This window comes from Salminus brasiliensis, chromosome 11 (genome assembly GCF_030463535.1).
Source record: "Salminus brasiliensis chromosome 11, fSalBra1.hap2, whole genome shotgun sequence".
NCBI lineage: Eukaryota > Metazoa > Chordata > Actinopteri > Characiformes > Bryconidae > Salminus > Salminus brasiliensis.
The window spans coordinates 26,703,377-26,991,734 of NC_132888.1; positions in this window are offsets into that span (position 1 = coordinate 26,703,377).

Sequence of the window (288,358 nt, forward strand, 5' to 3'; positions counted from 1 at the left end):
AAAGAACTGGTCTCCGTGCCTTTGAGATAGTGTTTGGCAGGCCTCCCAATACGGGATTAGGTCCACCATCACTGGATAACCAGTTACTTGACCACTCTCTCATGATGTATTGCGTCTGTGTCTAAGCAGGTGAAAGCAGTGCTGCCGCAACCAGCTGACCAGCCCTTTGACGACCACAAGCCAGGTGATCGGGTGCTGATACGGGACCTCCGCAGATGAAGGTGGAACCAGCCGAGCTGGTCATTATAGGGACACTGTATATCCTAACTGCTAAACATGATTCTGATGGCTCTGATGAAGTTTACTTCAGGCACCCAGGGAAGAATGACTTTTGGCAGTATGTTAATTTCACAGTCCATACATCAGGTGTAAATAATATTTTTAATAATACTCTTAATGCCACACGCCTCAGTTGATCCATTTGTTTTTGAAATACATCCAGACTGATATGAGACAGTGAATAGCACTTGGCTTAACCATACCTATGTGAGTGCAACTGAGACCTACCAGTTCCTTAAAGGGAAAGGGGCCACTGCGCCTTGGTGCATCTGAGTGCACATATAACCCTGTATTCCATGCATCCTTATCCTCATACTCGCCGTAATGCACTGAAGACCTTATCTGTACCCAACGAGCACAAATTAACCACTGAAGGAGAACGATTTGCTTAAGGTCTGAGTTGACAGCACTGCGACTAATGACCATCCAAAACTGCATGGCCCTTGATTTGCTCTTAGCCAAGAAAGGGGGAGTCTGTAGCATGCTTGGTAAACACTGCTGTACTTATATTCCCCCAACGATGCTCAGGAGGGTAACATCAGCATGGTTTTGCGCCAAATGCGCACTGTAGCTGCCCAACTCAGAACGAGGGGTTGATTCATGGTCTTGGGGTTGGGGATCTATTCTAGCTGGCTTACGCAGTGTATTCTTCGTGATCTTGCCCATTCTCATGTTATTGGTGCTTCTGCTTTGCTGTGGACCATTACTGTGTAATTGTATCACTGAAACTTTGTTTCACTGAGAATTAGACAAAGAACTGGGGCTGGGGCTTTTGTTTGATGAAAGTAATCTGTAAACATGATTGATTAGAATCAAAGGGGGAAGTTGTAATGGAACTTGTTTATTAAAGTGATTCATAATCAGTAAGAGGGCATTATTAATTTCTTTTAATCAGTGATGATCAGGTATGCTTGTGTAACTAGAACTGTTAGTTTTCTAACTCTCTGTACAGGCAGCAGTCTTATGTGGTGTTACTCTTTGGGACCCAAGTGGACTTTGAAGTGTTTTAGAGTAGAATATCCAACAATGAGAACACCGCGCTGAGGAGACATCCGCGGTGCCGGAGCAGGTGACGGCGAAGGCGAAGAGCTGAAATATGCGAATCTGCATATTGCGTCCCACACAGAGATCCGATTTTGGAATACAGTCCAGATACAAGTCCCATGAAGTGACCAGGAGTAAAAGGGGTCTAAGTGACTACAGCTGTGGTCAGAATTAGATCCTGGTTGAAGGTGAAATGCTGGGAACATCCCTGCATTCAATAAATGAAGACATAAAAGGGTATGAATTCAGTGTATTCATGTTTAATGTACATGTGAAGATGTACACATCCCTTAAATGTTTCTAATAAAATAAAAAAGCTGTATTAGAATGCAAAATAAACACAAATATAGTAAAAAACAAATCTTTAAGAATAACTGCAAACACAAATACAGTAAAAACATGTATTTTTATTAAATGCAGAATAAACACAAATACAGTAAAAAGAAAAAAAATTGAAAGTATATTGAAAGTTGTGTGTGTGTGTGTGTGTGTGTTATAAATCAAACGGCAAATTAAAATGTTTTACACATACAGCAAAGGTTCTAGTAGGTCTCCTGGGCAGTCTCTGCATTGTTGATATTTGAATACAGAACAAAGGATAAATACATTACAAATGCATATACAGTGCCCTCCATAATTATTGGCACCCCTGGTTAAGATGTGTTCTTTAGCTTCCAATAAATTGAGTTTTTTTCTAAATAATATAGGACCATGATGGAAAAAAGAGTAAAATCCAACCTTTAACTCATAAAATCACCTGTTCCACAATTATTGGCACCTCTAACATTTCTTAGGAAATAAATGTAATTAAAGTATTTCTGTCAATTCTACAGTAGTTTACGAAGTTGATCAGAGTATGTAGGAACATTTATTTGTAATTCACAACTTCCTGTTTCCCTGGGGTATAAATATGACGTGACACAGAGGCCATTTCTCTTCAACATGGGAAAGACAAACGAACATACCATTCAAGTAAGGCAGATGTGTGTTGACCTCCACAAGTCAGGCAATGGCTACAAGATAATAGCCACTCACCTACACCTGTCCATATCTACTGTCAGAGGAATTATTAAGAAGTTTAAAACAACTGGAACAGTGGTAAACAAGCCTGGACGAAGACGCAAGTTTATTTTGCCACCACGCACAGTGAGGAGGACGATAAGAGAAATAAAAAGGTCTCCAAAGCTCACTGTTACAGAATTGCAACAAATGGTAGCTTCTTGGGGTCACAAAGTCTCCAAAACAACCATCAGGCGCTATCTGCATGCCAACAAGCTGTTTGGGAGGCATGCACGGAAAAAACCTTTTCTCACTCACAATCATAAACGCAAATGTTTGGAGTTTGCTAAGCAGTACTGGAACTTCAACTGGGACCGTGTGCTTTGGTCAGATGAAACTAAGATAGAGCTTTTTGGCAACAAATGCTCTAAGTGGGTCTGGCGTAACACAAGAGCTGAGTATGCAGAAAAGCACCTCATGCCCACTGTGAAATATGGGGGAGGATCAGTGATGCTGTGGGCCTGTTTCTCTTCCAAAGGCCCTGGGAACCTTGTTAGGGTGCATGGCATCATGAATGCTTTGAAATACCAGGACATTTTAAAACAAAATCTGGTGGCTTCTGCCCAAAAGCTGAAGATGGGTCGTCATTGGGTTTTTCAGCAAGATAATGACCCAAAACATATGGCCAAATCTACACAGAAATGGTTCACCACACACAGAATCAAGCTCCTCCCATGGCCATCTCAGTCCCCAGACCTCAACCCCATTGAAAACCTGTGGGGTAAGCTGAAGAGGATAGTGCAGAGGAGAGGACCCAGGTCTCTGGATGACTTAGAGAGATTGTGCAAAGAGGAATGGTCAAAGATCCCTCTATCTGTATTCTCCCATCTTGTGAAACATTGGTTGTACAAAATGGGTTGTACAAAGTATAAACATCAGGGGTACGAATAATTGTGGCACACATGATTTGATGTTAAACAATTATTTCTTAATGTGGGATTTTTAAAGGTTGGATTTTACTCTTTTTTCCATTGTGGTCCTATATTATTTAGCAAAAAAACTGTAATTTATTAGAAGCTAAAGAACACATCTTAACCAGGGGTGCCAATAATTATGGAGGGCACTGTATACATAAAGGACATACCCATAAAAGATATGTCCCAAATTGGTCCTTCTTGGTTAGTAATGGCTGAAGTTACTGCCCTTTCCTAAAGACACCCATCATTTAACGCAACACAATTACAAAAGTCTCCACTCCATGTTTAAAAATGTTGCAACTCCAGCTAAACATGACGCTCATTTTTAAGGAGGCAACCAATAAAATGAGATGAGAAGGGTGAGACAGATTTACTCATGTTTATGTCTAAATCATTTAAAGCAAACATGACCCAACCTACCTCTGCACCGTCTTCCCCTCCAATTACCTGCCCACTTTGTTCCATCTCTCCCGCTCAAATTAGACGAGGTCCTGATACTTTTCTTCAGTCACTGTTCAGAATCACATCTTGGCTTTGTGTTGGAAAAATTACGCATTTTAAGGAACAAATGGCTTCATTTGTTTATTCTAATAATAAATGAATGACATTTGGTAGATATATTTTAAAAAGTAATAAATCTTTTTATTATCAGTGTGATATTTAATATATTAAGGATAGTCAAAGATAGTCATTCATGTAGGGGCCAGTAATATTGGCCTGTGGATATCTAAAGTGACTAAGGATAATATTCAAGAGGAGACTACACTGGCCCAGGCGATGTCGTAATATGCTCTGCTGCTTGCCCTCAGGCTTACAGCAGACTCACAGCTCTAAACCGCTGGATGTCCAAGTGGTGTTCAGAAAATCATGTGGGCTTCATAGACAACTGGATAAAGTATGAGGACAAGCCTGGTTTTATAGGCAGGGATGGTGGAGTCCACCCCACGCGGGAGGGTGCTGCCTTACTTTCATGCAGCATAGCCCACAGTCTTGTAGTTAGTCTGCAGCGTTTGATTTGTTCTGATTGTTCTATCAGATGTATGAAGTGGAGAATTTAGCATTTCCTTTCAGCTCATTTCACCTGTGTGGGGTGAAACTTTTGGTGTTCTCGGTCAGGTACTTTAAACTGCAGGATGTGGGAAAATGAACATTTTATTTTAGGTCTTTTCAACTGTGTGAAATTCTGTTTCAGGTACTTTAACCTAGATACAGTGGGGTATGAAATGTTTGATTTCTGATATTAACAGTATTTTTAGGATTACATTTCAGGGGGGTGAATCATGTTATCTGAAAAATAGGCTACGCTAACCCTCTTATAGAATCCATAGGGGGCGCTACAAGCTCTGTGTTGAATGTGAAGCGCAACACCGTATCCCGTATTCAGAGCTATGCTACTGAATTCTGTATGAAAAGTAGCAGAACTTTCCTACAGACCACAGTAACAGAACACTGTTCTACAAGAATAGAGTAGCGTAACGAGGTGTTACAGAACACAGTACCCTGAAACTGTTCATTCACAGAGTAGCATAATGCTTTCATACAGAAAACATTAGAATAATTATTTTAATACAGAATACAGTACCAGTACTCTTTCAACCAGAATACAGTAGCATAACACTACACAACCAGCATAGAGGAGCATAACTCATACAGAATACAGTATTCAATTCAAATACATTTTATTTATACAGCGCTTTCACAACAAATGTGGTCACACAGCAGCTTTACAGAGATCGTTTGAGCAAGCCAGTGGCAAGGAAAAAGAGGAACCCATCCTCCTCTGGTCGACACCGGATAGCACAATGAAAAGCAAAACAGGAATAAAACACGGAATTAAGGGAGTATGGCCAAGGTGCCGTCAAGCCATAAAAAGATGAACAGGAGTGAAATGTTAAAGTCCATGCAGGTACACTGTCACAAGCACAGCCATGCAGTGAGGGGAGGATGACTCCATTAGAGGCCCCAGAACCGGACAGCGGGCAGGAGGGTGGTGGAGAGAGTCAGGTCTGCTGATGGAACAGTTGAAACTGGGCATCTCAACACATGGGAAAGAAAGAGAAAAACACAAAGGGTTAGGAGGGGAAGGGAGGGGGGTATCACAGCAAAAACTTTTTAGAAGGGTTACAGCAGGACAGGGTAAGCAAGAGCAGCCAAACACAAATGCACTCGCACCAGCAGGGGGCAACTCAGCACATGGGGGGGAGAGAGAAAGAAAAGGTTTATATATGAATATGAACAGCACTGTAACACCGCTCAAGCACATCAAAGCAGCAAAACAATTTATACACAACACAGCAGTGTAATTTTCATGCAAAACACAAGCAGGACACAGCAGCCCAACATGGTTCAAGCAGAACACAAGCAAGTGGCACAGCAGCGAAATATCGTTCAAGCACAAGACAGCAGCGAAACAATTTTGATGCAGGACACAGCAGCCCCACATGGTAAAAGCAGAACACAGCAGTGAAATACCAATCAAGCAGAATACAAGCAAGTGGCACAGCAGTGAAATACAAATCAAGCAGGACACAGCAGCGTAACAATTTTTAGGTAAAACACAAGCAGGACACAGCAGCCCAACACGGTTCAAGCTGAACACAAGCAAGTGGCACAGCTGCAGCCACCTTTAGCACTGTGCTTGCAAGGCAATCTCGAGAAAAATTTGATTTTTAGACACAGCAGCATAATTATTATACAGAACACAGTTAATTGACATCGTTCAAGCAGAACACAGCAGCGTAACAATTTTAATGAAAAACACAAGCAGGACACAGCAGCAAAATACCAATCAAGCAGAACACAAGCAAGTGGCACAGCAGTGAAATCTCATTCAAGCAGAACACAGCAGCGTACCAACGATCATACAAAATACAAGCAGGGCATAGCAGCCCAACATGGATCAAGCAGAACACAAGCAAGTGGCACAGCTGCAGCCACATTTAGCACTGTGCTGGCAAAGCAATCTTGTAAAAAATTGGAGACTATGGGTGCAAAAGTTTTACCTGTTTCTTACGGAGAGTGGGATTCGGAGTCGGAAAAGTACAATGCGCCACCTTTCTGCACGTCGCTGGAGAAGATGCAGTAAAGGTCTACAACATGTTACAATTCAGTGAGGAAAATAAATAAATAAATAAATAAAAATAATGAAGAAAAGGTTTAGGTCTATATATGAATATGAACAGCACTGTAACACCGTCCAAGCACAACAAAGCAGCAAAACAATTTACATGCAAAACACAAGCAAGACACAGCTGCCCAACACCGTTCAAGCAGGAAATGGTAGAGAAATATTATTCAAGCAGGACACAGCAGCAGAATAATTTTTATGCAAAACACAAGCAGGACACAGCAACGCAACATGGATCAAGCAGAACACATCAGCAAAATTATGATACACAACACAGTTAATTGACATCGTTCAAGCAGAACACAAGCAAGTGGCACAGCAGTAAAATATCGTTCAAGCAGAACACAGCAGCGTACCAACGATCATGCAAAACACAAGCAGGACACAGCAGCCCAACATGGTTCAAGCAGAACACAAGCAAGTGGCACAGCTGCAGCCACCTTTAGCACTGTGCTGGCAAGGCAATCTCTTGGAAAATTGGAGACTGTGGGTGCAAAAGTTTTACCTGTTTGTCACAGAGTGGGATTGTTAAGGAGTTTGAAAAAGTCCAATGCCCCCACCTTTCCGCACGTCGCTGGGGAAGATGCAGTGAAGGTTTACAACATGTTAAAATTCAGTGAGGAAGAAACTGAAACAAGAAATGTGCTGAAAAACAAGTTCAGCGATTACCGAGAGTCAAGAAAGAACCTACCCCCATGTTCACCATTTGTTCTTCACGAGAGCTCAGGATCCAGGTGAAAGCACTGAGGCGTACGGGAGGAATTCGGGAACCGGAAACTGCAGAATTCAGCAAAGTATTCACATATTCTGGCCACCGCATGTCACCGTTGGGAAAGCTACCACTCACCTGTGAACACAAAATGCTAAATTGAATTTCACATATTGTTGACTGTGATGTACCAGCAATACTAGGACGTGAGACATGGGAGATGTTAGGTGTGGTTGAAAGAGTGCATGGAATCACAACGTAAAATGACATTCTGATAGACAGTCATCTGTTCACTATTCTTGGATTCCTACCAGGACATCACCACATTCAGTAGATCCCATGGTCCCACCAGTGATTCATCCACCAAGAAAAGTCCTGATTGCCCTGAAAGACAACAATCATTGATGAGCTACACAAAATTAAGGGGTGTAAATCACTAAACAGCATGAACTGAACGACTGGGTAAGCAGTAGGGTCACAGCGGTGAGGATTTTGGCAGATCCACCTTCAGATCACATCACAAATCCGGTACATGGCCATGTGCTCTCTGCAGAAGGTCTCAATCTAGATCGAGAGAAAGTGAGAGCTGTAACACACATGCCTACACCAAAAAACAAGCAGGCACTCATGAGATTCATGGTCATGATTCATTACCTTTCCAAGTTTATTCCCAGCCCGTCTGAAGTCAGCGCACTGATCCAGAGATGCAGCTACTACACACAAGGACCATGGAAGGATAGCCCAAAGAGAAAAATCCAAACATACTGGACATTCAAAGCAGAAAAGCAAAATACAGATTCAAGACATGCTGCAGAGAAGACAACTCACGCAGAAAAGTTATTATGACAGACAGAAAACGAGCCCACCAAGCATATACATGTGGAACAAGGTGAGAATTCAGAGAGTGCAACCTGCTATCATGATCAGCCACGATTCTTAACAGTCCAGACACCAGATGGAAGAACCTATAGGAGAAACAGAAAACAGCACACACATTCACAGGACACAGTTCAAGTTCCTGTCCTTCTCCAGATATGGTTATGAACAGAAACAGAAACAAATGTCCTGCTTATGAACAAGTGTGTCACTTTACCAAAAATTTGTCTAACAAAACAAATCAAAGCAGAAGGAGAAAAGAAATCATGCAGTTGAACAAAATGCAGAGGTTTACTCATTGGAAAAGCTGAAATCAGAAAAACATCAACACTGTCACAACAAAAGTGAACAGAATAACTGGACTGTAAATAAAACTACAAGAACTTTGCATTCAGCACCAGTGTCCAACTTGAAAACAATGTCATCACAGCATAGATCTACAAATCAAAAATGCAAGATTGAATTTTACATTGTTGACAGTGCAATACTAGGACGTGAGACATGCGAGATGTTAGGTGTGGTTTAAAGATGGAAGAACCTAAAGGACAAACAGAAAACACATCCTCAGGACGACTGAAAAAGAGTTTCCATCAGAATCACCTAATGTTGTTGCCGATTCCCGTTTCGAGCCGCAGGTGAGTGAATCCGGTCCACCTGCAGAAACTGGTACTGCAAAACAATCAGACTTACCTGAGACACATCCGAGAGAGGCATTCTTCACAAGGTCAGGAAGACAAGAAAACACAAGGACTGAATCTGGAACACACAGTGCACATTTAGAATATTCACAAACACATTCAGAGGACACGGTTCAAGCTCCTGTCCATCTGCTGACTGAATTTAAAGTTACTGTCATTTATTGCATCTTAGATTTGTTTAGGTTATTCTGCAATGTCAAGCTATTCTCATATATGAATAGAAAGAAATAAACAAACAAAAAAAAAAAATTGTGGGGATGTCACCTATGTTATGTACCAAAGAGGCAACCAAACACAAAGTATATCACCGAGTCGTCCTTAGTCCATACTTTACACTGAGGAACCGGTAAGAAGAGAGGAAAACAAGCAGAGGGGAAAACCGGCAGTGGTGTTCGAGGAGCCCTCAGCTTTTCTCGGGCCCGTTGAAAGCACTGACGCGTACACCACAGACCTGAAGAAGGCAAAAGACCACAAATTCAGTGAGTTGCATGACTCGTTAATCAGAGACAGGACTGTTTGTGGTATTGGGGAAGACTAATTGTGGGCAAGGTTGCTGAGGAAAACAGATCAGACACGGACAAAGGCCATGAATATCTGCTGTACAAATGAAGGGACATCAAGTGAAGTGAAAAAAAAGTGCTCAATGACATACAAAACAGAACGACAGAAACAAAACAAACAGTTGGGTTTGAACACAAGAGCAAATCCAAAATAGCTAAAAATGAACAAGCAACAGAAGCAAGCTGCTCCAGATGTGGTTATGAACATAAACAGAAACAAAGCATGCAGTTGAACAAAAGGCAGAGCAGGAAGATTTCTTCATTGGAACAGTTGAAATCAGAAAAACCTCAACACTGTCACAACAAAAGTGAAAAGAGTAACTGGACTGAAAATAAAACAAGAACTTTGCATTCAGCACCAGTGTTTAAACTTAAAGACAAGGTCATCACAGCACAGATCTACAAATCAGATTTGAAACAGAACTCAAATCAAAAATGCATGATTAAATTTCTCATTGTTTACAGTGATGTACAAGCAATACTAGGACGTGAGACATGATGAAAGAACCTGTAGGAGAAACAGAAGACACCTCCTCAGGGCGGCTAAAAGAGTCCCCATCGGCATCACCCAACGTTGTTGCAGATTCCTGTGTCGAGCCGCAGGTCAGGGAATCCGGTCCACCTGTAGAAGCCGGTATTGCAAAACAATCTGACTTACCTAAATCACATCCGAGAGAGGCATAGAGAGGCTTTCTTCCACAGACCTGAAAAAGGCAAAAGACCATGAATTCGGTGAGGTGCATGACTTGTTAATCAGAGACAGGACTGTTTGTGGTATTAGGGAAGACTAATTGTGGGCAAGGTTGCTGAAAGAAACAGATCAGACATAGACAAAGGCCATGAATATCTGCTGTGCAAATAAAGGGACATCAAATGAAGTGAAAAAAAAAAAAAAGTGTTCAATGAAAAACAAAACAGAACGACAAACAAAACAAACAGTTGGGTTTGAACACAAAAGCAAATCCAAACTAGCAGCTCAGCAGCTCAGCACACGGAAAAGAGAGAAGAAATGAAGAAAAAAAAATAATAATAAACAATAATAATGAAGAAGAAGGATTATATTTATATATGAAAATGAACAGCATTGTAACACCGTTCAAGCACAAAGCAGTCAAACAATTTATACAGAACACAGCAGTGTAACCATTCTCATGCAGAACAGAAGCAGGACAGAGCAGCCCAACACCGTTCAAGCAAGTGGCACAGCAGCGAAATATCGTTCAAGCACAAGACAGCAGCGTAACAATTTTGATGCAGGACACAGCAGCCCCACATGGTAAAAGCAGAACACAGCAGTGAAATACCAATCAAGCAGGACACAGCAGCGTAACAATTTTGATGCAGAACACAAGCAGGACACAGCAGCCCAACACGGTTCAAGCAGAACACAAGCAAGTTGCACAGCTGCAGCCACCTTTAGCACTGTGCTTGCAAGGCAATCTTGTAAAAAATTGGGGACTGTGGGTGCAAACGTTTTACCTGTTTCTTACAGAAAGTGGGATTGTTGAGGAGTCTGAAGAAGTCCAATGCGCCACCTTTCCGCACTTCGCTGGGGAAGATGCAGTGAAGGTCTACAACATATTACAATTCAGTGAGGAAGAAACTGAAACAAGAAATGCGCTGAAAAACAAGTTCAGGGATTGCTGAGTCAAGAAAGAACCTACCCTATGTTCACCATTTGTTCTTCACGAGAGCTCAGGGTCCAGCTGAAAGCACTGAGGCGTACGGGAGGAATTTGGGGACCAGAAACTGCAGAATTCAGCCAAGTACTCACATATTCTGGCCACCGCATGTCACTGCTGGGAAAGCTAGAGCTCACCTGTGAACACAAAAGCCAAAAATGCAAAAATGAATTTCACATATTGTTGATGGTGATGTACCAGCAGTACTAGGGCGTGAGACATGGGAGATGTTACAGCAGGACAGGGTAGTAAAGAGCAGCCAAACACAAATGCACTCGCACAAGCAGACAGCAGGGGCAGCTCAGCACATGGGGGAGAGAGAAGAAATGAAGGAAAAAATAAAATGAAAAAAAGGTTTAGGTTTATGTATGAATATGAACAGCACTGTAACACCACTCAAGCACAACAAAGCAACAAAACAAATTATACAGAACACAGCATCATCATTTTCATGCAAAACAAGCAGGACACAGCAGCGTAACAATTTTTATGCAGAACACAAGCAGGACACAGCAGCCCAACATGGTTCAAGCAGAACACAGTAGCGAAATCGTTCAAGCAGGGCACAGCAGCATAACGTTGATGAAAAACACGCAGGACAGCAGCGAAATTATTGTGACACTGTTCAAGCAGAACACAGCAGCGTAACAAATTTGATGCAAAACACAAGCAGGATACAGAAGCCCAACACGGTCGAAGCAGCACACAAGCAAGTGGCTCAGCTGCAGCCACCTTTATCACTGTGCTTGCAAGGCAATCTCATCAAAAATTGGATTTTTAGGTGCAAAAGTTTTACCTGTTTCTTACCGAGAGTGGGATTGTTGAGGAGTCTGAAAAAGTCCAATGCGCCACCTTTCCACACGTCGCAGGGAAAGATGCAGTGATTGTCTACAACATGTTACAATTCAGAGAGAAAGAAACTGAAACAAGAAACGCGCTGAAAAACAAGTTCAGCGATTACTGTGAGTCAAGAAAGAACCTACCCTATGTTCACCATTTGTTCTTCACGAGAGCTCAGGATCCAGGTGAAAGCATACGGGAAGAATTCGGGGACCAAAAACTGCAGAATTCAGCACAGTACTCTCATATTCTAGCCACTGCATGTCACCGTTGGGAAAGCTACCACTCACCTGTGAACACAAAAGCCAAAAATGCTAAACTGAATTTCACATATTGTTGACGGTGATGTACCAGCAATACTAGGACGTGAGACATGGGAGATGTTAGGTGTGGTTGAAAGAGTGCATGGAATCACAAAGTAAAATGACATTCTGAAAGACATTGATCTGTTCACTGTTCTTGGATTCCTACCAGGACATCACCACATTCAAGTAGATCCCATGGTCTCACCAGTGATTCATCCACCAAGAAAAGTCCTGATTGCCCTGAAAGACAACAATCATTGATGAGCTACACAAAATGGAGAAAAGGGGTGTAATCACCAAACAGCATGAACCGAACGACTGGATAAGTAGCATGGTCACAGTGGTGAGGATTTAGGCAGATCAACCTTCATGATGAAAGTTCCAAGCTCTGCACACTGAACATACCCATTGAAAGATACAGATTCCTTTGACTTTCTTTTGGAGTGTCCTCAGCTTCAGAGGTATTCCAAAGGTCAATTGCAGACTATTAAAGGCCTGGAAGGTGTCGTCAACGTTCCGAACGATATCTTAGTCTGGGGTGAAACGGTTAAGGAAACATGACGGCAGGCTCATCCAAGTGCTGAAAACGGAAAGACAGTGGAACCTGAAACTCAACAAAAACAAGTGCAAGATCAGATCATCACAAATGCGGTACATGGCCATATGCTCGCTGCAGAAGGTCTCAATCCAGATCAAGTGAGAGCTGTAACACACATGCCTGCACCAGAAAACAAACAGGCACTCATGAGATTAATGGGCATGATTCAGTACCTTTCCAAGTTTATTCCCAACCTGTCTGAAGTCAGTGCACCTCTCAGAAAACTGCTCGATCATGACACTCCGTGGCAAGTCGAGCACAAAGCTATGAAAAACTGAAATCTCTGGTACTGGTAACACCATGGTACTGGTACACCATCTGTAGATGCGAGCTCAGAAGACTTCGGAGCAGCAGTTCTGCAGGAGGGAAAGCCAGTGGCTAAATTACATTCCGAAAGGCAACAGCAAATGATCCAGAGATGCAGCTACTACACACAAGGACCATGGAAGGATGGCCCAATGAGGAAAAATCCAAAACATACTGGACATTCAAAAAAGAAAAGCAAAATGCAGATTTAAGACAAGCTGTAGAGAAAACAAGCAGAACAGCTATTATGACAGACAGACAAAGAACCCACCAAGCATATACATGTGGGACAAGGTGACAATTCAGAGAGGGCAACCTGCTATCATGATCAGCCACGATTCTTCACAGTCCAGACGCAAGATGGAGAAACCTATAGAAGAAACAGAAAACAGAACACACATTCACAGAACACAGTTCAAGTTCCTGTTCTTCTCCACATGTGGTTATGAACATTAACAGAAACAATATCCTGCTTATGGACAAGTGTGCAAATCCTGTAACAGCAAAATCACTTCACCAAAAATGTGTCTAACAAAACAAATCAGAACAGAATGACAGGGGAAAAAAAATCATGCAGTTGAACAAAAAGGCAGAGCAGGAAGATTTCTTCATTGGAACAGTTGAAATCAGAAACAAAATCAGGAGTATTAGATAAACATCAACACTGTAACAACAAAAGTCAATAGAATAACTGGACTGAAAATAAAACAAGAACATTGTTTTCAAGTTGGACACTGGTGCTGAATGCAAGGTCATCTCAGGAAATGTCTACAAGTCACTCAGATTTAAAACAAAACTCCAGAATTCAGCTTGAAAACCGCTTCCATATTCTAGACACTGCAGGTCACCGTTGGAAAAGCTAACGCTCACCTGTGAACACAAAAGCCACAAATGCAAGATTGAATTTCACATTGTTGACAGTGATGTACCAGCAATACCAGGACGTGAGACATGATGGAAGAACCTATAGGAGAAACAGAAAACACCTCCTCAGGATGGCTGAAAGAGTTTCCATCAGAATCACCCAACGTTGTTGCAGATTCCTGTGTCGAGCCGCAGGTCAGTGAATCTGGTCCACCTGCAGAAACTGGTACTGCAAAACAATCAGACTTACCTGAGACACATCAGAGAGAGACATTCTTCACAAGGTCAGGAAGACAAGTGAAAACACCAGCAAGATACAAGGACTGAATCTGGAACACACATACAGTACACATTTACAATGTTCACACACACATTCAGAGGACACGGTTCAAGCTCCTGTCCATCTGCTGACTGAATTTAAAGTTACTGTCATTTACTGCATCTTAGATTTGTTTAGGTTATTCTGCAACATCAAGCTATTCTCATAAATATGGTGTCAAATGTACAGTTCATGTAGTTCAGTTCAGAGACTTCACCTCATTTCCCTTGAGTTTTAAAGCATTACGGTCCGACAGTGTTTGTATGAACGTTGTTGAGAGTCCTGCACAGCCCAAATCATCCTCATTTATAGTTCTATTCATATTAAGAGAAACAAAAATATATAAATTCAAGTGTGGAGATTTCACATGTTCTGTAGCTAAGAGGCAGCCCTAGCTAAGAATCACGCAGCTCACCCAAAAGTACTAAAGTGTAAGTGTAGCACAGAGTCGTCCTTCCTCCATACTTTCCACTGAGGAACTGAACCGGTTAGCAGAGGGAAAAACGGCCGTGGTGGTCGAGGAGCTCCTCGGCTTTTCCGGGGTCACGCAGACGCCGCCAGTCCCTCTCCGGTGCGGGAGTGGAGACGACGACTCTCGGTGTCCGTCGCGCCGGTAGTGCTGGAGCTCAGACGCCGCGTTGGAGGAGTCACGGGTCAAGCTGGACGACTTCCTTGCAGAGCGGCTGGAAAGCTCGTTTTTCCGCGGTCGCCATGTTTCTCGAGGGTAAAGAGAAAAACGCAAAGGGCGGGTAGTGAGACAGAGGACTGTACAGTAACACAGACAGCACAAGGATTCCAACAAGTGCCTCAGATGAAGAAGACAAAGCTCACATTACGGACTATAAAGTAGGATGGCCGGTCGAAGCTCTGTGTGGAATCACGGCTCGAGCTTTGAAAGCAGGGCCGCATCGAAACAGCAGCTCCGAGTCTCCTGAAAATACCTACGATCACGTGACCGCCGGAAACGAAGCTTCCTTACGTCACTGGAACGCAATCGCGGTTCAATGCGCGTGAGTTTCCGGTCCCGCTGTAGACGAGCTGCATATAATCTGAAATATGTTCTTAAATAAAACGGAAATACAGAACATGTGTGAATTTGCTTCACTTTCATGATCAAATTATTGACATTCCTCAGCATTCAAGGGTTTTTACTGGAGACGATGTGAAATGACCTTGAATAAAAACATTTTACAGCTCTATTTCTGTGTTCAACAGATGTACAGTCTACATGCACATTCAACAGTGCTGTTTTTCCCTTAATCTAATAGTGTCAAACATGCTGTTTTGTTTAGGAGGAGAGTAAAGGAATTACACACTCAGATGAAATTCATTCAGTTAAAGGAAGAAACGCAGTCCGACATCGCTGTATGGAGCAGTTTGGACAAAGCTTATGAACACAAGTGAATCAGGCAGTGGTGGTGTAGTATTGTATTTGTACAACAGGTGGCGCAGTAGAGCTTCAAATGAGCCACTTCGGCTTCAAATGGTTAAAAAGCCTCGTTCTGCTCATCCCTGATACAAAGATATGACTGGGAGAAACAAGCAGCAGGAGAGCAGCGCTGGACCTGTCAGCCGGAAGTGACGTGTCTGTCCAGTTGAGACAGATTTCTTCTACAGTGTTAAAGTTTTCATTTCACTTCATTTATTTTTTAATAAATTCAATTACATCATGATTTCCAGTACTGAAGTTTACACTTTCTGTCTCTCAGTGTTTTCATCTGCAAGCTTTAAAGACGCCGAGAATTAACCTATTTAATAAAATAACAAAATATATCAAATGTTTAAATATGTATGATTTACAGTTTAGTACTATAAATATGTATGATGTACTAAATGTGGATTGTTCATCAAATAAACAACATAGAAATACTATGGCAGCATATTCTGGACTTTCTAAATGAAATCAAATATGCTAATTAAACAGTGTGTGTACAATTGCATATGAGTGTACAGTGTTTAAAGCGTTATCTAAATGAGGAGCTTTAGCAGTTTTGAGTTTATGGAAGATTTTCCATCTGCAATCCTCATCGTCGCTCCAGCTTTGCCCAAATGAAGCTGTAGTCCAGTTGTGTTGGGACGAGGCGCAGTCACCGGTATCGCCCCTTCCAGTCTGTCAGTCTACTTCAAGGAGGCACCCAGGACAGACGTTCCCGATAGAGCCAGGTGAGTTCATGTGAACTAGCTGCTTTTAAGCTGATCTTTTACCTTATATGTGACCATAAACGTACAGTGAATATTTGAAAGCTTGGTTTTCTGGTTTCGTGTGTGTTTGTACTTTAGCTGTACGACTGGAGGAGCTAACTTGCTAGCGCTGCTGATGTTCGGCGTTAACTTAGAAACTTCGGGAGCTCTAACCTTTCTAAAAGAGGGGTCTTATTTTCCACGTTGTTGGAAAAGCTCCTGATAAAAACGGACTAACTTTTATATACTGTTTCATCCGACAACACAGGCTTTCTGCCGTTAGCTGTTTTAGCTGATCTTGTTGTTTCCTCCAGTAGGAATATTAGTTAGAGTTAATAGCTGATGCTGAGCTGCATTAGCTCTGTTTAACTCAACTTTACCTCACATATTTCATTAGTTCTTATTTAAGTGTGAATTGAAAACTTCCAGGGTCACATTTTAGCTCTGAAGCGTAATGAAAAAGTACTGATTGCTTTACAGTATCTGAAAGTAGTCCTCCTTCTAAGCAGCAGAATTAAACAGCTCCAGAAGCTGCTGCTTGTCTAGATATTGGGAGGCAGGGGCTAAATCTGCTAGTCCTGCTCATACTTTGGCAACACAAGATAAAATGAATTTGTGGGTTTTATTAGATCCTGAAATGTATTTGCAGAGACTCTGAATTGATGTAGTTAATTAGCATGTTTTCCTCTCTGACTAAAACCATTTGGTTTAACCTTAACCTTACTTCTACCTGTGCTGTAGGAGGTCTCCCACGTGAGACTTCTAAACCTGAGCCATTTCCAGTGTCTACAGCAAGTCTGTTTATTTACTATTTTTATCAGACCTCTGTTTATACCAACCAACCACTTAATGAATTCCCTCTTGTATCTACATGCTTTGTCCATATAATCAGCAGAAGCTTCCAGCCAGCAGTAATAAATCTACATGCTTTTTAGGACATTTCTGGGACTTCAGTCATTCTAAGGACAAGATTGTTGACTGCCAATCATCGCCCTCCTACTTTGAGCTCCACCTTTCAGTGGCTACATTTGGTTTAGAAATTTGACACTTAGTTTGTTCCCACCCTAATAAGTGTACGCAAGCTCCTCTTTCTCAAGTAAAGTATGGAAAGTGATTCTTTCCATGTCTCCCCTCCTTGTAGCAGACATGGATTGATCCAGTTTATGATTGTGTATCAAGTTCATATACCTAAAACCAAAAGTAAAGAAGTAGTACTGAATTCCACTTGTGACAGATGTAAACGGACACTCACAACAACTGGAATGATTCATAGGATCCTTGATGTGGGAGTCTCTCTTGATTTGTACAGTTATTCTGTTCATTTCAACATTTGAAGGACTGGTAAACATTAAGGTTCAGTTGAAGACTCTTCAGTTTTGTCCTGAGAGGTTTGGGCTTCAAGGTCGTGGCCACATCCAAAAGTTACCCCAACTAAGTGGCTGTTAAAATAATAGACAACAGCCCTGATTTCCTGCGCCGGGAAGTGGACAATCTCAGAATAGTGAACCACCCTCACATTGTTCACGTCCATGAAATCTTGAACGAGACGGGTAGGTGTTCATCGTGATTGAGTCTGCCGCAACGGATCTAATGGGAATGTGATCTCCACAAATGGAGTTATGTAATAACTGAAGTTTGGAAGAAGGACCATGCCCAAACTTCTCCCCTCCATTTCTTCACACTATAAAACCGTTCCTCTCCCTTCTCGTTCTAGTGACGAAAACTTGCACAGACCAAGCTGTACCCGCCTATTCTGTGCGTCACTCACCTTCTCCTTTCCCGACATGGATCTCGACATTACCTCGGATGACCAGCTCTTCTCTCTCGACCGGCGTTGTCTCTCTCCTGCCCCTCCTCATTCCGCTCTGCGGCTCAGGTCGATTCGTTTCTAGCCAGTCCTGCTAGTGGGTCTCATCCGGCTCTTCCTGATGCGGCCGCTTTCGTCTCCCTCATTCTGGTTCCCAGCGTTGCCTCGGATCTTCGCCGTCCTCCCCAACTGCACGCGGCTGCTCTCTGCGTCCCAGACGTACTGCACCCACGCCGGCTTCTCCCGTGCCTCTGGTGCTTCCACGCGCCTCTTCTTTGAAGTCCAGTTCCCCTCGCATCTTGGATTAGACCGTTGTCAAGCTCCAGAAGGTTCTCCAAGACCGTAGGGTCTCCTTCACTCACTCTGCTCCCAAGGCTGAATTTTGTAACTCTGTATCTCTCCTCCTTAGGAGGTAAACAACCCGCTTTCTGAGTCGGATTTCCGTCTCAGCTATGCCACTGTGGACCACGCCATCGCCTTGATTAAACTGGCTGGCCGTGGTGCTTGGCTGTCCAAGGCTGATGTCGTCTCAGCCACAACATCCCCATGGATGCCAAAACGTGGTCCAAACAGTACCCCAACCAAGTGACTCTAGAAATATTGCATATGGTGATGAACTCGGATGAGGATTCTGATTTCCTGCCCCGGGAACTTGATATTCTTTAGTAGGGATCCTCTCTCACATCATTCACATCCATGACATTTCAATATCCTCATCAACCAGCCAAAACCGGGTTCTTCCAGCTCCTCAGTGCCACAATCTATCTGCACCAGCAGGACTTTCTCACTCGTGACCACAAAAGTGAAAATGTACTGCTGACTGCTGATGACCAGGTCAAACTTCAGTTTTGGTAATAATACAGAATCAATTATTCCTATAAAACATTGTTATAACTTTAAAACAGATATACACACAGTGAGCTCAAAGTCCTCCATTACTATAGTTACAGCATATTAAATATCAAAGATTTTTACTAAACTAAATATTTTTATACATTTCATGTAATGTCCACTTTGTGCTACAGTTGAAAGGGCAGCTAAGGATTATGTTGTAGAACCGAGCCTCCAGGACACTTGGAAGAAAGCTGAAGACGTTTTTCAGGACAAACTCTGTGGTGCACAACACCTTCTCTTTTTCCCAGCAGAATGCTCATCATTCTGCTTCCTCTGCAGAAGTTTCTGCTTCTTCGTGTTCCCAGCAGGCTTGTGAGGATGTGCTCTGTGGGGCAGTGGTGGAGGCAGAAGCTGTACTCACACAGTCCACCATGAAGCAAAGAACCAGGAGGCTAAAGTTTAAGGTATGTGAGCTGAGTGGTGAGTAAATAAATATATTTGTTGTTTAATCTTTTGTTTTTTATTGTGTCCCTCCCACAGATCCTGTCAAAGTCAACAAGGGTACACCCCTTGTAGCCCTCAAGCATGGATCTAAGTGTTGACCTACTGGCTGGGTTCAATTAGGAAAGTCCTGCTCCGTGGGTCGTTGTTGAGCTAGAACCGTTGCTCCTACAGTGATGCAGGAAACCAGGAGACCGAGGCTTCAACTCCCCTTCAGATTATTATTATTATTATTATTATTATTAACTAGCATCAAACTCTGAGGTATTTGATGTTATCCACATCACTTGACATGTTCTAGATAATCTGTCATGTTGTCTCTCAAGCAGATCCTGAAGACAAGGAAGACTATACCTCTTGTAGCCAGTTAGAGAAGATGTCCAGTACGATTCCAGGTAACTTTCAGTGTTTGTTTAAACTGTGGTGAACATCATGAACCCTTTTAACCTCTGAAACTCCACAGGAACTCATTCCTCACTCCTCTACCTTTAGAAGGATTTGGGCAGTGTGTGCTGTATTCCATGTCCTTGCTGAATAATAATCCTTAGAATGTCAAAGTCTGGGAGTTTAAGAGGTGAAGGAATAAAGGCCCTAAGAAGGTTCATGTCTTCTACGTGACACAAATGTCTTTCACAACAGGAGAGATGTCTAATACACAACTTTCCATTTTGAACTTCAGTTTCAGGGAGCATCAGGTCCTCTCAAGAACCAATCCAGCTACCAGCCCTCATCAGAGAACAGTCTTCAGAGAAATCCCCCTACAGACATTTATAAGAACTAAATGTGTTGTTGATCAGCTTCACCACCCCAGGAGGATTCATCATTTTAGAATAGAAAATCTTCAAAGGTAAAAATCTGTGCTTGGGTTCGGTACCTACACTGATTCTAACCGTCAGTTCAGTTAGAAAATACGCAGCAACACAACACTGTCTAATCGCTCATTCATTATCATTCAGGTTCTGGCCCGCAAAGATGGTCTCTGGGCCTTTACCTTCAACATAGTCCCATACATCCGTTACCACAGGGCAGAGAAGGAGAGGTGGAGGGTAATGAAGGCAAAGGAGATATAAATAGAGAGAGAGAGAGAGAGAGAGAGAGAGAGAGAGAGAGAGAGAGAGAGACCCCCACATTATGTGGTACAGAAGAAAGAAGACAGCGCAGAGTTAAAAAATCTGGCCACGTCATCGGACCACTCCTCAACTCTCTCCACCACATTCACACACTGTATCTTACCTCACGCAGTACGGCGAAGTCTTAATTCCCTCAGCTCATCAGACATTTCCTGCTTGCTTTTTTAAATAAAACTGATCTGGATTAGCTAGAATATCTTTGGGGAACCCTGACTGTTGAGACATACCTCATTATACTGTATATTTACAGTACAACTACAATATGCTGGAGGAACCAAGCAAAGTACTTTATTAGAAATTAGAAACAGAAAAAAAAACTTAAACGAAGTACCAGTCAAAAGTTTAGAGACAGCTGGTTGATTGCGTCCTGCGGTGGGTACCCATTTGTCCTCTTTTTTGAAAAGAAAAATACGGTCATCCTAGCATCAAACGTTTCAGTTAATGATCAGCACACATTCGACCAGGTGTGTCCAAACTTTTGACTGTTATTGTTGATCATTCATCCTTTCCAGTACAACCACACAACGTAAACAGCAGTCTTCCCCATAACAGAAACCCGACACCAAACCAGAACACACCACTTCCACCTAACCTAACACTGTCCACCAGAGCCTCTTCTACTTCCGGCTTCAGCCACTAGATGGAGACACTCAACAAGCCTTCTCCTCTGCTCTCCCAGAGGGAGCTGTCCAGTGCTGCTGGAGTCGAGAGATGCCATGCTGCATATTCGTCTCACGTCCTTTCAATCCCCGAGTGTTTCAGGAAGCATATTCTCTCGAGAGCGAGAAGACACAGGACATGAGGCTGTATGACGCCTCGCAGCTCCCCCTAAAGGAGTCTTTGTGCTCTACATTACACCTCTCTAGGCAAAGGAAGAACACAACACCATAGCAGGGTGTGCACAGAACAAAAAGTGGGCTAATAGCCTACTGTCATTGAGAGAGAGGGAGTTTGATCTCTGGGAGGCCACAGCGATCAGAGCCTGAGATCCAAGAAACCTTTTTCACAACAACCCACACGCTAACCTGCTGTTTGAAGTTTCTGAACATGCTGATGCAGCATTTATCCACAACTGACTAAACTCCTCAACATACAGTTTTTAAACCAGGAGGCCGAGGTTTCCTCTCCTGTATCTAGACTAAGATTCATTTTTAAAGTATGTGAGATATTTCCTCTTATTGACCATCAGTGTGACCTTCAGTTTAAAATGCAGTCAGTGCAAAAGCTCTACACTCATGCTGCTCAAACACTTGTGGTACTTTTTAATATCAGTGCTGCAATATTTTCATTTCTGCCCCATTGTTGTTTTATAGAAACATGTTAGTGTGCAGTGTGTAGAATACACCCTAAATAAACCCTCATAGTTGGAGTGTATGCAGTGTTTAACGTATGTGTGTATGTGTGTGTTTTCCATTGTAGGAAGAGAACGGGCTGAGATCCTCCTTTTCATCACAACTCGTCCACAGAGAAGCACACGACTAATCAGTTTATCATTAATACTTACATCAGTGCTGAGCAGTGTCTTCATTTCTACACTTTCTTTAGACTCCTCCTTAATGCTTCATCTTTTCCAAACAGCTGTAAAGTTTATATTATTAATATCATGTTCAGGAAAAGAGCCTGAATGAAGAGCTGTTCTGCATTACTGATGTGTTCTGGATGTTTATTTGTTTCTACTCAAAGTAAAATTTAAAACTTCTCTCTGTATTTAGTCCATGTTTAAGTTTAGACCTGCTGCTCTCAGAACTGACCAGAGTCTCTTCAACAAAAGAATTCAGCATTTCTAAGAAAAACACTATATGACAAAAGTATTTGGACGCCTGCTTATTTGTTATTTCTTTTAAACTCAAGAGTATTAAAAAGGAGTTTAGCCTGCTTTTGTTGGAGTAACTGTTTCTACTGCCATGGAAGACTTTCTGCTAGATTTTGGAGCATTGCTGTGAGGAATGCATTTAGCAAGAAGAGCATTGGTGAGGTCAGAATATTGGATAATCACCCAACCTCATCTCCAACTCAAAGCTAAAAGTTTCCCCAGCTCACCCTAGAAGTAAAGGGCATCATGAGCACCATCATTCCAGAGGTTTATCATTCCTTTATACCTCTCTAGCCCACGATTGGCATTAGGCATGGAGCCGATAGGTTCATGTTTATCTGTTCCAGAGAGTCCTATTCTATTGGCAATACTGCATTACAGTGACAGTTTCAGCAATGGGTGCAACTGATTGCTGAATGCATTGATTAAAAAATAGTGTCCAAAAACATTTGGACATATAGTGTGTTACTGTCAGATAATATAAAGAAAATATCTAATAATTACTTAATAAAATAAAGCTCTGCTGAACTGAGGCTTTATAAAAGTCTAAAAACAGGGCAGATCCTTTATCACAAAAATGAGTCTGTAATCAATCAACCCTTTCATGCAGAAATGAGGGAAAAGTGGTTGGATGCTGCTCAGCTTCACAGCTCTACTGCGCCACCTGTTGTACAAATACAATACTACACCACCACTGCCTGATTCACTTGTGTTCATAAGCTTTGTCCAAACTGCTCCATACAGCGATGTCGGACTGCGTTTCTTCCTTTAACTGAATGAATTTCATCTGAGTGTGTAATTCCTTTACTCTCCTCCTAAACAAAACAGCATGTTTGACACTATTAGATTAAGGGAAAAACACCACTGTTGAATGTGCATGTAGACTGTACATCTGTTGAACACAGAAATAGAGCTGTAAAATGTTTTTATTCAAGGTCATTTCACATCGTCTCCAGTAAAAACCCTTGAATGCTGAGGAATGTCAATAATTTGATGATGAAAGTGAAGCAAATTCACACATGTTCTGTATTTCCGTTTTATTTAAGAACATATTTCAGATTATATGCAGCTCGTCTACAGCGGGACCGGAAACTCACGCGCATTGAACCGCGATTGCGTTCCAGTGACGTAACGAAGCTTCGTTTCCGGCGATCACGTGATCGTAGGTATTTTCAGGAGACTCGGAGCTGCTGTTTCGATGCGGCCCTGCTTTCAAAGCTCGAGCCGTGATTCCACACAGAGCTTCGACCGGCCATCCTACTTTATAGTCCGTAATGTGAGCTTTGTCTTCTTCATCTGAGGCACTTGTTGGAATCCTTGTGCTGTCTGTGTTACTGTACAGTCCTCTGTCTCACTACCCGCCCTTTGCGTTTTTCTCTTTACCCTCGAGAAACATGGCGACCGCGGAAAAACGAGCTTTCCAGCCGCTCTGCAAGGAAGTCGTCCAGCTTGACCCGTGACTCCTCCAACGCGGCGTCTGAGCTCCAGCACTACCGGCGCGACGGACACCGAGAGTCGTCGTCTCCACTCCCGCACCGGAGAGGGACTGGCGGCGTCTGCGTGACCCCGGAAAAGCCGAGGAGCTCCTCGACCACCACGGCCGTTTTTCCCTCTGCTAACCGGTTCAGTTCCTCAGTGTAAAGTATGGAGGAAGGACGACTCTGTGCTACACTTACACTTTAGTACTTTTGGGTGAGCTGCGTGATTCTTAGCTAGGGCTGCCTCTTAGCTACAGAACATGTGAAATCTCCACACTTGAATTTATATATTTTTGTTTCTCTTAATATGAATAGAACTATAAATGAGGATGATTTGGGCTGTGCAGGACTCTCAACAACGTTCATACAAACACTGTCGAACCATAATGCTTTAAAACTCAAGGGAAATGAGATGAAGTCTCTGAACTGAACTACATGAACTGTACATTTGACACCATATTTATGAGAATAGCTTGATGTTGCAGAATAAACTAAACAAATCTAAGATGCAGTAAATGACAGTAACTTTAAGTTCAGTCAGCAGATGGACAGGAGCTTGAACCGTGTCCTCTGAATGTGTGTGTGAATATTGTAAATGTGTACTGTATGTGTGTTCCAGATTCAGTCCTTTTATCTTGCTGGTGTTTTCACTTGTCTTCCTGACCTTGTGAAGAATGTCTCTCTCTGATGTGACTCAGGTAAGTCTGATTGTTTTGCAGTACCAGTTTCTGCAGGTGGACCAGATTCACTGACCTGCTGCTCGACACAGGAATCTGCAACAACGTTGGGTGATGCTGATGGGAACTCTTTCAGTTGTCCTGAGGACGTGTTTTCTGTTTCTCCTATAGGTTCTTCCATCATGTCTCACGTCCTAGTATTGCTGGTACATCACTGTCTACAATGTGAAATTCAATCTTGCATTTGTGGCTTTTGTTTTCACAGGTGAGCGTTAGATTTCACTTTTGTTGTGACAGTGTTTATGTTTGTCTAATATTCTGTTTTTCTGATTTCAACTGTTCCAATGAAGAAATCTTCCTGCTCTGCCTTTTTGTTCAACTGCATGATTTTTTTTCCTCATTTTGCTTTGATTTTGTTTTGTTTTACACATTTTTGGTAAACTGATTTTTCTGTTGCAGGATTTACACACTTGGCTATAGGCAGGACATTGTTTCTGTTTATGTTCATAACCACATCTGGAGCAGCTTGCTTCTGTTGCTTGTTCAGTTTTAGTTGTTTGGATTTGCTCTTCTGTTCAAACCCAACTGTTTGTTTTGTTTCTGTCGTTCTGTTTTGTATTTCATTGAGCACTTTTTTCACTTCAGTTGATGTCCCTTCATTTGCACAGCAGATATTCATGGCCTTTGTCCATGTCCGACCTGTTTCTCTCAGCAACCTTGCCCACAATTAGTCTTCCCTAATACCACAAACACTCCTGTCTCTGATTAACGAGTCATGTAACTCACCAAATTCATGGTCTTTCGCCTTTTTCAGGTCTGTGGAAGAAGCCTCTCTGTATGCCTCTCTCGGATGTGACTCAGGTAAGTCAGATTGTTTTGCAGTACCAGTTTCTGCAGGTGGACCGGAATCACTGACCTGCTGCTCGAAACAGGAATAGGCAACAACATTAGGTGATTCTGATGGAAACTCTTTCAGCCATCCTGAGGAGGTGTTTTCTGTTTCTCCTATAGGTTCTTCCATCATGTCTCATGTCCTAGTGTTGCTTGTACATCACTGTCAGCAATGTGAAATTTAATCTTCCATTTTTGGCTTTTGTGTTCACAGGTGAGCGTTAGCTTTCCCAGCGGTGACCTGCAGTGTCTAGAATATGGGAGCGGTTTTCAAGCTGAATTCTGGAGTTTTGTTTCAAAGCTGATTTGTAGATCTGTGCTGTGATGACATTGCATTCAGCACCAGTGTCCAATCTGAAGACAAAGTTGTTGTTTTTATTTTGATTTTCAGTTCTGTTATTTTCACTTTTGTTGTGACTGTCAATGTTTTTCTGATGTATTGAGTTTTTCTGATTTCAATTGTTCCAATGAAGAAATCTTCCTGCTCTGTCTTTTGTTTAACTGCATGATTTTATTTTTCCTCATTCTGCTCTTTTTTTTCACTTCACTTGATGTCCCTTCATTTGCACAGCAGATATTCTTTGTCTATGTCCAATCTGTTTCTCTCAGCAACCTTGCCCACAATAGGTCTTTCCTAATACCACAAACAGTCCTGTCTCTGATTAACAAGTCACTGAATTCATGGTCTTTCGCCTCTTTCAGGTCTGTGGAAGAAGCCTCTCTGTATGCCTCTCTCGGATGTGACTCAGGTAAGTCTGATTGTCTGACCGGCTTCTGCAGATGGACCGGATTCACTGACCTGCGGCTCGACACAGGAATCTGCAACAACATTGGGTGATGCTGATGGGAACTGTTTTTCAGTCGTCCTGAGGTGTTTTCTGTTTCTCCTATAGGTTCTTCCATCTTTAAACCACACCTAACATCTCACATGTCTCACATCCTAGTATTGGTGGTACATCTCTGTCAACAATGTGAAATTCAATCTTGCATTTTTGATTTGAGTTTTGTTTCAAACCTGATTTGTAGATCTGTGCTGCGATGACATTGTCTTCAAGTTGGACACTGGTGCTGAATGCAAAGTTCTTGTTTTATTTTCAGGGCAGTTATTCTATTGACTTTTGTTGTTACAGTGTTGATGTTTATCTAATACTCCTGTTTTTTTTTCTTATTTCAACTGTTCCAATGAAGAAATCTTCCTGCTCTGCCTTTTTGTTCAACTGCATGATTTTTTTTTTCCCCCGTCATTCTGTTCTGATTTGTTTTGTTAAACAGAAACAATGTCCTGCTTATGGACAAGTGTGCAAATCCTGTAACAGCAAAATCACTTTACCAAAAATGTGTCTATGTTCATAACCACATCTGGAGAAGGACAGGAACTTGAACCGTGTTCTGTGAATGTGTGTTCTGTTTTCTGTTTCTTCTATAGATTCTTCCATCTGGCGTCTGGACTGTGAAGAATCGTGGCTGATCATGATAGCAGGTTGCCCTCACTGAATTCTCACCTTGTCCCACATGTATATGCTTGGTGCGCTCTTTGTCTGTCTGTCATAATAGCTGTTCTACTTGAGTTGTCTTCTCTGCAGCTTGTCTTAAATCTGCATTTTGCTTTTCTTTTTTGAATGTCCAGTATGTTTGGATTTTTCCTCATTGGGCCATCCTTCCATGGTCCTTGTGTGTAGTAGCTGCATCTCTGAATCATTTGCTGTTGCCTTTCGGAATGTAATTTAGCCACTGGCTTTCCCTCCTGCAGAACTGCTGCTCCGAAGCCTTCTGAGCTCGCATCTACAGATGGTGTACCAGTACCATGGTGTTACCAGTACCAGAGATTTCAGTTTTTCATAGCTTTGTGCTCGACTTGCCACGGAGTGTCATGCTCGAACAGTTTTCTGAGAGGTGCACTGACTTGAGACAGGTTGGGAATAAACTTGGAAAGGTACTGAATCATGCCCATTAATCTCATGAGTGCCTGTTTGTTTTCTGGTGTAGGCATATGTGTTACAGTTCTCACTTTATCTCGATCTGGATTGAGATACCTTCTGCAGCGAGCATATGGCCAATGTAACTGATTTGGGATGATCTGATCTTGCACTTGTTTTTGCTGAGTTTCAGGTTCCACGGTTTTTCCCTTTTCAGCACTTGGATGAGCCTGCCGTCATGTTTCCTTAACCGTTTCACCCCAGACTAAGATATCGTTCGTAACGTTGACGACACCTTCCAGGCCTTTAATAGTCTGCAATTGACCTTTGGAATACATCTGAAGCTGAGGACACTCCAAAAGAAAGTCAAAGGAATCTGTATCTTTCAATGGGTATGTTCAGTGTGCAGAGCTTGGAACTTTCATCATGAAGTTTGATCTGCCAAAATCCTCACCTCTGTGACCATGCTGCTTACCCAGTCGTTCGGTTCATGCTGTTTGGTGATTACACCCCTTTTCTCCATTTTGTGTAGCTCATCAATGATTGTTGTCTTTCAGGGCAATCGGGACTTTTCTTGGTGGATGAATCACTGGTGAGACCATGGGATCTACTTGAATGTGGTGATGTCCTGGTAGGAATCCAAGAACAGTGAACAGATGTCTTTCAGAATGTCATTTTACTTTGTGATTCCATGCACTCTTTCAACCACACCTAACATCTCCCATGTCTCACGTCCTAGTATTGCTGGTACATCACCGTCAACAATATGTGAAATTCAGTTTAGCATTTTTGGCTTTTGTGTTCACAGGTGAGTGGTAGCTTTCCCAACGGTGACATGCAGTGGCCAGAATATGTGAGTACTGTGCTGAATTCTGCAGTTTTTGGTCCCCGAATTCTTCCCGTACGCTTTCAGCTGGATCCTGAGCTCTCGTGAAGAACAAATGGTGAACATAGGGTAGGTTCTTTCTTGACTCTCAGTAATCCCTGAACTTGTTTTTCAGCACATTTCTTGTTTCAGTTTCTTTCTCTCTGAATTGTAACATGTTGTAGACCATCACTGCATCTTTCCCTGCGACGTGCGGAAAGGTGGCGCATTGTACCATTTCAGACTCCTCAACAATCCCACTCTCTGTAAGAAACAGGTAAGACTTTTGCACCTAAAAATCCAATTTTTGATTAGATTGCCTTGCAAGCACAGTGCTAAAGGTGGCTGCAGCTGTGCCCCTTGCTTGTGTGCTGCTTCGACCGTGTTGGGCTGCTGTATCCTTCTTGTGTTTTGCATCAAATTTGTTACTCTGCTGTGTTCTGCTTGAACAGTGTCACTTGTTCTGTATAATAATTTCGCTGCTGTCCTGCTTGTGTTTTTCATCAACGTTATGCTGCTGTGCCCTGCTTAAACGATATTTCGCTACTGTGTTCTGCTTGAACCATGTTGGGCTGCTGTGTCCTGCTTGTGTTCTGCATAAAAATTGTTACGCTGCTGTGCCCTGCTTGAATGATATTTCACTACTGTGTTCTGCTTGAACCGTGTTGGGCTGCTGTGTCCTGCTTGTGTTCTGCATCAAAATTGTTACGCTGCTGTGCCCTGCTTGAATGATATTTCACTACTGTGTTCTGCTTGAACCGTGTTGGGCTGCTGTGTCCTGCTTGTGTTCTGCATAAAAATTGTTACGCTGCTGTGTTCTGCTTGAACAACCTTTCACTACTGTGTTCTGCTTTTACCATGTGGGGCTGCTGTGTCCTGCATCAAAGTTGTTTCGCTGCTGTGCCACTTGCTTGTATTCTGCTTGATTGGTATTTCACTGCTGTATTCTGCTTGAACAACCTTTCACTACTGTGTTCTGCTTTTACCATGTGGGGATGCTGTGTCCTGCATCAAAATTGTTTCGCTGCTGTCTTGTGCTTGAACAATATTTCGCTGCTGTGGCACTTGCTTGTGTTCTGTTTGAACAGTGTTTTGCTGCTCTCTCCTGCTTGTGTTCTGCATGAGTGGTTACACTGCTGTGTTTTGTATAAATTGTTTGACTGCTTTGTTGTGCTTGAGCGGTGTAACAATGCTGTTCATATTCATATATAAACCTAAACCTTTTCTTCATTATTATTATTATTATTATTTTCTTAATTTCTTTTCTCTTCCCTGTGTGCTGAGCTGCCCCCTGCTGTCTGCGGGTGCGTTTGGCTGCTCTTGCCTACCCTGTCCTGCTGTAACCACTCTAAAAAGTTTTTGCTGTGATTTTCCCCCTCCCTCCCTCCTAACCCTTTGTGTTTTTTCTCTCTTTCCCATGTGTTGAGATGCCCAGTTTCAACTGTTCCGTCGGCAGACCTGGCTCTCTCCACCACCCTCCTGCCTGCTGTCTGGTTCTGGGGCCTCGAATGGAGTCATCCTCACCTCACAGCATGGCTGTGCAGTATGGAGGAAGGACGACTCTGTGGTACACTTACACTTTATTACTTTTGGGTGAGCTGCGTGATTCTTAGCTAGGGCTGCCTCTTAGCTACATAACATGTGAAATCCCCACACTTGAATTTATATATTTTTGTTTCTCTTAATATGAATAGAACTATAAATGAGGATGATTTGGGCTGTGCAGGACTCTCAACAACGTTCATACAAACACTGTCGGACCATAATGCTTTAAAACTCAAGGGAAATGAGATGAAGTCTCTGAACTGAACTACATGAACTGTACATTTGACACCATATTTATGAGAATAGCTTGATGTTGCAGAATAACCTAAACAAATCTAAGATGCAGTAAATGACAGTAACTTTAAATTCAGTCAGCAGATGGACAGGAGCTTGAACCGTGTCCTCTGAATGTTTGTGTGAATATTGTAAATGTGTACTGTATGTGTGTGTTCCAGATTCAGTCCTTTTATCTTGCTGGCGTTTTCACTTGTCTTCCTGACCTTGTGAAGAATGCCTCTCTCGGATGTGTCTCAGGTAAGATTGATTGTTTTGCAGAACCAGTTTCTGCAGGTGGACCAGATTCACTGACCTGCGGCTCGACACAGGAATCTCCAACAACATTGGGTGATGCTGATGGAAACTTATTCTGCCACCCTGAGGACGTGTTTTCTGTTTCTCCTATAGCTTCTTCCATCATGTCTCACGTCCTAGTGTTGCTGGTACATCACTGTCAACAATGTGAAATTCAATCTTGCATTTTTGGCTTTTGTGTTCACAGGTGAGCGTTAGCTTTTCCAACGGTGACCTGCAGTGTCTAGAATATGTGAGAGATTTAAAACAAAACTCCAGAATTCAGCTTGAAAACCGAAGTGACTTGTAGACATTTCCTGAGATGACCTTGCATTCAGCACCAGTGTCCAACTTGAAAACAATGTTCTTGTTTATTTCAAGATTTCACTTTTCACTTTTGTTGTGACAGTGTTTGTCTAATATTCTGTTTTTCTGATTTCAACTGTTCCAATGAAGAAATCTTCCTGCTCTGTCCTTCGTTCATCTGCATGATATTTTTTTTTCCTCATTCTGCTCTGATTGTTTTGTTTTACACATTTTTGGTAAAGTGATTTTTCTGTTGCAGGATTTACACACTTGGCCATAGGCAGGACATTGTTTCTGTTTATGTTCATAACCACATCTGGAGCAGCTTGCTTCTGTTGCTTGTTCATTTTTAGCTAGTTTGGATTTGCTATTCTGTTCAAATCCAACTTTCTGTTGTTCTGTTTTGTATTTCATTGAGCACTTTTTTTTTTTTTTTTTCACTTCATTTGATGTCCCTTCATTTGCACAGCAGATATTCATGGCCTTTGTCTGTCTGATCTGTTTCTTTCAGCAACCTTGCCCACAATTAGTCTTCCCTAATACCACAAACAGTGCTGTCTCTGATTAACGAGTCATGCACCTCACCGAATTCATGGTCTTTTGCCTTTTTCAGGTCTGTGGAAGAAGCCTCTCTCTATGCCTCTCTCTGATGTGACTCAGGTAAGTCAGATTGTTTTGCAATACCGGCTTCTACAGGTGGACCGGATTCACTGACCTGCGGCTCGACACAGGAATCTGCAACAACGTTGGGTGATGCTGATGGAGACTCTTTTAGCCGCCCTGAGGAGGTGTCTTCTGTTTCTCCTACAGGTTCTTCCATCATGTCTCACGTCCTAGTATTGCTTGTACATCACTGTCAACAACAAACAGTCCTGTCTCTGATTAACGAGTCATGTAACTCAGTGAATTTGTGGTCTTTTGCCTTCTTCAGGTCTGTGGTCAGTGCTTTCAACGGGCCCGAGAAAAGCTAAGGGCTCCTCGAACACCACTGCCGGTGTTCCTTTTTTCTTACCGGTACCTCAGTGTAAAGTATGGACTAAGGATGACTCTGTGATATACTTTGTGTTTGGTTGCCTCTTTGGTACATAACATAGGTGACATCCCCACAATTTTTTTTTTTATTCATATATGAGAATAGCTTGACATTGCAGAATAACCTAAACAAATCTAAGATGCAATAAATGACAGTAACTTTAAATTCAGTCAGCAGATGGACAGGAGCTTGAACCGTGTCCTCTGAATGTTTGTGTGAATATTCTAAATGTGTACTGTATGTGTGTTCCAGATTCAGTCCTTGTATCTTGCTGGTGTTTTCACTTGTCTTCCTGACCTTGTGAAGAATGTCTCTCTCTGATGTGTCTCAGGTAAGTCTGATTGTTTTGCAGTACCAGTTTCTGCAGGTGGACCGGATTCACTGACCTGCGACTCGAAACGGGAATCAGCAACAACATTGGGTGATGCTGATGGGAACTGTTTTTCAGTCGTCCTGAGGTGTTTTCTGTTTCTCCTATAGGTTCTTCCATCTTTAAACCACACCTAACGTCTCGCATGTCTCACGTCCTAGTATTGCACTGTCAACAATGTAAAATTCAATCTTGCATTTTTGATTTGTAGATCTGCTGCGATGACATTGCATTCAGCACCAGTGTCCAACTTGAAGACAAAGTTCTTGTAGTTTTATTTACAGTCCAGTTGTCCAGTTTTCCACTTTTGTTGTGACTGTGTCAATGTTTTTCTGATTTCAGCTTTTCCAATGAGTAAACCTCTGCATTTTTGTTCAACTACATGATTTCTTTTCTCCTTCTGCTTTGGTTTGTTTTGTTAGACACATTTTTGGTAAAGTGATTTTCTGTTGCAGAATTTGCACACTTGGCCATAGGCAGGACATTTGTTTCTGTTTCTGTTCATTACCACATCTGGAGAGGGACAGGAACTTGAACTGTGTCCTGTGAATGTGTGTTCTGTTTTCTGTTTCTCCTATAGGTTCTTTCATCTGGCGTCTGGACTGTGAAGAATCGTGGCTGATCATGATAGCAGGTTGCCCTTCTCTGAATTTTCACCTTGTCTCACATGTATATGCTTGGTGGGCTCTTTGTCTGTCTGTCATAATAGCTGTTCTGCTTGAGTTGTCTTCTCTACAGCTTGTCTTTAATCTGTATTTTGCTTTTCTGCTTTGAATGTCCAGTATGTTTGGATTTTTCTCATTGGGCTATCCTTCCATGGTCCTTGTGTGTAGTAGCTGCATCTCTGGATCAGCCTGTCTGAAGTCAGCGCACTGGGAATAAACTTGGAAAGGTAATGAATCATGACCATGAATCTCATGAGTGCCTGCTTGTTTTCTGGTGTAGGCATGTGTGTTACAGCTCTCACTCGCACTTGCAAGCACAGTGCTAAAGGTGGCTGCAGCTGTGCCATTTGCTTGTGTTCTACTTGAACCGTGTTGGGCTGCTGTGTCCTGCTTGTGTTTTGCATGATCGTTGGTACGCTGCTGTGTTCTGCTTGAACGATATTTTACTGCTGTGCCACTTGCTTGTGTCCTGCTTGAACGATGTCAATGAATTGTGTTGTGTATAATAATTTTGCTGCTCTGTCCTGCTTGAACTGTGTTGGGCTGCTGTGTCCTGCTTGTGTTCTGCATCAAAATTGTTCCACTGCTGTGTTCTGCTTGATTTGGTATTTCGCTGCTGTGTTCTGCTTGAATAATGTTTCTCTACTAAGTTCTGCTTGATCCATGTTGCGTTGCTGTGTCCTGCTTGTGTTTTGCATCAAAATTGTTCTGCTACTGTGTCCTGCTTGAATAATATTTTGCTACTCTGTCCTGCTTGAACGGTGTTGGGCTGCTGTGTCTTGCTTGTGTTTTGCATGTAAATTGTTTTGCTGCTTTGTTGTGCTTGAGCGGTGTTACAGTGCTCTTCATATTTATATATAAACCTAAACCTTTTCTTCATTATTTTTATTTATTTATTTATTTTCCTCACTGAATTGTAACATGTTGTAGACCTTTATTGCATCTTCCCCAGCGACGTGCAGAAAGGTGGCGCATTGTACTTTTCAGACTCCTCCACAATCTCCCTCTCAGTAAGAAACAGGTAAAACTTTTACACCCAGTCTCCAATTTTCCACGAGATTGCTTTGCCAGCACAGTGCTAAAAGTGGCTGCAGCTGTGCCACTTGCTTGTGCTCTGCTTGATCCATATTGGGCTGCTATGCCCTGCTTGTATTTTGCATGATCGTTGGTACGCTGCTGTGTTCTGCTTGAACGAGATTTTACTGCTGTGCCACTTGCTTGTGTTCTGCTTGATTTGTTATTTCGCTGCTGTGTCCTACTTGTGTTTTTCATTAAAATTGTTACGCTGCTGTGTTCTGCTTGATCGATGTCAATTAACTGTGTTCTGTGTAATAATTATGCTGCTGTGTCTAAAAATCCAATTTCTCGAGATTGCCTTGCAAGCACAGTGCTAAAGGTGGCTGCAGCTGTGCCACTTGCTTGTGTTCAGTTTGATCCATGTTGGCCTGCTGTGTCCTGCTTGTGTTTTGCATGAAAATTACGCTGCTGTGTTCTGTATAAATTGTTGTGCTTGAGCGGTGTTAGTGTTGTTCATATTCATATATAAACCTAAACCTTTTCTTCATTATTACTTTTTCTTCATTTCATCTCTGGTCTCCATGTGCTAAGCTGCCCCCTGCTGTCTGCGGGTCCGAGTGCATTTGTGTTTGGCTGCTTTTGCCTACAATGTCCTGCTGCAACCATTTCTAAAAAGTTTTTGCTGTGATTCCACCCCTCCCATCCTAACCCTTTGTGTTTTTTTTTTCTCTCGTTTCCATGTGTTGAGATGCCCAGTTTCAACTGTTCCATCGACAGACCTCTCTCTCTCTCCACCACCCTCCTGCCCGCTGTCCGGTCCTGGGTCCTCGAATTGAGTCATCCTCCCCTCACTGCATGGCTGTGCTTATGACCGTGTACCTGCATGGACTTCATTTCACTCCTGTTTTCATCTTTTTATGGCTTGACGGCACATTGGCCATATTTCCTTATTTCCGTGTTTTATTGCTGTTTTGCTTTTCATTGTGCTATCCGGTGTCGACCAGAGGAGGATGGGTTCCCTTTTTGAGTCTTGGTTCCTCCTTTTTCCTTGCCACTGTTGCCACTGGCTTGCTCAAACGATCTCTGTAAAGCTGCTGTGTGACCACATTTGTTGTGAAAGCGCTGTATAAATAAAATAATTTGAATTGAATCCTGTATTCTGTGTGAGTTATTCTCCTCTATGCTGGTTGTGTAGTGTTATGCTACCATATTCTGGTTGAAAGAGAACTGGTACTGTATTCTGTATTATAATAATTATTCTAATGTCTTCTGAATGAAAGCGTTATGCTACTCTGTTGTGAATGAACAGTTTCAGGCTACTGTGTTCTGTAAGACATCGTTACGCTACTCTATTCTGGTAGAACAGTGTTCTGTTACTGTGGTCTGTAGGAAAGGTCTGCTACTTTTTATACAGAATTCAGTAGCATAGCTCTGAATACGGGATACAACAGTGTTGCGCTTCACATTCAACACAGAGCTTGTAGCGCCCCCTATGGATTCTATAAGAGGGTTAGCGTAGCCCATTTTTCAGATAACATGATTCACCCCCTGAAATGTAATCCTAAAAATACTGTAAATATCAGAAATCAGACATTTCATACCCCACTGTATCTAGGTTAAAGTACCTGAAGCAGAATTTCACACAGTTGAAAAGACCTAAAATAAAATGTTTATTTTCCCACATCCTGTAGTACCTGATCGAGAACGCCAAAAGTTTCACCCCACACAGGAGAAATGACCTGAAATGAAATGCTGAATTCTCCACTTCATATGTCTGCTAGAACTTGACAAATGCTTCACTCCATAGTTAAGAGCTTGAACTTCAGAGAAACACAGCTAATCAGAACAAAGCTCATTTACATATATCTTAAAGGCACTGTAATAAACAAAAACAGACAGTTTTAATTGTAAGGGCTAAAGTGTGATTCACAAACACTAAGTAGGACTGAAGAGAAAAGAGGAAAAATTGAGTTTATGGTCCTTAAACATAATATTTGGACATTTAGGCCCAGCCCTAGGTGTGTCTTAATCTTCACACATCACTGCTATTACATTATCAAAAATGTTAAAAAACAAAAAAATACATTTAAAATAATGACAGGATACAGGGTGGTAAAAGGTGCCTTGCATGCAAAGTTCAGTGGAGTTTCATCAAGTTCATGCACAGAGTGGATTCTGCTGCAGTTCTGTTTGTATATAGATCATGTAGCTGGTAGAGAACTGCTCAAGCGCTGCTCCTGTATTTTCTCTTAAAGCAGTTCAAAACTATGCCTGACCATCAAGGTCTATACATGACCTTTTAAGAATAGTGGACACAGTTCTTGATTCACTGAATAACTTCTTTTCTCAGTACTTTTAAAATCTGCTGGAATTTGTCACTTTTTTAACATAAAGGTGCTCTTTATCAGCTGCTCAGGGTAAATGCTGTGCTAATGCTACTGTTCCTCTCCTTCTTTCCCATTAAGAATAGAGCGTCTATGGCGAGACGTTTAGCTGAGTGTAAATGAGCTGTACTATTGTACAATTTCAGAATGTTCATTTGTCCCCTGCCACTGTCTACCTTAAGACTAGATTATTGTAATGCACTTTTATCAGGTTGTTCCAGCAGGAACCTCAATAAACTTCGACTAGTTCAAAATGCTGCAGCCAGGGTCCTTACTAAAACTAGAACATTTGACCATATCAGTCCAGTTCTATCAGCACTGCACTGGCTCCCAGTTAAATTCTGTACTGATTACTAAATTCTTCTATTAACATACAAAGCCCTACATGGCCTCACTCCTGAGTACCTGCGAGATCTTATTACATATTATGATCCATCAAGAATACTTAGATCTCAGGCTGCTGACTTCTTAGTAGTTCCCAAAATTCTGAAAACCTTGGTGGAAGAGCCTTTTCTTATAAAGCCCCCCAACTCTGGAAATAAATAAAGTATAACCTCGGTGATAGTCTTCTCTGCTCATGGCCAAATGTTGATCCTTTAGGTACTGATCTGTGGCCTCGACCAGACTCAAATATTCTCTCAGACTTCTTGGACAGTTACAAACAGGGCGGAAAGGTGTAGCGGGGTAGGAAACGCCATCCACCGTCAAATGTTAAGATTCTACGTCATAGTGATGAAAATGAAAAGGGTTGCGAGTGTAAGAACCGCTAAAGGCCTGGTTATGGACGAATCCCAACGCTATAAATTTAGGCACTTGTTTCAGAAACAAATGATCTTGACTGGATCCGCGGTGACCGGCGGGGACACTGATCAGTGCAGCGGTCACGCGCTCCAGCGGATACTTGGTGTTTGAGCTCATCAGAGCGGAGGTGTGAGCGAGGTTCACGCCCGTTGACTTTTCTGACGTACAGCAGAGCCGACAGGATGCGTAGTTTATAGCCGGGTTTTGATCAGAAGACATCAAAACTAATTCGTATTTATCACGCAGCAGTTTAACTCTCACGTCCACGGAATTTAAAAATGTCTGTGTCTGTGTCCCAGCAGTTCAAAAACCCGGCTCCGTTCGCTGAGTTCTCTCCTCTATGACAGGCCCTGGTTCTCTCCAGTGGGGTCAGCGTCGTCCATATGTCCCGCAGTATCCCTTCTAAACATGCCGGTGGGAAATTGAGATGCAGGGTCTCCTCAGAATAATTCAGCAAACACTCCATGGCGGCTCGGTAGCCGTAGGTCGAACTGCTCTGGGAAATCAGTTTATCGCCCAGAGAAACTTCCACCTGGCTAAAAAGGCTCGCGATGGGGTAGTTGATCAAACCGACCTTGGCGTCGCGCGCTAAATCAGAACCGTCCGGATTCGTCATTTTGCAGGTCAGGTACAACAGCCAACGACTCAAATCCAGATGCTCGTCTCCCGAACCTGCTACGAAGAAATGTATGGGACCGGTGTCTGTGATGGATGTGATGGGTGGCGTTTCACATATTTGTAAGATTGGATGCTGGTTTGTGTGATAGGCAGAGTAAATAAGCCCAACTCTGATTTCAAACACTCGGTAGAAGCGGCGTGTATCAGAGACATGCTTGTTTTTGTTTTGTTGTTTTTTTCTTCTTCTTCTTCTTTTTAAAATTGATCGGGACTCAGTCAAACTCTTTTCCTCTTCTTTGCGGTTTTGGTCTTTGTTTCTTTTGCTTTTTCTTCAAAGAATGTCCAAAGGTCAGCGCCTCAGTCACTTTCTGCTTTGTAAGGAGATCCTCTGATTTTATGGGGGTCAGACACGCGTTGCCCCGGAGGGCGCATGTGCACGCGACTGAGCGCGGACAGACCTGTGCCCTCTTGACTGTCCGTAAATCTTCGACCCGCTTTCCGAAATATTCGTCTGAAAATGTTTGCCTTTGGTGAACGCCCTGCCTTCTTTGGAAATGTGAACCACGTCGTTCACTTTAAATGTAGATGCCAGATATTTTAACCACCAACCCGTTTACCTTATAAATGATGAACTTGAACTTGATTACGGCGCGACACCTCAACGGGTTTCATTCTGATAGATCTGTGAAACGTACGATTGTATGAATGCACCAGATCTTTCAACACATCTAAATACCTGTAAGTGTTTAACCCCGTAAAATACCTAAACATACGACCCGTGAGAGTTGTGTTGAAACGCTCCACCACGAGGCCTTCAGTTCTCTAGCCGTAGTGAAATGTCTAATGTTATATCTTTTCAAAGGGTTTTAAAAAGATTTGTTTAAAAACTCCTTACCTTTGTCGGATTGTAGAGTGACGGGTCGTCTGCCTTCCAAAAATATTTTATAAGCCCTAGTCACGATTCGTGCTCATTTATTTTACCCAGGAGTTTTTAGAAAAAATGTCTATACACGTGAGAATATTTTTTTTCATCATTGTACTGAAAGATTGCTTAAATCCACCAAATCAATTCACCACTGAGCTTCCTTTTCCAAAACTAGAACCACGTTCCTTCTGAAATTAATTAGTCTGGGTTTATGTAAGGAATAGGTGTCTAAACTCCCAAGAAAAAAAACGGCCTCATTTTATTATTATATTATTGTTTATATTATTATTATTATTATTATTATTATTATTATTATTATTATTGAAGGAACCAGAGTACTTTAGACTACGGATAAAACCGCTCAAACTCCCCACCGTCCTAATAAAGTTCTTCTAAACGTTCGTTCGCTGCCATAACGTTTAGAAATAAAGCCCAAAACAAAACAAGCAAATTAACAAACCAAAAAAAAAAACTCAAATGACAGACTGTGTGTGTGTATTTTTATACCTATATATATACATTTAAAGTCAAGGAAAAACCCACCTCCAGAAGAACCCGTTCCTCCTCCACCCTTTTATCAACAACAAAAATTTGAATAAAAAGTTGTAGATTGTTTTTGTTTTTTTTAAATTTGGATGCAATTTTTTATATTTTGTTTTTTTTTTTGTTGAAAAATAAAAAAAGAAGTAAAACTGAATAAGTAAAAAAAAGTTGTTAAACATCATACGTAATAATACGTTGTATTAATAATATGAAACATGCTATATATGTTTAATCAATGTAGTTAAATACATTTAAGACAAAAACATGATCAATATGGATATGGAGTAATACTATGGGGATTTCTTTTTTCTACATCAGGATATATATGTATAACATGAAATACATGAGAATGAGAAGAGGAACATGTTTAATAAATGAAATGACAGCGTGCAGAAAAACAAAGCGGTAACAGTAGCAGCAGCATTTTTTTCACCAACCTCAGACTTCATTAGAATGTTATACAGGGATGCAGCAGCCTCTTTACACTGATCACTAAACTCCTCATTGTGAAAATAACGAATCAACGCCTCGATTTTTGGAAAGATAGTCGGACGTAGATTAGTTGTGTAACATCTTATGATCCAGGTCCAGGTCGCTTCCTCGCCTCCACGGCTGCAGCTCGCTGTGTTTCCTTGCTGTTGTTTTTCCTTATCTGGCAACCCGGGGTGTGGCAGTAGGACTGGGGGGTGGGGGAGTGGGGCAATGGGCGGGATAGGAAGCTACAGCACAACCAGAGATCCGCTCCGTACCTGACCCCTCAAAGACCACCATACAGCTAGAAGCACTGCGGTCAAGAAACGCTGGAGCTGAAACCTGTGTGTTTCTTTAATATCTGGAGACAAATCCTGATCATTAGCTAGCTAACTACCATGTGTTCAGTGAAAGGTCAGCATTTTTATTAATGGGAACACAAATAACTAAAGAAAGAAATCCACAGTAAATAGAAAGTCATTTGCATGAAATCATACAGATATTTCATTATTTTTACTTAGAAAACAAAAGAAGAAGACTCTTGGAAGATTCTCAGGGGTAAGTGGAATAAAGTAATGGTAGGTGAAACAGTATAGCCATCAAATGTAATGTGATGAACCAACTTCATATGAATAATTGTGTCTTTTATAGTCGATTATAAGATATTTAAGATAAGATAAGATACTTTTATTGTCATTGCACAATGTACAACGAAATTGAGCAGCAATCCTTAAGGTGCTTAAGCATACAATAATTAACACGACTAAAAACAAAAATAGACACACAAATTTACACAGTGGATGATGAAAATATATACAATATAATTAACAGATTATTGCACAAGTCCTGAGTAGTTAAGAGATCAAAATAAATATGGAAAAGTGAAAGTGCGCATGGCTGGTGAAAGTGCGGCTATCAGTGTTGTTGTTGTTTTGTTTTTGTTTTTGTTTTTGTTTTTTTTACTTTTCAGTTTTCAGTTCCTTGGTAGTGCTCTGTGAATGTGTGTGTGTTTTGCTGTGTTCAGTTCCCGTACAGCGCTGGGGTAAAAAATGTTGTTCAGTCTGTTTGTCCTGGATGTGATGGACCTGAAGCGTTTTCCAGAAGGCAGCTGTTGGAACAGATGATGTCCAGGGTGGGAGGAGTCCTTCAGGATGTTGGCTGCCCTGCTGAGGCAGCAGGAGCTGAACAGGTCCTCCAGACTGGGCAGTGGACAGCTGGTGATCTTCTGGGCTGAGTTGATCACTCTCTCTAGTGCTCTCCTTCCTGCTGCTGAGCAGCTGACGTACCATATTGAGATGCAGTAGGTCAACACACTCTCAATGGCACAGCGGTAGTAGGACACCAGCAGCTTCTCATGGAGGTTATTTTTCCTGAGAATTCTCAGGAAATAGAGTCTATGCTGTGCCTTCCTGACCGCAGCTGTGGTGTTGGTGTTCCAGGAGAGATCTTCAGAGATGTGCGTACCCAGAAATCTGAAGGAAGGCACTCTTTCCACACAGTCCCCATTTATGAAGAGTGGTGTGGGATCGATGCGTCTCCTCCGTAAGTCTATAACCAGTTTCTTTGTTTTAGAGGAGTTCAAGTTGTTCTCTGCACACCACTCAGCCAGTCCCTGGACTTCATCCCTGTAGGCGGTCTCGTCTCCACCAGATATGAGCCCCACCACGGTCGTGTCGTCCGCAAACTTGATGATTGTGTTGCTGGAGTGGGTGGGGGTGCAGTCGTGGGTGTAGAGTGCGTAGAGAAGAGGACTCAGCACGCAACCTTGTGGAACTCCAGTGTTGAGTGTTACCCTAGAGGAGTGACGGCGGCCCAATCTAACAGACTGGGTGCGGCCTGTTAAAAAGTCCTTAATCCAGATGCAGGTGGGTTGGGAAAGTCCAAGGTCTGTGAGTTTGGTCACCAGTCTGCTGGGGATGACCGTGTTAAAGGCAGAGCTAAAGTCTATGAACAGCATCCTCACATGACTCCCCTGGTGATCCAGGTGTGTGAGTGCTGTGTGAAGGGCAGTGGCGATGGCATCCTCAGTGGACCTTAAAGGCAACCTGATGTGTGTCAAAGCTGAGTGGGAGACTGATGTGGGGGGCTCTGATGTGCTGTAGAACCAGTCTCTCAAAGCACTTCATTTATGACTGTTCTAGGTTTTTACTCTGCACTACTGCCTTCATCACTACACTTTATTGCAACATCATAATGAAGCTTTTGTGTATTTTCTGCTTTTGTCTTACAGTGTATGATGAGGTTGATGCCGTCCATCCTGTGATGAAACAGGGCTGCAAGTTTACCTCTAAAGGACTCCCAGGTCATCTTCAAGAGATGCTCAGCAAAAGTGTAAGCACACCATTTTCATCTCCACCAGCAGACCTACAGAAGACTCTTAAATTCAGTGATGCTCTCAGAGGGAGAATTATGTATTCCCTTGATGATGTTGGTGTGACGGGCCGTCTGCATACTGAAGTGATTCCATTGTTTTGGAAAGTCACGTATATAAAAAACATAGACACTGTGTGGGTTCTGAGTGGTAAAATGTTGCTTGTGGTTTCTGGTGGGTGTTTTTCTTTTTAATAAGGCTGATATTCTCTTATATAAGTGAAACCTACATTACGTACATTTTGCCATGTCAGGATGAAATATGATTCTTTTAGCTGGTTTAATAAAACCTTTTTACTTAGTTTCATTGTCTTGTTTGCTGTTAATGCCATATTGTAATGGTATGGAGTGCAATTTCTTTCAATTTAATCTCCATAAACATTGTTAATTTTTTTTTCTGTTTCTGTTGCTCTTTCAGTTAATGCTAAAGTTCAATATGTTATTTTTATATTAAAATATGAAATAATAAGATAAAGCTAGTTTATTGTTGTGAAAATTGGCAGTAGTTTAGGGTTCTGATGGACTTTAGTTTAGTTCATGAAGTAATGTGAAGGAAAGGACACTCTCCCTCTCTATGGAGTTCACTTTTATAAAGCAAAAACACACAACAACGACTTCTGCACTCGAGAGTCTAATACAGTGTCTTTAATATTCAGCCTCCGATCACTCACTATTAAGGACACAGAAGCCGTTCACTCGAATAGAAGAGTGCACTTCTATATAGTGAGAAGGAATCCCTTTGGAATTGACCTCATGGATGGAGCTTGGATGTCACCATGTGGTCAAACTGATAAACTACAAGAGTTATAAATAGATGCACATATTGACAAAATCTGAATAAATGGAAAACTTTAAAAATCTGTTTTTACAGCTTTTAATCTGTTGAGGCTTTTTAACAAAACTACCTGTAAAATAAAGTAATCTTTACTGACAAAAATAGCAGAATCTTCTGCAATTTAACAAAAAGACTTTAGTTATGCTGATATATCTCTGCCAAATACATCAAATACTGTCAATAATGCATCTAAAAATTAAGAACTGCTAGAAAATATGTCTTATGTTATAATATCTTATGAGACGGTATAAATGATATTTGAACAGATTTGAACTTTGACTTTATTGATGCATTTGATTCATTTAAAGACTGAATTCTTCAATAAGTGAAATTCATGTTTCTACAAACTGTGTAAAACCAAAGAGTCAAAAGTTATTACCTGTGATTTATTCTTACATTTCTAATATTTAAATCAAGCATAAATGACCCATCCCCACATTCCCCAATACACACATAAAGGTATTACAGTCCAGCTGTGCAACATGTTGGGTGCAGATTCCTACCAGAGCCCCACAGATAGAAAATGATGACCCACCAGTTACAGCAGACATATGACTCTCCCATCATAAAGCTATGAACTGCAGATGTTTGCGGTTCCGGTGGACAGGTCGTACGCTCGCGCACCTGCTGTTTGTTTGCTCTCTTATTACTTGAAAAATGACTTGTTACTCCTAGTCCTCAGTTGATATCCCTTCATCTTTGCTTTTGCTTATTTGCTTCTTATTTCTCTTAGCTGGTTGGTATTGTAATCTTTGTGCCAACTGCGACCTCTTACTTCACGTCACGTCTTACCATCTGTCGATTGCGCTTCTGTGTGTTTGTTTACCTCAAGGAACATGGCGACCGCAGAGGAATGTGCTCTTCGGACGCTCAGCAAGGAGCTTGCTCTGCTGGACCAGAAGATCCAGTGGCTTTTGGAGAAGCAGGCCGAGGAAAATAGTAATTTACCAGTATCACTCTCATATAGCTTATCAGATAAACCCTGCAGTATTGAGACTGTGTCTGTCCCTTATATGGTCCGCAATTGTAGACGTTCAAAAATCAATTTTAACAACCTGATTAGAATCAACGTTAGCGCTTCGTGATTTCCGAGTACTAGCAACTCCCACATTAAGTTTGGGCTGTTAAACATACGTTCTCTAGCATGTAAAGTAGTCATTGTCAATGAAATTATTACTGTAAACCCCCTCAGTTCACTGTGTCTTTGTGAAATGTGGGTTAAACCTAATGAATTATTGCTCTGAATGAATCGACTCCCCCAGGCTTTAACTACTGCAGTTATCCACTAAGGTCCGGTCGTGGCGGCGGCGTAGCCTCAATCTATGATTCAGTTCTAGGCCTAATCCAAAACTCAGGTTATGAAGCTAAATCGCTTGAAGTGCTTAGTCTTAAAGTGGGAGGCTTTTCTCCGGCTTCTAGAAAGCAGCACTGTGTTCTGCTTATTACAGTCTATCGTCCTCCTGGACCGTATACAGATTTTCTTAGTGAAATTGCTGACTTCTTTTCAGAAGTAGCTGTCTCTACTGATGAGGCTTTGATTGTTGGAGATTTCAATATTCACTTTAAAAAAAGACTCAGGACCCCCTTAGAACTGGGTTTAAAATGAATCTTGATGCTTTGGGATTTATTTAAAATGTTATAGGTCCAACTCATAGATATAGGTCCAACCATACACTAGACCTAGTTCTGACCCTGGGTATTGAAACAGAACATTTAGTAAGCACTTCTCAGCCTGACTCCATTTCTGACCATTACCTAATCATGTAGTCTTAAACCAGGATATCCGCCTGCCGCCTCGCTTTATGAGCAAAAACGTACCATAACAATGTCTACAGCTAGTGTATTTATTAATATCCTTCCAAATTTAACCATCTCCAGCCCATCTCATCATATAGATCTTGAGCATGAAACAGATGATCTGCTGTCTGTGCTCCGCTCTAATCTTGACAATGTTGTGCCAATTAAGATCAAACTAATTATGGAGAAAAAGCTAGCGCCTTGGTATAATGACCATACACATACTCTCTATGGCTTGAATGGCATCATAGTCATGCAGAATGCAAAATAGCCTTAATTAAAGTGGATGTCTCTGAAGCTTTGGAGAAGAGGTAACTATAGTTTATTACTGAACATGACACAGAGAAAATAGTAGCTGCAGTCCACAGCTATGCTGACAGTGTGTAATTCTTTATCATATTGTCTTCAGAATAGGAGAGTCCAAGACAACGAAAACCTGAACATGAATGAACATGAGATCAGTGACCTCAAGAAGTTGTGATTATTGTTTTGAGTAGTAATGTAGAAGTAAATGTACTTGTAGTATGATTCCTAGTATTTACTCATCTCACATTTGACAGTTTTGATTGTGGAACAGATTATCAGGGAGAAAATGGAAAGGTGATGACAGCCCAGATGAGGAATATCTTCCTGGTTTTTGTAAACAGTTTGTTAGAATTTGATTCTTACAGCTGCTGCTTCATGACTGGCGGGGGAAGACCCAGACTGAGGTCGCTTCGCCCTGATGACCCCAGAAGGTTTGGCCTGCTTCTACCCGTCCCGGCACCAACCATAGAGGAACTCAGGCAAACCCAGGCTTGATCGTATGCTCCACAGCTATAAACTATCCTTTCTTTTCTACATCACACTGTGCTGAAGAACTAGCCCACAAAACAATAACTACATTTTTTGTGTAATAACTTCAGTTCTTCTCCACAGTGCAGCGTTCCAGACAGACTAATGAGCAGCAGTTCCCACTGGAGGAAGAGCTGCACATCTCTCAAGTCCCTTTAAAGTCCATTTTACATATTTTTCTGTATTATATTTATTCATATCTGTTGCTATACCTTGTTTTGCATTATTTTTACAATAAGGTCGTTGCACTGATTGGAGTTTGTATACTGATCTGAGCATTTCTGGTTTTATTAATGATTATTAATGATTAATGAAATTTTCACTTTTCAATACTGTAAATCATGTTCATCATAACCATTTTAAACAATATGATTACCATTTTGTTACGTACTTACCCTTATAAACCCTTATTACTCTGTAAATAGATAATGTATAGAACTGTTTAATAAAGTTGTTCATTTTCATCTTGTCTTTTTCATCAACTCATAAGTCATACTTTGTTACAACAGCATTGTTCATTAATAATTAGACTTTATTTTAACAACAAACAACAATGTTAGAAGTGTAAATCAGGGTAAAGACAGTCTGAAATAAACTGATGTGTAACAGTAACTACATGAAATGGAGGGAGCTGGTGATGAATGAAAGCTGAAGAGCTGGAAGCCCTGATGATCTTCCTGCGTCCAGAAGGTTTGTGTGGTGAAGCTCCAGTGAGGGCCCTTCATAACTGAGGTCTACAGCAGCTACTACTCGGAGAAAAGTGTGTATATTATCTGTTAAACTGAGCAGTATGTTGTCAGGATGTGTAAATTAGTAACTCCAGCTCCAGAGTGGATTTTAGGAGCAGTGGGCTTTTGTGTTCAGGAGAAGGAGCTTGGCTCTGGATAAAGCCGGCAGCGCTGCATCCAGCTCGCTAACAGTTGACAGAGTTATATAAAATCCTCATGAGCTGGTTTATAATGAACAGACAATAAAAACACATCAAGCGAGTATATTTACTGATCATCTTACAGAATATGACTCGTCGTCGCTTGTCATTGTAAAAGTTATTGAACTCGTCTCGCGCTCGTTCCTGCAGGTTCAGTGTCCTCAACCTGGCAACCCGCTCGAGCTGCGGGTCTGGGGTTGAGGGGGCGGGGCAGACCCCTCTCTCCAGTGTTTGGAAATTGGACTGCGGTAGACATTTTAAACGATTGCTGTCATTTAGTCCTTATTGTTTCTTTTAATGTTTTATTAGAGGACATTTCACATCTTCTCCAGTTAAAACCCTCGAATACGGAGGTTTGTCAAGGACTTTTATCTCTTTTGTCGGTTTGGAAACAACACCTGATGTTCAAATATTTCTCTTAAAATGAAAGTCAACCAAATTCACTGATTTTATACATTTCTATTTTATTTAAGTACATATTTCAGTTTATATTCAGCTCCTTGTGCTCGGGTCTACAGCGGGACCGGGGAACTGACGCGCGTTGGCACGTGATTTGTTTCAATGACGTAACGAAGCTTCGCTTCCAGCGATCACGTGATTTCCGGTATTTTGAGCGAGACTCTGAACCGCTGTTCGAGACGTGAGTCGACTCAGAGCGTCGAGCGACCGACTCTCCTTTATAGTCTTTACTCTCAGCTCTGTCTCACTGATCTTAGGGAGCAGAGAGCTCGAGGATTACAGCAGCTGGCTGTGTTACTGTACAGTCCTCTGTCTCGCTGACCGTCTGTGTTTCTGTCTGTTTACTGTGGAGGAACATGGAGACCGCGGAGGAACGAGCTCTCCAGACGCTCAGCTTGGAGCTCGTCCAGCTGGACCGGCAGTCCGAGTTCCACCGACGGAAGACGAGGCCGGAGGCAGCCCGCGACGTCTCCAACGCGGCGGTCTCAGTTCCAGCGCTACCGGAGCGGAAGACCCCGAGGATCGTCACATCCACTCCCGCACCGGAGAGGGTCTGGGGGCGTCGGCGTGGTCGAAAAAGTCGAGGGCTCCTCCACCACCACAGCTCTTCGACTTCTCCTTCACCTGCTCCGGCTCCGAGTACAGCTCCTCAGGGCGGTGCTCTCATTGCTGGAGACTCTACTGTAAAACTCCTCAGAGTATCGGAGCCCAAAGAGCAGCGCCACGGTCTCCTGTTCTCCAGGTGTTCGTGTTCTGGACGTCGGCAGGCGGCTTCCCTCAGCGGCAGCGTCGCGGCTTCTGGCCCTTCCCAGTCCCACCAGTCAGGTTAGTTTAAGAGGATTTCCTCGATTTTATCAGCATTAATTCTGTGATTTCTCTGCTTGTATTAAAAGTAATATATCAGTGTCACTCATAGTGTTTCAGACTAACCTGCAGTATGGAGACTGTGTCTGTGTCCCCGCATGATTTATAATCGTAACGTCAGAAAATCGTCTTTATCAACTTTATTAGAATTGATCCAGATTCATTCAGCTTTCCGAGTACAAGCAGCTCCTGTATTGAATCTGGGCTGTTAAATATACGATCTCTAGCCCCTAAAGAAATCACGGTCAGTGAAGTTCTGACTGATCAGCTCCTTAGTTCACGATGTCTCTGTGAAACTTGATCAAAACCTAGTGAATACAGAGCTCTGAATCAAGGCCTAGGAGTGGGTTTCACATTGGTGGGGGACATAGAATCAGCCCCTCTGGAAGTTTGTGGAGGCTTTTAGCGTTCATGATGGACTTCTGACCTCAATGTCATGTTATATAGAGCCTTTATGTACAGATACTGTAGCAACACACTCGTAAAGGAGCCAGTCTGTTCCTGAGACAATAAATACACTCCTGTGATCATGATAACCAACAGCATCACAGCTAGCTTACTGTACTTCATGATGAACATCTAACCCTGTGTTCAGGGGTTTGTTGTAGACCCAGTGATCATCTAGCTTCTGTGTAAAGTTATTTTCATCTGGATAATCAGGTAACATGTTGTTACAGGTTCTTCCAGACTGTTTGAGAGCATACAGTGACTTATTCAGTGACTTATTTCAGCATACAGCAGACCTTTTCACCTGTATTTTCCTCTGGTTGCTCCATATTCATCTCACAATTAATTAAAGCATTGAAGTAGGATGTTGTAGCGTCAACCTGGTGGAGCTGAAGGTCATCTGCATCAACCCAAAACTGTGATTTTGTTGAACACCTCTTTAAAGCTCTGTGGTACATTACAGACCCTGTAACAGTAGTCAGTATTGGTCAGTATCTGGTCTTTAATATCTGACACACGGTCAGCTGAATACTAAGTCCTGTCTCTCTTTGAATAGTGTGTCTGTCTTTAGCATCAGTTTGAGACTCTTGAACTTCTTCAGGAATCTGATCACCACAGTTAGCTGTTTTCAAGGGGCTACACATCTCTCTCCATGAAAATAATCATCTGCTATTGACTGGTCAGTCTGGGTTTGGTGTTCAGTAACACACTCTGTAAGAAATTTCACCAGTCTGTGTTTATGGACTTTCTCTGTGTCTGGATAGTAGACTAGGTATGATGGACTGTTCTTACCCTACAAAGATTCCCTTTAACACTTTGAGTCTAGGTTAGGCTTTCTCCCTGTCAGCATGTTGTATGGAGGTGGTTTCAAACTGCTGTTTAAGCTCCTGTTGTGAAGAGTTCTTTAGGTAAATTGCTGTGTAAAATGGTTAGTGTGTAACCCATCAGTTGATTCGAGCCTCACTTGCTCTCACACTGTACATGGCATTCCACAGCACAACACTTACCTGTTTACATCCCAAACACAAAGCTCTTAACTAACTCCAGCTTCAGCTTAGTTGCAGGTATTGTCATAACCTCTGCCACCATATCTGCTGTGGGACAGGGTTCAGTTATTTTACACTTATGAAGCGCTGATCTAATGAAGTGGTGTCTAATGTGGACGTGTCTTCATCTTTGTCACCATACAGGGTTCATGGAAAGAGCAATTGCGTCTTGGTTGTCTTCAGGTATTATCAGAGATGTATCTTGGTGATCACTGTTCACGGCATTTAGTAGCTGTGTGAGGTACAAGCTTTCCTAAGTTGGAACAGCGAGTGCCATATATTCTCCTTCACATGTAGACCGAGCGGAGAGTTAGAGGACCGTCTTTAGTGCTGGAGTCTGTTGTGCTTCGCCTGTCTTCTGTATTTGAAGCCAAATCTGCATCACTGTGTGCCTCAAGCTTCAGTTCCTCTCCTCTCTTCTGGTAACACAGTCCATGATCAGTTGAAGGCTATAAGTACCTCCTTTCATGCTTGACTGCAGTCCAGTGTTGTTGTTGTCTGAGCCAAATGAACAGCGACAATTTACTGACGGTCCAACTTGGATCAGGTCTTGTACACGTTGTAACGGTTACGGCTTTGTAAGTCGTCTTGAAATCAAAAATAAAAAAATGCAGAGAGAACCATCCACTAAGTGTTATTTTGTTTACTGCACCACAAACCCACTGAAAACACAACAAAACATACAAACATCCACCAGTTCTTTTAATGGTTCTTTCATACTTTGTCTATTGGAATAATCCAAAAACAGGAGTTAGATAGCTCTCACTGAGGTGTTTATACTTCAGATGTCCTAATGACCTAATACCCCCCCTCCCTTTTGTCTCTTCACATAAGTCAATCTACCTGCTGCTTTGTGAGATCTTGTAGGATCAAGAGAATCACTACTTGTTACACTGTGACTTTTGTCCACATGGGGTTGACCTTAGCAGACATACCAAATTGTTCTAGTACTTTTGATGTGTACTTCTTTTGACTCTTCTTTACCTCTCCTTGACTTTGATCCAAATCAGTACCTAGAAAATGGTTCTGATTTCCTAGATCCTTCATCTTGAATGTTGTTGATCTCTTTTTCACCTCCATGAGTAAGTCATTGTCTCTGGCAGCAATGATGAAATCCTCAACCCAGATTATCAGTATCATCCTCCTGTTTTCAGGGTGTGTGTTATAGACACGATGGTCAGCTGGGTTCTGTGTAAATGGTCATGTTGTTTCAGGTTTCTCCAGATGGTTTGAGAGCATTCAGTGACTTATTCAGTTTACAGAAAACCTTTTCACCTGTATTTGTGTTTCCTTTAAATTTGTGTTCCCTCTGTTTGCTCCATATACATCTCCATCAATCTGTGCATGCTAGTAGGCTGTTGTAACGTCCATCTGGTGGAGCTCAAGGTCATCTGCTTCAACCCAATACTGTGATTTTGTTGAACACCTCTTTGAAGATCTGTGGTACATTACAGACCCTGTAACAGTAGTCAGTATTGGTCAGTATCTGGTCTTTAATATCTGACCCACAGTAAGCTAAATACTGAGGTGCTGTCCTGTCTCTCTTTGAATAGTGTGTACCATGTCCTTAGCATCAGTTTGAGACTCTTGAACTTCTTCAGGAATCTGATCACCACGGTTAGCTGTTTGCAAGGGGGTACACATCTCTGCCCATGGAAATAATCATTCCCTTTCTCATTTTGAGTCTCGCTTCTATCTGTCATGTTTGTAAGTGTTGTATGCTGATCCAAATACTCTCATCTTTAAAAGGTTTGGCTTTCAGAGTACAAGCAGCTCCCACACTGAACGTGGGCTGTTAAATATATGATCTATAGACTCTAAAGAAGTCACTGGCCAGAGAGCATACAATAATTTATTCAGTTTACAGAAAACCTTTTCACCTCTTGATTTTCTTTCAAATTCCTCTGGTTGCTCCATATGCATTTCACAATCAGTCTGTGCAAGTGGCTGTTGTAATGTCCATCTGGTGGAGCTGAAGGTCATACTGTGCTGTCATCTGCATGAACCCAAAACAGACCCTGTAACAGAAGTCAGTATCTGTGATGATCTGGTCTTTAATATCTGACACAGTCAGCTGAATACTGAGGTGCTTTCCTCTCTCTTTTTAGATGGCGTGCACTATGTCTGTCTCCTTCTATTTAAGCGCCATCCCTGAGCATGAGGTTGAAACTCTTGAACCTCTTCTGGGGTGGGTTAACTGTTAGCTGTTGGCATTACCTCTTCTGGAGTCTAAACACGGTTAGCTGTTGGCATTGGGGTACGCATCTCTCCCCATGGAAATAATCAGCTGCTATTACCTGGTCAGTCTGGGTTTGGGGTTCTGTAACACACTCTGTAAAAAAATGTTTTTTTTTAACCGTTCTTTCATACTTGGTGTCCATTGGAACAATTGAAAACAGTAGCTCTCACCGAGGTGTTTTTTACTTCAGATGTCCTTCTCTCTGAAGACAGTTTATAAATCCTGGGTGTTTCCTTATGAAAGGAAAGTCTAAACCAGGGAAGTCCTTGGTTTGAATTTCTGTGATTCTATTCAGGAATGCTGCCGTTGTCCCACAGAGTCCTCCTGTGTAAAGTTTATTCCAATATCCATATGGGGAGCAAGTTAATTGTAAGGAGTAAAACCTACACACAACATGAATATATAAAAAATGGAACCATGTAAAAACTTGCAATGAGTATTAGAACCTTATGTTCCTTAAATAAGGGTCTGCAATACAGTGAGGCCTGAATTTGTCCACATTACTAAGCTTCCTTGCTACCTAATGCCCCCCACACCTTTGGCTCTTCACATACATCAATCTACCTGCTGCTTTGTGAGATCTTGTAGGATCAAGAGAATCACTACTTGTTACACTGTGACTTTTGTCTACATGGGGTTGACCTTAGCAGACATACCAAATTGTTCTAGTACTTTTGATGTGTACTTCTTTTGACTCCTCTTTACTGCTCCTTGACTTTGAAATCAGTACCTAGAAAATAGTTCAGTTTTTCTTCATCTTGAATGTTGTTTGCCTTTTTTTCACCTCCATGAGTAAGTCATTGTTTCTGGCAGCAATGATGAGATCCTCAACCCAGATTATCAGTATCATCCTGCTGTTTTCAGGGTGTTTGTTGAAGACATGATGGTCATCTAGGTTCTGTGTAAAGCCATTTTCATCTTAATAATCATGTTTCAGGTTCTTCCAGATGGTTTGAGAGCATACAGTGACTTATTCAGTTTACAGAAAACCTTTTCACCTGTATTTGTCTTTCCTTTAAATCCCTCTGGTTGCTCCATACACATCTCACCATCAATCTGTGCATACAAGTAGGATGTTGTAACGTCCACCTGGTGGAGCTCAAGGTCATCTGCATCAACTCAAACTGTGATTTTGTTGAACACCTCTTTGAAGCTCTGTGGTACATTACAGACCCTGTAACAGTAGTCAGTATTGGTCAGTATCTGGTCTTTAATATCTGACACACAGTCAGCTTAAATACTGAGGTGCTTTCCTGTCTCTCTTTGAATAGTGTTTGTTATGTCAACCTTTGTTTAAACGCCATCTTAAGCGTCAGTTTGAAACCCTTTTACCTCTTCTGGAGTCTGAACACCGTTAGCTGTTGGCATGGGGGTACACATCTCTCCCCATGGAAGTCATCTGCTATTGACTGGTCAGTCTGGGTTTAGTGTTCAGTAACACACTCTGTAAGAAATTTCACCAGTCTGTGTTTGAGGACTTTCCCTGTGTCTGTAAAATAGACTAGGTATGATGGACTGTTCTTGTTGTACCCTACAAAGATTCCCTTTCTCATTTTGACTTTAGCTTCTATCTGTCATGTTTGTAAGTGTTGTATACTGATCCAAATACTCTCCTCTTTAAAAGGTTTGGCTTTTTCATAACCATATCTGCTGTGGGACAGTGTTCAGTTATTTAACACTCATGGAGCACTGATCGAATGAAGTGGTGTCTAATGTGGTCGTGTCTTCATCTTTGTCACCATACAGGGTTCATGGAAAGAGTGATTTGCTTCTTGATTGTCTTCAGGTATTTTCACAGGTGCATATTGGTGATCACTGTTCATGGCACTTAGTAGCTGTGTGAGGTACAAGCTTTCCTGAATGGTAACAGCGAGTGCCATATATTCTCCTTCACATGTAGACCGAGCAGAGAGTAAGAGGACCATCTTTAGTTGGACTAAAACCGGAGTCTGTTGTGCTTCGCCTGTCTTCTGTATTTGAAGCCAAATCTGCATCACTGTGTGCCTCAAGCTTCAGTTCCTCTCCTCTCTTCTGGTAACACAGTCCATGATTAGTTGGAGCCTTTAAGTACCTCCTTACATGCTTGACTGCAGTCCAGTGTTCTTGTCTGACCCAAATGAACTGTGACAATTTAGTGACTGTCCAACTTGGATCAGGTCTTGTACACGTTGTAATGGTTGCGGCTTTGTAAGTTGTCTTCAAACTAATAAGAAAAAAATGCAGAGCAAACCATCCACTAAGTGTTTTTTGCTTACTGCACCACAAACCCACTGAAAACACAACAAAACATACAAACATCCACCAGTTCTTTTAATGGTTCTTTTATACTTTGTCTATTGGAACAACCCAAAAACAGTAGTTGGATAGCTCTCATCAGAGTGTATCTATAACCCTCTTTTGCACACTGGATCTATAGGACCAGCTAGTATTTTGAGCAAGACTCCAAATTGCTGTTTCGATGCGGTCCTGCTTTGAAAGCTTGTGACGTAATTGCAACTATCCCTACTTTATAGCCTTAATATTGGCTTTGTCTTATTTATCTTGTAATCCCTGTGCTATCTGCTACCTGTGTTACTGTACAGTACTTTTTCTCACTAACTGACTTTTGCATTTCTGTCTTTGTGTTTACACTCGAGGAACATGGCGACCGCGGAGGAACAGACGCTCTGCATGGAGCTCGTCCTGCTTGAACCGCAGATCTAGTTGCTGTTGTAGAGACAGACCAAACTCCACAGATGGAAGACTAGGCCGGAGGCAGCCTGGGCGAGTTGTCGTGTTTTCATTGTTGGAGATTCCACTGTGAAACACTTACATTTTGGGCCCAAAGAGTAACGCCGCTGTCTCCTGTTTTCTAGGTGCCTGTGTCCTGAACAGGCTTCCATTGGTGCTTCGGCAGTGTGACACCTTCAGCATCATCTTTCTCCACTGTTCTCCACCTGACTCAGCGAGGCCCTGAAGGAGCACTGCCGCACACTTCTGGACACCTTTCCGAAAAAGACAGACTCAAGGATCGAAGAGGCCGTCTGGGGTCCGTCGTTCATTCTTGGTGATTTGGACAGTTGGCAGGTGTTTGTGTGTGTGTGTGTGTGCGATATTACTTTTTGATACAAGCAGAAAAAATAATATCAGTGTCACTCAATGTTTCAGACAAATCTTGCAGTATCGAGACTGTCTGTCCCTTGCATGATTTGTAATTAGAACGTCAGAAAATCGAACAACCTTATTAGAATTAATCCAGATTCTTCATCCTCAGGGTAGGAAAACTGGTAAATGATCCTTAATCCAGATTCTTAGTATTATCCACCTGATTTTAGTGTGCTTGTTTTGGACACAATGGTCATCTAGGTTCTGTGTAAAGCCATTTTCATCTAGATCATAATGCACCCCCTAGGTTCTTCCAGACTGTTTGAGAGCATACAATGACTTAATCATTTTACAGAAAACCTTTTCACCATGTTTTATTTTCGCTTAAATCTCTCTGGTTGCTTCTTACAGATCTCACAATTAATTAAAGCATTCAAGGAGGCTGTTGTAACGTCCATCTGCTGGAGCCGAAGGTTGTACTTTGCTGTCATCTGCGTCAAAGTGTGTATTGGTGTAATGACTGTATGTTTGTTTGAATGTTAGGGTTTTTGATTGGGTTTGGGGGTTTGTGGTGTAGTAAACCAAATAACCTTTAGTGGATTGTTCTATTCTCACTCTTTCTCTTTTACCTGAGGATGAGCTACAAAGCCATGGTCTACATATAGGTCTACATGTAAATAAAGGAGTGATTGCAGACAATTGAACCCCCCTCCAAGTGCTAGTGAGCAGCACACAATTTTTAATCTCCTCTGTCCACAAGACCTCTCATGTTGCTTGTTACTCCTAGGCATGTCTTTATTTTCTTTAATATTAGCATTGGCTTGTTTCTTAGCCAGTTTTAATCCTTGTGTTATCTAGTGTGTTACTTTATATTATTTTGCTTTACTAACTTACTAACCCCTGTGTTTACTCAAGGAATACGGTGGCAGTGGAGAGGCCCTGGGAGAGTCAGCGTGACCAGGGAAACCGGTAAAATGTCCTCGGCACTTTGTCTTCAGCGAAGGACAACTACTCAGGGTGGTGTTCTCGTTTTTGGAGACTTCTTCTAAAACACTAATTAATATCTGTCACAAAGGGTAACTCCAAGGTGCCAGTGTCCTGGAGGACCACTACTGCAGGCTCCCAGACAACATATGGAAGAAGACCGCTGCCAGGATCGTCATTTCTAGCCCCATGCCCATCTACTGATGAGGGAGCAAGCCGTTCAGCCAACTCTTCACGCTCCACCACTGGCTGCAGGTTTGACGTCCGGTCCCCTTCTGCAAAGAAAGGCTTCATCTGTGCTCCCTGGGGTTTGTTGATCTCTCCGGGAACATCAAGAAGGTACTATGCTAGGACTGACTTGCCTGACTGGTGTGACTGGGTAGGGCCAGTGATTTACATGATTTACTTTATTCCAATCATTAATTCTGCCATTGCTCTGCTTGTGTTAAAAATTGTCTCTAGCTCATATTTCTGACAAACCCTGCATTATCTAACCTGTGTTGGTCCCACACATTGTAACCAAACATTATCAATGACTTTATTAGGGATAACCACCTTAGTTCACCATGTCTAATGAATACGTGGTCCTGAATGAATCCACTCCCCCAGGTTTTAACTATTACAGTTTTCTTTACAGGTCTGGTCGTGGCGGCATATTTATGATAAAAAGCTAAGTCTTTTTATCTATTCCATCTGCAACAGTGTGTGACTGTCTGTATATCTTTATCTCTTTGTCCATCTGTAACTCTGGCTGGTTGTCCATCCATCTGCAACTTTCAGTGTCTGTGTGTCAGTCCAACTTTTAATCTGAGGTAGCTCTCTTTACATATAAGGCATATAATCTCCCTACCGACTCACCGTAAAGATCTGATTCATGTAACAGATGATCTAGCCTGCACATCACTCTCTAACCACAGCTTTTTGTGTTAATAAATGGTGCACCAGCTCCAAAGCAGACCTGCTTCAGTTACTGAAAAGGACTTGTTTAGCATAGTTCCATCACAGTTTTTAAAACTGGTTTTGCCTAGGCTCTGTCTGTCTATTCCTGTGCAACTCTGTGACTGGCTGTCTTCCTGACTGTGCGTCTGTAACTATATTTGGCTGTGTGAATGTCCATCAACACTTTCTGGCTTGTCTGTCCATCAGCACTCTCTGGCTGTCTATGAATCTGCAATTTTGTTGCGTTCTGTTTAAACTCTGATGGCTGGCTGTCAGTCCATGTGCAGTTCAATGGCTTGCTGTCTAACAATGTGCAACTCTATGGCTGGCTGTCTTTCTGACTGTGTGACTGTTTCTGACTGTTTGGCAGTGTGTATTTCGATCCACAACTCTGGCTGTTTGTCCATCTACAACTCTCTGGCTGTTTATAAATCTGCAGTTGGTTCTGTTTAGACTCTGGCTACAACTCTGACTGGCTGTATATCCAACTGCAACAGATTGACTGGGTGGCTGTCCATTTTAAACTGTGTCTGTCTGCAACTGTGTGTGGCGCTGTTTGCATGTCCATGTGCAACTTTGTGGCTGGCTGGCTGGCTTTCTTTCCATATGTGATTCTGTGGCTGGACTGGCTGTCTGTGTGCAACTCTGGCTGGCTCGCTGGCTGCTTACCGTTCTGCATCTCTGTCCGTCTCCATCTAAAACTGCAATTCATCCTGCTAAGGCTCTGGCAGCAACTCTGGCTGTGTCTATCCATATGAAACTGTCTGACTATCTGCATCTCTGGCTGGTTGTATCCATCTGCAACTGTGTGGCAATTCAGTGGCTAACTTTCTTTCAATGTGCAGTTCTGGTTGGCTGGCTGTTTTTCCGACTATGCATCTGCAACTCTTTGACTGTATGTATGTCCCTCTTCTCAGTCTGCAACTGTCTGTCTATAAATCTGTAGCTCTGTATTTGTTCTTCAGTCCATCTGCAACTTGTTCTGTTTTATCTGTCTACAAGACGATAGCTTGCTGTCTGTCTATCTGCAGCTATGGCTGTCTGTCTCTGTGTTGTGGTAGTGTGTACTTTACCAGAAGTACACAGCTGAATACATCCAGTGATGTTTATTGAATTCGTGCAAAAAAGTCAATGGAAAGTATAGACCAAGTCTAAACGGAACATGAAAGAGACAAGTCGCTTGCTATAGGGGTGGTCATCACATCCTAAAATGACAATACGACATTATTTACTTGTCTTGTTTACATGGCCTTTACATGGCCCCCCCCCTTATAGGTTAACTGTGGCTCCTAGAAGACCCACTCACCAGCGCCCTCATTCCCTTAGGATCTGCAACTCTGGCAGGCTGGTTGGCTGTCACTCCATCTGCAACTGTCTATGGCTGTCTGCATGTCCATGTGCAACGCTTGCTGCCTGGCTATTCATGTGTATCTCTGGTTGGCTGCCTGTTCTTTAGCATCTCTAGCTGTCTCTCCATTTAAAACTCTGGTTGCCTTTTCATTTACACCTGTGTGGCTGTCTGCTTGGCCATTTGTTTGCAATTCAGTGTCTGTCTGTCAATGTGCAACTCTGGCAGTCTTTCTGACTATGCATTTGCAACCATGTTTGACTGTATGTTCCTTTGTCCATCTACACCTCTCTCTGGCTGTCTATAAAGCTGCAGTTCATTCTGTTTAGATTCTGGCAGCTACTCTGACTGGCTGTCTATGCATGTGAAACTCCCTATCCGTCTGCAAATGTATGATAATCCCTCTGCAACTTTGTTTGGCTGGCTGTCAGGTGCAGTGATGGCTTTCTTTCTGACTATGTGTCTGCGTCTCTGTTGTTGTGTGCTGCTTTGACTGTTTATCCATGTGCAACTCTGTGGCTGGCTGTCTTTCTGACTGTGCGTCTGTAACTATATTTGGCTGTGTGAATGTCCATCAACACTCTCTGGCTTGTCTGTCCATCAGCACTCTTTGGCTGTCTATGAATCTGCAATTTTGTTGCGTTCTGTTTAAACTCTGATGGCTGGCTGTCTATCCATGTGCAGTTCAATGGATGGCTGTCTTTCTGACTGTGTGACTGTTTCTGACTGTTTTTCGCTGTTTGTCCATCTACAACTTGTTGACTGGGTGGCTGTCCATTTTAAACTGTGTCTGTCTGCAACTGTGTGTGGCGCTGTTTGCATGTCCTTGTGCAACTCTGGCTGGCTCGCTGGCTGCTTACCGTTCTGCATCTCTGTCTGTCTCCATCTAAAACTCTGCAATTCATCCTGCTAAGGCTCTGGCAGCAACTCTGGCTGTGTTTATCCATATGAAACGCTGTATCCATGTGAAACTGTCTGACTATCTGCATCTCTGGCTGGTTGTGTCTATCTGCAACTGTGTGGCAATTTAGTGGCTAATTTTCTTTCAATGTGCAGTTCTGGCTGGCTGGCTGGCTGGCTGTTTTTCCGACTATGCATCTGCAACTCTGTTTGACTGTATGTATGTCCCTTGGCTTTCGGTCCTTCTGCATCTCTGTCTGTCTGTCTGTCTGTCAATCTATACCTCTCTGGTTATAAATCTGCAGTTCATTCTGTTTAGACTCTGGTTCCAACTCTGACTGTCTGCAACTGTGTTTGTCTTTAAATCTGCAGCTCTGTGGTTGTTTTTCTGTTCATCTGCAGCTCGTTCTATTTTACCCATCTACAAATCTGTAGCTCGCTGTCTGTCCACCTGCAACTCTGGCTGGCTGGCTGTGATGTGGTAGTGTGGCTTCAAGCAGATGTGAAGGACGCTTCACCACAAGCACACAGCTGAATACTTCCAGGTAAGTTACAGTGATATTGAATTTATGAAACAAGTCAAAGGAAAATGTATATAAAAAATAAAACAGAACAGAACACAAATGAGCTCACTCAGTCGCGCACTCTATTAAATTTATATAGATTTATAACCTCAAGATTGGATTAATGTAATGCTGCTATGGTAGGAAGTTTATGTAAATCTTTAAATAAGCTCAGGGTCATTAAATAAGTTCAGAATGCAGCGGCTTGACTGCTCACCAGAGCTTGAAATTGTGACCACGTGTCTATTCTCTCGTCCCTGCACTGGATTCCAGTTAAATTCCATGTTGATTATAAAATACTTCTTCTGAAATGAGTCTCTCGATTGTTTGTCCCCACAGCATCTTGGAGAACTTCTTAAACCCTACAACCAGTAACGTACATTTCTTTTGCAGGATTCTGGACTACTATCAGTTTCCCACTTCAGAAGAAGCAACTCTGGGGGTATTCTAATCATGCTGCTGTAGCCTGTTTTCATACTAACACTGTTCTGTCCTGATCTGATTACAGGTTCTGATTATTATTGTCTTTCTAATCTACGTTTACAGGTCGTACACCAGTCTACTCATACTCCTAAATCCCTTTCTTAATTTTCTTCTTGAAAATGGCCCAGAACATTGTGCACCCTTGACCTCCTTTCAGGCCCCCAGGAATCTGGTTCCTATCCTTTTTCACACACAAGGACAATGCACCACCTAATGTTTAGTTAGTCAATCATACCGATGTCTCCTGTGAGTTTCTGTGTTCAAAACAAAGTGTTTCATCCAAACTGGCTGAGCTGTTTGAGACTCTTACCAACACTACTTTAGGAAATGACCGCATGTGGTTGTCCTATGTAGCTTTTACAGCCACAGTGCTTCAGGACTGAAATAAGGGGGTGAGGACACCAGTCTTACGGGATGATAGAAATCCATGTTTGGTAAATGGAAAATGTTTATGGACTCTGAGCTGATCATATGGATTGCAGTGCTTGTGCTCGAGACTGCTGTATTATCCTGTTCATTCGAGGCCTTTTTCTCGGAGTGGTAGATATGTCTGTTTCTTTGCAAATGTATTTTGGCCACAATTCTGTCTCTACTGTTATGACCTTGATCAATTCTACCCATGTCATTTGTACAGTAAGTCCTGTGGCAAAAGAGGCCTGAGTTTAGGGAAGGACATTTTTATTGTATCCAATCCTTTGAGTATGTTTATGTAGTTAGGACTTTCCCTGTGAATCAAGGCCTTGTTTTATCTAAGATGTGCTTGAAACCTTCCCATTGGATCTCCTAACCCCTTGTTTTCCCCCCTCCTTTCTGTTTTCTCTCTCTCTCTCTCTCTCTCTCTCTCTCTCTCTCTCTCTCTCTCTCTCCCATGTATTGAGATGCCCAGTTCCAGCTATTCCATCCTTGTACCACCAGACCTGGCTCTCGACTATCCTACAGCCCACTGTCCTGATCTAGAGCCTCGTGTTGATTCATCCTCACCTCACTGCATGACCATGCATACCTGCCTGGACTTCAACATTTCACTCACGTTTTCATCTTTTATGGCTTGACGGCGCATTTCCATATTCTCTTAATTCAGTATTGATTTATTGTTTTTATTCCTGGGTTTTATTCTAGGTATTTATACCCAGATCTCTGTTAAATGCTTTGTGATGACATTCATTGTTTTATAAATAAACTTGAATTGATTTTATAAGGCTTTTTTCCCCTTTTATCTATTTTGTTTTTTGCCAATGTTTCAATACCACTCCCTTCTCCTATTATTTATTACTTGTTGACACTTTGAACATATAGTCGAGTGATGACGCCAACTGCTCGTACTTTCCTGCTTTAGAGAAACTAGGGCTGTCAGCTTGTATATCATATATACTCTATATTCTGAAAGCAGTGTGTGCAGTCTTTAATCCCTTATTTTTCACTAATAATAATAATCATAATACATGTAACATTTGCTGTTACTTTACTTTGTGTGTTATTATAGTAGTCTAGTGGTTATAGATTTAGTCTCTATGTATACCAGGCTATGTAGAAGTCAAAACAGTAAAAGTCAATACAAAAAACAACTGAACTGTTCACTAATGCTGATTAGAGGTTTTTGATTGAATACTCACGACAGGAAGATCTTACTCTGGACAAAGGCCAGTATATTAATTATGAATTACTTCAGGTGACCATATGTATGTAAATTCAGTATGTGAGTAAAAGGGGAACACACATTTACTTTCACTGTTATGGTAAAATTATCTTACGTCCTCTCTGTAATCTTCTCATCCTGAACTGAATTTAGAGCATCTATTGACCGATACTTGGAAAATACTTGAACATGGACTCCCAGGTGGTAGGTGGGATGAGAAGAATCATATCTTAAAATAAAAAAATATGTGAAAAAACTGGATGTAGTTCAGTTCATGACCGTCATGAAAAGGGAGAGTGACGGTCTGTAAACAGAAGAATTGATAAATCTGTAGAATCCTCACTTGAACTGAATGTTTAAATGCACTGGAACTAGAGAAACAAACTGTAGCTGGTCTCTGTGGCCTAGACCTTGCAAAGGCTTGTGGAAGGGTGCGGGGAGATTGCCTCTCCAAGGCCAAGTGAGGTGAGGGTCCCGGAGAGCAGGAGATAAGAACTAATAAACTGCTGTTATATTTAATATATGCCGGAGTTAATCGTTTAGACACTACAGTCTATTAGACGTCTAAATTAAACAGCCCATAATGTTGCATATTAATGGTTTTTAAATGCTGCCATGGAGTTTCAGTTCATAGTTTCTAAAATGAATCTGGGTCTGGGTTCATGTTGGGAAATAAGGACTGTTTACACTCATTATGGAACTTAAAGGTGAAGGTCACTTTAGGTCAGTCTGAAACCACATTAAGGTCATTTTTTCCAGGCCTCCTCATACTGTGGTTATTAGCACAACAAAACGGAGACAGTTCAGGGTAAAGAGACATAAGTAGACAATTCAGTCCAGTTTCACAGAGATTACACTGATTCAGGATGAAAAGCGACACAGTAGCGCCACCTACAGGTCAGATATCATATCTGCAGCAGCAGCTCCAGTCCAAACACTGGTGAAGCACTGAAGGAGATGTTGGGCTGCAGCAAATTCACTGGAAAAGAAGAGGAACTGGTATCAGTAGCTGTAAACTGGTACGACATTCACACAGGCCACATTGTGATTGCAGCAGCTCACCCACAGTGGCTGTTCACACATACAGCAGTTCTCTGTGGAAGCTACTGTTTGTGAGCTGATGACAGCCAGACAGATACCAGTTAAGTTGCTCCACTAAAAATAGATAATGGCCAATGACCAAATGTTTGTTGACACACCTTCTAATGACTGAATTCAGCATCTTTAAGGTGCACCCATTTCTGACACAGATGTGCAAACAGCACGCAGCTTGTCTAGTGCTTGTAGAAAAGTACTGCCATTAGAATAGGACACTTTTTATGGAGCAGATAGTAAACATGAACCTTCTTGCGCCATGCCTGATGTCAGGCGTGGGTTAGAGGGGTATAAAACCACCCAGCATTGAGCTGAATTATGGTGGTGCTCCATCTAATAGTTGAGGTGGTGGGGTGGTGATCATCCAACATCCTGACCTCACTAACGCTCTTGTCATTGAATGCAATCAAATCCTCACAGCAATGCTCCTCCAAACTCTAGTAGAAAGCCTTCTTCCCTGAACAGTAGAGACAGTTACTCCAACAAAAGCAGGATAAATACTTTTTTATATCCTTCATTTAGAAGAAACAATGAATGAGCAGGTGTCCAAATACTTTTGTCCATATAGTGTAAATCACAGAATTCTTGATATATATATATATATATATATAATATTCTCTTTAATTTTCATTGGTTCTTATAACTTCATATAGTCCATACCTGTTCTCTAAACAGAGCAGCACATGCTAAGCACAAAACTGGCCGGGTGTGAATCCGGTAGTGGCACACTTTTTTTTAATGGACGTTTTTAGACAGCCAGTAGCAATCCGTGCTGCTCACATATGATTACAGAATGCTGCTACTACTACTGCAGTCAGATGAGCTTATTATAAAGCCATTCTCTGTGCTCTTACCCACAGTGATGCTGATGGAGTTGCTCCTGTGTGATTTGTATAAGATGTTACAGTGGTCACAGCTGTACTGGACTGCTTCCCCAGGTGAGATGAGTTTGAGGTGTTTAGGGTGAGGTTTGGGCTCTCCAGTGCGTCTGTTAAAGGAATGTGATTAGTCTCTGATCATTGATGGTGCCAGTTAGTTTTTGTTATTAAGAAACCTCTGACTTCTGACTTATAAAGACTACATGCACAGTAAAGTTCCCAGTGTTAAATCAGCACTTAAGTAATCAATACAGTTCAGCTCACCCTTCTAACACTATGCAGTGTAATAGTACAGTCTAATAACAGAAGTTAATGGAAGCTCTGTGTGTCTTATTGACCAGGATGCTTCTTGGTCTGCTAGTTTGCATGACATCCAGGTAATCCAAGTACATCCTGGATACATGTGGTTTTTTAATCATGCTGAATATACCAGCTACAGTGTGTGCAAACCTGGTGAAGACAGGAAACGTTTGACCTGTCATTGCCAACAAAGGTTATGTTACAAAGTTTTGAGTTGAACCTTTGTTATTGACCAAATACTTATTTTCCACCAAAATTTACAAATAAATTCTTTACACATCCTACAATGTGATTTCCTGGATTATAGTTGAAGTGTACCTATGATGAAAATTACAGGCCTCTCTCATCTTTCTTAAATAAATTATTATAAATTAATTATTAAATACAACAAATGAAAATCTAAATAAATAAGCTAAAATAAAGAATGACATTCACCTGTTAATGTTATTGTCATGGCGTGTACGGCCAGACCTGAAGGGATGAACACTCGCAGAGATGGAAATCAAAGCATGATACTTTATTAACCAAATACAAAACAAAGAGATATGAACAGCAAAGTGCAGTAACATGGGCAAAACCATGAACAGAACCAAAACACCACAAATCAGATGGCGAACAAAACAAACCCGGGACTGGGAGGAGCAGGGAGCTGAACGAGAGTGAAACGAGGGGAGAACTAAAGGGGAGATAAACACAAAACCACAAGCCTCGCTTGGGCAGAGAGGGGAGAAACAAAACTAAGGACAGAGCTGAGCTCTGTATACAAACGAAGGTAGCTGGGGAACTAGCCGCTAGACCAGCAAGCAAGGCCGACCTAACCTGAACCTGCAGAGTACTAAAACGTAGGTCGCCTTGGAACCTGAGCAGGAAGCGAACGTACCTCGCTTGCCTCCGAGTCAGATGGAGAATCTCTCCTAAACATGGACTGCAAAACTAGAGCTGAGCTGAACACGGCCGTAACGCGTGATGAATCCCAGAGCGTCACAGGGATTCCAGTCGAGTCAATTCACGGCAGAGAACAAAGGGAACTACACTCCTTTAGTACACCCAGTCCCAGGTGAAACACATGAACAATGAATCAACACAAATAAACAGACACGATCAGGAAGTCCCTATTTGGGCCTGTGGGCAGCGGCTCGGGATCGCCCCGGGGGAGGGCACGATAACGAGGGCTTGACAGTTATAGCTTTATGGTAACAGTAGGGGGCATTGGCATCTTTCAGAACCAATATTCTGTAGACAACGGTAAACAATTATTTAATACTTAAATATACTTTTGTAATTTGTAATTACACTGATTATTCTTATGTATATGATTATTTCATATATTTTTAATTATAATAATATTTTTGAACATCCAGTGAACAGTTTAAACTCACCCGGCATATCGAGAGTCTCTACACCCAACTGAATGATGCGTGGAAGAATCGCCATCTAGCGATCATTATATGTCAGTAACAGCTTCCTTGTATAAAGACTCGCTTCCCGGCGCTTCTCGTGACATTCAGGGTGAGATGGTAAATATTTGTTGTCGTTCCTTGTGTAACATTTCCTATATTTAATTTAACATAAAACACGACTCATATGAGGGGTTAGGTTGGGTGGTGTACGCCACTGTTTCCTTCAAATATTTCTTTAACTAGAAGCTGAGTGAATATTTACTGCTGGAAAGTCTAATTTACACTGGAGAGTAATATCATTTTCCTTTATGCTTTAAAAATGAAATTCTTTAGAAATTTTGATTGTTTTTATTACACACTGTGCTGTAATGGCTCCCGCGAGCTTAAGACTCTCCACAGGGGGCGCCATTAGCGCAGCGATGTACTTGAAGTACTTGAGCAGCTTTGGTGTAGAGATGCTCACTGAGAAGCTTTTCAGAGTATTAACACAGTTCAGTGCTGTTGAAGCATTTGACTCCTGACTCCATGCTGCCACCTAGCGTCTAGTTTAATCTCCTACAATGACCGTTTCTGTCGTTTAATACAACTACACCTTTAATACAACGGAAATGTCAATTTGATATTTTCTAAATTAAATTAATATACCACTGATATAATTCTCATTCTTATTAACCACCGATAAAAATAATAAAATGAACTTTATTTGACCTAAAAATGAAAAAAACTTTCACACATTCTGGAAAGTGGGCGTCAGAGGGACTGAGACAAAAGTATTAAGTTATTCAGACAAAATCTAAGATAAAAGTCTTGATTAATGGATCAGTGTATAAATGTAGCCGGTCCTCTTTACATCCGGGATACCCGTCCACGACTCTGCATTGTGTCCAGCTGCACAGAGAAACAGGCTGGACTCCGTCTGCTGGTTCAGCCTGGTTCTTCTCCTCGACCGTGCTCCAGCCCGTCTAAATGAAATGAAGAGATGCAGTTCACTAAAGAGAAGCAGCCTCTGTCTCCTCAGTCATGCTGCAGCACAGACTAGCTGAGCTACAGGCTAAGCTTAATACACTGCATTCAACCCATATTCACTTCCTAATCAATGCTGAACGAGTCTGTGTGTGTCTGTTGTGAGTGTTGGACCCTCATCTGTTTAGAAGCATACTGTCCTAATTGCTGCTGCTCCAACATTGCATTTAAACCACTCCCATTTGTTCAAAGGTGAAATTTCCAGTAGTGAAATATCTTCAATTAAGCAAAAGGTTACTATTAAATTTCCTAATTGAATTCAAAGGTGATTTACATTTGTTCAAAGAGAGGAAGAAGGGAACTGAACAGTGATCAGTTAAAGGAGATGCTGAAATTTCACAACTTTAAATACTATCCGTCATATTGTGAGAGATTAACCAGTAGTGTAGCCTTGAACACTGAGCATTATTGGAAGCATTAAACCAGGTGTACTGTCTGGCATTGGGGTTTCTTGTCCTCCAACAGTTTGTCAGATTAGTATTGGAGACTAAGTTATTGAAAATATAATCAAAAAGATGCTGCTGCCCTCTAGAGGGAAGATGGTCAACTGAGTCGTCTGGAACTACAATAAAGTCTTCTCCTATAACCACCTGATCTGTCCAGTATTTTACCTCCCATTACTTTATCTTCCTACAAAGGTCTGCTTAAAATAGCCTAAACCTCAGCTGAATCTAAAACTGACACTAAGCCTAACTTTTAATCAAGCCTAACCTGAGCTGAACCTAAAACTGACACTAAACCTAACTTCAAATCAAGCCTAAACCTCAACTGAACCTAAAACTGATGTCAAGCCTAACTTTAAATCAAGTCTAAACCTGAGCTGAACCTAAAACTGACACTAAGCCATGGTGGACATTTTTTAAATAAGCAGAAATCACTATTAATGCTCCAAAGTAATATATTTATTGAAAAGCTTTCGGCCGGGGAGAAGCTCCTGGCAAATACTCAGAGATCTCTGAAGGTTGACCAAGTTACAAAAGGTCATATATATCTTCCCAAAGGGGTGTTGTCACTTTCAATTGATTCACAGAAGACAAAGAAGTTATTGAAGCGCATTGGTTACACCTAACTGTGATATGAATAAACAAAAGGGCGTTAACATACATGCATATTTAATGAAGAGGAAGGAAGCTCAAATATGTTTTTTAGAAGCCCCTCACACCTGGAGATACCCAAACGAGTTGGTATGCAACTTCGAGGTCACTCGAACAATAACTCACTGTGGCCAGCATAGAGAAAACAGATAAGGTCTACACTTGGGATCGGAGGAGTAGCTAGTTTGTTCCACTCCGGCTGAAGGGGAGTAACTGATTTGTGGTCTCCTTCATATGGAGCAGTAAAAGTCCACCCGAAAGTTTTGATTAAGTGCGTAAGTCTAGTAGTATGTTAGCCTGGATATAATTTACTAAGAGAATGATGATGAAATGAAATACATATGGTATATGTGAGAGATAATAGATCACCTGACTATGTACTACTATGATCTCAAAACCACATTTCCTCCCTTTAAACATAAAATGTCAAACAAAGATTCTAACTGTTCAGAACTAGTTGATCTGAATTTAGATCTATGTCCACGATTCCAATGACCTCTACATGTCATAAAATCTAATACAATTGTTCATAAAGATAGGAGAGAGCAAAGTATAAGTAAGAACAAGTGTAACACAAAGGTCAAAGTCCTGTCTGTTTCCCTAAAGAAAATTTTAACACACTAGACGGAAAACAGTGGAAACAACAGCAAACTTGTCGACAAGCATCTGCTTCTGGGCCACTACTCCGGGCCAGCGTTGGTTTCCATGGCATGGAAACAACCGTCTTCTGCCTAGTGGAGTTTTGCACTACATAGGAGACGTTGGGCATAACAGGGAGAGGTTACTAGCATGTCACCTGATCACCTGGATCTTCAGTTTTAGACACAAAGCTGTCTGGAACAGTCTCTCTCTTGCAATGTGAGCAGTGGATCCATGAGCCTTCCTTCGATAGGTTTTCACTACCACCCAGTCACCGACTTTCACAGAGTGTAGAGGACCCTCAGCACTCACTGGCAACACCTCTTTCACCTGTGAATGAATAGACTGAAGAGTTTTGCACAGTGCACTCATATAATCAATCATGTGATCATCGACCTGCTGTAGAGAGCATTCAACTGGCCTGTAAAGAGAAAGGTTAGGAAAACCACATAATACTTCCATTGGGCTCAGTCCTGTTTGGCGGTTTGAATTATTTGATGGTCTGGTTTAGACTTTCCCATGCACCAGCCGACTGCGGATGATAAGCGCAATGTGTTTTCAAATCAATTTTCAAAGCACCAGAAAGATGTTGGATCAGTTTGTTCTAAAAGTGCTTGCCATTGTCTGATGAAATTTTTACTGGAACTCCAAAGGAAGTACTCTAGTAATTACTTCCCTTAGCAAGCATTTTGCTACTGCGAGTGTGTCTTGTTTTCTACATGGAAAGCACTCTGGACATTTGCTGAACAATGATTATCAGACAATACCAGTAATTTTGGCATGGTGTTAGCTCAATGAAGTCAATCATAATGTGTAGGATGTGCCGATTGAGCTGTCGTGTCATTTTCCCTATGTTATGTTCATACAAATGACTCAGGATTTGCAAAACTTTGCTGCAAACGTTGAAAAACCTGGCGCCAACCAGTGTTTGTTCACTGTTGCTACCATCGGCCCTTTTGATACATGGTCCAATCCGTGTATCAATTTCGCCAAAAAGGGAAAGCAAAAGCTTGGAAGTGCCATGCGGCCCCTTCAGAATCACACCACAATCCTGATTGTGCATCATTCTCGACACAATACATCATATTCATTTATGTAACAATTTCTTCTGCTAATTAAAGATTATTCCTGCCTGAAAGACCAGAAAACAACATTCAAACATTTTTAACCACTGAAACCCTATAATTGTTGATTAAAAGTGTGTTGAGTTGTTTTCCTCTGTTGCCCGCCAAGTGACGGCATTTCACCACTAGATTACAGTGTATCCTTTTTGATGTGATTTTTTTCGACAAGTGGAATTAAGAAATAGCTACAAATATTGATCCCAAAATGTCCAGGAAAAGAAAAATTGATGCCGATGGAAGACAGTTTCAAGAGAGATGGGAAGGCGAATACATGTTTGTGCTTCAAGGAGAAAAAAAACGGTATGTCTTTTGTGTTATGAGGCGATGGCAGTTGTCAAGGAGTACAATTTACGTCGGCACTTTGATACCAAACACGGAGCTAAGTATGCCAAAGTTAGCCTTCAAGAAAAGCAACAAATTGTACAAGAATTAAAAGGCAAACTGCGATCGCAGCAGAATATGTTCACAAGAGCTACGGCCCAAAACAACGCAGCTGTGAAAGCTGGCTTTATTGTAGCTGAAGAAATCGCTCGCGCATCTAAGTCTTTTTCAGAGGGTGCATTTTTGAAGCAGTGTATGCTGAAGGTCTGTGAGCAGCTGTGTCCCGACCAGAGAATTAGGGAACTTGCAGGAAACCTGGCAACACAGCTGGCCGCAGAGACGCGCAACTACATCACCTTTTCATTAGCGCTTGATGAAAGCACAGACAGCACGGATACAGCGCAGCTATCCATTTTCATTAGAGGCGTGAAGTCGGACCTCTCTGTCACTGAGGAGCTGTTGGATATAGCTGGCATGCATGGGACCACAACAGTACGGGATATTTTTGATGCGGTGGAGAAGTCCTTAAGTAAAAATGCATTGCCCTGAGAAAAATTGGTTGGATTAACCACAGACGACGCACCTGTAATGTGTGGAGGAAAATCGGGCTTGGTTGGACTAATGAAAGAGAAAATGCAGAAGAGTCAAGTCAAGTCAGATTTATTTGTATTGTGCTTTTTACAACTGTTGTCGTCACAAAGCAGCTTTACATAAATAGTGATTAATAAAAGAGAGACAAAGAAGAAATAACGAATCAAAGACCCCCAATGAGCAAGCCAACGGCAACAGTGGCAAGGAAAAACTCCCTCAGAGCTGGAGGAAGAAACCTTGGGAGGACCCATCTGCTCCACCGTCAACAAACCTGAGTGATCGCGTGTAAGCTGCGAGACCACAGCTACAGCATCTCAGTGTACTTCAATTCCCTGGGTCTAATAAATTCTTTATGTGATGTGATTTTCAGAATTTTTTTTCTCATTTTGTCTCTCATAGTTGAGGTCTACCTATGATGTCAATTACAGGCGCCTCTCATTTTTTTAAGTGGGAGAACTTGCACAATTGGTGACTGACTAAATACTTTTTTTCCCCACTGTAGGAGAACTTTGTAGTTCTAGAATTACAGATTGTAGTCCTCCTGTTTCTCTGCATACTTTATTATGTAAAGTATCCTGTACGATTAGTGTGAGCTGAAAACATGGAAAATGGTGCAACTAATAACATTCAGTGGCCAGTGAATGGTAAACGGTGCCCATTACTTCTGGGATGAGCTGGGGAAACTTTAATCTTTCAGTTGGGGATGAGGTTGGGTGATGATCATCCAATATTCTGACCGCACCAATGCCCTTGTTGCTAAATGCAATCAAATCTTTACAGTGATGCTCCAAAATTTAAGATTCTGAAATCTCAAATAAAATATATTATAAATATAGATCATAACACATACAGACCTGTTTACAATGTAAGTCTCTTTCAAATATCTGTCCTTATCCCTGTAAAAATTATAGCAAAAAAGTAGTAGCAGCACTTTATTATATTAAAAATATTATATTATATTTCATCTTAATGTTTCACCTCTAGATTTCAAACTGCAATTCATACTTATTTATTTCCACTTTTATTATTATTGTTATTATTAGTAGAAGGAGGAGGAGGATTAACAATGGACTTACAATAATAAACAATAATTCACACAAACTCAAGAGAAGGAGAGAGGTGAAGAGCTAAAAAGTGGAGCTAAAATGAGATGATTAAACAGTGAAGCAGAAAAAAACCCGCTTTAAAAACTACAGAGCTGTAAATCAGAACTTCTACTCCCACTGTCTCCCACTGCTCCCTTTACCTTCACTAAATAAGTCCTGTCTGCTTCAGACCGGAAATTCAGTTCCGCTTGCTGGAGCTTCATCTCCATCTGCTGGAAGCTAATCAGTTCATAGACCTCCTGGAGAAGATCGTTCCAGAAAAATGACTTTAATCTTACGTTTATCTCAGCAGTGTTAATATTACATTTATCTCAGCAGTGTTAATATTAAATATATCTCAGCAGTGTTAATATTAATTTTATCTCAGCAGTGTTAATATTAAAAATATCTCAGCAATATTAATATTACATTTATCTCAGCAGTATTAATATTACATTTATCTCAGCAGTATTACTATTAAATATATCTCAGCAGTATTAATATTAAATATATCTCAGCAGTGCTTTGTCAGGTCCACAGGCTTCAAGGTCCAGGACTTTTATGTTGACAGTCATTTATGTAGGACTCCATGTTTTCTGTCTAGTCCAGGTGGGCTTCATTATCCTGTGTAATGTGTTGTGATTAGGGTCACCTGGGAGCTGGGGGGTTTATAGGGAGCTAAAGCGAACTCCTCCTCTCCGAGAATTATACTCGCTACTTCAAGCTGTCTGGTTGTCTTCATGTTCATGTGGTTCGTGGTCGTCTATGGTGTTTTCTCTCGAGGACTTTGGATGAGAGTCTGTCCTCGTTCAGGAGTAGATCTCTTCAGGGTCTGCAGGTTGGGGGTCTTGAGGATTCGGCTAATCCGAGCGCGGTGCTCCGTCTGATCTGTCCTTCACTATCTCGCCTGACTCCCTGACTCCCAACCGGCCCTCAGGTGGCTTTCAGGTTCAGCTCATGTTAGTTTGTCTCGTTTGTTTGGTTTATTTATTCTTTCTTGTTATTGCTGCATTCTTGTTTCCCCTGTTTGGTTTAATAAAGTCTTGCATCGCACCGCGAGTGTTCACCCGTCATTGTCCTGACCCAGCAGTGTTAATAATCTTACATTAATCTCAGCAGTTCAAGTAATAAATGTATCTCAATAGTGCTAATCCTAAATTTATGATTATGATTAGCACTATTGAGATACATTTATTATTTGAACTGCTGAGAGAAATTTAGGATTAGCACTGCTGAGAAATTTATCTCAGCAGTGTTAATGTTAAATTTCTCAATAGTGCTAAATATTAAATTATCTCAGCAGTGCTAACCATAAGTTGATCTCAGCAGTGTTGATCTGAAATTTCTCAGCAGTGCTAATTTAAAATTAATCTAATCAGTGTTAATATTAAATTCATCTGAGCAGTGATCATAACTTTCTCAGCAGTGCTAACCATAAGTTGATCTCAGCAGTGTTGATCTGAAATTTCTCAGCAGTGCTAATTTAAAATTAATCTAATCAGTGTTAATATTAAATTCATCTGAGCAGTGATCATAACTTTCTCAGCAGTGCTAATCTTATATTTACCTCAGCAGTGTTGATCAGAAATTTACCTCAGCAGTGTTAATCTGAAATTTCTCAGCCATGTTAATATTAATTTAATTATTAATTTTCTCAGCAATGCTAATCATAATTTTATCTCAATAGTGTTAATAAAAATAAATTCACCTCAGCAGTGCTAATCAGAAATTTACCTCACCAGAGCTTATTTTAATTTTCTCAGCAATGTTAATTTGACATTTATTTAAGCAGTGTTAATATTAAATTTATCCCAGCAGTGCTAATCATAAGTTGATCTCAGCAGTGCTAATCATAAATTTATCTCAGCAGTGTTAATATTAAATTCATCTGAGCAGTGATCATAAATTTACCTTAGCAGTGCTAATCATAAGTTTACCTTAGAAGTGCTAATCATCAGTTTACCTCAGCAGTGCTAATCATAAATTAATCTCAGCAGTGTTAATATTAAATTGATCTGAGCAGTGATCATAACTTTCTCAGCAGTGCTAATCATAAATTTATCTCACCATCTTAAATGTACCTTAGCGGTATTAATCTTACATTTATTTAAGCAGTGTTAATATTAAATTCACCTCAGCAGTGCTAATCAGAAATTCACCTCAGCAGAGCTAATCTTAATTTTATGTCAGCAATGTTAATATGACATTTATTTAAGCAGTGTTAATATTAAATTAATCTCAGCAGTGCTATTCTTAAATTTACCCCTTTTCCACCCTCCACTCAGCAGTGTTAATCTTAAATTTACCTCAGCAGGATTAACCTTAAATTTATCTCAGCAATGTTAATGTTAAATTTACCTCAGCAGTGTTAATCTTAAATTTACCTCAGCAGGATTAATCTTAAATTTATCTCAGCAATGTTAATGTTAAATTTACCTCAGCAGTGTTAATCTTAAATTGATCTCAGCAGTGCTAATCTTAAATTGATCTCAGCAGGGCTAATCTTAAATTGATCTCAGCAGGGCTAATCTTAAATTGATCTCAGCAGGGCTAATCTTAAATTTACCTCAGCAGTGCTAGAAATAAATTTACCTCAGCAGTGTTAATCCTAAATCTTTCTCAGCAGTGTTAATCTTAAATTTATCTCAGCAATGTTAATATTAAATGTATCTCAGCAGTTCTTATCATAAATTTATCTCAGAAGACTTAATATTACAATTATCTCACCAGTGCTAATCTTAAAAGTACCTTAGCGGTATTTTTACATTTATTTAAGCAGTATTAATATGAAATTTATCTCAGCAGTGCTAATCATACATTTACCACAGCAGTGTTCATCTTAAATTTATCTCAGCAGTGCTAATCATAAATTTATCTCAGCAATGCTAATCATAATTTTATCTCAGCAATGTTAATATGACATTTATTTAAGCAGTGTTAATATTTAATCTCAACAGTGTTAATATTATATTTATCTGGGCAGTGATCATAACTTTATCTTAGCAGTGCTAATCATAGGTTTACCTCAGCAGTGTTAATATTAAATTTCTCAAGTGTTAATATTAAATTTATCTCAGCAGTGTTAATATTAAATTAATCTCAGCAGTGTTATTAAATTCATCTGAGCAGTGATCATAACTTTCTCAGCAGCGCTAATCCTAAATTTCTCTCAGCAGTGCTAATCAGAAATTCACCTCAGCAGAACTAATCTTAATTTTTTTTTTCAGCAATGTTAATATGACATTTATTTAAGCAATGTTAATATTAAATTAATCTCAACAGTGTTAATATGACATTTACCTCAACAGTGATCATAAATTTACCTCAGCAGTGTTAATATTAAATTTATCTCAGCAGTGCTACTCATACATTTCTCAAGAGTGTTAATATTAAATTTCTCAGCAGTGTTAATATTAAATTCATGTCAGCAGTGATAATCATACATTTACCACAGCAGTGTTAACCTTACATTTATCTCAGCAGTGTTATTAAATTCATCTCAGCAGTTCAAATAATAAATGTCTCAATAGTGCTAATCATAATCCTAAATTTATCTCAGCAGTGTTAATAATAAATTTATCTCAGCAGTGTTAATATAAAATTAATCTGAGCAGTGATCATAAATTTACCTCAGCAGTGCTAATCATAAGTTTATCTCAGCAGTGTTAATATTAAATTTATCTCAGCAGTTCAAATAATAAATGTATTTCAATAGCGCTAATCATAAATGTCTCAGCAGTGTTAATATTAAATTTATCTTAGCAGTGCTAATCATAAGTTTACCTCAGCAGTGTTAATATTACATTTTTCTCAGCAGTGCCAATCCAAAATGTCTCTCAACAGTGCTAATCTGAAATTTATCTGAGCAGTGTTAATCTTAAATGTATCTCAGCAATGTTAATATTACATTTATTAAAGCAGTGCTATTAAATTTATCTCAGAAGTGATAATCATAACTTTGTCAGCAGTGTTAATATTAAATTTCTCAGCAGTGCTAATCCTAAATTTATCTCAGCAGTGTAAATCATAAATTCTCAGTAGTGTTAATGTTAAATTTGTCAGCAGTGTTAATATTAAATTTATGTCAGCAGTGATAATCCAGAATTTCTCAGCAGTGTTAATCATAAATTTATCTCAACGATGTTGATCAGAAATTTATCTCAGCAGTGCTAAAATTACATTTATTTAAGCTGTGTTATTAAATTTATCTCAGCAGTGCTAATCATAAATTTATCTCAGAAGAGTTAATATTGCAATTCTCACCAGCGCTAATTTTAAATGTACCTTAGCGATATTAATCTGAAATTTATCTCAGCAGTGTTATTAAATTTATCTCAGCAGTGTTAAATATTAAATTTATTTCAAAAGTGTTAATATTACATTTATCTCACCAGTGCTAATCTTAAATGTACCTTAGCAGTATTACTCTTAAATTTACCTCAGCAGTGCTAATCATACATTTACCTCAGCAGTGCTAATCATACATTTACTTCAGCAGTGCTAAAATTAAATTTATTTCAGCAGTGCCAATCATAAATTTATCTCCGCAGTGCCAATCATAAATTTCTCAGAAGTTAATCTTAAATTTATCTCTGCAATGTTAGTATTACATTTATCTCAGCAGTGATAATCCTAAATTTATCTCAGCAATGCTAATCTGGAATTTATCTCAGCAGTGTTAATCTTAAATTTATCTCAGCAATGTTAATATTACATTTATTTAAGCAGTGTTACAAATAAATTTACCTCAGCAGTGTTAATCCTAAATCTTTCTCAGCAGTGTAAATGAGAAATGTATCTCAGCAATGTTAATATTAAATGCATCTCAGCAGTGCTAATCTTAAATGTACCTTAGTGGTATTAATCTTACATTTATTTAAGCAGTGTTAATATTAAATTAATCTCAGCAGTGCTAATCAGAAATTCACTTAAGCAGAGCTAATCTTAATTTTATTTTAGCAATGTTAATATGACATTTATTTAAGCAGTGTTAATATTAAATTTGTCTCAGCAGGGTTAGTCATAAATGAATCTCAGCAGTGTTAATATTAATCTCATCAGTGTTAATATTAAATTTATCTGAGCAGTGATCATGACTTTATCTCAGCAGTGCTAATCATAAATGTATCTTAGCAGTGCTAATCCAACATTTTTCTCAGCAGTGCTAATCCTAAATTTATCTCAACAATGTTAATCCTAAATTTATCTCAGCATTGTTAATCTGAAATTTATCTATATCTTTATCTATTTATTTATACCATGTTAATATTACATGTATTTAAGCAGTGTTATTAAATTTATTTCAGCAATCATAATCATAATTTTCTCAGCAGTGTTATTATTAAATTAATCTCAGCAGTGTTAATCAGAAAATTACATTTTAAAAATCATACATTAACCGCAGCAGTCCTAATCTTAAATTTGTCAGCAGTGTTCATATTAATTTTCTCAGCAATGCTAATCATAATTTTATCTCAATAATGTTAATAAAAATACATTTATCTTAGCAGTGTTAATTATACATTTCTCAGTAGTGTTAATATTACATTCATCTCATCAGTGTTAATCATAAATGAATCTCAGCAGTGTTAATATTAAATTAATCTCAACAGTGTTAATATTAAGTTCATCTGAGCAGTGCTAATCCAAAATTTCTCAGCAGTGTTCATCCTAAATGTATTTCAGCAATGTTATTAAATGCATTTAAGCAGTGCTAATCATAAATTTATCTTAGCAGTGCTAATCTTAAATTTATTTCAGAAGTTAATCTTAAATTTATCTCTGCAATGTTAATACTACATTTATTTAAGCAGTGTTATTATTAAATTCATCTCAGAAGTGTTAATAAATTTCTCAGAAGTGTTAATCCTAAATCTTTCTCAGCAGTGCTAATCATAAATTTCTCTCAGCAATGTTAATATTAAATGTATCTCAGCAGTGCCAATCATACATTTACCACAGCAGTGTTAATCATCTTGAATTAACCTCAGCCGTGCTAATCTTAAATTTATCTCTGCAGTGTTAATATTAAATTTATCACAGCAGTGTTAGTCTTAAATTTCTCAGCAGTGATAATCATAATTTTATCTCAAAAGTGTTAATATTAAATGTCTCAGCAGTGTTAATATTAAATTTCTCAGCAGTGATAAACATAGGTTTACCGCAGCAGTCTTATTCTTAAATTTATGTCAGCAGTGATAATCATATCTTTACCTCAGCAGTGTTAATACATTTATGTCAGCAGTATTAATATTACATTTCTCAGCACTGCTAATCATAAGTTTATCTCAATAGTGTTAATAAAAATACATTTATCTCAGCAGTGCTAATCAGTGTTAATAATAAATTAATCTTAGCAGTGCTAATTATACATTTCTCAGCAATGTTAATATTAAATGTATCTCAGCAGTGCTAATCATAAATTTATCTCAGAAGAGTTAATTTTACAATTATCTCACCATTGCTAATCTTAAATGTACCTTAGCGGTATTAATCTTACATATATTTAAGCAGTGTTAATATTAAATTTATCTCAGCAGTGCTAATCATACATTAACCACAGCAGTGTAAATCTTATTTATCTCAGCAGTGCTAATCATAATTTTCTCAATAGTGTTTATTAAATTTATCTCAGAAATGTTAATATTAAATTCACCTCAGCAGAGCTAATCTTAAATGTAATAATAACACTGCTGAGATGAATTTAAGATTAACACTGCTGAGATGAATTTATCTCAGCAGTGATAATCATACGTTTACCACAGCAGTCCTAAGCTTAAATTTGTCAGCAGTGATAATCATAACTTTCTCAGCAGTGATAATCATACATTTACCACAGCAGTGTTAATAATAAATTTATTTCAGCAGTGCTAATCCTAAATTTCTCAGCAATGCTAATCATAATTGTATCTCAATAGTGTTAATAAAAATACATTTCTCAGCAGTGTTAATATTAAATTAAATTAAATTATTTTATCTCAGCAATGTTAATATGACATTTATTTAAGCAGTGTTAATCTTAAATTTATCTCAGCAGTGTTAATCTTAAATTTATCTCAGCGGTGCTAATCATAAATTTACCTCAGCAGTGCTACTATTACATTAATCTCAGAGGTGCTAATCATAAATTAATCTCTGCAGTGTTAATCTTAAATTTAAGATTCAAGTGTTCATTTTAAATTTACCACAGCAGTGTTAATATAAAATTTTTCATCACTGATAATCATAACATTATCTCAGCAGTGTTAATATTAAATTTACCTCAGCAGTGCTAAATCTAAAGTTTTCTCAGAAGTGTTGGTCTCAAATTTATTTCAGCAATGTTAATATTAAATGCATCTTTGCAGTGCTAATCATAAATTCATCTCATCAATGTTAATATTACATTTATTTAAGCAGTGTTAATTTTAAATTTATCTCATCAGTGATAAATCTAAATTTATGTTCGCAGTGTTAATATTAAATTTCTCAGCAGCGTTAGTATTAAATTTCTCAGCAGTGTTAGTATTAAATTTATCTCAGCAATGTTAATATAACATTTATCTCAGCAGTGCTAATCATGAATGTTAATATTTATAAAATATTACATTTATTTAAGCAGTGTTAATATTAAATTTATCTTAGCAGTGATGTTCATACATGTACCATAGCAGTGCTAATCTTAATTTTATGTCAGCAGTGATAATCATAACTTTCTCAGCAGTGTTAATCATACATTAACCACAGCAGTGTTGATATCACTTTCATCTCAGCAGTGTTAATATTACATTTATCTCAGCAGTGCTAATCTTAAATGTATCTCAGCAGTGCTAATCATAAATGCATCTCAGAAGTGTTAATATTACAATTCTCACCAGTGCTAATCTTAAATGTACCTTAGCAGTGTTAATCCTAAAAAAAATTTCAGCAGTGTAAATAAGAAATGCATCTCAGCAGTGCTAATCATAAATTTACCTCAGCCGTGTTAATATTAAATTTCTCAGCAATGCTAATCATATTTTTATCTCAATAATGTTAATATTAAACTTACCTCAGCAGTGTTATTATAATATTTCTCAGCAGTGCTAATCAGAAATTTCTCAAAAGTGTTCATATTAAAATTCTCAGCAGTGCATCGTCCCACCTTCACTGAAACCACAGTCTACCTTTAGGAGAAACCCAGAAGATCCTTAATGCCATTCTGCCACCAAGGTATGACCTTCCTCACCTGCTCACCATGTAGCAGTTTTAGCTGCTACTGAAATTACCAGTGTTACCATCTCCATCTTTTCTTCTATGAACATGTAATACTGATAATGCTACAACGGCTTTCTTTAGTCACTGTTCTGCCAGATAACACCCTGAATACACCTCTCCTCCATGAACAGGTTAAAAAAGCTTTTACTGATCTAGTTTAAACTGAATGTAAAGAGGCTAAAAGCATGAACCTAATGCAGGAAACATCTTTCTAATGTGAATAACTGTGATTGATCAGTCAGTCAATCAACCTTCATTAAGCTAGACTAACTGAAGTGACTTTAATATATATAAAAAAAATATTAAATAATAATAATAATTAAAGTCATACATGTCACTAAAATTATAATAACAATAAAGACCAATAAATAAATGAATATTGTATAATAAAGAACTAAAATTTTTATTAATGAAAATCCTGTAAATCAGATTCAGGCAGAGTGGAGGTGGTTAGAAATGAAAAGGTTCAATGATTGAGTGACTCCAGTGAGCTGAGCTTTAGTGTTTCCTGTAGTGAAGTCCAGCTCACTGCTCACTGAAAGCAGATGTAGTTGATCAATCCACTGGAGTGCAGAAATAAAGAAATGTTGAAATAAGTGGTGAATTCTCCTGGTAAGATACAATGTGAGCACACTGCTCACTTACACATTGATTGTCTTTCCCTTAGATGAGCTGATCAGGCAGGTCACTGTCAGCTGTGCTGAGAGGGGGATGCTGCTTCTACGAGTGCGAGATGAGAGTCTGACTGAAGCTGGCTGTCAGACCCTGTATGAGAGCAGTATGACCTTTGGAGTGAGGAAAACTCTGCTGGCTGAGCATCAGAAATTGTTCATGAACAAGAGGGTGAGAACTGCTGTCTGCCTTACAGTTGTCTCTCGATTCCTTTTCAGTGGTCTCTTCTACCTTCCTCTTATTCTTAGTAGCTTAACCTGAGACTCTGAGTCTTCTGTAAACAGAGCTGTAGCTGAGCTGTACTCATACTCAGCTGTACCGTCGAGATTTTGGGAAGCAGTGCAATTTTAAGGGGTCAAAGCACTACTCTTAAACAATTATGCCCAGAACCACGGTTGCAGGTGGGTTTCTAAGGTGCATCTGCCTGGTTCACGGAGCTGTATTGCTCCAGCCTCACTGCCCCGGCCCCTTCCACGGCTCTTCCCACAGTCCTGGCTTCTGTTTCGGTCCTGGCTTGGTTCCTGGCTTCAGCTTGGGTCCCTGCCTGGTTCCTAACTTCATCCTGTGTCAAGGCTTGGTTCCAGGCTTCGGTCTGGGTCCCAGCTTGGTTCCAGGCTTCGGTCTGGGTCCTGGCTTGGTTCCAGACTTCGGCCTGGGTTCCGGCCAGGCAACCACCTAGTGACTCCAGAGCAACACCATTGCAACCACCTAGCAACATCCTATCAACCATCTGGCGACACCATAGCAACCAACCAATGCCAGCGTAGCAACCACCTTGCAATCACTTAGGGACACCATTGCAACCACATGCAACACCGTAGCAACTACAAACAAAATCCATAGCAACCACCTGGGACACCATAGCAAGCACCTAGCAACAGTATATCAACCACCTAGCAACACTATAGCAACCACTTAGCAACCACTTAGGGACACTATTGCAACCACCTAGTGACATCATAGAAACTGCTTGTGACATCCTAGCAACCGCCTAGCAACATCTTAGAAACCATCTAGCAAAAACATAGCAACCACTTCTGACACCCTAGCAATCACCTGTGACACCATAGCAACCACCTACAAAATCCATGGTAACAACCTGGAACACCATAGCAACTACCTAGCAACTGCATAGGAACAACCTTGAGGCAAAAAGGTGGGTCATGGGATCCTGTGTGACAAAAAAGAAAATCAATATATGTATAAAAACTGAATTAACACGTACCTGTTACACAGTTGCAGATTAATTGCAAGCCAGTCAGACACCATTCCAGATGGAGAAAACCACTCACAGCTGAAGATGGATTGCCCCTTGTTGGCCAGAACCACTTTCAGGTAAAAAGCTGGGTCATGAGATCCTGAAAATAAGAAAGTCAATATATGTATAAAAACCGAATGTTCACTTACCCGTTACTCAGGTGCAGATTAATTGCAAGCCAGCCAGAGACTGTTACAGATGCAGACAACAACTCACAGCTGAAGATGGATTGCCCCTTGTTGGCCAGATTCACTTTCAGGTAAAAAGGTGCATCAGGTGGGTCATGAGATCCTGAAAATAAGAAAGACAAAAAAGAAAGTCAACACAGTTGCAGATGAAAAGAAAGCCAGTCAGACACCGTTCCAGATGCAGACAAACTCACAGCTGGAGCTGGATAGCCCCTTGTTGGCCGGATCCACTTTCAGGGAAAAAGGTGCGTCATGGGATCCTGAGTGACAAGAAAAAAGAAAATCAATATATGTATAAAAACCGAATTAACACATACCTGTTACATGGTTGCAGATTAATTGCAAGCCAGCCAGACACTGTTCCAGATGCAGACATCCAGTCACAGCTGAAGATGGATTGCCCATTGTTGGCCAGATCCACTTTCAGGTAAAAAGCTGGGTCATGAGATCCTGAAAATAAGAAAGGTAAATGAAGTCAATATATGTATAGAAACCGAATGTTCACTTACCTGTTACTCAGTTGCAAATAAGAAAGCCAGGCAGACAGACTTCCAGATGCAGACAACCTCTCTCAGCTGGAGATGGATAGACACTTGTTGGCCAGATCCACTTTCAGGAAAAAGGGTGCGTCAATTGGGTCATGACATCCTGAAAATAAGAAAGACAAAAAAGAAAGTCAACACAGTTGCAGATTAATTGCAAGCAAGCCAGACACTGTTCCAGATGCAGATAACCTATCACAGCTGAAGATGGATTGCCCCTTGTTGGCCAGATCCACTTTCAGGTAAAAAGGTGCATCATGGGATCCTGTGTGACAAGAAAAAAGAAAATCAATATATGTATAAAAACTGAATTAACACGTACCTGTTACACAGTTGCAGATTAATTGCAAGCCAGCCAGACACCGTTCCAGATGCAGACAACCAATCACAGCTGAAGATGGATTGCCCCTTGTTGGCCAAATCCACTTTAAGGTAAAAAGGTGCGTCAGGTGGGTCATGACATCCTGAAAATAAGACAGACAAAAAAGAAAGTCAATATGAGTATAGAAACTGAATGTTCACTTACCTATAACTCAGTTGCAGATGAAAAGAAAGCCAGTCAGACACCATTCCAGATGCAGGCAACCTCTCACAGCTGGACATGGATAGCCCCTTGTTGGCCGGATCCACTTTCAGGTAAAAAGGTGCGTGATGGGATCCTGTGTGACAAGACAAAAGAAAATCAATATATGTATAAAAACCGAATTAACACGTACCTGTTACACATTGCAGATTAATTGCAAGCCAGCCAGACACCGTTCCAGATGCAGACAACCACTCGCAGCTGAAGATGGATTGCCCCTTGTTGGCCAGATCCACTTTCAGGTAAAAAGGTGCGTCATGAGATCCTGTGTGACAAGAAAAAAGAAAATCAATATATGTATAAAAACATAATTAACACGTACCTGTTACACAGTTGCAGATTAATTGCAAGCCAGCCAGACACTGATCCCGAAAAAAGAAATCAATATGTATTAAAAACAAATTAACATGTATCTTTTAAACAGTTGCAGATTAATTGCAAGCCAGCCAGACACCGTTCCAGACGCAGACAACCACTCACAGCTGAAGATGGATTGCCCCTTGTTGGCCAGATCCACTTTCAGGTAAAAAGTGCATCAGGTGGGTCATGACATCCTGAAAATAAGAAAGTCAAAAAAGAAAGTCAATATAAGTATAGAAACTGAATGTTCACTTACCTGTAATTCAGTTGCAGATGAAAAGAAAGCCAGTCAGACACCATTCCAGATGCAGGCAACCTCTCACAGCTGGACGTTGATAGCCCCTTGTTGGCCGGATCCACTTTCAGGTAAAAAGGTCTGTGACGGGATCGTGTGAGAAAAAAAAGAAAATCAATACATGTATAAAAACCGAATTACCACGTACCTGTTACACAGTTGCAGATTAATTGCAAGCCAGCCAGATACCGTTCCAGATGCAGACAACCACTCCCAGCTGAAGATAGATTGCCCCTTGTTGGCCAGGTCCACTTTCAGGAAAAAAGGTGCGTCATGAGATCCTGTGTGACAAGAAAAAAGAAAATCAATATATACATAAAAACCAAATTAACACGTACCTGTTACACAGTTGCAGATTAATTGCAAAATCCACTTTCAGGTAAAAAGATGCGTCAGGTAGTTCATGAGATCCTGAAAATAAGAAAGATAAAAAAGAAAGTCAATACAGTTGCAGATTAATTGCAAGCCAGCCAGACACTGTTCCAGAAAAAAGAAATCATTATGTATAAAAAACGAATCAACATGTATCTTTTACACAGTTGCATATTCATTGCAAGCCAGCCAGACACCGTTCCAGATGCAGACAACCACTCACAGCTTAAGATGGATTGCCCCTTGTTGGCCAGATCCACTTTCAGGTAAAAAGTTGCGTCAGGTGGGTCATGACATCCTGAAAATAAGAAAGACAAAAAAGAAAGTCAATATAAGTATATAAACTGAATGTTCACTTACCGGTAACTCAGTTGCAGATGAAAAGAAAGCCAGTCAGACACCATTCCAGATGCAGGAAACCTCTCACAGCTGGACATGGATAGCCCCTTGTTGGCCAGATCCACTTTCAGGTAAAAAGATGCGTGATGAGATCCTGTGTGACAAGAAAAAAGAAATTCAAAATATGTATAAAAACCGAATGAACACGTACCTGTTACACAGTTGCAGATTAACTGCAAGCCAGCCAGACACCGTTCCAGATGCAGACAACCACTCGTAGGTGAAGATGGATTGCCCCTTGTTGGCCAGGTCCACTTTCAGGTAAAAAGGTGCATCATGAGATCCTGTGTGACAAGAAAAAAGAAAATCAATATATGTATAAAAACCGAATTAACACGTACCTGTTACACAGATGCAGATTAATTGCAAGATCCACTTTCAGGTAAAAAGATGCGTCAGGTGGGTCATGAGATCCTGAAAATAAGAAAGACAAAAAAGAAATTAATTGCAAGAGATTAATTGCAAGCCAGCCAGACACTGATCCAAAAAAAAGAAATCAATATGTATAAAAAACGAATTATTACGTATCTTTTACACAGTTGCAGATTAATTGCAAGCCAGCCAGACACCGTTCCAGATGCAGACAACCACTCACAGCTTAAGATGGATTGCCCCTTGTTGGCCAGATCCACTTTCAGGTAAAAAGTTGCATCAGGTGGGTCATGACATCCTGAAAATAAAAAAGACAAAAAAGAAAGTCAATATAAGTATAGAAACTGAATGTTCACTTACCTGTAACTCAGTTGCAGATGAAAAGAAAGCCAGTCAGACACCATTCAAGATGCAGGCAACCTCTCACAGCTGGACATGGATAGCAACTTGTTGGCCGGAACCACGTTCAGGTAAAAAGGTGCGTGATGGGATCCTGTGTGACAAGAACAAAGAAAATCAATATATGTATAAAAACCGAATTAACACGTACCTGTTACACAGTTGCAGATTAATTGCAAGATCCACTTTCAGGTAAAAAGATGCGTCAGGTGGGTCATGAGATCCTGAAAATAAGAAAGACAAAAAAGAAAGTCAATACAGTTGCAGATTAATTGCAAGCCAGCCAGACACTGTTCCAGGAAAAAGAAATCATTATGTATAAAAAACGAATTAACACGTATCTTTTACAAAGTTGCAGATTAATTGCAAGCCAGCCCGACACCGTTCCAGATGCAGACAACCACTCACAGCTGAAGATGGATTGCCCCTTGTTGGCCAGATCCACATTCAGGTAAAAAGATGCGTGATGAGATCCTGTGTGACAAGAAAAAAGAAATTCAAAATATGTATAAAAACCGAATGAACACGTACCTGTTACACAGTTGCAGATTAATTGCAAGCCAGCCAGACACCGTTCCAGATGCAGACAACCACTCGTAGGTGAAGATGGATTGCCCCTTGTTGGCCAGATCCACTTTCAGGTAAAAAGGTGTGTCATGAGATCCTGTGTGACAAGAAAAAAGAAAATCAATATATGTATAAAAACCGAATTAACACGTACCTGTTACACAGATGCAGATTAATTGCAAGATCCACTTTCAGGTAAAAAGATGCGTCAGGTGGGTCATGACATCCTGAAAACAAAAAAGACAAAAAAGACAGTCAATATAAGTATAGAAACTGAATGTTCACTTACCTGTAACTCAGTTGCAGATGAAAAGAAAGCCAGTCAGACACCATTCAAGATGCAGGCAACCTCTCACAGCTGGACATGGATAGCACCTTGTTGGCCGGAACCACGTTCAGGTAAAAAGGTGCGTGATGGGATCCTGTGTGACAAGAAAAAAGAAAATCAATATATGTATAAAAACCGAATTAACACGTACCTGTTACGCAGTTGGAGATTAATTGCAAGCCAGCCAGATACTGTTCCAGATGCAGACAACAAATCGCAGCTGAAGATGGATTGCCCCTTGTTGGCCAGATCCACTTTCAGGTAAAAAGGTGTGTGATGGGATCCTGTGTGACAAGAACAAAGAAAATCAATATATGTATAAAAACCGAATTAACACGTACCTGTTACACAGTTGCAGATTAATTGCAAGATCCACTTTCAGGTAAAAAGATGCGTCAGGTGGGTCATGAGATCCTGAAAATAAGAAAGACAAAAAAGAAAGTCAATACAGTTGCAGATTAATTGCAAGCCAGCCAGACACTGTTCCAGGAAAAAGAAATCATTATGTATAAAAAACGAATTAACACGTATCTTTTACAAAGTTGCAGATTAATTGCAAGCCAGCCCGACACCGTTCCAGATGCAGACAACCACTCACAGCTGAAGATGGATTGCCCCTTGTTGGCCAGATCCACTTTCATGTAAAAAGGTGCATCAGGTGGGTCATGACATCCTGAAAATAAGAAAGACAAAAAAGAAAGTCAATATAAGTATATAAACTGAATGTTCACTTACCTGTAACTCAGTTGCAGATGAAAAGAAAGCCAGTCAGACACCGTTCCAGATGCAGGCAACCTCTCACAGCTGGACATTGATAGCCCCTTGTTGGCCGGATCCACTTTCAGGTAAAAAGGTCCGTGATGGGATCCTGTGAGACAAAAAAAGGAATCAATATATGTATAAAAACCGAACTAACACGTACCTGTTACACAGTTGCAGATTAACTGCAAGATCCACTTTCAGGTAAAAAGATGCGTCAGGTGGGTCATGAGATCCTGAAAATAAGAAAGACAAAAAAGAAAGTCAACACAGTTGCAGATTAATTGCAAGCCAGCCAGACACTGATCCAAAAAAAAGAAATCAATATGTATAAAAAACGAATTAACACGTATCTTTTACACAGTTGCAGATTAATTGCAAGCCAGCCAGACACCGTTCCAGATGCAGACAACCACTCACAGCTGAAGATGGATTGCCCCTTGTTGGCCAGATCCACATTCAGGTAAAAAGATGCGTGATGAGATCCTGTGTGACAAGAAAAAAGAAATTCAAAATATGTATAAAAACCGAATGAACACGTACCTGTTACACAGTTGCAGATTAATTGCAAGCCAGCCAGACACCGTTCCAGATGCAGACAACCACTCGTAGGTGAAGATGGATTGCCCCTTGTTGGCCAGATCCACTTTCAGGTAAAAAGGTGTGTCATGAGATCCTGTGTGACAAGAAAAAAGAAAATCAATATATGTATAAAAACCGAATTAACACGTACCTGTTACACAGATGCAGATTAATTGCAAGATCCACTTTCAGGTAAAAAGATGCGTCAGGTGGGTCATGACATCCTGAAAACAAAAAAGACAAAAAAGACAGTCAATATAAGTATAGAAACTGAATGTTCACTTACCTGTAACTCAGTTGCAGATGAAAAGAAAGCCAGTCAGACACCATTCAAGATGCAGGCAACCTCTCACAGCTGGACATGGATAGCACCTTGTTGGCCGGAACCACGTTCAGGTAAAAAGGTGCGTGATGGGATCCTGTGTGACAAGAAAAAAGAAAATCAATATATGTATAAAAACCGAATTAACACGTACCTGTTACGCAGTTGGAGATTAATTGCAAGCCAGCCAGATACTGTTCCAGATGCAGACAACAAATCGCAGCTGAAGATGGATTGCCCCTTGTTGGCCAGATCCACTTTCAGGTAAAAAGGTGTGTGATGGGATCCTGTGTGACAAGAACAAAGAAAATCAATACATGTATAAAAACCGAATTAACACGTACCTGTTACACAGTTGCAGATTAATTGCAAGATCCACTTTCAGGTAAAAAGATGCGTCAGGTGGGTCATGAGATCCTGAAAATAAGAAAGACAAAAAAGAAAGTCAATACAGTTGCAGATTAATTGCAAGCCAGCCAGACACTGTTCCAGGAAAAAGAAATCATTATGTATAAAAAACGAATTAACACGTATCTTTTACAAAGTTGCAGATTAATTGCAAGCCAGCCCGACACCGTTCCAGATGCAGACAACCACTCCCAGCTGAAGATGGATTGCCCCTTGTTGGCCAGATCCACTTTCAGGTAAAAAGGTGCATCAGGTGGGTCATGACATCCTGAAAATAAGAAAGACAAAAAAGAAAGTCAATATAAGTATATAAACTGAATTTTCACTTACCTGTAACTCAGTTGCAGATGAAAAGAAAGCCAGTCAGACACCGTTCCAGATGCAGGCAACCTCTCACAGCTGGACATTGATAGCCCCTTGTTGGCCGGATCCACTTTCAGGTAAAAAGGTCCGTGATGGGATCCTGTGAGACAAAAAAAGGAATCAATATATGTATAAAAACCGAACTAACACGTACCTGTTACACAGTTGCAGATTAACTGCAAGATCCACTTTCAGGTAAAAAGATGCGTCAGGTGGGTCATGAGATCCTGAAAATAAGAAAGACAAAAAAGAAAGTCAACACAGTTGCAGATTAATTGCAAGCCAGCCAGACACTGATCCAAAAAAAAGAAATCAATATGTATAAAAAACGAATTAACACGTATCTTTTACACAGTTGCAGATTAATTGCAAGCCAGCCAGACACCGTTCCAGATGCAGACAACCACTCACAGCTGAAGATGGATTGCCCCTTGTTGGCCAGATCCACATTCAGGTAAAAAGATGCGTGATGAGATCCTGTGTGACAAGAAAAAAGAAATTCAAAATATGTATAAAAACCGAATGAACACGTACCTGTTACACAGTTGCAGATTAATTGCAAGCCAGCCAGACACCGTTCCAGATGCAGACAACCACTCGTAGGTGAAGATGGATTGCCCCTTGTTGGCCAGATCCACTTTCAGGTAAAAAGGTGTGTCATGAGATCCTGTGTGACAAGAAAAAAGAAAATCAATATATGTATAAAAACCGAATTAACACATATCTGTTACACAGATGCAGATTAATTGCAAGATCCACTTTCAGGTAAAAAGATGCGTCAGGTGGGTCATGAGATCCTGAAAATAAGAAAGACAAAAAAGAAAGTCAACACAGTTGCAGATTAATTGCAAGCCAGCCAGACACTGATCCAAAAAAAAGAAATCAATATGTATAAAAAACGAATTAACACGTATCTTTCACACAGTTGCAGATTAATTGCAAGCCAGCCAGACACCGTTCCAGATGCAGACAACCACTCACAGCTTAAGATGGATTGCCCCTTGTTGGCCAGATCCACTTTCAGGTAAAAAGTTGCGTCAGGTGGGTCATGACATCCTGAAAACAAAAAAGACAAAAAAGACAGTCAATATAAGTATAAAAACTGAATGTTCACTTACCTGTAACTCAGTTGCAGATGAAAAGAAAGCCAGTCAGACACCATTCAAGATGCAGGCAACCTCTCACAGCTGGACATGGATAGCACCTTGTTGGCCGGAACCACGTTCAGGTAAAAAGGTGCGTGATGGGATCCTGTGTGACAAGAAAAAAGAAAATCAATATATGTCTAAAAACCGAATTAACACGTACCTGTTACGCAGTTGGAGATTAATTGCAAGCCAGCCAGATACTGTTCCAGATGCAGACAACAAATCGCAGCTGAAGATGGATTGCCCCTTGTTGGCCAGATCCACTTTCAGGTAAAAAGGTGTGTGATGGGATCCTGTGTGACAAGAACAAAGAAAATCAATATATGTATAAAAACCGAATTAACACGTACCTGTTACACAGTTGCAGATTAATTGCAAGATCCACTTTCAGGTAAAAAGATGCGTCAGGTGGGTCATGAGATCCTGAAAATAAGAAAGACAAAAAAGAAAGTCAATACAGTTGCAGATTAATTGCAAGCCAGCCAGACACTGTTCCAGGAAAAAGAAATCATTATGTATAAAAAACGAATTAACACGTATCTTTTACAAAGTTGCAGATTAATTGCAAGCCAGCCCGACACCGTTCCAGATGCAGACAACCACTCACAGCTGAAGATGGATTGCCCCTTGTTGGCCAGATCCACTTTCAGGTAAAAAGGTGCATCAGGTGGGTCATGACATCCTGAAAATAAGAAAGACAAAAAAGAAAGTCAATATAAGTATATAAACTGAATGTTCACTTACCTGTAACTCAGTTGCAGATGAAAAGAAAGCCAGTCAGACACCGTTCCAGATGCAGGCAACCTCTCACAGCTGGACATTGATAGCCCCTTGTTGGCCGGATCCACTTTCAGGTAAAAAGGTCCGTGATGGGATCCTGTGAGACAAAAAAAGGAATCAATATATGTATAAAAACCGAACTAACACGTACCTGTTACACAGTTGCAGATTAACTGCAAGATCCACTTTCAGGTAAAAAGATGCGTCAGGTGGGTCATGAGATCCTGAAAATAAGAAAGACAAAAAAGAAAGTCAACACAGTTGCAGATTAATTGCAAGCCAGCCAGACACTGATCCAAAAAAAAGAAATCAATATGTATAAAAAACGAATTAACACGTATCTTTTACACAGTTGCAGATTAATTGCAAGCCAGCCAGACACCGTTCCAGATGCAGACAACCACTCACAGCTGAAGATGGATTGCCCCTTGTTGGCCAGATCCACATTCAGGTAAAAAGATGCGTGATGAGATCCTGTGTGACAAGAAAAAAGAAATTCAAAATATGTATAAAAACCGAATAAACACGTACCTGTTACACAGTTGCAGATTAATTGCAAGCCAGCCAGACACCGTTCCAGATGCAGACAACCACTCGTAGGTGAAGATGGATTGCCCCTTGTTGGCCAGATCCACTTTCAGGTAAAAAGGTGTGTCATGAGATCCTGTGTGACAAGAAATAAGAAAATCAATATATGTATAAAAACCGAATTAACACGTACCTGTTACACAGATGCAGATTAATTGCAAGATCCACTTTCAGGTAAAAAGATGCGTCAGGTGGGTCATGAGATCCTGAAAATAAGAAAGACAAAAAAGAAAGTCAACACAGTTGCAGATTAATTGCAAGCCAGCCAGACACTGATCCAAAAAAAAGAAATCAATATGTATAAAAAACGAATTAACACGTATCTTTTACACAGTTGCAGATTAATTGCAAGCCAGCCAGACACCGTTCCAGATGCAGACAACCACTCACAGCTTAAGATGGATTGCCCCTTGTTGGCCAGATCCACTTTCAGGTAAAAAGTTGCGTCAGGTGGGTCATGACATCCTGAAAACAAAAAAGACAAAAAAGACAGTCAATATAAGTATAGAAACTGAATGTTCACTTACCTGTAACTCAGTTGCAGATGAAAAGAAAGCCAGTCAGACACCATTCAAGATGCAGGCAACCTCTCACAGCTGGACATGGATAGCAACTTGTTGGCCGGAACCACGTTCAGGTAAAAAGGTGCGTGATGGGATCCTGTGTGACAAGAAAAAAGAAAATCAATATATGTATAAAAAACGAATTAACACGTACCTGTTACGCAGTTGGAGATTAATTGCAAGCCAGCCAGATACTGTTCCAGATGCAGACAACCACTCGCAGCTGAAGATGGATTGCCCCTTGTTGGCCAGATCCACTTTCAGGTAAAAAGGTGTGTGATGGGATCCTGTGTGACAAGAACAAAGAAAATCAATATATGTATAAAAACCGAATTAAAACGTACCTGTTACACAGTTGCAGATTAATTGCAAGATCCACTTTCAGGTAAAAAGATGCGTCAGGTGGGTCATGAGATTCTGAAAATAAGAAAGACAAAAAAGAAAGTCAATACAGTTGCAGATTAATTGCAAGCCTGCCAGACACTGTTCCAGGAAAAAGAAATCATTATGTATAAAAAACGAATTAACACGTATCTTTTACACAGTTGCAGATTAATTGCAAGCCAGCCAGACACCGTTCCAGATGCAGACAACCACTCACAGCTGAAGATGGATTGCCCCTTGTTGGCCAGATCCACTTTCAGGTAAAAAGGTGCATCAGGTGGGTCATGACATCCTGAAAATAAGAAAGACAAAAAAGAAAGTCAATATAAGTATATAAACTGAATGTTCACTTACCTGTAACTCAGTTGCAGATGAAAAGAAAGCCAGTCAGACACCGTTCCAGATGCAGGCAACCTCTCACAGCTGGACATTGATAGCCCCTTGTTGGCCGGATCCACTTTCAGGTAAAAAGGTCCGTGATGGGATCCTGTGAGACAAAAAAAGGAATCAATATATGTATAAAAACCGAACTAACACGTACCTGTTACACAGTTGCAGATTAACTGCAAGATCCACTTTCAGGTAAAAAGATGCGTCAGGTGGGTCATGAGATCCTGAAAATAAGAAAGACAAAAAAGAAAGTCAACACAGTTGCAGATTAATTGCAAGCCAGCCAGACACTGATCCAAAAAAAAGAAATCAATATGTATAAAAAACGAATTAACACGTATCTTTTACACAGATGCAGATTAATTGCAAGCCAGCCAGACACCGTTCCAGATGCAGACAACCACTCACAGCTGAAGATGGATTGCCCCTTGTTGGCCAGATCCACTTTCAGGTAAAAAGTTGCATCAGGTGGGTCATGACATCCTGAAAATAAAAAAGACAAAAAAGAAAGTCAATATAAGTATAGAAACTGAATGTTCACTTACCTGTAACTCAGTTGCAGATGAAAAGAAAGCCAGTCAGACACCATTCAAGATGCAGGCAACCTCTCTCAGCTGGACATGGATAACACCTTGTTGGCCGGAACCACGTTCAGGTAAAAAGGTGCGTGATGGGATCCTGTGTGACAAGAAAAAAGAAAATCAATATATGTATAAAAACCGATTTAACACGTATCTGTTACGCAGTTGGAGATTAATTGCAAGCCAGCCAGATACCGTTCCAGATGCAGACAACCACTCGTAGGTGAAGATGGATTGCCCCTTGTTGGCCAGGTCCACTTTCAGGTAAAAAGGTGCGTCATGAGATACTGTGTGACAAGAAAAAAGAAAATCAATATATGTATAAAAACCGAATTAACACGTACCTGTTACACAGATGCAGACTAATTGCAAAATCCACTTTCAGGTAAAAAGATGCGTCAGGTGGGTCATGAGATCCTGAAAATAAGAAAGACAAAAAAGAAAGTCAACACAGTTGCAGATTAATTGCAAGCCAGCCAGACAACGTTCCAGATGCAGACAACCACTTGCAGCTGAAGATGGATTGCCCCTTGTTGGCCAAATCCACTTTCAGGCAAAAAGGTGCGTCATGAGATCCTGTGTGACAAGAAAAAAGAAAATCAATATATGTATAAAAACCGAATTAACACATACCTGTTACACAGTTGCAGATTAATTGCAAGCCAGCCAGACACCGTTCCAGATGCAGACAACCACTTGCAGCTGAAGATGGATTGCCCCTTGTTGGCCAGATCCACTTTCAGGTAAAAAGTTGCATCAGGTGGGTCATGACATCCTGAAAATAAAAAAGACAAAAAAGAAAGTCAATATAAGTATAGAAACTGAATGTTCACTTACCTGTAACTCAGTTGCAGATGAAAAGAAAGCCAGTCAGACACCATTCCAGATGCAGGCAACCTCTCACAGCTGGACATGGATAGCACCTTGTTGGCCGGAACCACGTTCAGGTAAAAAGGTGCGTGATGGGATCCTGTGTGACAAGAAAAAAGAAAATCAATATATGTATAAAAACCGAATTAACACGTACCTGTTACGCAGTTGCAGATTAATTGCAAGCCAGCCAGATACCGTTCCAGATGCAGACAACCACTCGCAGCTGAAGATGGATTGCCCCTTGTCGGCCAGATCTACTTTCAGGTAAAAAGGTGCGTTATGAGATCCTGTGTGACAAGAAAAAAGAAAATCAATATATGTATAAAAACCGAATTAACACGTACCTGTTACACAATTGCCGATTAATTGCAAAATCCACTTTCAGGTAAAAAGATGCGTCAGGTGGGTCATGAGATCCTAAAAATAAGAAAGACAAAAAAGAAAGTCAATACAGTTGCAGATTAATTGCAAGCCAGCTAGACACTGTTCCAGAAAAAAGAAATCATTATGTATAAAAAACGAATTAACACGTATCTTTTACACAGTTGCAGATTAATTGCAAGATCCACTTTCAGGTAAAAAGATGCGTCAGGTGGGTCATGACATCCTGAAAATAAGAAAGACAAAAAAGAAAGTAAATATAAGTATAGAAACTGAATGTTCACTTACCTGTAACTCAGTTGCAGATGAAAAGAAAGCCAGTCAGACACCATTCCAGATGCAGGCAACCTCTCACAGCTGGACATGGATAGCACCTTGTTGGCCGGAACCACGTTCAGGTAAAAAGGTGCGTGATGGGATCCTGTGTGACAAGAAAAAAGAAAATCAATATATGTATAAAAACCGAATTAATACGTACCTGTTACGCAGTTGCAGATTAATTGCAAGCCAGCCAGATACCGTTCCAGATGCAGAAAACCACTCGCATCTGAAGATGGATTGCCCCTTGTCGGCCAGATCTACTTTCAGGTAAAAAGGTGCGTCATGAGATCCTGTGTGACGAGAAAAAAGAAAATCAATATATGTATAAAAAACCGAATTAACACGTACCTGTTACACAGTTGCAGATTAATTGCAAAATCCAATTTCAGGTAAAAAGATGCACCTGGTGGGTCATGTGATCCTGAAAATACGAAAGACAAAAAAGAAAGTCAACACAGTTGCAGATTAATTGCAAGCCAGCCAGACACTGATCCAAAAAAAAGAAATCAATATGTATAAAAAACGAATTAACACATATCTTTTACACAGATGCAGATTAATTGCAAGCCAGCCAGACACCGTTCCAGATGCAGACAACCACTCACAGCTGAAGATGGATTGCCCCTTGTTGGCCAGATCCACTTTCAGGTAAAAAGGTGCGTCAGGTGGGTCATGACTTCCTGAAAATGAGAAAGACAAAAAAGAAAGTCAACACAGTTGCAGATTAATTGCAAGCCAGCCAGACACCGTTCCAGATGCAGACAACCACTCACAGCTGAAGATGGATTGCCCCTTGTTGGCCAGATCCACTTTCAGGCAAAAAGGTGCGTCATGAGATCCTGTGTGACAAGAAAAAAGAAAGTCAATATATGTATAAAAAACGAATTAACACGTACCTGTTACAAAGTTGCAGATTAATTGCAAGCCAGCCAGACAACGTTCCAGATGCAGACAACCACTTGCAGCTGAAGATGGATTGCCCCTTGTTGGCCAGATCCACTTTCAGGCAAAAAGGTGCGTCATGAGATCCTGTGTGACAAGAAAAAAGAAAATCAATATATGTATAAAAAACGAATTAACACGTACCTGTTACACAGTTGCAGATTAATTCCAAGATCCACTTTCAGGTAAAAAGATGCGTCAGGTGGGTCTTGACATCCTGAAAATGAGAAAGACAAAAAAGAAAGTCAACACAGTTGCAGATTAATTGCAAGCCAGCCAGACACTGATCCAGAAAAAAGAAATCATTATGTATAAAAAAACCGAATTAACACGTATCTTTTACACAGTTGCAGATTAATTGCAAGTCAGCCAGACACCGTTCCAGATGCAGACAACCACTCACAGCTGAAGATGGATTGCCCCTTGTTGGCCAGATCCACTTTCAGGTAAACAGTTGCGTCAGGTGGGTCATGACATCCTAAAAATAAGAAAGACAAAAAAGAAAGTAAATATAAGTATAGAAACTGAATGTTCACTTACCTGTAACTCAGTTGCAGATGAAAAGAAAGCCAGTCAGACACCATTCCAGATGCAGGCAACCTCTCACAGCTGGACATGGATAGCACCTTGTTGGCCGGAACCACGTTCAGGTAAAAAGGTGCGTGATGGGATCCTGTGTGACAAGAAAAAAGAAAATCAATATATGTATAAAAACCGAATTAATACGTACCTGTTACGCAGTTGCAGATTAATTGCAAGCCAGCCAGATACCGTTCCAGATGCAGAAAACCACTCGCAGCTGAAGATGGATTGCCCCTTGTCGGCCAGATCTACTTTCAGGTAAAAAGGTGCGTCATGAGATCCTGTGTGACAAGAAAAAACAAAATCAATATATGTATAAAAAACCGAATTAACACGTACCTGTTACACAGTTGCAGATTAATTGCAAAATCCACTTTCAGGTAAAAAGATGCACCTGGTGGGTCATGTGATCCTGAAAATACGAAAGACAAAAAAGAAAGTCAACACAGTTGCAGATTAATTGCAAGCCAGCCAGACACTGATCCAAAAAAAAGAAATCAATATGTATAAAAAACGAATTAACACATATCTTTTACACAGTTGCAGATTAATTGCAAGCCAGCCAGACACCGTTCCAGATGCAGACAACCACTCACAGCTGAAGATGGATTGCCCCTTGTTGGCCAGATCCACTTTCAGGTAAAAAGGTGCGTCAGGTGGGTCATGACTTCCTGAAAATGAGAAAGACAAAAAAGAAAGTCAACACAGTTGCAGATTAATTGCAAGCCAGCCAGACACCGTTCCAGATGCAGACAACCACTCACAGCTGAAGATGGATTGCCCCTTGTTGGCCAGATCCACTTTCAGGTAAAAAGGTGCATTAGGTGGGTCATGACATCCTGAAAATGAGAAAGACATAAAAGAAAGTCAATATAAGTATATAAACTGAATGTTCACTTACCTGTAACTCAGTTGCAGATGAAAAGAAAGCCAGTCAGACACCGTTCCAGATGCAGGCAACCTCTCACAGCTGGACATTGACAGCCCCTTGTTGGCCGGATCCACTTTCAGGTAAAAAGGTCAGTGATGGGATCCTGTGAGACAAAAAAAAGAATCAATATATGTATAAAAACCGAACCAACACGTACCATTTACACAGTTGCAGATTAATTGCAAGCCAGCCAGACACCGTTTCAGATGCAGACAACCACTCGCAGCTGAAGATGGATTGCCCCTTGTTGGCCAGATCCACTTTCAGGTAAAAAGTTGCATCATGAGATCCTTTGTGACAAGAAAAAAGAAAATCAATATATGTATAAAACCCGATTTAACACGTACCTGTTACACAGTTGCAGATTAATTGCAAGATCCACTTTCTGGTAAAAAGATGCGTCACGTGGGTCATGATATCATGAAAATGAGAAAGACAAAAAAGAAAGTCAACACAGTTGCAGATTAATTGCAAGCCAGCCAGACACCGTTCCAGATGCAGACAACCACTCACAGCTGAAGATGGATTGCCCCTTGTTGGCCAGATCCACTTTCAGGTAAACAGTTGCGTCAGGTGGGTCATGACATCCTAAAAATAAGAAAGACAAAAAAGAAAGTAAATATAAGTATAGAAACTGAATGTTCACTTACCTGTAACTCAGTTGCAGATTAATTGCAAGCCAGCCAGACACCGTTCCAGATGCAGACAACCACTCACAGCTGAAGATGGATTGCCCCTTGTTGGCCGGATCCACTTTCAGGTAAAAAGGTCAGTGATGGGATCCTGTGAGACAAAAAAAAGAATCAATATATGTATAAAAACCGAACCAACACGTACCATTTACACAGTTGCAGATTAATTGCAAGCCAGCCAGACACCGTTTCAGATGCAGACAACCACTCGCAGCTGAAGATGGATTGCCCCTTGTTGGCCAGATCCACTTTCAGGTAAAAAGGTGTGTGATGGGATCCTGTGTGACAAGAACAAAGAAAATCAATATATGTATAAAAACCGAATTAACACGTACCTGTTACACAGTTGCAGATTAATTGCAAGATCCACTTTCAGGTAAAAAGATGCGTCAGGTGGGTCATGAGATTCTGAAAATAAGAAAGACAAAAAAGAAAGTCAATACAGTTGCAGATTAATTGCAAGCCAGCCAGACACTGTTCCAGGAAAAAGAAATCATTTTGTATAAAAAACGAATTAACACGTATCTTTTACACAGTTGCAGATTAATTGCAAGCCAGCCAGACACCGTTCCAGATGCAGACAACCACTCACAGCTGAAGATGGATTGCCCCTTGTTGGCCAGATCCACTTTCAGGTAAAAAGGTGCATCAGGTGGGTCATGACATCCTGAAAATAAGAAAGACAAAAAAGAAAGTCAATATAAGTATATAAACTGAATGTTCACTTACCTGTAACTCAGTTGCAGATGAAAAGAAAGCCAGTCAGACACCGTTCCAGATGCAGGCAACCTCTCACAGCTGGACATTGATAGCCCCTTGTTGGCCGGATCCACTTTCAGGTAAAAAGGTCCGTGATGGGATCCTGTGAGACAAAAAAAGGAATCAATATATGTATAAAAACCGAACTAACACGTACCTGTTACACAGTTGCAGATTAACTGCAAGATCCACTTTCAGGTAAAAAGATGCGTCAGGTAGGTCATGAGATCCTGAAAATAAGAAAGACAAAAAAGAAAGTCAACACAGTTGCAGATTAATTGCAAGATCCTGTGAGACAAAAAAAAGAATCAATATATGTATAAAAACCGAACCAACACGTACCATTTACACAGTTGCAGATTAATTGCAAGCCAGCCAGACACCGTTTCAGATGCAGACAACCACTCGCAGCTGAAGATGGATTGCCCCTTGTTGGCCAGATCCACTTTCAGGTAAAAAGTTGCATCATGAGATCCTTTGTGACAAGAATAAAGAAAATCAATATATGTATAAAACCCGATTTAACACGTACCTGTTACACAGTTGCAGATTAATTGCAAGATCCACTTTCTGGTAAAAAGATGCGTCACGTGGGTCATGATATCACGAAAATGAGAAAGACAAAAAAGAAAGTCAACACAGTTGCAGATTAATTGCAAGCCAGCCAGACACCGTTCCAGATGCAGACAACCACTCACAGCTGAAGATGGATTGCCCCTTGTTGGCCAGATCCACTTTCAGGTAAACAGTTGCGTCAGGTGGGTCATGACATCCTAAAAATAAGAAAGAAAAAAAGAAAGTAAATCCAAAAAAAAGAAAAAAAGAAATCAATATGTATAAAAAACGAATTAACACGTATCTTTTACACAGTTGCAGATTAATTGCAAGCCAGCCAGACACCGTTCCAGATGCAGACAACCACTCACAGCTGAAGATGGATTGCCCCTTGTTGGCCAGATCCACTTTCAGGTAAAAAGTTGCATCAGGTGGGTCATGACATCCTGAAAATAAAAAAGACAAAAAAGAAAGTCAATATAAGTATAGAAACCGAATGTTCACTTACCTGTAACTCAGTTGCAGATGAAAAGAAAGCCAGTCAGACACCATTCCAGATGCAGGCAACCTCTCACAGCTGGACATGGATAACACCTTGTTGGCCGGAACCACGTTCAGGTAAAAAGGTGCGTGATGGGATCCTGTGTGACAAGAAAAAAGAAAATCAATATATGTATAAAAACCGAATTAACACGTACCTGTTACGCAGTTGGAGATTAATTGCAAGCCAGCCAGATACCGTTCCAGATGCAGACAACCACTCGTAGGTGAAGATGGATTGCCCCTTGTTGGCCAGATCCACTTTCAGGTAAAAAGGTGCGTCATGAGATACTGTGTGACAAGAAAAAAGAAAATCAATATATGTATAAAAACCGAATTAACACGTACCTGTTACACAGATGCAGACTAATTGCAAAATCCACTTTCAGGTAAAAAGATGCGTCAGGTGGGTCATGAGATCCTGAAAATAAGAAAGACAAAAAAGAAAGTCAACACAGTTGCAGATTAATTGCAAGCCAGCCAGACAACGTTCCAGATGCAGACAACCACTTGCAGCTGAAGATGGATTGCCCCTTGTTGGCCAAATCCACTTTCAGGCAAAAAGGTGCGTCATGAGATCCTGTGTGACAAGAAAAAAGAAAATCAATATATGTATAAAAACCGAATTAACACATACCTGTTACACAGTTGCAGATTAATTGCAAGCCAGCCAGACACCGTTCCAGATGCAGACAACCACTTGCAGCTGAAGATGGATTGCCCCTTGTTGGCCAGATCCACTTTCAGGTAAAAAGTTGCATCAGGTGGGTCATGACATCCTGAAAATAAAAAAGACAAAAAAGAAAGTCAATATAAGTATAGAAACTGAATGTTCACTTACCTGTAACTCAGTTGCAGATGAAAAGAAAGCCAGTCAGACACCATTCCAGATGCAGGCAACCTCTCACAGCTGGACATGGATAGCACCTTGTTGGCCGGAACCACGTTCAGGTAAAAAGGTGCGTGATGGGATCCTGTGTGACAAGAAAAAAGAAAATCAATATATGTATAAAAACCGAATTAACACGTACCTGTTACGCAGTTGCAGATTAATTGCAAGCCAGCCAGATACCGTTCCAGATGCAGACAACCACTCGCAGCTGAAGATGGATTGCCCCTTGTCGGCCAGATCTACTTTCAGGTAAAAAGGTGCGTTATGAGATCCTGTGTGACAAGAAAAAAGAAAATCAATATATGTATAAAAACCGAATTAACACGTACCTGTTACACAGTTGCCGATTAATTGCACAATCCACTTTCAGGTAAAAAGATGCGTCAGGTGGGTCATGAGATCCTAAAAATAAGAAAGACAAAAAAGAAAGTCAATACAGTTGCAGATTAATTGCAAGCCAGCTAGACACTGTTCCAGAAAAAAGAAATCATTATGTATAAAAAACGAATTAACACGTATCTTTTACACAGTTGCAGATTAATTGCAAGCCAGCCAGACACCGTTCCAAATGCAGACAACAAGTATAGAAACTGAATGTTCACTTACCTGTAACTCAGTTGCAGATTAATTGCAAGCCAGCCAGACAACGTTCCAGATGCAGACAACCACTTGCAGCTGAAGATGGATTGCTCCTTGTTGGCCAGATCCACTTTCAGGCAAAAAGGTGCGTCATGAGATCCTGTGTGACAAGAAAAAAGAAAATCAATATATGTATAAAAAACGAATAAACACGTACCTGTTACACAGTTGCAGATTAATTCCAAGATCCACTTTCAGGTAAAAAGATGCGTCAGGTGGGTCATGACATCCTGAAAATGAGAAAGACAAAAAAGAAAGTCAACACAGTTGCAGATTAATTGCAAGCCAGCCAGACACTGATCCAGAAAAAAGAAATCATTATGTATAAAAAAAACGAATTAACACGTATCTTTTACACAGTTGCAGATTAATTGCAAGCCAGCCAGACACCGTTCCAGATGCAGACAACCACTCACAGCTGAAGATGGATTGCCCCTTGTTGGCCAGATCCACTTTCAGGTAAACAGTTGCGTCAGGTGGGTCATGACATCCTAAAAATAAGAAAGACAAAAAAGAAAGTAAATATAAGTATAGAAACTGAATGTTCACTTACCTGTAACTCAGTTGCAGATGAAAAGAAAGCCAGTCAGACACCATTCCAGATGCAGGCAACCTCTCACAGCTGGACATGGATAGCACCTTGTTGGCCGGAACCACGTTCAGGTAAAAAGGTGCATGATGGGATCCTGTGTGACAAGAAAAAAGAAAATCAATATATGTATAAAAACCGAATTAATACGTACCTGTTACGCAGTTGCAGATTAATTGCAAGCCAGCCAGATACCCTTCCAGATGCAGAAAACCACTCGCAGCTGAAGATGGATTGCCCCTTGTCGGCCAGATCTACTTTCAGGTAAAAAGGTGCGTCATGAGATCCTGTGTGACAAGAAAAAATAAAATCAATATATGTATAAAAAACCGAATTAACACGTACCTGTTACACAGTTGCAGATTAATTGCAAAATCCAATTTCAGGTAAAAAGATGCACCTGGTGGGTCATGTGATCCTGAAAATACGAAAGACAAAAAAGAAAGTCAACACAGTTGCAGATTAATTGCAAGCCAGCCAGACACTGATCCAAAAAAAAGAAATCAATATGTATAAAAAACGAATTAACACATATCTTTTACACAGTTGCAGATTAATTGCAAGCCAGCCAGACACCGTTCCAGATGCAGACAACCACTCACAGCTGAAGATGGATTGCCCCTTGTTGGCCAGATCCACTTTCAGGTAAAAAGGTGCGTCAGGTGGGTCATGACTTCCTGAAAATGAGAAAGACAAAAAAGAAAGTCAACACAGTTGCAGATTAATTGCAAGCCAGCCAGACACCGTTCCAGATGCAGACAACCACTCACAGCTGAAGATGGATTGCCCCTTGTTGGCCAGATCCACTTTCAGGCAAAAAGGTGCGTCATGAGATCCTGTGTGACAAGAAAAAAGAAAGTCAATATATGTATAAAAAACGAATTAACACGTACCTGTTACAAAGTTGCAGATTAATTGCAAGCCAGCCAGACAACGTTCCAGATGCAGACAACCACTTGCAGCTGAAGATGGATTGCCCCTTGTTGGCCAGATCCACTTTCAGGCAAAAAGGTGCGTCATGAGATCCTGTGTGACAAGAAAAAAGAAAATCAATATATGTATAAAAAACGAATTAACACGTACCTGTTACACAGTTGCAGATTAATTCCAAGATCCACTTTCAGGTAAAAAGATGCGTCAGGTGGGTCATGACATCCTGAAAATGAGAAAGACAAAAAAGAAAGTCAACACAGTTGCAGATTAATTGCAAGCCAGCCAGACACTGATCCAGAAAAAAGAAATCATTATGTATAAAAAAAACGAATTAACACGTATCTTTTACACAGTTGCAGATTAATTGCAAGCCAGCCAGACACCGTTCCAGATGCAGACAACCACTCACAGCTGAAGATGGATTGCCCCTTGTTGGCCAGATCCACTTTCAGGTAAACAGTTGCGTCAGGTGGGTCATGACATCCTAAAAATAAGAAAGACAAAAAAGAAAGTAAATATAAGTATAGAAACTGAATGTTCACTTACCTGTAACTCAGTTGCAGATGAAAAGAAAGCCAGTCAGACACCATTCCAGATGCAGGCAACCTCTCACAGCTGGACATGGATAGCACCTTGTTGGCCGGAACCACGTTCAGGTAAAAAGGTGCGTGATGGGATCCTGTGTGACAAGAAAAAAGAAAATCAATATATGTGTAAAAACCGAATTAATACGTACCGGTTACGCAGTTGCAGATTAATTGCAAGCCAGCCAGATACCGTTCCAGATGCAGAAAACCACTCGCATCTGAAGATGGATTGCTCCTTGTCGGCCAGATCTACTTTCAGGTAAAAAGGTGCGTCATGAGATCCTGTGTGACAAGAAAAAAGAAAATCAATATATGTATAAAAAACCGAATTAACACGTACCTGTTACACAGTTGCAGATTAATTGCAAAATCCAATTTCAGGTAAAAAGATGCACCTGGTGGGTCATGTGATCCTGAAAATAAGAAAGACAAAAAAGAAAGTCAACACAGTTGCAGATTAATTGCAAGCCAGCCAGACACTGATCCAAAAAAAAGAAATCAATATGTATAAAAAACGAATTAACACATATCTTTTACACAGATGCAGATTAATTGCAAGCCAGCCAGACACCGTTCCAGATGCAGACAACCACTCACAGCTGAAGATGGATTGCCCCTTGTTGGCCAGATCCACTTTCAGGTAAAAAGGTGCGTCAGGTGGGTCATGACTTCCTGAAAATCAGAAAGACAAAAAAGAAAGTAAATATAAGTATAGAAACTGAATGTTCACTTACCTGTAACTCAGTTGCAGAAGAAAAGAAAGACAGTCAGACACCATTCCAGATGCAGGCAACCTCTCACAGCTGGAGATGGATAGCACCTTGTTGGCCGGAACCACGTTCAGGTAAAAAGGTGCGTGATGGGATCCTGTGTGACAAGAAAAAAGAAAATCAATATATGTATAAAAACCGAATTAACACGTACCTGTTACGCAGTTGCAGATTAATTGCAAGCCAGCCAGATACCGTTCCAGATGCAGACAACCACTCGCAGCTGAAGATGGATTGCCCCTTGTCGGCCAGATCTACTTTGAGGTAAAAAGGTGCGTTATGAGATCCTGTGTGACAAGAAAAAAGAAAATCAATATATGTAAAAAAACCGAATTAACACGTACCTGTTACACAGTTGCAGATTAATTGCAAAATCCACTTTCAGGTAAAAAGATGCGTCAGGTGGGTCATGAGATCCTGAAAATAAGAAAGACAAAAAAGAAAGTCAATACAGTTGCAGATTAATTGCAAGCCAGCCAGACACCATTCCAGAAAAAAGAAATCATTATGTATAAAAAACGAATTAACACGTATCTTTTACACAGTTGCAGATTAATTGCAAGCCAGCCAGACACCGTTCCATATGCAGACAACCACTCACAGCTGAAGATGGATTGCCACTTGTTGGCCAGATCCACTTTCAGGTAAAAAGGTGCATCAGGTGGGTCATGACATCCTGAAAATGAGAAAGACAAAAAAGAAAGTCAATATAAGTATATAAACTGAATGTTAACTTACCTGTAACTCAGTTGCAGATGAAAAGAAAGCCAGTCAGACACCGTTCCAGGTGCAGGCAACCTCTCACAGCTGGACATTGACAGCCCCTTGTTGGCCGGATCCACTTTCAAGTAAAAAGGTCCGTGATGGGATCGTGTGAGACAAAAAAAAGAATCAATATATGTATAAAAACCGAACTAACACGTACCTCTTACACAGTTGCAGATTAACTGCAAGATCCACTTTCAGGTAAAAAGATGCGTCAGGTGGGTCATGACATCCTGAAAATAAGAAAGACAAAAAATGAAAGTCAATATAAGTATAGAAACTGAATGTTCACTTACCAGTAACTCAGTTGCAGATGAAAAGAAAGCCAGTCAAACACCATTCCAGATGCAGGCAACCTCTCACAGCTGGACATGGATAGCCCCTTGTTGGCCGGATCCACTTTCAGGTAAAACGGTCCGTGATGGGATCCTGTATGACAAGAAAAAAGAAAATCAATATATGTATAAAAACCGAATTAACACGTACCTGTTACAAAGTTGCAGATTAATTGCAAGCCAGCCAGACAACGTTCCAGATGCAGACAACCACTTGCAGCTGAAGATGGATTGCCCCTTGTTGGCCAGATCCACTTTCAGGCAAAAAGGTGCGTCATGAGATCATGTGTGACAAGAAAAAAGAAAATCAATATATGTATAAAAAACGAATTAACACGTACCTGTTACACAGTTGCAGATTAATTCCAAGATCCACTTTCAGGTAAAAAGATGCGTCAGGTGGGTCATGACATCCTGAAAATGAGAAAGACAAAAAAGAAAGTCAACACAGTTGCAGATTAATTGCAAGCCAGCCAGACACTGATCCAGAAAAAAGAAATCATTATGTATAAAAAAAACGAATTAACACGTATCTTTTACACAGTTGCAGATTAATTGCAAGCCAGCCAGACACCGTTCCAGATGCAGACAACCACTCACAGCTGAAGATGGATTGCCCCTTGTTGGCCAGATCCACTTTCAGGTAAACAGTTGCGTCAGGTGGGTCATGACATCCTAAAAATAAGAAAGACAAAAAAGAAAGTAAATATAAGTATAGAAACTGAATGTTCACTTACCTGTAACTCAGTTGCAGATGAAAAGAAAGCCAGTCAGACACCATTCCAGATGCAGGCAACCTCTCACAGCTGGACATGGATAGCACCTTGTTGGCCGGAACCACGTTCAGGTAAAAAGGTGCGTGATGGGATCCTGTGTGACAAGAAAAAAGAAAATCAATATATGTATAAAAACCGAATTAATACGTACCTGTTACGCAGTTGCAGATTAATTGCAAGCCAGCCAGATACCGTTCCAGATGCAGAAAACCACTCGCATCTGAAGATGGATTGCTCCTTGTCGGCCAGATCTACTTTCAGGTAAAAAGGTGCGTCATGAGATCCTGTGTGACAAGAAAAAAGAAAATCAATATATGTATAAAAAACCGAATTAACACGTACCTGTTACACTGTTGCAGATTAATTGCAAAATCCAATTTCAGGTAAAAAGATGCACCTGGTGGGTCATGTGATCCTGAAAATACGAAAGACAAAAAAGAAAGTCAACACAGTTGCAGATTAATTGCAAGCCAGCCAGACACTGATCCAAAAAAAAGAAATCAATATGTATAAAAAACGAATTAACACATATCTTTTACACAGTTGCAGATTAATTGCAAGCCAGCCAGACACCGTTCCAGATGCAGACAACCACTCACAGCTGAAGATGGATTGCCCCTTGTTGGCCAGATCCACATTCAGGTAAAAAGGTGCGTCAGGTGGGTCATGACTTCCTGAAAATGAGAAAGACAAAAAAGAAAGTCAACACAGTTGCAGATTAATTGCAAGCCAGCCAGACACCGTTCCAGATGCAGACAACCACTCACAGCTGAAGAAGGATTGCCCCTTGTTGGCCAGATCCACTTTCAGGCAAAAAGGTGCGTCATGAGAACCTGTGTGACAAGAAAAAAGAAAGTCAATATATGTATAAAAAACGAATTAACACGTACCTGTTACAAAGTTGCAGATTAATTGCAAGCCAGCCAGACAACGTTCCAGATGCAGACAACCACTTGCAGCTGAAGATGGATTGCCCCTTGTCGGCCAGATCTACTTTCAGGTAAAAAGGTGCGTCATGAGATCCTGTGGGACAAGAAAAAACAAAATCAATATATGTATAAAAAACCGAATTAACACGTACCTGTTACACAGTTGCAGATTAATTGCAAAATCCACTTTCAGGTAAAAAAAAGCACCTGGTGGGTCATGTGATCCTGAAAATACGAAAGACAAAAAAGAAAGTCAACACAGTTGCAGATTAATTGCAAGCCAGCCAGACACTGATCCAAAAAAAAGAAATCAATATGTATAAAAAACGAATTAACACATATCTTTTACACAGTTGCAGATTAATTGCAAGCCAGCCAGACACCGTTCCAGATGCAGACAACCACTCACAGCTGAAGATGGATTGCCCCTTGTTGGCCAGATCCACTTTCAGGTAAAAAGGTGCGTCAGGTGGGTCATGACTTCCTGAAAATGAGAAAGACAAAAAAGAAAGTCAACACAGTTGCAGATTAATTGCAAGCCAGCCAGACACCGTTCCAGATGCAGACAACCACTCACAGCTGAAGATGGATTGCCCCTTGTTGGCCAGATCCACTTTCAGGTAAAAAGGTGCATTAGGTGGGTCATGACATCCTGAAAATAAGAAAGACAAAAAAGAAAGTCAATATAAGTATATAAACTGAATGTTCACTTACCTGTAACTCAGTTGCAGATGAAAAGAAAGCCAGTCAGACACCGTTCCAGATGCAGGCAACCTCTCACAGCTGGACATTGACAGCCCCTTGTTGGCCGGATCCACTTTCAGTTAAAAAGGTCCGTGATGGGATCCTGTGAGACAAAAAAAAGAATCAATATATGTATAAAAACCGAACCAACACGTACCATTTACACAGTTGCAGATTAATTGCAAGCCAGCCAGACACTGTTTCAGATGCAGACAACCACTCGCAGCTGAAGATGGATTGCCCCTTGTTGGCCAGATCCACTTTCAGGTAAAAAGGTGCGTCATGAGATCCTGTGTGATAAGAAAAAAGAAAATCAATATATGTATAAAAACCGAAATAACACGTACCTGTTACACAGTTGCAGATTAATTGCAATATCCACTTTCAGGTAAAACGGATTGTCAGGTGGGTCATGAGATCCTGAAAATAAGAAAGACAAAAAAGAAAGTCAACACAGTTGCAGATTAATTGCAAGCCAGCCAGACACTGATCCAGAAAAAAGAAATCAATATGTATAAAAAACGAATTAACACGTATCTTTTATACAGTTGCAGATTAATTGCAAGCCAGCCAGACACCGTTCCAGATGCAGACAACCACTCACAGCTTAAGATGGATTGCCCCTTGTTGGCCAGATCCACTTTCAGGTAAAAAGTTGCATCAGGTGGGTCATGACATCCTGACAATAAGAAAGACAAAAAAGAAAGTCAATATAAGTATAGAAACTGAATGTTCACTTACCTGTGACTCAGTTGCAGATGAAAAGAAAGCCAGTCAGACACCATTCCAGAGGCAGGCAACCTCTCACATCTAGACATGGATAGCCCCTTGTTGGCCGGATCCACTTTCAGGTAAAAAGGTGCGTGATGGGATCCTGTGTGACAAGAAAAAAATCAATATATGTATAAAAACCGAATTAACACGTACCTGTTACACAGTTGCAGATTAATTGCAAGCCAGCCAGAAACCGTTTCAGATGCAGACAACAACTCGCAGCTGAAGATGGATTGCCCCTTGTTGGCCAGATCCACTTTCAGGTAAAAAGGTGCGTCATGAGATCCTGTGTAACAAGAAAAAAGAAAATCAATATATGTATAAAAACCGAATTAACACGTATCTGTTACACAGTTGCAGATTAATTGCAAGATCCACTTTCAGGTAAAAAGATGCGTCAGGTGGGTCATGACATCCTGAAAATAAGAAAGACAAAAAAGAAAGTCAATATAAGTATAGAAACTGAATGTTCACTTACCTGTAACTCAGTTGCAGATGAAAAGAAAGCCAGTCAGACACCATTCCAGATGCAGGCAACCTCTCACAGCTGGACATGGATAGCCCCTTGTTGGCCAGATCCACTTTCAGGTAAAAAGGTGCGTCATGAGATACTGTGTGATAAGAAAAAAGAAAATCAATATATTTATAAAAACCGAATTAACACGTACCTGTTACACAGTTGCAGATTAATTGCAATATCCACTTTCAGGTAAAAAGGTTTGTCAGGTGGGTCATGAGATCCTGAAAATAAGAAAGACAAAAAAGAAAGTCAATGCAGTTGCAGATTAATTGCAAGCCAGCCAGACACTGTTCCAGAAAAAAGAAATCATTGTGAATAAAAAACGAATTAACACGTATCTTGTACACAGTTGCAGATTAATTGCAAGCCAGCCAGACACCGTTCCAGATGCAGACAACCACTCACAGCTGAAGATGGATTGCCTCTTGTTGACCAGATCCACTTTCAGGTAAAAAGGTGCATCAGGTGGGTCATGACATCCTGAAAATAAGAAAGACAAAAAAGAAAGTCAATAAAAGTATAGAAACTGAATGTTCACTTACCTGTGACTCAGTTGCAGATGAAAAGAAAGCCAGTCAGACACCATTTCAGATGCAGGCAACCTCTCACAGCTGGACATTGACAGCCCATTGTTGGCCGGATCCACTTTCAGGTAAAAAGGTGCGTGATGGGATCCTGTGTGACAAAAAAAAAATCAATATATGTATAAAAACCGAATTAACACGTACCTGTTACACAGTTGCAGATTAATTGCAAGCCAGCCAGACACCGTTTCAGATGCAGACAACCACTCGCAGCTGAAGATGGATTGCCCCTTGTTGGCCTGATCCACTTTCAGGTAAAAAGATGCGTGATGAGATCCTGTGTGACAAGAAAAAAGAAATTCAAAATATGTATAAAAACCGAATTAACACGTACCTGTTACACAGTTGCAGATTACTTGCAAGCCAGCCAGACAGCGTTCCAGATGCAGACAACAACTCGTAGGTGAAGATGGATTTCCCCTTGTTGGCCAGGTTCACTTTCAGGTAAAAAGGTGCGTCATGAGATCCTGTGTGACAAGAAAAAAGAAAATCAATATATTTATAAAAACCGAATTAACATGTACCTGTTACACAGTTGCAGATTAATTCCAAGATCCACTTTCAGGTAAAAAGATGCACCTGGTGAGTCATGTGATCCTGAAAATACGAAAGACAAAAAAGAAAGTCAACAGAGTTGCAGATTAATTGCAAGCCAGCCAGACACTGTTCCAAAAAAAAGAAATCAATATGTATAAAAAATGAATTAACACATATCTTTTACACAGTTGCAGATTAATTGCAAGCCAGCCAGACACCGTTCCAGATGCAGACAACCACTCACAGCTGAAGATGGATTGCCCCTTGTTGGCCAGATCCACTTTCAGGTAAAAATTTGCGTCAGGTGGGTGATGACATCCTAAAAATAAGAAAGACAAAAAAGAAAGTAAATATAAGTATAGAAACTGAATGTTCACTTACCTGTAACTCAGTTGCAGATGAAAAGAAAGCCAGTCAGACACCATTCCAGATGCAGGCAACCTCTCACAGCTGGACATGGATAGCCCCTTGTTGGCCAGATCCATTTTCAGGTAAAAAGTTGCATCAGGTGGGTCATGACATCCTGAAAATAAGAAAGACAAAAAAGAAACTCAAAATATGTATAAAAACTGAATTAACACGTACCTGTTACACAGTTGCAGATTAATTGCAAGCCAGCCAGACACCGTTCCAGATGCAGACAACCACTCGCAGCTGAAGATGGATTGCCCCTTGTTGGCCAGATCCACTTTCAGGTAAAAAGGTGCATCAGGTGGGTCATGACATCCTGAAAATAAGAAAGACAAAAAAGAAAGTCAACACAGTTGCAGATTAATTGCAAGCCAGCCAGACACTGATCCAAAAAAAAAGAAATCAATATGTATAAAAAATGAATTAACATGTACCTGTTACACAGTTGCAGATTAATTGCAAGATCCACTTTCAGGTAAAAAGGTGCGTCATGAGATCCTGTGTGACAAGAAAAAAGAAAATCAAAATATGTATAAAAACCTAATTAAAACGTACCTGTTATACAGTTGAAGATTAATTGCTAGATCCACTATCAGGTAAAAAGTTGCGTCAGGTGGATCATGACATCCTGAAAATAAGAAAGACAAAAAAGAAAGTCAACACAGTTGCAGATTAATTGCAAGCCAGCCAGACACTGATCCAGAAAAAAGAAATCAATATGTATAAAAAACAAAATAACACGTATCTTTTACACAGTTGCAGATTAATTGCAAGCCAGCCACACACCGTTTCAGATGCAGACAACCACTCGCAGCTGAAGATGGATTGCCCCTTGTTGGCCAGATCCACTTTCAGGTAAAAAGATGCGTGATGAGATCATGTGTGATAAGAAAAAAGAAACTCAAAATATGTATAAAAACCGAATTAACACGTACCTGTTAGACAGTTGCAGATTAATTGCAAGCCAGCCAGACACCGTTCCAGATGCAGACAACCACTCGCAGCTGAAGATGGATTGCCCCTTGTCGGCCAGATCTACTTTCAGGTGAAAAGGTGCGTAATGAGATCCTGTGTGACAAGAAAAATAAAATCAATATATGTATAAAAACCGAATTAACACGTACATGTTCCACAGTTGCATATTAATTGCAAGCCAGCCAGACACCATTTCAGATGCAGACAACCACTCGTAGCTGAAGATGGATTGCGCCTTGTTTGCCAGGTCCACTTTCAGGTAAAAAGGTGCGTCATGAGATCCTTTGTAACAAGAAAAAAGAAAAATTAATTAATACGTACCTGTTACACAGTTGCAGATTAATTGCAAGATCCACTTTCAGGTAAAAAGATGCACCTGGTGGGTCATGTGATCCTGAAAATAAGAAAGACAAAAAAGAAAGTCAACATAGTTGCAGATTCATTGCAAGCCAGCCAGACAATGATCCAAAAAAAAGAAATCAATATGTATAAAAAACGAATTAACACATATCTTTTACACAGTTGCAGATTAATTGCAAGATCCACTTTCAGTTAAAAAGATGCACCTGGTGGGTCATGTGATCCTGAAAATAAGAAAGACAAAAAAGAAAGTCAACACAGTTGCAGATTAATTGCAAGCCAGCCAGACAATGATCCAAAAAAAAGAAATCAATATGTATAAAAAACGAATTAACACATATTTTTTACACAGTTGCTGATTAATTGCAAGCCAGCCAGACACCGTTCCAGATGCAGACAACCACTCACAGCTGAAGATGGATTGCCCCTTGTTGGCCAGATCCACTTTCAGGTAAAAAGGTGCGTCAGGTGGGTCATGACATTCTGAAAATAAGAAAGACAAAAAAAGAAAGTCAATATAAGTATAGAAACTGAATGTTCACTTACCGGTTACTCAGTTGCAGATGAAAAGAAAGCCAGTCAGACACCATTCCAGATGCAGGCAACATCTCACAGCTGGACATGGATAGCCCCTTTTTGGCCGGATCCACTTTCAGGTAAAAAGGTGCGTGATGGGATCCTGTGTGAGAAAAAAAAAGGAATGTCAACATATGTATAAAAACCGAATTAACATGTATCTTTTACACAGTTGCAGACTAATTGCAATCCAGCCAGACACCATTCCAGTAGCAGACAACCACTCACAGCTTAAGATGGATTGCCCCTTGTTGGCCAGATCCACTTTCAGGTAAAAAGGTGCATCAGGTGGGTCAAGACATTCTGAAAATAAGAAAGACAAAAAAGAAAGTAAATATAAGTATAGGAACTGAATGTTCATTTACCTGTAACTCAGTTGCAGATGAAAAGAAACTAGTCAGACACCATTCCAGATGCAGTCAACCTCTCACAGCTGGACATGGAGAGCCCCTTGTTGGCCGGATCCACATTCAGGTAAAAAGGTGCGTGATGGGATCCTGTGTGACAAGAAAAAAGAAAATCAATAAATGTATAAAAACCGAAATAACACGTACCTGTTACACAGTTGCAGATTAATTGCAAGCCAGCCAGACAACGTTCCAGATGCAGACAACCACTCGCAGCTGAAGATGGTTTGCCCCTTGTTGGCCAGATCCACTTTCAGGTAAAAAAGTGCGTTATGAGATCCTATGTGACAAAAAAAAAGAAAATCAATATATGTATAAAAACCGAAATAACACGTACCTGTTACACAGTTGCAGATTAATTGCAAGCCAGCCAGACACCGTTCCAGATGCAGACAACCACTCGCAGCTGAAGATGGATTGCCCCTTGTCGGCCAGATCTACTTTCAGGTGAAAAGGTGCGTAATGAGATCCTGTGTGACAAGAAAAATAAAATCAATATATGTATAAAAACCGAATTAACACGTACCTGTTACACAGTTGCAGATTAATTGCAAGATCCACTTTCAGGTAAAAAGATGCGCCTGGTGGGTCATGTGATCCTGAAAATAAGAAAGACAAAAAAGAAAGTCAACACAGTTGCAGATTAATTGCAAGCCAGCCAGACACTGATCCAAAAAAAGAAATCAATATGTATAAAAACTGAATTAACACGTACCTGTTACACAGTTGCAGATTAATTGCAAGATCCACTTTCAGGTAAAAAGGTGCGTCAGGTGGGTCATGAGATCCTGAAAATAAGAAAGACAAAAAAGAAAGTCCACACAGTTGCAGATTAATTGCAAGCCAGCCAGACACCGTTCCACATGCAGACAACCACTGACAGCTGAAGATGGATTGCCCCTTGATGGCCAGATCCACGTTCAGGTAAAAAGTTGCATAAGGTGGGTCATGACATCCTGAAAATAAGAAAGACAAAAAATGAAAGTCAATATAAGTATAGAAACTGAATGTTCACTTATCTGTGACTCAGTTGCAGATGAAAAGAAAGCCAGTCAGACACCATTCCAGATGCAGGCAACCTCTCACATCTGGACATGGATAGCCCCTTGTTGGCCGGATCCACTTTCAGGTAAAAAGGTGCGTGATGGGATCCTGTGTGACAAAAAAAAAAATCAATATATGTATAAAAACCGAATTAACACGTACCTGTAACACAGTTGCAGATTAATTGCAAACCAGCCAGACACCGTTCCAGATGCAGACAACCACTCGTAGCTGAAGATGGATTGCCCCTTGTTCGCCAGATCCACTTTCAGGTAAAATGGTGCGTCATGAGATCCTGTGTGACAAGAAAAAAGAAAATCAATATATGTATAAAAACCGAATTAACACGTACCTGTTACACAGATGCAGATTAATTGCAAGATCCACTTTCAGGTAAAAAGATGCGTCAGGTGGGTCATGAGATCCTGAAAATAAGAAAGACAAAAAAGAAAGTCAACACAGTTGCAGATTAATTGCAAGCCAGCCAGACACTGATCCAAAAAAAAGAAATCAATATGTATAAAAAACGAATTAACACGTATCTTTTACAGAGTTGCAGATTAATTGCCAGCCAGCCAGACACCTTTTCCAGATGCAGACAACCACTCACAGCTTAAGATGGATTGCCTCTTGTTGGCCAGATCCACTTTCAGGTAAAAAGTTGCATCAGGTGGGTCATGACATCCTGAAAATAAGAAAGACAAAAAAGAAAGTCAATATAAGTATAGAAACTGAATGTTCACTTACCTGTAACTCAGTTGCAGATGAAAAGAAAGCCAGTCAGACACCATTCCAGATGCAGGCAACCTCTCACAGCTGGACATTGACAGCCCCTTTTTGGACGGATCCACTTTCAGGTAAAAAGGTGCGTGATAGAATCCTGTGTAACAAGAAAAAAGAAAATCAATATATGTATAAAAACCGAATTAACACGTACCTGTTACACAGTTGCAGATTAATTGCAAGCCAGCCAGACACCGTTCCAGATGCAGACAACCACTCACAACTGAAGATGGATTGCCCCTTGTTGGCCAGATCCACTTTCAAGTAAAATGGTGCGTCATGAGAACCTGTGTGACAAGAAAAAAGAAAATGAATATATGTATAAAAACCTAATTAACACGTACCTGTTACACAGTTGAAGATTAATTGCTAGATCCACTTTCAGGTAAAAAGGTGCGTCAGGTGGGTCATGACATCCTGAAAATAAAAAAGACAAAAAAGAAAGTCAACACAGTTGCAGATTAATTGCAAGCCAGCCAGACACTGATCCAGAAAAAAGAAATCAATATGTATAAAAAACGAATTAACACGTATCTTTTACACAGTTGCAGATTTATTGCAATCCAGCCAGACACCGTCCCAGATGCAGACAACCACTCACAGCTGACGATGGATTGCCCCTTGTTGGCCAGATCCACTATCAGGTAAAAAGTTGAATCAGGTGAGTCATGACATCCTGAAAATAAGAAAGACAAAAAAGAAAGTCAATATATGTATAAAAACCGAACTAACACGTACCTGTTAAACAGTTGCAGATTAATTGCAAGATCCACTTTATGTAAAAAGATGCATCAGGTGGGTCATGAGATCCTGAAAATAAGAAAGACAAAAAAGAAAGTCAACACAGTTGCAGATTAATTACAAGCCAGCCAGACACCGTTCCAGATGTAGACAACAACTTGCAGCTGAAGATGGATTGCCCCTTGTCGGCCAGATCCACTTTCAGGTAAAAAGGTGCGTCATGAGATCCTGTGTGGCAAGAAAAAAGAAAATCAATATATGTATAAAAACCGAATTAACACGTACCTGTTACACAGTTGCAGATTAACTGCAAGATCCACTTTCAGGTAAAAAGATGCGTTAGGTGGGTCATGAGATCCTGAAAATAAGAAAGACAAAAAAGAAAGTCAACACAGTTGCAGATTAATTGCAAGCCAGCCATACACCGTTTCAGATGCAGACAACCACTCGCAGCTGAAGATGGATTGCCCCTTTTTGGCCAGGTCCACTTTCAGGTAAAAAGGTGCATCATGAGATCCTGTGTGACAAGAAAAAAGAAACTCAAAATATGTATAAAAACCGAATTAACACGTACATGTTCCACAGTTGCATATTAATTGCAAGCCAGCCAGACACCATTTCAGATGCAGACAACCACTCGTAGCTGAAGATGGATTGCCCCTTGTTTGCCAGGTCCACTTTCAGGTAAAAAGGTGCGTCATGAGATCCTTTGTAACAAGAAAAAAGAAAAATTAATTAATACGTACCTGTTACACAGTTGCAGATTAATTGCAAGATCCACTCTCAGGTAAAATGATGCACCTGGTGGGTCATGTGATCCTGAAAATAAGAAAGACAAAAAAGAAAGTCAACATAGTTGCAGATTCATTGCAAGCCAGCCAGACAATGATCCAAAAAAAAGAAATCAATATGTATAAAAAACGAATTAACACATATCTTTTACACAGTTGCAGATTAATTGCAAGATCCACTTTCAGTTAAAAAGATGCACCTGGTGGGTCATGTGATCCTGAAAATAAGAAAGACAAAAAAGAAAGTCAACACAGTTGCAGATTAATTGCAAGCCAGCCAGACAATGATCCAAAAAAAAGAAATCAATATGTATAAAAAACGAATTAACACATATTTTTTACACAGTTGCTGATTAATTGCAAGCCAGCCAGACACCGTTCCAGATGCAGACAACCACTCACAGCTGAAGATGGATTGCCCCTTGTTGGCCAGATCCACTTTCAGGTAAAAAGGTGCGTCAGGTGGGTCATGACATTCTGAAAATAAGAAAGAAAAAAAAAGAAAGTCAATATAAGTATAGAAACTGAATGTTCACTTACCGGTTACTCAGTTGCAGATGAAAAGAAAGCCAGTCAGACACCATTCCAGATGCAGGCAACATCTCACAGCTGGACATGGATAGCCCCTTTTTGGCCGGATCCACTTTCAGGTAAAAAGGTGCGTGATGGGATCCTGTGTGAGAAAAAAAAAGAATGTCAACATATGTATAAAAACCGAATTAACATGTATCTTTTACACAGTTGCAGACTAATTGCAATCCAGCCAGACACCATTCCAGTAGCAGACAACCACTCACAGCTTAAGATGGATTGCCCCTTGTTGGCCAGATCCACTTTCAGGTAAAAAGGTGCATCAGGTGGGTCAAGACATTCTGAAAATAAGAAAGACAAAAAAGAAAGTAAATATAAGTATAGGAACTGAATGTTCATTTACCTGTAACTCAGTTGCAGATGAAAAGAAACTAGTCAGACACCATTCCAGATGCAGTCAACCTCTCACAGCTGGACATGGAGAGCCCCTTGTTGGCCGGATCCACATTCAGGTAAAAAGGTGCGTGATGGGATCCTGTGTGACAAGAAAAAAGAAAATCAATAAATGTATAAAAACTGAAATAACACGTACCTGTTACACAGTTGCAGATTAATTGCAAGCCAGCCAGACAACGTTCCAGATGCAGACAACCACTCGCAGCTGAAGATGGATTGCCCCTTGTTGGCCAGATCCACTTTCAGGTAAAAAGGTGCGTGATGGGATCCTGTGTGACAAAAAAAAAAAGAATGTCAACATATGTATAAAAACAGAATTAACACGTATCTTTTACACAGTTGCAGATTAATTGCAAGCCAGCCAGACACCATTCCAGTTGCAGACAACCACTCACAGCTGAAGATGGATTGCCCCTTGTTGGCCAGATCCACTTTCAGGTAAAAAGTTGCATCATGAGATCCTGTGTGACAAGAAAAAAGAAAATCAATATATGTATAAAACCCGATTTAACACATACCTGTTACACAGTTGCAGATTAATTCCAAGATCCACTTTCAGGTAAAAAGATGCATCAGGTGGGTCATGACATCCTGAAAATAAGAAAGACAAAAAAGAAAGTCAACACAGTTGCAGATTAATTGCAAGCCAGCCAGACACTGATCCAGAAAAAAGAAATCAATATGTATAAAAAACGAATTAACACGTATCTTTTACACAGTTGCTGATTAATTGCAAGCCAGCCAGACACCGTTCCAGATGCAGACAACCACTCACAGCTTAAGATGGATTGCCCCTTGTTGGCCAGATCCACTTTCAGGTAAAAAGTTGCATCAGGTGGGTCATGACATCCTGAAAATAAGAAAGACACAAAAGAAAGTCAATATAAGTATAGAAACTGAATGTTCACTTACCTGTAACTCAGTTGCAGATGAAAAGAAAGCCAGTCAGACATCATTCCAGATGCAGGTAACCTCTCACAGCTGGACATGGATAGCCCCTTGTTGGCCAGATCCACTTTCAGGTAAAAAGGTGCGTGATGGGATCCTGTGTGACAAGAAAAAAGAAAATCAATATATGTCTAAAAACCGAATTAACACGTACCTGTTACACAGTTGCAGATTAATTGCAAGCCAGCCAGACAACGTTCCAGATGCAGACAACCACTCGCAGCTGAAGATGGATTGCCCCTTGTTGGCCAGATCCACTTTCAGCAAAAAGGTGTGTCATGAGATCCTGTGTGACAAGAAAAAAGAAAATCAATATATGTATAAAAACCGAATTAACACGTACCTGTTACACAGTTGCAGATTAATTGCAAGATCCACTTTCAGGTAAAAAGATGCGCCTGGTGGGTCATAAGATCCTGAAAATAAGAAAGACAAAAAAGAAAGTCAACACAGTTGCAGATTAATTGCAAGCCAGCCAGACACTGATCCAAAAAAAAGAAATCAAGATGTATAAAAAATGAATTAACACGTATCTTTTACACAGTTGCAGATTAATTGCAAGCCAGCCAGACACCGTTCCAGATGCAGACAACCACTCACAGCTTAAGATGGATGTCCCCTTGTTGGCCAGATCCACTTTCAGGTAAAAAGTTGCATCATGTGGGTCATGACATCCTGAAAATAAGAAAGACAAAAAAGAAAGTCAACACAGTTGCAGATTAATTGCAAGCCAGCCACACACCGTTTCAGATGCAGACAACCATTCGCAGCTGAAGATGGATTGCCCCTTGTTGGCCGGATCCACTTTCAGGCAAAAAGGTGCGTGAAGGGATCCTGTGTGACAAGAAAAAAGAAAATCAATATATGTATAAAACCCGATTTAACACGTACCTGTTACACAGTTGCAGATTAATTGCAAGTCAGCCAGACAACGTTCCAGATGCAGACAACCACTCGCAGCTGAAGATGGATTGCCACTTGTTGGCCAGGTCCACTTTCAGGTAAAAAGGTGCGTCATGAGATCCTGTGTAACAAGAAAAAAGAAAATTAATATATGTATAAAAACCGAATTAACACGTACCTGTTACACAGTTGCAGATTAATTGCAAGCCAGCCATACACCGTTTCAGATGCAGACAACCACTCACAGCTTAAGATGGATTGCCCCTTGTTGGCCAGATCCACTTTCAGGTAAAAAGTTGCATCAGGTGGGTCATGACATCCTGAAAATAAGAAAGACAAAAAAGAAAGTCAATATAATTAGAGATACTGAATGGTCACTTACCGGTAACTCAGTTGCAGATGAAAAGAAAGCCAGTCAGACACCATTCCAGATGCAGGCAACCTCTCACAGCTGGACATGGATAGCCCCTTGTTGGCCGGATCCACTTTCAGGTAAAAATGTGCATGATGGGATCCTGTGTGACAAGAAAAAAGAAAATCAATATATGTATAAAAACCGAATTAACACGTACCTGTTACGCAGTTGCAGTTTAATTGCAAGCCAGCCAGACAACATTCTAGATGCAGACAACCACTCGCAGCTGAAGATGGTTTGCCCCTTGTTGGCCAGATCCACTTTCAGGTAAAAAAGTGCGTCATGAGATCCTATGTGACAAAAAAAAAGAAAATCAATATATGTATAAAAACCCGAATTAACACGTACCTGTTACACAGTTGCAGATTAATTGCAAGCCAGCCAGACACCGTTCCAGATGCAGACAACCACTCGTAGCTGAAGATGGATTGCCCCTCGTTCACCAGATCCACTTTCAGATAAAATGGTGCGTCATGAGATCCTGTGTGACAAGAAAAAAGAAAATCAATATATGTATAAAAACCGAATTAACAAGTACCTGTTACACAGTTGCAGATTAATTGCAAGCCAGCCAGACACCGTTCCAAATGCAGGAAACCTCTCACAGCTGGACATTGATAGCCCCTTGTTGGCCGGATCCACTTTCAGGTAAAAAGGTCCGTGATGGGATCCTGTAAGACAAAAAAAAGAATCAATATATGTATAAAAACCGAACTAAAACGTACCTGTTACACAGTTGCAGATTAATTGCAAGATCCACTTTATGTAAAAAGATGCATCAGGTGGGTCATGAGATCCTGAAAATAAGTAAGACAAAAAAGAAAGTCAACACAGTTGCAGATTAATTGCAAGCCAGCCAGACACCGTTCCAGATGCAGACAACCACTCGTAGCTGAAGATGGATTGCCCCTTGTTCACCAGATCCACTTTCAGGTAAAATGGTGCGTCATGAGATCCTGTGTGACAAGAAAAAAGAAAATCAATATATGTATAAAAACCGAATTTACAAGTACCTGTTACACAGTTGCAGATTAATTGCAAGCCAGCCAGACACCGTTCCAGATGCAGACAACAACTTGCAGCTGAAGATGGATTGCCCCTTGTTGGCCAGATCCACTTTCAGGTAAAAAGGTGCATCATGAGATCCTGTGTGACAAGAAAAAAGAAAATCAATATATGTATAAAAACCTAATTAACACGTACCTGTTACACAGTTGCAGATTAATTGCTAGATCCACTTTCAGGTAAAAAGTTGCGTCAGGTGGATCATGACATCCTGAAAATAAGAAAGATAAAAAAGAAAGTCAACACAGTTGCAGATTAATTGCAAGCCAGCCAGACACTGATCCAGAAAAAAGAAATCAATATGTATAAAAAACGAATTAACACGTATCTTTTACACAGGTGCATATTAATTGCAAGCCAGCCACACACCGTTTCAGATGCAGACAACTACTCGCAGCTGAAGATGGATTGCCCCTTGTTGGCCGGATCCACTTTCAGGTAAAAAGGTGCGTGATGGGATCCTGTGTGACAAGAAAAAAGAATTTCAATATATGTATAAAAACCAAATTAACACGTACCTGTTACACAGTTGCAGATTAATTACAAGCCAGCCAGACACCGTTCCAGATTCAGACAACATCTTGCAGCTGAAGATGGATTGCCCCTTGTCGGCCAGATCCACTTTCAGGTAAAAAGGTGCGTCATGAGATCCTGTGTGACAAGAAAAAAGAAAATCAATATATGTATAAAAACCGAATTAACACGTACCTGTTACACAGTTGCAGATTAACTGCAAGATCCACTTTCAGGTAAAAAGATGCATCAGGTGGGTCATGAGATCCTGAAAATTAGAAAGACAAAAAAGAAAGTCAACACAGTTGCAGATTAATTGCAAGCCAGCCAGACACTGATCCAAAAAAAAGAAATCAATATGTATAAAAAACGAATTAACACGTATCTTTTACACAGTTGCAGATTAATTGCAAGCCAGCCAGACACCGTTCCAGATGCAGACAACCACACACAGCTTAAGATGAATTGCCCCTTGTTGGCCAGATCCACTTTCAGGTCAAAAGTTGCATCAGGTGGGTCATGACATCCTGAAAATAAGAAAGACAAAAAAGAAAGTTAATATAAGTATAAAAACTGAATGGTCACTTACCGGTAACTCAGTTGCAGATGAAAAGAAAGCCAGTCAGACACCATTCCAGATGCAGACAACAACTTGCAGCTGAAGATGGATTGCCCCTTGATGGCCAGATCCACTTTCAGGTAAAAAGGTGCATCATGAGATCCTGTGTGACAAGAAAAAAGAAAATCAATATATGTATAAAAACCTAATTAACACGTACCTGTTACACAGTTGCAGATTAATTGCTAGATCCACTTTCAGGTAAAAAGTTGCGTCAGGTGGATCATGACATCCTGAAAATAAGAAAGATAAAAAAGAAAATCAACACAGTTGCAGATTAATTGCAAGCCAGCCAGACACTGATCCAGAAAAAAGAAATCAATATGTATAAAAAACGAATTAACACGTATCTTTTACACAGGTGCATATTAATTGCAAGCCAGCCACACACCGTTTCAGATGCAGACAACTACTCGCAGCTGAAGATGGATTGCCCCTTGTTGGCCGGATCCACTTTCAGGTAAAAAGGTGCGTGATGGGATCCTGTGTGACAAGAAAAAAGAATTTCAATATATGTATAAAAACCAAATTAACACGTACCTGTTACACAGTTGCAGATTAATTACAAGCCAGCCAGACACCGTTCCAGATTCAGACAACATCTTGCAGCTGAAGATGGATTGCCCCTTGTCGGCCAGATCCACTTTCAGGTAAAAAGGTGCGTCATGAGATCCTGTGTGACAAGAAAAAAGAAAATCAATATATGTATAAAAACCGAATTAACACGTACCTGTTACACAGTTGCAGATTAACTGCAAGATCCACTTTCAGGTAAAAAGATGCATCAGGTGGGTCATGAGATCCTGAAAATAAGAAAGACAAAAAAGAAAGTCAACACAGTTGCAGATTAATTGCAAGCCAGCCAGACACTGATCCAAAAAAAAGAAATCAATATGTATAAAAAACGAATTAACACGTATCTTTTACACAGTTGCAGATTAATTGCAAGCCAGCCAGACACCGTTCCAGATGCAGACAACCACACACAGCTTAAGATGGATTGCCCCTTGTTGGCCAGATCCACTTTCAGGTCAAAAGTTGCATCAGGTGGGTCATGACATCCTGAAAATAAGAAAGACAAAAAAGAAAGTTAATATAAGTATAAAAACTGAATGGTCACTTACCGGTAACTCAGTTGCAGATGAAAAGAAAGCCAGTCAGACACCATTCCAGATGCAGTCAACCTCTCACAGCTGGACGTGGATAGCCCCTTGTTGGCCAGATCCACTTTCAGGTAAAAAGGTGCGTGATGGGATCCTGTGTGTCAAGAAAAAAGAAAATCAATATATGTATAAAATCCGAATTAACACGTACCTGTTACACAGTTGCAGATTAATTACAAGCCAGCCAGACACCGTTCCAGATGCAGACAACAACTTGCAGCTGAAGATGGATTGCCCCTTGTCGGCCAGATCCACTTTCAGGTAAAAAGGTGCGTCATGAGATCCTGTGTGACAAAAAAAAGAAAATCAATATATGCATAAAAACCGAATTAACACGTACCTGTTACACAGTTGCAGATTAACTGCAAAATCCACTTTCAGGTAAAAAGATGCATCAGGTGGGTCATGAGATCCTGAAAATAAGAAAGACAAAAAAGAAAGTCAACACAGTTGCAGATTAATTGCAAGCCAGCTAGACACTGATCCAAAAAAAAGAAATCAATATGTATAAAAAACGAATTAACACGTATCTTTTACACAGTTGCAGATTAATTGCAAGCCAGCCAGACACCGTTCCAGATGCAGACAACCACACACAGCTTAAGATGGATTGCCCCTTGTTGGCCAGATCCACTTTCAGGTCAAAAGTTGCATCAGGTGGGTCATGACATCCTGAAAATAAGAAAGACAAAAAAGAAAGTTAATATAAGTATAAAAACTGAATGGTCACTTACCGGTAACTCAGTTGCAGATGAAAAGAAAGCCAGTCAGACACCATTCCAGATGCAGTCAACCTCTCACAGCTGGACGTGGATAGCCCCTTGTTGGCCAGATCCACTTTCAGGTAAAAAGGTGCGTGATGGGATCCTGTGTGTCAAGAAAAAAGAAAATCAATATATGTATAAAATCCGAATTAACACGTACCTGTTACACAGTTGCAGATTAACTGCAAAATCCACTTTCAGGTAAAAAGATGCATCAGGTGGGTCATGAGATCCTGAAAATAAGAAAGACAAAAAAGAAAGTCAACACAGTTGCAGATTAATTGCAAGCCAGCTAGACACTGATCCAAAAAAAAGAAATCAATATGTATAAAAAACGAATTAACACGTATCTTTTACACAGTTGCAGATTAATTGCAAGCCAGCCAGACACCGTTCCAGATGCAGACAACCACTCACAGCTTAAGATTGATTGCCCCTTGTTGGCCAGATCCACTTTCAGGTAAAAAGGTGTGTCAGGTGGGTCATGACATCCTGAAAATAAAAAAGACAAAAAATAAAGTCAATATAAGTATAGAAACTGAATGTTCACTTACCTGTAACTCAGTTGCAGATGAAAAGAAAGCCAGTCAGACACCATTCCAGATGCAGGCAACCTCTCACAGCTGGACATGGATAGCACCTTGTTGGCCGGAACCACGGTCAGGTAAAAAGGTGTGTGATGGGATCCTGTGTGACAAGAAAAAAGAAAATCAATATATGTATAAAAACCGAATTAACACGTACCTGTTACGCAGTTGCAGATTAATTGCTAGATCCACTTTCAGGTAAAAAGTTGCGTCAGGTGGATCATGACATCCTGAAAATAAGAAAGACAAAAAAGAAAGTCAACACAGTTGCAGATTAATTGCAAGCCAGCCAGACACTGATCCAGAAAAAAGAAATCAATATGTATAAAAAACGAATTAACACGTATCTTTTACACAGGTGCATATTAATTGCAAGCCAGCCACACACTGTTTCAGATGCAGACAACCACTCGCAGCTGAAGATTGATTGCCCCTTGTTGGCCAGATCCACTTTCAGGTAAAAAGGTGTGTCAGGTGGGTCATGACATCCTGAAAATAAAAAAGACAAAAAATAAAGTCAATATAAGTATAGAAACTGAATGTTCACTTACCTGTAACTCAGTTGCAGATGAAAAGAAAGCCAGTCAGACACCATTCCAGATGCAGGCAACCTCTCACAGCTGGACATGGATAGCACCTTGTTGGCCGGAACCACGGTCAGGTAAAAAGGTGTGTGATGGGATCCTGTGTGACAAGAAAAAAGAAAATCAATATATGTATAAAAACCGAATTAACACGTACCTGTTACGCAGTTGCAGATTAATTGCTAGATCCACTTTCAGGTAAAAAGTTGCGTCAGGTGGATCATGACATCCTGAAAATAAGAAAGACAAAAAAGAAAGTCAACACAGTTGCAGATTAATTGCAAGCCAGCCAGACACTGATCCAGAAAAAAGAAATCAATATGTATAAAAAACGAATTAAAACGTATCTTTTACACAGGTGCATATTAATTGCAAGCCAGCCACACACTGTTTCAGATGCAGACAACCACTCGCAGCTGAAGATGGATTGCACCTTGTTGGCCGGATCCACTTTCAGGTAAAAAGGTGCGTGATGGGATCCTGTGTGACAAGAAAAAAGAAAATCAATATATGCATAAAAACCGAATTAACACATACCTGTTACACAGTTGCAGATTAACTGCAAGATACACTTTCAGGTAAAAAGATGCATCAGGTGGGTCATGAGATCCTGAAAATAAGAAAGTCAAAAAAGAAAGTCAACACAGTTGCAGATTAATTGCAAGCCAGCCAGACACTGATCCAAAAAAAAGAAATCAATATGTATAAAAAACGAATTAACACGTATCTTTTACACAGTTGCAGATTAATTGCATGCCAGCCAGACACCGTTCCAGATGCAGACAACCACACACAGCTTAAGATGGATTGCCCCTTGTTGGCCAGATCCACTTTCAGGTCAAAAGTTGCATCAGGTGGGTCATGACATCCTGAAAATAAGAAAGACAAAAAAGAAAGTTAATATAAGTATAAAAACTGAATGGTCACTTACCGGTAACTCAGTTGCAGATGAAAAGAAAGCCAGTCAGACACCGTTCCAGATGCAGTCTACCTCTCACAGCTGGACATGGATAGCCCCTTGTTGGCCAGATCCACTTTCAGGTAAAAAGGTGCGTGATGGGATCCTGTGTGACAAGAAAAAAGAAAATCAATATATGTATAAAAACCGAATTAACACGTACCTGTTACACAGATGCAGATTAATTGCAAGATCCACTTTCAGGTAAAAAGGTGCTTCAGGTGGGTCATGAGATCCTGAAAATAAGAAAGACAAAAAAGAAAGTCAACACATTTGCAGATTAATTGCAAGCCAGCCAGAAACTGATCCAAAAAAAAGAAATCAATATGTATAAAAAACGAATTAACACGTATCTTTTACACAGTTGCAGATTAATTGCAAGCCAGCCAGACACCGTTCCAGATGCAGACAACCACTCACAGCTTAAGATTGATTGCCCCTTGTTGGCCAGATCCACTTTCAGGTAAAAAGGTGTGTCAGGTGGGTCATGACATCCTGAAAATAAAAAAGACAAAAAATAAAGTCAATATAAGTATAGAAACTGAATGTTCACTTACCTGTAACTCAGTTGCAGATGAAAAGAAAGCCAGTCAGACACCATTCCAGATGCAGGCAACCTCTCACAGCTGGACATGGATAGCACCTTGTTGGCCGGAACCACGTTCAGGTAAAAAGGTGTGTGATGGGATCCTGTGTGACAAGAAAAAAGAAAATCAATATATGTATAAAAACCGAATTAACACGTACCTGTTACGCAGTTGCAGATTAATTGCTAGATCCACTTTCAGGTAAAAAGTTGCGTCAGGTGGATCATGACATCCTGAAAATAAGAAAGACAAAAAAGAAAGTCAACACAGTTGCAGATTAATTGCAAGCCAGCCAGACACTGATCCAGAAAAAAGAAATCAATATGTATAAAAAACGAATTAACACGTATCTTTTACACAGGTGCATATTAATTGCAAGCCAGCCACACACTGTTTCAGATGCAGACAACCACTCGCAGCTGAAGATGGATTGCCCCTTGTTGGCCGGATCCACTTTCAGGTAAAAAGGTGCGTGATGGGATCCTGTGTGACAAGAAAAAAGAAATTTAGTATATGTATAAAAAACAAATTAACACGTACCTGTTACACAGTTGCAGATTAATTACAAGCCAGCCAGACACCGTTCCAGATGCAGACAACAACTTGCAGCTGAAGATGGATTGCCCCTTGTCGGCCAGATCCACTTTCAGGTAAAAAGGTGCGTCATGAGATCCTGTGTGACAAGAAAAAAGAAAATCAATATATGCACAAAAACCGAATTAACACGTACCTGTTACACAGTTGCAGATTAACTGCAAGATCCACTTTCAGGTAAAAAGATGCATCAGGTGGGTCATGACATCCTGAAAATAAGAAAGACAAAAAAGAAAGTCAACACAGTTGCAGATTAATTGCAAGCCAGCCAGACACTGATCCAAAAAAAAGAAATCAATATGTATAAAAAACGAATTAACACGTATCTTTTACACAGTTGCAGATTAATTGCAAGCCAGCCAGACACCGTTCCAGATGCAGACAACCACTCACAGCTTAAGATGGATTGCCCCTTGTTGGCCAGATCCACTTTCAGGTAAAAAGTTGCATCAGGTGGGTCATGACATCCTGAAAATAAGAAAGACAAAAAAGAAAGTCAATATAAGTATAAAAACTGAATGGTCACTTACCGGTAACTCAGTTGCAGATGAAAAGAAAGCCAGTCAGACACCATTCCAGATGCAGTCAACCTCTCACAGCTGGACATGGATAGCCCCTTTTTGGCCAGATCCACTTTCAGGTAAAAAGGTGCGTGATGGGATCCTGTGTGACAAGAAAAAAGAAAATCAATATATGTATAAAAACCTAATTAACACGTACCTGTTACACAGTTGCAGATTAATTGCAAGCCAGCCAGACTCCGTTCCAGATGCAGTCAACCACTCGCAGCTGAAGATTGATTGCCCCTTGTTGGCCAGATCCACTTTCAGGTAAAAAGGTGCGTCATGAGATCCTGTGTGACAAGAAAAAAGAAAATCAATATATGTATAAAAACCTAATTAACACGTACCTGTTACACAGTTGCAGATTAATTGCTAGATCCACTTTCAGGTAAAAAATTGCGTCAGGTGGATCATGACATCTTGAAAATAAGAAAGACAAAAAAGAAAGTCAACACAGTTGCAGATTAATTGCAAGCCAGCCAGACACTGATCCAGAAAAAAGAAATCAATATGTATAAAAAACGAATTAAAACGTATCTTTTACACAGGTGCATATTAATTGCAAGCCAGCCACACACTGTTTCAGATGCAGACAACCACTCGCAGCTGAAGATGGATTGCACCTTGTTGGCCGGATCCACTTTCAGGTAAAAAGGTGCGTGATGGGATCCTGTGTGACAAGAAAAAAGAAAATCAATATATGCATAAAAACCGAATTAACACATACCTGTTACACAGTTGCAGATTAACTGCAAGATACACTTTCAGGTAAAAAGATGCATCAGGTGGGTCATGAGATCCTGAAAATAAGAAAGACAAAAAAGAAAGTCAACACAGTTGCAGATTAATTGCAAGCCAGCCAGACACTGATCCAAAAAAAAGAAATCAATATGTATAAAAAACGAATTAACACGTATCTTTTACACAGTTGCAGATTAATTGCAAGCCAGCCAGACACCGTTCCAGATGCAGACAACCACACACAGCTTAAGATGGATTGCCCCTTGTTGGCCAGATCCACTTTCAGGTCAAAAGTTGCATCAGGTGGGTCATGACATCCTGAAAATAAGAAAGACAAAAAAGAAAGTCAATATAAGTATAAAAACTGAATGGTCACTTACCGGTAACTCAGTTGCAGATGAAAAGAAAGCCAGTCAGACACCGTTCCAGATGCAGTCTACCTCTCACAGCTGGACATGGATAGCCCCTTGTTGGCCAGATCCACTTTCAGGTAAAAAGGTGCGTGATGGGATCCTGTGTGACAAGAAAAAAGAAAATCAATATATGTATAAAAACCGAATTAACACGTACCTGTTACACAGATGCAGATTAATTGCAAGATCCACTTTCAGGTAAAAAGGTGCTTCAGGTGGGTCATGAGATCCTGAAAATAAGAAAGACAAAAAAGAAAGTCAACACATTTGCAGATTAATTGCAAGCCAGCCAGACACTGATCCAAAAAAAAGAAATCAATATGTATAAAAAACGAATTAACACGTATCTTTTACACAGTTGCAGATTAATTGCAAGCCAGCCAGACACCGTTCCAGATGCAGACAACCACTCACAGCTTAAGATTGATTGCCCCTTGTTGGCCAGATCCACTTTCAGGTAAAAAGGTGTGTCAGGTGGGTCATGACATCCTGAAAATAAAAAAGACAAAAAATAAAGTCAATATAAGTATAGAAACTGAATGTTCACTTACCTGTAACTCAGTTGCAGATGAAAAGAAAGCCAGTCAGACACCATTCCAGATGCAGGCAACCTCTCACAGCTGGACATGGATAGCACCTTGTTGGCCGGAACCACGTTCAGGTAAAAAGGTGTGTGATGGGATCCTGTGTGACAAGAAAAAAGAAAATCAATATATGTATAAAAACCGAATTAACACGTACCTGTTACGCAGTTGCAGATTAATTGCTAGATCCACTTTCAGGTAAAAAGTTGCGTCAGGTGGATCATGACATCCTGAAAATAAGAAAGACAAAAAAGAAAGTCAACACAGTTGCAGATTAATTGCAAGCCAGCCAGACACTGATCCAGAAAAAAGAAATCAATATGTATAAAAAACGAATTAACACGTATCTTTTACACAGGTGCATATTAATTGCAAGCCAGCCACACACTGTTTCAGATGCAGACAACCACTCGCAGCTGAAGATGGATTGCCCCTTGTTGGCCGGATCCACTTTCAGGTAAAAAGGTGCGTGATGGGATCCTGTGTGACAAGAAAAAAGAAAATCAATATATGTATAAAAAACAAATTAACACGTACCTGTTACACAGTTGCAGATTAATTACAAGCCAGCCAGACACCGTTCCAGATGCAGACAACAACTTGCAGCTGAAGATGGATTGCCCCTTGTCGGCCAGATCCACTTTCAGGTAAAAAGGTGCGTCATGAGATCCTGTGTGACAAGAAAAAAGAAAATCAATATATGCACAAAAACCGAATTAACACGTACCTGTTACACAGTTGCAGATTAACTGCAAGATCCACTTTCAGGTAAAAAGATGCATCAGGTGGGTCATGACATCCTGAAAATAAGAAAGACAAAAAAGAAAGTCAACACAGTTGCAGATTAATTGCAAGCCAGCCAGACACTGATCCAAAAAAAAGAAATCAATATGTATAAAAAACGAATTAACACGTATCTTTTACACAGTTGCAGATTAATTGCAAGCCAGCCAGACACCGTTCCAGATGCAGACAACCACTCACAGCTTAAGATGGATTGCCCCTTGTTGGCCAGATCCACTTTCAGGTAAAAAGTTGCATCAGGTGGGTCATGACATCCTGAAAATAAGAAAGACAAAAAAGAAAGTCAATATAAGTATAAAAACTGAATGGTCACTTACCGGTAACTCAGTTGCAGATGAAAAGAAAGCCAGTCAGACACCATTCCAGATGCAGTCAACCTCTCACAGCTGGACATGGATAGCCCCTTTTTGGCCAGATCCACTTTCAGGTAAAAAGGTGCGTGATGGGATCCTGTGTGACAAGAAAAAAGAAAATCAATATATGTATAAAATCCGAATTAACACGTACCTGTTACACAGTTGCAGATTAATTGCAAGCCAGCCAGACTCCGTTCCAGATGCAGTCAACCACTCGCAGCTGAAGATTGATTGCCCCTTGTTGGCCAGATCCACTTTCAGGTAAAAAGGTGCGTCATGAGATCCTGTGTGACAAGAAAAAAGAAAATCAATATATGTATAAAAACCTAATTAACACGTACCTGTTACACAGTTGCAGATTAATTGCTAGATCCACTTTCAGGTAAAAAATTGCGTCAGGTGGATCATGACATCTTGAAAATAAGAAAGACAAAAAAGAAAGTCAACACAGTTGCAGATTAATTGCAAGCCAGCCAGACACTGATCCAGAAAAAAGAAATCAATATGTATAAAAAACGAATTAACACGTATCTTTTACACAGGTGCATATTAATTGCAAGCCAGCCACACACTGTTTCAGATGCAGACAACCACTCGCAGCTGAAGATGGATTGCCCCTTGTTGGCCGGATCCACTTTCAGGTAAAAAGGTGCGTGATGGGATCCTGTGTGACAAGAAAAAAGAAATTCAGTATATGTATAAAAAACAAATTAACACGTACCTGTTACACAGTTGCAGATTAATTACAAGCCAGCCAGACACCGTTCCAGATGCAGACAACAACTTGCAGCTGAAGATGGATTGCCCCTTGTCGGCCAGATCCACTTTCAGGTAAAAAGGTGCGTCATGAGATCCTGTGTGACAAGAAAAAAGAAAATCAATATATGCACAAAAACCGAATTAACACGTACCTGTTACACAGTTGCAGATTAACTGCAAGATCCACTTTCAGGTAAAAAGATGCATCAGGTGGGTCATGACATCCTGAAAATAAGAAAGACAAAAAAGAAAGTCAACACAGTTGCAGATTAATTGCAAGCCAGCCAGACACTGATCCAAAAAAAAGAAATCAATATGTATAAAAAACGAATTAACACGTATCTTTTACACAGTTGCAGATTAATTGCAAGCCAGCCAGACACCGTTCCAGATGCAGACAACCACTCACAGCTTAAGATGGATTGCCCCTTGTTGGCCAGATCCACTTTCAGGTAAAAAGTTGCATCAGGTGGGTCATGACATCCTGAAAATAAGAAAGACAAAAAAGAAAGTCAATATAAGTATAAAAACTGAATGGTCACTTACCGGTAACTCAGTTGCAGATGAAAAGAAAGCCAGTCAGACACCATTCCAGATGCAGTCAACCTCTCACAGCTGGACATGGATAGCCCCTTTTTGGCCAGATCCACTTTCAGGTAAAAAGGTGCGTGATGGGATCCTGTGTGACAAGAAAAAAGAAAATCAATATATGTATAAAATCCGAATTAACACGTACCTGTTACACAGTTGCAGATTAATTGCAAGCCAGCCAGACACCGTTCCAGATGCAGTCAACCACTCGCAGCTGAAGATGGATTGCCCCTTGTTGGCCAGATCCACTTTCAGGTAAAAAGTTGCGTCATGAGATCCTGTGTGACAAGAAAAAAGAAAATCAATATATGTATAAAAACCTAATTAACACGTACCTGTTACACAGTTGCAGATTAATTGCTAGATCCACTTTCAGGTAAAAAATTGCGTCAGGTGGATCATGACATCTTGAAAATAAGAAAGACAAAAAAGAAAGTCAACACAGTTGCAGATTAATTGCAAGCCAGTCACACACCGTTTCAGATGCAGACAACCACTCGCAGCTGAAGATGGATTGCCCCTTGTTGGCCGGATCCACTTTCAGGAAAAAAGGTGCGTGATGGGATCCTGTGTGACAAGAAAAAAGAAATTCAATATATGTATAAAAACCAAATTAACACGTACCTGTTACACAGTTGCAGATTAATTGCAAGCCAGCCAGACACCGTTCTAGATGCAGACAACCACTCGCAGCTGAAGATGGATTGCCCCTTGTTGGCCAGATCCACTTTCAGGTAAAAAGGTGCATCATGAGATCCTGTGTGACAAGAAAAAAGAAAATCAATATATGTATAAAACCCGATTTAACACGTACCTGTTACACAGTTGCAGATTAATTGCAAGTCAGCCAGACAACGTTCCAGATGCAGACAACCACTCGCAGCTGAAGATGGATTGCCCCTTGTTGGCCAGGTCCACTTTCAGGTAAAAAGGTGCGTCATGAGATCCTGTGTAACAAGAAAAAAGAAAATCAATATATGTATAAAAACCGAATTAACACGTACCTGTTACACAGTTGCAGATTAATTACAAGCCAGCCACACACCATTTCAGATGCAGACAACCACTCACAGCTTAAGATGGATTGCCCCTTGTTGGCCAGATCCACTTTCAGGTAAAAAGTTGCATCAGGTGGGTCATGACATCCTGAAAATAAGAAAGACAAAAAAGAAAGTAAATATAAGTATAGAAACTGAATGGTCACTTACCGGTAACTCAGTTGCAGATGAAAAGAAAGCCAGTCAGACACCATTCCAGATGCAGGCAACCTCTCACAGCTGGACATGGATAGCCCCTTGTTGGCCGGATCCACTTTCAGGTAAAAAGGTGCATGATGGGATCCTGTGAGACAAAAAAAGAATCAATATATGTATAAAAACCGAATTAACACGTACCTATTACACAGTTGCAGATTAATTGCAAGATCCACTTTTAGGTAAAAAGATGCGACAGGTGGGTCATGAGATTCTGAAAATAAGAAAGACAAAAAAGAAAGTCAACACAGTTGCAGATTAATTGCAAGCCAGCCAGACATTGATCCAGAAAAAAGAAATCAATATGTATAAAAAATGAATTTACACGTATCTTTTAAACAGTTGCAGATTAATTGCAAGTCACCCAGACACCATTCCAGATGCAGACAACCACTCACAGCTGAAGATGGATTGCCCCTCCACATGGATTGCCTGATCCACTTTCAGGTAAAAAGGTGCGTCAGGTGGGTCATGACATACTGAAAATAAGAAAGACAAAAAAGAAAGTCAATATAAGTATATAAACTGAATGTTCACTTACCTGTAACTCAGTTGCAGATGAAAAGAAAGCCAGTCAGACACCATTCCAGATGCAGGCAACCTCTCACAGCTGGACCTTGATAGCCCATTGTTGGCCGGATCCACTTTCAGGTAAAAAGGTCCGTGATGGGATCCTGTGAGACAAAAAAAGAATCAATATATGTATAAAAACCGAATTAACACGTACCTATTACACAGTTGCAGATTAATTGCAAGATCCACTTTTAGGTAAAAAGATGCACCAGGTGGGTCATGAGATCCTGAAAATAAGAAAGACAAAAAAGAAAGTCAACACAGTTGCAGATTAATTGCAAGCCAGCCAGATACCGTTCCAGATGCAGACAACCACTCGCAGCTGAAGATGGATTGCCCCTTGTTGGCCAGATCCACTTTCAGGTAAAAAGGTGTGTGATGGGATCCTGTGTGACAAGAAAAAAGAAAATCAATATATGTATAAAAACTGAATTAACACGTACCTGTTACACAGTTGCAGATTAATTGCAAGATCCACTTTCAGGTAAAAAGATGCGTCAGGTGGGTCATGAGATCCTGAAAATAAGAAAGACAAAAAAGAAAGTCAATACAGTTGCAGATTAATTGCAAGCCAGCCAGACACTGTTCCAGAAAAAAGAAATCATTATGTATAAAAAACGAATTAACACGTATCTTTTACACAGTTGCAGATTAATTGCAAGCCAGCCAGACACTGTTCCAGATGCAGACAACATATCACAGCTGACGATGGATTGCACCTTGTTGGCCAGATCCACTTTCAGTTAAAAAGGTGTGTGATGGGATCCTGTGTGACAAGAAAAAAGAAAATCAATATATGTATAAAAACCGAATTAACACGTACCTGTTACACAGTTGCAGATTAATTGCAAGATCCACTTTCAGGTAAAAAGATGCGTCAGGTGGGTCATGAGATCCTGAAAATAAGAAAGACAAAAAAGAAAGTCAATACAGTTGCAGATTAATTGCAAGCCAGCCAGACACTGTTCCAGAAAAAAGAAATCATTATGTATAAAAAACGAATTAACAAGTATCTTTTACACATTTGCAGATTAATTGCAAGCCAACCAGACACCGTTCCAGATGCAGACAACCACTCACAGCTGAAGATGGATTGCCCCTTGTTGGCCAGATCCACTTTCAGGTAAAAAGGTGCATCAGGTGGGTCATGACATCCTGAAAATAAGAAAGACAAAAAAGAAAGTCAATATAAGTATAGAAACTGAATGTTCACTTACCGGTAACTCAGTTGCAGATGAAAAGAAATCCAGTCAGTTACCATTCCAGAAGCAGGCAACCTCTCACAGCTGGACATGGATAGCCCCTTGTTGGCCGGATCCACTTTCAGGTAAAAAGTTGCGTGATGGGATCTTGTGTGACAAGAAAAAAGAAAATCAATATATGTATAAAAACCGAATTAACACGTACCTTTTACACAGTTGCAGATTAATTGCAAGCCAGCCAGACACCGTTTAAGATGCAGACAACCACTCGCAGCTGAAGATGGATTGCCCCTTGTCGGCCAGATCTACTTTCAGGTAAAAAGGTGCGTCATGAGATCCTGTGTGACAAGAAAAAAGAAAATCAATGTATGTATAAAAACCAAATTAACACGTACCTGTTACACAGTTGCAGATTAATTGCAAAATCCACTTTCAGGTAAAAAGATGCGTCAGGTGGGTCATGAGATCCTGAAAATAATAAAGACAAAAAAGAAAGTCAATACAGTTGCAGATTAATTGCAAGCCAGCCAGACACCGTTTAAGATGCAGACAACCACTCGCAGCTGAAGATGGATTGCCCCTTGTTCGCCAGATCCACTTTCAGGTAAAAAGGTGCATCAGGTGGGTCATGACATCCTGAAAATGAGAAAGACAAAAAAGAAAGTCAATATAAGTATATAAACTGAATGTTCACTTACCTGTAACTCAGTTGCAAATGAAACAAAAGCCAGTCAGACACCGTTCCAGATGCAGGCAACCAGGCAAACAGCTGGACATTGTCAGCCCCTTGTTGGCCGGATCCACTTTCAGGTAAAAAGGTCCGTGATGGGATCCTGTGAGACAAAAAAAAGAATCAATATATGTATAAAAACCGAACTAACACGTACCTGTTACACAGTTGCAGATTAACTGCAAGATCCACTTTCAGGTAAAAAGATGCGTAAGGTGGGTCATGACATCCTGAAAATAAGAAAGACAAAAAAGAAAGTCAAGATAAGTATATAAACTGAATGTTCACTTACCTGTAACTCAGTTGCAGATGAAAAGAAAGCCAGTCAGACACCATTCCAGATGCAGGCAACCTCTCACAGCTGGACCTTGATAGCCCCTTGTTGGCCGGATCCACTTTCAGGTAAAAAGGTCCGTGATGGGATTCTGTGAGACAAAAAAAGAATCAATATATGTATAAAAACCGAATTAACACGTACCTGTTACACAGTTGCAGATTAATTGCAAGATCCACTTTTAGGTAAAAAGATGCATCAGGTGGGTCATGAGATCCTGAAAATAAGAAAGACAAAAAAGAAAGTCAACACAGTTGCATATTAATTACAAGCCAGCCTGACACCGTTCCAGATGCAGACAACCACTCGCAGCTGAAGATGGATTGCCCCTTGTTGGCCAGGTCCACTTTCAGGTAAAAAGGTGCGTCATGAGATCCTGTGTGACAAGAAAAAAGAAACTCAATATATGTATAAAAACCGAATTAACACGTACCTGTTACACAGATGCAGATTAATTGCCAGATCCACTTTCAGGTAAAAAGATGCTTCAGGTGGGTCATGAGATCCTGAAAATAAGAAAGACAAAAAAGAAAGTCAATATAAGTATATAAACTAAATGTTCACTTACCTATAACTCAGTTGCAGATGAAAAGAAAGCCAGTCAGACACCATTCCAGATGCAGGCAACCTCTCACAGCTGGACATGGATAGCACCTTGTTGGCCGGAACCACGTTCAGGTAAAAAGGTGCGTGATGGGATCCTGTGTGACAAGAAAAAAGAAAATCAATATATGTATAAAAACCGAATTAACACGTACCTGTTATGCACTTGGAGATTAATTGCAAGCCAGCCAAATACCGTTCCAGATGCAGACAACCACTCGCAGCTGAAGATGGATTGCCCCTTGTTGGCCAGATCCACTTTCAGGTAAAAAGGTGTGTGATGGGATCCTGTGTGACAAGAAAAAAGAAAATCAATATATGTATAAAAACCGAATTAACACGTACCTGTTACACAGTTGCAGATTAATTGCAAGATCCACTTTCAGGTAAAAAGATGCGTCAGGTGGGTCATGAGATCCTGAAAATACGAAAGACAAAAAAGAAAGTCAATACAGTTGCAGATTAATTGCAAGCCAGCCAGACACTGTTCCAGAAAAAAGAAATCATTATGTATAAAAAACGAATTAACACGTATCTTTTACACAGTTGCAGATTAATTGCAAGCCAGCCAGACACTGTTCCAGATGCAGACAACATATCACAGCTGAAGATGGATTGCACCTTGTTGGCCGGATCCACTTTCAGGTAAAAAGGTCCGTGATGGGAGCCTGTGAGACAAAAAAAAGAATCAATATATGTATAAAAACCGAACTAACACGTACCTGTTACACAGTTGCAGATTAACTGCAAGATCCACTTTCAGGTAAAAAGATGCGTCAGGTGGGTCATGACATCCTGAAAATAAGAAAGACAAAAAAGAAAGTCAACACAGTTGCAGATTAATTGCAAGCCAGCCAGATACTGATCCAAAAAAAAGAAATCAATATGTATAAAAAACGAATTAACACGTATCTTTTACACAGTTGCAGATTAATTGCAAGCCAGCCAGACACCGTTCCAGATGCAGACAACCACTCACAGCTTAAGATGGATTGCCCCTTGTTGGCCAGATCCACTTTCAGGTAAAAAGTTGCATCAGGTGGGTCATGACATCCTGAAAATAAGAAAGACAAAAAAGAAAGTCAATATAAGTATAGAAACTGAATGTTCACTTACCGGTAACTCAGTTGCAGATGAAAAGAAAGCCAGTCAGACACCATTCCAGAAGCAGGCAACCTCTCACAGCTGGACATGGATAGCCCCTTGTTGGCCGGATCCACTTTCAGGTAAAAAGTTGCGTGATGGGATCTTGTGTGACAAGAAAAAAGAAAATCAACATATGTATAAAAACCGAATTAACACGTACCTGTTACACAGTTGCAGATTAATTGCAAGCCAGCCAGACACCGTTTAAGATGCAGACAACCACTCGCAGCTGAAGATGGATTGCCCCTTGTCGGCCAGATTTACTTTCAGGTAAAAAGGTGCGTCATGAGATCCTGTGTGACAAGAAAAAAGAAAATCAATATATGTATAAAAACCAAATTAACACGTACCTGATACACAGTTGCAGATTAATTGCAAAATCCACTTTCAGGTAAAAAGATGCGTCAGGTGGGTCATGAGATCCTGAAAATAAGAAAGACAAAAAAGAAAGTCAATACAGTTGCAGATTAATTGCAAGCCAGCCAGACACTGTTCAAGAAAAAAGAAATCATTATGTATAAAAAACGAATTAACACGTATCTTTTACACAGTTGCAGATTAATTGGAAGCCAGCCAGACACCGTTCCAGATGCAGACAACCACTCACAGCTGAAGATGGATTGCCCCTTGTTGGCCAGATCCACTATCAGGTAAAAAGGTGCATCAGGTGGGTCATGACATCCTGAAAATGAGAAAGACAAAAAAGAAAGTCAATATAAGTATAGAAACTGAATGTTCACTTACCTGTAACTCAGTTGCAGATGAAAAGAAAGCCAGTCAGACACCGTTCCAGATGCAGGCAACCTCTCACAGCTGGACATTGATAGCCCCTTGTTGGCCGGATCCACTTTCAGGTAAAAAGGTCCGTGATGGGATCCTGTGAGACAAAAAAAAGAATCAATATATGTATAAAAACCGAACTAACACGTACCTGTTACACAGTTGCAGATTAACTGCAAGATCCACTTTCAGGTAAAAAGATGCACCTGGTGGGTCATGAGATCCTGAAAATAAGAAAGACAAAAAAGAAAGTCAACACAGTTGCAGATTAATTGCAAGCCAGCCAGATACTGATCCAAAAAAAAGAAATCAATATGTATAAAAAACGAATTAACACGTATCTTTTACACAGTTGCAGATTAATTGCAAGCCAGCCAGACACCGTTCCAGATGCAGACAACCACTCACAGCTTAAGATGGATTGCCCCTTGTTGGCCAGATCCACTTTCAGGTAAAAAGTTGCATCAGGTGGGTCATGACATCCTGAAAATAAGAAAGACAAAAAAGAAAGTCAATATAAGTATAGAAACTGAATTTTCACTTACCAGTAACTCAGTTGCAGATGAAAAGAAAGCCAGTCAGACACTGTTCCAGATGCAGGCAACCTCTCACAGCTGGACATTGACAGCCTGTTGTTGGCCGGATCCCCTTTCAGGTAAAAAGGTCCGTGATGGGATCCTGTGAGACAAAAAAAAGAATCAATATATGTATAAAAACCGAACTAACACGTACCTGTTACACAGTTGCAGATTAACTGCAAGATCCACTTTCAGGTAAAAAGATGCGTCAGGTGGGTCATGACATCCTGAAAATAAGAAAGACAAAAAAGAAAGTCAATACAGTTGCAGATTAATTGCAAGCCAGCCAGACACTGTTCCAGAAAAAAGAAATCATTATGTATAAAAAACGAATTAACACGTATCTTTTACACAGTTGCAGATTAATTGCAAGCCAGCCAGACACTGTTCCAGATGCAGACAACATATCACAGCTGAAGATGGATTGCACCTTGTTGGCCGGATCCACTTTCAGGTAAAAAGGTCCGTGATGGGATCCTGTGAGACAAAAAAAAGAATCAATATATGTATAAAAACCGAACTAACACGTACCTGTTACACAGTTGCAGATTAACTGCAAGATCCACTTTCAGGTAAAAAGATGCACCTGGTGGGTCATGAGATCCTGAAAATAAGAAAGACAAAAAAGAAAGTCAACACAGTTGCAGATTAATTGCAAGCCAGCCAGATACTGATCCAAAAAAAAGAAATCAATATGTATAAAAAACGAATTAACACGTATCTTTTACACAGTTGCAGATTAATTGCAAGCCAGCCAGACACTGTTCCAGATGCAGACAACATATCACAGCTGAAGATGGATTGCACCTTGTTGGCCGGATCCACTTTCAGGTAAAAAGGTCCGTGATGGGATCCTGTGAGACAAAAAAAAGAATCAATATATGTATAAAAACCGAACTAACACGTACCTGTTACACAGTTGCAGATTAATTGCAAGCCAGCCAGATACTGATCCAAAAAAAAGAAATCAATATGTATAAAAAACGAATTAACACGTATCTTTTACACAGTTGCAGATTAATTGCAAGCCAGCCAGACACCGTTCCAGATGCAGACAACCACTCACAGCTTAAGATGGATTGCCCCTTGTTGGCCAGATCCACTTTCAGGTAAAAAGTTGCATCAGGTGGGTCATGACATCCTGAAAATAAGAAAGACAAAAAAGAAAGTCAATATAAGTATAAAAACTGAATGGTCCCTTACCGGTAACTCAGTTGCAGATGAAAAGAAAGCCAGTCAGACACCATTCCAGAAGAAGGCAACCTCTCACAGCTGGACATGGATAGCCCCTTGTTGGCCAGATCCACTTTCAGGTAAAAAGTTGCGTGATGGGATCTTGTGTGACAAGAAAAAAGAAAATCAATATATGTATAAAAACCGAATTAACACGTACCTGTTACACAGTTGCAGATTAATTGCAAGCCAGCCAGACACCGTTTAAGATGCAGACAACCACTCGCAGCTGAAGATGGATTGCCCCTTGTCGGCCAGATCTACTTTCAGGTAAAAAGGTGCGTCATGAGATCCTGTGTGACAAGAAAAAAGAAAATCAATATATGTATAAAAACCAAATTAACACGTACCTGTTACACAGTTGCAGATTAATTGCAAAATCCACTTTCAGGTAAAAAGATGTGTCAGGTGGGTCATGAGATCCTGAAAATAAGAAAGACAAAAAAGAAAGTCAATACAGTTGCAGATTAATTGCAAGCCAGCCAGACACTGTTCCAGACAAAAAGAAATCATTATGTATAAAAAACGAATTAACACGTATCTTTTACACAGTTGCAGATTAATTGCAAGCCAGCCAGACACCGTTCCAGATGCAGACAACAACTCACAGCTGAAGATGGATTGCCCCTTGTTGGCCAGATCCACTTTCAGGTAAAAAGGTGCATCAGGTGGGTCATGACATCCTGAAAATGAGAAAGACAAAAAAGAAAGTCAATATAAGTATATAAACTGAATGTTCACTTACCTGTAACTCAGTTGCAAATGAAAAGAAAGCCAGTCAGACACCTTTCCAGATGCAGGCAACCAGGCAAACAGCTGGACATTGACAGCCCCTTGTTGGCCGGATCCACTTTCAGGTAAAAAGGTCCGTGATGGGATCCTGTGAGACAAAAAAAAGAATCAATATATGTATAAAAACCGAACTAACACGTACCTGTTACACAGTTGCAGATTAACTGCAAGATCCACTTTCAGGTAAAAAGATGCGTAAGGTGGGTCATGACATCCTGAAAATAAGAAAGACAAAAAAGAAAGTCAAGATAAGTATATAAACTGAATGTTCACTTACCTGTAACTCAGTTGCAGATGAAAAGAAAGCCAGTCAGACACCGTTCCAGATGCAGGCAACCTCTCACAGCTGGACATTGATAGCCCCTTGTTGGCCGGATCCACTTTAAGGTAAAAAGGTGCGTGATGGGATCCTGTGTGACAAGAAAAAAGAAAATCAATATATGTATAAAAACCGAATTAACACGTACCTGTTACACAGTTGCAGATTAATTGCAAGCCAGCCAGACACCGTTTCAGATGCAGACAACCACTCACAGCTGAAGATGGATTGCCCCTTGTCGGCCAGATCCACTTTCAGGTAAAAAGTTGCATCATGAGATCCTGTGTGACAAGAAAAAAGAAAATCAATATATGTATAAAACCCGATTTAACAAGTACCTGTTACACAGTTGCAGATTAATTGCAAGATCCACTTTCAGGTAAAAAGATGCGTCAGGTGGGTCATGACATCCTGAAAATGAGAAAGACAAAAAAGAAAGTCAACACAGTTGCAGATTAATTGCAAGCCAGCCAGACACTGGAGATGGATGTATATGTAGCTGAAGATGGATTGCCCCTTGTTGGCCAGGTCCACTTTCAGGTAAAAAGGTGCGTCATGAGATCCTGTGTAACAAGAAAAAAGAAAATCAATATATGTATAAAAACCGAATTAACACGTACCGTTTACACAGTTGCAGATTAATTGCAAGATCCACTTTCAGGTAAAAAGATGCGCCTGGTGGGTCATGTGATCCTGAAAATAAGAAAGACAAAAAAGAAAGTCAACACAGTTGCAGATTAATTGCAAGCCAGCCAGACACCGTTCCAGATGCAGGCAACCTCTCACAGCTGGACATGGATAGCCCCTTGTTGGACAGATCCACTTTCAGGTAAAAAGGTGCGTGATGGGATCCTGTGTGACAAAAAAAAAAGAATATCAACATTTGTATAAAAACTGAATTAACACGTATCTTTTACACAGTTGCAGATTAATTGCAAGCCAGCAGGACACCGTTCCAGATGCAGAAAACCACTCGCAGCTGAAGATGGATTGCCCCTTGTCGGCCAGAACTACTTTCAGGTAAAAAGGTGCGTCATGAGATCCTGTGTGACAAGAAAAAAGAAAATCAATATATGTATAAAAACCGAATTAACACGTACCTGTTACACAGTTGCAGATTAATTGCAAAATCCACTTTCAGGTAAAAAGATGCACCTGGTGGGTCATGTGATCCTGAAAATACGAAAGACAAAAAAGAAAGTCAACACAGTTGCAGAATAATTGCAAGCCAGCCAGACACTGATCCAAAAAAAAGAAATCAATATGTATAAATAACGAATTAACACATATCTTTTACACAGTTGCAGATTAATTGCAAGCCAGCCAGACACCGTTCCAGATGCAGACAACCACTCATAGCTGAAGATGGATTGCCCCATGTTGGCCAGATCCACTTTCAGGTAAAAAGGTGCGTCAGTTGGGTCATGACATCCTGAAAATAAGAAAGACAAAAAAGAAAGTCAATATAAGTATAGAAACTGAATGTTCACTTACATGTAACTCAGTTGCAGATGAAAAGAAAGCCAGTCAGACACCATTCCAGATGCAGGCAACCTCTCACAGCTGGACATGGATAGCCCCTTGTTGGCCGGAACCACGTTCAGGTAAAAAGGTGCGTGATGGGATCCTGTGTGACAAGAAAAAAGAAAATCAATATATGTATAAAAACCGAATTACCACGTACCTGTTACGCAGTTGCAGATTAATTGCAAGCCAGCCAGATACCGTTCCAGATACAGACAACCACTCGCAGCTGAAGATGGATTGCCCCTTGTCGGCCAGATCTACTTTCAGGTAAAAAGGTGCGTCATGAGATCCTCTGTGACAAGAAAAAAGAAAATCAATATATGTATAAAAACCGAATTAACACGTACCTGTTACACAGTTGCAGATTAATTGCAAGATCCACTTTCAGGTAAAAAGATGCACCTTGTGGGTCATGTGATCCTGAAAATAAGAAAGACAAAAAAGAAAGTCAACACAGTTGCAGATTAATTGCAAGCCAGCCAGACACTGATCCAAAAAAAAAGAAATCAATATGTATAAAAAGCGAATTAACACATATCTTTTACACAGTTGCAGATTAATTGCAAGCCAGCCAGACACTGTTCCAGATGCAGACAACCACTCACAGCTGAAGATGGGTTGCCCCTTGTTGGCCAGATCCACTTTCAGGTAAAAAGGTGCGTCAGTTGGGTCATGACATCCTGAAAATAAGAAAGACAAAAAAGAAAGTCAATATAAGTATAGAAACAGAATGTTCACTTACCGGTTACTCAGTTGCAGATGAAAAGAAAGCCAGTCAGACACCATTCCAGATGCAGGCAACCTCTCACAGCTGGACATGGATAGCCCCTTGTTGGCCGGATCCACTTTCAGGTAAAAAGGTGCGAGATGGGATCCTGTGTGATAAGAAAAAAGAAAATCAATATATGTATAAAAACCGAATTAACACGTACCTGTTACACAGTTGCAGATTAATTGCAAGCCAGCCAGACAACGTTCCAGATGCAGACAACCCCTTGCAGCTGAAGATGGATTGCCCTTTGTTGGCCAGATCCACTTTCAGGCAAAAAGGTGCGTCATGAGATCCTGTGTGACAAGAAAAAAGAAAATCAATATATGTATAAAAAACGAATTACCACGTACCTGTTACGCAGTTGCAGATTAATTGCAAGCCAGCCAGATACCGTTCCAGATGCAGACAACCACTCGCAGCTGAAGATGGATTGCCCCTTGTCGGCCAGATCCACTTTCAGGTAAAAAGATGCGTCAGGTGGGTCATGACATCCTGAAAATGAGAAAGACAAAAAAGAAAGTCAACACAGTTGCAGATTAATTGCAAGCCAGCCAGACACTGGAGATGGATGTATATGTAGCTGAAGATGGATTGCCCCTTGTTGGCCAGGTCCACTTTCAGGTAAAAAGGTGCGTCATGAGATCCTGTGTAACAAGAAAAAAGAAAATCAATATATGTATAAAAACCGAATTAACACGTACCGTTTACACAGTTGCAGATTAATTGCAAGATCCACTTTCAGGTAAAAAGATGCGCCTGGTGGGTCATGTGATCCTGAAAATAAGAAAGACAAAAAAGAAAGTCAACACAGTTGCAGATTAATTGCAAGCCAGCCAGACACCGTTCCAGATGCAGGCAACCTCTCACAGCTGGACATGGATAGCCCCTTGTTGGACAGATCCACTTTCAGGTAAAAAGGTGCGTGATGGGATCCTGTGTGACAAAAAAAAAAAGAATATCAACATTTGTATAAAAACCGAATTAACACGTATCTTTTACACAGTTGCAGATTAATTGCAAGCCAGCAGGACACCATTCCAGATGCAGACAACCACTCGCAGCTGGAGATGGATTGCCCCTTGTTGGCTAGATCCACTTTCAGGTAAAAAGGTGCATCATGAGATCCTGTGTGACAAGAAAAAAGAAAATCAATATATGTATAAAACCCGATTTAACACGTACCTGTTACACAGTTGCAGATTAATTGCAAGCCAGCCAGACAACGTTCCAGATGCAGACAACCACTCGCAGCTGAAGATGGATTGCCCCTTGTTGGCCATGTCCACTTTCAGGTAAAAAGGTGCGTCATGAGATCCTGTGTAACAAAAAAAGAAAATCAATATATGTATAAAAACCGAATTAACACGTACCTGTTACACAGTTGCAGATTAATTGCAAGATCCACTTTCAGGTAAAAAGATGCGCCTGGTGGGTCATGTGATCCTGAAAATAAGAAAGACAAAAAAGAAAGTCAACACAGTTGCAGATTAATTGCAAGCCAGCCAGACACTGATCCAAAAGAGAAATCAATATGTATAAAAAATGAATTAACACATATCTTTTACACAGTTGCAGATTAATTGCAAGCCAGCCAGACACCGTTCCAGATGCAGACAACCACTCACAGCTTAAGATGGATTGCCCCTTGTTGGCCAGATCCACTTTCAGGTAAAAAGTTGCAACAGGTGGGTCATGACATCCTGAAAATAAGAAAGACAAAAAAGAAAGTCAATATAAGTATAGAAACTGAATGTTCACTTACCGGTAACTCAGTTGCAGATGAAAAGAAAGCCAGTCAGACACCATTCCAGATGCAGGCAACCTCTTGCAGCTGAAGATGGATTGCCCCTTGTCGGCCAGATCCACTTTTAGGTAAAACGGTGCGTCATGAGATCCTGTGTGACAAGAAAAAAGAAAATCAATATATGTATAAAAACCTAATTAACACGTTCCTGTTACACAGTTGCAGATTAATTGCTAGATCCACTTTCAGGTAAAAAGGTGCATCAGGTGGATCATGACATCCTGAAAATAAGAAAGACAAAAAAGAAAGTCAACACAGTTGCAGATTATTTGCAAGCCAGCCAGACACTGATCCAGAAAAAAGAAATCAATATGTATAAAAAACGAATTAACACGTATCTTTTACACAGTTGCAGATTAATTGCAAGCCAGCCAGACACCGTTTCAGATGCAGACATCCACTCGCAGCTGGAGATGGATTGCCCCTTGTTGGCCAGATCCACTTTCAGGTAAAAAGGTGCGTCATGAGATCCTGTGTAACAAGAAAAAAGAAAATCAATATATGTATAAAAATCGAATTAATACGTACCTGTTACACAGTTGCAGATTAATTGCAAGATCCACTTTCAGGTAAAAAGGTGCATCAGGTGGATCATGACATCCTGAAAATAAGAAAGACAAAAAAGAAAGTCAACACAGTTGCAGATTAATTGCAAGCCAGCCAGACACTGATCCAGAAAAAAGAAATAAATATGTATAAAAAACGAATTAACACGTATCTTTTACACAGCTGCAGATTAATTGCAAGCCAGCCAGACACCGTTTCAGATGCAGACAACCACTCGCAGATGGAGATGGATTGCCCCTTGTTGGCCAGATCCACTTTCAGGTAAAAGATGCGTGATGAGATACTGTGTGACAAGAAAAAAGAAACTCAAAATATGTATAAAAACCGAATTAACACGTACCTGTTACACAGTTGCAGATTAATTGCAAGCCAGCCAGACACCGTTCCAGATGCAGACAACCACTCGTAGCTGAAGATGGATTGCCCCTTGTTGGCCAGGTCCACTTTCAGGTAAAAAGGTGCGTCATGAGATCCTGTGTAACAAGAAAAAAGAAAATCAATATATGTATAAAAACCGAATTACCACGTACCTGTTACGCAGTTGCAGATTAATTGCAAGCCAGCCAGATACCGTTCCAGATGCAGACAACCACTCGCAGCTGAAGATGGATTGCCCCTTGTCGGCCAGATCCACTTTCAGGTAAAAAGATGCGTCAGGTGGGTCATGACATCCTGAAAATGAGAAAGACAAAAAAGAAAGTCAACACAGTTGCAGATTAATTGCAAGCCAGCCAGACACTGGAGATGGATGTATATGTAGCTGAAGATGGATTGCCCCTTGTTGGCCAGGTCCACTTTCAGGTAAAAAGGTGCGTCATGAGATCCTGTGTAACAAGAAAAAAGAAAATCAATATATGTATAAAAACCGAATTAACACGTACCGTTTACACAGTTGCAGATTAATTGCAAGATCCACTTTCAGGTAAAAAGATGCGCCTGGTGGGTCATGTGATCCTGAAAATAAGAAAGACAAAAAAGAAAGTCAACACAGTTGCAGATTAATTGCAAGCCAGCCAGACACCGTTCCAGATGCAGACAACCACTCACAGCTGAAGATGGATTGCCCCTTGTTGGCCAGATCCACTTTCAGGTAAAAAGTTGCGTCAGGTGGGTCATGACATCCTGAAAAAAGGGAAAAACAAAAAAGAAAGTCAATATAAGTATAGAAACTGAATGTTCACTTACTGGTTACTCAGTTGCAGATGAAAAGAAAGCCAGTCAGACACCATTCCAGATGCAGGCAACCTCTTGCAGCTGAAGATGGATTGCCCCTTGTCGGCCAGATCCACTTTTAGGTAAAAAGGTGCGTCATGAGATCCTGTGTGACAAGAAAAAAGAAAATCAATATATGTATAAAAACCTAATTAACACGTTCCTGTTACACAGTTGCAGATTAATTGCTAGATCCACTTTCAGGTAAAAAGGTGCATCAGGTGGATCATGACATCCTGAAAATAAGAAAGACAAAAAAGAAAGTCAACACAGTTGCAGATTAATTGCAAGCCAGCCAGACACTGATCCAGAAAAAAGAAATCAATATGTATAAAAAACGAATTAACACGTATCTTTTACACAGTTGCAGATTAATTGCAAGCCAGCCAGACACCGTTTCAGATGCAGACAACCACTCGCAGATGGAGATGGATTGCCCCTTGTTGGCCAGATCCACTTTCAGGTAAAAGATGCGTGATGAGATACTGTGTGACAAGAAAAAAGAAACTCAAAATATGTATAAAAACCGAATTAACACGTACCTGTTACACAGTTGCAGATTAATTGCAAGCCAGCCAGACACCGTTCCAGATGCAGACAACCACTCGTAGCTGAAGATGGATTGCCCCTTGTTTGCCAGGTCCACTTTCAGGTAAAAAGGTGCGTCATGAGATCCTGTGTAACAAGAAAAAAGAAAATCAATATATGTATAAAAACCGAATTAACACGTACCATTTACACAGTTGCAGATTAATTGCAAGATCCACTTTCAGGTAAAAAGATGCGCCTGGTGGGTCATGTGATCCTGAAAATAAGAAAGACAAAAAAGAAAGTCAACACAGTTGCAGATTAATTGCAAGCCAGCCAGACACTGATCCAAAAAAATAAATCAATATGTATAAAAAAACGAATTAACACATATCTTTTACACAGTTGCAGATTAATTGCAAGCCAGCCAGACACCGTTCCAGATGCAGACAACCACTCACAGCTGAAGATGGATTGCCCCTTGTTGGCCAGATCCACTTTCAGGTAAAAAGGTGCGTCATGAGATCCTGTGTAACAAAAAAAAGAAAATCAATATATGTATAAAAACCGAATTAACACGTACCTGTTACACAGTTGCAGATTAATTGCAAGCCAGCCACACACCGTTTCAGATGCAGACAACCACTCGCAGCTGAAGATGGATTGCCCCTTGTTGGCTAGATCTACTTTCAGGTAAAAAGATGCGTGATGAGATCCTGTGTGACAAGAAAAAAGAAACTCAAAATATGTATAAAAACCGAATTAACACGTACCTGTTACACAGTTGCAGATTAATTGCAAGCCAGCCAGACACCGTTTCAGATGCAGACAACCACTCGTAGCTGAAGATGGATTGCCCTTTGTTGGCCAGGTCCACTTTCAGGTAAAAAGGTGCGTCATGAGATTCTGTGTAACAAGAAAAAAGAAAATCAATATATGTATAAAAACCGAATTAATACGTACCTGTTACACAGTTGCAGATTAATTGCAAGATCCACTTTCAGGTAAAAAGATGCGTCAGGTGGGTCATGACATCCTGAAAATGAGAAAGACAAAAAAGAAAGTCAACACAGTTGCAGATTAATTGCAAGCCAGCCAGACACTGGAGATGGATGTATATGTAGCTGAAGATGGATTGCCCCTTGTTGGCCAGGTCCACTTTCAGGTAAAAAGGTGCGTCATGAGATCCTGTGTAACAAGAAAAAAGAAAATCAATATATGTATAAAAACCGAATTAACACGTACCGTTTACACAGTTGCAGATTAATTGCAAGATCCACTTTCAGGTAAAAAGATGCGCCTGGTGGGTCATGTGATCCTGAAAATAAGAAAGACAAAAAAGAAAGTCAACACAGTTGCAGATTAATTGCAAGCCAGCCAGACACCGTTCCAGATGCAGGCAACCTCTCACAGCTGGACATGGATAGCCCCTTGTTGGACAGATCCACTTTCAGGTAAAAAGGTGCGTGATGGGATCCTGTGTGACAAAAAAAAAAAGAATATCAACATTTGTATAAAAACCGAATTAACACGTATCTTTTACACAGTTGCAGATTAATTGCAAGCCAGCAGGACACCATTCCAGATGCAGACAACCACTCGCAGCTGGAGATGGATTGCCCCTTGTTGGCTAGATCCACTTTCAGGTAAAAAGGTGCATCATGAGATCCTGTGTGACAAGAAAAAAGAAAATCAATATATGTATAAAACCCGATTTAACACGTACCTGTTACACAGTTGCAGATTAATTGCAAGCCAGCCAGACAACGTTCCAGATGCAGACAACCACTCGCAGCTGAAGATGGATTGCCCCTTGTTGGCCATGTCCACTTTCAGGTAAAAAGGTGCGTCATGAGATCCTGTGTAACAAAAAAAGAAAATCAATATATGTATAAAAACCGAATTAACACGTACCTGTTACACAGTTGCAGATTAATTGCAAGATCCACTTTCAGGTAAAAAGATGCGCCTGGTGGGTCATGTGATCCTGAAAATAAGAAAGACAAAAAAGAAAGTCAACACAGTTGCAGATTAATTGCAAGCCAGCCAGACACTGATCCAAAAGAGAAATCAATATGTATAAAAAACGAATTAACACATATCTTTTACACAGTTGCAGATTAATTGCAAGCCAGCCAGACACCGTTCCAGATGCAGACAACCACTCACAGCTTAAGATGGATTGCCCCTTGTTGGCCAGATCCACTTTCAGGTAAAAAGTTGCAACAGGTGGGTCATGACATCCTGAAAATAAGAAAGACAAAAAAGAAAGTCAATATAAGTATAGAAACTGAATGTTCACTTACCGGTAACTCAGTTGCAGATGAAAAGAAAGCCAGTCAGACACCATTCCAGATGCAGGCAACCTCTTGCAGCTGAAGATGGATTGCCCCTTGTCGGCCAGATCCACTTTTAGGTAAAACGGTGCGTCATGAGATCCTGTGTGACAAGAAAAAAGAAAATCAATATATGTATAAAAACCTAATTAACACGTTCCTGTTACACAGTTGCAGATTAATTGCTAGATCCACTTTCAGGTAAAAAGGTGCATCAGGTGGATCATGACATCCTGAAAATAAGAAAGACAAAAAAGAAAGTCAACACAGTTGCAGATTATTTGCAAGCCAGCCAGACACTGATCCAGAAAAAAGAAATCAATATGTATAAAAAACGAATTAACACGTATCTTTTACACAGTTGCAGATTAATTGCAAGCCAGCCAGACACCGTTTCAGATGCAGACATCCACTCGCAGCTGGAGATGGATTGCCCCTTGTTGGCCAGATCCACTTTCAGGTAAAAAGGTGCGTCATGAGATCCTGTGTAACAAGAAAAAAGAAAATCAATATATGTATAAAAATCGAATTAATACGTACCTGTTACACAGTTGCAGATTAATTGCAAGATCCACTTTCAGGTAAAAAGATGCGCCTGGTGGGTCATGTGATCCTGAAAATAAGAAAGACAAAAAAGAAAGTCAACACAGTTGCAGATTAATTGCAAGCCAGCCAGACACTGATCCAAAAAAGAAATCAATATGTATAAAAAACGAATTAACACATATCTTTTACACAGTTGCAGATTAATTGCAAGCCAGCCAGACACCGTTCCAGATGCAGACAACCACTCGTAGCTGAAGATGGATTGCCCCTTTTTGGCCAGGTCCACTTTCAGGTATAAAGGTGCGTCATGAGATCCTGTGTGACAAGAAAAAAGAAAATCAATATATGTATAAAAACCCAGTTGCAGATTAATTGCAAGCCAGCCAGACACCGTTCCAGATGCAGACAAACACTCGCAGCTGAAGATGGATTGCCCCTTGTTGGCCAGATCCACTTTCAGGTAAAAAGGTGCGTCATGAGAACCTGTGTGACAAGAAAAAAGAAAATCAATATATGTATAAAAACCTAATTAACACGTTCCTGTTACACAGTTGCAGATTAATTGCTAGATCCACTTTCAGGTAAAAAGGTGCATCAGGTGGATCATGACATCCTGAAAATAAGAAAGACAAAAAAGAAAGTCAACACAGTTGCAGATTAATTGCAAGCCAGCCAGACACTGATCCAGAAAAAAGAAATAAATATGTATAAAAAACGAATTAACACGTATCTTTTACACAGCTGCAGATTAATTGCAAGCCAGCCAGACACCGTTTCAGATGCAGACAACCACTCGCAGATGGAGATGGATTGCCCCTTGTTGGCCAGATCCACTTTCAGGTAAAAGATGCGTGATGAGATACTGTGTGACAAGAAAAAAGAAACTCAAAATATGTATAAAAACCGAATTAACACGTACCTGTTACACAGTTGCAGATTAATTGCAAGCCAGCCAGACACCGTTCCAGATGCAGACAACCACTCGTAGCTGAAGATGGATTGCCCCTTGTTGGCCAGGTCCACTTTCAGGTAAAAAGGTGCGTCATGAGATCCTGTGTAACAAGAAAAAAGAAAATCAATATATGTATAAAAACCGAATTACCACGTACCTGTTACGCAGTTGCAGATTAATTGCAAGCCAGCCAGATACCGTTCCAGATGCAGACAACCACTCGCAGCTGAAGATGGATTGCCCCTTGTCGGCCAGATCCACTTTCAGGTAAAAAGATGCGTCAGGTGGGTCATGACATCCTGAAAATGAGAAAGACAAAAAAGAAAGTCAACACAGTTGCAGATTAATTGCAAGCCAGCCAGACACTGGAGATGGATGTATATGTAGCTGAAGATGGATTGCCCCTTGTTGGCCAGGTCCACTTTCAGGTAAAAAGGTGCGTCATGAGATCCTGTGTAACAAGAAAAAAGAAAATCAATATATGTATAAAAACCGAATTAACACGTACCGTTTACACAGTTGCAGATTAATTGCAAGATCCACTTTCAGGTAAAAAGATGCGCCTGGTGGGTCATGTGATCCTGAAAATAAGAAAGACAAAAAAGAAAGTCAACACAGTTGCAGATTAATTGCAAGCCAGCCAGACACCGTTCCAGATGCAGACAACCACTCACAGCTGAAGATGGATTGCCCCTTGTTGGCCAGATCCACTTTCAGATAAAAAGTTGCGTCAGGTGGGTCATGACATCCTGAAAAAAGGGAAAAACAAAAAAGAAAGTCAATATAAGTATAGAAACTGAATGTTCACTTACTGGTTACTCAGTTGCAGATGAAAAGAAAGCCAGTCAGACACCATTCCAGATGCAGGCAACCTCTTGCAGCTGAAGATGGATTGCCCCTTGTCGGCCAGATCCACTTTTAGGTAAAAAGGTGCGTCATGAGATCCTGTGTGACAAGAAAAAAGAAAATCAATATATGTATAAAAACCTAATTAACACGTTCCTGTTACACAGTTGCAGATTAATTGCTAGATCCACTTTCAGGTAAAAAGGTGCATCAGGTGGATCATGACATCCTGAAAATAAGAAAGACAAAAAAGAAAGTCAACACAGTTGCAGATTAATTGCAAGCCAGCCAGACACTGATCCAGAAAAAAGAAATCAATATGTATAAAAAACGAATTAACACGTATCTTTTACACAGTTGCAGATTAATTGCAAGCCAGCCAGACACCGTTTCAGATGCAGACAACCACTCGCAGATGGAGATGGATTGCCCCTTGTTGGCCAGATCCACTTTCAGGTAAAAGATGCGTGATGAGATACTGTGTGACAAGAAAAAAGAAACTCAAAATATGTATAAAAACCGAATTAACACGTACCTGTTACACAGTTGCAGATTAATTGCAAGCCAGCCAGACACCGTTCCAGATGCAGACAACCACTCGTAGCTGAAGATGGATTGCCCCTTGTTTGCCAGGTCCACTTTCAGGTAAAAAGGTGCGTCATGAGATCCTGTGTAACAAGAAAAAAGAAAATCAATATATGTATAAAAACCGAATTAACACGTACCATTTACACAGTTGCAGATTAATTGCAAGATCCACTTTCAGGTAAAAAGATGCGCCTGGTGGGTCATGTGATCCTGAAAATAAGAAAGACAAAAAAGAAAGTCAACACAGTTGCAGATTAATTGCAAGCCAGCCAGACACTGATCCAAAAAAATAAATCAATATGTATAAAAAAACGAATTAACACATATCTTTTACACAGTTGCAGATTAATTGCAAGCCAGCCAGACACCGTTCCAGATGCAGACAACCACTCACAGCTGAAGATGGATTGCCCCTTGTTGGCCAGATCCACTTTCAGGTAAAAAGGTGCGTCATGAGATCCTGTGTAACAAAAAAAAGAAAATCAATATATGTATAAAAACCGAATTAACACGTACCTGTTACACAGTTGCAGATTAATTGCAAGCCAGCCACACACCGTTTCAGATGCAGACAACCACTCGCAGCTGAAGATGGATTGCCCCTTGTTGGCTAGATCTACTTTCAGGTAAAAAGATGCGTGATGAGATCCTGTGTGACAAGAAAAAAGAAACTCAAAATATGTATAAAAACCGAATTAACACGTACCTGTTACACAGTTGCAGATTAATTGCAAGCCAGCCAGACACCGTTTCAGATGCAGACAACCACTCGTAGCTGAAGATGGATTGCCCCTTGTTGGCCAGGTCCACTTTCAGGTAAAAAGGTGCGTCATGAGATTCTGTGTAACAAGAAAAAAGAAAATCAATATATGTATAAAAACCGAATTAATACGTACCTGTTACACAGTTGCAGATTAATTGCAAGATCCACTTTCAGGTAAAAAGATGCGCCTGGTGGGTCATGTGATCCTGAAAATAAGAAAGACAAAAAAGAAAGTCAACACAGTTGCAGATTAATTGCAAGCCAGCCAGACACTGATCCAAAAAAGAAATCAATATGTATAAAAAACGAATTAACATATATCTTTTACACAGTTGCAGATTAATTGCAAGCCAGCCAGACACCGTTCCAGATGCAGACAACCACTCACAGCTTAAGATGGATTGCCCCTTGTTGGCCAGATCCACTTTCAGGTAAAAAGTTGCAACAGATGGGTCATGACATCCTGAAAATAAGAAAGACAAAAAAGAAAGTCAATATAAGTATAGAAACTGAATGTTCACTTACCGGTTACTCAGGTGCAGATGAAAAGAAAGCCATTCAGACACCATTCCAGATGCAGGCAACCTCTCACAGCTGGACATGGATAGCCCCTTGTTGGCCGGATCCACTTTCAGGTAAAAAGGTGCGTGATGGTATCCTGTGTGACAAGAAAAAAGAAAATCAATATATGTATAAAAACCGAATTAACACGTACCTGTTACACAGTTGCAGATTAATTGCAAGCCAGCCAGACACCGTTCCAGATGCAGACAACCACTCGCAGCTGAAGATGGATTGCCCCTTGTTGGCCAGATCCACTTTCAGGTAAAAAGGTGCGTCATGAGATCCTGTGTGACAAGAAAAAAGAAAATCAATATATGTATAAAAACCTAATTAACACGTTCCTGTTACACAGTTGCAGATTAATTGCTAGATCCACTTTCAGGTAAAAAGGTGCATCAGGTGGATCATGACATCCTGAAAATAAGAAAGACAAAAAAGAAAGTCAACACAGTTGCAGATTAATTGCAAGCCAGCCAGACACTGATCCAGAAAAAAGAAATCAATATGTATAAAAAACGAATTAACACGTATCTTTTACACAGCTGCAGATTAATTGCAAGCCAGCCAGACACCGTTCCAGATGCAGGCAACCTCTCACAGCTGGACATTGATAGCCCCTTGTTGGCCGGATCCACTTTAAGGTAAAAAGGTGCGTGATGGGATCCTGTGTGACAAGAAAAAAGAAAATCAATATATGTATAAAAACCGAATTAACACGTACCTGTTACGCAGTTGCAGATTAATTGCAAGCCAGCCAGATACCGTTCCAGATGCAGACAACCACTCGCAGCTGAAGATGGATTGCCCCTTGTCGGCCAGATCCACTTTCAGGTAAAAAGATGCGTCAGGTGGGTCATGACATCCTGAAAATGAGAAAGACAAAAAAGAAAGTCAACACAGTTGCAGATTAATTGCAAGCCAGCCAGACACTGGAGATGGATGTATATGTAGCTGAAGATGGATTGCCCCTTGTTGGCCAGGTCCACTTTCAGGTAAAAAGGTGCGTCATGAGATCCTGTGTAACAAGAAAAAAGAAAATCAATATATGTATAAAAACCGAATTAACACGTACCGTTTACACAGTTGCAGATTAATTGCAAGATCCACTTTCAGGTAAAAAGATGCGCCTGGTGGGTCATGTGATCCTGAAAATAAGAAAGACAAAAAAGAAAGTCAACACAGTTGCAGATTAATTGCAAGCCAGCCAGACACCGTTCCAGATGCAGACAACCACTCACAGCTGAAGATGGATTGCCCCTTGTTGGCCAGATCCACTTTCAGGTAAAAAGTTGCGTCAGGTGGGTCATGACATCCTGAAAAAAGGGAAAAACAAAAAAGAAAGTCAATAAAAGTATAGAAACTGAATGTTCACTTACTGGTTACTCAGTTGCAGATGAAAAGAAAGCCAGTCAGACACCATTCCAGATGCAGGCAACCTCTCACAGCTGGACATGGATAGCCCCTTGTTGGACAGATCCACTTTCAGGTAAAAAGGTGCGTGATGGGATCCTGTGTGACAAAATAAAAAGAATATCAACATTTGAATAAAAACCGAATTAACACGTATCTTTTACACAGTTGCAGATTAATTGCAAGCCAGCAGGACACCATTCCAGATGCAGACAACCACTCGCAGCTGGAGATGGATTGCCCCTTGTTGGCCAGATCCACTTTCAGGTAAAAAGGTGCATCATGAGATCCTGTGTGACAAGAAAAAAGAAAATCAATATATGTATAAAACCCGATTTAACACGTACCTGTTACACAGTTGCAGATTAATTGCAAGCCAGCCAGACAATGTTCCAGATGCAGACAACCACTCGCAGCTGAAGATGGATTGCCCCTTGTTGGCCATGTCCACTTTCAGGTAAAAAGGTGCGTCATGAGATCCTGTGTAACAAAAAAAGAAAATCAATATAAGTATAAAAACCGAATTAACACGTACCTGTTACACAGTTGCAGATTAATTGCAAGATCCACTTTCAGGTAAAAAGATGCGTCTGGTGGGTCATGTGATCCTGAAAATAAGAAAGACAAAAAAGAAAGTCAACACAGTTGCAGATTAATTGCAAGCCAGCCAGACAATGATCCAAAAGAGAAATCAATATGTATAAAAAACGAATTAACACATATCTTTTACACAGTTGCAGATTAATTGCAAGCCAGCCAGACACCGTTCCAGATGCAGACAACCACTCACAGCTTAAGATGGATTGCCCCTTGTTGGCCAGATCCACTTTCAGGTAAAAAGTTGCAACAGGTGGGTCATGACATCCTGAAAATAAGAAAGACAAAAAAGAAAGTCAATATAAGTATAGAAACTGAATGTTCACTTACCGGTAACTCAGTTGCAGATGAAAAGAAAGCCAGTCAGACACCATTCCAGATGCAGGCAACCTCTTGCAGCTGAAGATGGATTGCCCCTTGTCGGCCAGATCCACTTTTAGGTAAAAAGGTGCATCATGAGATCCTGTGTGACAAGAAAAAAGAAAATCAATATATGTATAAAAACCTAATTAAAACGTTCCTGTTACACAGTTGCAGATTAATTGCTAGATCCACTTTCAGGTAAAAAGGTGCATCAGGTGGATCATGACATCCTGAAAATAAGAAAGACAAAAAAGAAAGTCAACACAGTTGCAGATTGATTGCAAGCCAGCCAGACACTGATCCAGCAAAAAGAAATCAATATGTATAAAAAACGAATTAACACGTATCTTTTACACAGTTGCAGATTAATTGCAAGCCAGCCAGACACCGTTTCAGATGCAGACATCCACTCGCAGCTGGAGATGGATTGCCCCTTGTTGGCCAGATCCACTTTCAGGTAAAAAGGTGCGTCATGAGATCCTGTGTAACAAGAAAAAAGAAAATCAATATATGTATAAAAATCGAATTAATACGTACTTGTTACACAGTTGCAGATTAATTGCAAGATCCACTTTCAGGTAAAAAGATGCGCCTGGTGGGTCATGTGATCCTGAAAATAAGAAAGACAAAAAAGAAAGTCAACACAGTTGCAGATTAATTGCAAGCCAGCCACACACCGTTTCAGATGCAGACAACCACTCGCAGCTGAAGATGGATTGCCCCTTGTTGGCTAGATCTACTTTCAGGTAAAAAGATGCGTGATGAGATCCTGTGTGACAAGAAAAAAGAAACTCAAAATATGTATAAAAACCGAATTAACACGTACCTGTTACACAGTTGCAGATTAATTGCAAGCCAGCCAGACACCGTTTCAGATGCAGACAACCACTCGTAGCTGAAGATGGATTGCCCCTTGTTGGCCAGGTCCACTTTCAGGTAAAAAGGTGCGTCATGAGATTCTGTGTAACAAGAAAAAAGAAAATCAATATATGTATAAAAACCGAATTAATACGTACCTGTTACACAGTTGCAGATTAATTGCAAGATCCACTTTCAGGTAAAAAGATGCGCCTGGTGGGTCATGTGATCCTGAAAATAAGAAAGACAAAAAAGAAAGTCAACACAGTTGCAGATTAATTGCAAGCCAGCCAGACACTGATCCAAAAAAGAAATCAATATGTATAAAAAACGAATTAACATATATCTTTTAGACAGTTGCAGATTAATTGCAAGCCAGCCAGACACCGTTCCAGATGCAAACAACCACTCACAGCTTAAGATGGATTGCCCCTTGTTGGCCAGATCCACTTTCAGGTAAAAAGTTGCAACAGATGGGTCATGACATCCTGAAAATAAGAAAGACAAAAAAGAAAGTCAATATAAGTATAGAAACTGAATGTTCACTAACCGGTTACTCAGGTGCAGATGAAAAGAAAGCCAGTCAGACACCATTCCAGATGCAGGCAACCTCTCACAGCTGGACATGGATAGCCCCTTGTTGGCCGGATCCACTTTCAGGTAAAAAGGTGCGTGATGGTATCCTGTGTGACAAGAAAAAAGAAAATCAATATATGTATAAAAACCGAATTAACACGTACCTGTTACACAGTTGCAGATTAATTGCAAGCCAGCCAGACACCGTTCCAGATGCAGACAACCACTCGCAGCTGAAGATGGATTGCCCCTTGTTGGCCAGATCCACTTTCAGGTAAAAAGATGCGTCATGAGATCCTGTGTGACAAGAAAAAAGAAAATCAATATATGTATAAAAACCTAATTAACACGTTCCTGTTACACAGTTGCAGATTAATTGCTAGATCCACTTTCAGGTAAAAAGGTGCATCAGGTGGATCATGACATCCTGAAAATAAGAAAGACAAAAAAGAAAGTCAACACAGTTGCAGATTAATTGCAAGCCAGCCAGACACTGATCCAGAAAAAAGAAATCAATATGTATAAAAAACGAATTAACACGTATCTTTTACACAGCTGCAGATTAATTGCAAGCCAGCCAGACACCGTTTCAGATGCAGACAACCACTCGCAGATGGAGATGGATTGCCCCTTGTTGGCCAGATCCACTTTCAGGTAAAAGATGCGTGATGAGATACTGTGTGACAAGAAAAAAGAAACTCAAAATATGTATAAAAACCGAATTAACACGTACCTGTTACACAGTTGCAGATTAATTGCAAGCCAGCCAGACACCGTTCCAGATGCAGACAACCACTCGTAGCTGAAGATGGATTGCCCCTTGTTGGCCAGGTCCACTTTCAGGTAAAAAGGTGCGTCATGAGATCCTGTGTAACAAGAAAAAAGAAATTCAATATATGTATAAAAACCGAATTACCACGTACCTGTTACGCAGTTGCAGATTAATTGCAAGCCAGCCAGATACCGTTCCAGATGCAGACAACCACTCGCAGCTGAAGATGGATTGCCCCTTGTCGGCCAGATCCACTTTCAGGTAAAAAGATGCGTCAGGTGGGTCATGACATCCTGAAAATGAGAAAGACAAAAAAGAAAGTCAACACAGTTGCAGATTAATTGCAAGCCAGCCAGACACTGGAGATGGATGTATATGTAGCTGAAGATGGATTGCCCCTTGTTGGCCAGGTCCACTTTCAGGTAAAAAGGTGCGTCATGAGATCCTGTGTAACAAGAAAAAAGAAAATCAATATATGTATAAAAACCGAATTAACACGTACCGTTTACACAGTTGCAGATTAATTGCAAGATCCACTTTCAGGTAAAAAGATGCGCCTGGTGGGTCATGTGATCCTGAAAATAAGAAAGACAAAAAAGAAAGTCAACACAGTTGCAGATTAATTGCAAGCCAGCCAGACACCGTTCCAGATGCAGACAACCACTCACAGCTGAAGATGGATTGCCCCTTGTTGGCCAGATCCACTTTCAGGTAAAAAGTTGCGTCAGGTGGGTCATGACATCCTGAAAAAAGGGAAAAACAAAAAAGAAAGTCAATATAAGTATAGAAACTGAATGTTCACTTACTGGTTACTCAGTTGCAGATGAAAAGAAAGCCAGTCAGACACCATTCCAGATGCAGGCAACCTCTCACAGCTGGACATGGATAGCCCCTTGTTGGACAGATCCACTTTCAGGTAAAAAGGTGCGTGATGGGATCCTGTGTGACAAAAAAAAAAGAATATCAACATTTGTATAAAAAACGAATTAACACGTATCTTTTACACAGTTGCAGATTAATTGCAAGCCAGCAGGACACCATTCCAGATGCAGACAACCACTCGCAGCTGGAGATGGATTGCCCCTTGTTGGCCAGATCCACTTTCAGGTAAAAAGGTGCATCATGAGATCCTGTGTGACAAGAAAAAAGAAAATCAATATATGTATAAAACCCGATTTAACACGTACCTGTTACACAGTTGCAAATTAATTGCAAGCCAGCCAGACAACGTTCCAGATGCAGACAACCACTCGCAGCTGAAGATGGATTGCCCCTTGTTGGCCATGTCCACTTTCAGGTAAAAAGGTGCGTCATGAGATCCTGTGTAACAAAAAAAGAAAATCAATATAAGTATAAAAACCGAATTAACACGTACCTGTTACACAGTTGCAGATTAATTGCAAGATCCACTTTCAGGTAAAAAGATGCGCCTGGTGGGTCATGTGATCCTGAAAATAAGAAAGACACAAAAGAAAGTCAACACAGTTGCAGATTAATTGCAAGCCAGCCAGACACTGATCCAAAAGAGAAATCAATATGTATAAAAAACGAATTAACACATATCTTTTACACAGTTGCAGATTAATTGCAAGCCAGCCAGACACCGTTCCAGATGCAGACAACCACTCACAGCTTAAGATGGATTGCCCCTTGTTGGCCAGATCCACTTTCAGGTAAAAAGTTGCAACAGGTGGGTCATGACATCCTGAAAATAAGAAAGACAAAAAAGAAAGTCAATATAAGTATAGAAACTGAATGTTCACTTACCGGTAACTCAGTTGCAGATGAAAAGAAAGCCAGTCAGACACCATTCCAGATGCAGGCAACCTCTTGCAGCTGAAGATGGATTGCCCCTTGTCGGCCAGATCCACTTTTAGGTAAAAAGGTGCGTCATGAGATCCTGTGTGACAAGAAAAAAGAAAATCAATATATGTATAAAAACCTAATTAACACGTTCCTGTTACACAGTTGCAGATTAATTGCTAGATCCACTTTCAGGTAAAAAGGTGCATCAGGTGGATCATGACATCCTGAAAATAAGAAAGACAAAAAAGAAAGTCAACACAGTTGCAGATTAATTGCAAGCCAGCCAGACACTGATCCAGCAAAAAGAAATCAACATGTATAAAAAACGAATTAACACGTATCTTTTACACAGTTGCAGATTAATTGCAAGCCAGCCAGACACCGTTTCAGATGCAGACATCCACTCGCAGCTGGAGATGGATTGCCCCTTGTTGGCCAGATCCACTTTCAGGTAAAAAGGTGCGTCATGAGATCCTGTGTAACAAGAAAAAAGAAAATCAATATATGTATAAAAATCGAATTAATACGTACTTGTTACACAGTTGCAGATTAATTGCAAGATCCACTTTCAGGTAAAAAGATGCGCCTGGTGGGTCATGTGATCCTGAAAATAAGAAAGACAAAAAAGAAAGTCAACACAGTTGCAGATTAATTGCAAGCCAGCCAGACACTGATCCAAAAAAGAAATCAATATGTATAAAAAACGAATTAACACATATCTTTTACACAGTTGCAGATTAATTGCAAGCCAGCCAGACACCGTTCCAGATGCAGACAACCACTCACAGCTTAAGATGGATTGCCCCTTGTTGGCCAGATCAACTTTCAGGTAAAAAGTTGCAACAGGTGGGTCATGACATCCTGAAAATAAGAAAGACAAAAAAGAAAGTCAATATAAGTATAGAAACTGAATGTTCACTTACCGGTTACTCAGGTGCAGATGAAAAGAAAGTCAGTCAGACAACGTTCCAGATGCAGACAACCACTCGCAGCTGAAGATGGATTGCCCCTTGTTGGCCAGATCCACTTTCAGGTAAAAGATGCGTGATGAGATCCTGTGTAACAAGAAAAAAGAAAATCAATATATGTATAAAAACCGAATTAACACGTACCATTTACACAGTTGCAGATTAATTGCAAGATCCACTTTCAGGTAAAAAGATGCGCCTGGTGGGTCATGTGATCCTGAAAATAAGAAAGATAAAAAAGAAAGTCAACACAGTTGCAGATTAATTGCAAGCCAGCCAGACACTGATCCAAAAAAAATAAATCAATATGTATAAAAAACGAATTAACACATATCTTTTACACAGTTGCAGATTAATTGCAAGCCAGCCAGACACCGTTCCAGATGCAGACAACCACTCACAGCTGAAGATGGATTGCCCCTTGTTGGCCAGATCCACTTTCAGGTAAAAAGGTGCGTCATGAGATCCTGTGTAACAAAAAAAAGAAAATCAATATATGTATAAAAACCGAATTAACACGTACCTGTTACACAGTTGCAGATTAATTGCAAGCCAGCCACACACCGTTTCAGATGCAGACAACCACTCGCAGCTGAAGATGGATTGCCCCTTGTTGGCTAGATCTACTTTCAGGTAAAAAGATGCGTGATGAGATCCTGTGTGACAAGAAAAAAGAAACTCAAAATATGTATAAAAACCGAATTAACACGTACCTGTTACACAGTTGCAGATTAATTGCAAGCCAGCCAGACACCGTTCCAGATGCAGACAACCACTCGCAGCTGAAGATGGATTGCCCCTTGTTGGCCAGATCCACTTTCAGGTAAAAAGGTGCGTCATGAGATCCTGTGTGACAAGAAAAAAGAAAATCAATATATGTATAAAAACCTAATTAACACGTTCCTGTTACACAGTTGCAGATTAATTGCTAGATCCACTTTCAGGTAAAAAGGTGCATCAGGTGGATCATGACATCCTGAAAATAAGAAAGACAAAAAAGAAAGTCAACACAGTTGCAGATTAATTGCAAGCCAGCCAGACACTGATCCAGAAAAAAGAAATCAATATGTATAAAAAACGAATTAACACGTATCTTTTACACAGCTGCAGATTAATTGCAAGCCAGCCAGACACCGTTTCAGATGCAGACAACCACTCGCAGATGGAGATGGATTGCCCCTTGTTGGCCAGATCCACTTTCAGGTAAAAGATGCGTGATGAGATACTGTGTGACAAGAAAAAAGAAACTCAAAATATGTATAAAAACCGAATTAACACGTACCTGTTACACAGTTGCAGATTAATTGCAAGCCAGCCAGACACCGTTCCAGATGCAGACAACCACTCGTAGCTGAAGATGGATTGCCCCTTGTTGGCCAGGTCCACTTTCAGGTAAAAAGGTGCGTCATGAGATCCTGTGTAACAAGAAAAAAGAAATTCAATATATGTATAAAAACCGAATTACCACGTACCTGTTACGCAGTTGCAGATTAATTGCAAGCCAGCCAGATACCGTTCCAGATGCAGACAACCACTCGCAGCTGAAGATGGATTGCCCCTTGTCGGCCAGATCCACTTTCAGGTAAAAAGATGCGTCAGGTGGGTCATGACATCCTGAAAATGAGAAAGACAAAAAAGAAAGTCAACACAGTTGCAGATTAATTGCAAGCCAGCCAGACACTGGAGATGGATGTATATGTAGCTGAAGATGGATTGCCCCTTGTTGGCCAGGTCCACTTTCAGGTAAAAAGGTGCGTCATGAGATCCTGTGTAACAAGAAAAAAGAAAATCAATATATGTATAAAAACCGAATTAACACGTACCGTTTACACAGTTGCAGATTAATTGCAAGATCCACTTTCAGGTAAAAAGATGCGCCTGGTGGGTCATGTGATCCTGAAAATAAGAAAGACAAAAAAGAAAGTCAACACAGTTGCACATTAATTGCAAGCCAGCCAGACACCGTTCCAGATGCAGACAACCACTCACAGCTGAAGATGGATTGCCCCTTGTTGGCCAGATCCACTTTCAGGTAAAAAGTTGCGTCAGGTGGGTCATGACATCCTGAAAAAAGGGAAAAACAAAAAAGAAAGTCAATATAAGTATAGAAACTGAATGTTCACTTACTGGTTACTCAGTTGCAGATGAAAAGAAAGCCAGTCAGACACCATTCCAGATGCAGGCAACCTCTCACAGCTGGACATGGATAGCCCCTTGTTGGACAGATCCACTTTCAGGTAAAAAGGTGCGTGATGGGATCCTGTGTGACAAAAAAAAAGAATATCAACATTTGTATAAAAACCGAATTAACACGTATCTTTTACACAGTTGCAGATTAATTGCAAGCCAGCAGGACACCATTCCAGATGCAGACAACCACTCGCAGCTGGAGATGGATTGCCCCTTGTTGGCCAGATCCACTTTCAGGTAAAAAGGTGCATCATGAGATCCTGTGTGACAAGAAAAAAGAAAATCAATATATGTATAAAACCCGATTTAACACGTACCTGTTACACAGTTGCAAATTAATTGCAAGCCAGCCAGACAACGTTCCAGATGCAGACAACCACTCGCAGCTGAAGATGGATTGCCCCTTGTTGGCCATGTCCACTTTCAGGTAAAAAGGTGCGTCATGAGATCCTGTGTAACAAAAAAAGAAAATCAATATAAGTATAAAAACCGAATTAACACGTACCTGTTACACAGTTGCAGATTAATTGCAAGATCCACTTTCAGGTAAAAAGATGCGCCTGGTGGGTCATGTGATCCTGAAAATAAGAAAGACACAAAAGAAAGTCAACACAGTTGCAGATTAATTGCAAGCCAGCCAGACACTGATCCAAAAGAGAAATCAATATGTATAAAAAACGAATTAACACATATCTTTTACACAGTTGCAGATTAATTGCAAGCCAGCCAGACACCGTTCCAGATGCAGACAACCACTCACAGCTTAAGATGGATTGCCCCTTGTTGGCCAGATCCACTTTCAGGTAAAAAGTTGCAACAGGTGGGTCATGACATCCTGAAAATAAGAAAGACAAAAAAGAAAGTCAATATAAGTATAGAAACTGAATGTTCACTTACCGGTAACTCAGTTGCAGATGAAAAGAAAGCCAGTCAGACACCATTCCAGATGCAGGCAACCTCTTGCAGCTGAAGATGGATTGCCCCTTGTCGGCCAGATCCACTTTTAGGTAAAAAGGTGCGTCATGAGATCCTGTGTGACAAGAAAAAAGAAAATCAATATATGTATAAAAACCTAATTAACACGTTCCTGTTACACAGTTGCAGATTAATTGCTAGATCCACTTTCAGGTAAAAAGGTGCATCAGGTGGATCATGACATCCTGAAAATAAGAAAGACAAAAAAGAAAGTCAACACAGTTGCAGATTAATTGCAAGCCAGCCAGACACTGATCCAGCAAAAAGAAATCAATATGTATAAAAAACGAATTAACACGTATCTTTTACACAGTTGCAGATTAATTGCAAGCCAGCCAGACACCGTTTCAGATGCAGACATCCACTCGCAGCTGGAGATGGATTGCCCCTTGTTGGCCAGATCCACTTTCAGGTAAAAAGGTGCGTCATGAGATCCTGTGTAACAAGAAAAAAGAAAATCAATATATGTATAAAAATCGAATTAATACGTACTTGTTACACAGTTGCAGATTAATTGCAAGATCCACTTTCAGGTAAAAAGATGCGCCTGGTGGGTCATGTGATCCTGAAAATAAGAAAGACAAAAAAGAAAGTCAACACAGTTGCAGATTAATTGCAAGCCAGCCAGACACTGATCCAAAAAAGAAATCAATATGTATAAAAAACGAATTAACACATATCTTTTACACAGTTGCAGATTAATTGCAAGCCAGCCAGACACCGTTCCAGATGCAGACAACCACTCACAGCTTAAGATGGATTGCCCCTTGTTGGCCAGATCAACTTTCAGGTAAAAAGTTGCAACAGGTGGGTCATGACATCCTGAAAATAAGAAAGACAAAAAAGAAAGTCAATATAAGTATAGAAACTGAATGTTCACTTACCGGTTACTCAGGTGCAGATGAAAAGAAAGTCAGTCAGACAACGTTCCAGATGCAGACAACCACTCGCAGCTGAAGATGGATTGCCCCTTGTTGGCCAGATCCACTTTCAGGTAAAAGATGCGTGATGAGATCCTGTGTAACAAGAAAAAAGAAAATCAATATATGTATAAAAACCGAATTAACACGTACCATTTACACAGTTGCAGATTAATTGCAAGATCCACTTTCAGGTAAAAAGATGCGCCTGGTGGGTCATGTGATCCTGAAAATAAGAAAGATAAAAAAGAAAGTCAACACAGTTGCAGATTAATTGCAAGCCAGCCAGACACTGATCCAAAAAAAATAAATCAATATGTATAAAAAACGAATTAACACATATCTTTTACACAGTTGCAGATTAATTGCAAGCCAGCCAGACACCGTTCCAGATGCAGACAACCACTCACAGCTGAAGATGGATTGCCCCTTGTTGGCCAGATCCACTTTCAGGTAAAAAGGTGCGTCATGAGATCCTGTGTAACAAAAAAAAGAAAATCAATATATGTATAAAAACCGAATTAACACGTACCTGTTACACAGTTGCAGATTAATTGCAAGCCAGCCACACACCGTTTCAGATGCAGACAACCACTCGCAGCTGAAGATGGATTGCCCCTTGTTGGCTAGATCTACTTTCAGGTAAAAAGATGCGTGATGAGATCCTGTGTGACAAGAAAAAAGAAACTCAAAATATGTATAAAAACCGAATTAACACGTACCTGTTACACAGTTGCAGATTAATTGCAAGCCAGCCAGACACCGTTTCAGATGCAGACAACCACTCGTAGCTGAAGATGGATTGCCCCTTGTTGGCCAGGTCCACTTTCAGGTAAAAAGGTGCGTCATGAGATTCTGTGTAACAAGAAAAAAGAAAATCAATATATGTATAAAAACCGAATTAATACGTACCTGTTACACAGTTGCAGATTAATTGCAAGATCCACTTTCAGGTAAAAAGATGCCCCTGGTGGGTCATGTGATCCTGAAAATAAGAAAGACACAAAAGAAAGTCAACACAGTTGCAGATTAATTGCAAGCCAGCCAGACACTGATCCAAAAAAGAAATCAATATGTATAAAAAACGAATTAACACATATCTTTTACACAGTTGCAGATTAATTGCAAGCCAGCCAGACACCGTTCCAGATGCAGACAACCACTCACAGCTTAAGATGGATTGCCCCTTGTTGGCCAGATCCACTTTCAGGTAAAAAGTTGCAACAGATGGGTCATGACATCCTGAAAATAAGAAAGACAAAAAAGAAAGTCAATATAAGTATAGAAACTGAATGTTCACTTACCGGTTACTCAGGTGCAGATGAAAAGAAAGCCAGTCAGACACCATTCCAGATGCAGGCAACCTCTCACAGCTGGACATGGATAGCCCCTTGTTGGCCGGATCCACTTTCAGGTAAAAAGGTGCGTGATGGTATCGTGTGACAAGAAAAAAGAAAATCAATATATATATAAAAACCGAATTAACACGTACCTGTTACACAGTTGCAGATTAATTGCAAGCCAGCCAGACACCGTTCCAGATGCAGACAACCACTCGCAGCTGAAGATGGATTGCCCCTTGTTGGCCAGATCCACTTTCAGGTAAAAAGGTGCGTCATGAGATCCTGTGTGACAAGAAAAAAGAAAATCAATATATGTATAAAAACCTAATTAACACGTTCCTGTTACACAGTTGCAGATTAATTGCTAGATCCACTTTCAGGTAAAAAGGTGCATCAGGTGGATCATGACATCCTGAAAATAAGAAAGACAAAAAAGAAAGTCAACACAGTTGCAGATTAATTGCAAGCCAGCCAGACACTGATCCAGAAAAAAGAAATCAATATGTATAAAAAACGAATTAACACGTATCTTTTACACAGCTGCAGATTAATTGCAAGCCAGCCAGACACCGTTTCAGATGCAGACAACCACTCGCAGATGGAGATGGATTGCCCCTTGTTGGCCAGATCCACTTTCAGGTAAAAGATGCGTGATGAGATACTGTGTGACAAGAAAAAAGAAACTCAAAATATGTATAAAAACCGAATTAACACGTACCTGTTACACAGTTGCAGATTAATTGCAAGCCAGCCAGACACCGTTCCAGATGCAGACAACCACTCGTAGCTGAAGATGGATTGCCCCTTGTTGGCCAGGTCCACTTTCAGGTAAAAAGGTGCGTCATGAGATCCTGTGTAACAAGAAAAAAGAAAATCAATATATGTATAAAAACCGAATTAACACGTACCGTTTACACAGTTGCAGATTAATTGCAAGATCCACTTTCAGGTAAAAAGATGCGCCTGGTGGGTCATGTGATCCTGAAAATAAGAAAGACAAAAAAGAAAGTCAATACAGTTGCAGATTAATTGCAAGCCAGCCAGACACTGATCCAAAAAAGAAATCAATATGTATAAAAAACGAATTAACACATATCTTTTACACAGTTGCAGATTAATTGCAAGCCAGCCAGACACCGTTCCAGATGCAGACAACCACTCACAGCTTAAGATGGATTGCCCCTTGTTGGCCAGATCAACTTTCAGGTAAAAAGTTGCAACAGGTGGGTCATGACATCCTGAAAATAAGAAAGACAAAAAAGAAAGTCAATATAAGTATAGAAACTGAATGTTCACTTACCGGTTACTCAGGTGCAGATGAAAAGAAAGCCAATCAGACACCATTCCAGATGCAGACAACCACTCGCAGCTGAAGATGGATTGCCCCTTGTTGGCCAGATCCACTTTCAGGTAAAAAGGTGCGTCATGAGATCCTGTGTGACAAGAAAAAAGAAAATCAATATATGTATAAAAACCTAATTAACACGTTCCTGTTACACAGTTGCAGATTAATTGCTAGATCCACTTTCAGGTAAAAAGGTGCATCAGGTGGATCATGACATCCTGAAAATAAGAAAGACAAAAAAGAAAGTCAACACAGTTGCAGATTAATTGCAAGCCAGCCAGACACTGATCCAGAAAAAAGAAATCAATATGTATAAAAAACGAATTAACACGTATCTTTTACACAGCTGCAGATTAATTGCAAGCCAGCCAGACACCGTTTCAGATGCAGACAACCACTCGCAGATGGAGATGGATTGCCCCTTGTTGGCCAGATCCACTTTCAGGTAAAAGATGCGTGATGAGATACTGTCTGACAAGAAAAAAGAAACTCAAAATATGTATAAAAACCGAATTAACACGTACCTGTTACACAGTTGCAGATTAATTGCAAGCCAGCCAGACACCGTTCCACATGTAGACAACCACTCGTAGCTGAAGATGGATTGCCCCTTGTTGGCCAGGTCCACTTTCAGGTAAAAAGGTGCGTCATGAGATCCTGTGTAACAAGAAAAAAGAAAATCAATATATGTATAAAAACCGAATTAACACGTACCATTTACACAGTTGCAGATTAATTGCAAGATCCACTTTCAGGTAAAAAGATGCGCCTGGTGGGTCATGTGATCCTGAAAATAAGAAAGACAAAAAAGAAAGTCAACACAGTTGCAGATTAATTGCAAGCCAGCCAGACACTGATCCAAAAAAGAAATCAATATGTATAAAAAACGAATTAACACATATCTTTTACACAGTTGCAGATTAATTGCAAGCCAGCCAGACACCGTTCCAGATGCAGACAACCACTCACAGCTTAAGATGGATTGCCCCTTGTTGGCCAGATCAACTTTCAGGTAAAAAGTTGCAACAGGTGGGTCATGACATCCTGAAAATAAGAAAGACAAAAAAGAAAGTCAATATAAGTATAGAAACTGAATGTTCACTTACCGGTTACTCAGGTGCAGATGAAAAGAAAGCCAGTCAGACACCATTCCAGATGCAGGCAACCTCTCACAGCTGGACATGGATAGCCCCTTGTTGGCCAGATCCACTTTCAGGTAAAAAGGTGCGTCATGAGATCCTGTGTGACAAGAAAAAAGAAAATCAATATATGTATAAAAATCGAATTAACACGTACCTGTTACGCAGTTGCAGATTAATTGCTAGATCCACTTTCAGGTAAAAAGTTGCGTCAGGTGGATCATGACATCCTGAAAATAAGAAAGACAAAAAAGACAGTCAACACAGTTGCAGATTAATTGCAAGCCAGCCAGACACTGATCCAGAAAAAAGAAATCAATATGTATAAAAAACGAATTAACACGTATCTTTTACACAGGTGCATATTAATTGCAAGCCAGCCACACACTGTTTCAGATGCAGACAACCACTCGCAGCTGAAGATGGATTGCCCCTTGTTGGCCAGATCCACTTTCAGGTAAAAAGGTGCGTGATGGGATCCTGTGTGACAAGAAAAAAGAACATCAATATATGTATAAAAACCGAATTAACACGTACCTGTTACGCAGTTGCAGATTAATTGCTAGATCCACTTTCAGGTAAAAAGTTGCGTCAGGTGGATCATGACATCCTGAAAATAAGAAAGACAAAAAAGAAAGTCAACACAGTTGCAGATTAATTGCAAGCCAGCCAGACACTGATCCAGAAAAAAGAAATCAATATGTATAAAAAACGAATTAACACGTATCTTTTACACAGGTGCATATTAATTGCAAGCCAGCCACACACTGTTTCAGATGCAGACAACCACTCGCAGCTGAAGATGGATTGCCCCTTGTTGGCCGGATCCAATTTCAGGTAAAAAGGTGCGTGATGGGATCCTGTGTGACAAGAAAAAAGAAATTCAGTATATGTATAAAAAACAAATTAACACGTACCTGTTACACAGTTGCAGATTAATTACAAGCCAGCCAGACACCGTTCCAGATGCAGACAACAACTTGCAGCTGAAGATGGATTGCCCCTTGTCGGCCAGATCCACTTTCAGGTAAAAAGGTGCGTCATGAGATCCTGTGTGACAAGAAAAAAGAAAATCAATATATACATAAAAACCGAATTAACACGTACCTGTTACACAGTTGCAGATTAACTGCAAGATCCACTTTCAGGTAAAAAGATGCATCAGGTGGGTCATGACATCCTGAAAATACGAAAGACAAAAAAGAAAGTCAACACAGTTGCAGATTAATTGCAAGCCAGCCAGACACTGATCCAAAAAAAAGAAATCAATATGTATAAAAAACGAATTAACACGTATCTTTTACACAGTTGCAGATTAATTGCAAGCCAGCCAGACACCGTTCCAGATGCAGACAACCACTCACAGCTTAAGATGGATTGCCCCTTGTTGGCCAGATCCACTTTCAGGTAAAAAGTTGCATCAGGTGGGTCATGACATCCTGAAAATAAGAAAGACAAAAAAGAAAGTCAATATAAGTATAAAAACTGAATGGTCACTTACCGGTAACTCAGTTGCAGATGAAAAGAAAGCCAGTCAGACACCATTCCAGATGCAGTCAACCTCTCACAGCTGGACATGGATAGCCCCTTGTTGGCCAGATCCACTTTCAGGTAAAAAGGTGCGTGATGGGATCCTGTGTGACAAGAAAAAAGAAAATCAATATATGTATAAAATCCGAATTAACACGTACCTGTTACACAGATGCAGATTAATTGCAAGATCCACTTTCAGGTAAAAGATGCTTCAGGTGGGTCATGAGATCCTGAAAATAAGAAAGACAAAAAAGAAAGTCAACACATTTGCAGATTAATTGCAAGCCAGCCAGACACTGATCCAAAAAAAAGAAATCAATATGTATAAAAAACGAATTAACACATATCTTTTACACAGTTGCAGATTAATTGCAAGCCAGCCAGACACCGTTCCAGATGCAGACAACCACTCACAGCTTAAGATTGATTGCCCCTTGTTGGCCAGATCCACTTTCAGGTAAAAAGGTGTGTCAGGTGGGTCATGACATCCTGAAAATAAAAAAGACAAAAAATAAAGTCAATATAAGTATAGAAACTGAATGTTCACTTACCTGTAACTTAGTTGCAGATGAAAAGAAAGCCAGTCAGAAACCATTCCAGATGCAGGCAAACTCTCACAGCTGGACATGGATAGCACCTTGTTGGCCGGAACCACGTTTAGGTAAAAAGGTGTGTGATGGGATCCTGTGTGACAAGAAAAAAGAAAATCAATATATGTATAAAAACCGAATTAACATGTACCTGTTAAGCAGTTGCAGATTAATTGCTAGATCCACTTTCAGGTAAAAAGTTGCATCAGGTGGATCATGACATCCTGAAAATAAGAAAGACAAAAAAGAAAGTCAACACAGTTGCAGATTAATTGCAAGCCAGCCAGACACTGATCCAGAAAAAAGAAATCAATATGTATAAAAAACGAATTAACACGTATCTTTTACACAGGTGCATATTAATTGCAAGCCAGCCACACACTGTTTCAGATGCAGGCAACCTCTCACAGCTGGACATTGATAGCCCCTTGTTGGCCGGATCCACTTTCAGATAAAAAGGTCCGTGATGGGATCCTGTGAAACAAAAAAAAGAATCAATATATGTATAAAAACCGAACTAACACGTACCTGTTACACAGTTGCAGATTAACTGCAAGATCCACTTTCAGGTAAAAAGGTGCGTCATGAGATCCTGTGTGACAAGAAAAAAGAAAATCAATATATGTATAAAAACCTAATTAACACGTTCCTGTTACACAGTTGCAGATTAATTGCTAGATCCACTTTCAGGTAAAAAGGTGCATCAGGTGGATCATGACATCCTGAAAATAAGAAAGACAAAAAAGAAAGTCAACACAGTTGCAGATTAATTGCAAGCCAGCCAGACACTGATCCAAAAGAGAAATCAATATGTATAAAAAACGAATTAACACATATCTTTTACACAGTTGCAGATTAATTGCAAGCCAGCCAGACACCGTTCCAGATGCAGACAACCACTCACAGCTTAAGATGGATTGCCCCTTGTTGGCCAGATCCACTTTCAGGTAAAAAGTTGCAACAGGTGGGTCATGACATCCTGAAAATAAGAAAGACAAAAAAGAAAGTCAATATAAGTATAGAAACTGAATGTTCACTTACCGGTAACTCAGTTGCAGATGAAAAGAAAGCCAGTCAGACACCATTCCAGATGCAGGCAACCTCTTGCAGCTGAAGATGGATTGCCCCTTGTCGGCCAGATCCACTTTTAGGTAAAAAGGTGCGTCATGAGATCCTGTGTGACAAGAAAAAAGAAAATCAATATATGTATAAAAACCTAATTAACACGTTCCTGTTACACAGTTGCAGATTAATTGCTAGATCCACTTTCAGGTAAAAAGGTGCATCAGGTGGATCATGACATCCTGAAAATAAGAAAGACAAAAAAGAAAGTCAACACAGTTGCAGATTAATTGCAAGCCAGCCAGACACTGATCCAGCAAAAAGAAATCAATATGTATAAAAAACGAATTAACACGTATCTTTTACACAGTTGCAGATTAATTGCAAGCCAGCCAGACACCGTTTCAGATGCAGACATCCACTCGCAGCTGGAGATGGATTGCCCCTTGTTGGCCAGATCCACTTTCAGGTAAAAAGGTGCGTCATGAGATCCTGTGTAACAAGAAAAAAGAAAATCAATATATGTATAAAAATCGAATTAATACGTACTTGTTACACAGTTGCAGATTAATTGCAAGATCCACTTTCAGGTAAAAAGATGCGCCTGGTGGGTCATGTGATCCTGAAAATAAGAAAGACAAAAAAGAAAGTCAACACAGTTGCAGATTAATTGCAAGCCAGCCAGACACTGATCCAAAAAAGAAATCAATATGTATAAAAAACGAATTAACACATATCTTTTACACAGTTGCAGATTAATTGCAAGCCAGCCAGACACCGTTCCAGATGCAGACAACCACTCACAGCTTAAGATGGATTGCCACCTTGTTGGCCAGATCAACTTTCAGGTAAAAAGTTGCAACAGGTGGGTCATGACATCCTGAAAATAAGAAAGACAAAAAAGAAAGTCAATATAAGTATAGAAACTGAATGTTCACTTACCGGTTACTCAGGTGCAGATGAAAAGAAAGCCAGTCAGACAACGTTCCAGATGCAGACAACCACTCGCAGCTGAAGATGGATTGCCCCTTGTTGGCCAGATCCACTTTCAGGTAAAAAGGTGCGTCATGAGATCCTGTGTGACAAGAAAAAAGAAAATCAATATATGTATAAAAACCTAATTAACACGTTCCTGTTACACAGTTGCAGATTAATTGCTAGATCCACTTTCAGGTAAAAAGGTGCATCAGGTGGATCATGACATCCTGAAAATAAGAAAGACAAAAAAGAAAGTCAACACAGTTGCAGATTAATTGCAAGCCAGCCAGACACTGATCCAAAAAAGAAATCAATATGTATAAAAAACGAATTAACACATATCTTTTACACAGTTGCAGATTAATTGCAAGCCAGCCAGACACCGTTCCAGATGCAGACAACCACTCACAGCATAAGATGGATTGCCCCTTGTTGGCCAGATCAACTTTCAGGTAAAAAGTTGCAACAGGTGGGTCATGACATCCTGAAAATAAGAAAGACAAAAAAGAAAGTCAATATAAGTATAGAAACTGAATGTTCACTTACCGGTTACTCAGGTGCAGATGAAAAGAAAGCCAGTCAGACAACGTTCCAGATGCAGACAACCACTCGCAGCTGAAGATGGATTGCCCCTTGTTGGCCAGATCCACTTTCAGGTAAAAAGGTGCGTCATGAGATCCTGTGTGACAAGAAAAAAGAAAATCAATATATGTATAAAAACCTAATTAACACGTTCCTGTTACACAGTTGCAGATTAATTGCTAGATCCACTTTCAGGTAAAAAGGTGCATCAGGTGGATCATGACATCCTGAAAATAAGAAAGACAAAAAAGAAAGTCAACACAGTTGCAGATTAATTGCAAGCCAGCCAGACACTGATCCAGAAAAAAGAAATCAATATGTATAAAAAACGAATTAACACGTATCTTTTACACAGTTGCAGATTAATTGCAAGCCAGCCAGACACCGTTTCAGATGCAGACAACCACTCGCAGATGGAGATGGATTGCCCCTTGTTGGCCAGATCCACTTTCAGGTAAAAGATGCGTGATGAGATACTGTGTGACAAGAAAAAAGAAACTCAAAATATGTATAAAAACCGAATTAACACGTACCTGTTACACAGTTGCAGATTAATTGCAAGCCAGCCAGACACCGTTCCAGATGCAGACAACCACTCGTAGCTGAAGATGGATTGCCCCTTGTTTGCCAGGTCCACTTTCAGGTAAAAAGGTGCATCATGAGATCCTGTGTAACAAGAAAAAAGAAAATCAATATATGTATAAAAACCGAATTAACACGTACCATTTACACAGTTGCAGATTAATTGCAAGATCCACTTTCAGGTAAAAAGATGCGCCTGGTGGGTCATGTGATCCTGAAAATAAGAAAGACAAAAAAGAAAGTCAACACAGTTGCAGATTAATTGCAAGCCAGCCAGACACTGATCCAAAAAAAATAAATCAATATGTATAAAAAACGAATTAACACATATCTTTTACACAGTTGCAGATTAATTGCAAGCCAGCCAGACACCGTTCCAGATGCAGACAACCACTCACAGCTGAAGATGGATTGCCCCTTGTTGGCCAGATCCACTTTCAGGTAAAAAGGTGCGTCATGAGATCCTGTGTAACAAAAAAAAGAAAATCAATATATGTATAAAAACCGAATTAACACGTTCCTGTTACACAGTTGCAGATTAATTGCAAGCCAGCCACACACCGTTTCAGATGCAGACAACCACTCGCAGCTGAAGATGGATTGCCCCTTGTTGGCTAGATCTACTTTCAGGTAAAAAGATGCGTGATGAGATCCTGTGTGACAAGAAAAAAGAAACTCAAAATATGTATAAAAACCGAATTAACACGTACCTGTTACACAGTTGCAGATTAATTGCAAGCCAGCCAGACACCGTTCCAGATGCAGACAACCACTCACAGCTTAAGATGGATTGCCCCTTGTTGGCCAGATCCACTTTCAGGTAAAAAGTTGCAACAGATGGGTCATGACATCCTGAAAATAAGAAAGACAAAAAAGAAAGTCAATATAAGTATAGAAACTGAATGTTCACTTACCGGTTACTCAGGTGCAGATGAAAAGAAAGCCAGTCAGACACCATTCCAGATGCAGGCAACCTCTCACAGCTGGACATGGATAGCCCCTTGTTGGCCGGATCCACTTTCAGGTAAAAAGGTGCGTGATGGTATCGTGTGACAAGAAAAAAGAAAATCAATATATATATAAAAACCGAATTAACACGTACCTGTTACACAGTTGCAGATTAATTGCAAGCCAGCCAGACACCGTTCCAGATGCAGACAACCACTCGCAGCTGAAGATGGATTGCCCCTTGTTGGCCAGATCCACTTTCAGGTAAAAAGGTGCGTCATGAGATCCTGTGTGACAAGAAAAAAGAAAATCAATATATGTATAAAAACCTAATTAACACGTTCCTGTTACACAGTTGCAGATTAATTGCTAGATCCACTTTCAGGTAAAAAGGTGCATCAGGTGGATCATGACATCCTGAAAATAAGAAAGACAAAAAAGAAAGTCAACACAGTTGCAGATTAATTGCAAGCCAGCCAGACACTGATCCAGAAAAAAGAAATCAATATGTATAAAAAACAAATTAACACGTATCTTTTACACAGCTGCAGATTAATTGCAAGCCAGCCAGACACCGTTTCAGATGCAGACAACCACTCGCAGATGGAGATGGATTGCCCCTTGTTGGCCAGATCCACTTTCAGGTAAAAGATGCGTGATGAGATACTGTGTGACAAGAAAAAAGAAACTCAAAATATGTATAAAAACCGAATTAACACGTACCTGTTACACAGTTGCAGATTAATTGCAAGCCAGCCAGACACAGTTCCAGATGCAGACAACCACTCGTAGCTGAAGATGGATTGCCCCTTGTTGGCCAGGTCCACTTTCAGGTAAAAAGGTGCGTCATGAGATCCTGTGTAACAAGAAAAAAGAAAATCAATATATGTATAAAAACCGAATTAACACGTACCGTTTACACAGTTGCAGATTAATTGCAAGATCCACTTTCAGGTAAAAAGATGCGCCTGGTGGGTCATGTGATCCTGAAAATAAAAAAGACAAAAAAGAAAGTCAATACAGTTGCAGATTAATTGCAAGCCAGCCAGACACTGATCCAAAAAAGAAATCAATATGTATAAAAAACGAATTAACACATATCTTTTACACAGTTGCAGATTAATTGCAAGCCAGCCAGACACCGTTCCAGATGCAGACAACCACTCACAGCTTAAGATGGATTGCCCCTTGTTGGCCAGATCAACTTTCAGGTAAAAAGTTGCAACAGGTGGGTCATGACATCCTGAAAATAAGAAAGACAAAAAAGAAAGTCAATATAAGTATAGAAACTGAATGTTCACTTACCGGTTACTCAGGTGCAGATGAAAAGAAAGCCAATCAGACACCATTCCAGATGCAGACAACCACTCGCAGCTGAAGATGGATTGCCCCTTGTTGGCCAGATCCACTTTCAGGTAAAAAGGTGCGTCATGAGATCCTGTGTGACAAGAAAAAAGAAAATCAATATATGTATAAAAACCTAATTAACACGTTCCTGTTACACAGTTGCAGATTAATTGCTAGATCCACTTTCAGGTAAAAAGGTGCATCAGGTGGATCATGACATCCTGAAAATAAGAAAGACAAAAAAGAAAGTCAACACAGTTGCAGATTAATTGCAAGCCAGCCAGACACTGATCCAGAAAAAAGAAATCAATATGTATAAAAAACGAATTAACACGTATCTTTTACACAGGTGCATATTAATTGCAAGCCAGCCACACACTGTTTCAGATGCAGACAACCACTCGCAGCTGAAGATGGATTGCCCCTTGTTGGCCAGATCCACTTTCAGGTAAAAAGGTGCGTGATGGGATCCTGTGTGACAAGAAAAAAGAAAATCAATATATGTATAAAAACCGAATTAACACGTACCTGTTACGCAGTTGCAGATTAATTGCTAGATCCACTTTCAGGTAAAAAGTTGCGTCAGGTGGATCATGACATCCTGAAAATAAGAAAGACAAAAAAGAAAGTCAACACAGTTGCAGATTAATTGCAAGCCAGCCAGACACTGATCCAGAAAAAAGAAATCAATATGTATAAAAAACGAATTAACACGTATCTTTTACACAGGTGCATATTAATTGCAAGCCAGCCACACACTGTTTCAGATGCAGACAACCACTCGCAGCTGAAGATGGATTGCCCCTTGTTGGCCGGATCCAATTTCAGGTAAAAAGGTGCGTGATGGGATCCTGTGTGACAAGAAAAAAGAAATTCAGTATATGTATAAAAAACAAATTAACACGTACCTGTTACACAGTTGCAGATTAATTGCAAGCCAGCCAGACACTGATCCAAAAAAAAGAAATCAATATGTATAAAAAACGAATTAACACGTATCTTTTACACAGTTGCAGATTAATTGCAAGCCAGCCAGACACCGTTCCAGATGCAGACAACCACTCACAGCTTAAGATGGATTGCCCCTTGTTGGCCAGATCCACTTTCAGGTAAAAAGTTGCATCAGGTGGGTCATGACATCCTGAAAATAAGAAAGACAAAAAAGAAAGTCAATATAAGTATAAAAACTGAATGGTCACTTACCGGTAACTCAGTTGCAGATGAAAAGAAAGCCAGTCAGACACCATTCCAGATGCAGTCAACCTCTCACAGCTGGACATGGATAGCCCCTTGTTGGCCAGATCCACTTTCAGGTAAAAAGGTGCGTGATGGGATCCTGTGTGACAAGAAAAAAGAAAATCAATATATGTATAAAATCCGAATTAACACGTACCTGTTACACAGTTGCAGATTAACTGCAAGATCCACTTTCAGGTAAAAAGATGCATCAGGTGGGTCATGACATCCTGAAAATAAGAAAGACAAAAAAGAAAGTCAACACAGTTGCAGATTAATTGCAAGCCAGCCAGACACTGATCCAAAAAAAAGAAATCAATATGTATAAAAAACGAATTAACACGTATCTTTTACACAGTTGCAGATTAATTGCAAGCCAGCCAGACACCGTTCCAGATGCAGACAACCACTCACAGCTTAAGATGGATTGCCCCTTGTTGGCCAGATCCACTTTCAGGTAAAAAGTTGCATCAGGTGGGTCATGACATCCTGAAAATAAGAAAGACAAAAAAGAAAGTCAATATAAGTATAAAAACTGAATGGTCACTTACCGGTAACTCAGTTGCAGATGAAAAGAAAGCCAGTCAGACACCATTCCAGATGCAGTCAACCTCTCACAGCTGGACATGGATAGCCCCTTGTTGGCCAGATCCACTTTCAGGTAAAAAGGTGCGTGATGGGATCCTGTGTGACAAGAAAAAAGAAAATCAATATATGTATAAAATCCGAATTAACACGTACCTGTTACACAGATGCAGATTAATTGCAAGATCCACTTTCAGGTAAAAGATGCTTCAGGTGGGTCATGAGATCCTGAAAATAAGAAAGACAAAAAAGAAAGTCAACACATTTGCAGATTAATTGCAAGCCAGCCAGACACTGATCCAAAAAAAAGAAATCAATATGTATAAAAAACGAATTAACACATATCTTTTACACAGTTGCAGATTAATTGCAAGCCAGCCAGACACCGTTCCAGATGCAGACAACCACTCACAGCTTAAGATTGATTGCCCCTTGTTGGCCAGATCCACTTTCAGGTAAAAAGGTGTGTCAGGTGGGTCATGACATCCTGAAAATAAAAAAGACAAAAAATAAAGTCAATATAAGTATAGAAACTGAATGTTCACTTACCTGTAACTTAGTTGCAGATGAAAAGAAAGCCAGTCAGAAACCATTCCAGATGCAGGCAAACTCTCACAGCTGGACATGGATAGCACCTTGTTGGCCGGAACCACGTTTAGGTAAAAAGGTGTGTGATGGGATCCTGTGTGACAAGAAAAAAGAAAATCAATATATGTATAAAAACCGAATTAACATGTACCTGTTAAGCAGTTGCAGATTAATTGCTAGATCCACTTTCAGGTAAAAAGTTGCATCAGGTGGATCATGACATCCTGAAAATAAGAAAGACAAAAAAGAAAGTCAACACAGTTGCAGATTAATTGCAAGCCAGCCAGACACTGATCCAGAAAAAAGAAATCAATATGTATAAAAAACGAATTAACACGTATCTTTTACACAGGTGCATATTAATTGCAAGCCAGCCACACACTGTTTCAGATGCAGGCAACCTCTCACAGCTGGACATTGATAGCCCCTTGTTGGCCGGATCCACTTTCAGGTAAAAAGGTCCGTGATGGGATCCTGTGAGACAAAAAAAAGAATCAATATATGTATAAAAACCGAACTAACACGTACCTGTTACACAGTTGCAGATTAACTGCAAGATCCACTTTCAGGTAAAAAGGTGCGTCATGAGATCCTGTGTGACAAGAAAAAAGAAAATCAATATATGTATAAAAACCTAATTAACACGTTCCTGTTACACAGTTGCAGATTAATTGCTAGATCCACTTTCAGGTAAAAAGGTGCATCAGGTGGATCATGACATCCTGAAAATAAGAAAGACAAAAAAGAAAGTCAACACAGTTGCAGATTAATTGCAAGCCAGCCAGACACTGATCCAGAAAAAAGAAATCAATATGTATAAAAAACGAATTAACACGTATCTTTTACATAGTTGCAGATTAATTGCAAGCCAGCCAGACACCGTTTCAGATGCAGACAACCACTCGCAGATGGAGATGGATTGCCCCTTGTTGGCCAGATCCACTTTCAGGTAAAAGATGCGAGATGAGATACTGTGTGACAAGAAAAAAGAAACTCAAAATATGTATAAAAACCTAATGAACACATACCTGTTACACAGTTGCAGATTAATTGCAAGCCAGCCAGACACCGTTCCAGATGCAGACAACCACTCGTAGCTGAAGATGGATTGCCCCTTGTTGGCCAGGTCCACTTTCAGGTAAAAAGGTGCGTCATGAGATCCTGTGTGACAAGAAAAAAGAAAATCAATATATGTATAAAAACCGAATTACCACGTACCGTTTACACAGTTGCAGATTAATTGCAAGATCCACTTTCAGGTAAAAAGATGCGTCAGGTGGGTCATGACATCCTGAAAATGAGAAAGACAAAAAAGAAAGTCAACACAGTTGCAGATTAATTGCAGGCCAGCCAGACACTGATCCAGAAAAAAGAAATCATTATGTATAAAAAAAACGAATTAACACGTATCTTTTACACAGTTGCAGATTAATTGCAAGATCCACTTTCAGGTAAAAAGATGCGCCTGGTGGGTCATGTGATCCTGAAAATAAGAAAGACAAAAAAGAAAGTCAAAACAGTTGCAGATTAATTGCAAGCCAGCCAGACACTGATCCAAAAAAGAAATCAATATGTATAAAAAACGAATTAACACATATCTTTTACACAGTTGCAGATTAATTGCAAGCCAGCCAGACACCGTTCCAGATGCAGACAACCACTCACAGCTTAAGATGGATTGCCCCTTGTTGGCCAGATCCACTTTCAGGTAAAAAGTTGCAACAGATGGGTCATGACATCCTGAAAATAAGAAAGACAAAAAAGAAAGTCAATATAAGTATAGAAACTGAATGTTCACTTACCGGTTACTCAGGTGCAGATGAAAAGAAAGACAGTCAGACACCATTCCAGATGCAGGCAACCTCTCACAGCTGGACATGGATAGCCCCTTGTTGGCCGGATCCACTTTCAGGTAAAAAGGTGCGTGATGGTATCCTGTGTGACAAGAAAAAAGAAAATCAATATATGTATAAAAACCGAATTAACACGTACCTGTTACACAGTTGCAGATTAATTGCAAGCCAGCCAGACACCGTTCCAGATGCAGACAACCACTCGCAGCTGAAGATGGATTGCCCCTTGTTGGCCAGATCCACTTTCAGGTAAAAAGGTGCGTCATGAGATCCTGTGTGACAAGAAAAAAGAAAATCAATATATGTATAAAAACCTAATTAACACGTTCCTGTTACACAGTTGCAGATTAATTGCTAGATCCACTTTCAGGTAAAAAGGTGCATCAGGTGGATCATGACATCCTGAAAATAAGAAAGACAAAAAAGAAAGTCAACACAGTTGCAGATTAATTGCAAGCCAGCCAGACACTGATCCAGAAAAAAGAAATCAATATGTATAAAAAACGAATTAACACGTATCTTTTACACAGTTGCAGATTAATTGCAAGCCAGCCAGACACCGTTCCAGATGCAGACAACCACTCACAGCTGAAGATGGATTGCCCCTTGTTGGCCAGATCCACTTTCAGGTAAAAAGGTGCGTCAGGTGGGTCATGACATCCTGAAAAAAGGGAAAAACAAAAAAGAAAGTCAATATAAGTATAGAAACTGAATGTTCACTTACTGGTTACTCAGTTGCAGATGAAAAGAAAGCCAGTCAGACACCATTCCAGATGCAGGCAACCTCTCACAGCTGGACATGGATAGCCCCTTGTTGGACGGATCCACTTTCAGGTAAAAAGGTGCATGATGGGATCCTGTGTGACAAGAAAAAAGAAATTCAATATATGTATAAAAACCAAATTAACACGTACCTGTTACACAGTTGCAGATTAATTACAAGCCAGCCAGACACCGTTCCAGATGCAGACAACAACTTGCAGCTGAAGATGGATTGCCCCTTGTCGGCCAGATCCACTTTCAGGTAAAAAGGTGCGTGATGGGATCCTGTGTGACAAGAAAAAAGAAAATCAATATATGTATAAAAACCGAATTAACACGTACCTGTTACGCAGTTGCAGATTAATTGCTAGATCCACTTTCAGGTAAAAAGTTGCATCAGGTGGATCATGACATCCTGAAAATAAGAAAGACAAAAAAGAAAGTCAACACAGTTGCAGATTAATTGCAAGCCAGCCAGACACTGATCCAGAAAAAAGAAATCAATATGTATAAAAAACGAATTAACACGTATCTTTTACACAGGTGCATATTAATTGCAAGCCAGCCACACACTGTTTCAGATGCAGACAACCACTCGCAGCTGAAGATGGATTGCCCCTTGTTGGCCGGATCCACTTTCAGGTAAAAAGGTGCGTCATGAGATCCTGTGTGACAAGAAAAAAGAAAATCAATATATGCATAAAAACCAAATTAACACGTACCTGTTACACAGTTGCAGATTAATTGCAAGATCCACTTTCAGGTAAAAGATGCTTCAGGTGGGTCATGAGATCCTGAAAATAAGAAAGACAAAAAAGAAAGTCAACACATTTGCAGATTAATTGCAAGCCAGCCAGACACTGATCCAAAAAAAAGAAATCAATATGTATAAAAAACGAATTAACACGTATCTTTTACACAGTTGCAGATTAATTGCAAGCCAGCCAGACACCGTTCCAGATGCAGACAACCACTCACAGCTTAAGATTGATTGCCCCTTGTTGGCCAGATCCACTTTCAGGTAAAAAGGTGTGTCAGGTGGGTCATGACATCCTGAAAATAAAAAAGACAAAAAATAAAGTCAATATAAGTATAGAAACTGAATGTTCACTTACCTGTAACTCAGTTGCAGATGAAAAGAAAGCCAGTCAGACACCATTCCAGATGCAGGCAACCTCTCACAGCTGGACATGGATAGCACCTTGTTGGCCGGAACCACGTTTAGGTAAAAAGGTGTGTGATGGGATCCTGTGTGACAAGAAAAAAGAAAATTAATATATGTATAAAAACCGAATTAACACGTACCTGTTACGCAGTTGCAGATTAATTGCTAGATCCACTTTCAGGTAAAAAGTTGCATCAGGTGGATCATGACATCCTGAAAATAAGAAAGACAAAAAAGAAAGTCAACACAGTTGCAGATTAATTGCAAGCCAGCCAGACACTGATCCAGAAAAAAGAAATCAATATGTATAAAAAACGAATTAACACGTATCTTTTACACAGGTGCATATTAATTGCAAGCCAGCCACACACTGTTTCAGATGCAGACAACCACTCGCAGCTGAAGATGGATTGCCCCTTGTTGGCCGGATCCACTTTCAGGTAAAAAGGTGCGTGATGGGATCCTGTGTAACAAGAAAAAAGAAAATCAATATATGCATAAAAACCGAATTAACACATACCTGTTACACAGTTGCAGATTAACTGCAAGATCCACTTTCAGGTAAAAAGATGCATCAGGTGGGTCATGAGATCCTGAAAATAAGAAAGACAAAAAAGAAAGTCAACACAGTTGCAGATTAATTGCAAGCCAGCCAGACACTGATCCAAAAAAAAGAAATCAATATGTATAAAAAACGAATTAACACGTATCTTTTACACAGTTGCAGATTAATTGCAAGCCAGCCAGACACCGTTCCAGATGCAGACAACCACTCACAGCTTAAGATGGATTGCCCCTTGTTGTCCAGATCCACTTTCAGGTAAAAAGTTGCATCAGGTGGGTCATGACATCCTGAAAATAAGAAAGCCAAAAAAGAAAGTCAATATAAGTATAAAAACTGAATGGTCACTTACCGGTAACTCAGTTGCAGATGAAAAGAAAGCCAGTCAGACACCATTCCAGATGCAGGCAACCTCTCACAGCTGGACATGGATAGCACCTTGTTGGCCGGAACCACGTTCAGGTAAAAAGGTGCGTGATGGGATCCTGTGTGACAAGAAAAAAGAAAATCAATATATGTATAAAAACCGAATTAACACGTACCTGTTACGCAGTTGCAGATTAATTGCTAGATCCACTTTCAGGTAAAAAGTTGCGTCAGGTGGATCATGACATCCTGAAAATAAGAAAGACAAAAAAGAAAGTCAACACAGTTGCAGATTAATTGCAAGCCAGCCAGACACTGATCCACAAAAAAGAAATCAATATGTATAAAAAACGAATTAACACGTATCTTTTACACAGGTGCATATTAATTGCAAGCCAGCCACACACTGTTTAAGATGCAGACAACCACTCGCAGCTGAAGATGGATTGCCCCTTGTTGGCCGGATCCACTTTCAGGTAAAAAGGTGCGTGATGGGATACTGTGTGACAAGAAAAAAGAAAATCAATATATGTATAAAAACCGAATTAACACGTACCTGTTACGCAGTTGCAGATTAATTGCTAGATCCACTTTCAGGTAAAAAGTTGCGTCAGGTGGATCATGACATCCTGAAAATAAGAAAGACAAAAAAGAAAGTCAACACAGTTGCAGATTAATTGCAAGCCAGCCAGACACTGATCCAGAAAAAAGAAATCAATATGTATAAAAAACGAATTAACACGTATCTTTTACACAGGTGCATATTAATTGCAAGCCAGCCACACACTGTTTCAGATGCAGACAACCACTCGCAGCTGAAGATGGATTGCCCCTTGTTGGCGGGATCCAATTTCAGGTAAAAAGGTGCGTGATGGGATCCTGTGTGACAAGAAAAAAGAAATTCAGTATATCTATAAAAAACAAATTAACACGTACCTGATACACAGTTGCAGATTAATTACAAGCCAGCCAGACACCGTTCCAGATGCAGACAACAACTTGCAGCTGAAGATGGATTGCCCCTTGTCGGCCAGATCCACTTTCAGGTAAAAAGGTGCGTCATGAGATCCTGTGTGACAAGAAAAAAGAAAATCAATATATGCATAAAAACCGAATTAACACGTACCTGTTACACAGTTGCAGATTAACTGCAAGATCCACTTTCAGGTAAAAAGATGCATCAGGTGGGTCATGACATCCTGAAAATAAGAAAGACAAAAAAGAAAGTCAACACAGTTGCAGATTAATTGCAAGCCAGCCAGACACTGATCCAAAAAAAAGAAATCAATATGTATAAAAAACGAATTAACACGTATCTTTTACACAGTTGCAGATTAATTGCAAGCCAGCCAGACACCGTTCCAGATGCAGACAACCACTCACAGCTTAAGATGGATTGCCCCTTTTTGGCCAGGTCCACTTTCAGGTATAAAGGTGCGTCATGAGATCCTGTGTGACAAGAAAAAAGAAAATCAATATATGTATAAAAACCGAATTAACACGTACCTGTTACACAGTTGCAGATTAATTGCAAGATCAACTTTCAGTTAAAAAGATGCGACAGGTGGGTCATGAGATTCTGAAAATAAGAAAGACAAAAAAGAAAGTCAACACAGTTGCAGATTAATTGCAAGCCAGCCAGACATTGATCCAGAAAAAAGAAATCAATATGTATAAAAAATGAATTTACACGTATCTTTTAAACAGTTGCAGATTAATTGCAAGTCACCCAGACACCATTCCAGATGCAGACAACCACTCACAGCTGAAGATGGATTGCCCCTCCACATGGATTGCCTGATCCACTTTCAGGTAAAAAGGTGCGTGAGGTGGGTCATGACATCCTGAAAATAAGAAAGACAAAAAAGAAAGTCAAGATAAGTATATAAACTGAATGTTCACTTACCTGTAACTCAGGTGCAGATGAAAAGAAAGCCAGCCAGACACCGTTCCAGATGCAGGCAACCTCTCACAGCTGGACATTGATAGCCCCTTGTTGGCCGGATCCACTTTCAGGTAAAAAGGTCCGTGATGGGATCCTGTGAGACAAAAAAAAGAATCAATATATGTATAAAAACCAAACTAACACGTACCTGTTACACAGTTGCAGATTAACTGCAAGATCCACTTTCAGGTAAAAAGATGCACCTGGTGGGTCATGAGATCCTGAAAATAAGAAAGACAAAAAAGAAAGTCAACACAGTTGCAGATTAATTGCAAGCCAGCCAGATACTGATCCAAAAAAAAGAAATCAATATGTATAAAAAACGAATTAACACGTATCTTTTACACAGTTGCAGATTAATTGCAAGCCAACCAGACACCGTTCCAGATGCAGACAACCACTCACAGCTGAAGATGGATTGCCCCTTGTTGGCCAGATCCACTTTCAGGTAAAAAGTTGCATCAGGTGGGTCATGACATCCTGAAAATAAGAAAGACAAAAAAGAAAGTCAATATAAGTATAGAAACTGAATTTTCACTTACCAGTAACTCAGTTGCAGATGAAAAGAAAGCCAGTCAGACACTGTTCCAGATGCAGGCAACCTCTCACAGCTGGACATTGACAGCCTGTTGTTGGCCGGATCCACTTTCAGGTAAAAAGGTCCGTGATGGGATCCTGTGAGACAAAAAAAAGAATCAATATATGTATAAAAACCAAACTAACACGTACCTGTTACACAGTTGCAGATTAACTGCAAGATCCACTTTCAGGTAAAAAGATGCGTCAGGTGGGTCATGACATCCTGAAAATAAGAAAGACAAAAAAGAAAGTCAATATAAGTATAGAAACTGAATGTTCACTTACCGGTAACTCAGTTGCAGATGAAAAGAAAGCCAGTCAGACACCATTCCAGATGCAGGCAACCTCTCACAGCTGGACATGGATAGCCCCTTGTTGGCCGGATCCACTTTCAGGTAAAAAGGTGCGTGATGGGATCCTGTGTGACAAGAAAAAAGAAAATCAATATATGTATAAAAACCGAATTAACACGTACCTGTTACACAGTTGCAGATTAACTGCAAGATCCACTTTCAGGTAAAAAGATGCGTCAGGTGGGTCATGAGATCCTGAAAATAAGAAAGACAAAAAAGAAAGTCAATACAGTTGCAGATTAATTGCAAGCCAGCCAGACACTGTTCCAGAAAAAAGAAATCATTATGTATAAAAAACGAATTAACACGTATCTTTTACACAGTTGCAAATTAATTGCAAGCCAGCCAGACACTGTTCCAGATGCAGACAACATATCACAGCTGAAGATGGATTGCATCTTGTTGGCCAGATCCACTTTCAGTTAAAAAGGTGTGTGATGGGATCCTGTGTGACAAGAAAAAAGAAAATCAATATATGTATAAAAACCGAATTAACACGTACCTGTTACACAGTTGCAGATTAATTGCAAGATCCACTTTCAGGTAAAAAGATGCGTCAGGTGGGTCATGAGATCCTGAAAATAAGAAAGACAAAAAAGAAAGTCAATACAGTTGCAGATTAATTGCAAGCCAGCCAGACACTGTTCCAGAAAAAAGAAATCATTATGTATAAAAAACGAATTAACAAGTATCTTTTACACAGTTGCAGATTAATTGCAAGCCAACCAGACACTGTTCCAGATGCAGACAACCACTCACAGCTGAAGATGGATTGCCCCTTGTTGGCCAGATCCACTTTCAGGTAAAAAGGTGCATCAGGTGGGTCATGACATCCTGAAAATAAGAAAGACAAAAAAGAAAGTCAATATAAGTATAGAAACTGAATGTTCACTTACCGGTAACTCAGTTGCAGATGAAAAGAAATCCAGTCAGACACCATTCCAGAAGCAGGCAACCTCTCACAGCTGGACATGGATAGCCCCTTGTTGGCCGGATCCACTTTCAGGTAAAAAGTTGCGTGATGGGATCTTGTGTGACAAGAAAAAAGAAAATCAATATATGTATAAAAACCGAATTAACACGTACCTTTTACACAGTTGCAGATTAATTGCAAGCCAGCCAGACACCGTTCCAGATGCAGACAACCACTCACAGCTGAAGATGGATTGCCCCTTGTTGGCCAGATCCACTTTCAGGTAAAAAGGTGCATCAGGTGGGTCATGACATCCTGAAAATAAGAAAGACAAAAAAGAAAGTCAATATAAGTATATAAACTGAATGTTCACTTACCTGTAACTCAGTTGCAAATGAAAAGAAAGCCAGTCAGACACCGTTCCAGATGCAGGCAACCAGGCAAACAGCTGGACATTGTCAGCCCCTTGTTGGCCGGATCCACTTTCAGGTAAAAAGGTCCGTGATGGGATCCTGTGAGACAAAAAAAAGAATCAATATATGTATAAAAACCGAACTAACACGTACCTGTTACACAGTTGCAGATTAACTGCAAGATCCACTTTCAGGTAAAAAGATGCATCAGGTGGGTCATGAGATCCTGAAAATAAGAAAGACAAAAAAGAAAGTCAACACAGTTGCAGATTAATTACAAGCCAGCCTGACACCGTTCCAGATGCAGACAACCACTCGCAGCTGAAGATGGATTGCCCCTTGTTGGCCAGGTCCACTTTCAGGTAAAAAGGTGCGTCATGAGATCCTGTGTGACAAGAAAAAAGAAACTCAATATATGTATAAAAACCGAATTAACACGTACCTGTTACACAGATGCAGATTAATTGCCAGATCCACTTTCAGGTAAAAAGATGCTTCAGGTGGGTCATGAGATCCTGAAAATAAGAAAGCCAAAAAAGAAATTCAATATAAGTATATAAACTAAATGTTCACTTACCTATAACTCAGTTGCAGATGAAAAGAAAGCCAGTCAGACACCATTCCAGATGCAGGCAACCTCTCACAGCTGGACATGGATAGCACCTTGTTGGCCGGAACCACGTTCAGGTAAAAAGGTGCGTGATGGGATCCTGTGTGACAAGAAAAAAGAAAATCAATATATGTATAAAAACCGAATTAACACGTACCTGTTATGCACTTGGAGATTAATTGCAAGCCAGCCAAATACCGTTCCAGATGCAGACAACCACTCGCAGCTGAAGATGGATTGCCCCTTGTTGGCCAGATCCACTTTCGGTAAAAAGGTGTGTGATGGGATCCTGTGTGACAAGAAAAAAGAAAATCAATATATGTATAAAAACCGAATTAACACGTACCTGTTACACAATTGCAGATTAATTGCAAGATCCACTTTCAGGTAAAAAGATGCGTCAGGTGGGTCATGAGATCCTGAAAATACGAAAGACAAAAAAGAAAGTCAATACAGTTGCAGATTAATTGCAAGCCAGCCAGACACTGTTCCAGAAAAAAGAAAACATTATGTATAAAAAACGAATTAACACGTATCTTTTCACAGTTGCAGATTAATTGCAAGCCAGCCAGACACTGTTCCAGATGCAGACAACATATCACAGCTGAAGATGGATTGCACCTTGTTGGCCGGATCCACTTTCAGGTAAAAAGGTCCGTGATGGGATCCTGTGAGACAAAAAAAAGAATCAATATATGTATAAAAACCGAACTAACACTTACCTGTTACACAGTTGCAGATTAACTGCAAGATCCACTTTCAGGTAAAAAGATGCATAAGGTGGGTCATGACATCCTGAAAATAAGAAAGACAAAAAAGAAAGTCAAGATAAGTATATAAACTGAATGTTCACTTACCTGTAACTCAGTTGCAGATGAAAAGAAAGCCAGTCAGACACCGTTCCAGATGCAGGCAACCTCTCACAGCTGGACATTGATAGCCCCTTGTTGGCCGGATCCACTTTCAGGTAAAAAGGTCCGTGATGGGATCCTGTGAGACAAAAAAAAGAATCAATATATGTATAAAAACCGAACTAACACGTACCTGTTACACAGTTGCAGATTAACTGCAAGATCCACTTTCAGGTAAAAAGATGCACCTGGTGGGTCATGAGATCCTGAAAATAAGAAAGACAAAAAAGAAAGTCAACACAGTTACAGATTAATTGCAAGCCAGCCAGATACTGATCCAAAAAAAAGAAATCAATATGTATAAAAAACGAATTAACACGTATCTTTTACACAGTTGCAGATTAATTGCAAGCCAGCCAGACACCGTTCCAGATGCAGACAACCACTCACAGCTTAAGATGGATTGCCCCTTGTTGGCCAGATCCACTTTCAGGTAAAAAGTTGCATCAGGTGGGTCATGACATCCTGAAAATAAGAAAGACAAAAAAGAAAGTCAATATAAGTATAGAAACTGAATTTTCACTTACCAGTAACTCAGTTGCAGATGAAAAGAAAGCCAGTCAGACACTGTTCCAGATGCAGGCAACCTCTCACAGCTGGACATTGACAGCCTGTTGTTGGCCGGATCCACTTTCAGGTAAAAAGGTCCGTGATGGGATCCTGTGAGACAAAAAAAAGAATCAATATATGTATAAAAACCAAACTAACACGTACCTGTTACACAGTTGCAGATTAACTGCAAGATCCACTTTCAGGTAAAAAGATGCGTCAGGTGGGTCATGACATCCTGAAAAAAAGAAAGACAAAAAAGAAAGTCAATATAAGTATAGAAACTGAATGTTCACTTACCTGTAACTCAGTTGCAGATGAAAAGAAAGCCAGTCAGACACCATTCCAGATGCAGGCAACCTCTCACAGCTGGACATTGATAGCCCCTTGTTGGCCGGATCCACTTTCAGGTAAAAAGTTGCATCATGAGATCCTGTGTGACAAGAAAAAAGAAAATCAATAAATGTATAAAAACCGAATTAACACGTACCTGTTACACAGTTGCAGATTAATTGCAAGCCAGCCAGACACCGTTTCAGATGCAGACAACCACTCACAGCTGAAGATGGATTGCCCCTTGTTGGCCAGATCCACTTTCAGGTAAAAAGTTGCATCATGAGATCCTGTGTGACAAGAAAAAAGAAAATCAATATATGTATAAAACCCGATTTAACACGTACCTGTTACACAGTTGCAGATTAATTGCAAGCCAGCCAGACAACGTTCCAGATGCAGACAACCACTTGCAGCTGAAGATGGATTGCCCTTTGTTGGCCAGATCCACTTTCAGGCAAAAAGGTGCGTCAAGAGATCCTGTGTGACAAGAAAATAGAAAATCAATATATGTATAAAAAACGAATTAACACGTACCTGTTACACAGTTGCAGATTAATTCCAAGATCCACTTTCAGGTAAAAAGATGCGTCAGGTGGGTCATGACATCCTGAAAATGAGAAAGACAAAAAAGAAAGTCAACACAGTTGCAGATTAATTGCAGGCCAGCCAGACACTGATCCAGAAAAAAGAAATCATTATGTATAAAAAACGAATTAACACGTATCTTTTACACAGTTGCAGATTAATTGCAAGCCAAACAGACACCGTTCCAGATGCAGACAACCACTCACAGCTGAAGATGGATTGCCCCTTGTTGGCCAGATCCACTTTCAGGTAAAAAGGTGCATCAGGTGGTTCATGACATCCTGAAAATAAGAAAGACAAAAAAGAAAGTCAATATAAGTATAGAAACTGAATGTTCACTTACCGGTAACTCAGTTGCAGATGAAAAGAAAGCCAGTCAGACACCGTTCCAGAAGCAGGCAACCTCTCACAGCTGGACATGGATAGCCCCTTGTTGGCCGGATCCACTTTCAGGTAAAATGTTGCGTGATGGGATCTTGTGTGACAAGAAAAAAGAAAATCAATATATGTATAAAAACCGAATTAACACGTACCTGTTACACAGTTGCAGATTAATTGCAAGCCAGCCAGACACCGTTTAAGATGCAGACAACCACTCGCAGCTGAAGATGGATTGCCCCTTGTCGGCCAGATCTACTTTCAGGTAAAAAGGTGCGTCATGAGATCCTGTGTGACAAGAAAAAAGAAAATCAATATATGTATAAAAACCGAATTAACACGTACCTGTTACACAGTTGCAGATTAATTGCAAAATCCAGTTTCAGGTAAAAAGATGCGTCAGGTGGGTCATGAGATCCTGAAAATAAGAAAGACAAAAAAGAAAGTCAATACAGTTGCAGATTAATTGCAAGCCAGCCAGACACTGTTCCAGAAAAAAGAAATCATTATGTATAAAAAACGAATTAACACGTATCTTTTACACAGTTGCAGATTAATTGCAAGCCAGCCAGACACCGTTCCAGATGCAGACAACCACTCACAGCTGAAGATGGATTGCCCCTTGTTGGCCAGATCCACTTTCAGGTAAAAAGGTGCATCAGGTGGGTCATGACATCCTGAAAATGAGAAAGACAAAAAAGAAAGTCAATATAAGTATATAAACTGAATGTTCACTTACCTGTAACTCAGTTGCAAATGAAAAGAAAGCCAGTCAGACACCGTTCCAGATGCAGGCAACCAGGCAAACAGCTGGACATTGACAGCCCCTTGTTGGCCGGATCCACTTTCAGGTAAAAAGGTCCGTGATGGGATCCTGTGAGACAAAAAAAAGAATCAATATATGTATAAAAACCGAACTAACACGTACCTGTTACACAGTTGCAGATTAACTGCAAGATCCACTTTCAGGTAAAAAGATGCGTAAGGTGGGTCATGACATCCTGAAAATAAGAAAGACAAAAAAGAAAGTCAAGATAAGTATATAAACTGAATGTTCACTTACCTGTAACTCAGTTGCAGATGAAATGAAAGCCAGTCAGACACCATTCCAGATGCAGGCAACCTCTCACAGCTGGACCTTGATAGCCCCTTGTTGGCCGGATCCACTTTCAGGTAAAAAGGTCCGTGATGGGATCCTGTGAGACAAAAAAAGAATCAATATATGTATAAAAACCGAATTAACACGTACCTGTTACACAGTTGCAGATTAATTGCAAGATCCACTTTTAGGTAAAAAGATGCATCAGGTGGGTCATGAGATCCTGAAAATAAGAAAGACAAAAAAGAAAGTCAATATAAGTATATAAACTAAATGTTCACTTACCTATAACTCAGTTGCAGATGAAAAGAAAGCCAGTCAGACACCATTCCAGATGCAGGCAACCTCTCACAGCTGGACATGGATAGCACCTTGTTGGCCGGAACCACGTTCAGGTAAAAAGGTGCGTGATGGGATCCTGTGTGACAAGAAAAAAGAAAATCAATATATGTATAAAAACCGAATTAAAAGGTACCTGTTACGCACTTGGAGATTAATTGCAAGCCAGCCAGATACCGTTCCAGATGCAGACAACCACTCGCAGCTGAAGATGGATTGCCCCTTGTTGGCCAGATCCACTTTCAGGTAAAAAGGTGTGTGATGGGATCCTGTGTGACAAGAAAAAAGAAAATCAATATATGTATAAAAACCGAATTAACACGTACCTGTTACACAGTTGCAGATTAATTGCAAGCCAGCCAGACACCGTTTCAGATGCAGACAACCACTCACAGCTGAAGATGGATTGCCCCTTGTTGGCCAGATCCACTTTCAGGTAAAAAGTTGCATCATGAGATCCTGTGTGACAAGAAAAAAGAAAATCAATATATGTATAAAACCCGATTTAACACGTACCTGTTACACAGTTGCAGATTAATTGCAAGATCCACTTTCAGGTAAAAAGATGCGTCAGGTGGGTCATGACATCCTGAAAATGAGAAAGACAAAAAAGAAAGTCAACACAGTTGCAGATTAATTGCAGGCCAGCCAGACACTGATCCAGAAAAAAGAAATCATTATGTATAAAAAAAACGAATTAACACATATCTTTTACACAGTTGCAGATTAATTGCAAGCCAGCCAGACACCGTTCCAGATGCAGACAACCACTCACAGCTGAAGATGGATTGCCCCTTGTTGGCCAGATCCACTTTCAGGTAAACAGTTGCGTCAGGTGGGTCATGACATCCTAAAAATAAGAAAGACAAAAAAGAAAGTAAATATAAGTATAGAAACTGAATGTTCACTTACCTGTAACTCAGTTGCAGATGAAAAGAAAGCCAGTCAGACACCATTCCAGATGCAGGCAACCTCTCACAGCTGGACATGGATAGCCCCTTGTTGGCCGGAACCACGTTCAGGTAAAAAGGTGCGTGATGGGATCCTGTGTGACAAGAAAAAAGAAAATCAATATATGTATAAAAACCGAATTACCACGTACCTGTTACGCAGTTGCAGATTAATTGCAAGCCAGCCAGATACCATTCCAGATACAGACAACCACTCGCAGCTGAAGATGGATTGCCCCTTGTCGGCCAGATCTACTTTCAGGTAAAAAGGTGCGTCATGAGATCCTTTGTGACAAGAAAAAAGAAAATCAATATATGTATAAAAACCGAATTAACACGTACCTGTTACACAGTTGCAGATTAACTGCAAGATCCACTTTCAGGTAAAAAGATGCACCTTGTGGGTCATGTGATCCTGAAAATAAGAAAGACAAAAAAGAAAGTCAACACAGTTGCAGATTAATTGCAAGCCAGCCAGACACTGATCCAAAAAAAAAGAAATCAATATGTATAAAAAGCGAATTAACACATATCTTTTACACAGTTGCAGATTAATTGCAAGCCAGCCAGACACTGTTCCAGATGCAGACAACCACTCACAGCTGAAGATGGGTTGCCCCTTGTTGGCCAGATCCACTTTCAGGTAAAAAGGTGCATCAGGTGGGTCATGACATCCTGAAAATAAGAAAGACAAAAAAGAAAGTCAATATAAGTATAGAAACTGAATGTTCACTTACCGGTTACTCAGTTGCAGATGAAAAGAAAGCCAGTCAGACACCATTCCAGATGCAGTCAACCTCTCACAGCTGGACATGGATAGCCCCTTTTTGGCCAGATCCACTTTCAGGTAAAAAGGTGCGTGATGGGATCCTGTGTGACAAGAAAAAAGAAAATCAATATATGTATAAAATCCGAATTAACACGTACCTGTTACACAGTTGCAGATTAATTGCAAGCCAGCCAGACACCGTTCCAGATGCAGACAACCACTCGCAGCTGAAGATGGATTGCCCCTTGTTGGCCAGATCCACTTTCAGGTAAAAAGGTGCATCATGAGATCCTGTGTGACAAGAAAAAAGAAAATCAATATACAGCTGGACATGGATAGCCCCTTGTTGGCCGGATCCACTTTCAGGTAAAAAGGTGCGTGATGGGATCCTGTGTGACAAGAAAAAAGAAATTCAATATATGTATAAAAACCAAATTAACACGTACCTGTTACACAGTTGCAGATTAATTGCAAGCCAGCCAGACACCGTTCTCGCAACCACTCGCAGCTGAAGATGGATTGCCCCTTGTTGGCCAGATCCACTTTCAGGTAAAAAGGTGCATCATGAGATCCTGTGTGACAAGAAAAAAAAAATCAATATATGTATAAAACCCGATTTAACACGTACCTGTTACACAGTTGCAGATTAATTGCAAGTCAGCCAGACAACGTTCCAGATGCAGACAACCACTCGCAGCTGAAGATGGATTGCCCCTTGTTGGCCAGGTCCACTTTCAGGTAAAAAGGTGCGTCATGAGATCCTGTGTAACAAGAAAAAAGAAAATCAATATATGTATAAAAACCGAATTAACACGTACCTGTTACACAGTTGCAGATTAATTGCAAGCCAGCCACACACCATTTCAGATGCAGACAACCACTCACAGCTTAAGATGGATTGCCCCTTGTTGGCCAGATCCACTTTCAGGTAAAAAGTTGCATCAGGTGGGTCATGACATCCTGAAAATAAGAAAGACAAAAAAGAAAGTCAATATAAGTATAGAAACTGAATGGTCACTTACCGGTAACTCAGTTGCAGATGAAAAGAAAGCCAGTCAGACACCATTCCAGATGCAGGCAACCTCTCACAGCTGGACATGGATAGCCCCTTGTTGGCCGGATCCACTTTCAGGTAAAAAGGTGCATGATGGGATCCTTTGTGACAAGAAAAAAGAAAATCAATATATGTATAAAAACCGAATTAACACGTACCTGTTACGCAGTTGCAGATTAATTGCAAGCCAGCCAGACAACATTCTAGATGCAGACAACCACTCGCAGCTGAAGATGGATTGCCCCTTGTTGGCCAGATCCACTTTCAGGTAAAAAAGTGCGTCATGAGATCCTATGTGACAAAAAAAAAGAAAATCAATATATGTATAAAAACCCGAATTAACACGTACCTGTTACACAGTTGCAGATTAATTGCAAGCCAGCCAGACACCGTTCCAGATGCAGACAACCACTCGAAACTGAAGATGGATTGCCCCTTGTTCGCCAGATCCACTTTCAGGTAAAATGGTGCGTCATGAAATCCTGTGTGACAAGAAAAAAGAAAATCAATATATGTATAAAAACTGAATTAACAAGTACCTGTTACACAGTTGCAGATTAATTGCAAGCCGGCCAGACACCGTTCCAGATGCAGGCAACCTCTCACAGCTGGACATTGATAGCCCCTTGTTGGCCGGATCCACTTTCAGGTAAAAAGGTCCGTGATGGGATCCTGTAAGACAAAAAAAAGAATCAATATATGTATAAAAACCAAACTAAAACGTACCTGTTACACAGTTGCAGATTAATTGCAAGATCCACTTTATGTAAAAAGATGCATCAGGTGGGTCATGAGATCCTGAAAATAAGAACGACAAAAAAGAAAGTCAACACAGTTGCAGATTAATTACAAGCCAGCCAGACACCGTTCCAGATGCAGACTACAACTTGCAGCTGAAGATGGATTGCCCCTTGTCGGCCAGATCCACTTTCAGGTAAAAAGGTGCGTCATGAGATCCTGTGTGACAAGAAAAAAGAAAATCAATATATGTATAAAAACCGAATTAACACGTACCTGTTACACAGTTGCAGATTAACTGCAATGTGATATCCGTGATATCAAAAGTACAAAAAAATACAGACCAACCACACCTTTAGGTTGTCTTTAATTAACCAAGTGCTGGAACTCACAACAACACTGTTCTCTGGGCAGCTACCAGCTTCAACTGGTTTCTTCTTCTAAGACACTCACAGTAGCTCTACTCTAGTGCCCCCTACTGGTTCTCAAAAACATAACCATTTTACACATTCACATTACTACATATTTCCCTCCTCTTAAAGAGTTCACTTAATGAAAAAACGAACAAAAAAAAACATTTATAATACTGTTTCACAAAATGAATCTTTCGTTTTCCGTTTGCATTCAGTACAAAGTAGGTAGTCTTTTTTTTTTTTTTTTTTTTTTTTTTTTTTAAACAACTATCACCTAAATCAGTAAAGCAAACAAACAGCAATCTATTAACATTAACATAACAATTGCATTCTCTCTTGTTTTTTCATTTTCAGTTTTCTCTGTTTCTTTCTTTCTTTTTTTTTTTTTTTTTTTTTTTTTACTGTTCGTAGTCCTGTAAGTGAGTAGGCTTCCTTACAGTCCTTTGTGAGCGACGCAATGTTGTTCCACAACTCTGAGAATTGTCAGTACTGACACTGACACTCACGGATTGTCCCTGCGGATTTGGAATCTCAGAGTCCTTGACAAAGTCCTTTGTCTGTTCCTTTTCTGAGATTTTGATGGTTTCAGCTATGTCTGTTTCTAGCAACAGTGGATTTGAAAGTCTGTCTGACACATTCATCTCTGAGATCTGACTGTTCTCAGCTCCAGCCAAAATCTGATCCACATGTCTTCGTACAATCTTGCCATCACCCAGTCTGACCTTGTAGGATACTGGACCCGTCACTTCTTCAATGAGTCCCCGAATCCATTTAGGACCATGGCTGAAATTCCTTGTCATTACCACAACTCCTTGTTCAAATTCTCGACCCTGGCGTTGCTTGTCGTGACTCTTCTTCTGTTTGCCCTGTTTCTCAATCACCCTCCTCTTTAAGTCTGGATGCACCAGGTCTAAGGTTGACCTAAGTTTTCTACCTTGTAACATCTCTGCAGGTGACTTCCCTGTTGTAGACTGCGGTGTAATCCTGTAACTGAACAACACTCGATCCACTTTTGTAGAGATGCTGCCTTCTCCAGCTTTTTTCATCATGGTCTTGAACGTCTGAACTGCTCTTTCCGCAAGACCATTTGAGGAGGCATGGAAGGGAGCAGAAGTCACGTGTGTAATTCCATTCTTTGTCATGAATTCTTCGTCTCCATGGTTTGTCCGGCCACTCCCATGGGTGAAGTGGGGCTACAGCTGGACATTTTTGCATTTCCTGACACTTTGAACATCTTTTCACTGTAGCTTCAATATCCTGGTCAAGCTTTGGCCACCAGAAATAACTTCTGGCTAGGGCCTTCATTCGGGTAACTCCAGGATGGCATTGGTGTAGTTGGTTCAGGAGATCTTGGCGTCCCCTATTTGGAACCACCACACGTGCACCCCACAAGATGCAACCATCTTGGACACTCAGTTCATCTTTTCTCACAGCAAATGGCATAAACTGAGGATCCATCACCTGCTCTGGCCAGCCTCTCATTATGTATTCTCTGACCCTGGACAAAACAGTATCTTTGGTTGTCCACTTGCGCACATCACCATCAGACACCAGTGCTATTTCCTCCATCATTAGCACTCTGTCTTCCTGTTCCTTTACCACTTCTGAACATGGAAGTGGCAATCTGCTCAGAGCGTCAGCATTGCCATGGTCTTTGCCTGGCTTGTAGATAATGACATACTCATAAGCTCGCAAGGCTACTGACCACCGTTGTACTCTTGGCGATACCATCTGAGGAACAGCTTTCATTTCATTGAAAAGGGACAGAAGGGGCTTGTGATCAGTGCAAATGGTAAACTTTCTACCATACAAGTACTTGTGAAAGCGTTGCACTCCAAACATCACAGCAAGTCCTTCCTTGTCCAATTGCGAATAATTGCGCTCCGCTGGTGTTAGTGTTCGCGACATGAAACTAATGGGCCTTTCTTCCCCATTGGACATTCGATGTGACAACACAGCCCCAACCCCGTAGGGTGATGCATCACATGAGAGAATGAGATCCTTCTGACTGTCATAATGCACTAACACGTCCGATGACTGCATGAGCTTTTTAGATTTCTCAAAAGCAGCTTCTTGCTCTTTTCCCCAGTGCCAGTTGGTATCTTTTCTCAGTAGCTGATGTAGAGGAGCTAACAAAGTTGACAGATTTGGTAGAAATCTGTTGTAATAGTTTAACAATCCCAGATACGCCTTGAGCTCTGTCACATTTGTTGGTGAAGGTGCTTCCTGAATGGCCCTGACCTTATTCTGCAGTGGGTGCAGTCCTGTAGAATCCACTTTATGTCCCAGGAACTCTGCTTCTTTGCCCATGAACGAGCATTTGCTCCGTTTTAGCCGCAAGCCTGCTTCTTCTAACCTTGTTAGAACTTCACTTAGGGCTTTGAGGTGTTCCTGGTCATTCTTGCCCGTCAGTAGAATGTCATCAAGATACACTGCTACATTGGGGATTCCCTGCAGTAATCCCTCCATGATTCGTTGGAAGATTGCAGGACTGGAGGAAACTCCAAAAGGAAGTCGATTCACTGCAAACAGACCCTTGTGCGTACTAATAGTGACATAAGGTTTGGATTCCTCATCTAGAGTCACTTGTTGATAGGCATGACTTAAGTCTAACTTGGTGAACTTCTCACCACCTGCCAACTTCTCAAAGAGATCCTCAACTCTTGGAATCGGATACTGCTCTAACTTGGATACTCGGTTGACCGTTAATTTGTAATCACCACAAATTCTCACTGACTTGTCCGGTTTTAAAACTGGAACAATAGGCGCTGCCCATTCTGAGAATTTCACAGGTTCTAGAATGTTTTCCTCTACTAGCCTATCTACGTGAGCGATTTCCATCTCGTGCTTTTGGTCCTGCAAAGAACTTGCACACCATCTCCCGCTTGTCTGCCACGACACTGTGAAACTTACTCTGTCCTTGAAGATCCTGAATATCTTTAGAAGCAGTCTCTATTGCTTGAGCAAGCTTCAGGGCTTTGTCATATGTTAGCTCAGGCTCCGCTAACAATCTACGCTGCATGCGATCATCTTCAATACCGCAAACAAGCCTGTCCCTCAACATTTCTGTCAGCTTATCTCCATAATTGCAGTGTTGAGCCAGTTCACGAAGTACAGCCACATATTCAGAAACACTCTCCTTTGGTTTCCTATTCCTTGAATTAAACTTGAAACGCTGTACTATCTCACTTGGCTTGGGGTTGTAATGCGCTTTCAGCAGTTCCAACAGCTCATCATAGGTTTTCTCCCCTGGTTTGGTAGGACTTAACAAGTTTCTCATGAGACTGTAGGTTTGACTTTCCTCCGAGCTAAGAAGAATTGCACGTTTCTTAGCAGCATCTGTAATCTCATTTGCCTCGAAGAAATGTGATAACACCTCACAATACTCCTCCCAGGACTGATTTCCATTATCAAAAGGAGTGAGAGTTCCTACCATAGCTGCCATGCTCTGGATGTCTTGCAAAAAAACCTTGCACAGTCCTCTTTTAAAAAAAAGGTCCAAAGAGCTGAATTATTGTCCACTGTTTCCTCGTCGCCAGATGTGATATCCGTGATATCAAAACTACAAAAAAAGACAGACCAACCACACCTTTAGGTTGTCTTTAATTAACTAAGTGCTGGAACTCACAACAACACTGTTCTCTGGGCAGCTACCAGCTTCAACTGGTTTCTTCTTCTAAGACACTCACAGTAGCTCTACTCTAGTGCCCCCTACTGGTTCTCAAAAACATAACCATTTTAAACATTCACATTACTACATGCAAGATCCACTTTCAGGTAAAAAGATGCGTCAGGTGGGTCATGAGATCCTGAAAATAAGAAAGACAAAAAAGAAAGTCAACACAGTTGCAGATTAATTGCAAGCCAGCCAGACACTGATCCAAAAAAAAAAAAAATCAATATGTATAAAAAACAAATTAACACGTATCTTTTACACAGTTGCAGATTAATTGCAAGCCAGCCAGACACCGTTCCAGATGCAGACAACCACTCACAGCTTAAGATGGATTGCCCCTTGTTGGCCAGATCCACTTTCAGGTAAAAAGTTGCATCAGGTGGGTCATGACATCCTGAAAATAAGAAAGACAAAAAAGAAAGTCAATATAAGTATATAAACTGAATGTTCACTTACCTGTAACTCAGTTGCAGATGAAAAGAAAGCCAGTCAGACACCATTCCAGATGCAGGCAACCTCTCACAGCTGGACGTTGATAGCCCCTTGTTGGCCGGATCCACTTTCAGGTAAAAAGGTCTGTGATGGGATCCTGTGTGACAAAAAAAAGAAAATGAATACATGTGTGAAAACCGAATTAACACGTACCTGTTACACAGTTGCAGATTAATTGCAAGCAGCCAGACACCGTTCCAGATGCAGACAACCACTCGTAGCTGAAGATGGATTGCCCCTTTTTGGCCAGGTCCACTTTCAGGTATAAAGGTGCGTCATGAGATCCTGTGTGACAAGAAAAAAGAAAATCAATATATGTATAAAAACCCAGTTGCAGATTAATTGCAAGATCCACTTTCAGTTAAAAAGATGCGTCAGGTGGGTCATGAGATTCTGAAAATAAGAAAGACAAAAAAGAAAGTCAACACAGTTGCAGATTAATTGCAAGCCAGCCAGACATTGATCCAGAAAAAAGAAATCAATATGTATAAAAAATGAATTTACACGTATCTTTTAAACAGTTGAAGATTAATTGCAAGTCACCCAGACACCATTCCAGATGCAGACAACCACTCACAGCTGAAGATGGATTGCCCCTCCACATGGATTGCCTGATCCACTTTCAGGTAATAAGGTGCGTCAGGTGGGTCATGAGATCCTGAAAATAAGAAAGACAAAAAAGAAAGTCAACACAGTTGCAGATTAATTACAAGCCAGCCCGACACCGTTCCAGATGCAGACAACCACTCGCAGCTGAAGATGGATTGCCCCTTGTTGGCCAGGTCCACTTTCAGGTAAAAAGGTGCGTCATGAGATCCTGTGTGACAAGAAAAAAGAAACTCAATATATGTATAAAAACCGAATTAACACGTACCTGTTACACAGATGCAGATTAATTGCCAGATCCACTTTCAGGTAAAAAGATGCTTCAGGTGGGTCATGAGATCCTGAAAATAAGAAAGACAAAAAAGAAAGTCAATATAAGTATATAAACTAAATGTTCACTTACCTATAACTCAGTTGCAGATGAAAAGAAAGCCAGTCAGACACCATTCCAGATGCAGGCAACCTCTCACAGCTGGACATGGATAGCACCTTGTTGGCCGGAACCACGTTCAGGTAAAAAGGTGCGTGATGGGATCTTGTGTGACAAGAAAAAAGAAAATCAATATATGTATAAAAACCGAATTAACACGTACCTGTTACGCACTTGGAGATTAATTGCAAGCCAGCCAGATACCGTTCCAGATGCAGACAACCACTCGCAGCTGAAGATGGATTGCCCCTTGTTGGCCAGATCCACTTTCAGGTAAAAAGGTGTGTGATGGGATCCTGTGTGACAAGAAAAAAGAAAATCAATATATGTATAAAAACCGAATTAACACGTACCTGTTACACAGTTGCAGATTAATTGCAAGATCCTCTTTCAGGTAAAAAGATGCGTCAGGTGGGTCATGAGATCCTGAAAATAAGAAAGACAAAAAAGAAAGTCAATACAGTTGCAGATTAATTGCAAGCCAGCCAGACACTGTTCCAGAAAAAAGAAATCATTATGTATAAAAAACGAATTAACACGTATCTTTTACACAGTTGCAGATTAATTGCAAGCCAGCCAGACACCGTTCCAGATGCAAACAACCACTCACAGCTGAAGATGGATTGCCCCTTGTTGGCCAGATCCACTTTCAGGTAAAAAGGTGCATCAGGTGGGTCATGACATCCTGAAAATAAGAAAGACAGAAAAGAAAGTCAATATAAGTATATGAACTGAATGTTCACTTACCTGTAACTCAGTTGCAGATGAAAAGAAAGCCAGTCAGACACCGTTCCAGATGCAGGCAACCTCTCACAGCTGGACATTGATAGCCCCTTGTTGGCCGGATCCACTTTCAGGTAAAAAGGTCCGTGATGGGATCCTGTGAGACAAAAAAAAGAATCAATATATGTATAAAAACCGAACTAACACGTACCTGTTACACATTTGCAGATTAACTGCAAGATCCACTTTCAGGTAAAAAGATGCGTCAGGTGGGTCATGAGATCCTGAAAATAAGAAAGACAAAAAAGAAAGTCAACACAGTTGCAGATTAATTGCAAGCCAGCCAGACAACGTTCCAGATGCAGACAACCACTTGCAGCTGAAGATGGATTGCCCTTTGTTGGCCAGATCCACTTTCAGGCAAAAAGGTGCGTCATGAGATCCTGTGTGACAAGAAAAAAGAAAATCAATATATGTATAAAAAACGAATTAACACGTACCTGTTACACAGTTGCAGATTAATTCCAAGATCCACTTTCAGGTAAAAAGATGCGTCAGGTGGGTCATGACATCCTGAAAATGAGAAAGACAAAAAAGAAAGTCAACACAGTTGCAGATTAATTGCAAGCCAGCCAGACACTGATCCAGAAAAAAGAAATCATTATGTATAAAAAAACGAATTAACACGTATCTTTTACACAGTTGCAGATTAATTGCAAGCCAGCCAGACACCGTTCCAGATGCAGACAACCACTCACAGCTGAAGATGGATTGCCCCTTGTTGGCCAGATCCACTTTCAGGTAAACAGTTGCGTCAGGTGGGTCATGACATCCTAAAAATAAGAAAGACAAAAAAGAAAGTAAATATAAGTATAGAAACTGAATGTTCACTTACCTGTAACTCAGTTGCAGATGAAAAGAAAGCCAGTCAGACACCATTCCAGATGCAGGCAACCTCTCACAGCTGGACATGGATAGCACCTTGTTGGCCGGAACCACGTTCAGGTAAAAAGGTGCGTGATGGGATCCTGTGTGACAAGAAAAAAGAAAATCAATATATGTATAAAAACCGAATTAACACGTACCTGTTACGCAGTTGCAGATTAATTGCAAGCCAGCCAGATACCGTTCCAGATGCAGAAAACCACTCGCAGCTGAAGATGGATTGCCCCTTGTCGGCCAGAACTAATTTCAGGTAAAAAGGTGCGTCATGAGATCCTGTGTGACAAGAAAAAAGAAAATCAATGTATGTATAAAAACCGAATTAACACGTACCTGTTACACAGTTGCAGATTAATTGCAAAATCCACTTTCAGGTAAAAAGATGTGCCAGGTGGGTCATGAGATCCTGAAAATAAGAAAGACAAAAAAGAAAGTCAATACAGTTGCAGATTAATTGCAAGCCAGCCAGACACTGTTCCAGAAAAAAGAAATCATTATGTATAAAAAACGAATTAACACGTATCTTTTACACAGTTGCAGATTAATTGCAAGCCAGCCAGACACCGTTCCAGATGCAGACAACCACTCACAGCTGAAGATGGATTGCCCCTTGTTGGCCAGATCCACTTTCAGGTAAAAAGGTGCATCAGGTGGGTCATGACATCCTGAAAATGAGAAAGACAAAAAAGAAAGTCAATATAAGTATATAAACTGAATGTTCACTTACCTGTAACTCAGTTGCAAATGAAAAGAAAGCCAGTCAGACACCGTTCCAGATGCAGGCAACCTCTCACAGCTGGACATTGACAGCCCCTTGTTGGCCGGATCCACTTTCAGGTAAAAAGGTCCGTGATGGGATCCTGTGAGACAAAAAAAAAAGAATCAATATATGTATAAAACCCGATTTAACACGTACCTGTTACACAGTTGCAGATTAATTGCAAGCCAGCCAGACAACGTTCCAGATGCAGACAACCACTTGCAGCTGAGGATGGATTGCCTTTTGTTGGCCAGATCCACTTTCAGGCAAAAAGGTGCGTTATGAGATCCTGTGTGACAAGAAAAAAGAAAATCAATGTATGTATAAAAAACGAATTAACACGTACCTGTTACACAGTTGCAGATTAATTCCAAGATCCACTTTCAGGTAAAAAGATGCGTCAGGTGGGTCATGACATCCTGAAAATGAGAAAGACAAAAAAGAAAGTCAACACAGTTGCAGATTAATTGCAGGCCAGCCAGACACTGATCCAGAAAAAATAAATCATTATGCATAAAAAAACGAATTAACACGTATCTTTTACACAGTTGCAGATTAATTGCAAGCCAGCCAGACACCGTTCCAGATGCAGACAACCACTCACAGCTGAAGATGGATTGCCCCTTGTTGGCCAGATCCACTTTCAGGTAAACAGTTGCGTCAGGTGGGTCATGACATCCTAAAAATAAGAAAGACAAAAAAGAAAGTAAATATAAGTATAGAAACTGAATGTTCACTTACCTGTTACTCAGTTGCAGATGAAAAGAAAGCCAGTCAGACACCGTTCCAGATGCAGGCAACCTCTCACAGCTGGACATTGACAGCCCCTTGTTGGCCGGATCCACTTTCAGGTAAAAAGGTGCATCAGGTGGGTCATGACATCCTGAAAATGAGAAAGACAAAAAAGAAAGTCAATATAAGTATATAAACTGAATGTTCACTTACCTGTAACTCAGTTGCAAATGAAAAGAAAGCAAGTCAGACACCGTTCCAGATGCAGGCAACCTCTCACAGCTGGACATTGACAGCCCCTTGTTGGCCGGATCCACTTTCAGGTAAAAAGGTCCGTGATGGGATCCTGTGACACAAAAAAAAGAATCAATATATGTATAAAAACCGAACTAACACGTACCTGTTACACAGTTGCAGATTAACTGCAAGATCCACTTTCAGGTAAAAAGATGCGTCAGGTGGGTCATGAAAATAAGAAAGACAAAAAAGAAAGTCAAGATAAGTATATAAACTGAATGTTCACTTACCTGTAACTCAGTTGCAGATGAAAAGAAAGCCAGTCAGACACCGTTCCAGATGCAGGCAAACACTCACAGCTGAAGATGGATTGCCCCTTGTTGGCCAGATCCACTTTCAGGTAAAAAGTTGCATCATGAGATCCTGTGTGACAAGAAAAAAGAAAATCAACATATGTATAAAACCCGATTTAACACGTACCTGTTACACAGTTGCAGATTAATTGCAAGCCAACCAGACAACGTTCCAGATGCAGACAACCACTTGCAGCTGAGGATGGATTGCCCTTTGTTGGCCAGATCCACTTTCAGGCAAAAAGGTGCGTTATGAGATCCTGTGTGACAAGAAAAAAGAAAATCAATGTATGTATAAAAAATGAATTAACACGTACCTGTTACACAGTTGCAGATTAATTCCAAGATCCACTTTCAGGTAAAAAGATGCGTCAGGTGGGTCATGACATCCTGTAAATGAGAAAGACAAAAAAGAAAGTCAACACAGTTGCAGATTAATTGCAGGCCAGCCAGACACTGATCCAGAAAAAAGAAATCATTATGTATAAAAAAAACGAATTAACACGTATCTTTTACACAGTTGCAGATTAATTGCAAGCCAGCCAGACACCGTTCCAGATGCAGACAACCACTCACAGCTGAAGATGGATTGCCCCTTGTTGGCCAGATCCACTTTAAGGTAAACAGTTGCGTCAGGTGGGTCATGACATCCTAAAAATAAGAAAGACAAAAAAGAAAGTAAATATAAGTATAGAAACTGAATGTTCACTTACCTGTAACTCAGTTGCAGATGAAAAGAAAGCCAGTCAGACACCGTTCCAGATGCAGGCAACCTCTCACAGCTGGACATTGACAGCCCCTTGTTGGCCGGATCCACTTTCAGGTAAAAAGGTGCATCAGGTGGGTCATGACATCCTGAAAATGAGAAAGACAAAAAAGAAAGTCAATATAAGTATATAAACTGAATGTTCACTTACCTGTAACTCAGTTGCAAATGAAAAGAAAGCCAGTCAGACACCGTTCCAGATGCAGGCAACCTCTCACAGCTGGACATTGACAGCCCCTTGTTGGCCGGATCCACTTTCAGGTAAAAAGGTCCGTGATGGGATCCTGTGACACAAAAAAAAGAATCAATATATGTATAAAAACCGAACTAACACGTACCTGTTACACAGTTGCAGATTAACTGCAAGATCCACTTTCAGGTAAAAAGATGCGTAAGGTGGGTCATGACATCCTGAAAATAAGAAAGACAAAAAAGAAAGTCAAGATAAGTATATAAACTGAATGTTCACTTACCTGTAACTCAGTTGCAGATGAAAAGAAAGCCAGTCAGACACCGTTCCAGATGCAGGCAAACACTCACAGCTGAAGATGGATTGCCCCTTGTTGGCCAGATCCACTTTCAGGTAAAAAGTTGCATCATGAGATCCTGTGTGACAAGAAAAAAGAAAATCAATATATGTATAAAACCCGATTTAACACGTACCTGTTACACAGTTGCAGATTAATTGCAAGCCAGCCAGACAACATTCCAGATGCAGACAACCACTTGCAGCTGAGGATGGATTGCCCTTTGTTGGCCAGATCCACTTTCAGGTAAAAAGGTGCGTCATGAGATCCTGTGTGACAAGAAAAAAGAAAATCAATATATGTATAAAAAACGAATTAACACGTACCTGTTACACAGTTGCAGATTAATTGCAAAATCCACTTTCAGGTAAAAAGATGCGTCAGGTGGGTCATGAGATCCTGAAAATAAGAAAGACAAAAAAGAAAGTCAATACAGTTGCAGATTAATTGCAAGCCAGACAGACACTGTTCCAGAAAAAAGAAATAATTATGTATAAAAAACAAATGAACACGTATCTTTTACACAGTTACAGATTAATTGCAAGCCAGCCAGACACCGTTCCAGATGCAGACAACCACTCACAGCTGAAGATGGATTGCCCCTTGTTGGCCAGGTCCACTTTCAGGTAAAAAGTTGCATCAGGTGGGTCATGACATCCTGAAAATGACAAAGACAAAAAAGAAAGTCAATATAAGTATATAAACTGAATGTTCACTTACCTGTAACTCAGTTGCAAATGAAAAGAAAGCCAGTCAGACACCGTTCCAGATGCAGGCAACCTCTCACAGCTGGACATTGACAGCCCCTTGTTGGCCGGATCCACTTTCAGGTAAAAAGGTCCGTGATGGGATCCTGTGAGACAAAAAAAAGAATCAATATATGTATAAAAACCGAACTAACACGTACCTGTTACACAGTTGCAGATTAACTGCAAGATCCACTTTCAGGTAAAAAGATGCGTCAGGTGGGTCATGAGATCCTGAAAATAAGAAAGACAAAAAAGAAAGTCAACAAAGTTGCAGATTAATTGCAAGCCAGCCAGATACTTATCCAAAAAAAAGAAATCAATATGTATAAAAAACGAATTAACACGTATCTTTTACACAGTTGCAGATTAATTGCAAGCCAGCCAGACACCGTTCCAGATGCAGACAACCACTCACAGCTTAAGATGGATTGCCCCTTGTTGGCCAGATCCACTTTCAGGTAAAAAGTTGCATCAGGTGGGTCATGACATCCTGAAAATAAGAAAGACAAAAAAGAAAGTCAATATAAGTATAGAAACTGAATGTTCACTTACCGGTTACTCAGGTGCAGATGAAAAGAAAGCCAGTCAGACACCGTTCCAGATGCAGGCAACCTCTCACAGCTGGACATTGACAGCCCCTTGTTGGCCGGATCCACTTTCAGGTAAAAAGGTCCGTGATGGGATCCTGTGAGACAAAAAAAAGAATCAATATATGTATAAAAACAGAACTAACACGTACCTGTTACACAGTTGCAGATTAACTGCAAGATCCACTTTCAGGTAAAAAGATGCGTCAGGTGGGTCATGACATCCTGAAAATAAGAAAGACAAAAAAGAAAGTCAATATAAGTATAGAAACTGAATGTTCACTTACCGGTAACTCAGTTGCAGATGAAAAGAAAGCCAGTCAGACACCATTCCAGATGCAGGCAACCTCTCACAGCTGGACATGGATAGCCCCTTGTTGGCCGGATCCACTTTCAGGTAAAAAGGTGCGTGATGGGATCCTTTGTGACAAGAAAAAAGAAAATCAATAAATGTATAAAAACCGAATTAACACGTACCTGTTACACAGTTGCAGATTAATTGCAAGCCAGCCAGACACCGTTTCAGATGCAGACAACCACTCACAGCTGAAGATGGATTGCCCCTTGTTGGCCAGATCCACTTTCAGGTAAAAAGTTGCATCATGAGATCCTGTGTGACAAGAAAAAAGAAAATCAATATATGTATAAAACCCGATTTAACACGTACCTGTTACACAGTTGCAGATTAATTGCAAGCCAGCCAGACAACGTTCCAGATGCAGACAACCACTTGCAGCTGAAGATGGATTGCCCTTTGTTGGCCAGATCCACTTTCAGGCAAAAAGGTGCGTCATGAGATCCTGTGTGACAAGAAAAAAGAAAATCAATATATGTATAAAAAACGAATTAACACGTACCTGTTACACAGTTGCAGATTAATTCCAAGATCCACTTTCAGGTAAAAAGATGCGTCAGGTGGGTCATGACATCCTGAAAATGAGAAAGACAAAAAAGAAAGTCAACACAGTTGCAGATTAATTGCAAGCCAGCCAGACACCGTTCCAGATGCAGACAACCACTCACAGCTGAAGATGGATTGCCCCTTGTTGGCCAGATCCACTTTCAGGTAAACAGTTGCGTCAGGTGGGTCATGACATCCTAAACATAAGAAAGACAAAAAAGAAAGTAAATATAAGTATAGAAACTGAATGTTCACTTACCTGTAACTCAGTTGCAGATGAAAAGAAAGCCAGTCAGACACCATTCCAGATGCAGGCAACCTCTCACAGCTGGACATGGATAGCACCTTGTTGGCCGGAACCACGTTCAGGTAAAAAGGTGCGTGATGGGATCCTGTGTGACAAGAAAAAAGAAAATCAATATATGTATAAAAACCGAATTAACACGTACCTGTTACGCAGTTGCAGATTAATTGCAAGCCAGCCAGATACCGTTCCAGATGCAGAAAACCACTCGCAGCTGAAGATGGATTGCCCCTTGTCGGCCAGAACTACTTTCAGGTAAAAAGGTGCGTCATGAGATCCTGTGTGACAAGAAAAAAGAAAATCAATATATGTATAAAAACCGAATTAACACGTACCTGTTACACAGTTGCAGATTAATTGCAAAATCCACTTTCAGGTAAAAAGATGCACCTGGTGGGTCATGTGATCCTGAAAATATGAAAGACAAAAAAGAAAGTCAACACAGTTGCAGAATAATTGCAAGCCAGCCAGACACTGATCCAAAAAAAAGAAATCAATATGTATAAATAACGAATTAACACATATCTTTTACACAGTTGCAGATTAATTGCAAGCCAGCCAGACACCGTTCCAGATGCAGACAACCACTCATAGCTGAAGATGGATTGCCCCTTGTTGGCCAGATCCACTTTCAGGTAAAAAGGTGCATCAGGTGGGTCATGACATCCTGAAAATAAGAAAGACAAAAAAGAAAGTCAATATAAGTATAGAAACTGAATGTTCACTTACCGGTTACTCAGTTGCAGATGAAAAGAAAGCCAGTCAGACACCATTCCAGATGCAGGCAACCTCTCACAGCTGGACATGGATAGCCCCTTGTTGGCCGGATCCACTTTCAGGTAAAAAGGTGCGTGATGGGATCCTGTGTGATAAGAAAAAAGAAAATCAATATATGTATAAAAACCGAATTAACACGTACCTGTTACACAGTTGCAGATTAATTGCAAGCCAGCCAGACAACGTTCCAGATGCAGACAACCCCTTGCAGCTGAAGATGGATTGCCCTTTGTTGGCCAGATCCACTTTCAGGTAAAAAGGTGCGTCATGAGATCCTGTGTGACAAGAAAAAAGAAAATCAATATATGTATAAAAACCGAATTAACACGTACCTGTTACACAGTTGCAGATTAATTGCAAGCCAGCCAGACACCGTTTCAGATGCAGACAACCACTCACAGCTGAAGATGGATTGCCCCTTGTTGGCCAGATCCACTTTCAGGTAAAAAGTTGCATCATGAGATCCTGTGTGACAAGAAAAAAGAAAATCAATATATGTATAAAACCCGATTTAACACGTACCTGTTACACAGTTGCAGATTAATTGCAAGCCAGCCAGACAACGTTCCAGATGCAGACAACCACTTGCAGCTGAAGATGGATTGCCCTTTGTTGGCCAGATCCACTTTCAGGCAAAAAGGTGCGTCATGAGATCCTGTGTGACAAGAAAAAAGAAAATCAATATATGTATAAAAAACGAATTAACACGTACCTGTTACACAGTTGCAGATTAATTCCAAGATCCACTTTCAGGTAAAAAGATGCGTCAGGTGGGTCATGACATCCTGAAAATGAGAAAGACAAAAAAGAAAGTCAACACAGTTGCAGATTAATTGCAAGCCAGCCAGACACTGATCCAGAAAAAAGAAATCATTATGTATAAAAAAAACGAATTAACACGTATCTTTTACACAGTTGCAGATTAATTGCAAGCCAGCCAGACACCGTTCCAGATGCAGACAACCAATCACAGCTGAAGATGGATTGCCCCTTGTTGGCCAGATCCACTTTCAGGTAAACAGTTGCGTCAGGTGGGTCATGACATCCTAAAAATAAGAAAGACAAAAAAGAAAGTAAATATAAGTATAGAAACTGAATGTTCACTTACCTGTAACTCAGTTGCAGATGAAAAGAAAGCCAGTCAGACACCATTCCAGATGCAGGCAACCTCTCACAGCTGGACATGGATAGCACCTTGTTGGCCGGAACCACGTTCAGGTAAAAAGGTGCGTGATGGGATCCTGTGTGACAAGAAAAAAGAAAATCAATATATGTATAAAAACCGAATTAACACGTACCTGTTACGCAGTTGCAGATTAATTGCAAGCCAGCCAGATACCGTTCCAGATGCAGAAAACCACTCGCAGCTGAAGATGGATTGCCCCTTGTCGGCCAGAACTAATTTCAGGTAAAAAGGTGCGTCATGAGATCCTGTGTGACAAGAAAAAAGAAAATCAATATATGTATAAAAAACGAATTAACACGTACCTGTTACACAGTTGCAGATTAATTGCAAAATCCACTTTCAGGTAAAAAGATGCGTCAGGTGGGTCATGAGATCCTGAAAATAAGAAAGACAAAAAAGAAAGTCAACACAGTTGCAGATTAATTGCAAGCCAGCCAGATACTGATCCAAAAAAAAGAAATCAATATGTATAAAAAACGAATTAACACGTATCTTTTACACAGTTGCAGATTAATTGCAAGCCAGCCAGACACCGTTCCAGATGCAGACAACCACTCACAGCTTAAGATGGATTGCCCCTTGTTGGCCAGATCCACTTTCAGGTAAAAAGTTGCATCAGGTGAGTCATGACATCCTGAAAATAAGAAAGACAAAAAAGAAAGTCAATATAAGTATAGAAACTGAATGTTCACTTACCGGTAACTCAGTTGCAGATGAAAAGAAAGCCAGTCAGACACCATTCCAGATGCAGGCAACCTCTCACAGCTGGACATGTATAGCCCCTTGTTGGCCGGATCCACTTTCAGGTAAAAAGTTGCGTGATGGGATCTTGTGTGACAAGAAAAAAGAAAATCAATATATGTATAAAAACCGAATTAACACGTACCTGTTACACAGTTGCAGATTAATTGCAAAATCCACTTTCAGGTAAAAAGATGCGTCAGGTAGGTCATGAGATCCTGAAAATAAGAAAGACAAAAAAGAAAGTCAATACAGTTGCAGATTAATTGCAAGCCAGCCAGACACTGTTCCAGAAAAAAGAAATCATTATGTATAAAAAACGAATTAACACGTATCTTTTACACAGTTGCAGATTAATTGCAAGCCAGCCAGACACCGTTCCAGATGCAGACAACCACTCACAGCTGAAGATGGATTGCCCCTTGTTGGCCAGATCCACTTTCAGGTAAAAAGTTGCATCAGGTGGGTCATGACATCCTGAAAATAAGAAAGACAAAAAAGAAAGTCAATATAAGTATAGAAACTGAATGTTCACTTACCAGTAACTCAGTTGCAGATGAAAAGAAAGCCAGTCAGACACCTTTCCAGATGCAGGCAACCTCTCACAGCTGGACATTGACAGCCCGTTGTTGGCCGGATCCACTTTTAGGTAAAAAGGTCCGTGATGGGATCCTGTGAGACAAAAAAAAGAATCAATATATGTATAAAAACCGAACTAACACGTACCTGTTACACAGTTGCAGATTAACTGCAAGATCCACTTTCAGGTAAAAAGATGCGTCAGGTGGGTCATGACATCCTGAAAATAAGAAAGACAAAAAAGAAAGTCAATATAAGTATAGAAACTGAATGTTCACTTACCGGTAACTCAGTTGCAGATGAAAAGAAAGCCAGTCAGACACCATTCCAGATGCAGGCAACCTCTCACAGCTGGACATGGATAGCCCCTTGTTGGCCGGATCCACTTTCAGGTAAAAAGGTGCGTGATGGGATCCTGTGTGACAAGAAAAAAGAAAATCAATATATGTATAAAAACCGAATTAACACGTACCTGTTACACAGTTGCAGATTAATTGCAAAATCCACTTTCAGGTAAAAAGATGTGTCAGGTGGGTCATGAGATCCTGAAAATAAGAAAGACAAAAAAGAAAGTCAATACAGTTGCAGATTAATTGCAAGCCAGCCAGACACTGTTCCAGAAAAAAGAAATCATTATGTATAAAAAACGAATTAACACGTATCTTTTACACAGTTGCAGATTAATTGCAAGCCAGCCAGACACCGTTCCAGATGCAGACAACCACTCACAGCTGAAGATGGATTGCCCCTTGTTGGCCAGATCCACTTTCAGGTAAAAAGGTGCATCAGGTGAGTCATGACATCCTGAAAATAAGAAAGACAAAAAAGAAAGTCAATATAAGTATAGAAACTGAATGTTCACTTACCGGTAACTCAGTTGCAGATGAAAAGAAAGCCAGTCAGACACCATTCCAGATGCAGGCAACCTCTCACAGCTGGACATGGATAGCCCCTTGTTGGCCGGATCCACTTTCAGGTAAAAAGTTGCGTGATGGGATCTTGTGTGACAAGAAAAAAGAAAATCAATATATGTATAAAAACCGAATTAACACGTACCTGTTACACAGTTGCAGATTAATTGCAAAATCCACTTTCAGGTAAAAAGATGCGTCAGGTGGGTCATGAGATCCTGAAAATAAGAAAGACAAAAAAGAAAGTCAATACAGTTGCAGATTAATTGCAAGCCAGCCAGACACTGTTCCAGAAAAAAGAAATCATTATGTATAAAAAACGAATTAACACGTATCTTTTACACAGTTGCAGATTAATTGCAAGCCAGCCAGACACCGTTCCAGATGCAGACAACCACTCACAGCTGAAGATGGATTGCCCCTTGTTGGCCAGATCCACTTTCAGGTAAAAAGTTGCATCAGGTGGGTCATGACATCCTGAAAATAAGAAAGACAAAAAAGAAAGTCAATATAAGAATAGAAACTGAATGTTCACTTACCAGTAACTCAGTTGCAGATGAAAAGAAAGCCAGTCAGACACCGTTCCAGATGCAGGCAACCTCTCACAGCTGGACATTGACAGCCCGTTGTTGGCCGGATCCACTTTTAGGTAAAAAGGTCCGTGATGGGATCCTGTGAGACAAAAAAAAGAATCAATATATGTATAAAAACCGAACTAACACGTACCTGTTACACAGTTGCAGATTAACTGCAAGATCCACTTTCAGGTAAAAAGATGCGTCAGGTGGGTCATGACATCCTGAAAATAAGAAAGACAAAAAAGAAAGTCAATATAAGTATAGAAACTGAATGTTCACTTACCGGTAACTCAGTTGCAGATGAAAAGAAAGCCAGTCAGACACCATTCCAGATGCAGGCAACCTCTCACAGCTGGACATGGATAGCCCCTTGTTGGCCGGATCCACTTTCACGTAAAAAGGTGCGTGATGGGATCCTGTGTGACAAGAAAAAAGAAAATCAATATATGTATAAAAACCGAATTAACACGTACCTGTTACACAGTTGCAGATTAATTGCAAAATCCACTTTCAGGTAAAAAGATGTGTCAGGTGGGTCATGAGATCCTGAAAATAAGAAAGACAAAAAAGAAAGTCAATACAGTTGCAGATTAATTGCAAGCCAGCCAGACACTGTTCCAGAAAAAAGAAATCATTATGTATAAAAAACGAATTAACACGTATCTTTTACACAGTTGCAGATTAATTGCAAGCCAGCCAGACACCGTTCCAGATGCAGACAACCACTCGCAGCTGAAGATGGATTGCCCCTTGTTGGCCAGATCCACTTTCAGGTAAAAAGGTGCATCAGGTGAGTCATGACATCCTGAAAATAAGAAAGACAAAAAAGAAAGTCAATATAAGTATAGAAACTGAATGTTCACTTACCAGTAACTCAGTTGCAGATGAAAAGAAAGCCAGTCAGACACCGTTCCAGATGCAGGCAACCTCTCACAGCTGGACATTGACAGCCCGTTGTTGGCCGGATCCACTTTTAGGTAAAAAGGTCCGTGATGGGATCCTGTGAGACAAAAAAAAGAATCAATATATGTATAAAAACCGAACTAACACGTACCTGTTACACAGTTGCAGATTAACTGCAAGATCCACTTTCAGGTAAAAAGATGCGTCAGGTGGGTCATGACATCCTGAAAATAAGAAAGACAAAAAAGAAAGTCAATATAAGTATAGAAACTGAATGTTCACTTACCGGTAACTCAGTTGCAGATGAAAAGAAAGCCAGTCAGACACCGTTCCAGATGCAGGCAACCTCTCACAGCTGGACATGGATAGCCCCTTGTTGGCCGGATCCACTTTCAGGTAAAAAGGTGCGTGATGGGATCCTGTGTGACAAGAAAAAAGAAAATCAATATATGTATAAAAACCGAATTAACACGTACCTGTTACACAGTTGCAGATTAATTGCAAAATCCACTTTCAGGTAAAAAGATGTGTCAGGTGGGTCATGAGATCCTGAAAATAAGAAAGACAAAAAAGAAAGTCAATACAGTTGCAGATTAATTGCAAGCCAGCCAGACACTGTTCCAGAAAAAAGAAATCATTATGTATAAAAAACAAATTAACACGTATCTTTTACACAGTTGCAGATTAATTGCAAGCCAGCCAGACACCGTTCCAGATGCAGACAACCACTCACAGCTGAAGATGGATTGCCCCTTGTTGGCCAGATCCACTTTCAGGTAAAAAGGTGCATCAGGTGAGTCATGACATCCTGAAAATAAGAAAGACAAAAAAGAAAGTCAATATAAGTATAGAAACTGAATGTTCACTTACCGGTAACTCAGTTGCAGATGAAAAGAAAGCCAGTCAGACACCATTCCAGATGCAGGCAACCTCTCACAGCTGGACATGGATAGCCCCTTGTTGGCCGGATCCACTTTCAGGTAAAAAGTTGCGTGATGGGATCTTGTGTGACAAGAAAAAAGAAAATCAATATATGTATAAAAACCGAATTAACACGTACCTGTTACACAGTTGCAGATTAATTGCAAAATCCACTTTCAGGTAAAAAGATGCGTCAGGTGGGTCATGAGATCCTGAAAATAAGAAAGACAAAAAAGAAAGTCAATACAGTTGCAGATTAATTGCAAGCCAGCCAGACACTGTTCCAGAAAAAAGAAATCATTATGTATAAAAAACGAATTAACACGTATCTTTTACACAGTTGCAGATTAATTGCAAGCCAGCCAGACACCGTTCCAGATGCAGACAACCACTCACAGCTGAAGATGGATTGCCCCTTGTTGGCCAGATCCACTTTCAGGTAAAAAGTTGCATCAGGTGGGTCATGACATCCTGAAAATAAGAAAGACAAAAAAGAAAGTCAATATAAGTATAGAAACTGAATGTTCACTTACCAGTAACTCAGTTGCAGATGAAAAGAAAGCCAGTCAGACACCGTTCCAGATGCAGGCAACCTCTCACAGCTGGACATTGACAGCCCGTTGTTGGCCGGATCCACTTTTAGGTAAAAAGGTCCGTGATGGGATCCTGTGAGACAAAAAAAAGAATCAATATATGTATAAAAACCGAACTAACACGTACCTGTTACACAGTTGCAGATTAACTGCAAGATCCACTTTCAGGTAAAAAGATGCGTCAGGTGGGTCATGACATCCTGAAAATAAGAAAGACAAAAAAGAAAGTCAATATAAGTATAGAAACTGAATGTTCACTTACCGGTAACTCAGTTGCAGATGAAAAGAAAGCCAGTCAGACACCATTCCAGATGCAGGCAACCTCTCACAGCTGGACATGGATAGCCCCTTGTTGGCCGGATCCACTTTCAGGTAAAAAGGTGCGTGATGGGATCCTGTGTGACAAGAAAAAAGAAAATCAATATATGTATAAAAACCGAATTAACACGTACCTGTTACACAGTTGCAGATTAATTGCAAAATCCACTTTCAGGTAAAAAGATGTGTCAGGTGGGTCATGAGATCCTGAAAATAAGAAAGACAAAAAAGAAAGTCAATACAGTTGCAGATTAATTGCAAGCCAGCCAGACACTGTTCCAGAAAAAAGAAATCATTATGTATAAAAAACGAATTAACACGTATCTTTTACACAGTTGCAGATTAATTGCAAGCCAGCCAGACACCGTTCCAGATGCAGACAACCACTCGCAGCTGAAGATGGATTGCCCCTTGTTGGCCAGATCCACTTTCAGGTAAAAAGGTGCATCAGGTGAGTCATGACATCCTGAAAATAAGAAAGACAAAAAAGAAAGTCAATATAAGTATAGAAACTGAATGTTCACTTACCAGTAACTCAGTTGCAGATGAAAAGAAAGCCAGTCAGACACCGTTCCAGATGCAGGCAACCTCTCACAGCTGGACATTGACAGCCCGTTGTTGGCCGGATCCACTTTTAGGTAAAAAGGTCCGTGATGGGATCCTGTGAGACAAAAAAAAGAATCAATATATGTATAAAAACCGAACTAACACGTACCTGTTACACAGTTGCAGATTAACTGCAAGATCCACTTTCAGGTAAAAAGATGCGTCAGGTGGGTCATGACATCCTGAAAATAAGAAAGACAAAAAAGAAAGTCAATATAAGTATAGAAACTGAATGTTCACTTACCGGTAACTCAGTTGCAGATGAAAAGAAAGCCAGTCAGACACCGTTCCAGATGCAGGCAACCTCTCACAGCTGGACATGGATAGCCCCTTGTTGGCCGGATCCACTTTCAGGTAAAAAGGTGCGTGATGGGATCCTGTGTGACAAGAAAAAAGAAAATCAATATATGTATAAAAACCGAATTAACACGTACCTGTTACACAGTTGCAGATTAATTGCAAAATCCACTTTCAGGTAAAAAGATGTGTCAGGTGGGTCATGAGATCCTGAAAATAAGAAAGACAAAAAAGGAAGTCAATACAGTTGCAGATTAATTGCAAGCCAGCCAGACACTGTTCCAGAAAAAAGAAATCATTATGTATAAAAAACGAATTAACACGTATCTTTTACACAGTTGCAGATTAATTGCAAGCCAGCCAGACACCGTTCCAGATGCAGACAACCACTCACAGCTGAAGATGGATTGCCCCTTGTTGGCCAGATCCACTTTCAGGTAAAAAGGTGCATCAGGTGGGTCATGACATCCTGAAAATGAGAAAGACAAAAAAGAAAGTCAATATAAGTATATAAACTGAATGTTCACTTACCTGTAACTCAGTTGCAAATGAAAAGAAAGCCAGTCAGACACCGTTCCAGATGCAGGCAACCTCTCACAGCTGGACATTGACAGCCCCTTGTTGGCCGGATCCACTTTCAGGTAAAAAGGTGCATCAGGTGGGTCATGACATCCTGAAAATGAGAAAGACAAAAAAGAAAGTCAATATAAGTATATAAACTGAATGTTCACTTACCTGTAACTCAGTTGCAAATGAAAAGAAAGCAAGTCAGACACCGTTCCAGATGCAGGCAACCTCTCACAGCTGGACATTGACAGCCCCTTGTTGGCCGGATCCACTTTCAGGTAAAAAGGTCCGTGATGGGATCCTGTGACACAAAAAAAAGAATCAATATATGTATAAAAACCGAACTAACACGTACCTGTTACACAGTTGCAGATTAACTGCAAGATCCACTTTCAGGTAAAAAGATGCGTCAGGTGGGTCATGAAAATAAGAAAGACAAAAAAGAAAGTCAAGATAAGTATATAAACTGAATGTTCACTTACCTGTAACTCAGTTGCAGATGAAAAGAAAGCCAGTCAGACACCATTCCAGATGCAGGCAAACACTCACAGCTGAAGATGGATTGCCCCTTGTTGGCCAGATCCACTTTCAGGTAAAAAGTTGCATCATGAGATCCTGTGTGACAAGAAAAAAGAAAATCAATATATGTATAAAACCCGATTTAACACGTACCTGTTACACAGTTGCAGATTAATTGCAAGCCAACCAGACAACGTTCCAGATGCAGACAACCACTTGCAGCTGAGGATGGATTGCCCTTTGTTGGCCAGATCCACTTTCAGGCAAAAAGGTGCGTTATGAGATCCTGTGTGACAAGAAAAAAGAAAATCAATGTATGTATAAAAAACGAATTAACACGTACCTGTTACACAGTTGCAGATTAATTCCAAGATCCACTTTCAGGTAAAAAGATGCGTCAGGTGGGTCATGACATCCTGAAAATGAGAAAGACAAAAAAGAAAGTCAACACAGTTGCAGATTAATTGCAGGCCAGCCAGACACTGATCCAGAAAAAAGAAATCATTATGTATAAAAAAAACGAATTAACACGTATCTTTTACACAGTTGCAGATTAATTGCAAGCCAGCCAGACACCGTTCCAGATGCAGACAACCACTCACAGCTGAAGATGGATTGCCCCTTGTTGGCCAGATCCACTTTCAGGTAAACAGTTGCGTCAGGTGGGTCATGACATCCTAAAAATAAGAAAGACAAAAAAGAAAGTAAATATAAGTATAGAAACTGAATGTTCACTTACCTGTAACTCAGTTGCAGATGAAAAGAAAGCCAGTCAGACACCGTTCCAGATGCAGGCAACCTCTCACAGCTGGACATTGACAGCCCCTTGTTGACCGGATCCACTTTCAGGTAAAAAGGTCCGTGATGGGATCCTGTGACACAAAAAAAAGAATCAATATATGTATAAAAACCGAACTAACACGTACCTGTTACACAGTTGCAGATTAACTGCAAGATCCACTTTCAGGTAAAAAGATGCGTAAGGTGGGTCATGACATCCTGAAAATAAGAAAGACAAAAAAGAAAGTCAAGATAAGTATATAAAGTGAATGTTCACTTACCTGTAACTCAGTTGCAGATGAAAAGAAAGCCAGTCAGACACCATTCCAGATGCAGGCAAACACTCACAGCTGAAGATGGATTGCCCCTTGTTGGCCAGATCCACTTTCAGGTAAAAAGTTGCATCATGAGATCCTGTGTGACAAGAAAAAAGAAAATCAATATATGTATAAAACCCGATTTAACACGTACCTGTTACACAGTTGCAGATTAATTGCAAGCCAGCCAGACAACGTTCCAGATGCAGACAACCACTTGCAGCTGAGGATGGATTTCCCTTTGTTGGCCAGATCCACTTTCAGGTAAAAAGGTGCGTCATGAGATCCTGTGTGACAAGAAAAAAGAAAATCAATATATGTATAAAAAACGAATTAACACGTACCTGTTACACAGTTGCAGATTAATTGCAAAATCCACTTTCAGGTAAAAAGATGCGTCAGGTGGGTCATGAGATCCTGAAAATAAGAAAGACAAAAAAGAAAGTCAATACAGTTGCAGATTAATTGCAAGCCAGACAGACACTGTTCCAGAAAAAAGAAATAATTATGTATAAAAAACAAATGAACACGTATCTTTTACACAGTTACAGATTAATTGCAAGCCAGCCAGACACCGTTCCAGATGCAGACGACCACTCACAGCTGAAGATGGATTGCCCCTTGTTGGCCAGGTCCACTTTCAGGTAAAAAGGTGCATCAGGTGGGTCATGACATCCTGAAAATGAGAAAGACAAAAAAGAAAGTCAATATAAGTATATAAACTGAATGTTCACTTACCTGTAACTCAGTTGCAAATGAAAAGAAAGCCAGTCAGACACCGTTCCAGATGCAGGCAACCTCTCACAGCTGGACATTGACAGCCCCTTGTTGGCCGGATCCACTTTCAGGTAAAAAGGTCCGTGATGGGATCCTGTGAGACAAAAAAAAGAATCAATATATGTATAAAAACCGAACTAACACGTACCTGTTACACAGTTGCAGATTAACTGCAAGATCCACTTTCAGGTAAAAAGATGCGTCAGGTGGGTCATGAGATCCTGAAAATAAGAAAGACAAAAAAGAAAGTCAACAAAGTTGCAGATTAATTGCAAGCCAGCCAGATACTGATCCAAAAAAAACAAATCAATATGTATAAAAAACGAATTAACACGTATCTTTTACACAGTTGCAGATTAATTGCAAGCCAGCCAGACACCGTTCCAGATGCAGACAACCACTCACAGCTTAAGATGGATTGCCCCTTGTTGGCCAGATCCACTTTCAGGTAAAAAGTTGCATCAGGTGGGTCATGACATCCTGAAAATAAGAAAGACAAAAAAGAAAGTCAATATAAGTATAGAAACTGAATGTTCACTTACCGGTTACTCAGGTGCAGATGAAAAGAAAGCCAGTCAGACACCGTTCCAGATGCAGGCAACCTCTCACAGCTGGACATTGACAGCCCCTTGTTGGCCGGATCCACTTTCAGGTAAAAAGGTCCGTGATGGGATCCTGTGAGACAAAAAAAAGAATCAATATATGTATAAAAACAGAACTAACACGTACCTGTTACACAGTTGCAGATTAACTGCAAGATCCACTTTCAGGTAAAAAGATGCGTCAGGTGGGTCATGACATCCTGAAAATAAGAAAGACAAAAAAGAAAGTCAATATAAGTATAGAAACTGAATGTTCACTTACCGGTAACTCAGTTGCAGATGAAAAGAAAGCCAGTCAGACACCATTCCAGATGCAGGCAACCTCTCACAGCTGGACATGGATAGCCCCTTGTTGGCCGGATCCACTTTCAGGTAAAAAGGTGCGTGATGGGATCCTTTGTGACAAGAAAAAAGAAAATCAATAAATGTATAAAAACCGAATTAACACGTACCTGTTACACAGTTGCAGATTAATTGCAAGCCAGCCAGACACCGTTTCAGATGCAGACAACCACTCACAGCTGAAGATGGATTGCCCCTTGTTGGCCAGATCCACTTTCAGGTAAAAAGTTGCATCATGAGATCCTGTGTGACAAGAAAAAAGAAAATCAATATATGTATAAAACCCGATTTAACACGTACCTGTTACACAGTTGCAGATTAATTGCAAGCCAGCCAGACAACGTTCCAGATGCAGACAACCACTTGCAGCTGAAGATGGATTGCCCTTTGTTGGCCAGATCCACTTTCAGGCAAAAAGGTGCGTCATGAGATCCTGTGTGACAAGAAAAAAGAAAATCAATATATGTATAAAAAACGAATTAACACGTACCTGTTACACAGTTGCAGATTAATTCCAAGATCCACTTTCAGGTAAAAAGATGCGTCAGGTGGGTCATGACATCCTGAAAATGAGAAAGACAAAAAAGAAAGTCAACACAGTTGCAGATTAATTGCAAGCCAGCCAGACACCGTTCCAGATGCAGACAACCACTCACAGCTGAAGATGGATTGCCCCTTGTTGGCCAGATCCACTTTCAGGTAAACAGTTGCGTCAGGTGGGTCATGACATCCTAAAAATAAGAAAGACAAAAAAGAAAGTAAATATAAGTATAGAAACTGAATGTTCACTTACCTGTAACTCAGTTGCAGATGAAAAGAAAGCCAGTCAGACACCATTCCAGATGCAGGCAACCTCTCACAGCTGGACATGGATAGCACCTTGTTGGCCGGAACCACGTTCAGGTAAAAAGGTGCGTGATGGGATCCTGTGTGACAAGAAAAAAGAAAATCAATATATGTATAAAAACCGAATTAACACGTACCTGTTACGCACTTGCAGATTAATTGCAAGCCAGCCAGATACCGTTCTAGATGCAGAAAACTACTCGCAGCTGAAGATGGATTGCCCCTTGTCGGCCAGAACTACTTTTAGGTAAAAAGGTGCGTCATGAGATCCTGTGTGACAAGAAAAAAGAAAATCAATATATGTATAAAAACCGAATTAACACGTACCTGTTACACAGTTGCAGATTAATTGCAAAATCCACTTTCAGGTAAAAAGATGCACCTGGTGGGTCATGTGATCCTGAAAATACGAAAGACAAAAAAGAAAGTCAACACAGTTGCAGAATAATTGCAAGCCAGCCAGACACTGATCCAAAAAAAAAGAAATCAATATGTATAAAAAACGAATTAACACATATCTTTTACACAGTTGCAGATTAATTGCAAGCCAGCCAGACACCGTTCCAGATGCAGACAACCACTCATAGCTGAAGATGGATTGCCCCATGTTGGCCAGATCCACTTTCAGGTAAAAAGGTGCGTCAGTTGGGTAATGACATCCTGAAAATAAGAAAGACAAAAAAGAAAGTCAATATAAGTATAAAAACTGAATGTTCACTTACCTGTAACTCAGTTGCAGAAGAAAAGAAAGCCAGTCAGACACCATTCCAGATGCAGGCAACCTCTCACAGCTGGACATGGATAGCCCCTTGTTGGCCGGAACCACGTTCAGGTAAAAAGGTGCGTGCTGGGATCCTGTGTGACAAGAAAAAAGAAAATCAATATATGTATAAAAACCGAATTACCACGTACCTGTTACGCAGTTGCAGATTAATTGCAAGCCAGCCAGATACCGTTCCAGATGCAGACAACCACTCGCAGCTGAAGATGGATTGCCCCTTGTCGGCCAGATCTACTTTCAGGTAAAAAGGTGCGTCATGAGATCCTTTGTGACAAGAAAAAAGAAAATCAATATATGTATAAAAACCGAATTAACACGTACCTGTTACACAGTTGCAGATTAATTGCAAGATCCACTTTCAGGTAAAAAGATGCACCTTGTGGGTCATGTGATCCTGAAAATAAGAAAGACAAAAAAGAAAGTCAACACAGTTGCAGATTAATTGCAATTCAGCCAGACACTGATCCAAAAAAAAAGAAATCAATATGTATAAAAAACGAATTAACACGTATCTTTTACACAGTTGCAGATTAATTGCAAGCCAGCCAGACACCATTTCAGATGCAGACAACCACTCGCAGCTGAAGATGGGTTGCCCCTTGTTGGCCAGATCCACTTTCAGGTAAAAAGGTGCATCAGGTGGGTCATGACATCCTGAAAATAAGAAAGACAAAAAAGAAAGTCAATATCAGTATAGAAACTGAATGTTCACTTACCGGTTACTCAGTTGCAGATGAAAAGAAAGCCAGTCAGACACCATTCCAGATGCAGGCAACCTCTCACAGCTGGACATGGATAGCCCCTTGTTGGCCGGATCCACTTTCAGGTAAAAAGGTGCGTGATGGGATCCTTTGTGACAAGAAAAAAGAAAATCAATATATGTATAAAAACCGAATTAACACGTACCTGTTACACAGTTGCAGATTAATTGCAAGCCAGCCAGACACCGTTTCAGATGCAGACAACCACTCACAGCTGAAGATGGATTGCCCCTTGTTGGCCAGATCCACTTTCAGGTAAAAAGTTGCATCATGAGATCCTGTGTGACAAGAAAAAAGAAAATCAATATATGTATAAAACCCGATTTAACACGTACCTGTTACACAGTTGCAGATTAATTGCAAGCCAGCCAGACAACGTTCCAGATGCAGACAACCACTTGCAGCTGAAGATGGATTGCCCTTTGTTGGCCAGATCCACTTTCAGGCAAAAAGGTGCGTCATGAGATCCTGTGTGACAAGAAAAAAGAAAATCAATATATGTATAAAAAACGAATTAACACGTACCTGTTACGCAGTTGCAGATTAATTGCAAGATCCACTTTCAGGTAAAAAGATGCACCTTGTGGGTCATGTGATCCTGAAAATAAGAAAGACAAAAAAGAAAGTCAACACAGTTGCAGATTAATTGCAAGCCAGCCAGACACTGATCCAAAAAAAAAGAAATCAATATGTATAAAAAACGAATTAACACATATCTTTTACACAGTTGCAGATTAATTGCAAGCCAGCCAGACACCGTTCCAGATGCAGACAACCACTCATAGCTGAAGATGGATTGCCCCATGTTGGCCAGATCCACTTTCAGGTAAAAAGGTGCGTCAGTTGGGTCATGACATCCTGAAAATAAGAAAGACAAAAAAGAAAGTCAATATAAGTATAGAAACTGAATGTTCACTTACCGGTTACTCAGTTGCAGATGAAAAGAAAGCCAGTCAGACACCATTCCAGATGCAGGCAACCTCTCACAGCTGGACATGGATAGCCCCTTGTTGGCCGGATCCACTTTCAGGTAAAAAGGTGCGTGATGGGATCCTGTGTGATAAGAAAAAAGAAAATCAATATATGTATAAAAACCGAATTAACACGTACCTGTTACACAGTTGCAGATTAATTGCAAGCCAGCCAGATACCGTTCCAGATACAGACAACCACTCGCAGCTGAAGATGGATTGCCCCTTGTCAGCCAGATCTACTTTCAGGTAAAAAGGTGCGTCATGAGATCCTTTGTGACAAGAAAAAAGAAAATCAATATATGTATAAAAACCGAATTAACACGTACCTGTTACACAGTTGCAGATTAATTTCAAGATCCACTTTCAGGTAAAAAGATGCACCTTGTGGGTCATGTGATCCTGAAAATAAGAAAGACAAAAAAGAAAGTCAACACAGTTGCAGATTAATTGCAAGCCAGCCAGACACTGATCCAAAAAAAAAGAAATCAATATGTATACAAAACAAATTAACACATATCTTTTACACAGTTGCAGATTAATTGCAAGCCAGCCAGACACTGTTCCAGATGCAGACAACCACTCACAGCTGAAGATCAGAATCAGAATCAGAATCTCTTTATTTCACCAAGTATGTTACCCATACAAGGAATTTGTCTTGGTGAGAGCAACACGCATGACAAGTAACAAAGAAACACAGAACACAGTCTTAAACTAAAGGAAAATGACACTAAACAATAAATAGGGTAGGGGATAAATTAAAAAAAGTAGAAAGTACTAAAGGTAATAAAGGTAATAAAGAGCTGAAAAATATATTTACAGAAAAGAAAAGGACATCTGTACAGGTGTGCAAATAGTCATAGTGCAAAATAGGCAGAGTGCAAATAACTGTTCAGTCCGGTTTGGTACAGTTCAGTTGTAAGTTTAGAGGTTTACAGTGGGAGGTGACCACTGTGATTGAGGAGCGCTACAGCTCTGGGGAAGAAGCTGTTAGCATGACGTGTTGTGCTGGTTTTGATGGACCGCAGTCTTCTACCCGAGGGGAGTGTCTGGAAGAGGAGGTGTCCAGGATGTGAGGGGTCAGATGTAATCTTGCCAGCCCGCTTCCTCATCCTGCTGGAGTAGATCTGCTGAAGTGATGGCAGGTTACATCCTATGATCCTCTCTGCTGTCCTGATGATGCGCTGGAGTTTGGTTCTTTCTTGTGAGGTGGAGGAACCAAACCAGATAGTTATGGAGGCTGTGATAATGGACTCGATGATCGCTGTGTAGAACTGGATCATCAGGGTCTGTGGCAGGTTGAATTTCTTGAGCTGTCTCAAGAAGTACATTCTTTGTTGAGCTTTCTTGATGATGGAGATGGTGTTTTTCTCCCATTTCAAGTCTCTGGAAATGGTGGTGCCCAGGAACTTGAGTGACTCCACCATTGATACTGCAGTGTTGTTGATGTGGAGGGGGGGAAGGGTGGGTGGATTGCGTCGGAAGTCCACCACCATCTCTACAGTCTTTTCTGTGTTTAGCAGCAGGTGGTTGTTGCTGCACCAGGACACCAGCTGCTCAATTTCCTTTCTGTAAGCAGACTCATCACCGTTGGCTATGAGGCCCACCAGAGTGGAGTCATCTGCAAATTTCAGGATCTTTACAGCTGGATCTTTGGAGACACAATCATTAGTGTAGAGGCTGAAGAGAAGGGGTGAAAGAACACAACCCTGAGGGACTCCAGTACTGAGTGTCCGGAGGTCTGAATTGTGCTTCCCCAGCCGCACCTGCTGTCTCCTGTCTGTCAGAAAATCCACGATCCACCGACACATGGAGTCTGGCACTGACAGCTGGGAGAGCTTGGCCTGAAGAAGCTGCGGCACAACAGTGTTAAAGGCCGAGCTAAAGTCCACAAACAAAACCCTAGCATAGTTTCCATGGCTGTCGAGATGTTGCAGGATAAAGTGCAGGGTCAGGTTGACCATATCATCGACAGACCTGTTTGCTCGGTACGCAAACTGCAGGGGGTCCAGCAGGGGATCTGTGATGGACTTCAGGTGGGCTAGGATCAGGCGTTCAAAGACCTTCATGACTACAGAGGTCAGGGCGACAGGCCTGTAATCATTCAGTCCGGTGATGGTGGATTTCTTGGGAACTGGAATGATGGTGGAGGTTTTGAAGCAGGCTGGAACAGAGCAGAGTTCCAGTGATCTGTTAAAAATGTCTGTAAACACTGGAGCTAGTTGGTCACAGCAGTGTTTTAGGGTGGATGGAGAGACTGAGTCGGGCCCGGGGGCTTTCCTCACCTTCTGTCTGCTGAAGAGCCTGTGAACATCCTGCCGGTTGATGCAGAGATGAGCAGGAGGCAGAGGTGAGAGGGCCAGTGTGGGGGTGGAGGTGGAGGGGGGTGATGGGTGGTAGACGGTCCGATTGTCTTTTGTGAGTTCAAATCTGCAGTAGAACTCATTCAGGTCGTTGGTGAGGTGTCGGTCGTTCAGGAGGAGGGGGGTCTTTCTCACCTTGTGACCAGTGAGAAGCTGTAGGCCTTTCCAGGCTGAAGATGGGTCGTTAGCAGTGATGTGTCTGTTCAGCTGCTCTGAGTACTTGCTCTTCGCAGCTCTAATCCCTTTCTCCAGTCTGTATTTGGCCTCCTTAAAGACAGTTCTATCTCCACTCCTGAACGCTTCCTCCTTTTCCCTCCGAAGCTGTTTGAGTTCAGCAGTAAACCAGGGTTTGTTGTTACTGTATCTCACCTGTGATTTAGTTGAGATACAGCTGTCTTCACAGAAACTGATGTATGACGTCACAGTGTCTGTGTATTCGTCCAGTCCGTCTGTCGCCTCCTCAAACACAGCCCAGTCTGTGGATTCGAAGCAGCCCTGCAGCTTCTCAATGTCTCCACTGGTCCACCTCTTCACTGTTGTGATGACCGGCTTGTTGGTTTTGAGTTTCTGCCGGTAGGTTGGAATGAGGTGAACGAGGCTGTGATCGGAGAGCCCGACAGCTGCGCGTGTGACCGCGCGATAGGCATTCTTGATACAGGTGTAGCACTTGTCCAGTGTGTTGCCTTCTCGTGTTGGACACGCGATGTGTTGTCTGTATTTGGGCATCTCCTTCGTGAGGTTCACACTGTTAAAATCCCCCAGAATGATGAGGAGTGAGTCCGGGAACTCCCGCTCCACCTTCGTGATCTGTTCCGCCAGCTGTTTCAGTGCGTCGCTCGTGCACGCGCTCGGCGCAATGTAGGTGCCGGCTAGGATGAACGAGCTGAACTCTCTGGGAGAGTAGAACGGCCTACAGGTAATGAACAGAGATTCCAGATGAGGGGAGCAGGATTTTTTAGGATTTTAGATGGGTTGCCCCTTGTTGGCCAGATCAACTTTCAGGTAAAAAGGTGCATCAGGTGGGTCATGACATCCTGAAAATAAGAAAGACAAAAAAGAAAGTCAATATAAGTATAGAAACTGAATGTTCACTTACCGGTTACTCAGTTGCAGATGAAAAGAAAGCCAGTCAGACACCATTCCAGATGCAGGCAACCTCTCACAGCTGGACATGGATAGCCCCTTGTTGGCTGGAACCAGGTTCAGGTAAAAAGGTGCGTGCTGGGATCCTGTGTGACAAGAAAAAAGAAAATCAATATATGTATAAAAACCGAATTAACACATACCTGTTACGCAGTTGCAGATTAATTGCAAGTCAGCCAGACAACGTTCCAGATGCAGACAACCACTCGCAGCTGAAGATGGATTGCCCCTTGTTGGCCAGATCCACTTTCAGGCAAAAAGGTGCATCATGAGATCCTGTGTGACAAGAATAAAGAAAATCAATATATGTATAAAAACCGAATTAACACGTACCTGTTACAAAGTTGCAGATTAATTCCAAGATCCACTTTCAGGTAAAAAGATGCGTCAGGTGGGTCAAGACATCCTGAAAATGAGAAAGACAAAAAAGAAAGTCAACACAGTTGCAGATTAATTGCAAGCCAGCCAGACACCGTTCCAGATGCAGACAACCACTCGTAGCTGAAGATGGATTGCCCCTTGTTGGCCAGGTCCACTTTCAGGTAAAAAGGTGCGTCATGAGATCCTGTGTAACAAGAAAAAAGAAAATCAATATATGTATAAAAACCGAATTAACACGTACCGTTTACACAGTTGCAGATTAATTGCAAGATCCACTTTCAGGTAAAAAGATGCGCCTGGTGGGTCATGTGATCCTGAAAATAAGAAAGACAAAAAAGAAAGTCAACACAGTTGCAGATTAATTGCAAGCCAGCCAGACACTGATCCAAAAAAAAGAAATCAATATGTATAAAAAACGAATTAACACATATCTTTTACACAGTTGCAGATTAATTGCAAGCCAGCCAGACACCGTTCCAGATGCAGACAACCACTCACAGCTGAAGATGGATTGCCCCTTGTTGGCCAGATCCACTTTCAGGTAAAAAGGTGCGTCAGGTGGGTCATGACATCCTGAAAAAAGGGAAAAACAAAAAAGAAAGTCAATATAAGTATAGAAACTGAATGTTCACTTACTGGTTACTCAGTTGCAGATGAAAAGAAAGCCAGTCAGACACCATTCCAGATGCAGGCAACCTCTCACAGCTGGACATGGATAGCCCCTTGTTGGACGGATCCACTTTCAGGTAAAAAGGTGCGTGATGGGATCCTGTGTGACAAAAAAAAAAGAATATCAACATATGTATAAAAACCGAATTAACACGTATCTTTTACACAGTTGCAGATTAATTGCAAGCCAGCCAGACACCATTCCAGATGCAGACAACCACTCACAGCTGAAGATGGATTGCCCCTTGTTGGCCAGATCCACTTTCAGGTAAAAAGGTGCATCATGAGATCCTCTGTGACAAGAAAAAAGAAAATCAATATAAGTATAAAACCCGATTTAACACGTACCTGTTACACAGTTGCAGATTAATTGCAAGCCAGCCAGACAACGTTCCAGATGCAGACAACCACTCGCAGCTGAAGATGGATTGCCCCTTGTTGGCCATGTCCACTTTCAGGTAAAAAGGTGCGTCATGAGATCCTGTGTAACAAAAAAAAGAAAATCAATATATGTATAAAAACCGAATTAACACGTACCTGTTACACAGTTGCAGATTAATTGCAAGCCAGCCACACACCGTTTCAGATGCAGACAACCACTGGCAGCTGAAGATGGATTGCCCCTTGTTGGCCAGATCCACTTTCAGGTAAAAAGATGCGTGATGAGATCCTGTGTGACAAGAAAAAAGAAAATCAATATATGTATAAAAACCGAATTAATACGTACCTGTTACACAGTTGCAGATTAATTGCAAGATCCACTTTCAGGTAAAAAGATGCGCCTGGTGGGTCATGTGATCCTGAAAATAAGAAAGACAAAAAAGAAAGTCAACACAGTTGCAGATTAATTGCAAGCCAGCCAGACACTGATCCAGAAAAAAGAAATTAATATGTATAAAAAACAAATTAACACGTATCTTTTACACAGTTGCAGATTAATTGCAAGCCAGCCACACACCGTTTCAGATGCAGACAACCACTCGCAGCTGAAGATGGATTGCCCCTTGTTGGCCAGATCCACTTTCAGGTAAAAAGATGCGTGATGAGATCCTGTGTGACAAGAAAAAAGAAACTCAAAATATGTATAAAAACCGAATTAACACGTACCTGTTACACAGTTGCAGATTAATTGCAAGCCAGCCAGACACCGTTCCAGATGCAGACAACCACTCGCAGCTGAAGATGGATTGCCCCTTGTCGGCCAGATCCACTTTCAGGTAAAAAGTTGCAACAGGTGGGTCATGACATCCTGAAAATAAGAAAGACAAAAAAGAAAGTCAATATAAGTATAGAAACTGAATGTTCACTTACCGGTAACTCAGTTGCAGATGAAAAGAAAGCCAGTCAGACACCATTCCAGATGCAGGCAACCTCTTGCAGCTGAAGGTGGATTGCCCCTTGTCGGCCAGATCCACTTTTAGGTAAAAAGGTGCGTCATGAGATCCTGTGTGACAAGAAAAAAGAAAATCAATATATGTATAAAAACCTAATTAACACGTTCCTGTTACACAGTTGCAGATTAATTGCTAGATCCACTTTCAGGTAAAAAGGTGCATCAGGTGGATCATGACATCCTGAAAATAAGAAAGACAAAAAAGAAAGTCAACACAGTTGCAGATTAATTGCAAGCCAGCCAGACACTGATCCAGCAAAAAGAAATCAATATGTATAAAAAACGAATTAACACGTATCTTTTACACAGTTGCAGATTAATTGCAAGCCAGCCAGACACCGTTTCAGATGCAGACAACCACTCGCAGCTGGAGATGGATTGCCCGTTGTTGGCCAGATCCACTTTCAGGTAAAAAGGTGCGTCATGAGATCCTGCGTAACAAGAAAAAAGAAAATCAATATATGTATAAAAACCGAATTAATACGTACCTGTTACACAGTTGCAGATTAATTGCAAGATCCACTTTCAGGTAAAAAGATGCGCCTGGTGGGTCATGTGATCCTGAAAATAAGAAAGACAAAAAAGAAAGTCAACACAGTTGCAGATTAATTGCAAGCCAGCCAGACACTGATCCAAAAAAGAAATCAATATGTATAAAAAACGAATTAACACATATCCTTTACACAGTTGCAGATTAATTGCAAGCCAGCCAGACACCGTTCCAGATGCAGACAACCACTCACAGCTTAAGATGGATTGCCCCTTGTTGGCCAGATCCACTTTCAGGTAAAAAGTTGCAACAGGTGGGTCATGACATCCTGAAAATAAGAAAGACAAAAAAGAAAGTCAATATAAGTATAGAAACTGAACGTTCACTTACCGGTTGCTCAGGTGCAGATGAAAAGAAAGCCAGTCAGACACCATTCCAGATGCAGGCAACCTCTCACAGCTGGACATGGATAGCCCCTTGTTGGCCTGATCCACTTTCAGGTAAAAAGGTGCGTGATGGTATCCTGTGTGACAAGAAAAAAGAAAATCAATATATGTATAAAAAACGAATTAACACGTACCTGTTACACAGTTGCAGATTAATTGCAAGCCAGCCAGACACCGTTCCAGATGCAGACAACCACTCGCAGCTGAAGATGGATTGCCCCTTGTTGGCCAGATCCACTTTCAGGTAAAAAGGTGCGTCATGAGATCCTGTGTGACAAGAAAAAAGAAAATCAATATATGTATAAAAACCTAATTAACACGTTCCTGTTACACAGTTGCAGATTAATTGCAAGCCAGCCAGACACCGTTCCAGATGCAGACAACCACTCGCAGCTGAAGATGGATTGCCCCTTGTCGGCCAGATCCACTTTCAGGTAAAAAGTTGCAACAGGTGGGTCATGACATCCTGAAAATAAGAAAGACAAAAAAGAAAGTCAATATAAGTATAGAAACTGAATGTTCACTTACCGGTAACTCAGTTGCAGATGAAAAGAAAGCCAGTCAGACACCATTCCAGATGCAGGCAACCTCTTGCAGCTGAAGATGGATTGCCCCTTGTCGGCCAGATCCACTTTTAGGTAAAAAGGTGCGTCATGAGATCCTGTGTGACAAGAAAAAAGAAAATCAATATATGTATAAAAACCTAATTAACACGTTCCTGTTACACAGTTGCAGATTAATTGCTAGATCCACTTTCAGGTAAAAAGGTGCATCAGGTGGATCATGACATCCTGAAAATAAGAAAGACAAAAAAGAAAGTCAACACAGTTGCAGATTAATTGCAAGCCAGCCAGACACTGATCCAGCAAAAAGAAATCAATATGTATAAAAAACGAATTAACACGTATCTTTTACACAGTTGCAGATTAATTGCAAGCCAGCCAGACACCGTTTCAGATGCAGACAACCACTCGCAGCTGGAGATGGATTGCCCCTTGTTGGCCAGATCCACTTTCAGGTAAAAAGGTGCGTCATGAGATCCTGTGTAACAAGAAAAAAGAAAATCAAAATATGTATAAAAACCGAATTAACACGTACCTGTTACACAGTTGCAGATTAATTGCAACCCAGCCAGACACCGTTCCAGATGCAGACAACCACTCGTAGCTGAAGATGGATTGCCCCTTGTTGGCCAGGTCCACTTTCAGGTAAAAAGGTGCGTCATGAGATCCTGTGTAACAAGAAAAAAGAAAATCAATATATGTATAAAAACCGAATTAACACGTAACGTTTACACAGTTGCAGATTAATTGCAAGATCCACTTTCAGGTAAAAAGATGCGCCTGATGGGTCATGAGATCCTGAAAATAAGAAAGACAAAAAAGAAAGTCAATGTGAGTATAGAAACTGAATGTTCACTTACCTGTTACACAGTTGTGGATTAGTTGCAAACCAGCCAGACACTGTTCCAGATGCAGACAACCACTCCCAGCTTTTTACCTGAAAGTGGATCTGGCCAACAAGGGGCAATCCATTTTAAGCTGTGTCATGAGATCCTGAAAATAAGAAAGACATAAGACAGTCAATATATGTATAGAAACCGAATATTCACTTACCTGTTACTCAGTTGCAGATGAGAAGAAAGCCAGTCAGACACTATTCCAGATGCAGACAACCTCTCACAGCTGCAGATGGATAGCTAATTGTTGGCCGGATCCACTTTCAGGTAAATACATGCGTCATGGGATCCTGTGTGACAAGAAAAAAGAAAATCAATATATGTATAAAAAACGAATGAACACGTATCTGTTCCAAAGTTGCATACTAATTGCAAGCCAGCCAGACCCCGTTCCAGATGCAGACAACCACTCACAGCTGAAGATGGATTGCCCCTTGTTGGCCAGATCCACTTTCAGTTAAAAGGGTGCTTCAGGTGGGTCATGACATCCTGAAAATAAGAAAGACAAAAAAGAAAGTCAATATAAGTATAGAAACTGAATGTTCACTTACCTGTTACTCAGTTGCAGATTAATTGCAAGCCAGCCAGACCCCGTTTCAGATGCAGACAACCACTCACAGCTGAAGATGGATTGCCCCTTGTTGGCCAGATCCACTTTCAGGTAAAAAGGTCCGTGAGGTGGGTCATGACATCCTGAAAAAAAGAAAGACAAAAAAGAAAGTCAACACAGTTGCAGATTAATTGCAAGCCAGCCAGACACTGTTCCAGATGCAGACAACCACTTGCAGCTGAAGATGGATTGCCCCTTGTTGGCCAGATCCACTTTCAGGTAAAAAGGTGCGTCATGAGATCCTGAAAATAAGAAAGACAAATAAGAAAGTCAACATATGTATAGAAACCGAATGTTCACTTACCCATTAAACATCTGCAGATTATTTTAAAGCCAGTCAATCATAACATGCATGTATCACATTTTTAATAATGAATAAATCACTATATTGACACTGTCATAATATATGCCTATTTTAACATTTTTTTATATAAGTCTGCAGAAAGGTCTTGTGGACAGATGAGACTAAGATTAACCTATATGAGACTGAAGGAAAGAAAAAATGTGGACTGCCTCAATAGTGCTTGAAGTGCTTGGTCTGCACTCACCCTCTAATTAACAGTACATACTTTGAGTTCTTAAGAACAATTCAAAACATAGGAGTTGAAAAGCTCTCACAATGGTCTTTGTACTTCGGACATCCTTCTTTCTGAAGACATTTTATAATCCTGATCCATGCCTCAACCATGCACGTCCTTGGTTTGAGTTGCTCAGCAACTCATAAATTGACTCTCAGCAACTAGTATATTTATTGGCTATGCAGATGTTCATAGGCCTAAAGGAATGGTATGGAGTTGAGAAATAATATAGTGAGGCCCATGGGTTACACTTGGGAAAGGAGATTGGGATCTGCTCCCAGACCAAATTTGATAAACTGAACATGAACTGAACGAACATAAAATGTTTAGATTAGACATACTTTCGGATTTACGTGACAGAGATGTTAAAAGGTCCAGCTGTGTCTGCAGCACATAGACCACATAAGTAATTGTGGGGGCTAATGAATATTCCTGGATGAAATGCAGACATCCTGCATATGGGAACAGTACAACAACATATGACGTGTAGTAGAGAATAAAACACAATGTGTTCCTTTGTCTGGGAGTGAGAGCAGAGGGGCACCCTGAATTGGCAGACTCTCTCCACACTGTACTTTTGACTGGAATAAAATGTTTCATTGTTACAACTGAAAGACTGTGGTCACGAGTCTCCTTTCCAAAAGAAGTCCTCCAAAGAAGACCACGACAGTAACCCATGTACAGGTCATTGCAACCAGCTTTAAGGGTCTCCTCAGAAATGCTAGTCATTCAAACTTTAACAGAGTGAATCATGCTGTCTTACTAAGGAGCCAAAAAAAACAACAGTTCTTCGCTTGTATATCGAAGCACATTTTCACTGGAGTTTGGGGAGCTCAGTCAAGTTAGTTTGATGTTGGATCTGCTGATATTTACTTCACCCCTCCTCTCACTCACAATGTCCTAAAATCTCAGACGTGACTTTTTTTTTTAAAACAATAGAGAAACTACAATCACTTAATTTCCTCAACATTTCCAGTTTTAATTTTAACAAGGATATTTAATCAAAATAGACTGAATTCATGCAGCAGGTGCTGTACATGGTAAAAGTGCAGAAGCCTACAACTCTCACAGAGATGCTGAGGTTAGTTATAAAGACAATCAAACCTGTATTTGAAACCTCTAACCTGAGATGTAATGAACTTCCTCACTTTAGACAATCTAAACATGCATGTAGGGCATTTTTATAACAAATAAATCACTATTTTGACACAGTTATAATATATGCCTATTTTAACATGTTTTACGTAATATTGTTCCAGTGAAGCATCCATATCAAATACAAATCCAAATTCAGCTGTAGTATACAGAGAAACATCTGATAAATATATTACTACTCTTAGAATAGACAATTTGCAAACAAGTACTTAAGAGAGCCAGCAGAATTCTGGAGAAAGGTCTTGCAGACAGATGAGACTAAGATTAACCTATATCAGAGTGAAAGAAAGACAGAATAATGTGGACTGACTCACTAGTGCTTGAAGGGGGGTAAAATTTGGTCTGCACTCACCCTCTTATTACCAGTACACAATGCAAACAAAGAAACAAACAAACAAGAAAAAGAGAAGCTTTCTGCAAAAAAATCAGCTCAAAATCTCAAATAAAACACACAAGGCATGGCTGAATATATAAAGAATTAAACTTACAATGAGTATTAGGACCTATAGTTCCACCAATTCATTACAGTGAGGCCTCAAGTTAGCCACATGTAAACCTCTTTGCTACAGCATGGTTCCCTTCTTTTGGCTTGTAACCTGGCGTACTTCCATTATACTGCCACATAGTGGATGGAGTAGAATTAACCATGAAAAAAAAACATGCTATCTATCCCAACACTGGAGTCACATAGGTGTCAGCTATGACTTCAAGTAGGCCTAAGTTGTAGAAATTTTTTTATGCCAATATAGAAAATAGACAATAGGCAAGTGGCTTAAAGTCCAACCACAACAGGCCCAATGAGACATAAACAACCAGCAAAACAGGCCTAATGAGACAAAGAACCAGCAAAACAGGCCCAATGAGAATAGGGATGCATCTTTCAGATATTAGGGTCGGATATTGATCCCGATATTAACAATGCAATGTTTGATCTCACTGACTTCATATTTCAGAATAAAAGCCAGACAACACTGATGGGCACATGAGTTCCAAATAAATACACACAACTAAACATCAAAATTACTGCATTTTCAGCTAAAACACACTATTCTGGAGTAATTAACAACATGAGAACTAGCAAACAGCGAGTAGGCAACTGAAGACCTATCATCCAGGATAGATAAACAGACAGAAAGAGCATTGTGGATGGATGGAGAGAGAAGAGCTTGCCAATGGAGCTCAATATAGATTAGATAGATTGTCAGTGTTGTTTATGTTGTAATATTTCACATAATATTGACACATTGAAAAAAAAATAGCAGAATCTTAAAAAAACGGTCAATATATCATTGTCAAACACATCAAATACTGTCAATAAAGCACTTCAATATGTAGAATGTAAGGTAAAGCAAAAAATAATAAATGAATAAAAACAATCATTTATTTTTAAAATAATATAACAGCCATTAAAGCAGATAGAAAATTACTTACTGATAAGTAAAGTAAATAAATCGAGCCTAAAATGACAGCCAATAGCTTGTTGCCAAGGTCTGGTCTGCGTCAGAGTCAGCCAATCAGCGTTCGGGGGGTGTTACCTCAGCTCCTCTGCTAGAGATGTGCTGTGGATCAGAAAAAAAAGAGAGAAACGCTGAAGTGAAAAAGGATGGAGAGTTTTATTAAGACTTTTTTTGCATAAAATTGCAAGGCTTGGCTTAATATATAAATAATTAAACTTACAATGAGTAAAAGAACCTATAGTTCCACCAATAACAATCTTCATTACAGTGAGGCCTCAAGTTAGCCACATGTAAACCTCTTTGCTACAGAATGGGTTCCTTCTTTTGGCTTGTAACCTGGCGTACTTCCATTATACTGCCACATAGTGGATGGAGTAGGAATAACCATGAAAAAAAAACATGCCATCTATCCCAACACTGGAGTCACATGGGTGTCAGCTATGGCTTCAAGTAGGCCCAAGTTGTAGGAATTTATGCCAATATAGAAAAATAGACAATAGGCAAGTGGCTTAAAGGCACAACCACAACAGGCCCAATGAGACATAAAGAACCAGGCAAAACAGGCCCAATGAGACAAAGAACCAGCAAAACAGGCCCAATGAGACATAAACAACCAGCAAAACAGGCCCAATGAGACTAGGGATGCATCTTTCAGATATTACGATCAGATATTGATCCCGATATTAACAATGCAATGTTTGGTCTCACTGACTTCATATTTCAGAATAAAAGCCAAGCAACACTGATGAACACATGAGTTCCAAATAAAAACACACAACCAATCATCAAAATTACTGCATTTTCAGCTAAAAAACACTGTTCTGGAGTAACAAGCAACATGAGAACTAGCAAACACCGAGTAGGCAACTGAAGACCTATCATCCAGGATAGATAAACAGACAGAAAGAGCATTGTGGATGGATGGAGAGAGAAGAGCTTTTTAAAGGAACAGAAAGGAAAGCAACCCACAGAAACTTACTAAACTCCGTTAACATGGCTATGCCTAATCTCACCCTCCATACCCAATCTCACCACTTTCACTGGTGGTACTATTTCCACATATTTTTGTGGAATTTTATAATCCTGAACCGTATCTGAACCTTGGTCCTTGGTTGGAGTTGCTGAGAGTCAATTCAGGAGTGATACCTTTATCCTACCTTTGTCCTCTGTGTGTAGGTATTCAAATATCCATATGAAGAGTAAGTTAGTTGTAGGAAGTGTAAACAAAAGAAATAAACAAATAAGAAAAAAGAGAAGCTTTCTGTCAAAGCAGAACAGGATCTTCATTACAGTGAGGCCTGAAGTTAGCCACATGTAAACCTCTTTGCTGCAGCATGGTCTCTCCTTTTGGCTTGTAACCTGGCCTACTTCCATTTTAGTGCCACATAGTGGATGGAGTAGGAATAACCATGAAAAAAAAAACATGCCATCTATCCAAACACTGGAGTCACATGGGTGTCAGCTATGGCTTCAAGTAGGCCCAAGTTGTAGGATTTTTTTTTTATGCCAATATAGAAAAATAGACAATAGGCAAGTGGCTTAAATGCCCAACCACAACAGGCCCAATGAGACATAAAGAACCAGCAAAACAGGCCCAATGAGACATATAGAACCAGGCAAAACAGGCCCAATGAGACATAAAGAACCAGCAAAACAGGCCCAATGAGACATAAAGAACCAGCAAAAAAGGCCCAATGAGACATAAAGAACCAGCAAAACAGGCCCAATGAGACATAAAGAACCAGCAAAAAAGGCCCAATGAGACATAAAGAACCAGCAAAAAAGGCCCAATGAGACATAAAGAACCAGCAAAGCAGGCCCAATGAGACAAAGAACCAACAAAGCAGGCCCAATGAGACATAAAGAACCAGCAAAGCAGGCCCAATGAGACATAAAGAACCATGCAAAACAGGCCCAATGAGACATAAAGAACCAGCAAAGCAGGCCCAATGAGACATAAAGAACCATGCAAAATAGGCCTAATGAGACATAAACAACCAGCAAAACAGGCCTAATGAGACATAAACAACCAGCAAAACAGGCCCAATGTGTCTAGGGATGCATCTTTCAGATATTACGATCGGATATTGATCCCGATATTAACAACGCAATGTTTGGTCTCACTGACTTCATATTTCAGAATAAAAGCCAGGCAACACTGATGAACACATGAGTTCCAAATAAATACACACAACTAATCATCAAAATTACTGCATTTTCAGCTAAAAAAACACTATTCTGGAGTAACAAACAACATGAGAACTAGCAAACAGCGAGTATGCAAATGAAGACCTATCATCCAGGATAGATAAACAGACAGAAAGAGCATTGTGGATGGATGGAGAGAGAAGAGCTTTTTAAAGGAACAGAAAGGAAAGCAACCCACAGAAACTTACTAAACTCTGTTAACATGGCTATGCCTAATCTCACCCCCATACCCAATCTCACCACTTTCACTGGTGTTACTACTTCCACATATTTTTGTGGAATTTTATTATCCTGAACCGTATCTGGACCTTGGTCCTTGGTTGGAGTTGCTGAGAGTAAATTCAGGAGTGATACCTTTATCTTACCTTTGTCCTCTGTGTGTAGGTATTCAAATATCCATATGAAGAGTAAGTTAGTTGTAGGAAGTGTAAACAAAAGAAATAAACAAATAAGAAAAAAGAGAAGCTTTCTGTCAAAGCAGAACAGGATCTTCATTACAGTGAGGCCTGAAGTTAGCCACATGTAAACCTCTTTGCTGCAGCATGGTCTCTCCTTTTGGCTTGTAACCTGGCCTACTTCCATTTTAGTGCCACATAGTGGATGGAGTAGGAATAACCATGAAAAAAAAACATGCCATCTATCCAAACACTGGAGTCACATGGGTGTCAGCTATGGCTTCAAGTAGGCCCAAGTTGTAGGATTTTTTTTTTATGCCAATATAGAAAAATAGACAATAGGCAAGTGGCTTAAATGCCCAACCACAACAGGCCCAATGAGACATAAAGAACCAGCAAAACAGGCCCAATGAGACATATAGAACCAGGCAAAACAGGCCCAATGAGACAAAGAACCAGCAAAACAGGCCCAATGAGACATAAAGAACCAGCAAAACAGGCCCAATGAGACATAAAGAACCAGCAAAACAGGCCCAATGAGACATAAAGAACCAACAAAGCAGGCCCAATGAGACATAAAGAACCAACAAAGCAGGCCCAATGAGACATAAAGAACCAGCAAAGCAGGCCCAATGAGACATAAAGAACCATGCAAAACAGGCCCAATGAGACATAAAGAACCATGCAAAACAGGCCCAATGAGATATAAAGAACCAGCAAAGCAGGCCCAATGAGACATAAAGAACCATGCAAAATAGGCCTAATGAGACATAAACAACCAGCAAAACAGGCCTAATGAGACATAAACAACCAGCAAAACAGGCCCAATGTGTCTAGGGATGCATCTTTCAGATATTACGATCGGATATTGATCCCGATATTAACAATGCAATGTTTGGTCTCACTGACTTCATATTTCAGAATAAAAGCCAGGCAACACTGATGAACACATGAGTTCCAAATAAATACACACAACTAATCATCAAAATTACTGCATTTTCAGCTAAAAAAACACTATTCTGGAGTAACAAACAACATGAGAACTAGCAAACAGCGAGTATGCAAATGAAGACCTATCATCCAGGATAGATAAACAGACAGAAAGAGCATTGTGGATGGATGGAGAGAGAAGAGCTTTTTAAAGGAACAGAAAGGAAAGTAACCCACAGAAACTTACTAAACTCTGTTAACATGGCTATGCCTAATCTCACCCCCATACCCAATCTCACCACTTTCACTGGTGTTACTACTTCCACATATTTTTGTGGAATTTTATTATCCTGAACCGTATCTGGACCTTGGTCCTTGTTTGGAGTTGCTGAGAGTAAATTCAGGAGTGATACCTTTATCTTACCTTTGTCCTCTGTGTGTAGGTATTCATATGAAGAGTAAGTTAGTTGTAGGAAGTGTAAATAAAAGAAATAAACAAATAAGAAAAAAGAGAAGCTTTCTGTCAAAGCAGAACAGGATCTTCATTACAGTGAGGCCTGAACATGTAAATCTCTTTGCTGCAGCATGGTCTCTCCTTTTGGCTTGTAACCTGGCCTACATCCATTATAGTGCCACATAGTGGATGGAGTAGGAATAACCATGAAAACAAACTTGCCCTCTATCACAACACTGGAGTCACATAGGTGTCAGCTATGGCCTTAAGGAGGCCTGAGTTGTAGGACTTTTATGCCAATATAGAAAACAGACAATAGGCAAGTGGCTTAAAGCACAATGAGACAAAGAATCAGCACAACAGGCCCAATGAGACTAGGATGCACCTATCAGATATTAGGATCAGTTATTTGTCTCGATATTAACAATGCTCGCTCCCCTTTGGTCTCACTGACTTAATATTTCAGAATAAAAGCCAGAGAACACTGATAATTTCATGAGTAACAAATCAATAAACACAACTAATCATCAAAATTACTGCTTTTTCATCTAAATTCATCTGTTGAGAGTCATATCTCATATGACATATTAGAATAGCCTACTATCTTTTGAAAACAAAATCTGGCATTTGTGGCTGTCTGATAAAATAATATGTAATTGTAGTGCAAACACTGTGCCAAGGTCCTGCACAATTGTTTCTTATTTTAGTGACAAATAAATAGTAATTTAATGCATTTACATCTGTGTGTTAATTTGTTGTATTTTATTTGACAAAGTTAGTGAGGTCAAATTTACATCAATCCTGATGCTTTAAGTCTCCCCCACATGGTGAGGTATACGGTTTATTTATTTAACAATGGTTTCAGATCAGTATTGCGTATCTATCGTTAAGTGTATGCATTGGTCTAGGAACTGAAAAAGGTTGGTGCATCCCTAAATATAACATATAGGAAACAGAAGATCACAGCACTGTTGTGGTGTGTTTTTTTTACTTCACTAGTACCTGTAGTTTTACTGCTGGAAGCACTTTCTAATAAATTAATCTAGTCTATCAGATTATCTTATGTGTAGTTTTACTGCTGGAAGCACTTTCTAATAAATTAATCTAGTCCAGGAGGAGACCAATGAGATGAGGTTGTCAGTGTTGTTTATGTTGTAATATTTCACATAATATTGACACATTGACAAAAATAGCAGAATCTTAAAAAAAAAACTTTGTCTATATATTACTGCCAAATACATCAAATATTGTCAATAATGCACTTCAACATGTAGAATATAAGGTAAAAAATATAAAAGCAAAAAATAATAAATAAACAAAAACAATCATTTCTTTTAAAAAATAATATAACAGCCATTAAAGCAGATTTAAAGAAAATTACTTACTGATAAGTAAAGTAAATAAATCGGGCCTAAAATGACAGCCAATAGCTTGTTGCCAAGGTCTGGTCTGCATCAGAGTCGGCCAATCAGCGCTCAGGGGGGGTGTTACCTCAGCTCCTCTGCTAGAGATGTGCTGTGGATCAGAGAAAGAGAGAAACGGCGGAGTGAAACAGGATGGAGAGTTTTATTAAGACTTTTTTTTTTACATAAAATCGCTCATAAAGGTGAACTTTGAGAAGTACGGCTAAAACGACGGTTTGGATTTAGTCTGCATTTGATTTGGTGAGTGTACTGGGTGAATCTTTTGGTGCATATAAATGAAAAAGAGTAAAAAGAAAAGCCGGTAGAGTTGAAGCTGACATGCTGAGCTGCACTACAGTTTGTTTCAGGGGGTCATGTGCGAGTGGGCAGTGCTAGCCCCCATTTCATGCTGCTGATGAGTGTTTATATTGAAAGGGGGAAGAAAAAAAAGCTTTACTTTGTACATTTATTTGTATTTTGTTAACAGGACAGTTATTTTCTGACTCTTCTGTGACTCTACTCTGCAGTTTGGCTGCACCTGCGTGAACACTTGATGGTGAACCGAGCCCTCGTCTAGAGGAACAGCTTGGAGAGTTCAGAAGCAGTGGACGGACCTTTCTTCTTCTCTGGGGGGACTACACTCAGCAGTGTGGGAGGAAAATAAAGAAAGTTAGACTTTTCAAGTGGATTGAACTCGAAGGAAATGAAACATAGCCAAAGAAAGGAGAGACTGGTTTTATTATTTAATTTATTTACAACCTACTTACTGTTGAGCGGTTCTGTTGAGCTGCGAGAGTTTCAGCCTTTTCTGGAGTTGGTTGGTCTTCAGGTCGTTGGCTCTCACTCAGGGCTGTTTCTTTACCTCAATGGTGAGTCTCCGTTCTGCTCTTGGGGTCATTTTGACTGGGTGCCCACTTCCTGGCAGAGTAGCCATAGTCCCAGATTGTCACCATTTGTAGGTTGTTTTGTAACCCTTTCCTGATAAAACAGTTTTTGACCGTAGATCCTCTGAAAGCTCTTTTTGGTGAGGCATGGCTCACATATGCATATTCTTCTTGTGTGGAGCGAAACTCAGAAGAGTAGAGAAGACTTCAGGTATGAGAACACCTGACTCCAGTTAGCTTTCTTTGAGATTCAGAATTTTTTTGTTCTTATTTTAGGCACATTATGTCAATACGCTTGACCTGGATTAGATCTCATTTTATGACAAATTAATGCAGAAAACCATAGAATTGCAAAGGGTTCACATACTTTTTCTTTTCACTGTAGAATAGGCTAAGCATGTAAAGCATGTAAAATTGTAAGATGTATGGATTTATGGTCTCTGTGAAACAGTTACTTAGCATAGGCCTCATCCCCTTTTTGGCATATGTCCACCAAACTTGACTTTCGGACGGTGCAGTGCCACTTCCTAGTGCCAGATGCTGATTAGGAACTGAACCCCCTTTCAAAACGTGCCTCAGCTCTTTACCTACTGGATAGGCTTGACTTTGGGCCCAGGTTACTAAACTGAGAAATCCTGCTTTGTGAAATGACCCCCAGGAGTGGCTACATGTTTACATAGGATTCAACTGATTTGTTAGATGAACAGAATTACTGACACATTTGATTCATTTTGTTACTCTTGGCATGCAGGTATCCCACCAATGCAGAGTATGTTCAGGTTGCTGATGCTTTAATTGGGAAGAGCCGTTTCCTGAGGGATGTTGAGGAGGACGGTTATGTAAGTTTGTTTTTTTTAGAATAAATTTATTATTGTTGATCACAGAAGAGTAGTTGGTGTAATATTGGTGGAGAGATTTGCGTAATTTCTCTTTTTTGTTTGAGACTGATAACTTTGCTGAAGGAATCATGCATTGTTGGAGAGGATGCTACGTCTGAGGCCCACATTAAGGTGTTGCATGAAAAGTACAGGACGACACAACCTGATTTAATGATTGTGAATGACCACATGAAGAAGACCTTTGCATTGGCAGCATGGAGAACTAGCTGAGGGAATGGCCATTGAAAACCTTCTGCTGGAGGTTAGCCATCAAATGTGTCAATTGTGTCTTTAATAGTCTATTATAAGATATTTATGGCTGTTCTAGGTTTTTTACTCTTTGCTACTGCCTTCATCACTGCACTTTATTACAACATCATAATGAGTGTGTATTTTCTGCTTTTATCTTACAGTTGTATGATGAGGTCAATGCCATCCATTCCCTAATGATGTATGTTTGTCACTGCTTCAGCTGAAACAATGCTGGGAGTTTTCCACTAAAGGACTCCTATGTACTCTTCAAGAGATGCTCGCCATGTGTAAGCATGCCATTTTTGTCTCTACCAGCAGACCTACAGAATACTCTTAAATTCATTGATACTCTCAGATGTATACAGTTTCAAGAAAAGGTGCTTCAGTGTGTATCTAATATTGCACACATTGATGTTTAGTATTCTCTTGGTGTTTGTGTAATGGGCCATCTGCATAGTAAAGTGATTCCATTGTTTTGGAAAATCTTACTTCCTAAACATAGAAACTCTGTGGGTTCTGTGTGGTAAAATGTTGCTTCTGGTGTCTGGTGGGTGCTTTTCTTTTTAATAAGGCTGATCAAAAGGAATAAATGTAACCTTTTGATATGGATTCTTTGAGTATGGCATACATTTGGCCATGTTAGAATAAAAGCTGGTATTTATTATATATATAATTTTTTGCTTTATTTCATTGTTTTGTTTGCTGTTAAAGCCACATTTTAATGCTATTGAGTCAAATAGTTTTTGTTTGTTTTTTTGTTTTTTGTCTTTTATATTTTCACCTCCATAAAAAAGTTCTGTTTCTAAAGCTCTTTCAATTAATGCTAAAGTTGAGTGTATGTTTACCACTAAATAAACAGCGTAGAAAGACATTGTGATGGATGTGATGTGTGGATATTTCAGGTACAAGGTACAAGAATGGCTATTAGGGCCAAGAATGGCTTGTCACTGGGATAGTGCCTCTTAAAGCACATTTTGGAAAGGGGACACAGTTGTACCATAGTTGGGTACTTATGCTGGCCAAAATCGGTCAAGGCCGGTGTGAAGGGGGTGCACTGGGGACGGAATGTGCCCGAACACTGCTAACAGGTAGCAAAAGAGTAAATGTTATACAGTGATGATTTTGCTTCTAGCTACATAAGGGAATGGACTGATAATTGTAGCATAACCAAGGTGGGGCTGAGGGTATAAAGACTCTGAGAAACTGTTCTGCACTGAGGAAGATTTTATGCATTGCATTGTCTTACTCCAATAAATTTGTTACTCACTTTGATCCTGACTCAGAGACTCAGCTTTTCATTTCTGTCACGGTTTTTCCATCACAATCTGGCATCACGAACAGGATGAGCAACGGAGTGCAGCGGAGGGGAGAGAAGTGAACACACAGAGGATGCTCTCTGGCAGAGGCTGGACCCAAAAGCAGGGGAAAATCCCACAGAGCAAGGGAGAAGTACCGTGAGGTGAGTGTGACTGATCCCTCCGCTTGCAATCCAAGCCTCATCTACGAACATTGGTGGTGGTGAGTGACAGAATAATTACTTCCGAAAATTTAATTCCCCTCCACCTTTCCTTGAGCATTCCTCCTGAATGAAGTTTAGTTACATGACGGTGTAACAAGTGAAGACTAGCCTGGTCATAGCGAGGCCTCTATTGATAGACATATCACTAGAGCAATAGGTCCAGACCGTGGGAAAGAGTGCTAATAGTTTTGGTACAGGGTACCAAATATAGAATAAGTATGCAAAGGGAGGTGAGACGTGGTTGTTGGGGCTAAATTACTAATTGAGTCACTAAATCAAGTGAGAGAACAAGATGGGATCCCAGTTAGCTAAGGAATAACGTTTTAACCCAAAGGTTAACACTGCAGCTCTCTTAAGTCTGTACTGATAGTACTGATAGTGTAATGTATGTCCCATTGTGGATAAAATATTTCGGATTCCCGACTACTGGGAGCCATATTTCACAGTGTGAAATATCTGCATAAGTTTAAGGATAGAGTGGGACAAGCACCGGTGGGGTGCCCACAAGCAGTGTTTAAACATTGTGCGAAACATAAAGCAAGTATGTTATGGGCGATTGGGTTTTGGATAGAAGAAGCAGAGCGCAGGCAGACAGAGAGAGGAAAGAGGGGCGGGGGTAAAACTAAACCAGTGTCTCAGTGTGTCTCAGTTGCTGCCGATCCTGACCTCGACGCTGCCCCGCCAGGAAGACCAGCAGCAGCAGGAACACCAGAACTAGGCTGGAGCAGCACCCGATCAAGCGGCAGTGGAACAACCTCCTCCACCATATGGCCTACCACCAGACCCGGCATCGCAGGTCCCTATGCCGCAGCGCAACAGGCGCTTGAGGAACTGGACGCCAGACACGGGAAGGCCAGCCCACTCTCATCGCCAGTAGCTTCCCATACCCGAAGCCATGACACAGGAAAAGGACTTAACTTCCTGACCAGGGGAAGTCTTCACTGCACTGCAGCTCTTTTCCTATGGTAGAGGTGGCTGGACCAGAGGGTCCCCTCTTAGTACATCGATATTGGATTGAAAAGGACATGATGGAAGCTGCCTCCGGCCTGTCTGACCCCCGACAAGTAGGATGAAGCAAGTTTGGAGGAGAATTCGAGGACTTTGTTATATCATGTCGTCTGACCTCGAATGAGATAAAACTGTTCTGTTCCGAAAATTGGGCTCCAGCTACTGCAAGGTTGATCGAGGCTGGCTGGATGGAGATGTACGCCTGGCTGATCCCACCTACAACCCCGGAGCTAACGTTCATCCAGACCCCAATGCCCCTTATCGAAACATGATAAAAGACTTGAGAACTCGATTGGAAGCTGCCTTTCCCCTACATGTGAACACAGGGAAAATAGCAGCATGCAAGCAGGAAGATGGAGAGACTGTTCAAGATTATCTAGTTCGCTTGACGAGAGTTCACACAGACTTTAGCAGACTGGAAGTACCTGCGGCGAGAGCAAACAATCCAAAAGATGTTACCCCATGGGAAGCACATCTGCGCAACAACTTCCTGATAGGTCTGAGATCTGACCTCTCCAACGCTATCAAGCAGCATTGCATGGGGTATACCAGACAGCCCATCGCCATCATAGAGGACCATGCCAAGCATCACGGGAACCTTCTCAACGCTCAGTCAAAGAAGAAAGAGAAAAAGCAGACAGACACATTGGATCAAGCCATGTTGATGATGGTACAGCAAGTTGCAGCCCTCCCCTCTAACGCTCCATGCGGGGGAGGCCGAGGAAGAGGACAAGGGAGGCAGAGGGGTCGAGGACGAGGCAGGGGCAAAGGAAGAGGATTTGCAGGCAATGGGCCAGCTTTCCAGCCAAACCAACCAAATGCGGATCAGGGTGAATCATGGGTGAATCGATGCTATAATTGTGGCCAGTATGGACATTTTACCAGGGTTTCGAGCAGTATGTCCAGGAGGAGGGAAAACCAGCAGCAACGCATCAGGAGCAGTGACGGGCGGTGGAGGGGCAGGACGGTGGAACGGGACTGACACAGCAACTGACACAGCAAAAAGGGAAGTGCCTTCTTCTTCTCCCTATCTTTCATTAGTGCAACAGCTTACAACATGCTCATTAAGTATGCCAAAATTTACTTTGATTGTAGAAGGGAGGATAGCGGGGTGGGCCACTCAGTGATTAGGACTAATGAGCTTCATTGTGAAAACCCCAAGCATTAATAGGGGTAGAGGGAGAAGTGGTCAGAGAAAAGATGTCTGTGCCCCTCCAATGCTCCCTAGATGGGAAAACTTTTCCGCATTGTTTCCTGATGTCTTCTGTTTGTCCTGTGAATTTACTGGCCAGAGATTTGATGTGTAAACTAGGGTGTACCCTAATTAGCTCCCCGGGGGGATTAGCTGTAGATTTTTCAGAACAACCATGCATGGTACAGGTAGCGTCAGGGGTTCTGGAGTATGCTTATATGTGGTGCAGTGTTGATGAGCAGGGGGAGATTGTCAGACACTTTCTATCAGAGGCAGAGAGGGTGGTGTCTAATCCTTTGTAGTGGAAGAAGAGTGATTTACATTGCACTTCACATATTAGCCAAGGCTCTGATAATGATTATGAAACAGAGCCTTTGTAAACCACAGCACTGATATGGAATGGTAAGATGGCAGCTGCTCTAGTCTCACTAACAAAACAGCATGATGCGTTGTTCATAGGAAATTCTTACCCCCACATCTCCCTGGCCAGATTTAAACACACCCTCCCGTGGTGAGATATTGGGCCATGGGCCTTGAGGGTGGCCAGGGCTAATGATTGGGCCAATACCGAGCACCCCAATGTGTATATTCCACAAAAATGTGAAAGTGTCCCTTTCAGTACAGGCTGAGAGCAGAGCAAACAGTGGAGCTGTTTGGCTAACCTCCACTGATTCAGGCTGCCACACTCACAGAAGGGGAGGAACTGGAGCTTGTTTCACTTCCCCCTCAGCTGTGGGATTGATTAAAGATTGTGAACCAGTATCCATTACACCAAAATCCACATATAGGCCCAGACAAGCTCAGTACCCCTTGAAACCTGAAGCAGTTGATGGTATTAGACCCGTGTTTCAAGCTTTGCTTGAGGCAGGGGTCATAGTGCCATGTCCAGATTCACCAGTTAGGACACCAAACCCGGCCTGGATGAGTGGAGGTTTGTTCAGGACCTGCAGGCAGTAAATGCTGCGGCTCAGGCTCGAGCACCTGAAGTACCAAACCCCCATACTATCTTATCTCAAATTCCTACAGACCACACTCATTACACAGTGGTAGATTTAGCGAATGCATCCTTCGGTGTACCTTCTCAGATTGCAGTTGTTAAATGCGCAGCGCACACCTCAGCAGATGATCCTGTCATCAAGGGAAACGCCTTTGCAGACCATGTGGCCAAATGCACAGCTCATGCAGCGCCTGTTGCCGCCGCTCAACTTCCTGTAACGGACCAAGAGAAACCCACCCTGCAAGAAATTCAATCTACTGCCACTGCAGCAGAAAAAGCTCAGTGGACCAAATCAGGGTGTGTCAAACAAAACAATGTGTGAATACACATTGCAACAAATAGACCATGTATCCCAAAGGCATACATTAAAGGGTTAATTGCTATTGCTCATGGGAGGAGTCACATGAGCAAAGGGGGGATAATGGATATGATAGCAAGACACTGGTATGCACCCGGACTCTCCACACTCACCCAAAATGTTTGTTCTAACTGTCTCACATGTGCACAAAACACACACAGACACACACAACCTCTGTCACAACAGCCTGTGGGTCACCCCCCAGCGACAGAGCCATTTCAGCACTGGCAGATCGACTTTGTGGAATTAACACCGGCAGAAGGGAAACGGTTTCTCCTGGTCTGTGTATGTATGTTCAGTAAATGGGTTGAAACTTTCCCCACAGGTACTCAGGATGGGAAAGCAGTGGCAAAAAACATTCCTCAAAGAAATAATCCCCAGATGGGGTCTGCCACAACTCATCTCAAGTGACAATGGCACACCATTTGTACACACAGGCCTAACCGGTCTAACCTAGTACTTGGGGATAGACATGAGAAAACATTGCAACTATCACCCCGCGAGCGCTGGGGCAGTCGAAAGGGTTAATGGGACCATTAAAAATGCAGGACTTTATCACCTCACTTACGTTTTCATCTTTCATGGCTTGATGTCACATTTACCATTTTTTCAGTTCATGTACAGGAGAGTCGAGATAGAACTTGTGCAGTGGCATCCCCGAGAGTGAGCTTTGTGTAATGACTCTGTCAAGTTACAAGTAAACCCAGTTTCTTTTCTGGTGTGACAGGACACCTGTGATATCCTATGGTTTTGACCATGCTGTCAAAGCATTGGTCTATTCAAACTGGTTAGTTCTGGTACTGATCTGTTTTTACTCTGGTGTGTAATAAACAGACCAGTAATATTGATCAGACATGTAATATTGATGAGATCTGTAAAAATGATCAGACCTGTAATAATGATGAAACCGGTCCGGCCAGCACAGGAACAGAAATAGACTGTGATTATAATACAGATCTAACCAACACTTTAAACTTCCATAACACAGAGATCACAACACTGCTCAGTTCTCACTGGTTCTTAAACTGGTTTGTTCTAACACTGAACTGTCATAACAGTCGTCTGTTCTGAAAATAGATTGTTCCAACAATGCTCTGGTCTGGTCTGGTCTGTTCTGCTCTGAGTTGACCTCTACAACAACCAGTGCCCAAATCAATTGCAAGCGTAAGGTCCCTGCTTTATTATGGCTGTTGCTGGGCTTTTTGAGTGTATGAAGTGTGGCATGTACAGGCTATATCCTTTGGAAAAAGTAGACCAGTTAGAGGTGTGCATCATGGGTTTACTAAAGGATAGAGAGCAAGAGTCACTGGTAGCAGCCCTGGATGCCTTAGGGAGAGCTAGCAAACCCAGCTTACACAGCCTGGAGGTGTGTTTGGGGTCATTGTCCTGTTGAAAAATGATGGTCCAACTAAACGCAAACCAGATGGGATGGCATGTCACTGCAGGATGCTGGGGTAGCCATGCTGGTGCAGTGTGCCTTCAATTTTGAATAAATCCCCAACAGTGTCACCAGCAAAACACCCCCACACCATGACAGCTCCTCCTCCATGCTTCACAGTGGGAACCAGGTATGTGGAATCCATCCGTTCACCTTTTCTGCGTCTCACAAAGACACGGCGGTTGGAACCAAAGATCTCAAATTTGGACTCATCAGACCAAAGCACAGATTTCCACTGGTCTAATGTCCATTCCTTGTGTTTTTTGGCCCAAACAAATCTCTTCTGCTTGTTGCCTCTCCTTAGCAGTGTTTTCCTAGCAGCTATTTGACCATGAAGGCCTGATTTGCGCAGTCTCCTAACAGTTGTTCTAGAGATGGGTCTGCTGCTAGAACTCTGTGTGGCATTCAACTGGTCTGTGATCTGAGCTGCTGTTAACTTGCGATTTCTGAGGCTGGTGACTCGGATGAACTTGTCCTGAGAAGCAGAGGTGACTCTTGGTCTTCCTTTCCTGGGTCGGTCCTCGTGTGTGCCAGTTTCGCTGTAGCGCTTGATGGTTTTTTTGACTCCACTTGGTGACACATTTAAAGTTTTTGCAATTTTCCGGACTGACTGACCTTTATTTCTTAAAGTAATGATGGCCACTCGTTTTTCTTTAGTTAGCTGATTGGTTCTTGCCATAATATGAATTCTAACAGTTGTCCAATAGGGCTGTTGACTTCTGCACAACACAACTGATGGTCCCAACCCCATTGATAAAGCAAGAAATTCCACTAATTAACCCTGATAAGGCACACCTGAAAACCATTTCAGGTGACTGCCTCTTAAAGCTCATTGAGAGAATGCCAAGAGTGTGCAAAGCAGTAATCAGAGCAAAGGGTGGCTATTTTGAAGATGTAGTATATTCATTGGCTATGCAGATGTTCATAGGCCTGAAGGAATGGTATGGAGTTGAGGAGTGATATGGTACGCCACACAGGGTAGATGTAGAAAAGAAAGGGGGCCCCATTTCTTGACCAAATATACACAAATTGAACAAACATAAGATGCTGTTTAGATTTGGACATCCCTTTGGGCAGACGTGACAGTGATTTAAACGCTGTCCAGATGTGGCCGTGGACCATGTATGTAATGGTGGGGCTAATGACGGTTCCTTATGGATGAAATGCAAACATTCCATATATGGCAACAATCCAACAGAATATGACGTGAAGTAGGGTATAAAAACTCAAGGTATTCCTAAGTAGGGGAGAGAGAGAGCGAGGGGCACCCAGAATTGGCAGACTCTCTCCACACTGTTCTTTCGATTGAAATAAAATATTTTATTGTTACAACTAAAGACGGTGGTTACGGACTCTCCTTTTTGAATAACAAGTCCATCTCCAGGGGAAGACGAACAGAGACGACAAAGACACTAGAATATAAAACATGTTTTCAGTAATTTCACCTTTTTTTTTGTTAAGTACATAACTCCACATGTGTTCATTCATAGTTTTGATGCCTTCAGTGAGAATCTACAATGTAAATAGTCATGAAAATACACAAAACGCATTGAATGAGAAGGTGTGTCCAAACTTTTGGCCTGTAGTGTAGCTAGATAGCTAGGCCAGAGCAACGGACATTAGCAGCAACCTTAAGTGACTATCAAACGAGATATTCGAGGACAGTTATTCATTTAGTGAATGTAATACTTTATTTATTTACTTAACTAGGCAACTTAGTGAAGCTGTACCCTTTCGAAATATGCTTGTTGAGAGAATTTTGCATGCAAAAATGACACAACAAACAGGCCTGGGATAAGTGGGTTAAGTGCCTCCCCGTGGTTCTCTGGCAAAGCAGAACCAGGCCACAAAAAAGAACTGGTCTCCGTGCCTTTGAGATAGTGTTTGGCAGGCCTCCCAATACAGGATTAGGTCCACCATCACTGGATAACCAGTTACTTGACCACTCTCTCATGATGTATTGCGTCTGTGTCTAAGCAGGTGAAAGCAGTGCTGCCGCAACCAGCTGACCAGCCCTTTGACGACCACAAGCCAGGTGATCGGGTGCTGATACGGGACCTCCGCAGATGAAGGTGGAACCAGCCGAGCTGGTCGTTATAGGGACACTGTATATCCTAACTGCTAAACATGATTCTGATGGCTCTGATTAAGTTTACTTCAGGCACCCAGGGAAGAATGACTTTTGGCAGTATGTTAATTTCACAGTCCATATATCAGGTGTAAATAATATTTTTAATAATACTCTTAATGCCACACGCCTCAGTTGATCCATTTGTTTTTGAAATACATCCAGACTCACAGTGAATAGCACTTGGCTTAACCATACCTATGTGAGTGCAACTGAGACCTACCAGTTCCTTAAAGGGAAAGGGGCCACTGCGCCTTGGTGCATCTGAGTGCACATATAACCCTGTATTCCATGCATCCTTATCCTCATACTCGCCGTAATGCACTGAAGACCTTATCTGTACCCAACGAGCACAAATTAACCACTGAAGGAGAACGATTTGCTTAAGGTCTGAGTTGACAGCACTGCGACTAATGACCATCCAAAACTGCATGGCCCTTGATTTGCTCTTAGCCAAGAAAGGGGGAGTCTGTAGCATGCTTGGTAAACACTGCTGTACTTATATTCCCCCAACGATGCTCAGGAGGGTAACATCAGCATGGTTTTGCGCCAAATGCGCACTGTAGCTACCCAACTCAGAACGAGGGGTTGATTCATGGTCTTGGGGTTGGGGATCTATTCTAGCTGGCTTATGCAGTGTATTCTTCATGATCTTGCCCATTCTCATGTTATTGGTGCTTCTGCTTTGCTGTGGACCATTACTGTGTAATTGTATCACTGAAACTTTGTTTCACTGAGTTCAGGTGAGATATCAGCTCCTGCAGATTATGAAGGATCCTGAACTTGAAGAATTAGACAAAGAACTGGGGCTGGGACTTTTGTTTGATGAAAGTAATCTGTAAACATGATTGATTAGAATCAAAGGGGGAAGTTGTAATGGAACTTGTTTATTAAAGTGATTCATAATCAGTAAGAGGGCATTATTAATTTCTTTTAATCAGTGATGATCAGGTATGCTTGTGTGACTAGAACTGTTAGTTTTCTAACTCTCTGTACAGGCAGCAGTCTTATGTGGTGTTACTCTTTGGGACCCAAGTGGACTTTGAAGTGTTTTAGAGTAGAATATCCAACAATGAGAACACCGCGCTGAGGAGACATCCGCGGTGCCGGAGCAGGTGACGGCGAAGACGAAGAGCTGAAATATGCGAATCTGCATATTGCGTCCCACACAGAGATGCGATTTTGGAATACAGTCCAGATACAAGTCCCATGAAGTGACCAGGAGTAAAAGGGGTCTAAGTGACTACAGCTGTGGTCAGAATTAGATCCTGGTTGAAGATGAAATGCTGGGAACATCCCTGCATTCAATAAATGAAGACATAAAAGGGTATAAATTCAGTGTATTCATGTTTAATGTACATGTGAAGATGTACACATCCCTTAAATGTTTCTAATAAAATAAAAAAGCTGTATTAGAATGCAAAATAAACACAAATATAGTAAAAAACAAATCTTTAAGAATAACTGCAAACACAAATACAGTAAAAACATGTATTTTTATTAAATGCAGAATAAACACAAATACAGTAAAAAGAAAAAAAATTGAAAGTATATTGAAAGTTGTGTGTGTGTGTTATAAATCAAACGGCAAATTAAAATGTTTTACACATACAGCAAAGGTTCTAGTAGGTCTCCTGGGCAGTCTCTGCATTGTTCATATTTGAATACAGAACAAAGGATAAATACATTACAAATGCATATACAGTGCCCTCCATAATTATTGGCACCCCTGGATAAGATGTGTTCTTTAGCTTCTAATAAATTGAGTTTTTTTCTAAATAATATAGGACCATGATGGAAAAAAGAGTAAAATCCAACCTTTAACTCATAAAATCACCTGTTCCACAATTATTGGCACCCCTAACATTTCTTAGGAAATAAATGTAATTAAAGTATTTCTGTCAATTCTACAGTAGTTTACGAAGTTGATCAGAGTATGTAGGAACATTTATTTGTAATTCACAACTTCCTGTTTCCCTGGGGTATAAATATGACGTGACACAGAGGCCATTTCTCTTCAACATGGGAAAGACAAACGAACATACCATTCAAGTAAGGCAGATGTGTGTTGACCTCCACAAGTCAGGCAATGGCTACAAGAAAATAGCCACTCACCTACACCTGTCCATATCTACTGTCAGAGGAATTATTAAGAAGTTTAAAACAACTGGAACAGTGGTAAACAAGCCTGGACGAGGACGCAAGTTTATTTTGCCACCACGCACAGTGAGGAGGATGATAAGAGAAATAAAAAGGTCTCCAAAGCTCACTGTTACAGAATTGCAACAAATGGTAGCTTCTTGGGGTCACAAAGTCTCCAAAACAACCATCAGGCGCTATCTGCATGCCAACAAGCTGTTTGGGAGGCATGCACGGAAAAAACCTTTTCTCACTCACAATCATGAATGCAAATGTTTGGAGTTTGCTAAGCAGTACTGGAACTTCAACTGGGACCGTGTGCTTTGGTCAGATGAAACTAAGATAGAGCCTTTTGGCAACAAATGCTCTAAGTGGGTCTGGCGTAACACAAGAGCTGAGTATGCAGAAAAGCACCTCATGCCCACTGTGAAATATGGGGGAGGATCAGTGATGCTGTGGGCCTGTTTCTCTTCCAAAGGCCCTGGGAACCTTGTTAGGGTGCATGGCATCATGAATGCTTTGAAATACCAGGACATTTTAAAACAAAATCTGGTGGCTTCTGCCCAAAAGCTGAAGATGGGTCGTCACTGGGTTTTTCAGCAAGATAATGACCCAAAACATATGGCCAAATCTACACAGAAATGGTTCACCACACACAGAATCAAGCTCCTCCCATGGCCATCTCAGTCCCCAGACCTCAACCCCATTGAAAACCTGTGGGGTAAGCTGAAGAGGATAGTGCAGAGGAGAGGACCCAGGTCGCTGGATGACTTAGAGAGATTGTGCAAAGAGGAATGGTCAAAGATCCCTCTATCTGTATTCTCCCATCTTGTGAAACATTGGTTGTACAAAATGGGTTGTACAAAGTATAAACATCAGGGGTACCAATAATTGTGGCACACATGATTTGATGTTAAACAATTATTTCTTAATGTGGGATTTTTAAAGGTTGGATTTTACTCTTTTTTCCATTGTGGTCCTATATTATTTAGAAAAAAACTCAATTTATTAGAAGCTAAAGAACACATCTTAACCAGGGGTGCCAATAATAAAAGATATGTCCCAAATTGGTCCTTCTTGATTAGCAATGGCTGAAGTTACTGCCCTTTCCTAAAGACACCCATCATTCAACGCAACACAATTACAAAAGTCTCCACTCCATGTTTAAAAATGTTGCAACTCCAGCTAAACATGACGCTCATTTTTAAGGAGGCAACCAATAAAATGAGAGTAAGGGTGAGACAGATTTACTCATGTTTATGTCTAAATCATTTAAAGCAAACATGACCCAACCTACCTCTGCACCGTCTTCCCCTCCAATTACCTGCCCACTTTGTTCCATCTCTCCCGCTCAAATTAGACGAGGTCCTAATACTTTTCTTCAGTCACTGTTCAGAATCACATCTTGGCTTTGTGTTGGAAAAATTACGCATTTTAAGGAACAAATGGCTTCATTTGTTTATTCTAATAATAAATGAATGACATTTGGTAGATACATTTTAAAAAGTAATAAATCTTTTTATTATCAGTGTGATATTTAATATATTAAGGATAGTCAAAGATAGTCATTCATGTAGGGGCCAGTAATATTGGCCTGTGGATATCTAAAGTGACTAAGGATAATATTCAAGAGGAGACTACACTGGCCCAGGCGATGTCGTAATATGCTCTGCTGCTTGCCCTCAGGCTTACAGCAGACTCACAGCGCTAAACCGCTGGATGTCCAAGTGGTGTTCAGAAAATCATGTGGGCTTCATAGACAACTGGATAAAGTATGAGGACAAGCCTGGTTTTATAGGCAGGGATGGTGGAGTCCACCCCACGCGGGAGGGTGCTGCCTTACTTTCATGCAGCATAGCCCACAGTCTTTTAGTTAGTCTGCAGCGTTTGATTTGTTCTGATTGTTCTATCAGATGTATGAAGTGGAGAATTTAGCATTTCATTTCAGCTCATTTCACCTGTGTGGGGTGAAACTTTTGGTGTTCTCGGTCAGGTACTTTAAACTGCAGGATGTGGGAAAATGAACATTTTATTTTAGGTCTTTTCAACTGTGTGAAATTCTGTTTCAGGTACTTTAACCTAGATACAGTGGGGTATGAAATGTTTGATTTCTGATATTTACAATATTTTTAGGATTACATTTCAGGGGGGTGAATCATGTTATCTGAAAAATAGGCTACGCTAACCCTCTTATAGAATCCATAGGGGGCGCTACAAGCTCTGTGTTGAATGTGAAGCGCAACACTGTATCCCGTATTCAGAGCTATGCTACTGAATTCTGTATGAAAAGTAGCAGAACTTTCCTACAGACCACAGTAACAGAACACTGTTCTACAAGAATAGAGTAGCGTAACAAGGTGTTACAGAACACAGTAGCCTGAAACTGTTCATTCACAGAGTAGCATAATGCTTTCATACAGAAAACATTAGAATAATTATTTTAATACAGAATACAGTACCAGTACTCTTTCAACCAGAATACGGTAGCATAACACTACACAACCAGCATAGAGGAGCATAACTCATACAGAATACAGTATTCAATTCAAATACATTTTATTTATACAGCGCTTTCACAACAAATGTGGTCACACAGCAGCTTTACAGAGATCGTTTGAGCAAGCCAGTGGCAACAGTGGCAAGGAAAAAGAGGAACCCATCCTCCTCTGGTCGACACCGGATAGCACAATGAAAAGCAAAACAGGAATAAAACACGGAATTAAGGGAGTATGGCCAAGGTGCCGTCAAGCCATAAAAAGATGAACAGGAGTGAAATGTTAAAGTCCATGCAGGTAAACTGTCACAAGCACAGCCATGCAGTGAGGGGAGGAAGACTCCATTAGAGGCCCCAGAACCGGACAGCGGGCAGGAGGGTGGTGGAGAGAGCCAGGTCTGCTGATGGAACAGTTGAAACACATGGGAAAGAGAGAGAAAACACAAAGGGTTAGGAGGGGAAGGGAGGGGGGTATCACAGCAAAAACTTTTTAGAAGGGTTACAGCAGGACAGGGTAAGCAAGAGCAGCCAAACACAAATGCACTCGCACCAGCAGGGGGCAACTCAGCACATGGGGGGGGGGAGAGAGAAAGAAAAGGTTTATATATGAATATGAACAGCACTGTAACACCACTCAAGCACAACAAAGCAGCAAAACAATTTATACAGAACACAGCAGTGTAATTTTCATGCAAAACACAAGCAGGACACAGCAGCCCAACATGGTTCAAGCAGAACACAAGCAAGTGGCACAGCAGCGAAATATCGTTCAAGCACAAGACAGCAGCGAAACAATTTTGATGCAGGACACAGCAGCCCCACATGGTAAAAGCAGAACACAGTAGTGAAATGTTCTTCAAGCAAAACACAGCAGTGAAATACCAATCAAGCAGAATACAAGCAAGTGGCACAGCAGTGAAATACAAATCAAGCAGGACACAGCAGCGTAACAATTTTTAGGTAAAACACAAGCAGGACACAGCAGCCCAACACGGTTCAAGCTGAACACAAGCAAGTGGCACAGCTGCAGCCACCTTTAACACTGTGCTTGCAAGGCAATCTCGAGAAAAATTTGATTTTTACACACAGCAGCATAATTATTATACAGAACACAGTTAATTGACATCGTTCAAGCAGAACACAGCAGCGTAACAATTTTAATGAAAAACACAAGCAGGACACAGCAGCAAAATACCAATCAAGCAGAACACAAGCAAGTGGCACAGCAGTGAAATCTCGTTCAAGCAGAACACAGCAGCGTACCAACGATCATACAAAATACAAGCAGGGCATAGCAGCCCAACATGGATCAAGCAGAACACAAGCAAGTGGCACAGCTGCAGCCACATTTAGCACTGTGCTGGCAAAGCAATCTTGTAAAAAATTGGAGACTGTGGGTGCAAAAGTTTTACCTGTTTCTTACGGAGAGTGGGATTGTTGAGGAGTCGGAAAAGTACAATGCACCACCTTTCTGCACGTCGCTGGGGAAGATGCAGTAAAGGTCTACAACATGTTACAATTCAGTGAGGAAAATAAATAAATAAATAAATAAAAATAATGAAGAAAAGGTTTAGGTTTATATATGAATATGAACAGCACTGTAACACCGTCCAAGCACAACAAAGCAGCAAAACAATTTACATGCAAAACACAAGCAAGACACAGCTGCCCAACACCGTTCAAGCAGGAAATGGTAGAGAAATATTATTCAAGCAGGACACAGCAGCAGAATAATTTTTATGCAAAACACAAGCAGGACACAGCAACGCAACATGGATCAAGCAGAACACAGCAGCAAAATTATTATACACAACACAGTTAATTCACATCGTTCAAGCAGAACACAAGCAAGTGGCACAGCAGTAAAATATCGTTCAAGCAGAACACAGCAGCGTACCAACGATCATGCAAAACACAAGCAGGACACAGCAGCCCAACATGGTTCAAGCAGAACACAAGCAAGTGGCACAGCTGCAGCCACCTTTAGCACTGTGCTGGCAAGGCAATCTCTTGGAAAATTGGAGACTGTGGATGCAAAAGTTTTACCTGTTTGTCACAGAGTGGGATTGTTAAGGAGTTTGAAAAAGTCCAATGCCCCCACCTTTCCGCACGTCGCTGGGGAAGATGCAGTGAAGGTTTACAACATGTTAAAATTCAGTGAGGAAGAAACTGAAACAAGAAATGTGCTGAAAAACAAGTTCAGCGATTACCGAGAGTCAAGAAAGAACCTACCCCTATGTTCACCATTTGTTCTTCACGAGAGCTCAGGATCCAGGTGAAAGCACTGAGGCGTACGGGAGGAATTCAGGAACCGGAAACTGTAGAATTCAGCAAAGTATTCACATATTCTGGCCACCGCATGTCACTGTTGGGAAAGCTACCACTCACCTGTGAACACAAAATGCTAAATTGAATTTCACATATTGTTGACTGTGATGTACCAGCAATACTAGGACGTGAGACATGGGAGATGTTAGGTGTGGTTGAAAGAGTGCATGGAATCACAACGTAAAATGACATTCTGATAGACAGTCATCTGTTCACTATTCTTGGATTCCTACCAGGACATCACCACATTCAGTAGATCCTATGGTCCCACCAGTGATTCATCCACCAAGAAAAGTCCTGATTGCCCTGAAAGACAACAATCATTGATGAGCTACACAAAATTAAGGGGTGTAAATCACTAAACAGCATGAACTGAACGACTGGGTAAGCAGTAGGGTCACAGCGGTGAGGATTTTGGCAGATCCACCTTCAGATCACATCACAAATCCGGTACATGGCCATGTGCTCTCTGCAGAAGGTCTCAATCTAGATCGAGAGAAAGTGAGAGCTGTAACACACATGCCTACACCAAAAAACAAGCAGGCACTCATGAGATTCATGGTCATGATTCATTACCTTTCCAAGTTTATTCCCAGCCCGTCTGAAGTCAGCGCACTGATCCAGAGATGCAGCTACTACACACAAGGACCATGGAAGGATAGCCCAAAGAGAAAAATCCAAACATACTGGACATTCAAAGCAGAAAAGCAAAATACAGATTCAAGACATGCTGCAGAGAAGACAACTCAAGCAGAACAGCTATTATGACAGACAGAAAAAGAGCCCACCAAGCATATACATGTGGAACAAGGTGAGAATTCAGAGAGTGCAACCTGCTATCATGATCAGCCACGATTCCTAACAGTCCAGACACCAGATGGAAGAACCTATAGGAGAAACAGAAAACAGAACACACATTCACAGGACACAGTTCAAGTTCCTGTCCTTCTCCAGATATGGTTATGAACAGAAACAGAAACAAATGTCCTGCTTATGAACAAGTGTGTCACTTTACCAAAAATTTGTCTAACAAAACAAATCAAAGCAGAAGGAGAAAAGAAATCATGCAGTTGAACAAAATGCAGAGGTTTACTCATTGGAAAACCTGAAATCAGAAAAACATCAACACTGTCACAACAAAAGTGAACAGAATAACTGGACTGTAAATAAAACTACAAGAACTTTGCATTCAGCACCAGTGTCCAACTTGAAAACAATGTCATCGCAGCACAGATCTACAAATCAAAAATGCAAGATTGAATTTTACATTGTTGACAGTGCAATACTAGGACGTGAGACATGCGAGATGTTAGGTGTGGTTTAAAGATGGAAGAACCTAAAGGAGAAACAGAAAACATCCTCAGGACGACTGAAAAAGAGTTTCCATCAGAATCACCTAATGTTGTTGCCGATTCCCGTTTCGAGCCGCAGGTCAGTGAATCCGGTCCACCTGCAGAAACTGGTATTGCAAAACAAACCAGACTTACCTGAGACACATCCGAGAATGGCATTCTTCACAAGGTCAGGAAGACAAGAAAACACAAGGACTGAATCTGGAACACACATACAGTGCACATTTAGAATATTCACAAACACATTCAGAGGACACGGTTCAAGCTCCTGTCCATCTGCTGACTGAATTTAAAGTTACTGTCATTTATTGCATCTTAGATTTGTTTAGGTTATTCTGCAATGTCAAGCTATTCTCATATATGAATAAAAACAAATAAACAAACAAAAAAAAAAAAAAAGTGGGGATGTCACCTATGTTATGTACCAAAGAGGCAACCAAACACAAAGTATATCACCGAGTCGTCCTTAGTCCATACTTTACACTGAGGAACCGGTAAGAAGAGAGGAAAACAAGCAGAGGGGAAAACCGGCAGTGGTGTTCGAGGAGCCCTCAGCTTTTCTCGGGCCCGTTGAAAGCACTGACGCGTACACCACAGACCTGAAGAAGGCAAAAGACCACAAATTCAGTGAGTTGCATGACTCGTTAATCAGAGACAGGACTGTTTGTGGTATTGGGGAAGACTAATTGTGGGCAAGGTTGCTGAGGAAAACAGATCGGACACGGACAAAGGCCATGAATATCTGCTGTACAAATGAAGGGACATCAAGTGAAGTGAAAAAAAGTGCTCAATGACATACAAAACAGAACGACAGAAACAAAACAAACAGTTGGGTTTGAACACAAGAGCAAATCCTAAATAGCTAAAAATGAACAAGCAACAGAAGCAAGCTGCTCCAGATGTGGTTATGAACATAAACAGAAACAAAGCATACAGTTGAACAAAAGGCAGAGCAGGAAGATTTCTTCATTGGAACAGTTGAAATCAGAAAAACAGAATATTAGAGAAACCTCAACACTGTCACAACAAAAGTGAAAAGAGTAACTGGACTGAAAATAAAACAAGAACTTTGCATTCAGCACCAGTGTTTAAACTTAAAGACAAGGTCATCACAGCACAGATCTACAAATCAGATTTGAAACAGAACTCAAATCAAAAATGCATGATTAAATTTCTCATTGTTTACAGTGATGTACAAGCAATACTAGGACGTGAGACATGATGAAAGAACCTGTAGGAGAAACAGAAGACACCTCCTCAGGGCGGCTAAAAGAGTCCCCATCGGCATCACCCAACGTTGTTGCAGATTCCTGTGTCGAGCCGCAGGTCAGGGAATCCGGTCCACCTGTAGAAGCCGGTATTGCAAAACAATCTGACTTACCTAAATCACATCCGAGAGAGGCATAGAGAGGCTTTCTTCCACAGACCTGAAAAAGGCAAAAGACCATGAATTCGGTGAGGTGCATAACTTGTTAATCAGAGACAGGACAGTTTGTGGTATTAGGGAAGACTAATTGTGGGCAAGGTTGCTGAAAGAAACAGATCAGACATAGACAAAGGCCATGAATATCTGCTGTGCAAATAAAGGGACATCAAATGAAGTGAAAAAAAAAAAAAGTGTTCAATGAAAAACAAAACAGAACGACAAACAAAACAAACAGTTGGGTTTGAACACAAAAGCAAATCCAAACTAGCAGCTCAGCAGCTCAGCACACGGAAAAGAGAGAAGAAATGAAGAAAAAAAAAATAATAATAAACAATAATAATGAAGAAGAAGGATTATATTTATATATGAAAATGAACAGCATTGTAACACCGCTCAAGCACAAAGCAGTCAAACAATTTATACAGAACACAGCAGTGTAACCATTCTCATGCAGAACAGAAGCAGGACAGAGCAGCCCAACACCGTTCAAGCAAGTGGCACAGCAGCGAAATATCGTTCAAGCACAAGACAGCAGCGTAACAATTTTGATGCAGGACACAGCAGCCCCACATGGTAAAAGCAGAACACAGCAGTGAAATACCAATCAAGCAGGACACAGCAGCGTAACAATTTTGATGCAGAACACAAGCAGGACACAGCAGCCCAACACGGTTCAAGCAGAACACAAGCAAGTTGCACAGCTGCAGCCACCTTTAGCACTGTGCTTGCAAGGCAATCTTGTAAAAAATTGGGGACTGTGGGTGCAAAAGTTTTACCTGTTTCTTACAGAAAGTGGGATTGTTGAGGAGTCTGAAGAAGTCCAATGCGCCACCTTTCCGCACTTCGCTGGGGAAGATGCAGTGAAGGTCTACAACATATTACAATTCAGTGAGGATGAAACTGAAACAAGAAATGTGCTGAAAAACAAGTTCAGGGATTGCTGAGTCAAGAAAGAACCTACCCTATGTTCACCATTTGTTCTTCACGAGAGCTCAGGGTCCAGCTGAAAGCGTACGGGAGGAATTTGGGGACCAGAAACTGCAGAATTCAGCCAAGTACTCACATATTCTGGCCACCGCATGTCACTGCTGGGAAAGCTAGAGCTCACCTGTGAACACAAAAGCCAAAAATGCAAAAATGAATTTCACATATTGTTGATGGTGATGTACCAGCAGTACTAGGGCGTGAGACATGGGAGAGGTTACAGCAGGACAGGGTAGTAAAGAGCAGCCAAACACAAATGCACTCGCACAAGCAGACAGCAGGGGCAGCTCAGCACATGGGGGAGAGAGAAGAAATGAAGGAAAAAATGAAAAAAAGGTTTAGGTTTATGCATGAATATGAACAGCACTGTAACACCACTCAAGCACAACAAAGCAACAAAACAAATTATACAGAACACAGCATCATCATTTTCATGCAAAACAAGCAGGACACAGCAGCGTAACAATTTTTATGCAGAACACAAGCAGGACACAGCAGCCCAACATGGTTCAAGCAGAACACAGTAGCGAAATATCGTTCAAGCAGGGCACAGCAGCATAACATTGATGAAAAACACGCAGGACAGCAGCGGAATTATTATACAGAACAAGTGACACTGTTCAAGCAGAACACAGGAGCGTAACAAATTTGATGCAAAACACAAGCAGGATACAGCAGCCCAACACGGTCGAAGCAGCACACAAGCAAGTGGCACAGCTGCAGCCACCTTTATCACTGTGCTTGCAAGGCAATCTCATCAAAAATTGGATTTTTAGGTGCAAAAATTTTACCTGTTTCTTACCGAGAGTGGGATTGTTGAGGAGTCTGAAAAAGTCCAATGCGCCACCTTTCCACACGTCGCAGAGAAAGATGCAGTGATTGTCTACAACATGTTACAATTCAGAGAGAAAGAAACTGAAACAAGAAATGCGCTGAAAAACAAGTTCAGCGATTACTGTGAGTCAAGAAAGAACCTACCCTATGTTCACCATTTGTTCTTCACGAGAGCTCAGGATCCAGGTGAAAGCATACGGGAAGAATTCGGGGACCAAAAACTGCAGAATTCAGCACAGTACTCTCATATTCTAGCCACCGCATGTCACCGTTGGGAAAGCTACCACTCACCTGTGAACACAAAAGCCAAAAATGCTAAACTGAATTTCACATATTGTTGACGGTGATGTACCAGCAATACTAGGACGTGAGACATGGGAGATGTTAGGTGTGGTTGAAAGAGTGCATGGAATCACAAAGTAAAATGACATTCTGATAGACATTGATCTGTTCACTGTTCTAGGATTCCTACCAGGACATCACCACATTCAAGTAGATCCCATGGTCTCACCAGTGATTCATCCACCAAGAAAAGTCCCGACTGCCCTGAAAGACAACAATCATTGATGAGCTACACAAAATGGAGAAAAGGGGTGTAATCACCAAACAGCATGAGCTGAATAACTGGGTAAACAGCATGGTCACAGTGGTGAGGATTTTGGCAGATCAAACTTTATGATGAAAGTTCCAAGCTCTGCACACTGAACATACCCATTGAAAGATACAGATTCCTTTGACTTTCTTTTGGAGTGTCCTCAGCTTCAGAGGTATTCCAAAGGTCAATTGCAGACTATTAAAGGCCTGGAAGGTGTCGTCAATGTTCCGAACGATATTTTAGGGGTGAAACGGTTAAGGAAACATGACGGCAGACTCATCCAAGTGCTGAAAACGGAAAGACAGTGGAACCTGAAACTCAACAAAAACAAGTGCAAGATCAGATCATCACAAATGCGGTACATGGCCATATGCTCGCTGCAGAAGGTCTCAATCCAGATCAAGTGAGAGCTGTAACACACATGCCTGCACCAGAAAACAAACAGGCACTCATGAGATTAATGGGCATGATTCAGTACCTTTCCAAGTTTATTCACAACCTGTCTCAAGTCAGTGCACCTCTCAGAAAACTGCTTGAGCATGACACTCCGTGGCAAGTCGAGCACAAAGCTATGAAAAACTGAAATCTCTGGTACTGGTAACACCATGGTACTGGTACACCATCTGTAGATGCGAGCTCAGAAGGCTTCGGAGCAGCAGTTCTGCAGGAGGGAAAGCCAGTGGCTAAATTACATTACGAAAGGCAACAGCAAATGATTCAGAGATGCAGCTACTACACACAAGGACCATGGAAGGATGGCCCAATGAGGAAAAATCCAAAACATACTGGACATTCAAAAAAGAAAAGCAAAATGCAGATTTAAGACAAGCTGTAGAGAAGACAACTCAAGTAGAACAGCTATTATGACAGACAGACAAAGAACCCACCAAGCATATACATGTGGGACAAGGTGAGAATTCAGAGAGGGCAACCTGCTATCATGATCAGCCACGATTCTTCACAGTCCAGACGCCAGATGGAGAAACCTATAGAAGAAACAGAAAACACATTCACAGAACACAGTTCAAGTTCCTGTTCTTCTCCACATGTGGTTATGAACATTAACAGAAACAATGTCCTGCTTATTGACAAGTGTGCAAATCCTGTAACAGCAAAATCACTTCACCAAAAATGTGTCTAACAAAACAAATCAGAACAGAATGAGGGGGAAAAAAATCATGCAGTTGAACAAAAAGGCAGAGCAGGAAGATTTCTTCATTGGAACAGTTGAAATAAGAAACAAAAACAGGAGTATTAGATAAACATCAACACTGTAACAACAAAAGTCAATAGAATAACTGCACTGAAAATAAAACAAGAACATTGTTTTCAAGTTGGACACTGGTGCTGAATGCAAGGTCATCTCAGGAAATGTCTACAAGTCACTTAGATTTGAAACAAAACTCCAGAATTCAGCTTGAAAACCGCTCACATATTCTAGACACTGCAAGTCACCGCTGGGAAAGCTAACGCTCACCTGTGAACACAAAAGCCACAAATGCAAGATTGAATTTCACATTGTTGACAGTGATGTACCAGCAATACTAGGACGTGAGACATGATGGAAGAACCTATAGGAGAAACAGAAAACACGTCCTCAGGATGGCTGAAAGAGTTTCCATCAGCATCACCCAATGTTGTTGCAGATTCCTGTTTCGAGCTGCAGGTCAGTGAATCTGGTCCACCTGCAGAAACTGGTACTGCAAAACAATCAGACTTACCTGAGACATCAGAGAGAGACATTCTTCACAAGGTCAGGAAGACAAGTGAAAACACCAGCAAGATACAAGGACTGAATCTGGAACACACATACAGTACACATTTACAATATTCACACACACATTCAGAGGACACGGTTCAAGCTCCTGTCCATCTGCTGACTGAATTTAAAGTTACTGTCATTTACTGCATCTTAGATTTGTTTAGGTTATTCTGCAACATCAAGCTATTCTCATAAATATGGTGTCAAATGTACAGTTCATGTAGTTCAGTTCAGAGACTTCATCTCATTTCCCTTGAGTTTTAAAGCATTACGGTTCGACAGTGTTTGTATGAACGTTGTTGAGAGTCCTGCACAGCCCAAATCATCCTCATTTATAGTTCTATTCATATTAAGAGAAACAAAAATATATAAATTCAAGTGTGGAGATTTCACATGTTCTGTAGCTAAGAGGCAGCCCTAGCTAAGAATCACGCAGCTCACCCAAAAGTACTAAAGTGTAAGTGTAGCACAGAGTCGTCCTTCCTCCATACTTTACACTGAGGAACTGAACCGGTTAGCAGAGGGGAAAACGGCCGTGGTGGTCGAGGAGCTCCTCGGCTTTTCCGGGGTCACGCAGACGCCGCCAGTCCCTCTCCGGTGCGGGAGTGGAGACGACGACTCTCGGTGTCCGTCGCGCCGGTAGTGCTGGAGCTCAGACGCCGCGTTGGAGGAGTCACGGGTCAAGCTGGACGACTTCCTTGCAGAGCGGCTGGAAAGCTGGTTTTTCCGCGGTCGCCATGTTTCTCGAGGGTAAAGAGAAAAACGCAAAGGGCGGGTAGTGAGACAGAGGACTGTACAGTAACACAGACAGCACAAGGATTCCAACAAGTGCCTCAGATGAAGAAGACAAAGCTCACATTACGGACTATAAAGTAGGATGGCCGGTCGAAGCTCTGTGTGGAATCACGGCTCGAGCTTTGAAAGCAGGGCCGCATCGAAACAGCAGCTCCGAGTCTCCTGAAAATACCTACGATCACGTGACCGCCGGAAACGAAGCTTCGTTACGTCACTGGAACGCAATCACGGTTCAATGCGCGTGAGTTTCCGGTCCCGCTGTAGACGAGCTGCATATAATCTGAAATATGTTCTTAAATAAAACGGAAATACAGAACATGTGTGAATTTGCTTCACTTTCATGATCAAATTATTGACATTCCTCAGCATTCAAGGGTTTTTACTGGAGACGATGTGAAATGACCTGAATAAAAACATTTTACAGCTCTATTTCTGTGTTCAACAGATGTACAGTCTACATGCACATTCAACAGTGGTGTTTTTCCCTTAATCTAATAGTGTCAAACATGCTGTTTTGTTTAGGAGGAGAGTAAAGGAATTACACACTCAGATGAAATTCATTCAGTTAAAGGAAGAAACGCAGTCCGACATCGCTGTATGGAGCAGTTTGGACAAAGCTTATGAACACAAGTGAATCAGGCAGTGGTGGTGTAGTATTGTATTTGTACAACAGGTGGCGCAGTAGAGCTTCAAATGAACCACTTCGGCTTCAAATGGTTAAAAAGCCTCGTTCTGCTCATCCCTGATACAAAGATATGACTGGGAGAAACAAGCAGCAGGAGAGCAGCGCTGGACCGGTCAGCCGGAAGTGACGTGTCTGTCCAGTAGAGACAGATTTCTTCTAGTGTTAAAGTTTTCATTTCACTTCATTTATTTTTTAATAAATTCAATTACATCATGATTTCCAGTACTGAAGTTTACACTTTCTGTCTCTCAGTGTTTTCATCTGCAAGCTTTAAAGATGCTGAGAATTAACCTATTTAATAAAATAACAAAATATATCAAATGTTTAAATCTGTATGATTTACAGTTTAGTACTATAAATATGTATGATGTACTAAATGTGGATTGTTCATCAAATAAACAACATAGAAATACTATAGCAGCATATTCTGGACTTTCTAAATGAAATCAAATATGCTAATTAAACAGTGTGTGTACAATTGCATATGAGTGTACAGTGTTTAAAGCGTTATCTAAATGAGGAGCTTTAGCAGTTTTGAGTTTATGGAAGATTTTCCATCTGCAATCCTCATCGTCGCTCCAGCTTTGCCCAAATGAAGCTGTAGTCCAGTTGTGTTGGGACGAGGCGCAGTCACCGGTATCGCCCCTTCCAGTCTGTCAGTCTACTTCAAGGAGGCACCCAGGACAGACGTTCCCGATAGAGCCAGGTGAGTTCATGTGAACTAGCTGCTTTTAAGCTGATCTTTTACCTTATATGTGACCATAAACGTACAGCGAATATTTGAAAGCTTGGTTTTCTGGTTTCGTGTGTGTTTGTACTTTAGCTGTACGACTGGAGGAGCTAACTTGCTAGCGCTGCTGATGTTCGGCGTTAACTTAGAAACTTCGGGAGCTCTAACCTTTCTAAAAGAGGCTCTTATTTTCCACGTTGTTGGAAAAGGTCCTGATAAAAACGGACTAACTTTTATATATTGTTTCATCCGACAACACAGGCTTTCTGACGTTAGCTGTTTTAGCTGATCTTGTTGTTTCCTCCAGTAGGAATATTAGTTAGAGTTAATAGCTGATGCTGAGCTGCATTAGCTCTGTTTAACTCAACTTTACCTCACATATTTCATTAGTTCTTATTTAAGTGGGAATTGAAAACTTCCAGGGTCACATTTTAGCTCTGAAGCGTAATGAAAAAGTACTGATTGCTTTACAGTATCTGAAAGTAGTCCTCCTTCTAAGTAGCAGAATTAAACAGCTCCAGAAGCTGCTGCTTGTCTAGATATTGGGAGGCAGGGGCTAAATCTGCTAGTCCTGCTCATACTTTGGCAACACAAGATAAAATGAATTTGTGGGTTTTATTAGATCCTGAAATGTATTTGCAGAGACTCTGAATTGATGTAGTTAATTAGCATGTTTTCCTCTCTGACTAAAACCATTTGGTTTAACCTTAACCTTACTTCTACCTGTGCTGTAGGAGGTCTCCCACGTGAGACTTCTAAACCTGAGCCATTTCCAGTGTCTACAGCAAGTCTGTTTATTTACTATTTTTATCAGACCTCTGTTTATACCAACCAACCACTTAATGAATTCCCTCTTGTATCTACATGCTTTGTCCATATAATCAGCAGAAGCTTCCAGCCAGCAGTAATAAATCTACATGCTTTTTAGGACATTTCTGGGACTTCAGTCATTCTAAGGACAAGATTGTTGACTGCCAATCATCGCCCTCCTACTTTGAGCTCCACCTTTCAGTGGCTACATTTGGTTTAGAAATTTGACACTTAGTTTGTTCCCACCCTAATAAGTGTACGCAAGCTCCTCTTTCTCAAGTAAAGTATGGAAAGTGATTCTTTCCATGTCTCCCCTCCTTGTAGCAGACATGGATCGATCCAGTTTATGATTGTGTATCAAGTTCATATACCTAAAACCAAAAGTAAAGAAGTAGTACTGAATTCCACTTGTGACAGATGTAAACGGACACTCACAACAACTGGAATGATTCATAGGATCCTTGATGTGGGAGTCTCTCTTGATTTGTACAGTTATTCTGTTCATTTCAACATTTGAAGGACTGGTAAACATTAAGGTTCAGTTGAAGACTCTTCAGTTTTGTCCTGAGAGGTTTGGGCTTCAAGGTCGTGGCCACATCCAAAAGTTACCCCAACTAAGTGGCTGTTAAAATAATAGACAACAGCCCTGATTTCCTGCGCCAGGAAGTGGACGTTCTCAGAATAGTGAACCACCCTCACATTGTTAACGTCCATGAAATCTTGAACGAGACGGGCAGGTGTTCATCGTGATTGAGTCTGCCGCAACGGATCTAATGGGAATGTGAACTCCACAAATGGAGTTATGTAATAACTGAAGTTTGGGAGAAGGACCACGCCCAAACTTCTCCCCTCCATTTCTTCACACTATAAAACCGTTCCTCTCCCTTCTCGTTCTCGTGACGAAAACTTGCACAGACCAAGCTGTACCCGCCTATTCTGTGCGTCACTCACCTTCGCCTTTCCCGACATGGATCTCGACATTACCAGCTCTTCTCTCTCGACCGGCGTTGTCTCTCTCCTGCCCCTCCTCATTCCGCTCTGCGGCTCAGGTCGATTCGTTTCTGTTCTAGCCACTCCTGCTAGTGGGTCTCATCCGGCTCTTCCTGATGCGGCCGCTCTCGTCTCCCTCATTCTGGTTCCCAGCGTTGCCTCGGATTTTCGCCGTCCTCCCCAACTGCACGCGGCTGCTCTCTGCGTCCCAGACGTACTGCACCCACGCCGGCTTCTCCCGTGCCTCTGGTGCTTCCACGCGCCTCTTCTTTGAAGTCCAGTTCCCCTCGCATCTTGGATTAGACCGTTGTCAAGCTCCAGAAGGTTCTCCAAGACCGTAGGGTCTCCTTTACTCACTCTGCTCCCAAGGCTGAATTTTGTAACTCTGTATCTCTCCTCCTTAGGAGGTAAACAACCCGCTTTCTGAGTCGGATTTCCGTCTCAGCTATGCCACTGTGGACCACGCCATCGCCTTGATTAAACTGGCTGGCCGTGGTGCTTGGCTGTCCAAGGCTGATGTTGTCTCAGCCACAACATCCCCATGGATGCCAAAACGTGGTCCAAACAGTACCCCAACCAAGTGACTCTAAAAATATTGCATATGGTGATGAACTCGGATGAGGATTCTGATTTCCTGCCCCGGGAACTTGATATTCTCTAGTAGGGATCCTCTCTCACATCATTCACATCCATGACATTTCAATATCCTCATCAACCAGCCAAAACCGGGTTCTTCCAGCTCCTCAGTGCCACGATCTATCTGCACCAGCAGGACTTTCTCACTCGTGACCACAAAAGTGAAAATGTACTGCTGACTGCTGATGACCAGGTCAAACTTCAGTTTTGGTAATAATACAGAATCAATTATTCCTATAAAACATTGTTATAACTTTAAAACAGATATACACACAGTGAGCTCAAAGTCCTCCATTACTATAGTTACAGCATATTAAATATCAAAGATTTTTACTAAACTAAATATTTTTATACATTTCATGTAATGTCCACTTTGTGCTACAGTTGAAAGGGCAGCTAAGGATTATGTTGTAGAACCGAGCCTCCAGGACACTTGGAAGAAAGCTGAAGACGTTTTTCAGGACAAACTCTGTGGTGCACAACACCTTCTCTTTTTCCCAGCAGGATGCTCATCATTCTGCTTCCTCTGCAGAAGTTTCTGCTTCTTCGTGTTCCCAGCAGGCTTGTGAGGATGTGCTCTGTGGGGCAGTGGTGGAGGCAGAAGCTGTACTCACACAGTCCACCATGAAGCAAAGAACCAGGAGGCTAAAGTTTAAGGTATGTGAGCTGAGTGGTGAGTAAATAAATATATTTGTTGTTTAATCTTTTTTTTTTTTATTGTGTCCCTCCCACAGATCCTGACAAAGTCAACAAGGGTACACCCCTTGTAGCCCTCAAGCATGGATCTAAGTGTTGACCTACTGGCTGGGTTCAATTAGGAAAGTCCTGCTCCGTGGGTCGTTGTTGAGCTAGAACCGTTGCTCCCACAGTGATGCAGGAAACCAGGAGACCGAGGCTTCAACTCCCCTTCAGATTATTATTATTATTATTATTATTATTAACTAGCATCAAACTCTGAGGTATTTGATGTTATCCACATCACTTGACATGTTCTAGATAATCTGTCATGTTGTCTCTCAAGCAGATCCTGAAGACAAGGAAGACTATACCTCTTGTAGCCAGTTAGAGAAGATGTCCAGTACGATTCCAGGTAACTTTCAGTGTTTGTTTAAACTGTGGTGAACATCATGAACCCTTTTAACCTCTGAAACTCCACAGGAACTCATTCCTCACTCCTCTACCTTTAGAAGGATTTGGGCAGTGTGTGCTGTATTCCATGTCCTTGCTGAATAATAATCCTTAGAATGTCAAAGTCTGGGAGTTTAAGAGGTGAAGGAATAAAGGCCCTAAGAAGGTTCATGTCTTCTATGTGACACAAATGTCTTTCACAACAGGAGAGATGTCTAATACACAACTTTCCATTTTGAACTTCAGTTTCAGGGAGCATCAGGTCCTCTCAAGAACCAATCCAGCTACCAGCCCTCATCAGAGAACAGTCTTCAGAGAAATCCCCCTACTGACATTTATAAGAACTAAATGTGTTGTTGATCAGCTTCACCACCCCAGGAGGATTCATCATTTTAGAATAGAAAATCTTCAAAGGTAAAAATCTGTGCTTGGGTTCGGTATCTACACTGATTCTAACCGTCAGTTCAGTTAGAAAATACGCAGCAACACAACACTGTCTAATCGCTCATTCATTATCATTCAGGTTCTGGCCCGCAAAGATGGTCTCTGGGCCTTTACCTACAACATAGTCCCATACATCCGTTACCACAGGGCAGAGAAGGAGAGGTGGAGGGTAATGAAGGCAAAGGAGATATAAATAGAGAGAGAGAGAGAGAGACCCCCCACATTATGTGGTACAGAAGAAAGAAGACAGCGCAGAGTTAAAAAATCTGGCCACGTCATCGGACCACTCCTCAACTCTCTCCACCACATTCACACACTGTATCTTACCTCACGCAGTACGGCGAAGTCTTAATTCCCTCAGCTCCTCAGACATTTCCTGCTTGCTTTTTTAAATAAAACTGATCTGGATTAGCTAGAATATCTTTGGGGAACCCTGACTGTTGAGACATAACTCATTATACTGTATATTTACAGTACAACTACAATATGCTGGAGGAACCAAGCAAAGTACTTTATTAGAAATTAGAAACAGAAAAAAAAACTTAAACGAAGTACCAGTCAAAAGTTTAGAGACAGCTGGTTGATTGCGTCCTGCGGTGGGTACCCATTTGTCCCGAGTAAAGAAAAATACGGTCATCCTAGCATCAAACGTTTCAGTTAATGATCAGCACACATTCGACCAGGTGTGTCCAAACTTTTGACTGTTATTGTTGATCATTCATCCTTTCCAGTACAACCACACAACGTAAACAGCAGTCTTCCCCATAACAGAAACCCGACACCAAACCAGAACACACCACTTCCACCTAACCTAACACTGTCCACCAGAGCCTCTTCTACTTCCGGCTTCTGCCACTAGATGGAGACACTCAACAAGCCTTCTCCTCTGCTCTCCCAGAGGGAGCTGTCCAGTGCTGCTGGAGTCGAGAGATGCCATACTGCATATTCGTCTCACGTCCTTTCAATCCCCGAGTGTTTCAGGAAGCATATTCTCTCGAGAGCGAGAAGACACAGGACATGAGGCTGTATGATGCCTCGCAGCTCCCCCTAAAGGAGTCTTTGTGCTCTACATTACACCTCTCTAGGCAAAGAAAGAATACAACACCATAGCAGGGTGAGCACAGAACAAGAAATGGGCTAATAGCCTACTGTCATTGAGAGAGAGGGAGTTTGATCTCTGGGAGGCCACAGCGATCAGAGCCTGAGATCCAAGAAACCTTTTTCACAACAACCCACACGCTAACCTGCTGTTTGAAGTTTCTGAACATGCTGATGCAGCATTTATCCACAACTGACTAAACTCCTCAACATACAGTTTTTAAACCAGGAGACCGAGGTTTCCTCTCCTGTATCTAGACTAAGATTCATTTTTAAAGTATGTGAGATATTTCCTCTTATTGACCATCAGTGTGACCTTCAGTTTAAAATGCAGTCAGTGCAAAAGCTCTACACTCATGCTGCTCAAACACTTGTGGTACTTTTTAATATCAGTGCTGCAATATTTTCATTTCTGCCCCATTGTTGTTTTATAGAAACATGTTAGTGTGCAGTGTGTAGAATACACCCTAAATAAACCCTCATAGTTGGAGATGGAAGTGTATGCAGTGTTTAACGTGTGTGTGTGTTTTTTCCATTGTAGGAAGAGAACGGGCTGAGATCCTCCTTTTCATCACAACTCATCCACAGAGAAGCACACGACTAATCAGTTTATCATTAATACACACATCAGTGCTGAGCAGTGTCTTCATTTCTACACTTTCTTTAGACTCCTCCTTAATGCTTCATCTTTTCCAAACAGCTGTAAAGTTTATATTATTAATATCATGTTCAGGAAAAGAGCCTGAATGAAGAGCTGTTCTGCATTACTGATGTGTTCTGGATGTTTATTTGTTTCTACTCAAAGTAAAATCTAAAACTCCTCTCTTTATTTAGTCCAGGTTTAAGTTTTGGCCATGCTGCTCTCAGAACTGACCAGAGTCTCTTCAACAAAAGAATTCAGCATTTCTAAGAAATACACTATATGACAAAAGTATTTGGACACCTGCTTATTTGTTGTTTCTTTTGAAATCAAGAGTATTAAAAAGGAGTTTAGCCTGCTTTTGTTGGAGTAACTGTTTCTAATACCATGAAAGACTTTCTGCTAGATTTTGGAGCATTGCTGTGAGAAATGCATTTAGCAAGAAGAGCATTGGTGAGGTCAGAATATTGGATGATCACCCAACCTCATCTCCAACTCAAAGCTAAAAGTTTCCCCAGCTCACCCTAGAAGTAAAGGGCATCATGAGCACCATCATTCCAGAGGTTTATCATTCCTTTATACCTCTCTAGCCCATGATTGGCATTAGGCATGGAGCCGATAGGTTCATGTTTATCTGTTCCAGAGAGTCCTATTCTATTGGCAGTACTTCTTTAGGGACTGTGTCAGCAATGGGTGCAACTGATTGCTGAATGCATTGATTAAAAAATAGTGTCCACCAACATTTGGACATTTAGTGTGTTACTGTCAGATAATATGAAGAAAATATCTAATAATTACTTAATAAAATAAAGCTCTGCTGAACTGAGGCTTTATAAAAGTCTAAAAACAGGGCAGATCCTTTATCACAAAAATGAGTCTGTAATCAATCAACCCTTTCATGCAGAAATGAGGGAAAAGTGGTTGGACGCTGCTCAGCTTCACAGCTCTACTGCGCCACCTGTTGTACAAATACAATACTACACCACCACTGCCTGATTCACTTGTGTTCATAAGCTTTGTCCAAACTGCTCCATACAGCGATGTCGGACTGCGTTTCTTCCTTTAACTGAATGAATTTCATCTGAGTGTGTAATTCCTTTACTCTCCTCCTAAACAAAACAGCATGTTTGACACTATTAGATTAAGGGAAAAACACCACTGTTGAATGTGCATGTAGACTGTACATCTGTTGAACACAGAAATAGAGCTGTAAAATGTTTTTATTCAAGGTCATTTCACATCGTCTCCAGTAAAAACCCTTGAATGCTGAGGAATGTCAATAATTTGATCATGAAAGTGAAGCAAATTCACACATGTTCTGTATTTCCGTTTTATTTAAGAACATATTTCAGATTATATGCAGCTCGTCAACAGCGGGACCGGAAACTCACGCGCATTGAACCGCGATTGCGTTCCAGTGACGTAACGAAGCTTCGTTTCCGGCGGTCACGTGATCGTAGGTATTTTCAGGAGACTCGGAGCTGCTGTTTCGATGCGGCCCTGCTTTCAAAGCTCGAGCCGTGATTCCACACAGAGCTTCGACCGGCCATCCTACTTTATAGTCCGTAATGTGAGCTTTGTCTTCTTCATCTGAGGCACTTGTTGGAATCCTTGTGCTGTCTGTGTTACTGTACAGTCCTCTGTCTCACTACCCGCCCTTTGCGTTTTTCTCTTTACCCTCGAGAAACATGGCGACCGCGGAAAAACGAGCTTTCCAGCCGCTCTGCAAGGAAGTCGTCCAGCTTGACCCGTGACTCCTCCAACGCGGCGTCTGAGCTCCAGCACTACCGGCGCGACGGACACCGAGAGTCGTCGTCTCCACTCCCGCACCGGAGAGGGACTGGCGGCGTCTGCGTGACCCCGGAAAAGCCGAGGAGCTCCTCGACCACCACGGCCGTTTTTCCCTCTGCTAACCGGTTCAGTTCCTCAGTGTAAAGTATGGAGGAAGGACGACTCTGTGCTACACTCACACTTTATTACTTTTGGGTGAGCTGCGTGATTCTTAGCTAGGGCTGCCTCTTAGCTACAGAACATGTGAAATCTCCACACTTGAATTTATATATTTTTGTTTCTCTTAATATGAATAGAACTATAAATGAGGAGGATTTGGGCTGTGCAGGACTCTCAACAACGTTCATACAAACACTGTCGAACCGTAATGCTTTAAAACTCAAGGGAAATGAGATGAAGTCTCTGAACTGAACTACATGAACTGTACATTTGACACCATATTTATGAGAATAGCTTGATGTTGCAGAATAACCTAAACAAATCTAAGATGCAGTAAATGACAGTAACTTTAAATTCAGTCAGCAGATGGACAGGAGCTTGAACCGTGTCCTCTGAATGTGTGTGTGAATATTCTAAATGTGTACTGTATGTGTGTTCCAGATTCAGTCCTTGTATCTTGCTGGTGTTTTCACTTGTCTTCCTGACCTTGTGAAGAATGTCTCTCTCTGATGTGACTCAGGTAAGTCTGATTGTTTTGCAGTACCAGTTTCTGCAGGTGGACCAGATTCCCTGACCTGCGGCTCGACACAGGAATCTCCAACAACGTTGGGTGATGCTGATGGGAACTGTTTCAGTCGTCCTGAGGACGTGTTTTCTGTTTCTCCTATAGGTTCTTCCATCATGTCTCATGTCCTAGTGTTGCTGGTACATCACTGTCAACAATGTGAAATTTAATCTTGCATTTGTGGCTTTTGTGTTCACAGGTGAGCGTTAGCTTTTCCAATGGTGACCTGCAGTGTCTAGAATATGGGAGCGGTTTTCAAGCTGAATTCTGGAGTTTTATTTCAAAACTGATTTGTAGATCTGTGCTGTGATGACATTGTCTTCAGATTGGACACTGGTGCTGAATGCAAAGTTGTTGTTTTTATTTTGATTTTCAGTTCTGTTATTTTCACTTTTGTTGTGACTGTCAATGTTTTTCTGATGTATTGAGTTTTTCTGATTTCAATTGTTCCAATGAAGAAATCTTCCTGCTCTGTCTTTTGTTCAACTGCATGATTTTTTTTCCTCATTCTGCTCTTTTTTTTTCACTTCACTTGATGTCCCTTCATTTGCACAGCAGATATTCTTTGTCTATGTCCAATCTGTTTCTCTCAGCAACCTTGCCCACAATAGGTCTTTCCTAATACCACAAACAGTCCTGTCTCTGATTAACAAGTCACCGAATTCATGGTCTTTCGCCTCTTTCAGGTCTGTGGAAGAAGCCTCTCTGTATGCCTCTCTCGGATGTGACTCAGGTAAGTCTGATTGTCTGACCGGCTTCTGCAGATGGACCGGATTCACTGACCTGCGGCTCAACACAGGAATCTGCAACAACATTGGGTGATGCTGATGGGAACTGTTTTTCAGTCGTCCTGAGGTGTTTTCTGTTTCTATAGGTTCTTCCATCTTTAAACCACACCTAACGTCTCACATGTCTCACATCCTACTATTGATGGTACATCTCTGTCAACAATGTGAAATTCAATCTTGCATTTTTGATTTGAGTTTTGTTTCAAACCTGATTTGTAGATCTGTGCTGCGATGACATTGTCTTCAAGTTGGACACTGGTGCTGAATTCAAAGTTCTTGTTTTATTTTCAGGGCAGTTATTCTATTGACTTTTGTTGTTACAGTGTTGATGTTTATCTAATACTCCTGTTTTTTTTCTTATTTCAACTGTTCCAATGAAGAAATCTTCCTGCTCTGCCTTTTTGTTCAACTGCATGATTTTTTTCCCCCCGTCATTCTGTTCTGATTTGTTTTGTTAAACAGAAACAATGTCCTGCTTATGGACAAGTGTGCAAATCCTGTAACAGCAAAATCACTTTACCGAAAATGTGTCTATGTTCATAACCACATCTGGAGAAGGACAGGAACTTGAACTGTGTCCTGTGAATGTGTGTTCTGTTTCTCCTATAGGTTCTTTCATCTGGCGTCTGGACTGTGAAGAATCGTGGCTGATCATGATAGCAGGTTGCCCTTCTCTGAATTTTCACCTTGTCTCACATGTATATGCTTGGTGGGCTCTTTGTCTGTCTGTCATAATAGCTGTTCTGCTTGAGTTGTCTTCTCTACAGCTTGTCTTTAATCTGTATTTTGCTTTTCTGCTTTGAATGTCCAGTATGTTTGGATTTTTCTCATTGGGCCATCCTTCCATGGTCCTTGTGTGTAGTAGCTGCATCTCTGGATCAGTGCGCTGACTTCAGACAGGCTGAGAATAAACTTGGAAAGGTAATGAATCATGACCATGAATCTCATGAGTGCCTGCTTGTTTTCTGGTGTAGGCATGTGTGTTACAGCTCTCACTTTATCTCTATCTAGATTGAGTTCTGCAGAGAGCACATGGCCATGTACCAGATTTGTGATGTGATCTGAAGTTTGATCTGCCAAAATCCTCACCACTGTGACCCTGCTGCTTACCCAGTCGTTTGGTTCATGCTGTTTGGTGATTTACACCCCTTAATTTTGTGTAGCTCATCAATGATTGTTGTCTTTCAGGGCAATTAGGACTTTTCTTGGTGGATGAATTACTGGTGAGACCATGGGATCTACTTGAATGTGGTGATGCCCTGGTAGGAATCCAAGAACAGTGAACAGATGTTTAAACTCTTTAAACCACACCTAACATCTCCCATGTCTCACGTCCTAGTATTGCTGGTACATCACCGTCAACAATATGTGAAATTCAGTTTAGCATTTTTGGCTTTTGTGTTCACAGGTGAGTGGTAGCTTTCCCATCAGTGACATGCGGTGGCCAGAATATGTGAGTACTTTGCTGAATTCTACAGTTTCCGGTTCCCGAATTCTTCCCGTACGCTTTCAACTGGATCCTGAGCTCTCGTGAAGAACAAATGGCAAACATAGGGTAGGTTCTTTCTTGACACTCAGTAATCGCTGAACTTGTTTTTCAGCACATTTCTTGTTTGTTTCTTCCTCACTGAATTGTAACATGTTGTAGGCCTTCACTGCATCTTCCCCAGCGATGTGCGGAAAGGTGGCGCATTGGACTTTTTCAAACTCCTTAACAATCCCACTCTCTGTAAGAAACAGGTAAAACTTTTGCACCCACAGTCTCAATTTCCGAAGAGATTGCCTTGCCAGCACAGTGCTAAAGGTGGATGCAGCTGTGCCATTTGCTTGTGTTCTACTTGAACCGTGTTGGGCTGCTGTGTCCTGCTTGTGTTTTGCATGATCGCTGGTACGCTGCTGTGTTCTGCTTGAACGATATTTTACTGCTGTGCCACTTGCTTGTGTCCTGCTTGAACGATGTCAATGAATTGTGTTGTGTATAATAATTTTGCTGCTGTGTCCTGCTTGAACTGTGTTGGGCTGCTGTGTCCTGCTTGTGTCCTGCTTGTGTTCTGCGTCAAAATTGTTCCACTGCTGTGTTCTGCTTGATTTGGTATTTCGCTGCTGTGTTCTGCTTGAATAATGTTTCTCTACTAAGTTCTGCTTGATCCATGTTGCGTTGCTGTGTCCTGCTTGTGTTTTGCATCAAAATTGTTCTGCTACTGTGTCCTGCTTGAATAATATTTCGCTACTCTGTCCTGCTTGAACGGTGTTGGGCTGCTGTGTCTTGCTTGTGTTTTGCATGTAAATTGTTTTGCTGCTTTGTGGTGCTTGAGCGGTGTTACAGTGCTCTTCATATTTATATATAAACCTAAACCTTTTCTTCATTATTTTTATTTATTTATTTTCCTCACTGAATTGTAACATGTTGTAGACCTTTATTGCATCTTCCCCAGCGACGTGCAGAAAGGTGGCGCATTGTACTTTTCAGACTCCTCCACAATCTCCCTCTCAGTAAGAAACAGGTAAAACTTTTACACCCAGTCTCCAATTTTCCACGAGATTGCTTTGCCAGCACAGTGCTAAAAGTGGCTGCAGCTGTGCCACTTGCTTGTGCTCTGCTTGATCCATATTGGGCTGCTATGCCCTGCTTGTATTTTGCATGATCGGTGGTACGCTGCTATGTTCTGCTTGAACGAGATTTTACTGCTGTGCCACTTGCTTGTGTTCTGCTTGATTGGTATTTTGCTGCTGTGTCCTGCTTGTGTTTTTCATTAAAATTGTTACGCTGCTGTGTTCTGCTTGATCGATGTCAATTAACTGTGTTCTGTGTAATAATTATGCTGCTGTGTCTAAAAATCCAATTTCTCGAGATTGCCTTGCAAGCACAGTGCTAAAGGTGGCTGCAGCTGTGCCACTTGCTTGTGTTCAGTTTGATCCATGTTGGCCTGCTGTGTCCTGCTTGTGTTTTGCATGAAAATTACGCTGCTGTGTTCTGTATAAATTGTTGTGCTTGAGCGGTGTTAGTGTTGTTCATATTCATATATAAACCTAAACCTTTTCTTCATTATTACTTTTTCTTCATTTCATCTCTGGTCTCCATGTGCTAAGCTGCCCCCTGCTGTCTGCGGGTCCGAGTGCATTTGTGTTTGGCTGCTTTTGCCTACAATGTCCTGCTGCAACCATTTCTAAAAAGTTTTTGCTGTGATTCCACCCCTCCCATCCTAACCCTTTGTGTTTTTTTTTTTTCTCTCGTTTCCATGTGTTGAGATGCCCAGTTTCAACTGTTCCATCGACAGACCTCTCTCTCTCTCCACCACCCTCCTGCCCGCTGTCCGGTCCTGGGTCCTCGAATTGAGTCATCCTCCCCTCACTGCATGGCTGTGCTTATGACCGTGTACCTGCATGGACTTCATTTCACTCCTGTTTTCATCTTTTTATGGCTTGACGGCACATTGGCCATATTCCCTTATTTCCGTGTTTTATTGCTGTTTTGCTTTTCATTGTGCTATCCGGTGTCGACCAGAGGAGGATGGGTTCCCTTTTTGAGTCTTGGTTCCTCCTTTTTCCTTGCCACTGTTGCCACTGGCTTGCTCAAACGATCTCTGTAAAGCTGCTGTGTGACCACATTTGTTGTGAAAGCGCTGTATAAATAAAATTCATTTGAATTGAATCCTGTATTCTGTGAGAGTTATTCTCCTCTATGCTGGTTGTGTAGTGTTATGCTACCATATTCTGGTTGAAAGAGAACTGGTACTGTATTCTGTATTAAAATAATTATTCTAATGTCTTCTGAATGAAAGCGTTATGCTACTCTGTTGTGAATGAACAGTTTCAGGCTACTGTGTTCTGTAAGACATTGTTACGCTACTCTATTCTGGTAGAACAGTGTTCTGTTTCTGTGGTCTGTAGGAAAGTTCTGCTACTTTTTATACAGAATTCAGTAGCATAGCTCTGAATACGGGATACAACAGTGTTGCGCTTCACATTCAACACAGAGCTTGTAGCGCCCCCTATGGATTCTATAAGAGGGTTAGCATAGCCCATTTTTCAGATAACATGATTCACCCCCTGAAATGTAATCCTAAAAATACTGTAAATATCAGAAATCAGACATTTCATACCCCACTGTATCTAGGTTAAAGTACCTGAAGCAGAATTTCACACAGTTGAAAAGACCTAAAATAAAATGTTTATTTTCCCCCATCCTGTAGTTTAAGTACCTGACCGAGAACGCCAAAAGTTTCACCCCACACAGGAGAAATGACCTGAAATTAAATGCTAAATTCTCCACTTCATATGTCTGATAGAACTTGACAAATGCTTCACTCCATAGTTAGGAGCTTGAACTTCAGAGAAACACAGCTAATCAGAACAAAGCTCATTTACATATATCTTAAAGGCACTGTAATAAACAAAAACAGCCAGTTTTAATTGTAAGGGCTAAAGTGTGATTCACAAACACTAAGTAGGACTGAAGAGAAAAGAGGGAAAATGGAGTTTATGGTCCTTTAACATAATATTTGGACATTTAGGCCCAGCCCTAGGTGTGTCTTAATCTTCACACATCACTGCTATTACATTATCAAAAATGTTAAAAAACAAAAAAATACATTTAAAATAATGACAGGATACAGGGTGGTAAAAGGTGCCTTGCACGCAGAGTTCAGTGGAGTCTCATCAAGTTCATGCACAGAGTGGATTCTGCTGGAGTTCTGTTTATATATAGATCATGTAGCTGGTAGAGAACTGCTCAAGCGCTGCTCCTGGATTTTCTCTTAAAGCAGTTCAAAACTATGCCTGACCATCAAGGTCTATACATGACCTTTTAAGAATAGTGGACACACTTCTTGATTCACTGAATAACTTCTTTGCTCAATACTTTTAAAATATGCTGGAATTTGTCACTTTTTTAACATAAAGGTGCTCTTTATCAGCTGCTCAGGGTAAATGCTGTGCTAATGCTACTGTTCCTCTCCTTCTTTCCCATTAAGAATAGAGCGTCTATGGCGAGACGTTTAGCTGAGTGTAAATGAGCTGTACTATTGTACAATTTCAGAATGTTCATTTGTCCCCTGCCACTGTCTACCTTAAGACTAGATTACTGTAATGCACTTTTATCAGGTTGTTCCAGCAGGAACCTCAATAAACTTCGACTAGTTCAAAATGCTGCAGCCAGGGTCCTTACTAAAACTAGAACATTTGACCATATCAGTCCAGTTCTATCAGCACTGCACTGGCTCCCAGTTAAATTCTGTACTGATTACTAAATTCTTCTATTAACATACAAAGCCCTACATGGCCTCACTCCTGAGTACCTGCGAGATCTTATTACATATTATGATCCATCAAGAATACTTAGATCTCAGGCTGCTGACTTCTTAGTAGTTCCCAAAATTCTGAAAACCTCAGTTGGTGGAAGAGCCTTTTCTTATAAAGCCCCCCAACTCTGGAAATAAATAAAGTATAACCTCGGTGATAGTCTTCTCTGCTCATGGCCAAATGTTGATCCTTTAGGTACTGATCTGTGGCCTCGACCAGACTCAAATATTCTCTCAGACTTCTTTGACAGTTACAAACAGGGCGGAAAGGTGTAGCGGGATAGGAAACGCCATCCACTGCCAAATGTTAAGATTCTACGTCATAGTGATGAAAATGAAAAGGGTTGCGAGTGTAAGAACCGCTAAAGGCCTGGTTATGGACGAATCCCAACGCTATAAATTTAGGCACTTGTTTCAGAAACAAATGATCTTGACTGGATCCGCGGTGACCGGCGGGGACACTGATCAGTGCAGCGGTCACGCGCTCCAGCGGATACTTGGTGTTTGAGCTCATCAGAGCGGAGGTGTGAGCGAGGTTCACGCCCGTTGACTTTTCTGACGTACAGCAGAGCCGACAGGATGCGTAGTTTATAGCCGGGTTTTGATCAGAAGACATCAAAACTAATACGTATTTATCACGCAGCAGTTTAACTCTCACGTCCACGGAATTTAAAAATGTCTGTGTCTGTGTCCCAGCAGTTCAAAAACCCGGCTCCGTTCGCTGAGTTCTCTCCTCTATGACAGGCCCTGGTTCTCTCCAGTGGGGTCAGCGTCGTCCATATGTCCCGCAGTATCCCTTCTAAACATGCCGGTGGGAAATTGAGATGCAGGGTCTCCTCAGAATAATTCAGCAAACACTCCATGGCGGCTCGGTAGCCGTAGGTCGAACTGCTCTGGGAAATCAGTTTATCGCCCAGAGAAACTTCCACCTGGCTAAAAAGGCTCGCGATGGGGTAGTTGATCAAACCGACCTTGGCGTCGCGCGCTAAATCAGAACCGTCCGGATTCGTCATTTTGCAGGTCAGGTACAACAGCCAACGACTCAAATCCAGATGCTCGTCTCCCGAACCTGCTACGAAGAAATGTATGGGACCGGTGTCTGTGATGGATGTGATGGGTGGCGTTTCACATATTTGTAAGATTGGATGCTGGTTTGTGTGATAGGCAGAGTAAATAAGCCCAACTCTGATTTCAAACACTCGGTAGAAGCGGCGTGTATCAGAGACATGCTTGTTTTTGTTTTGTTGTTTTTTTCTTCTTCTTCTTCTTTTTAAAATTTATCGGGACTCAGTCAAACTCTTTTCCTCTTCTTTGCGGTTTTGGTCTTTGTTTCTTTTGCTTTTTCTTCAAAGAATGTCCAAAGGTCAGCGCCTCAGTCACTTTCTGCTTTGTAAGGAGATCCTCTGATTTTATGGGGGTCAGACACGCGTTGCCCCGGAGGGCGCATGTGCACGCGACTGAGCGCGGACAGACCTGTGCCCTCTTGACTGTCCGTAAATCTTCGACCCGCTTTCCGAAATATTCGACTGAAAATGTTTGCCTTTGGTGAACGCCCTGCCTTCTTAGGAAATGTGAACCACGTCGTTCACTTTAAATGTAGATGCCAGATATTTTAACCACCAACCCGTTTACCTTATAAATGATGAACTTGAACTTGATTACGGCGCGACACCTCAACGGGTTTCATTCTGATAGATCTGTGAAACGTACGATTGTATGAATGCACCAGATCTAAATACCTGTAAGTGTTTAACCCCGTAAAATACCTAAACATACGACCCGTGAGAGTTGTGTTGAAACGCTCCACCACGAGGCCTTCAGTTCTCTAGCCGTAGTGAAATGTCTAATGTTAAATCTTTTCAAAGGGTTTTAAAAAGATTTGTTTAAAAACTCCTTACCTTTGTCGGATTGTAGAGTGATGGGTCGTCTGCCTTCCAAAAATATTTTATAAGCCCTAGTCAGGATTCGTGCTCATTTATTTTACCCAGGAGTTTTTAGAAAAAATGTCTATACACGTGAGAATATTTTTTTTCATCATTGTACTGAAAGATTGCTTAAATCCACCAAATCAATTCACCACTGAGCTTCCTTTTCCAAAACTAGAACCACGTTCCTTCTGAAATGAATTAGTCTGGGTTTATGTAAGGAATAGGTGTCTAAACTCCCAAGAAAAACATCAGCCTCATTTTATTATTATATTATTGTTTATATTATTATTATTATTATTATTTATTATTATTATTATTATTATTATTATTGAAGGAACCAGAGAACTTTAGACTACGGATAAAACCGCTCAAACTCCCCACCGTCCTAATAAAGTTCTTCTAAACGTTCGTTCGCTGCCATAACGTTTAGAAATAAAGCCCAAAACAAAACAAGCAAATTAACAAACCAAAAAAAACTCAAATGACAGACTGTGTGTGTGTATTTTTATACCTATATATATACATTTAAAGTCAAGGAAAAACCCACCCCCAGAAGAACCCGTTCCTCCTCCACCCTTTTATCAACAAAAAAGAATTGAATAAAAAGTTGTAGATTGTTTTTGTTTTTTTTAAATTTGGATGCAATTTTTTATATTTTGTTTTTTTTTTGTTGAAAAATAAAAAAAGAAGTAAAACTGAATAAGTAAAAAAAAGTTGTTAAACATCATACGTAATAATATGTTGTATTAATAATATGAAACATGCTATATATGTTTAATCAGTGTAGTTAAATACATTTAAGACAAAAACATGATAAATATGGATATGGAGTAATACTATGGGGATTTTTTTTTGTCTACATCAGGATATATATGTATAACATGAAATACATGAGAATGAGAAGAGGAACATGTTTAATAAATGAAATGACAGCGTGCAGAAAAACAAAGCGGTAACAGTAGCAGCAGCATTTCTTTCACCAACCTCAGACTTCATTAGAATTTATACAGGGATGCAGCAGCCTCTTTACACTGATCACTAAACTCCTCATTGTGAAAATAACGAATCAACGCCTCAAAGGGATTTTTGGAAAGATAGTCGGACGTAGATTAGTTGTGTAACACCTTATGATCCAGGTCCAGGTCGCTTCCTCGCCTCCACGGCTGCAGCTCGCTGTGTTTCCTTGCTGTTGTTTTTCCTTATCTGGCAACCCGGGGTGTGGCAGTAGGACTGGGGGGTGGGGGAGTGGGGCAATGGGCGGGATAGGAAGCTACAGCACAACCAGAGATCCGCTCCGTACCTGACCCCTCAAAGACCACCATACAGCTAGAAGCACTGCGGTCAAGAAACGCTGGAGCTGAAACCTGTGTGTTTCTTTAATATCTGGAGACAAATCCTGATCATTAGCTAGCTAATTACCATGTGTTCAGTGAAAGGTCAGCATTTTTATTAATGGGAACACAAATAACTAAAGAAAGAAATCCACAGTAAATAGAAAGTCATTTGCATGAAATCATACAGAATTTTCTCTGTGGAGGATATTTCATTATTTTTACTTAGAAAACAAAAGAAGAAGACTCTTGGAAGATTCTCAGGGGTAAGTGGAATAAAGTAATGGGAGGTGAAACAGTATAGCCATCAAATGTAATGTGATGAACCAACTTCATATGAATAATTGTGTCTTTTATAGTCGATTATAAGATATTTAAGATAAGATAAGATACTTTTATTGTCATTGCACAATGTACAACGAAATTGAGCAGCAATCCTTAAGGTGCTTAAGCATACAATAATTAACACGACTAAAAACAAAAATAGACACACAAATTTACACAGTGGATGATGAAAATATATACAATATAATTACAGTTAATAATTACAAAGTTAATAATAACAGATTATTGCACAAGTCCTGAGTAGTTAAGAGATTTTTTCAAAATAAATATGGAAAAGTGAAAGTGCGCATGGCTGGTGAAAGTGCAGCTATCAGTGTTGTTGTTGTTTTGTTTTTGTTTTTTTTGTTTTTTTTTAAATTGTTTTTAATTTTTTTAATTTAATTTTTTAGTTTTCAGTTCCTTGGTAGTGCTCTGTGAATGTGTGTGTGTTTTGCTGTGTTCAGTTCCCGTACAGCGCTGGGGTAAAAACTGTTTTTCAGTCTGTTTGTCCTGGATGTGATGGACCTGAAGCGTTTTCCAGAAGGCAGCTGTTGGAACAGATGATGTCCAGGGTGGGAGGAGTCCTTCAGGATGTTGGCTGCCCTGCTGAGGCAGCAGGAGCTGAACAGGTCCTCCAGACTGGGCAGTGGACAGCTGGTGATCTTCTGGGCTGAGTTGATCACTCTCTGTAGTGCTCTCCTTCCTGCTGCTGAGCAGCTGACGTACCATGTTGAGATGCAGTAGGTCAACACACTCTCAATGGCACAGCGGTAGTAGGACACCAGCAGCTTCTCATGGAGGTTATTTTTCCTGAGAATTCTCAGGAAATAGAGTCTCTGCTGTGCCTTCCTGACCGCAGCTGTGGTGTTGGTGTTCCAGGAGAGATCTTCAGAGATGTGCGTACATAGAAATCTGAAGGAAGGCACTCTTTCCACACAGTCCCCATTTATGAAGTGTGGTGTGGGATCGATGCGTCTCCTCCGTAAGTCTATAACCAGTTCCTTTGTTTTAGAGGAGTTCAAGTTGTTCTCTGCACACCACTCAGCCAGTCCCTGGACTTCATCCCTGTAGGCGGTCTCGTCTCCACCAGATATGAGTCCCACCACGGTCGTGTTGTCCGCAAACTTGATGATTGTGTTGCTGGAGTGGGTGGGGGTGCAGTCGTGGGTGTAGAGTGCGTAGAGAAGAGGACTCAGCACGCAACCTTGTGGAACTCCAGTGTTGAGTGTTACCCTAGAGGAGTGATGGCGGCCCAATCTAACAGACTGGGTGCGGCCTGTTAAAAAGTCCTTAATCCAGATGCAGGTGGGTTGGGAAAGTCCAAGGTCTGTGAGTTTGGTCACCAGTCTGCTGGGGATGACCGTGTTAA